The following is a 288,358-nucleotide window of genomic DNA, read 5'->3' on the forward strand; positions in this document are numbered from 1 at the left end:
ACGTCGTAGTGTTAGCGCTTCCTCCGGCAAGAAGAAAAGGCACATTCGTCTTTGACGCAGGCTACATTTCTACTCTCTAAAGTGGGCCATTTTTACTCCTTTTGGACGGAACAAAGGTGTACCTTATAGAGAGGGTCTTCAATAACACGCCGTTATCGCTTTTATGCTGTTGATTCATTTCTTGTCAAATATGTTCAGCAGCTATCTTTTGTAACTCGTCGTAGGCACGTGAAAAGACCGAAAGGAACGAAAGGCACCCGGCTACACCCTGTCTTCGCTATTCTCTGCGGTGTTGTTACGACATCACCGGGAATATGCTCTTCTTTCTTCTTCTTTCTGTTTTACCTTCTTTCCTTCCGGTTTCATGTGTGTGCTGACCGAGGCGCAAGGGCAGGATAAAGTTTTTCAGCTCATTGTCCTTCGTCCGAGCTACACTCGCAGAAAAGAGCAAAAAATAATGAAAATGCTGGCTTCACAACAAGGCCGTCTACTCCGCTTTGTCGTTTGAGATTCCGGGCGTTTCCTTTCCCTGATTTTGTGCCGTGTAGAGAGACCGCGCTGCGAGGGGCGGGCGCTGCTGCGTTTTTGTGTTATCCGCGGCAGGTTGTGGCCGTTGCTCGAAAGCTTGCCGCGGCTTGCCGCTACACATGTGCGCCAAGATGACGCCGCTGCCCGGACAATGCGGCCGGAATTCTAGAGAGGTCGGAAGTAGGAGGCGACGCAAAATAGAAACGCAGACAGGGGCTGGCTGCCGACACCGAAAGTGGAGGCAGGAAGTGAAGAAGGAACATAAAAGAGGCTATTGGTGGAAATCTAGAAATCGACGCTTTTATCCATTCGTTTTGTTATCTCGTTCTTTCCTACGTTTATTTCCTCACACAGAGTTTGCCTTTCCTCTATTCTGCTTAACCATTCCTGAAAACCGCCAACGGAGCAAAAGTTGTAAAAGCATACACGAGGGTGTGCTGTTTGGCTTACGCGCTGTGACAGAGCGCACACACATCGTTAGTGGACGGCTGTAACTTTTGCAGAGCACCAATCGAATCTTAATAAAAGATTTAAAATATCTGTGATTTATAGAACACACAATAAAAAACGTTTGGCTTTAATGAGCAAGACTATTTAGCTCATTTTTTGGCGATAATACCAAATATAGATGGACGAAATGATGATCTTGGTGACCAATGGTTGCGCTAAACCCCAAAAAACGTAGCACATATCACATGAAGTTTTATAAACTTCAACATTTATCTGCAGGGCACCATTATACCCGAGTTTGGTTCCGTGCGCCGAGAAGAGGATTCGGCACAGTGAGTTCAATGTCATTAGAAGGAAGAAAAAAAATGATCAGCATGCAAACTGGTTCCAGTTTGTCTATGTCTCTGGAATGAATTCGGAGCATTAATGCCATTTTAACGTTGTAGAGATCCAACGCAAATTAGCACCGTGTAGTCGATGACACTTGAAGGTGGAAATTTACTGACGACACTGCCATCGAAGAAAATTGCGTTGCAAAAAATGATAAGGTGCTGTCGCTACCATTTTGCTCTTGTGATAATTCATAATGTATATTAGAATCGCTGAACGAGATGTATAATACCTTGCACTGAACGTGAAGAAAACAAAAGAAGCTGCTGGCATATAGCAAACATCAATACGCTTTCCTATAGCCCCAGCACATCAGCGAAAACGCCGCTGCTTCACAGGTGGCGTGTTTTAGTTGGCATGGAAGACAACTCTTGCTCTAAAGCTTGAAGCTTTCTAAGCAACCGGTCTTCCCCGACACCTAACCCGACGCATTCAGCATGGAGAATCGCGCGCATGTAGGATGTGCTGAGTGCGCGTGTCGCAATGAGTGTGCCTACACCACTGCTCCGGTGTCACCCGCCAGGCACAAGTGGAACTTCTTGGCACCATAGAAAGCCAATGTCCTTTTCAGGACCGGCGAAACATGCAAACACCACTTCTTAGTCATCTGTTTCCTCTGGCTCTGGCTGCCAGGAAAAATTGGGAAGAGCGAATTTTTTAGCTAAGAATAAGAAAACATATTAACGAATCTGCACTTGAATATTTGGTGTCTACTTCTTACAAGTATATTCACCCATCTATGTGCATATTATCTCTTGGCACGTTGACTTTCCGACTTTCGTGCACCAGCAAGTTCCGTGACACAATTAGTTGCAAGAATATTTCTTCAAAGGAGTTTACAGCAGCGATACTTAGGTACTTAGGTACTTAGGTAGGCAGCGATACTTACAGTAGCGATATATTATCGCTAGGAACACTTCGTCGAAATGAGTATCGTGTCCGTAAGCTGGCGATAAATATCTGATCAAAAGAAGTAATTTTCGTGGTGACTTAAAAAATGCTTGACACTCACCAATTTCCTAACATGTTTTAATACAATAGTGCGAACGGGCGGGTAAGGTGGTTCCTCGTCCAAAAACCAATCCGCGTGGTGGCTCGGAAGACAGAGTCATGTCTTTTGACTGAGAATCTCATTTCGCTGCACTACTTTCGCGCCACAGAAAGTAAAACATTAGTAGTCGTTTCAAAACAGTCTCCTAGATGGCTTCGCTCCCACACTTCTTCCGGGCGATACTGCGTGGCGGCTGGCAAAGAGAACAACCAAGCTTTCCGTGTTTCTGCGGACAACAAATTGCCAGCATTAGCGGCGCTTTCATTGAACAACAGGGCCTGCAGAACCTTGTACACAACGATATAGATTCGTTTATAACATGTATGCGAAGCATAAGCGCGGCTGTGCATGGTCAGGAGTGCGCTTGGCGATAGAAACTGTGCATCGTTTTATCTGGCGGTTGACAGCCTGCACTTCGTCTTCACCCTACGCTACAGAACACGCCTGCTTTCATGTATATACCTCCCTCATCACACCCTCCTTTTCTCCCCCTCTCCACATCACAACCTTCTCAAGAATTGCTGCGCAACCCGCCTGTATTCTTCAAACCCATCGTTTCCACATGAATCAGTGTGGCCTAATTCGTTAAGTGGTGGTCTGAGAACCTCAGAAGGCAGCGCTTTCAAGGCATTTGTTTCAAAGCCACTGTGTGGCTGGATTAGTCATCAGCTAAGAGTAAAGCTTACGTCAGCTACTCCAAAAAGTTGCTCACTATACCCTCCGGCTTCTTCTTAAGCTACGTCTCTACGTAACTGCTAACAAAATGCAGTGAAACGCAGAGAATCCCGAGCAATACAGTTAACCATAGCAACTAATAAAGCGGAACAACCTTTGTTAGTTTTATGGTTTATTTCTTTTTGTCCTCGAGTTATAGAAGAGTTCTCAACGTAAGGCTCTGAGTAGCGCTGTGACTTAATAAACTGCCTTGCTTCTGTCTATCTGCAAATATTGCTTCGGGAACATTGAAGTCTCTTCATTGAGGGCGCGTTTGAAGTCTCCAGGCATTTAGGCTCTTGAACAACATGAATCTTAGCATACGCTCTTAGGTCTCAGTCACCCACGCGCTTAGTCTAACGTATCTGCATATCGTAGAGCAAATTTTCTAGCGCCCTCCCTCGTAGTGACCGTGCATACAAGTTCGACTGTCTGTTCACTTTTTCCGCTTCTGGCCAATGTATTTTCTTCGCTGCCTGGTGGTACAGCGGTCTCTAGTGCCCCGGGACAGCTATTATGCGGAGAGAACAATTTTATTTCTAGTACATGGACACAAACTCATCCACTTATCTACCCAACCATCCATCCACCCGTTCAATCCCTATCACGTTCTTGAAGACTGGCTGGTAGAACAGGAATTGCCGCTTGTATTAAAACTGGGTCATAGATGCTGCCACTTTCAGTCTTTGAATCAACGTCGGCTAGGTACATCGGGCTGCATGCTCCCGCTTTTTAAGCGTGAAATCCGTTTAGCTCCCATTTCCCGCTAACTCAAACTCCATCCATGATCCATGGGCCGGACATGACGTTGAAGATGAAACGACGAACTTAGCCTCCATTGGCATGAGGTAATCATGAACCTGACGGCAGTGTTCGCGCGTAAAAGACTCGGTGCCCAGATGCAACATGTGCGCTGCCACACGTATCGTCCCTGTATTTCCTGCCGGATACGCGGAATCTCTTCGAGAGGTTACACAGAGCGCTTCCGGTTCAGTGAGCAATGTGCAGTATTGTTTACATTTTTGAATCATATGTGCATCGTGGGAACCTTTGACAGGTACAGGTCCTCCATTCATCGTAGATAAACGAGAAGACAATGCCAGCAATATTTCAAATTTATGTCACTTGCTTGATCACCTTTAAGCAAAGGACAGCTGATCTGTTTGCAAGAGGCTCACACCGACATAGCAGACCTGCCGTTCTGGCTAGAAGGAATTTCCTGAGTAGATAAAAAGGAAATATTTTAAGCGCAGCGATCGTCACGCTACAATAGCAGTGAGGTTAGCACTGAATGCAATTCCAAGAAGACTGAAAGGAAGATATGGCTAGAAGGAGATATATGAGATCAGCGATTATAAGCAGTGACTGCATTTTTTCTCGCAAATGCCTAATTTTAAAACGCCTTCCCAATAGCAACAAGAGAAAAAATGCGGGACAACTTATTGCTTTGCTAGTTTCAAGCTGCGAAGCGTCTTTCTTTCTTAGTGTTTTTTTTCCTAGATCTATCTTTCACAACAACCTACAAAAAGCACCGCGAAAGAAGAGCAAGAAGAGAAAATAAAACGAAAAAAGGGTGGTGTCTGTCACTGATTGGACACCTCAGCAAAATCGCCAGAGGAGGCATGAAAAAGGTGGAAAGGAGGAAAGGACGGAGGGGAACACGAAATAAAACTCAAATATAGCCAGTACACGAAGCCGCTTGGGACCGTTAGTGGCACTAAGGGACTTGGGTTATAATCTGAGGCGACAGTTTGCAAATGAATAAGTGAGTGAGTGAGTAAATGAATGAGCTACTAAGGGATGGAATGTGCGAGCGAATGAGTGAGTGAGTAATGGAGCGAGCGACCGAATTAGTGAGTGAGTGAGCTAGTGAGTGAGTGAGTTAGTGAGCGAGTGAGTTAATGAGTCAGTGAGTAAGTGAGTGATTGCGTAAGTGAACGAGCTACTAAGGGATGGCGTGAGTGAATGAGTGTGTGAATGAGTGAGTGAGTGAGTGAGTGAGTAATGAAGCGAGCGAGCGAGCTAGTGAGTGAGTGAGTCAGTGAGCGAGTGAGTTAGTGAGTGCGTGAGTGTGTGAGCGAGTGAAAGAGTTATTGAGTGAGTGATTGAGTAAGTGTGTGAGCGAGCGAGCGAGTGAGTGAGTTAGTGAGTGAGTTAGTGAGTGAGTGAGTTAGTGAGTTAGTCAGTTAGTGAGCGAGTGAGCGAGCGAGTGAGTACGTGAGGGAGTGAGTGAGCGAGAGAGCGAGTGAGTGAGTGAGGTAGTGAGTGAGTGAGTGAGGAAGTGAGTGAGTGAGCCTGCGAGGGAGCGAGCGAGTTGGGAAGGTAGACAGATTGGTGAGTCGCTCCTCCTTCGAAGGGTTCCAGATCGGCTCTACCTGGAATGTTCGGACACTGCCATATCGCGTGATGCAGTATGTACGTTTGGCGGGTTGGAGTGGCAGCACAAGGAATAGATTATCCGCTGTATTATTCTGTATGCATGCAATTGAGTTGTATGGGGTGTGGAGAAAGAGTTTGTCATTGCTAGCTGGCGATAGTTTCCCTCCGATGATGTTTGGAATCAGGTTGGCGATAGGCATCAGGTTTCTTGAAAAGAGGGCAGATATGCCACCTTCGCATGCGAGTGACCATCATGGCCTAATCTCCTTGCATGGGGACTCGGTGTAAAAATTCTTTCGCACGCGCACGAAAGCGCTCATCGCGCGTCTATGGATGTAGACAAGCCAAAATACGAGATTCTCAAGTGACCAAAGTGTGTTTTCGAGAAGTTGTGCACAGTATCGATGTAGGCGGTTGGGACGAAAGTTTTGTCTATCGATGTAGGCGGTTGGGAAGAAAGTTTTGTCAAAGCTGCCAGTAGATCCGTCGACGTCGCTAGTGTTTATCTCGTGTTTATGTTCGCGATGCAGTTACAAGGCTATCGCGCATGTGATTGCCTCTGCTCCGTGCTCCTGCTCACTGCAGCGGCTTTTAGTGTGTACGCTTTAAGTGGACCACTCTACGAAAAAAAAAGAAGATAAGACCTGACATAAACAAAACTTTGACGCGATGAGGCCTACTTGATCCGCGCCCTTTTAAAGTAATAGCACGCATGTTCAGTGACAGTGCTGATATCACACAATTATTCTTGCTCGAAGCCAGACTTTTCCTTAGTTTTCGAACCCGACATGATAGTTGCTTAGCGAGCTGCGAGACAAACCACTTCAAACACACGTCTGCGCAGTTTTGGGCTGCTCTAAAAGCTACTACAAAGCAAAGCCAGAAGTTTTGAATGACAGAGCGTCTTCGTCCGCGGCCTAGCTGGCTTCAAAACCCGTAAGTCTCCGCCACTGATGAGAAGTGTGCGGGCGTCGGAAAACCGATCTAAAACAAGAGGCCTATGAAGACGCAGAGACACAAGAGAGCGAAATTGAAGCAGCCAGCCTCGATGTAACCAGCGGCCGTCCAGCGCCGAGGACAGAGATCTCAAAAAGGAGCCGGGCCCGAGGAAAAGAAAGATCCCCCACAGAAAGCGTATCTACAGAGGAGAGAGCGAGGGAGGAGGAGGAGGATAGGGATAGCTTGTTTCGCCATACTTCCTTACTTCAGTTTCATCGCTCCTTTTTGGTCAGCAAGGAAGAAAATATTGGACCGAGGGGAACGCAAAAAGGAGAAGCGAGAATCAGCCCGTTGGAGGAAAAGGGAGGGAGGGAAAGGTGGGGAGCGCATGCGCCCTTCGCTCCTTCCCCAGTGGCTGTCGGAGAGCGCGCGCGCGGGTCGAAGGCTCTCGCGCTCAGCTCAGAGGCTCCACAGCGTTCAGTCGCGAGCGTGGCCCGGTGCGATGGGGCTCCTCTGTGAAATTGCCATCGCGACGCCTGCTTGATAGCGAGTTACTTCGGGCCGTCTGAACAGCTGGAGTTCACGGCGGTGCCTCTCTGTCTGGTTGTGGGTGAACGGAAAGCCGGAAGACTGCTTTTGGCTTCGTTTTGCGCTGCGTTCTTCGGCTGTGCGAAGACGGTCGAGTTTCGGCGATTGTTTGGTGACACTCTTCAAGACAGCACGTGCTCTCAGTTGGAGTTGTTACCTGGCCCCCGGGTGATTGGCGGCCGCGATGCGGTCACTCGATCGACTATACGTGTTTTCTAAGATGAACGTTATGAACCAGAGACGGACATCCAGCGCTGAAACGTGGCCGTGAACGCAGGTAGGAAGTGGCGAGCGGCACACGAAGTCGACGCGAAAGTTTGTGAGTGTTTGTGACAAGGTAACCGTCCTGATCGTGACTGTGGGCATCAAGTGACGTTGCGCGGACGACTGCTGGTAGCTCTCGACACTTGTCTACCCGCTGAACCTCCACGGATCTTGCGCGGTCGCCTGAGCGGGAAGTCGCAGTTGTGCCTGTAGAAAGCGAGCAACCGAAGTGGTCGCTCCCAAACACTGTGCAATGCAGCCGCCGTTTGTACTGCGGATGTTGCTAAACTGCTTCGGACTGTGCGCAGTGTTGCTCCCTTTTCTCACCTCAAGCGTCCGCGGACAACACGGTAAGGAGGCATTTCTGTAATTTCTGTGGTTACCAATTAATGAGCTGACTTGCCACCTTTACTGCGGCGAAAGCGTCTTGAGCTACTGAATGCCCCACTGCTTTTTCAGTAAAATGTCGAAAGTATCCTCAAGCTGGCATTTATTCTTTCACAAGTCATCATAATGTGTCAATAAAAGTCATAAAGTACATGACCTTCAATTAGATTCTACTTTTAGCTATCGTTTTTTGTGTATTCTAGCTTGAGCCAGAAGTGCACTATAAAGCACCTCGCAAGTGTGAAACAAGTCCTCTTTCTACAGTGAGGACTGCATGAAAGACGACAAGGCGTAATAAGACAGTGCCTAAAGACTCATTTGCCACAAAAATGGGCCGTGGAGAGAATATATTTAAACGCGCTTTGGTAAAAGGCGATACCGCCTACAGAATAAAGTTTGTAGAATAGGAAACTTAAAATGTTAAATATACCTACTGGGGCGGCAAAGACAGGAAACCTTCTGAGAATGTAGCTGCGATCTCCTCAGAATAGAAGTTACTTTTATACTGCACCACTTCACTGGGGAATATAACTCGGGTCACAAGGGCTCCAGCTTGAACACTTATCAGGAAAAGCCTTAGGTAACAATTTAAAACGTTTCAGCTGTACTTCTGTTGGAAGAATCCAATGATCCGTCAATAAGCAAGCCTGTATTCTGTAAAAAGAAAATTATAGAAATTAATTTAACGGGAATGAAAAACGTTATGAAAACCCGAGATCAAGCTCACTCTGCAAAAGTGCTGACAGGTTTCAGCAAAATTTCTTACACGCGTGAGAAATCCTGAAGTTCCTTGATCTGGCCTGAATATCTGACCTTAGATCAAACTAGAAGACTGCTCAAAATATCCACATCTGCAAACATATTTTGGATTGCTTTTATGAAGTGTAACGTCGCAAACAGGATAAGAAAGACGCCGCAGAGGAGGGCACCGGCATTTTTCGACCACCTGGGGTTCTTTAACATACATTGACACGGCACAGTACACGGGCCTCTAGAATTTCACCTCCATCGAAATGCGACCGCCATGGCCGGGATCGAACCCGCGTCTTTCTTCGGGTCAGCAGCCGACCGCCATAAACACTGAACCACCGCGGCTGCTTACAAAACATAATTCCTCAAGTCCTTTCTAACCGTTGCCTAGGTTTGTAAGAATATTATCTGACAATCTTATCATATCAGACCGTAGCAACTCATTAACGATAAACGCGGAGCAATGAGATATCTGTGCTCGGCGCCACTGCCGTTACCGAACACCACCTGGTACACGCCTCAATGAACAGATGGCGCCACTTGCCTTGCTCGGCGGAGAAAGCGATCCGAATAATAGTGTATAGACATCACTGTAGCATCACAATCAGCGTTGTGAGTCGTGATGCCCTAGTGCATCGAACTGAGCGTCAAGATGTGACGAACATTTGAGCGCCGATTGAGCAAGATCAGCATTGGTATAGTGTTTCTGTCGTAACTGATTGGTTGTCAACATAATTACGTTGGTGAAGATTTATAGTAAAGCATCAATAACAACGCTAAAGCCAGTGTCTCGTCATCTGTCTCCATTGGGATCTACAGCGTCAATTGACTCCTTTCAATTCAGGAAAAGATGCGGCTGGTGTGCTCGCGGCGGTTTTTGGTTCATAAAAAATTTGGCGCACCTAAGGTTTGGTGTTCTGGTTATCTGTGTGAATGAACTCCGTAAAATAAGAACTTTCGAAAACTGCAATGATTTGCTGCTCATGTTGTTTTGTATCTCTTCCTAAAAGTGTGTACGCATTGCAATTTATTGGTTTCAGTGCATTCATTTCCATAAAAAATACTACAATTGAGAGTACTGCGGTAAAGAAACAAGCTTTACACCCATTTTTGTTCAAGGTTTCTTATCAAATAATAATTTAGCTCTGGTACCAAGCTTCGAACACTGATTTACATCAAGATTTCCTTATTTTGTTACGGTAGATTTCAAACACATCATTATCGTGTTTGTTAATGAAATCTGCGTCTTCTGACTTCTAGTTTACATCCTGTATTACAAAATCGTCTAAACAATGTTGCAAAATGTAAGAGATAATTTGCGCTTTACTAGTTTCCTGTTCTTTCAGTCAAGAAAGAGATTCGTCGGACATGTGAAGATAGAAAGCCTTGGAAGCATAAGATTGGCTGTTTGGAATAAGCTAATTGTAAAGAATTTGAAAACAACGTTTTCAATTCTGGTTGTCATTTTGATGTAATTTCGGCGCCCTTGGAATGCAAAAATGAGCAATGCTGCTGATCAGATTTGGTTCTCTGTGACTAGAGAGGTTTATAAAACGCAAGCTAATCGCAATGATTACAACACTGTTATTTTGACTGAAGCTAATCGAGAACACGGATATCTTTTAAAATATATAAGGAGAGCACACGCACCTGTTATTGTTGAAAAGTTTGCGCACGGAGCACTGGCAGTCAAAAATACAAAATGGACATGATGATTAATATGTTGCAAACACGTGTTTCAGAAGTAATTTAAGGCTACAGCTTGAGCTTCCTCTTCCCAGGAAATTGCAATGGGCACAACGATAAAAATCTTCCGCCTTAGATATTATCAGCTGCCATGTACTTTCAAGAGGGTCTAAAAATTTGTGTACCGTTTGAGAGTTAGCACAAAAGCTGAGCATTGTGAGGGATATTTTTTACAGAAAAACGCATTATTGCCTTCAAACTTAGATGCGTTGGCACTTATGATATGATACAAATAGGAAGAGAGGCACACACATTACAACGACGGCCAGCGTTTCAGGTCGGCCTGGGCTGCTCTATGGTTTGAGGTCGGCCTGTGCGGTTAATAGAGGCGTCTGTGCAAAAATAAAATAGCCGGAAAAATCGACTTATTGGTGCAATACAAGCAACATAATATACGCACCTATGCCTTTGAGGATCTGAATGCCCTCCGCTCCTTTCTTCACTCTCATTTTAATGAATAGCCCGTAAGCCCGAAGGTTCTGCAGTAAGGGAATGCAACGTAAAAAAAAAACACACCTTCATTGATTCTGAGCACTTGCTTTATTGAGAGGCAATTTTAGTCTCCAATGGTGCGTACAAGAAAGCAACTAGCATAGACTTTAGTACCAGCACAATAGTTTAAAATCTTGAGGCATAAAACAGTAGAGGAAAAACCATACACCGGCCGATGAAAGCATGTTTTTAGGTAATTTCATTTCCTCATGAAGTATTTGACAGAGGGGGTTCTCTTCGCTGAAAGCAGTGTTTCGTTCAGTCTCATTCACGCTTATATTAAAAAGTTTGTTGAGTTTAAACGCGCACCTGCATGTGTCAGGTTTTTCTCAATATTTAGCATTATATGGACAATCGACTGAAATGTTAGATCAATTTTTTTGTCTTGCAGAATGCCTTCGTCACTATATTTTTGGTGACAACATCCAGTGGTATGAGCTTGCCTATTTACGTATAAAAAAGAACATGAGCACATGTTTCAGAGTTTCACGTTTTATCATTTAGAGCCCCATTAAAGAGCCCATGAAAAATCACTTTGGAAGTTGAGAAAAACGCACTAATTTCTAGTTCTCTGCACAGCCCAGAAACGTCACCAGATCACAACATAATGAAGGCTACTTCTAGCAAAAATCATTACAGCGTTAAAAAAAAAAAACTTGCTTTAAAGTTTACTTTGTAGGACAACCTATGGGGCATTTAGGAAACTCGAATTGGCCGGATGGTAGATAGGTTTCGGCTCAACCAATAACGGTACGGTCAATGTTCAGGGCTGCCAATTCGCTTAACAGCAAGGAGTGTAAAAGTGTATCAAATGCCTTATGAAAATGTAGGTTTACCCGCCACTGTCTAGATCAGATTCTAGGCCATGGTGCAATTCAAGATCTTGTGTTGTAAAAGATAAACTATAAGAGAGCTCATGTTGTGCTGTCCGTAAGGTTCTTTTAATAAATTTTTCAACATCGCTCGCATGTTTAAGGAACCACTGCGTGGAAAGTTGTTGCATAGCTTTTTATACATTATGGTTTTTTAAGCTGTTCCCAGCTTAACGCTGTTGGCGTATCCCGAATTTGCATCGATAAAAGTGCTTCACTTCAATCGCAAGATGAAATAACGGTTGTGTGTTGATCTGAAAAGTGCAGTATTCTAGCGGCGACGGCGCGCTACCTGAATATATTTCGGCAGAATATAAGCTTGCAACGAAAAGCCTGCTTAAGGAATGCAGGCTTCGGAGAAGTGGTAACGCGCCCTCAAGAAAAAAAAAATGCTTAATGCTAAACAATAAGCAAAGATATTTTCTGCAATTCTTACGGTTTGAAAAGCGTGAATGCTTAACTTTAAGCGACAGCATCCCGACGGGCACTTCGCTAAAAGGCATCTTTGCATAAAGCGTCCCACCATGGCTTTCAAACCTTTGCTTGCTTTCTGTTTTAGTTGAGGGGAGAAAAGTGCGTCTTATAAACACCCGCCATCGAAAAGAGGGCTGGCTTGTGTTAAACCTGCTGATATAAAGAGTAAATTTGAAATCTTGTTACCATAAGGGCCATACACACGTATTCCTGAGACTTTCTCTAAAAAAAAAATTCTAGAAAATTGGCTTAATGCAATAGCGGTTTACGCAAACATACCCCCCCCCGAAAAAAAAAAAGTTCGGTTTAATGCAGCACATAGTTTTTACTGTTAGTAGTTAGACGCTTCTTTTTGCTGGACAAAAAGATCTTTTTAGCAAGAGTTAAGTTTTCAACCACAAACCATAGTTTTATTTCCGCTGTAATATCAAAAACGCCTAGGATGCTGTGAAAAGTTGACGTGATTCAAAATGAGGCGCGATATTGCTTCCCGAGTAAGGTTACCAGCATAAAGGCCGCGAAAGATACTCAGTATACAGAACACCTGAACTTTAAGAGTTTTCTTTGTTGCTGATGCTCGTTCATTCTTTTGTTAAGTATAATCTATGGTACACTGACATACATCATTTTTAAAAACGTAGAAAGGCTATTGCACCATCATAGCATAATTGCTAACGTACTTGAGTTGTAAGAGTAGTTCTTAGAGAGCCCCAAATATGAACTGTTCTGTTTTAAAGTCGTTTTACAAATATATAGGCATTTCGGTATTGTATTTTCGGCAACTGACGCATTTTCAAAGGTGAATGTTTTTTTCAATAAAAGGTGTCTTAAAAAAAAGACAAGTGTTGCCTTGAAAAGAAGTTTTGCGGGTCGCGGAGCGAAAAATATTTGCTTGCAAAGAACACTTCACGTTGCAGTATGCCGGCGAAGGTAGGTGGAGAACAAGTAACATGAAGCTTAACTTCCACAAACTTTCGACAGCGCTTTGCGAATTGTTTACAATTTCAATAAAATCAATTTCAATAATTATATCTCTGCATTTGCTCAAATTTTAATTCTCTTTGTGTACGCGTCTCCCAAGTAATACGTCTAAATAGTGACTTTCCTATAACGTTTAGTTTTATTATCTTTCGTTGCCGAAGTTCTTAGTATGCTTCAGAATAGCCTTACTATCCCGCCGCCCAAAATAAGGTATACGGCATAACACCCCTCAGGGTCGCGTGTGTTACTTTGTGAACAACAGACTGTGCGACGTTCTTTCTATATCTTCAATGCCGTTAAACTTCAGCATGTGCACTCACCTATAGCAATGAGTATACGAAACTTATTTTCGAGACTAGTCTCTCTCTCTCTCTATAGTAAACGCGAAAAAGCCCCCTGATTTTTTGCTCCAATTATACCTCAGTCATACACTCCTCATTTGAAGATTGAGAGTTCCGACATTAACATATTGTAAGAGATCAATTAGATGCGAGAATAACTGTAGATCAAATACCTGAAGAGCAGCTCATAATATTCGGCTAACTATTGCGAAAGCTTCGTGCCTAGGAAGGAGATGTCGGCAGCAACGTACAGTGTAGTCATCCGGTTACACTAGAAGCTTCTGCTCCACATTCCTGAGAGTCTCTTGTTTTTTCTCCCGTTTCAGAGAACATAATAACGCCTACGTAACGCAAGGTGCTTTATTTCCTCATACGCCTCTCCGAAGAGTAATCCTCTCATACCGACTCGGCTGCTTCCCCGGAGACAGATTTTTTTCTTCCGTCGCGATATTCAAGCAATGGAAAAGGCGACGTAGAGATGCAAGCAGAAACTCATATTTATTTATTTTATATTTTGTGTCATCTTGGTGCTCTTTTGTGGCTCTACACGAACGTCTTGATGTTGCTTTGAATGATGCTGCTCTTTCCGCCCGTATATCTGCTGTTGGCTTAAAGCATTGCAAATGCATTAAGGCGTTGCTTACGAAACAAGCAGGACGTGCATGTTTTCAATCTTTGCCTGTTTAATTTTTTTGCCGCCATGTTTTTTGCTGCCCCTACATAGAAAGCTGTGCCTTGGCAGCCGCTCCTTCCATTGCAGGCGTCCTTCCTTTGTAGGTTCGAGTTCGCGTTTCCTCCCCCGCAAATAGCGTGAGTATTCTATGGCTGCACTACTATGGAGTCAGTCATGCAGATGTATCACAATAAGCAGAATGCACACCCTTGCAAAGTGGCGTTGGAAGTGCAAGGCCGTTTGTCACTGCTTCCTTTTCTCTGTAAACATTCGCTGTTGGAATGGTCTTAATTATCATCGTTCCTGGGCTGCATTTTGCTGTTAGAAAAGGTAAGGAAGAATATGTCTTAACATTCACTAGCTTTTCATGAAGAGCGCTCATGTTTTATCTAATTAAGCAGTTAGGAGAATAACTAGATTAGCACAACAAGGACTAGTAGCATACGGTTAGCATAAGTTTCTTATATAGAACGCATATGAAGTGCCTCAATTCATTTCCAAGAAAAGTGTAAACGCGAAAGAAACTGCCAACAGGCAAGCTAATAAACAACCCGTGTCTCGTATGCGCCCTTTATCGCACATATTAAAGTAGATACTCTAAAATTCACCTGTCTATATTAATTCTATACGAGCTTGATTAAATTAGGGGTAAACATTTTCGAAGTGAATAAAATGAGATGAATGATTCCCTGCTGCATAGATCGCCCTTTATTTACTGTCAGTAATTTTTATATCTGCAACAATAATTACTTTCGAAAAAGAGCCAGGAAATATGGAAATTGTTTATATGTATTGTTAGTAAAGCATCGTCGCCTATAAAGGGCAAAGATGACTTTTATAACAATTCTTTACGTGTTCGCGTACACATACATGGTATGTTCGTATACACACATATATATATATATATATATATATATATATATATATATATATATATATATATATATATATATATATATATATATATATATATATATATATATATATATATATATATATATATATATATATATATATATACTTATGAAGGGAGCCAACAGTCACTGAAACCAAGGTGCATAGGGGAACGTTATTTTTTTAATGTTTTATGCTTATCAGTGGGATTATATTACTTAGAATAATAAATCGCTTAAGGAACATTACTTATATAAAGCAGCAGAAAAAACAACCATGCCGCCGGTGGGATCCGAACCCACGACCTCCGAATATCGCGTCGTGCGTGCGTGCGTGCGTGCGTGCGTGCGTGTGCGTGTGTGTGTGTGTGCGTGCGTGTGTGTGTGTGTGTGTGTGCGTGTGTGTGTGTGTGTGTGTGTGTGTGTGTGTGTGTGTGTGTGTGTGTGTGTGTGTGTGTGTGTGTGTGTGTGTGTGTGTGTGTGTGTGTGTGTGTGTGTGTGTGTGTGTGTGTGTGTGTGTGTGTGTGTGTGTGTGCGTGCGTGCGCGCGCGCGCGCTCGCAAAGAGTGCTCATTTACTAACTACCTGCAAAAGACTTTCAAAATATACATTTAACTACGTTCTCAATAATCTTTCACAAGCGCATTAAACTAACCAAAACTCCCCTGATTGATTCTGCAGCAGGGCTTGAAGGCTCGAGGCCATTCAGAGGTCATATGAAGCAAGGAGAGCTGTCTTCGGTGAAAACATATCAGCAATGAATGATATTCGCAATTTCTTTGTTCTGCATCATTACTCCATTTGCCTTGCAGTGCCGGCACACATGCTTCATTTCCCCTGTTTTCATTACCCTTGGTATCGTTTGGGCCAATATCCCGGGACGTTATTGCATTTTATCCTTGACCTAGTTTCACGTTTCAGCGTTCGATGTATGCTCTTAGAGCTTATAATCGCACCAACTGAGCCATATTTGTATTGGACAACCGCGGGTACATGCTGCCATCTAAACAAGCAAGCGATAAGTCTTTGCCCTACTGAGCGGCCAGATAAAAATAAAGAAAAGTACTTGACGAGGCAGCGCAACTGCTTGCTCAAGGAAAAGCACTTTGATCGGGTGTGCGAATGTGGAAAGCTTGATGTATTCACTTGCTGAGATAACCTGCGCTTATTGTATGACAAGCAGGACGTTGAGAACGAACTTAATGAATTGTTCCTATTTGTGTGCTGCGCTTATTGTATGACAAGCAGGACGTTGAGAAGGAACTTAATGAATTGTTCCTATTTGTGTGCTGTCCCGGCGATTATTAAAGCCGTAGTACGTTCGGTTATCTTTGGTTCATTCCTTACTTCGGAGCTTCTTGTTTATACCCGGTGTAGCATCGAGCAGCAAGCTACATCTGCAGTTTGCATCCTGCTGGTTTAAATTGCAGGACACAAGACGCACTGCCATCGATTCAAAGCTATGCACAAGTGATGTTGCCAGCTTAAAACCTACTACATGCCTCGTAGGTTCCGCGACGTATACAGCCAATACTTATTTATGGCACTCACAAATTAAAACATGTTTGACGTGTGCAAAACAAGCCCAAATGTATTCCCATGGCCGATCAGGAGTGCATTGCAAGCAGTAATGTTATATGCTCTTAATTATCGGTCGTGTCAAAATTTCAAAGAAAACTTTAAACGATGGCAAACAGGTCCGTCGAATAGGCAGTGCACGCGGAGAATGAATTGAGGCTGCGAGTCTGGTTTTTGATGTAACCACGACCCGCTGATTGGTCGTACAAAAAGTTTCCAGATATCTGTAGAGTATATATGATCCCATATTCTCTGAAGAAGCTCTTGCTTCTGATTGCATCCAGAGTTGTTGCACTGATGCTCTCGTTGTACGGTTGCATATCAGGTTAACGATGCGATCTTGTGTGCGTTCCTCCTTACCCGAAAGTGCGATGGCCTAACCGCAGTGCGTCTGATGCCGCGACGCTGCGCTCATTTTTATTTCATTGGCGTGGCGGCCCGTTACGCGACGTTCGCGGCAACTGAAGCACATTGTCGGCCCTTCTTGTCGCGCTCAGACTCAGCACACCCTTCGAAACGCCTCTTCTCGCCTTCTCTTTTCCGCTTACTCTCTCCACCTCCCCTGGAACGGGCTACGCTGCGCGCAACGCCCCTTCATTTCCTTGCTTCATTTCCGACTTCCATTCTCGCGGCCGCCTCGCTCTGGTGTCAATCTCTTTCACGCCGCTCGGGGAAGGAAACGAGCTAACGTTGGGAAGGAAAGGCGCACGGGGAAGCTACACTTCCCCTTTCCCCTTTATCCTCCTTACACTGGGACATCCGGAGAAACGCCTTCAGCCTCCACACCGGCGGCCGGCCGCCCCGCGCCGCCATCGAAACGGCTGACCAGTGGTGTAGAACACGCCCCGAAAGTCTCCGATTGTTTCCGTCGTTTTTCCTCCCTTGCGTAGCTCCTTCTCTCGCTCGCCGACCGCTGACGCCCCCGACTTCCTTTTCACCCCAACTTGGTCTCTCCGTTTCTTTCTCTTACATTCCTTTCTTCAAACGGATAGTGCCGTTACCCCTTGTCCGACGCTTCGGTCAGGCGTAGCTGCTGCTTCCTTCTCTTTCCCTCTCTCTCTCTATGCGCTTTCTCTCCCGCTCTCAGCATCCAGTTCCGGTTGATTCCGTTCCTCTCCTCAATAGCCCCCCTTCGCTTTTTGCATCCTTTATCGTCGTCTCTCTCCTGTTTTCCCCGCAGCCACTTCCTAGCAACGATGCCCGTTGTCTCGAGCAAGACGCTCGCCAAGTGTTATCGCGCGAGTCGTTTCCCGTACCTCCGGAAACCCTGATGCCGCCAGTGGCGTTTATGAGGCCGAATGGCTTTATTGCGCACATCAGCTTGCCTTCGGCTGCTCTCATGAGGAAACAAAAGGAGCTTGAAAATAAATAATGTAGGGCGTTCCTGACAAATAAATAAATGAAAACTCACACAATGGAAGAAGGAGTCGTGACGTTTTAAAAGAAAACAAATGCAGTGCATTCGAAAAGAGCGGTGGACGCGATCACTGGAAAAGGTGCTCTGGGCGGCGAAAAGCGTCCGAAATAAATGTAGATAAGGCGTGACTCGCCAGAGATTGGTAACCAAAGGGCAGTTCCCTAGGCATTGTTTCCTTATCAGTGCCAAAGGCACAGTGGCTGGAGTAGATGGCGCGGCAGCATTTTGTGGAAACGACCATGCCTCGCTTCTTTTTCGTGGAAGATGGAGGTTAGGAGGAGATGGAAACTGCGGTGGCAGCCCTAAGTGTCCTATGACTTTTTTTTAAATAGATTCCTATACCCGGGCGCACACTCATAAAATGAGCACGCTTGCTTATTTTTTAAGTGGGTGTACTTAATTATATTCATTCGCAGCTGAAGCCACTTACCTTCAGCAAAAACTTGAATCACGCTGAGGTCTGAAATGGGAACAAATGCTAGAATTAAGAAACATTTGTAGCGGGTGTCTCTTATTCGTTGTGGACGTTACAGCAGCTACATCAGATTGTTACCACCGATAACATCAACTTCTACGCTTGTTTGGCTGTTGTCACCCTTCGCGCTTACTGAACAGTGTGGAACGCCAGCGCCGAATACCAAGGGTTATCAAAAGTTTAACCTAGAAACAATTAGCACAGATAGACGGGAACAGCAATGGGTGCCTAATATCTATCGAGCAAATGACGTCACTGATGGCGAAGAAGTAAAAGTAGATGCCAATAGCAGGGACACCACTGTCCCCACGGTTCATTGCTGCGATAACCTATCGTCACATGCGCAGAAATTATGTGCGCGCCAGTGCCCACCAGGAGAGTGCAGAGATGATTTTTCTGGTCTCACAGGAAATTTCCTCGGTTTCACGTGACAAAGTCAGCATAAACCCAAATGCCAAGTTACAAGAGAGCGGGGGGAAGAGGGACGAAGGAGGTCATTTGGTGGCCAGCTACCATCGGCGAGAAGGCAGAGAATGGATCGGAGAAAAGGGTTAAATAAGTAACAACGTTTGCACTGCAGAGGGATGATACAGGGCAACTACACATCACATATCAGAGCAGATGAAGAGCTTCACTCTTGAAAGAGGTTACAATACACAAAGAGAACTTTTGCAACAATTCATTTTAGAGAAATATAAATGAAGGAATAAAACACTCATCAATTCTAAGGAAAACGTAATGAAATCTGTAACTTTTTCGTTTTTGGTGTTAATCAATAGGAGACCTATAGCATAATTACTTTTTTGGTAGAAAGATAGATAAATAGAATGTAGAAGAGGAAACAACCACAAGCCGCCGGTGGTGTCAGATCTCACCGGGGTCTTGTGGTTGTTTGTTCTTCAGCTTCCTAATCAGTCCCTAATCAGTTACCTTTCTAACAAAAAGTAATTACGTTATTCGTCTTTGACTGATTAACGCTACACACGAAAGAAGATAGAAACATTTTCTATTGCACTCCTTGGTTTCGGTGACTGCCGGCTTCCTTCAAGTGTATGTCATAACCGCACCCTCATTTCTCTATATCTGTCAGCTCAGTAAAAAATTCGTGGCGGCACTTAGATATCTCCTAACTGCGGGGAGGCGATAGCTGTTGGTAATTGTGACTTAATTTATAGATCTTTCGTTGATTTTAAGTTCACGTGAACTTAAGATCACGTGACATTTCAATGTCACGTGCCATCACAAGGTCACGTGACCTAGGTGGCGATGTAACGAACGGACGGTCACCGAGTATGAGCCATTCAAGGCTATCGCCTTAAAAACAGTTTCTTCACCGTGCACCTGCGGCTGTCCGTCGACCCGGGGACACCGAAGTGGCCTTCCCAAAAACTGGCTTGCGTTGTCTCGTTTGTCCGCTAGCTTGGTGAGAGCTTTTACAGTGTCACTGTAAGTTATGAATATGCGCCCTTTTTATGCTGTTTCCTTCGGGTGTATTCTGAAACGTAATGTGCGTAGGCGTCAAAGTCTATAAAGGGGCTCTTGCAGTCTCAAAGAATCCAGGAAAGCTCGTGCACAACATTGGCTAAATTTTATTTAGTCTGACGCCCTACGAGTACTTCACAGCTTCCTCCGTGGCAATCTCGAATAGCACGTGTTTTCTGTGTTGAGTTTGCTCTGATATGCAGATAAAATGCGCAGAAAAACGTAGCGGCATCGTACAGCATTGTTCCGACCTCGACGACAGTCGAAATTGAACGACTACAGTATTTGCGAGGCTGGAAATTCAGCATCTGGGTACTGTTTGCGTACGAAAGGGCCTCTATACTTACAAAGCGTCTTTTAGGTCCCGCAAAGCCAATCATTCTAAAATATATGACATTAGCATACTGAACACGAATGGAATATTTTAAGCAGAAAATAAGGAAACTATGCAAACGAGGAAAAGTAAAAAAAGAGCATGGCGAAGCTGCAGATCTCATGGAGTGAAATACTTCATTGTATTTGCGAAAAACTAAAGAAATGAAAGAAAATTACATTGAAAGGAGGTGCTAACAAAAACGCCTTATGTTTGCCTTAAAGCGAGAGAGTTGCTCAGGGCAAACGCCTCGTCGCTCAAAACGGCTGCACAATAGACGACGGCGACGCCGGTCTCCGGCCCGGCTTTCGCTTTTCAATGACGACCGGCCTAACGATGCGTTCGCGGAGCGCTTACGGATGCGTCGTCGCTCTCTACACTCACGAGGACAGCGTCCTCGAATTCGCTTGATGGCACAACCACTCGAGCCGCCGGAGAACAAGATCTTCCGGGGTGCTCGTCTCCATACGGGCACTGGGGAGACAGTGAAGGAGCGAGCGGTGACAGCTGCGGTGACCGCTATTGAGCAAACGCCGTGGCATATGCGCCGACAGAGGAAAGAGCGGCAGCATCAGCGGGGGCGGCCGAAAGAAGTGCGCAGGGACGGTCGTAATGAACTCGGCGACAGCCGCACAATGGGTAGGAGAAATTACTCGATTGAAACCGCCCCACTCCTGACGCGATCCATTGTTGGCGCTATCGTGCCTAATGCAAGCGCCGTCGTTTCTGCGAGATCTGTGAAGTATATGCGTTTTGGAACGCTGCAAATAACCAGTTCGTGTCTTGTGTAGCTGCAAATTGCTGCTACTTTTCTTTGTCTTTAGTGTTTAGTTTCATCGAACATATTGAAGTTTGATAGGAAAAGGGGGCATATGAAACCAAGCGCTTTTGTCGTTCACACTTCATTAGATCGTGTTAACAAAGACAAAAACGAAGATGACAACCTTATTGGCCCTTTTGATAGAACTGCAGCGCTTTTGATGGTAACATTGATTTTAGAGTTTACGCTTATTTGCTTGACTATGTGAACGCTATGAGTGCGGCTGAAATACGGAGTATTTTAAGGGGCGCCTTGCTTTCAGGAAACTTCCACACGAATGAAAAAAGATAAGGCAGGCAGTGTTTAAGACTGCAGATGTCTGAAATCGCACGTGTTGGGGTGGTAGAAACGAACAAACAAGATATGTCAGCGTGTCTAGGTGGCATTCAAAAACACTACAAGAGTTTGCTTTTTTTTTGTTTTAAAGTAAAATTATTAGCCATCAATGAATATATAGTTCAAGAAAGACATCGAAGTAACGTGATCATCTGCGCGTGTTTCGTTTAAAAGTGACAGTCGGTTTTCTTTGCACCTGCTCTGTCTCTATATATCAAGACAGAGAGATGCTGAAGCTGTAAATCTAATCATTTTATTCAACAAACTCTTCTTCTGTCATAGGCCACAATGCTGTCAGTCCTGTGCTAGACTACGCTTTTTTTTCATCTAAATTCCAGCGTTAAAATCAACGAACAAACTCTCTGAGCTAACCGCGCAGCCGAATCAAGGAAAGGGTCTCTTGGCGCAAAGGCCTCCGCCATCCAATTTCTTCATGACTGTGGCTATCTTACAAATAACGAGTGCTCTCAGAAAGATAGGATTTGAATTCGTGGCTCCTTTAGAAAATCCTCCCGTTTACTACTCCCTTTTTTTATTTCAAGCCACGGCAAGATGCGGAGAAAAAGGGCACGTCACAATGACGGCAAGCCCAGCCTCATTTCAGTCACTATCTCTTGTGAAATGACTCCACGCAAGACGTGGTGTTAGACCCATAGAGACAGAGAACGCTTGTCCCCTCTTCACACGGGTGTCCTAAAACGACCGCTGCCTAAAGCCTAGTCGTCAACGCCGCCTAGAGAATAACGGCACGAGGCTCAGCGAGATTGCGAACTTGGAGAAGGGCTCCCTTCTAGAAAAGTGAACTCGCGGACGCGTCGAGTGAGGCAGGCATTGTCTTTGAAATGGATCTGAGATAACGTGCTTGTAAATGACTTTCGTTACTGCGCGTAAGGTCCGGACGGCGGGCATGTCTATGCGAAGCGCCGAGGAGACTTCACTGCAGTGCAATGGTTTGGATGACCGCCATCGAGGATCCAGCTTTAGTTTTCCAAGCTTATTATTATTGGATGCGGCCTACTCGGCCATCGCTTCAGCCCTAGAGCCCTAGAAACCCTGTCGTTCTAAGAACATTTTCGCCATTCAAGTAAAGTCCTCCCTAGCATTCTCCATTGAATACAAGATTAGGGGGGGGGGGTTAGGGACAAAAAAGACAGAGGTCCTAAATTTGGAGAAGAAAAGTTCTGGCGCGTATTGCATGAGGGAAGAATAGTTGAGTAAGTAATTTTCCTTCCTTTTGTGAACACCTGGGGTTTTTCCAAGGGCTCCATTATTCTTAGCGTTATGTATCGTGTACGATATGAAAAATATAATCTGCCATAATAGCTTCGTTGAAATATATACGCTAGAGCACGAGAAGGAATAATACAAGACCATTAATAATCGGAAGGAAACATTTTACGGTACGCAGGCATGTAAGGGAATTCATCCGGGGAAATCGGAAAAAAATGTCCACTGAGTTTGATCGTACCGAATTACTGTAATCTAATTTTCAGCTCTGCACAACATTCATGGAGTGTGATAAGTTTTATGTCTGTTAAAATATTTTCGTTTTAAGAACCCAACTCGTTCGCTTCACGGTCACATAGAAAACATCAATGAGTGAAGTTTCCTTACTACGTGAAATTCTTTGCTTGGTGTTTCGTGTACTCAGAAGATGTGCGCAAAGCAGATTGATTCATGTTGTTCTCTTAAACTTTTCTATCAGTTCTACTTACCGACTTGTTTCTCCGCACGTTGCCAAATCGCTAGCTTATTGTATATGACATCTTAAATCATTTGGCCCGGTAAGGGGGCTCTCGCCTACTTTCGCAGCTGGAGAGGTTTCTGTCGAAGCATAAGGTAGTTTGGTTTCAGTTATCGACAGTGTTCCTGTCCTGTGCACAGTTGTACCTTAGTAGGAATTTGTTATCTAATGTCAGGTACCGTTACCCAAGAATTATGGTTACAATTCTTCACAAAATCGAGCGTAATCAAATATGTAAGCAGCGTGTTGAGAATTGGCCGAATCTTTCCACAGATAACGACTTGAAATTGGTAGGCAGACAATAAGAATTATTGCCGAAGGTTCGGCCATAACTCTGGAAACGACCCCGACGCTACAGAATGATATCCCTGCCTAAATCTTCTTGTAACAACGTCTTCGTTGCGACAAATTTTGCACGACCCTATAACACTCGAAAGACTCGGAGCGGCGCTGGCGTAATTTCACAAACGCTTTATATCACATGCACGAGCAACGCTGAAGGCTATTCTGTGGTGCGACTGCATTAGCACCGAGAGCCATTTCTCACGAGAAATTACCACCCAAGACCCGCTCGGTGCGTCCGTGCCCAGGGAACGGGAAGGACTCTGTTCTCGTCGACAGCCGGGACGCGAAAACAAATCTTCCTTAGTCGCACACACTAGTGGCAATGCTCGGCTTCGCGATTATAACACAAGACACGCCGTAGGAGGCGCATAAGCACTGCCTTACTACATATTCTTGCCCGGAAAAAAAATTCAAATAACAATGACTCTATAATGGCCACTACTTAGAAAAAAAACACGAAAAGCATCAGAGGTGGTTGGAAAAGGGGCACATGGAAATAAACCCGAGCCCCACGTTCATGCTCCTCCGCATGGCCCCGTAGCGTAACACCCCCTTGGTGACGCTCATTATTGCCCGGCGTTAAACGACGGTAATAACACAGTGCCGATAATCCGGCTCCTCGTGAAGACGTCGTCCCCGCCTGGCCATCATAAGGCGGCGCCGCCTAGCGGGCCGGCGCGGGACCCGCGACGATGCTGCTGCTTGGAGGCGCGTAGGGGCTCCTTACCAAGACAAATTGCCCCCGCCGTGGCCCTGATCGCTCGCCCTTCTTTCGTCCGCTTTCCGCGCTCTCCTCCCTTTTCCCCTCTCTCCCTTCATTTCCCTCGCTGTTCCCGGTTGTCTTGGGCCCGCGCCCTCTTCCCCATGAACGGGGATATTGCTGGCGCTCTCCTCACGCACTCTTCTCGAGCATTGTGCTTGGGCTTTATTCCCCATCCGCCTACTGTGCATACAGCTCTTTGTTTATGGGCGGGTGGATAAGGGCGAGAACTATAGCGCAGCTGAGCGGAGGGGCGAAGACTTTCGCCCATGAACAGTGGTGGTCCGCTGCTTCTTTTGCATATGACGCCTGATGCCCCCTTCCGTGGCCAGGCCAACTTGTCTTGCTCGTCGTTATCACAGTCTTCTTTCATTTTTTGTCGTTGGTCCCGATGAAGGCCTTTAGGAGCTTCAAGAAAAGTTGGTCGCCCCTCGAAAAATGAATTTCTTATTTTGATTATCCTATTTCTACTTACCATCTGCTTGCTATGCCTTATGGCTTTTGATGCGAGAAGACATTTTTTTAGATCTTAGCAAAATAATATGTTGTATTTCTTAAGAGATTACTTGTCTTTGCTGGTATTAATGCTGCTACGAGTGAAGGCTTTAAAATATGTAACATTTATAGCGGTAAGTGCGAAAAAAGGTAAAGGTATATAAGTACGAATGATATCTCAACGATCTTTTGGAATGTTTGCGCCAATTCTTCGATTTCTGCCGAAGAAATGAAAACTAACAGATAACAAACATCATCTTTTAGAGAAAACAAACAAAAGCTGAAAACTCTACACTGCACTGAAATCCTACCTCTCAAATTTTAATTGACCCCCACGGCTTTCGTATTTGTTTTGCTCGAAGCAATCAAATACTCATTCCATTCTTATTGTATATTTTCGAATTGTTCCCATTTGGCACCCACTCCAAGAGAATCCCCTCTAAAAACGCGTATTTTTGATCGTTTGTGGAGCAACATGTATGAGCTACAGCATCTGTGGGCACGGCTCTCTTATTCGTATTAGGTTAACTATGTAGTTTTTATTAAGTACTGATGCTTACTTGTAGGCCACTTTTCTGTGAGTTATTTTTCACACAACTGAGTGTAGGTATTAAACAGAAACTTCAGTGATGCGAGAACTCTTCCCACTTTGCACATTGAATACTTGAATATCAATACTTGTGTGGGAATGCTTGTCAGAATCAGCGATCTAATGTTACGTCACTTGCATTCTTAGGCGGATAATGTGAGGTATCCTTTTGTTTTTCAACAGCGTCGAATGCTTGGCGATACTGTGAGTGTTGATTTTTCGAACAAGCATAAATACAGAACTGAAGACAGCACATACGCGCAAAGCGCGGTGCCAAAGGAAAAATTATATTGAACAAATTGCGTATGTGTCCGTCTTTTTGCATGCGTTGAAAAGTGAAGCCTAATTTCTTAGTTTTTGCTTTTGATTGTGGAAGCAATATACCAATAGGGATGCAACTTTGGATCCTTTCTCCTTCCCTTAGAATGGCATGTTATTGGTAATAAACCATAAGAAACCTACCTCGCAGTCGCACCATCCCTGGCTCACTCCCACCTGTCTGCTTAGTAAGGAAAACCGCACCCGCCTATTTGAAGTTGTGTGGGGTAACTTTCAGACACATCACAAAACGACTTCCTGATTTCCTTTTGTGGCTGTGTAACAGCAATTATTCCTTTCAACATATTTTCGGCCTATTTTCTTTTTTATTCAGTTGCCGAAGTTACACACGTGCATTGCGCAAGTTTTTGCTTACGTCAGGCAGAGAACACATTCGTGTAGAGAAACGACGTTGCTGATGAAATAAGGAGTTTTATTCATGCAGATTCACTTCCTCCATCTACACCGCCCCCCTGTGTAATTGTAATAATAATTAATAAACATTTTCTCTTTTATTTCTATTCGCAAGGCTTTGTTTCACGTGTTGCTATGGTCTGCCCTTCACATGCTTCCTATTTTTAATTTCTGAATTGGGACAGATATATTTGCTTGTACCTGGTCCTGACACACTTTCGGAACTACCGTATTTAATACTGAATAAATTTCACGGCGCAATGCAAAATGCTCCAAGCAGCTCATGTCGACCCTAAATAAACCAATATGGTGCTGGTTGTAGCAAGAGCTTCGACCGCAAATATTAACTAAAAGAAAGGCGGCGTCAGCTTCAGCGTTTAAAACCAGTACACGGTTGGCATAGTTACTACCACTTTGAACCAGTTCATGTTAAAGTTCCTGAACTGTAGTCTGCGGGCGATCAAATGTTCACTCACGCTGCTCAAGAGGGAAAATAGGGCAGTCTCGATGATTATTGGATTGATCCAATGGTTCTGTTTTGGCCGGGTATATTTCATTAGACTGTGCTAACTCTGCGCTTCTTATGTGGTTCAGAGCGATAGTCATGAGGGGAAACGCTGCTAATGGCTCTTTTGCCAGTTAAGTCAGCGTTTTAGCGTCGGTGTTAGTGGTGATTTTCTGAAGCAAGGTCACGTAACTAGGCAGTGAGCTCCACACGCACCTGTTTCCTCTTGAGAGGAGAGGGAATCGCAGCTGACTGCAGCGGCGATTGGCGCTCCCCCGCTATTACGTCAGCGGCGAACTTTCAGGGCTCTAATGTTCGGCTTTAAGGGAAGCTGCGTCATTAAAACGCTACAAAAATTCTGTAAAATATTCGGTTTTTGGGGTCAACCAGCCTTTAGACAGGTTCCCTTGTCAGCCAGGTAACCGGGCTAACCACCGGCCAGACAGACAGGTGTGAATCAGGGTGTGTGGATCTTAGTACTAAAGCACTAAATAATTTGGAGGCACTTGAGTTGACCCTAAATGTATAACGTGATACCATTAAATGTTCTCTACGGCCGTCTGGGAGCACACTGACGCACCCTTTCGTAGATATCGACACGCTTTTTGTCAAGACACACCACTTCATTAGTCTTTGCAGTCGACAATAATTGGCTACTTTAATTAATGGCCCTAATGACCTTAGTGTGCCTGCAATGTAATTCGCGCTTACATCACATTTACATCACTACCCTCTCGACCCATAAGGATTTTCTGGTCTCAACGACGCCGAGGGCGGATTTACCGCCGGACGGGAGTTGTCACCCTATCGCGTTAAAACAGTTTCGTGTTGTCTTAGCGCAGCCGTGGAGCTGTAACTCAGCGTTATTCTAGCGTTATTCTTGTACATAATCGCGGACGAAGTATCGTGCTACGAAATGTATCTCACAGCCTGTACATTAATGTACCACCTGAAGGTAGACCACACAGAACAAATTTACGATTTCAACTCTCGTCTCCTTTCATGAAATACAGAATCTCCTTTCTCTCATAGCGCTTCCTTCAACACACGTTCGAAGCGCAGAAACATATCCGACAACCGAGAAAGTGATGTTAATGACGGACCTGCTTCCCGGAGCACTGATGATCTTGCGTCTGCAGGAAACCGAACTTCTCGCCTATCGATGCCCTCCCGCGGGGTCTTTGAAAAGCACTCCCCCGTCCCTCCATCCGCGCCCACGTTGTCTGGCCTCCCTTATTAATTGGATTCGATGAGCGACCTCTCGAGTCATTATTCAGCGGCTGCCTCCAGAAAAGATGAGTCCCCCTGGCAGCTCGTTTCTCGGGTACTGCTGCATCTGTGTGCTTTAGTTCTCGTTCACTATGCATGTTGGTTCTCTCAATCCTTTGCTTTTTGTTGGTAATGGGCGGGGTGTCTTCTCTTGATGCTGACGTCCCATTATTCTTCCATAACGAGCTCTCCCGCGCTCTTTCTTTTCATGAACTTCGCTGTCTTGCTCTTGCAATATGCTCTACTTGAACATACTTGACTGGAAGCATTGCAATTTTTCGAAGCTTTTAATTACAGCGGTGCTATAAATGTTCCGGTGCAATGCGCACACAAAATTTTTGTCGCATTTATATGAAAGTGCTTATCGGATCGTGACTAGCGCAATGCAAGTTCAGATATCTATAATCAAAGCTTGTTTTGATTGCTGATACCAATTTTCAGACGAGATAAGTGCATGGCAGTCAATAACTTGGTTTAAGACCGATTCTTTTATTTTCTCGTATTGTATCTCACTCTGTATGCAGAAGGATTCTTTTCCGGTTTTATTGTATTGCTTTTTTATTACTTCTGCAAAATTCTGAAAGTAAACTACAATAAAGCCTTTCGTCTAATCTGACGGTTGCAGATATAAATGTATCATGGTATATCTTGGGCTTCTTAGCGGAAACTGTCATTCAGTATTTTCTTCTGTTTCACTACAGGTACTTGTGCGGTCTTGGTTTCGAATTGAATCTGTCTTATGTGGTGACTCTCATAGTTCCCTCAGAAAGTGCGGTCGCTCCAGATTTCCAATCTGAGGTCCTTTCAGGTGTATGGTATTCCGACAGTTCTTTAGGTGCGAACATAGTCTAAAGGGATTGAAAGCTATGGGACTGAAAAGGCGTGATGCAAGTCGTGCTGTTGAGGGTAGTGAGGCAGCATATGAATTGGTACACTCGCTATTTAAGCTTTTAGTTATGCAGTTAAAATTAATATTTTGCAAGCCAGTAAGCACCAAACCAGATTTAATCAGTTCAATGAAAGCAAGCTACGCTACACACCTTGTTCTAAGCAGACTCTTCGAATACTGGTTTAAATGACGAAACTCTTGGGCGCTCCGATAGCGTAAAAATCAAGAGCAACCCATCTTTTAACTATTCTCAAATTGGCGCTATTCTAAAGTTCATTAGCTGATCACGACCTTCTTAGGTACCATTTTTTTTCGTAAATCTCAAGCTTCCAATCCATACCATGCATTTCTTGTGACGCTAAGAAGTTTATGATTTCATGAAATTATGAATTAACGCCATAAACGGCCCTACAGAAGTGTCTCTCTAGTCTTAAATATACCTTCTGCGTTCGAGGGGTTGCGCAGATCAATCGCTAATAACGCCGTGGTCGTCATCAAGGTCACATTTAATCGATGACTGCTTTTATCAAAGCTCCTTCTCTGGGCAACCGGAAGAACAAATAAAATAAAGTCAATTTTCAACCGTGCCTGCCTTTTTCTATATCTCTGTATGACCTCGGTTCACGCTCCTTATTACGAACCAGTGTTAGAAGTAAAAAAAAAAGCAATGAACACAATAAACAAATAGACAAAACAGACCCTTGAAGAAACGGCACCTGTGCTGCTTGGCGGTGTAATTGCTTTTTGTGGTTGGACGCTCCGGGAAGACTTTCCACACAGTAGTCATTGTTTTTTGGCTAAGGAGGACGCCCACCTACGCCCCGCGGTAACTCATAATCTCCAGTGATCGCCCAGTGGATAGCCGTCTCCACGAAATCGAAAATCGACCGCTCCTCCTCCTCCTCCTCCTTCTCCCCATTCCCCCCCCCCCCCCTACAAGTATAGCAAAGCTGATTTCCTATCTTATTTTTTTTTGGTCACGCTTTCGCATTTTGCCTCTCTTTCTGTTATAATAGCTGTACTGTCGATCAGTGCCTTTTCCTTGAGTAGGAGTACCCTTACGAACACGGCTCTGATCACGGTAGGTGGAAATTAAATAATTCAAGCGAACTATAAATGCGATCCACGAATAAAAGGAAAGATAAAAGCAACGGCCTGAACGCAGCGTAGCAATATGCACACAGGTATTACACTCGCTTGGCGACAGAGAAACGGGGCGCATATTAAGTTTTTTTCTTTTTGTTACAGTCATGACATAGACATGAATTCATGCCTTCTATCACCTCATCATCACAAAGAACTGCGACAAAAATGCTGGTTCTGGTGTCAATAACAAAATGAACAGTGCCGAACGTAAGGGCACAGCAAATGCGTCGCAGTTCACAATGCAAAAACAAAAATCTTTTTCTGTGCAGGCTATTCTAAACAACAATAAGCGCTTCGCCACCCTGCACTATCAGTGCAATCGGAATTTATGTCTGCTGATTGACATCTGCCATAAACAAATTCAATATGTAAGTTTTGTTTAAATTTGTATTCATCTCATCTCGTTACAGGACAAAGTCCCCGGGCTATAATATTGTCAGAGCAACCTCCTGCGTTGAATTTGCGTCAAACACAACATAAAGTCAACAGCAACGCAGATTTATAAAAAAACGAATTACATTGCACTCGATCAGTGTAAATCACAAAATTAATGCTTTAAAGTTAACTTTCGTGTTAGTGTAAATGGCACGTGAACGTGTGATGAACAAAAAGAGTCAAAATAAGAAGACTAAAACAAGGTTTGGAAGAGATAAACAACAAATTATTACTTCAGGCCAAAACAATTACAGAGAACATAGCGTGTTTAGGCCAGATGTTAAGTGCGCTTGCACTTCGGTTTTCCCTTCAGTTTCTGTTCGGGTGTCGGTTTTAGAGGGCAAAGCGATAACGGTGTGTACTGGACCCACTGCGGACGCATAGAAGTTGATGAAGATGACGAGATAGAAAGGACAACGCGAGAGACTGGCGCTTAAATACGTTCAATGATGGCCACCTCGACAGGTGCCACCTCGAAGCCTGTTCGTTCGCGGCTGCTGCTGCTTCGTCATCACCTGCCTGGTTCGTTTCTTGGTGATGCCGGGCGTTTCCTTTGGTGAGGCCGTTCCACGTTCGTGGGGGTTTTGCCAGGGTGCAGGGTAGCTGTGCTGTCTCGGGTGATGTAAGGTTGCCGGCGCGCTGTGTGTAGGGAAGTCTTTCACCTCCCCGGGAGGAGGCTCGGCAGCCTGGTTCGCCAGCCTGCCGGCCGAAAGCTTGCCGTTGAATGCATTTCTAAAAAATGGTGCCGATTCAATTCCCGTGGCGCTTGTACCGATTGGAGATGGAATTCTTAAAATGAAGAATCCGAAAACAATACAGCATCAATTAAAAAGTCTAACCAGTCCTTATCTCGACATCCTTGAAGTGCGACCTTTCGGGAAGCGTGACATTGTTTGTAAGTCAGCAAACATTGAGTGTGTGTCGGATTTGCTCCGGTGTAATGCCTTCACTTCTCTGCCGGTTAAAGCCTTCATTCCTGAGCAGCTTGCGTGCACAAAGGGCATTGTACGTGGAGTGGACCAGTCATCTTCAGTTCAAGAAATTTTGGAGGAGTTCCAGGAAGCCGGGGCGAGAATTATTTCTGTATACCGCTGCTCTCGCGAGATGGCTGGAGTGCGTGCTGCAACGAAGTCAGTGATAACAACTTTTGCTGGTCGCACATGCCCCTCAGATTTGAAAATTTGGCCAGTTGTCTACCGCGTGGACCCGCTGCATTGTCGAGCCCTGCAATGTACCAACTGTTGGAGATCTGGACATAGTGGTAGAGCTTGTAAGTCGGGGACCAGATGCCGGGTGTGTGACGAAGGTCACTCTTCCGACAGCTGCACCGCTGAGCATCCAAGCTGCTGTCTATGCAGTAGGAGCCATATCGCTGATGATGCCACTTGTGAAAGTTGGCTAACGGAGCAAAGTTTATTGGAATTAATTGAGCAGAATCGCTACTCACGGGCAGAAGCTTATGCACCCATTAACCGCAAAAACATTCATATGCCAGCCTTGTGCGTTCCTCTACTCCTGACCTCGAGGCCACATTGTCTGCCTCAATAGTTTCAACCGTCGAAAAAGCACTCTCAGTGGTAGCCGAGCGCATGCTCAGCAGCTTCAGGCAGGTGTTGTCTGATATTGTTGCAAATCAGGCTATTTATCAACCTCAGTTTGTAGTTCCACCAGCTTCAACATCACAGCAAGCCAGAGCTCAAAGCTTTGTTGTCAAGTCATCACCCAAGGTGCCGTCTCACGTTCCGCGTCTCGAGAGTTTCCCTGTAAGTCTTTCTCGCAACACTGTTTCCACTAATGATGTAAAAATGGCTTGTCCTACGCAAAAGCGTCGTGCTTCCACCTCTCCTTCTAAGTCCTCTGTTCCTCAGGTCAAGAGAAATAAAGAGCCTTCTTGAGTGTCTTCCAAGTCAGATATGCTACAAGAGGCTGTTTCAGCCTCTATTCTCGAATAGGCATCATGGCGGGTGTAAAGGTTCTCCACTGGAATTGCCGCTCTATTGCATCTTCTCTTCCTGATTTAAAAACTCCCTCTTCTCATAACCCAGATAATGTGCTCTTGCAAGAAACGTGCCTCTCCCCTGTAAAGTCCTTTTCTTTAAGCAGGTTTCGTGTTTTCCGAGCGGACTGCATAAATGGTAGGGGCGGCGGGTTGGTGACCCTGATTTCTTCAAAATTGTGTCACCGGGAATTAATAACTAAAAATTAATGCATTCTGATTGCGAGCTTCCAGCTATAGATTTCACATTGCCGCACTGCGCTACTGTCACCGTCGCGAACGTCTATTTTCAAAATGTAGCATGCAGAATAGACCACCTAGACAGCTTACTTGCACACTCTAGCAGGGTAATCAAAGCAGGGGACTTCAACTAACATCCCGTCGTCTGGGGTTCCTATACTGATTCACATGGACATATGTTATGAGCATGAATGTCAGCAAATGATGTGCGGTGTTGCAATTCTCGGGCCATAACCTTCATGCGCAGACACTCGCGCTCAGTTCTCGATTTGTCCATGACAGCAAGAGGAGTAGGTATAACGGCATGGTCCACAAATGACTTCGGCACGTCTAGTGACCACCTGCCAATTACTTTCACCTTATTGGTGAGCCCCCTCTGAGATCATGGTTTTGCCCGAAAATTAGTTAATCTTGCAGCCTACAAATCATCTTTCCGCGCCTTCCTTACGTCTGATCCTTGTTCATGTAGGACCGACAGGGCTCAACGAGTGTTTTCTTCAGTTTTGAAGGCTACGGAGAGCTCCCAGTTCCCTGTGCGTTCTGCTATTTGCAATAAATCACCATCCCCATTGTGGAATGACGCGTGTGAGACAGCTTTCCGTCGTAGGAAAGCAGCGTAGAGGACCCATTCGTATAATCAGAGCCCGGCAAATTGGATCAACTACGAATTTTTCTCGGCTCGTTTAAACGAACCATAGCAAAGGCAAAGGATGACTACAATCAAAATTTGAACACATATTTGTCAAACCAAAGAAATTGGAAGGCTTTGTATCGTTTTATGGAACGCAATGTGAACTCCTCAGCCATGCAGTTGACCAGCTCGGTGGTGTTCTCTCCACATGAGGCGAAAGATGAGTTAGAGTGAATTGCTCAAGGGCTTGCTTCACGTTTTCAGGACCAGCGTAGAGTCCCTCTGTTCGCCCCTACCCCTGCTCAGACTGTGTTGTGGTTGACAAATCCGAGTTAACAACTGCAGTTCCTTTAATGCAATCTTCAGCTCCGGGTTGGGATGGTCTTACGGTCGGTATGTAGAAAATCTTAGCGCAAGACTTCACTCTGGACCTCCTCGATCTGGCCAATACATAATTAGAAATTGCATGGTTGCCGCAATCCTGGAAGGTGGCGAAAATAATATTGCCCTTAAAGGATACAAAGAAAGGCTTCCTATATTGATAACATTCGGCCGATATCTCTAACATCCAATTTGATAACGCCCATAGAATGAATTGTACACAGCCGCCTATCAGCGCATGCTTCAGAAGTCAACGCATTGAGCTCTACCCAGGATGGCTTTCACCGCGGATGCTCCATATGGTCTGCCGAAGTCGATTTAGAGAGCAGAGACCGCCTTGCTATGCGCAAGAATGAAGTATCAGCATTAATGACGCTTGACATTGCTAAAGCGAACGACAGTGTTGAATATTCGATTCTTCTATCTAAATTGCCATTACTACACCCGCCATTCTACACACATGCATTAATCCGCGAATTCTTAACAGGACTGCAGTTCTTTTACTCTGACAGTTCCTTCACCTCAGACGCCTATGCCCAGACCAGAGGTGTGCCACAAGGTTCTGCGCTTTCGTCACTAATTCAATCGGCTGATGTGCGACATTCTAGCACACCCTGATGTTACAGTATATGTTTATGCAGATGACATAGCCTTCTTTGCTTCTGCAACAGACATCCATGCCCTGTATCGTTCTCTCCCAGATGACCTCAATGCGCTCGAGCTTTGGCTGGATACAATAAATTTGGTACTAAATGTGCACAAAACCAGTGTGCTAATTTTTAAAACCAACATGCCTTTTTAATATCGCTACGCTATCGCTCGGACAGCGTATCTCAGGTGGAATGTTTGAGGTATCTGGGCGTTATTTATGGCGCCAGAATGAATTGGCCGCCACGCATCAAGTCTAACGTTGAGAAAGGTAAGCGTGCACTAGGTAGGCTACTACAGATATGTAATAGAAATTTTGGCATGCGCCGGGACACGCTTGTACACAGTCGATCACATTTATCTAGAGTACTCGAGGGGTGCCATCTGAGGGAAATAAAACGGATTTCTAATGCAGGTGTTGACTTTCACTGATAATGGTTGCGCTGGAGAGCAGCACAATAGAAACGTGAACCTCACAGGTACCAGCGCCTTACAGCTAGCAAAGCAGCTGCGAAAAGATTTCACTTCATTTGCTCCGCAGCACACCGCCCGAGCGCTCTAGACAAGTGTGATCGACTCTGTACTTCTTTACAAAGCCTATGTCAGGCCCATCTTTGAATTTGGCTGCTTACTCTTTTCCGGCTACCCTAAATATAAGCTTTATCCGTTGCTGCTGTTAGAAAGACTCGCACTGCGCCTCTGCCTAGGTCTCCATAAATCCGTTTCCACCGCAGTTCTGTACCTGGAGGCTCGTATTCCCGATCTTAACTCCCGTTTTCACCTTTTAACTGTCCGCACTTTTTTGCTGACATTTTACTCGGCTCCTGGTGTGGTTACACCTATTTTCGTCTCGCACCCAGCCCTCTTTCTCGCTCCTCATTGGCCAAGGTTCCGCCTCCCTCAAGTTGTTTTTACTCAGAACCTTTCATCCAACATTGGTGTGGATCTCAAACTTGTACGCAGAGTTGGTTGGGCAGCGTCCCTTGTGGATATTGCTTTTGATTATATTTTCCAACCTAATGCGAAGCATCTGCCTGCAAGGACATTAAATGGACTCCTCTTTGATCACCTTGCCCATTTCCCGCAACATACTGTGATTGCTACAGATGCGTCTGGGGCCTGGCCGAAGGCAGCAGTTGGTATTTCTTCAGTTTCTTTCTCGTGAAGCTCTTCGGTTAGAGTCCCAGACGACACAACCATATTTCTGGTAGAGTTTATGGCCCTTGGGCTGGCCGCTTTGAAAATTCCCCCAACTGTTTCCCAGGTGATTTTCCTCTCAGATTGGCTCTCTGTTTTGTTGGCGCTGGAGTCTACAAGAAGCGCTTTTTTGAGACGCTCACTAAAGATTTTTATTCCTGGATGAGTGAAAGAGCTGCGCTTCGTTTGGATACCAGGCCACTGTGGTATTTTACAAAATGAAGCAGCAGACTTTTTGGTAAAATCAGCTCTAAATGCACTTGTTGCCTGTAGCGTCCCTAATCTTGTTCTTTTTAGTATGACTCGATTTCAGCGTTTTCGGTTTATAACCGCAACGTGCAACAATCCCCTTACTCTCTACTGTTGACTACCAACGCCTCCTGTACCCATAGAAGGCTCGCGCGTGTAAAACCCGGTAGTGTGAGGTAGCGATGGCACTCATGCGGTGCGGGATTCCCCATTTAAATCTTTACTTATTTAGATGCGGGTTCAGTCCCACAAACCTTTGGGCGGCTTTGGATGAGGTCGAGACATTGGAGCATTTCCTACTCTCTTGCCAGAGGTTTGCACAACAGAGGAGAGCACACCTAGAAATTCCCATTACAAAGGTGGGTCTCACTTTGTCGGTTTCTCTCCGCCTCTCTATCGGTGCGAGCTCCAGGGGTTTTGCATTGCATCAAGTTTGCGAATACCTCCACAATTATGTAACAGCTACCGGAAGATTGCCTTGCTAATTGTTTCCAAAAATTCCGCGTTTAAAAGAGCGTTTGGGTATTTTCAAATATTCAGTAATTTAATTCTGAGATATTCTTTCCCGATAATTTTTTTCTTCCTTTTCTTTTAAATTACTATGAAATTTCTCCCAAGGCACAATCATTAGCTTGGGACCAGTGTACCCTATTTTATGGCGTCTACCCCCTGAACCCTGGCCGATCCCCGTCGTGGGTATGTGCCATGTCACCAAGGCAACAACAACAACATGTTGGGAGGCCCGACCCAGTGGTTTTATGCAGTCGCCATGTAAGCTGGTTTGTTGCCGCTGCTGCGGGTTCGAATCCCACTCGTGGCTATGGAGTGTTTTGCACACAATGTATTTTACATAGTTGGCCATATCGACGCGTTGCCGACAACCCTGTGCGCAGGTGCGACAACGCTGCCACGATGGGCAGGTGCGCCCCATGTGCACTGATTAAGACAGAAATACATCGGTGAAATCTTCTATTGGGAGTTTTTAGGGCTGCAGCGCAAAAGAAATTGTTTGCCAAAGAACAGTAATGCGAGCAAAACAAGGTGAAGCGATATTACTATTTCGCTTTTTGCGAGTGCTGTTAGCAGATGCTTTATTTTCTTCTTGAACATCACAGATGTTTACATAAATTAATTTAATCTGGTAAATTGTCCCTGAGAGTCATGCACACAAATGTAGCCGTAAGTTTACCGCAATTGGTTTTATTTTGAAGTAGAAGGAACTTTGCGTCAGGAGTGAAGCAGGTAGAATTAAAATTAACTAAAGGAAAACTCTTGTGAGGCTGACAGTGGTGTTATTTTTTAAGATTGTAAAATTTATTAATAATAATTTATGCGCAAAGAGTCGTAACGGCCATAAACATAATCAGTAAAGAAATGTGCCGCATGTGAAGTAAGTTGGTTAATTCTTAAGTGCTTGATTTTGCAGGGTTTTGAAAATTTGAACTTGCTTAATATAAGATCTATCTGTGACGAAATAGAATACTGCACATGCTTTTTGCAAGTTGTTGAAAGCAAAAGCCGATGTTTATTAATAGTCTCATTCTGAACGCAACTTTTCTCGAAACATGTTTTGCATGACGATCAAATTAAGCATGGATCTTTTAAAATGCTCCAAAAAAAATAACGTGTTGTGAGGTTAGTAAAATATTACTCTTTCATAGAACTGAAAACGAAATGCCAGCAGTAAGTTGATGGCTGAAAAACAATTTTAATTTGATCTTTTTTAGATTATTATCAGGATGGTTACGAGCACTCAAATTTGGCTACTTGCGTTAATTTATATTTATGATTAATTATTGTAAATAGGTTATGGCTTAGAATGCTCGTTCTTCGGTCATCCGCGTATAACAATATGTTACACAAACTAAGAACATTGATGAAATCATTGCCGTCTTTGCCTGGACAGAACTGCTGTTTTCGTCAAGTTTTTACTTTTACAAAGGAAAAGAGTGCCCAGTAAGCTTTTTGAAGCGATTATTCATACAGTTTAAACATCTTTATGAAACTTAAAAATTATTCTTGGGTTCCTAATTTTTAAATGTATGTCATTTTTATTTCCTGAACAAATTTGTCTGTGTAATTCTTCAAACTTTGCCGGCGAAAGTGGCCAGGGCAGGTAAAATTGAGGTCAAAGATATATTCTAGTGGCACTATCACTTGTATATTCCTCTTTTTGATGCTGAAAAAGCTGCGATTCTGCGTAGATAAAATACACTCCAGACCAAATATTGGACAATTTTTTTTTGCAGCAACACTTCTAGTTTGGTGACAAGTTTGAAAAAGTAAATTTTCAGTGCATTAAATTTCGTAGTTTTTCATATCTTATCACTGAGGCATAGGAACTCTCCAATGGGAATATTCTGAACTCGGCATTCATTAACACAGTTGATCGCCCGCCTTTAATATAAAACACGTACTTCACGTTTCGCCCGTTAAGCGCATTTGCTTATATTAAAGACGTGCCCACCAAACTAGAATTTCACCGCCACGGTGACTCAGTGGTTATCGTGTTCGGTTGCTGACCTAAACGACACGGGCTCGATCCCGGATACGGTGGTTGAATTTCGTAGAAGGCGAAATTCTAGAGGTCCACGTGCTGTGCGATGCCAGTGCACAATAAAGAACCCCAGGTGGTCGATATTTCTGGAGCTCTTGACCACGGCGTCCCTCATAGCCGCAGCTGCTTTGGGACGTTAAACCAGTCTAATCAAACAAAATACGAACGAATGAACCTAGAATTTGCAGGTTGTATTGGTAGCTGTACGACGAGTGCCCATTTGCAAAAGGAATTTTGATATGATGTGAAACACATCACCAAGATTCTATGTGTTAATATCATAAATGCTTCCGGTCATTGTCCATTACCCGTAGAGTCAGTCGTTGCTCATTATTAAGCTTGAACGCAAAGAGATTATGAGCGTTACGTAAGAATGAGTAAACAGAATACAGAAACTTCTGCTTAGACGTTCATATCAAGCATAATAAATTTAAACCGCCTTCATAACCAGTAGCGGCAATTATTGATGTTCAACTCTTTCCATCCGCTGTTCGCACTCTCAGAATAACCTGCGAAAAAGCGATCTGAATTGCTTTCCTTCATTGCTTTCCTGACATCATAGGATTTCAACTGAAAGCATTGGTGTATAATCAAGGATCACAGCACATTTATTTACAATGTCGAGACCCGCACGAAGAGTGAACACTAAGAAAATTCGAACTGCTGGCCCCTAACGTCATCACGTTCTCAGGGCAGAATCAAACAAATATGAAAATATTCACGTCGAATATAAGGAGGAGGAGGTGTGAGAGGATATGCTGAGAGGTTAACCGGAAGAATGCGAAATATAAACTCTAACTCACACTGCAGGTAGATGAAACTATGTGCTCAGTTCTGTAAATTTATCTGAACAGTTAGCAAAGGAGGAGATTTTACAAACATTGGAAGCAGGGGCAATAACTTTTAAAAGGTCTTGTGCAATGCTCATGCTGTAAATTTACTCGATACACCAAAAATATTCGCTTTTCAACTATCTACACTATGGCCTTGTGAGAAAAGCCGTCCAGAAGGAAGTCCACGGACGCAACAAACCATAAGCTTTCAAGATTTAGTACATTCGTGTATCAAGAGGCGTGATACGATAACGGGCAGAGAAATACACAATTTATGCCCCTAAACACAAGACTCCGGAATCCAGCAGCAAAAAAATATTCGAGTGCGACATTTCCTGTAAACATAACTTTGGAGACAAGAAGGAAACGGACGAGGATTGCATCACTACAAAGCGAGGGGCACCCTCGCGCCCCTTGTACTCGACTCTTTGTTCCAGGGCGACAGCAATGCGCTGACCCGAAGTAACGTACGAGCTCAGATTACGTGGAGGACAGAGGGGGGGGGGGGGATGCGTGTTTGTGTGTCGCGCTAAGGCTGCCAGAATCGCGTTCACCAGTCCGTTTCCCGCTTCGCTGTGCGTTATCAATTTCGGAGGAGCGCAGTGGCAACCCTAATTTATGAGCGCTGTTTCTCGCTTCCTTTGTCGAGCTTGCTTCTGCAAGCGCAAAGAGTGCCAGCCGACTGCCTCGTGGGTGCTTGGGAAGAGAAAAAAACAGAATGACAATAAGCAAAAAAAAAGTGTCCGGTGGCAACAAACGAACGGCAAGCGTGGTCGCCCCACTGGTTATGGGAGTAACGAGCCCTTGGGGCTAAGGCGCTTTGCCACCACCCCCTTCGCGTCCCACCGTTTCCTCTTTGAGAGCACTCGGCGAGTGCAAGGCTGTGGCTCGATGGCTGCCGCTTGACTGGAACCAGATCGGCCACTGCGTAGTTTCTCTTCGTTGATACATGAAATGAGCCGCGAGGCCGCAGCAAAAACCGTTGCCGGGGAAAAGAATAGAATTGTTGCAAAATCCTGTGGCTCTGCTGTGCTGGGGTGTTTCTGCTTTGTGCGTGCCTTATGAAGAAACCTGGGCGTATGAGGAAAGATGAAATTTAGAAGCACGGCAAGGACGGTGGTCTTCTCATAAGCACTTGCTTATCTTGTCTTACCTAGCCTCTATGGTTCGTACTCTCTCGTGGAAACTGAAAATTGGTTTTGGGGGAAACAAAATGGCGCAGTATCTGTCTCACATCCCGGCGGACACCTGTACAGAGCCGTAAGGAAAGGGATAAAGGAGGAACTGAGAGGAAAGGAAGAAAGAGGTTCCGTAGTGGAGGGCTCCGGAATAATTTCAACCACCTGGGGATCTTTAACGTGCACTGACATCGCACAGCACACAGTCGCCTTGGCGTCTCTCGGTGCGCGAAGTCTTCTAGTCATGTACCATTTCGCCCAGCAGTTTAAGTTTGCTTGTATGCGGCAGGCGAACGCAGGCTTCTTCCCTCAGAATCAGCGTCGTGTTTTAGTGCCATCAAGAGAAGTGAAGCTTTCAATAATATACTATCTTATAATTTTCGAGAACTGATAACATTCGCACTGGTTTTAACATGGTTCCGCACGTGGCTATTCGGTGTAGAAACAGTGCTTGGTAGAGAGAGGCCAGGTAGATGGGTTTCTTGCAACACAAACCTAATAAGGAATGCGGGATCCTCCGAATGCTTGGCAACGTTCCGTCAAGAGAACTTGTCTCGGCCAAACGAAGATAAGTCTTGTTGTCGAAACGATTTCAAACTCAGACTCCGTCGCCTCCCTCATTTATTATACGTGGTTTGTGAAATAACCGGTGTTACTCAGGACAATAAATTAAGGCAATTAAGGCTGTTCAACTGAGGAGCGCGAAATTGAAGACTTGAAATTATGCCTCTTAGCTTTTTTCCTCCTCTCCTCCCTTGCAAAGAATGGGTATCTCGTGCAGAGTTTTCGTTTTTTGCACGAGCAACTCGTACTTGTCTTGATTTCCAACGTCTACATTTTGAGGCTTCGAAGAGCGTTTACTTCACATCATATTTTATTCTGGCATTCATATGTTATATTCTGCGCGTGAAAGGGACAGGAGGAAAAAAAAACAATTTAGAGCTAGGAGTAACAATTTATCTGGTGAACATTCTTTTCGCGTCGTCCTCATTTCCTTCGGACAAGTCCCAAGCCAACATAAGTCGAAAGATCGCTGTGATGCTGAGGTAAAAACGTGGTTGCAAGAGTGTCGCGGGCATTTTAGTTTGTCCATATTTATTTCTTTTCTAGTTGCAACAGTGTCGCGGGAATTTTAATCTTGCCATATTTCGTTCTATAGATCTGTGACCTCTTTTTTCTCACAGCCACGTATTTTACAAAGAAAAATTCATACACTCCCTCTACGCCACTCTTGTTTGCTTAGCACGATGCGTCTTGTCTTCTTGTCCGTTCATAATACTGACATTCTCGTTTACTTTATGGTCACTACGTCAGCAACCATCCTTCTTTTTTTCAACTTACATTTGTCACGAGACATCGGAGGTCGAGTTTACTTTAGCTAAATGTAACTCTTCCCACTGTTTTGCTGAAAGATGAAAAGAAAATAACCTGGCGGCGGCTCAATATATGAATAAGGTCTCTCCTTTCACGCCCATTTTTTTTTGTTGCTTTCAGAAAAATAACAAGAATTCTGAGCCCTGTAGACGCGGCAGACACTCATGCTGCCCCCGTTTTTAAAGTCCTCGGGAACTGAGCTGAGGTGGCTGCGCACGCAACCGAAGCTATTCGCCAGCTGCGTATACACCTCTCTCGAAACCGAGCGCCCCATGACAGAGAGCGACGGGCTTTCACTCCCCGATATTCCTTTTGAGAAACGCGCCCGCGGGTCCGCCCGGTATATCACCGACCACCCTGGCTGCCCGAAGACGAATCCGTCGCGGTGAAATCGAAGATTCTTTTCTTTTCCCTCACTTTGCCTTCCGCCGCAACCTCTAACGCTCTTGCCTATGCGTGCGCACAAGTCGAAGCGACTTTATTTAGTGGGCTTTTTTTTTTTCTGAGTGACTTCCTTTGAATCTCGGCACTCTGAGCAACGGTGACTTTCACCTCCTTTTACCTTTTTTAGCCACAACTCTTTTGCCGCTGGTGTTCATCCCGCATTTCCCCCGAGGCAATCTAGCGTAATACCCGGAGGTTCCGCACCCCTTGCACGCACGTATAGCTCCTCCGGAACTGACGACGGCGGGGGATGTTCTTCGATGAGGCATTGAAAGACGCTTGTCTTCTTTATTCTAGCCACGGTTATAAGGATGTGGGGTCGTAACGTGAGCCCCCTTCTTTTCTTGTCAACCCGAGCGCAGCGGACGCGATTGGCAGCAATAGCAGCCGATGTCGTCCCTCGAGGCTGACAGGGAGGAATTAGAGCGTACGCTTCTCCAGCCGTGATTATCGGGGCCTCTGGAGCTCTAAGCGCGTTTTCTTTCTCCAAAAGCTTTAAGCGACTTCTTTCTTCCGCTTTAGTGCTCTACGTTTTCGAGAATCCTTAGATGGAGCTCTTCGGACACACTGCTTTTGCATGGCACTTCCTGTCTTGTCGACTTTTATTTTTTCACCCCGTCAAAAGAAGCTATCGTGTGTTGAACGGATTCTTCTCCAGTACCCAACAGGAACCTGCTTCTTCGCGGAAAGCTAGATTCACGCTCGAAAAGCAATAATGAGCTGGAGTTGAATACAGTCGTGAAGCTTATTTCGTGCCACATTTGTCTTATTTTTTGTTCCCTTTGATCAAACAAAGAACGCCTACCACACCTTCCAAGAACTCAGAAATTTTAAAGTAGATATGGTAGCAGCTGCATACGAAAAAAAATTTAAACGAAAGCTCACGACCCCATGAATTATCGTGTTTCTTTATACAGCAGTCATGGCTTAAACTGAAATCGTGAATACCGCGAGGGCTCAGTGGTTATGGCGCTCGGCTGTTCATCCGAAAGAGGGGGTTCAATTCCAGCCACAGTGATCGAATTTTGATGGCGGCGAAATTCTAGAGGCCCGTGTGCTGTGCGATGTCGGTGCACGTTAAAGAACCCAAATAGTCAAAATTTCCGGAGCCCTTGACTACGGCGTACCTCATAGCCTGAGTAGCTTTGGGACGTAAAACCCCCATAAATAAACAAATTGTGAAGTGCTCCTCATGTCACTTGCATAACCGGCATAAAAAAAGCGCGGTAAAATAAATACCAAAAACAAAAACAAAATGTCTTGACAAGAAAAGCAGCCGGGAAACAGTATCATACAGTTGCCCCTCATGCTCCAATATGTAATGAAATTTGCACTGCAAGCTCATAAATGCCACAAAAACGAACCAACCGAAATAGTTATTTTGACTGTCAGAGCGGGCTGGTAATCTGAACTTCTATCAAACATGCAAGATAGAGTGGAGGAGGAAATTTTGGTTGAAACACCTAAAACAGAATAATGAAATTAAAGTCCTCAATTGCTTTTTCCGTCTCCTTCGCTGAGTTAGAATTGATCAAAACGTGCCATGGAGCATTTCGTAATATAAAGCACTGGGAAACTACTTCCTGCGTTGTTGTTTCAGCTACCAACAAAAATGTTGATGCATTCGCGTGCGTTTACTTGCGGCCGATTCACCAGAGAGACACGAGCGTATGAAACTACGTAAACAATTTCGCTCAAGTTGCGTAGTTGTCACGCTGCGGCCTCGGATGGTTGTTTATTTCGAGAAAAAAATTCTATTTCTCATAAAGCTCTCTTGATCTGGCTGTTTACTTATATGCCGACGGATTCCTGGATCACGTCCACTCTGCAGTGTGCGCAGTGCACCATCAACGTCTGGTATTACCTCTTTAGATGTACATTTTATCAATCATACGTGTATCACTAAGGAAAGGGCGGGTTCCCAGAAACGCGAACGTCAGTGCCTCTGCTGTTGTGCTGCAGAACAGATGGGGAATAAGTTTAATACTTTAATTACCGGCGTGATTTCGTGTCCAGTTCTGTAGGGTGCCTTATCTCCGCCGCATGTCGTGAAATTTGTGCCTGATCGTGATTCTGCTCCACCGCGAAAGATCCTTAATTGCTATTGTGTAAATATTTCAAAAAGCGAAAGCACCTGTCATTAAAGGTTCTTTCTTCTTGATTACCGCCAGCGCGAAAGGAACTTGTTACAAAAGCCCTGTGGTTCTACTTACACTTTGCGGCGGCAATCTACGGACCTGTCCCAGCGGCAACAGCTTTACCCCCCGCCCCCTGTCGGGCTGAAATTATTGCCAGCCAGCGGTATTCCCGGATCGATGGCCATTTACTCGGGTCTCGAAGGCTTTGTTCTCCTTTCCAGCATTATATTGGATTCCCGAACGGCGACTTTCAGCTTAGCGTTTCAGCTCGCTGCCAGCAATGAACGGTGGTTTCGGGTTACTCTGTCCAGTACTCGAAATCTTCGTTTTGCTGGACTGGCTGGCAACTACTTTCTCTTTAGACCTGAATTCTTTGTGTGAATCGTCTTTCACTCCAGCTTTTCTTTCTTTCTGTCGCTGCATCCTGTAATTATATTATTTTATTTTAGAGTTCCCTCTCCTTCATCAGAAAATGTAAATGGGTACCACTCTACAAGAATGCTTACGCCGCCAGAAACTGGGCCTCCCTAATTAATCAAATTCAGCAACGCAGCGAAGTTTCTCCTTGCGTAGCTTGTCGCTGATTTCACGCGTGAAGCACTTTACTAACCTCAGCACGCGTCCTACATAACCCGGTCTCCCGCCTCCTAAGCTTTCCATAATCTCTACTGATTCACTTATATGTGATGCTGTATTTCAATGCCTTACATCGCGTTTACTCCATGACAGAGAGTTGGGCTGTGTACTTTGTTCAGAACATCTCTTATCATCTCCTGCAAGTCTCGTCGAATAATGCGTATCTATGAAAGGTCTAAGCTGTTGTACCTGCCATTCCCTCCTATGACCGTTGCAAATTCATTTAATTCTCATTGAAACTTTATCGCGTCTTCCGGGCTATAAACCGACAGTTAGCTTCCTAAGCTGAGGCTGCGATCAAAATTGCAAGCTTGTCTTAGTTTTTTGTGCTTTAATTGTTGCTATCTCCTCTCCAGGTTTTATGTTCTAGGCGTGTGCTATCGCTAGGCTATGTACCTTCGTCTCCAGCTGCTGCCGACAAATTTCTGCTAGTTTCTTGTTTAATGTTGATTTCACTGTCCGTATTGCTGTTTATCTTTCGCACCGCGAGGTCACACGCATGTGTGCATCAGATGCAAGCAGTGTGATGCCTTTCTTTAGGAGGATCCTTGAAAGAAAAATAAAAACAATGAGATTCGTTTCGTTTGCTGTTTTGTATATATACAAAAGCCCACAGCACTAGCTCAAGTTTTCTTGTCCTCCTAACTTAACATGTTTGTTGATATCGCTTATATATGCCGGTTGTAACGTGCTGCTGCAGAGAGGCAGATTAAATAAATCGATTTGAGAACTGTAGAGTTTTTCTGACATCAGCGAGAAAATAAATGAACCATACCGTCTTAGTGCAGGAAATATGTTGATGCTTTTATTGCAATTTGTATTTATCATAAGTTTGCGGAGCGGCTAAATGCGTCGGATTAACAATAAGCAAGCGAACGTTTGAAAGAATAAAAAATTTGTCGTTGTTTCTGTTGTAATCATTTTTGCGAAATTAAGCACTTTGTGAAGCATATAAGTTGATTTAGCCATGGCATGTTCCTTTCAACAAATAGTGCCTATCCTAGCTACAATAAATAGGAAAGCAGGGAACGGTAATGCTTGATCTTATTCAATGTCATACCGTGGGCGATACAGATAATCTGAAAAGGGATATATTTATTTATTTTTAGGTCTCACAAAATTTTTGTTATGGAGAGCTGATTTCAATAATGTAAGTGGGTGGAGCCTCTTTTAAGAGCATTTGTTTGGGACAAAAATAAAAAATATGGCTTGGCCTAGGACTAAATTTCAGACAGCGAATTTATATGTACCTCACATCATATAATTGGATATGGTCTGCACAACTGACGCTCAATGAAAAAATGTTCGTTTAAGATTGAATTTAGGAAGGAATAGCTTGCTAAAGGAACATCTTCCTTCAAGCGTTTTGAGTCAAAAGCGACCACTCAAATCATTTCTACCAAGAAGTTCTAGTAGTATTGCATGCTAAAAAAAAAAACTGCCGCTGAGTCGAAGGAGCACATACGAAACCTATCCTGCTTCCGCCTTATGTGGCCTCTGCTATGAATGCGGCAGATTATTCGCACTGGCTGACTGCGATTTATACAGGCCATTCATGCCTAGCTCGCCAGCATAGCCTGGAGCCAAGGAGCTGAATACGAAATTTTCACCTACGACATACTATGACGCCTATGGCACTTATGGCGCCGTTCACTCAAATTTTGGAGGGGACGCTTAAGCTCCGCCTTAAGGGAATGACGCGATTACATTACATTCGTGTGTCCCTGAGAGTCCTCACATCATTACCTGCGCAGTTGTGCAGTGGTTAAGGGATGTGCCATTGCCCTGCGATGGCAGGTGCTGCGACCGGCGGCTCTTGTGCGATACAAGTTACTCTCCTAGAGTAACCTCCGGTGATAAAACATTAATCTAACTGTAACCTGGCATTGTAACTGTAACTGTAACTGTAAGAGTAACGCTGGCAAGGTTATGATGACCCCACAAGGTCACGTGACATAGGCTGCCCACATATACGCTGCTTCTCCGGGGATGGCTGCCAGGGCCTCCGTACGCAACCCTATTTATCGCTCACTACGCCGACAAAGCCGAAGACGCTGACGCCGGATTTTCTGCGTAGCGGGGCCTTTAAGGCTATCGTTTAATAAAAAGTCGCATAGACCTCAATTGCTATAAAATGAGCTCGTGAGGACATGTGGTAACGCGTGAGGAGACATCTTCATAGACTAGTTGACAGGTATATTTCACCTAAAATCAGCGGCATATTTTTACTAGCAACTGCCATTACGTAATTAAGAGACAGCCAGTGTATAAGATAACCACTAACTGTCATTAAGAATGCAAAATTTTTTCCGTACTTCCTAAAGGAATTTAAAAAAAAAATCAACAGTTGAAGAGATACATCACACGCACACCCTAGTACTGGATATGAGCAATGGGCGTGGTGGTATCATAATGCTGAGAGAATTATCGGTGTGCTTTCAAAAGTACAAATTCCATAGATGTCTTTGTCACAGTACTAAACCCCTAGAGAAGAAAAACTTGCAGCTGGTTCACTTTAAAATTTTAGAACTGGCAGTGTTTTGTATTTCCTAGTTTGGTATTGTTTTGTGGTTCGGCATCCTAGCATTCTTATTATTAGATTTTTTTAAGCTGTAGGGAATTCCTGTGGTTCGGTCATCTAAATCAAGTGGTTTAATTTGAAAAGCGCCGAAGCCTACGCGTCAACATGTTAAGGAACTTCAAAATCACATCGCCATGCTTTCGTTCTTCCAACCATTCTTGAAAGGATGGCCCCTTAATGGATACCACTGAGGCGTGATCAAGGCTTCGCGTGTTGTGAGGCACGAGGGACTCCTGATCAAGCACTTAACGTCACCGTCTATTACCTTGGAGGCAGAATACAGCACAAGGGCTGCTTCCAGTGAACGCTGGCTGGTTCAACACAAGAGCTGTGGAGCACGAAGACCTAACTGCAGAGACAAGAGCAGAAAAATAAAGAGAAGTGAAACGAAACAAAAGACCACTGTAGGAAAAGTGGGCGGGAGTGGCGGGATAGGGGAGGCTTTGCGTGACAGCGAGAGTTCGGCAGCCGAGAAGAGAGCTGGTCGCGAGAGTCTCGAGCGAAGAGTGTCGCAGAACTTGGCCCGGCTCGGGTGCCGCTCTGCGTATTAAGGCGTCACCGCAAGCTGCTGCCGGCCTCCACTGTTCTGCTTCTCTCATCCTTCCTCCACTCCTCTCTCTCTGTTGGCGTCTCTTTGCTCGCGGGTTCTAGGAGTGAACGTTTTCTACCCGACAGGGAGCTGACCGCCTGAGATACAACCTTGTAAAGACCACCGCACATGCCTCTGCTTGACGTATGGTGGGACGTGGTACGACTTTCTTCCCGAGCTTTTTCTTTCCCTGCATCAACCACCTTCGTTCGCTTTTTCCTGCTTAACTTATTTAGGCCACAGTGCACCTTACCAGCTGCTTGCTTTTAACTTTATTTTAGTAGCCTGATTGCCGTTTGTGACAGTACAAGCCCCGGAAGACATCTTCCTTCTTCGCAAGTGTCTTGCTGATATTTTAAACGTCTTCGCCAGTTACGGTTAAGGCCTGAAAGTTGCTCTTTTTATTTGTTGTCATCCTTCGGTAGCTGTAAAAATGTTTTGTCGTGTTACTACATAGGCCATCCGACCTTCGTCCTCTACCTGTGCGTGCGAAGAGGCTACACTATATTCCCTCTTGTTCTCCCTTGTGCAACTAAACAACCATGAATTGCTAAATTATGCCTGCCTTCGCAATGTCTCTTAACACAGAACGAGACCTCACAATAAGCCGAACTTTAACCGGCTTGAACTTTTCAACGTTTCTGCAGGTCCTGCGGCGTTGTGCATATGTTCAACCGGTTCTCTTTAAAATTTTTCAGCTTTTTCTGTCGGCCAGCATACAGCAAAATAAAATGCTAACGGCGAAGGTTTTATGACGCTAGCTCGAAGACTGCTTTGCAATTTATAGCCTAAACCTCATTTTTCGATCGGCCTAAATGCTGATATTGTTATGTCCATTCAATGGGGCAAGAACATGCTTTGAATCGGCCATGATTTTACACTTGACATAAAGGAGCGACACAAGTTCTTCAGCAGTCCTCGCCCTCAATAACATGAGAAATGGCAGCGAAATATGTAATGAAGCACCATCGCCACCTCTAAATATGTGCTTTTTTAGGCGCCCGTGGACCACACTGCACTTACGCTGCATTCTGCAATGAAACCACACACAAAATACTTAGATCACCGTAATTATATTACGTCTAGGGCCAAGAAGACAGCACGGATGTTTTAAGTTATGGCATACTACCCCAGTGGCAATGAACATAAGCTGTAATGAGTCACTCTGTCCGACCCTTTGTCCACGTGAGAAAGCCCCCATAAAACTTTCGCACTCTTTACTGATAAAGAGTAAAGCTTTCTGCTCCTACAAATGGCTCTTATAAAGGCAGAGCACGCTTTACAGGCAACCTTAAGATTCGCGGAAAACTACTTCAAAAGCCTAAATTTGGCGTTTTTGAAATGACCCGCCGCAGTGGCTCAGTGGTTAGAGCGCTCTGCTACTGATCCTGAGCACACGGGTTTGAACCCGACTGTGGCGGCTGCGTTTCGATGGAGGCGAAACGCAAAGGCAGCCGTGTGCTGTGCGATATCAGGGCACATTAAATCCCCAGATGTTGAAATTATTCCGGAGCCCTCCACTACGGCACCTCTGTCTTCCTGTCTTCTCTTAGCCACTCCTTTATCCCTTCCATTAACGTACGGCTCAGGTGGCCGCCGAGATTTGAGACAGATACTGCGCAATTTTCTTTCCCCAAAAAGCGATTTTCATTTTTTTTTATGTAAACAGATAGCTTAAAGATGTTGCAAGCGTTCGGGGAGCTTTTATAGCAATGGGACGTACAGGCTGCCTTTTGCATGTATAGCTCAAGGCTGTGTGATCTATGTAACATGGAAATCATTCCCGACAACGTGCAACTGATCGCTTAAAAGTGTGCGCTTTAAGCTTGCCAAGTATTCAAAACTCGAAGCATTAAAATCCCCCCCCCCCCCACCCCCCTTGAGTTCACGAAATGCTAAGTTTACTGCTCGTGACTTTGTAAAGAAATGCCGCAAAATCAGTTCTCGTCGCTACTCAGCCTTCGACGGTCTGATAAACTGGCGCAATGTGCCCCGCACAGGTAGAACAGGCCTGGACTATAAAATCACTGAGTCAGGTTATTATCTATGATAAAGAGCGCTTAGACCTAAAAAACTTTTGCGCTGTTTAACGACTGGGAAAGCACTTAATTATTTATTCTCCAACACAAGACTTGGGGCATGGTCCTGCTGTACCTGACATGCAGCTATAACACGGCAGTCCAAGAGACGGCACATTTCGCACCGTTTTGCCTCGTCTACGGCAGAGAGGCTCACGATGTTCGATGCAATGCTCCCTTGCGCAACCGATGACCAACTTCCCGCCGACGTTGGGCTGTTTGCCCAAGGTGCTGAGCAGACTCGTCCACTAGTACGCCTCCACATCGCAGAGCAACAAGATAAAGATTCAGGCCCGTCCGAACTTTCGCACTGGCAAGTCTGCAATCCCGGCGACCAAGTTTGGATGTGGACCCCTGTTCGACAAAGAGGCTTGTCCGAAAAGCTGATTTGTCGCTATTTCGGTCCTTATAAAGTCTCGTGGCGCGTACGTTAACTATGAGGTACTCCCGGACCAGCAACGGCGTCGACCACACAATCCAGAGGTCGTCCAAATTTTACGCATGAAGCCGCATTTTGCACGGTAACACCTCAGCTTCTTCGATTTTTTTTTGTGTGCTTCTGTGCTTGTGTGCGCGCATTTCTTTTTAAAGGAAGGATTGCCAGGCGGTGTTCAGGTTCAAAGACCTTGATGCTGGTGGGGCTCGAACTAAAAGGCGTTTAAGTGCGCCGGCGCCATTCCTGAAGGCTGAACTGCCAGGCTGTCCCGCCTATTTCTTATCGACAACATCGTGACAATATACATCAGCCAACAAAAATATGGAATGAAGTCCTGTGTTTACTCTTGATGCCTGCTTTTCAGTTTTTTACCTCCAAGGTAGATCTGGCAAAAACTTATGTGCTGCTAATTTATGGCGTAGGCTGCGAGAAAAACACTGCCTGCACAAGCAGCATTTCTAATTATATAAAATGCAGAAATGAAACAAATTCCTGCAAAACATTTCCCAGAGATAAAGAGCAAAGGTAGTGTCTACACACCAAACAGAGTTCATTCTAGTTCCCTTTTTCGCGAGTGATCAATTTTATGACACGCCAAAACATTAATTTTTGTAAATGAGTTCACTTCCGTTACACAAGTGCTCAGCGAATAAGTTCACCTAAATAAAAGTGGCTACACATTTGTAATATTTTTTTATTCTCTCCATCTTTCTTCTGGGGCCTTTAACTCTCGGCCGTATGGCATAGTGCGCAAGTGTGCTGCTGCAAATCAATAGCCGGCCGATACGAAGCACCTGTGGAATGTCACCTCCACGCTTGGCAACGACCGCGAACTTCAACATAGTTTTTATTTGTGCAGCTTACCCCAACAAAAGTATCGCGGTAAAATCGAACCGTGTTGCACTTGTCATTCAGCCCCGAGTCTCTGAGCTTCCCCCCCCCCCCCCCCCCCTGGTGTCGAGTCCTAAAACCCTTCCGTTCATGGTGGTGTCGAAAGAGGGACGGAGCTCTCTGTCTTCGACATATACCTGATCTTGCAGCAGAAGCCCCGAAGCAAAAAGTTAAGTAGTCAGGGGGAGTTGACAGCACAGTTTAGCTTTCGAAAGCACGTCGGCATAGCTTGTCGCCCTTCGATTTAAGAACAAGGCCACCACATGCGGCTTTTTTTAGAATTTTTTTTATTCCGCTCACGTCAATAGAACTTCGTAGGGTGCAGTGCGCGTCTAAGATCTTTCGCAATAGTTTCAAGCAGGAAAAGAAGGTTATCTTGAGTGACCCTGTAGGACGTGTGATTTAACTTGTAGTTCGTCTCTACTAGTGACGTTCCTAACTCAAGCCGTGTGTGCTCTGGCTGTGGCGATATGTAGGCAGCGAGTTTCGTAATTTAAATCCCTTCAGTCAGTGTTGCTCAAGGGGATGATTGCAACACAGAACCTGTCCACTCATAAAGTGCGTGCAATATGTCCAACCGACCTTGCTGCCAGTGTCCATGTGCCCCTTGCTTTAAGTAGCATGATATTCGCTTGAAATAAAAAAAAGATATAAATTTTGAAAAATATGAGGGTGTTTGAGAGTACAGATTTAAAATGGTGCCGTGTTGGATGGAAGACTGTAAAATTTGGGTAGCCAGCGCAGTAACTATTGGATGCAAGCAATGCTTAAATAACCTATTGTACTGAAAGCTATAAAATGATTAGAGCGTCATTAAACCGCGTATTCTGGCAGCAACAACTTATTCCAGCTATTCAAAAACTCTGCGGTCGCTTTTTCCGGGAGTAAAAAACTAAAACACTGTAAAAAGTGCGGTGTCAAGGGCACTCTTGTTTGCAAAAGTTGACCAGGACTTCGGTTTTCATAACGAAACAAAGACGAGTACGGGGGAGACTTACATAATAAGAGAAAGCAAGCAAAAACAAGTCTAGCATCTTCTCTTAGTTTTCGTCCCTAACTACAAAAATTCGGCTTCTTGCAGTTGATTAGAAATAACACCTTCTCTAAATCCTGTTGCTTGCCATGCCCGTGCGCCACTAACAACCCCTCCTAATGATCTCGCGACGCGAGCCTAAAAGGCGCCCGCGCAGTCAATTGGAAGACATTTCGCCACTATTGAAAATACATTAACTTTTATTGCCAACGGCGTCGTTATGCCTGCTTCACTTTGCAGATGAGGCATTAAGTGTGTACGGATCCAAGAAGGCGCAATACTTTCTCCTTTAGAGCGGGTCAAGAAGTGCAAAAAACGCTTTCAAAACGGCAGCATCTGCGCCAATAGCCATCTACCCGGCACACTCATTCATATACACTCGTCAGCCTTACGCTTTTATGTTCGCAATTGCCGATGTGCTGATATATTTTTGCGCGCCAAGTACAGTCGGTTCCGTAGCATGCCCCACATTTATCGTTCACCAGCTTCCCAGAGAGAATATTCCGCGGGCGGGCTTAAACCGCATGAGAGATGTGGGAGACACAGTGGGTCCAGTCGAAAGCGTGCTGCCTGTGATCATGCAGAACAAGTGCGGATGCGATTGGGTTAGCACTGATATGGGCTTCGGTGCTGTGCAAAGTAGCCACCACTTTCGCTTCTTTGCTGCTGCGGGAAGTGAAAATTCGGGTGCCCTTTTTTCACTCGTGAAATGGTCCGCAGGAAGAAGACGCAGGTGTCGGGGTGGGCATTCCTGCTCGGAGTTCTCCGCGCTTAAGCACTGGCTGCTCAAGTGTCTACCACTTCAATGTTGTCTGAATGAAGATACCCATCTTGTGTTACTTTATTTCTTAGTTGTCTTTTTATGCCTTTTCCGCATTCCATGGGGCTAAGACTTTCATCCGCGAAGGCTGGATCGGAGGAAACTTATGTGAACACTTCTGATATGATAAATAGGAACATATATATAGGTTTCTTTCGTTTCTATTATATGTTAATACCCAACCTATAATCAGCTCTGCTAACACTAAGCTCCTCCACTTCACTCTTTTTCAGTTGATAAAGGCAAAAATATAGGCACGGTTCCTCCTTGTTCCAAAAGAAGTGTGCGTGAAAGACTATCGTCGGAGATCACTTTTATAATCATCGCCATCATAGCTGTGTCCACTGCAGGGCAAAGTCCTCTACGATGTCCCCCACCAACGAAGTCTGGTGTCGCTGCTGTCATCTCATCCATGCAAAATTCTTGATATTATTCGCGGGCACTACTTGCCGCTGCTTGTTACGCTTCCCTTCTTTTGGTATCTGTTCTATTATCGTGAATGATCATTCGACATATTTTCTTCGCTTTGCGTTGCCTGCACACGCTCATTTCTTTTTCTTGATTTCAAGTAGGATATCCTTAACCTGCGATTGGTACCTGACCCAGTTTGTTCTCTCGTTATCTTTTAACATTGAACCTATCATTTTCATTTCCATAGCGCACTGCGCTGCCAAATACTTAACTTTAAATCTTCGTTAGCTTTCACGTTTCTGCCCCTTAGGTGTGTACTTACAAGTTATGACTGTTGTCTACTCTCCTCTTGAGGGATACTGATAGCTAAAGTACAAGCCCTGAGAGCATTTACCAAATGCTCTTCATTCCATTCTTATTATTATGGTTAATTTACCCTCAGATTAAAAGATACCGGTCACTACCGGCCCTGAGTAGATGTATTCTCTTGCCGCTTCGAATGCTATGCTATTTATTATGAGCTGTTGCGTCCTTCAAATATTACTAGCATTTTTTTGTCATACTTCATTTTTAGAGCAAGTGTTCTGACTTTTATGTTTACGTTTTATAGGATACTTAAGAATTCGTCCCCTCAGTTACTTAACGAGTGCTGTTCTCGGATGCTAGCTTATAAATATGTAGTAAACTTAATTGCTCTCAAAGTCACAAATTTTTGTTTCCTCGCGTTTCTATGCCACTATGCTAGATGAAAAATGTATTACACGTCTCTGTTTTTCCTTTCTTAGCACCTCCGAACACAGAACTGCTTTAAGTTTAGAAAGAATGCGGCCAATAAATTCGCCATTTTGGCAAAAATTTCAGATTTTTAGTTTTTTTATTATCATTTAGTCTTAATCTGCTGTATGACGAATAAATATAGAAAAGTGTACAGCTTAAATATAGAAAACAGCCTTTCTTCTCTCAGTCCCTCTTTTATACCTTCTCTTGCGGCGCAGTTCAAGCGTCCGCCGAGATGTGAGACAGATACTGCGCCATTTCGTTTCCCCATAAACCAATTTCCAATGACAATTTTTTTTTATATGTGCTCACCGAGAACTGTGTGGGAATGACGCCAGATGGTCTCGGTACATCGCGGATGCCACGAATTTTCAACAGCGATGCACTGCCGAATTGGTATCGTTGGGAACTGGAGCAAACCAAGCTTCCAATGAGCGCACAGCGTCTTTTTCCGGAGAGCAGCAAAAACAAACGTGGCTATCAAATAAAAGCGCCACGTAGCCTTGCAATTAGCTGCTTTTGACATATCTTGCACAGAGTATATCCATTCGATGAGACGCTTACACGTCTTTCCTTTTGCGCTTGAAATGTTCGTCTCATGTTAAGGCAGGAGGCACTTGTGCTGTCTCTTAAGGTCCCCAGAAATAAATTTCTTCATCTGTGGCGAGCCTGCACTATTAAAAAAAAGGCAAGATGACACCGCAAGCTGGTCCCGTTTGCTTCGCTGCTTCTTTGACGACAGTTAGTTCCAGAGCAGCAGGGGCTGAAGCGGCCACCTGCGCCATGCTATCGCACTGATATTTAGTCAGGCACTCCGCCAAAGCGGATTTTAAATATTTAGCACTTGATTTCCTAGAAAGATTGCAAAATGTCGTTTCAGTTTCGTTTATCTCAGCTTCCTCTATCCTATCACTCGTTCGTACCTGATTTTGCAAAGATATAGGGGAGAATAATTCAGTATTTCGCCCATGTGTTCTCAGGCGTTGAAAGGTGCAATAAAATCTTAAGGTTTTGTATATATGCGTTTATTAGATTTTGGAATTTTTTGTATTAAAAAATTGCATGTAAACATGAATGAATAAGTTGAGCTACTTAAATCAGAATTACATATCTAAAGAAAGAATTATTGGCTTTATCGAACACGACAGATTCTTGTCAATATGCTGACAGCAAAAACATGAACACTTTGTTTATATGTATTTATTAATGTGTGGATAACTGATGAAAGATGTAAACTAATTTCTCAGAAGCTATAAGACGCAGCATAAAGTCAACCAGCACACAACAATTCTTATCGCTGCGTCTTCTCTAAAACCCGTTTTATTTTTCTGTGTGGATGTCAGTAACCGCGTTCAAATATTGAAGAATGTAGAATGCGACGCTTATAAACGGTCAGAGAAATCTAATTAAAAAAAACGAACAGAGTTGAGAAAAGCTCAAGTCATTGAATCGAGCGCAAGCCCAACTCTCGCACTTCACTGCTGCAAGCTTGTCTTTTCTGGCTCTGCAATACACTTCCTCTTCTGCGAGAGGCGCCCTTCTTTTTTTAATTCAGTCTCTTTTGGTCTACGCTTACCTTGTTCTAGCATTCTACAGCACACTCTTTTTGAACTCGGGCCATAGCACTCTGAGTGCTTCTAAGCCCCATGACAATGAGCCTCAGAGGTTAAAATAGCGAAGGAATACGTTCTGTGTAGGCAGTGCAACCGTCCTGTACCTTCCTTGCTCCTTTATTTTGGGTAGCATACTTCGGTTACTGTAAAAATGTGACAGACGAATTAAAAAAAGGGCAGCTGAAAGTTTGCATCTTTTTGCTCGCATGAAAGTTTGAGGAAGAAGAAAAGCAGGTCGCTGGCAAATGTGAATGTCTGAGCGGAGATAAGAGATGGTTCAGGAAGACCACGCGCTTCAGAGAAATAAAGAAGGCGCGCGTTCACCACGATCAGGGCAAATAAACAAACAAACAAACAACAACAACAACAACAACATAAACATGAATTCTGTTTCGTGGTATTTGCCTAAAAGCAAGTGCACGCACCTGCATGTAATCAGTCGCGTGCATGTATTCGTATCGGCATACTGCATACAACACGCTCGATTTCTTGTATTTGCTGATCCACGCTTGCTGTCACGTTCCAGCACATATTTATGTTACTGTTGCGTGCAGGTTGACTTTATGCTGGCTCTTATAGCTTCTGAGAAATTGTTTTACACGTTTCATCAGTTATTCACCAATTAAAAAATACATATAAACAAAGTGTATATGTTTTTGCTGTCAGCGTATGGCACAACGCGGATGACATTGTTTTTAATGAACCAAGCGTGCACTCGCATACAATACAATGCACAATAAAAATAATTCTTTGCCTGAGAATTTTGAATAGTCAGACGCAAGGAAAGTAAGAATAGCGAGGCGGAAATTTGGGAAAGTTAGTAAGTATTCACCAATTCGTCTCGTGTCTTGTTCTTGTTGCGCTGTGAGCAAAATGACGAAAAGTAAGGAGAGACCAGGCAGCAGCTGCCTCATTTAGGGTAACCGACTTGTGCCTCCTTGGTTTTTCTAGCGCGCGAAGCTTATTTCCGGAACTCATAAACAATTGTGAGTTGCAGGTATTTGTGGCTGGTCGCAAGAAATAAAACGAGCACAGAGAGTAATTTGCACAAGAAATGCTTTAGAAACAATACTGAAAGCATTAACACTTAACGCACACTGTGCAATTATGTAAGCGTGAGTGGGGTCAACCACAACACTTGTTTTTTTTTCAATCGAACTAGGGGCCCAGAAAAAATCGTGCTATCATTATAAAACTAGGCTTACGTGTAATCTTGGTGGAAGCCAGAAACTGCAGTTCCTTACTGACGCCTAACTTTAATCGATCACTTTTTCCTGCCAGTGAAAGAGAAGTGAAATTCAAGCTCATACTCCTGAACCGTTCACGCTGGAGATATCATTCTTCGAATCTGTGCGCGCGGAATGCATAGGATTGCGGCTTTTTTTTGCTCTAATATTTACCTGCCTATATGTTCTCTCTTTTTTGGTCTGTTCATCTTCCCATATGTGATATATGATATATGCAAACCTAGCAAGGGGCCCCTCGGCAGGCGTTGGCATTTTGGCGCCCCAGAGGGCAAGTGTCGTTGTCTTTACGGCTTTTGTAGCGGCAGAGCTGCCGGAGTCAGAGCACTGATAGAGCAAAATCAAGCTTCATATTGACCGGCAACAAAATCTAGATGTCGTTTGTATTTAACTGAAGAGCCCCCTGCGTGCCACATTTTTCCATTCGGCGAAGTTAGCTTGGCAATTGACCTACAACGATGGTGCGTAGCTCTGAATATGGAAAATAAAGACAAACTGCTCAGCCGCCTCACTGCATTCCCGAATCTGCAGGATCTCATATTGGGAGGGAGAAGAAGTTCCCCGACTTCCAATACTTTACAGCGCAGGAAATCACATCGAGTTCCTTCCTTTTCACACAAATGACCCCCCAGAACATTATTTTAATGGTCGAAAATAAACAAAGAAATAGGAAAACACAGAAGGGCGGAATGGCCGCAAGCAACTGAGTTATAGGAGCGAATTTCTTGAAGTATAAAGTGAGCTGCGACGGAGACAGACTAAATTTACGGTGAATTCACAAACTGAGAAGATATGACGACATCCGTAAAATAGGCACGGGGAAGAAAGTGTGGCTGCCTGTTCTAGCGAGCACCAGGGTAAAAATGCCGGAGACCCGAGTGTTACTTTCATGAATTATTAATCCGACAGCAGAAAACTTCTCGCTCTCATTTCGTCCGCCAGCCGTTATTAGAGTCTGAAAGCCCTTGGCGCCTGGCTGTGCAGCTGGGAAGTGCGCGAGGTCTCCAAAGATGAATGGGTCGGGGCTGTCAAAGCTGACCGGCGCGTTATTACTTGGCACCAGCGCACCGTGGGCTTTGTGAGCGAGTGAGGAAGATGGCGCTGACGCTGCAACGTAGCTTGTAGTGCCGTTGAGTCTCTGCTGCATGGATGACGAGTGCGGAAACAGGCGGGCAGTGTGAGTCAACCACGCGAGAACGGAAGCCCAGTCGAGTGTCTCGTAGCGAAGGTTACGTAAACGACCGGAATATTAGGCTAGGTAATATTGATTGCGAGCAAAAATTTATGACAGTAGCCAGTTGCAACGCATACGTGGAGCGACATTAATTCCGTGGGGCACTTTGTCTACACTAATAGGAATTCAGACAGGGCACATTATACACTTCGGTCGAAACGCCTCTGGATTACAAAACACAGGGCACTTTCTACAGCTCTGTGGATGCGTTTTCGTAAACAAAGCTATTACTAAATGAGGTGATGCGGCAGTGCTGGAACAGATCAAGTGAAGTCGAGACGCGGGTATTTTTCGGACAGAATAATATTTCATGCAAATAGGGTATCTCCTGTTACGAAAATGGGGAAGAAAATGCTCTTGCGAAGCTCAGTTTCTCTTCAGAAAACAAAAAAGAAAGAACAGACGTTCTGTAGTCACACCAGAAAAAGGCGCTCGAGGCGCTCGGGAGGCCTGTACATTTTTTCACAGGGCATTATATAAAATAATGGCAGATATAATAAAATGAGCTCTACTTAATTGACAAGAAAATTCCTGTGTGTTTTACCGAAACACACACCCACGTATATAGCGCAACACGAATATAAAAATTTATAAATAAAAGGCTCCAACAATGAAGCCTTAGGCTATACTTCTATGAGGCTGTCCTAAAGCATCGAAATTTTTAATCTAACAGACATGTAAATTAAAGGTACATTATCTTTCTTTTCGATCTGTGAAAATAAAATGCTCAAAGACCCACAGCAAGGCTAGAGCGAACGCCATCAGGAGAACATGGGGCGCGATGGAAGAGGCAACTTACGTGGACGCGGCAGGACCGGTCAACGGGATATCAACGATAGCACGCACGGATGCGCAAGGAAATTAATTAATCGTGCATCAATTCGATGCCAGAGAATCGCCCAGGCTGAGGAAGCGGCGACAGCTTTGGAGATGGTTTTCAGAAAGGTCGCGTGTGTAATTACGGACTCCCAGACTGCATAACGTAACTATATAACAGGAAGGATTGGTAAACACGCAAACAGGATACTCAGAACTCAAGAAGATACAGACATTAAATCCACAGTAATATAGTCTTCAGGTCACTCCGGGGATATTGGAAACAAAGGCTCTCACGCCGCAGCAGCCTGCACGCCATTACCCTGGGTCCCCCAACATTCGCAGGAGCATAATTATTCTGAACCACTCTTGCGCTTCAGGAATTTACTTCAACATTTGAGATTAACGAGGAAAGTATACGCCGAACCACAGAAAAATCTAAACATGGAGCAAGTGGTCATTTTAAAGAAATTGCAATCGAACACTTATATAAATCCTGTCAAATTCAGCTATATCTTTCCAAATTCGCCTGATCCGCAATGCGCCTTCTGGGGTGTAGCGGCTGACTTACACCATATGGTATGGGCATGCCAGAAAAACCCAACTATACCAAGCATCAATAACCCAACAACTGTGGACTGGGAGGCAGCGCTGTACAGCTCACATTCGGAGGACCAGCTTTCGAAGGTGAACCGGGCAAGAGCGGCGGCAAAAGCCGATGGGCTCCTGGAGTGAGGGCCCACCCAAACATTCTATGCATCAGGCGGTTATCTCACTCTCTCTCTCTCTCTGCAAAGCAGCGGAAGGTTGCAAATGTGTGCGCATTTCAAACTGATCTAAACACGTACAAAAGGGTGAATTTCAGTATGACCAAGAAAAGAAATGCGTTTACAGGAAAACGAGTCCCGAACAATGGCCCCTGTTGCAGGTATTTTGGATTTAGGGGGTTTTTTCAGCACGCAAAAAAAACATTTTTTTAAATATTACGTACTCTACGAGACAGATGCGTCTTGAATTTGTTTTTGTTATTTGGAAGATTTGCAACCAAATGGCGTACTTGTAGCAATGTAAAAACTAAATATTTATTTACCCTAACTAGACCTAGACTATCAACAAACCAATGTGGCGTCTTTAATTCGTTTACATAACGTGCACCCTCTGCCTGCACATGGTTGTAGTGTCACGCTGTAGTATCACGCTCAAGTTAAGGCATTTTGTTCCGACAAATCAATTGCAGACTTGAACGTAATTACTCGGCAGTATTTTGATCATCTGTTGATAGAGCCAGTATCTCTCCATGCGATGCTACTGACAACTTTTGTCCGTGAAAAACTCGCAGAGGTCATAGTGGCAACCTTTCTAAGCATATTTTTTTAAAGTTCATCTGTAAATGCCACCAAATCGGCTCGTTCCCAGTACCTAGTAAAATTATTAGCATGAAAAAAGGCAGAAGTTCAAATCGGTGCTATTGCAGACAGTTTTTTTTAGCGCACCAGGATATCTGTAACAAGAATTCGATTCCGCGAAAACTAATATACATAGACGTTGCACTTAATAGCCTGCTTCGTAACGAAACACGCTTGTTGATTTGCTTTAAACGCTCCTACAAATACGAGGAGAAACTCGTACAACCTTGCCAGTGTTCTTGCTGTTTAGGCTTTCGAAGTCGAAGTATTAGTATTCGACTTAAGAAAAATTAACGGGAACACCTAATTACCCTATGTGTTACAAGTACCCTACCGTTGGGACTTACTTCCACATTTACCGGAAGTCACTTCCGGTTTGGTGACATCACCTCCCTCAACGCACTGCGCGATTTTCAAGAATGACACATTTTTTGGCCTATGAAGCTTTTTATGCTGTGCCATTAAAAACACGCTCGCACGCTCGCCAGATCATGTCATCAATTTTTTATCTAGAGGAATAGATTGTGGCGCATTCCCGAGGCAGCCAGCATGCGCCACCTGTGATGATGTACGTCAGACAGGTGGCTTGTGGGAGTTCGCCTTCTGGCGAGAAACCCCTAAAAGTTATCTTCACAACTTGCCCAAAGGCGCGAATAAAATATCAGGCTGTTTTTTTTCTTTCTAGCCACAAAAACAAAGAGAAAAAAACAAGCAAAAAAATACAGGCATGCAAAGAACCGAGGAGCAGTTTAAAACAATGATTAACTCTATGTATCCTCCCACACTGCAAAACTATCCGTTGCTCCGACCTTTAACGTACGCTCGGCTGGGACATCCCGGCTATTGCGTTTATTAGCTTCGGCAGGGTTGTAAATAGGCTTGTCAACCGCACTGCGGAGTAATATACCTTCGTTTTACAACCGCCACTACCGCTGCCTCGCGATTTCGGCACTGCGTCCCGAGAAAGGCCGCTTAGTCTGCAACGGTGATTTCGTTTAGCGTCGGGAAGGCACGGATGGACTGGCCAGCCGGGAAAAAGGGAAAGGGCAGAGGGAGCGGGAGCTATCAGCTGTAGCGAGGGAGGGAAGCACTAGCGCGAAGGCGGAAGGATGCTGGGTGCAGCGGACACTTGGCCGGGCTCCCTTCCGGTGTCGGAAGAGAAAGCGGAGTTCCTGGCACTGAGGAAGCGGAAATTAATACCACGCGGGAGAGCCCAAGGTCAGCGAGATAAGCGCGGCAAACGGTTATTTGCTGTTAGAGTGACACCGCGGAGCAGAAGAGCGTGCGAACACTCATGCTAATATCTGAGTATTCTGTCCACGGATCATTAGCAACTGAAACCATAATATCTCTTCCCGATTCTCCTCTCTATAAAGAGCAGGACGACGTCAGAATTGCGCTCTTTTTAATGCTCGTCGCGCACTTATCACTGCTAGTCTAAATATGAAAAAAATGCTACTTTTTAGTCAATTTTAACAGATATGCCAGCACCCAGCAACAGCTTTAGAGTCACAAAGAAAACTTACTCCGGCATCTCAAAATTTTTCCTGCTTCAAAGGACTTCGTCCTTTCCCCGAGTTATACCTCTACATCACCACGTTCGCGTTGCAGTCATTCTGGCAGATAAGCCTATTAAGGCGCTTGGAAAATGAGTTCTCTTGCTGTTTTATATTGTTGAGGAAATTCAAAGCACACGAAGACAGATTGTTTGCAAGCAAAACTTTTAAAGCGATAAACATAACATTTCGTAGCAGAGTCGGCACCGAAACATTAGGTTTTTCGAGTAATAATCTCGCCATAAGTTTCAAATCTTTCTCACTTCCCCTATATTCAGTACTTTCAATAGCCCCTTCACTCTTCGTCGCAAATCTTTCGACTCATCTCCCCTCCCCCTCTTTTCACGTTTGCGTCACTGTAACGCAGCAAGCCTAATTACTCATTCACACCCCTTATGACGAAGCCCTGCTGCTCCAAAACGCCAGTTACTTGAGTTTAGAAGTTTTGTTTGGAGAGAATATGTCATACTTTGCTCTAGCCTTAAGGGTATTGCCAACATGACCGGCGATGACAAAATGTTTGGTTTCCGGTTATAGTAATTGTACCCACTCACTGAGGGTACGTTATTCCTAACCTGGAGCCTGATTGACATGTAGTAGGCGTTTCTTAATACTGGCCTGCGTAGAGTAATAATTCGCAGGAAGAAACTCCGCCGCCATAAAAAAAGAAGAAAACGTTACTAACTGGTCGCATCTTTGCCTGCCTCCTTCCCTACGCCCAACGAACACCTCCGGTGAGAGTGTTCACTCGACCTCATATATATGAGCCGGGCCCATAGGGCTCACATAATCACGCACTTCATTCCCGAAACCATCCAGTGCTGGACCCACCTTGATAAAATTATGAGTGACCCCAGGCCTACACTGCAGCTCTGTATTATAACTAGGGCTCGAAACCAAGGTATTTTCCTATTTTCCTATAAATGCCTGATTCCTGCCTAAATGGAGAGATTCAGAATTCAAAGCTTTTTTATCTTTTTGAGCTGACTGTTTCCCTATATGCGTCTTAACATGCGGCTTTAGTATTTGCTGCCGCATAGTTAACTACTTCTTTTTTTTTTCGAAAATGCTTCCTTTTCAGTTGAATGCTGTAAAAAATGTGTCACTGTACCTTCATAGGAGAAGTGATAAACCCGACGAAAGAGCGAGCCAATTAATTCCTCTTTGAACATGTGCAGAGAGGGCAGAGGACTCAACAAGAAAGAACTGCTGATTTAAGTTCACATAGCGAAACGAAACGCCACCTTCTTGCGACAGCATGTGACCATCCCACGCGCAGTATTGGGAGAAAGCTATTATCGTCAGCGAACCGAAATTACGGTTTCTCTGCACTCAAGCGCATGCCCTAGTAAATATCCTTCTGACCGCAGCGTGGTTAGCTAGCAGGTTCATCTTTTGCTGCTTGATAATTCGAAGTAGAGAGCCTAGTAGAAAGGTTTTTCGCACGCACTGGCTGATGGACAACACGTAGCCTCTAAGATGAATATGAAAACAAAACTTTATTCTACTTATCACTGAGGAACATACGAGACGTTGCTCGAAAAATAAGCAATCAAATCCTAATGGGCTAATTATTATCTGCAACTGACAGAAAACACAGCTCATTTCCAGCAGCGTTCAGCTCGCAACAGAAAAATCCACGGTCTCACTGGAACTCGGAATACACCACGACGTTGAGAAAGACGTGATTCTTGCTATTATTTGCGCGTTGAGTCTGTTAGCTACACCGAGTTAGTTATATTTACCGACTGTTTGTACCCCCCCCCCCCCCCCCCCTTCAGCTTATCTTACAAGAACTCGGCTCTCATTTCTCAGTTTTAAACAGGTGTTCCTTAAAGCCTCCTAAGAAATGCTGCATTCTGTGCCACAACAGTTTGTCTTCCTTGAACGCATCGACTTGTTTACAACCAAATTGTAACCTTTGTAAACGCACCAATTCATGAATCTTGAATTGTGCAAAAATGTCCTTCTGGAAGTCAAGGATTAAGCTGACTTTGTGACCATACGAAGCAATTTGTTCAAAAATACGTGCCGGGAAAGAACATTGCATGTATTAATGCACATGGGTTGACACTTACTGAAAGCATAGCAGCGATGAAAGAAGTTTTAATCTCAGAGTGGATATTTCAGGGGAGTAGAAGATGCCATATGAGCAACTCTTTTATAACAGGAGAGAATGTGCGCTACTGTTTATAAGCACATAGAGAAACCGGTAGAACAAAATAGAAATCTTGGCTGTTCTTCAAGTCAAACGTTTTCTACGCAGACTAGATGCGGCCACATCATCTTCAGCCCTGAGCAACCATGAAAGCTCATGTTCATGTTCGTGCCACTAACATCATGTGACACGAAATCAACATTCTCAACGTATAGAGGAACGCTTAGGAAGACCTTCAAGTCTTACAACCTGGGGATGTCATTTATTACAACGTGCTTCAAAGACTGCGTGCAGTCCATGCTAGGGTAACTAACGGTGCGCTTACCTTTAGACGAACACTTCGAAAAAGTAAAATACCGCTAATTTCGGATCATTGACACATTATTTGGCAAAAATACGAGTACGACGAAGGACGGCTATCATTATTTGTGGGTACAATGCTGTAAATAAAAATAATTACTGGAGACCCCTAGGTGAAGTTTCTTTCTTGCTATTTTTTTTAATAATTAGGTCCCTGCCTATTTTGAGTATTTAAGTGGCTGCATTTCCGAGTCGTAGAACTTCACACGTCATGAACCGACGTCAATGACTCTCGACATGAAGAAACTCCTGGAGGATCATATATTAAAAAAAATGAAAAGAAGAAAAGTTGCCGAACCATCTCGCTGTCAACTCTAAACTCCCCTCTATTTGTACAGATATACATCAGGCTTGGGGACAATTGCCGTCGTCCTTGAACGCCAGATCGGGTGCCAGAACAGAGTCACGTCGTCGGCGCCTGCCTCGTTGCAGCTATACAAATAAGCAGAGTGTTGGCTTCTGGACAGGATCGCCAGCAAACGCAGCAGCGTGAATGAAACCAAAAATGTGATAAATACAAAACAAAACAACGTCTTTATTAGGAGGGAGCATTACAAAGGCCCAGTGTCCCCATCACGTTTCCGTGCGTCGGCACATGCCTGACCGTATCTCGGTTGCCCGTGCCGGACCAGCGACTCGCTCCTGCGTAACCATCGCAGCAAACCCTTCCAGCGGATTACTTGCCGACGCTGACCACCATGTTCGAGTGCTCCGCCTTTTGTCCTCCCTTGGTCCCCTGTGACTGACACCTTCGGCTCTGAAAAGCGTCGCTCCCGGCTGCCGCGAAACCCACCTCTCGACAGCCCCAGCGATGCGTCCATTCTCTTTACCTTTTCTCCTCCTACCCCTTGTTGCCCGGTATGTCCTTGGAAAGGCCGAAAGGCTGCGGCTGCTGCTGCTGCATCGCACTGCTTTTGTCCCCGCACAACAGTTCGATTTCCATTCGACGTCGCGACGCTCTTCTTTCTCGGCTCTGTGCATCGGATACATGTACAGCGTCTCTGTATCGCATCTAGACCGCGTTCTTTTGCCACTTTCTATGGCAGGCTTCGGCGGTTGCCTCTTTTGTGTAACTTTTCGCTGCCTGTCATGCGCAGCTGCTCTCATAGAGTGCATGCGTGCGTGAGTGCGCTTTATGTGGCGGTGGCTGCGACGCGCTCTCCGGTAAATCCCAATAATGGATTCTATAGCTTGACATGTAAGGGGTGGGGGCTGGTGGGCATGCACTCTCTGTGCTTTCTCTGATAGAACACGCATTTAGTGTGGTGTGTTTAGGAGCTGAGGAATTTTTACTGTTTGCTAGTTCGCCCTTGGTCATTTTTGTTCGGTAAGAGGTTAAAGTTTTCTGTCTAGTGAGTTGAAACAGGTGCGTTTATGACTTATCGCTCTATTTGTGCATACCTAGTCCGCCTTTAACGTACTGTAATGGTAAGAAGTGCTACTTTAATAAAGCGAAATACATTAGGAAGAAAAACTTACAAAACATCTACTTGATGGCATAGAGTTTATGCATGAACCTGTCACAAGGGTATTTCTTTTGTAGCTTATATACATGATGTGTTTGCCCGACTTTCATTTATGTTTGCCAGAATTAGCTGCTTTGCTGAAGTTGTTTCTCGAATGAGCCACGCGAGTTCGACGAAGGGCGTGAACAAATTCTTTTTCATAACTTTGTGAATATTTTTTTATATTTCTGGGAAATATCTAGTACCTGTGAGCTTTGGTTAGAATTGCGGTGTTCAATTTCGTTACTGTTTGAACACAACTTTAAGAGCGAAATGTTGAACGGCGTTGCGGTACGCTTCTAATGAACTAAGTTGTGAATTCTTAGAGCGATTTTTATTAATAAAGCATGAGCTGAGAAAGGCCTTCCGTAGAAGACCATAGATTTCAATGTCAGGAACAAAGTCTCGAGACCGCGAGGAAGAATTGCTAGAGTCATTATTTCGATGTCTCGCAACGACAGCTTCATTCGACCACCTTCTCATATAGGGTCGGGAATCACGGGCTAAGAATGAATATAGATATCGGCCTCGGGGGCTGCACAAGCGTATTGTTGAGTTTTGTCTCTGAAAATATTTCTCTTACTGTACCCAGCGTTTTCAACGTTTTGTCTTTCCTATCGCAGTTTGCCGCATGGCCGGAAGGATGCAAACTACGTAAAAACTAAATCGAGCCTTGGTCTTTATGGTATTGATAGGTGCCCCTGAAACACTCACGAAACATGCATGAAACGTTCATGTTTATTTTCTGTAGGCTTATCATTAACATTTTACAGCCTCTTGTCTGCGCAGTCTGTGACACGCGGGTACACTTACCGTAAAAAAATATTTAAAAAATTGGTTCATTTCCAAACTTGAATTGACAGATCAACGGTTCATGTTCAAGTGCGTTACAAAATCTGGCCAGCGTTGCCGGCGTAACTGTGAAGTCTGTCTGAAGAATTTTTGTTAGTGTGCGGTGATATAGTCAGAGTACCTCTTGTCGCGTTCATTGTCCGTTGAATTTTGAAGGGCATTCATTGACCGGCGAATTCCTAGAGAACACCGGCAGATTTCGAGTAGATGTTAAGGCCTTACAACGTTGAACGGCGGTTTACATTCGGCCCTGAGTAATCCCCATAAAAGCTCCCACTGTGGGCGAATTAATGCGTCCTGGTCGCTAGTGAGCAAACATAGGCTGGAGGGCAACCACCACAGCAGATTGTGTGTACCGTGCTCTCGTGTCAACGAGTAGAGCAGGTCGGACAAGCGGTCAACTGTCGGTTTTCGCAGGCGATGAGGTCAGCAAACACTAGGCCCTCTAAACAAACTTGGTGGCGAGGCACTGCAAACTGAGTGGTGGAAAACATCGCGAGAGCTTACGCTGGCGGCGAGATAGGTCAGGTATTCATGGAACAATGAGGCACTTACGTCGCGCCACGTCTCTCTTTTTTTTATCTTCTTTCCTTCCAGCCACACGCACACGCTAACAATTCAGCGCAGGCCCGTCTTGCGAACTCATTTACGAAAACGCATGCTTTGAAGGGCGTGTTTTTATAAAGCGCCTCCTTTAGAAAAAGCGAACCACGACCCATCTTCACACTGCCTGAAGACGTTTCTGTAAATATGCTTTACCGGGTATTGTTTGTCTTTTCAATACGCGTTCAGTCTAAGGTGATTTTCTTTTGTATTGTATTCTACTAGATACTATACAGCCCCTCTGACTTCGCATCTTAAGGAAGAAACAAGTTCACCTTAAAACAGAGCAGGAAACACGAAAGCAAACAAGAAGGAGGCCACGGGGCGCAGGCTACTTTCTCAGTATTCGTTTCCTTTTTTATGTAGAGAAATTCTTCGACACTGGAAAACATGCGAATTCCAACGGGAAAAGCGAGAATAAAGAATGGGGTTAGCATTTATCATTTCCTGTATTTTGACACCTGTCTTACATCTGCAAAACTAGTTTTGCAAGAGGCGCTTGCTTTTTCTTTATTGGCTATCAGTATTGCTTTGGACAAGCAACATCTTTTCTTGTTTTGAAGAAATACCAGTTCTTTTTGAGGGAGTTTAGGTGTTCTCTAAAAGTGCAGTTGTTTATATGTGATGTAGCTGTTAACATGCCGAACACCGCTGCTAAGCGCCACACAATAGCGAGCTCTCCGAAATTTCGCTCAACCCAATAATACTTGATGCTCTGGCTTAGGCCAACCTCTCTGCAGCATTTACGCCGCCATATAATTTCCTGGCCCTGAAGCGAGGTTCCTGCTTCAACATGCATAGCAGGGGGCCAAAATTTTCTTAGCGACTCGCTTGGCAGAACAGTGTCTAAAAGAGCGATACTGTACCTACCAAGCACCGAACGATCACGGCTGCCTAAACGTAAGAACCGTTCCTGACCGATTGGTTTGAACCAGATAGAAACACTGCTTCTTATATCTGAAATTCCTTCGTCGCTATGCTGTTCTGGAACCTTGTCACTGGAGGCAAGGAATTGTGAAAAAGCACTTACCCAAAATTGTGTTTGTCAGGTGTTGACGTAGATGCTGAACGAACTGCCAATCACAGCAATGCTGCATATCAGCGGCGGCATGCAAATGAGACACCGAAAGCTTGCGGGCTGTCATCCCTTACTTTTCCTTATTTCACAAGGTGTAAAATTAGAGGTCGCACGGCTTTTGTTCTTTTTTTCGTTTGTTGTATTATACGAAGCTTCACAAAAGTGAGGCTTCAGTACGACGAGTTTGGACGGCAGTGTCCAAATTAAGAAACCTAGGTTAATAAACAAAAGAGCCTAGTTCACTCAAATAAGGCATGAAGTTGGGCTAGTTGGTTCTTGGGATCAGTCATATTAAAACTTCGCGAAGAAGACAGGAAAACAAGAAGAGGCACGAACAGGAACACACTAAGCGTTTTGTGTGTTCATGTTCGTGTCTCTTCTTGTAGTCCTGTCTTCTTCGCGCAGTTTGAATATGACTGAGCCCAATACACTTGCCGTCGCCTGCCTTGCAATGTGTGAGGCAATATTTGGGGAGAAGATTAATCATAGCCTTCCTTATTTCGCATATACTGAATATGCTGAAAATTAGTAGTCGCTCAGTCAAACCTTTCAATGCTTTTGCCTCTGCCACATATACAGTTTCCTTTTCACGCTTCTGCTTCATGAGAGTGGAGTAATTCCTCCGAAAGCAAGCAAGTCTCTTTTCCGTCTTTTCGTTTTCCTGTGAATGACGCTTATTTGTATATTCACTTTGTGACTACCATAAAAAATGCTGCTCGAGGACTACCAAGAGATATCTTGTCCTGCCATTCATAATGATAACGGAAGGGTCGAGCAGCCCGAGTCGTAACGGCACCCGCCGGTTAAGATGGTTACCAGGCCTTACGCTTCCAGATTTGGCTGTCATCTGATAACGACCCCGTAGCCACAGTATCCTAATTAGTGGGGAACCTGCCTTACGGTGCAGAGGAGTGGGGTCTTATTATCTGGCAAGCCTTAGGGAATGTGCTACAAGCATTGGCTTCAGACGTCCCGAAGTCGTTACTGATCTGGGGCAGGAAACAAAAAATCTCAGTCACCACTCGTAAACAGCAGCGGTGAACCTCAAGAAGTGGGTATACAGAGAGCTGCCATATCGTCTGATAACGTGATTGGTTCTTTGGTTCTTGTGTTTCAAAAATAACCAACTCTCACTATTTCTTTTCGCCTTCGCATGCCTTATTCGCGCTTGGAAAGCATTGAGGTACACGAGAGAGGGCTGCCGAAGGCAAATCTTCCTTTCCTGAGCAGGCTCTCGGATTCCAATTTCGGTTCTGGGGGCGCTTTGATTAATGCCCATCTCTTTCCGGATACCACCGGCCTGGCTCCGAGCTCAAAGCTCCTCTGATGCTTGTTCTCCTTCTTCCATAATGATATCAGACCTCGACAACCTCTCGCGTTCCGTGATTCGCCTTCTCCGCCTTCTCTTCTTGTTTCGCGTGCTTCCCTACCTATCTTCCTTCCTAATCTTTCGTGCCCCGCACCACTCTCGATGGAACAAGCGAAGGGAAAGAGGAGGTGCGCGGGGATAGGTGAGAGCTGTGCAGGTTGCTGGCATCTATCACCCGGCTGAGAAGCGTCACGTGCATTCCGCGGATTTTGGCTCTTGCTGTCGGTAAGAATGCTTGGCACGCGAAAACTCCATTGCAAGGGGTTGCGGCTGGAACACGGAGCTCTGCGAGATTGCGGAACATCTCGTTATTCGGATGCACTCTGGTAGGATTTCAGACTCCTTGCGTCGCTCTGCTATTTATTTTTTTATGAGGATAAAGTGGCAAATACTTAAGAAGTTCTGATATTTTCAACGTGTTATAAGGCATACTTCTTGAGTGTTTGCAATGTTCAACCGATTGAGATACGCACTCTAACGTCCAACAAGGAGTATTCGCTCGAGAGTTTCAAAAATACCGTTTTCTCATTGATATCTCGTTTAGACTTCAACAGATATTCTCCGATGTTTACCGTTTAGTCACGCATTTAAAGCTATATTAGCATTTAATGGTTTATGGTTTAGGGGGGTTCAACGTTCAAAGGTGACTCAGGCTATGAGGGACGCCATAGTGAAGGGCTCCGGAAATTCCACCACCTGGGGCTCATAAACGTGCACTGACATCGCATGGTACATGAAACTCTAGAATTTCGCCTTCATCAAAATTTAACCAAAGCGGTTTGGATCAAACCCACGTCTTTAGCGTCAGCAGCCGAACTCCTTAACCACTACGTTACCGCGACGGCCTAGTTAGCATTAAAATATACAGCACAGTTCAAAAGTAAAAGTAAAAGTACAATAATTTTATAAGCACATGGACAGCAGCATGCTATGGTTGTGACAAAACTGCGCAGAAGAACGTGAAAATTTTATTTATTGACCAAAAATTTCATTGCGGAAAGAGAAAAGGTGGCGCTTCGGTTGGGTCTGCGCTACGTAGGCTCTGCAGTGGGGCTATAGCGCTAACTGTCGGTCACAAATGCGCCGACAATATTTTTCTTCCTCTTTCACTATAATAGGCAATTTCTGAGTATTTCCGTGAAAAAGACATCGCGTAACGGTTTCTATTTCGAAAATTACTTAACGCGTACTTTTTGTGACACTTGGATCATCCTGCACGTGTGTGGCGTTTTCATCCGCTTTTCAATAGAAAGTTCCGCAGCACAGATTCGATCTCCTATTAACGAAAGAGAAATTAATGCTTGTGATCCTCATTTACACTGTGACCGTTGCTGCTAAGAGAAGTAATATATAACTGTTGGAAATTAAGACATGTTTTAGTATTAGCGTACATCGATCGTAAAGCGTGTGTGCAGTCTTCAAATGAATGTCATCACATTTCACAACGAACATTACTCAAGCACACTAAGCTTGGTAAAAGCGACAAAGAGCGAAAACAAATGAAGATTTTTATGAAATCGAACTAGGTTTGCTTGTCATAGTGGGGAGAGCCTCCTTACAAGTGTCGGGAACATAGAGAATGCAGCTGCATGAGCTGGAGAATGCCCATGCAAGATAAAACTGCGACCAATGACAACACGAGATTGAAAGGGGTGTGAACCTGTTTTCATTTCCCCTCTTCATTACTGAGAACTGAAGCTGCAAATGACCTTGCTTCAATGCTTCTCTGCCTGATAATTGTCTTCTGCAACTATTCTTTACTATTACACGCTTCCAGCTTGGAGCGAAGTTTCCACATTGAATGACGCTACCTACTTCTACCATTATTTTCAGAAGGTTTCAGCTCAGAACAAAACCGTTTGTGTCAACCTGAACAATGGAGAAATGTTGCTATCAAGGAATGCGGTCCTTTGAAGTGCCACGTGAGAAGCATAGGACTACGCGCAGGCTCAGAATCTACCCTACGGGATGGCGCGGTCTTATGCTTTATCTTGCGTGCTCATGCTTCTTATGCTCTGACGTTATACTATACGAAGAGAGATAATGTTTATTCTGTAAAAAGGCAGTAAATGTAATCTTTAAAAAACAACACCAAAATGTTTCAGTTCTGTAAAGTCCACACCTCTCCCTTTATTCTTTCTGACCTGAGCTGAGTCTGACATCTATAACGATATTGCATTAGAAAAAAAATAGCGTGCACCTTACAGGCTGCTACAAAAGCTATATTGCATGTTCTCTTAGCTCACAGAGGTGATCGCAGTACTAAGTTATCCTGGCAATAAGCGCTCGTTTGCCCGTCTGTCATCTCATCCGCCGTACAAGTACTACGCACCCGCCCCAATGTTATAACCTCGTTGTACTCAACCAGGCGTGAAAGGTGGCACAAAAGGCGTGAAAGGTGGCACACGTTAGTGACAGGCATAAAGGTAAGCTTTCCCTTTTTCTGAATGATTATCTATCAGCGACGGTGTTCCGTAGTATTCGAAAATAACATTTGTGACAGATAACAATATTTTGCCAGCACAGTAGTGGCAGCATTCGGGGACGGCAGTACAGGCGACTGGTAGTTACTAAAGAGGCGATGAATTAAATTCAAAAGGCTAGCATTTCAACGAATAAAGTCAAGCCCTTTGAGTTAATTAGAGATTATTGCGTGACCCGCAGCAATAGCTAATGAGATTTTCTAATCTTTAAGACTGCCCTACTCAGCGCTCCATGCGAGGACCGCGCACAACTACGCTCACTAGCGTGCATCACTCGGTGCATCATGAGTCACGTCTCCTCTCTGCCACGTCTGACCTGGAAGGGCCACAGGAGCGCGCAGCGACCCGCGGGAGTGGCGTGCGCTGTAGTCGCACTGTGCTTTTTTATTGGCATGGCTGGACACGCTCTTCGACCTCACGGTTTTGCTTCGACGGGCCGGGTTGGGCAGAATCTTGTCCGGCACAGCGCTGAGCCGAACTGCGTTTTTAAATTTCTGAAAGCACGTATGGCTCTCAGTAACATTAAGCAACAATTCTCCTCCTGTGGCTGGGTTACTAAGTGCAGTAGCAAGATAACTACCCATTATAAGGAGACGAGAACGGGAGACAAGAGGCTTGTTATGACATACTTGTGGATGAAGGCAACAGCCACTAAAACCTGGGAATCATAGGGTAATCTTTCCTATGAACTGGTGGTGCTCATCTGGGAAAATAATAGTGTAATTACTTTGTGGCTAAATGATAATTGATCAGAATGTCGAAGAAGAAACAACCACATTCCGCCGGCGGAATCCCAACCAATGACGTCTGAATTCCACATTAGCTTTGTCTGTTGAACAGCCTAGCTAGGGCCTCGATCCTTACAGTCTAGAGACCTTAGTTTCCATAAGAGGGTTCTCACATTGCTTCCCCTCTCACTATCTAAACACGATCCACGTGCACAGGACGTACGATATACGCCGCTATCAACGAGGGTGGCGCTGGTGAACACTCTCAAGGTTACACGCATCATAAATACTCGTGAAGGTAGATTGTACCGATGAAGCCGTAACTCAGCTGGTAGAACACCCTACTTGGAATTCGGCTGCCGCGACTCGGATCCCATCGTTGGCATGTGGATGTCAATTCTTCTACCTTCTAGACAAGTATCTTTTTGCCATAAGGTACGTGTGTATTGTATTTAACGCGCTGTTTAACGGCACTTCGGCGTCTGGAATTTGGCCTGCATTGAAAAGTGACCGCCGCGGCCGGGATCGAACTCGCATCCTTCGGATCAGCAGCAGAGCACGATAACAACTGAGGCTCCATTCGCCCTAAAGCAATAACACCAATCATTTGCCCTTTAATTATAGTACAAGTTATAAGAAAATTTTTCGCTTTGCTTTGCTTGCTGCGCTGACTGGTTCCTTTATATGTGACCAGTACAAATTTTATAAAAGAAACAGTCTAAATGACTGGCCACCCACTTGCGGTGGTTTGCCGACACTAATGGCCCTATACCAAAGGTAATGCCTTTTGTGCTTGGTAAAGCATATTTTAAGTGCATTTTTTGAAACACCGTAAGTATTTATGTGCATCGAAGTTAGGGAGCATTGAAAAAATGGCGCTGCTGATTATTTTCGTATATTTGCGGCCTGATGGCTTACATTCATGTTGATAATAATGGCTCATCGCGTAGTGTTTATTTTTGTGTACTGATAGCATGTCTCGCAAGTCTGCGGTGTTTTTTATGTTGTGTGCTCTGCATGTTGTGTTAGGTGTGGCTTGTTGTCCATTATGAGTTCAGTTTTAGCGCGATTTCTTTCCCTGTGCAGCAACTTGTATCCTGTCCCGCTTACAGGCACCAACCTCTAGTTACAAGCCCATTTAAAATAAAAGGCGTGGTGGAACGCAGCACAATTGTCGTCGAGGATCTATGGAACAAACATTCCATTGTATTATTGATTCCTAGACAGCACAGGTAGTCCGGAGAGAAAATGGCGAAAGAGGCCAGAACTCTTTAAGTCTGGTTGCCAAATGGCGACACCGAATCAGTTCTTGATGTTGTGAAAGACTTTATCTCAACACCCGTCCACTGATTACCGCCCGCGTGGAAAAATCTGCTTGCTTTTATGTGGTACGAACCCTAAATTCACAATCCCGAGGCGTCAGTCCTAGAAACCGCGGTTCTCAGTAGCTGCGTCTTTTTATTTATTTATTTATTTGTTCCTCAAATGTCCACGAGGGACATTACATGAGGGGTGGGCTGAGAAGACAATTAGCACGAATACAGATGACAACTTCAGCGCGGTATGAAAACATGCTCATTCCACATCGCAATTACTTTCTGCTCGCTTAAGCACGCGGCATTTAAAGTTATAATTAAGCGCTTATATGCACGGTAATGAGGATATCAGGACCTACCCGTGTGTAACGTTTCTGCCGCGCCAGGACTTCCGTAGCCGTAGTCTGCGTAAAAAGGCAAATAGAAAAACAGCCAAGCTCTTTCTGGTACGAGAGACTCGCATTGACCGCCATGCAGCGGTTGCTTTCATATTTTTCGGACGCTGGACGTCATTACCTAGCTTCTATAAAAATTGGTGAAAAGCTGATTTTTAATGCCGAGCGTCCTGCTAATCACGCCGAGTGGAATTTATCAATGGTTCTTCGAAGCTTTAGTCTATGAGTTTTAGTTTTTTAGGTATATTTATGTGACGGACATGTTCGCAGACGTATGCTGGGCGCCAGGGAAATTCAGCCTCCTGAAAACATTAAACCACGGTTGGAAACAGCAACTTACAAAGAGAATGTGAAGAACTGAATAATAGAGCACGGCTACAAGAAAGCGCGCCCTCCAGCGCGGCAAATGCGCAATACTTGCCAAGACCGCACGTGGCAACTGCTCTCGAGGCAAAAATATTCATGCTGAAACGCAGTCCAATTTCGCCGACCGCAGGCAAGGAAGCCGACTTGAAAAGAAGACGCCTTGCTATGTACAATTTTAAACGCGCTGTTTAAGCTGCAAGCATGCGGAAGCGCAAAAAATTGGTCTCTTGATGGCTCCGCCCACCACGCACCAAAAGTTGTGGACAGTTTTAAAAATAACAAAGAAATATGTTTTTTAACACTCTCTACTTGATGTTCTAGATCCGCTTTAATCCTTAGCGGAAAACCCATGCCAAGAGTTAAGCGTACATTAAGGAGCATGAAAACAAGAAACCGCAAAAATTTAACACTTCCTCTTGTCCGCAAATAACAGCGCCATTGTCTCCCATACGCCTCCCTCTATCTACATCGTTTACTTATTAATGATCTACTGAACAGTTTTTCAGTCTCAAACATTCGATTCATTTCTTTTTGCCTTTTCGCAAATAAATCGTCGAGAGCCTAGAGCAGTCAAGTAATTTCATAAAAGACAAAATTCTGCACATCACTACTGTCCATCAATTACCATGCAACAACCATTACTTAAACAGCCCTGTGTCTTGTGTGTGGGTGTGATTGCGCGAGTGTTTGGTGTGCATGTGCCTTGTTTATAATTTTTTGAAACCTAATCTAGCTAAATCTTTCATACATTATACCTAGCAATCATCTTCAGCAGTCATTAAACGATGCCTCCTCCTCCTTTACTGCTTAAGCAAGACTCTTTACCTCGTTCCTAGATAGTGAACAGTGTCCCAGCGTTAGTAGTTAAATATAAGCAGTGTACGTGCTTTCAACTGCTACTGGCGTACGGACATTGCAGCTGTTATGGTACTCCGCAATAGCAATGGTAAGGTTTCCAAGGACGAGCTTGTTTCCTTCCCTTAAAGCCAGAGCTATCTTCTGTGGACTGCCCACGTCGATGGCATCCTTCTTGTAAGGACCACCGATTTTCCTTTTACCCACTTGCTATTTTAGGACTGCCAATTTTTGCTGTGCAATGCTTTTCCTTACTTTCCTTGCTTGGTGTAATTTACAATATATATACATATATATATATATATATATATATATATATATATATATATATATATATATATATATATATATATGTATATATATATATATATATATAATTCCTGCGTTTTCACTTCCAACAAGCCGCACAAAGATATAACGCCATCGAGCGTTGCTTCGCGGTACACTGGCTCCTTATTTTTTTTCTCTTATTCGCTTTCTCATCAGTTTCAGCCGTTCGTAACCTCCAATTTCTAGGAAAGCGACGTATCGATTTCAGGAGCTTGGCGGCGCGCCGGTCGAAAAGACTCTCGCCGAAATTAGACGACGACGGCGCCGCCCGAAGCGGTTGTAAAAGGAGCTCCCTCCTTCATCTTCAAAGGCACTCGCTCCCCCTTTTCTGCCCTTGACTGCCGATCTGTCCTTTCCGGATAGCTCTCCTGGTTCTTGTCCCATGTTTCTTCTTCATTGCTCGCGCACCCAAAACTTCCGCAGCTCTCCGGTATATATAGTTTGTTCTTTCTTTTTCGCCTAGCTTTACTTTTCTGGTTAAAGAGTTACCGCAGTTTCTCGTCCGTGTCAAACACGAAGCCGCCGTCTTCACGATGGCTACTTTTTTTTTCTCTCTCTCTGTGCGTGCGTGCGTGCGTGCGTGCGTGTGTGTGTGTGTGTGTGTGTTTGTGTGTGTGTGTGTGTGTGTGTGTGTGTTTGTGTGTGTGTGTGTGTGTGTGTGTGTGTGTGTGTGTGTGTGTGTGTGTGTGTGTGTGTGTGTGTGTGTGTGTGTGTGTGTGTGTGTGTGTGTGTGTGTGTGTGTGTGTGTGTGTGTGTGTGTGTGTGTGTGTGTGTGTGTGTGTGTGTGTGTGTGTGTGTGTGTGTGTGTGTGTGTGTGTGTGTGTGTGTGTGTGTGTGTGTGTGTGTGTGTGTGTGTGTGTGTGTGTGTGTGTGTGTGTGTGTGTGTGTGTGTGTGTGTGTGTGTGTGTGTGTGTGTGTGTGTGTGTGTGTGTGTGTGTGTGTGTGTGTGTGTGTGTGTGTGTGTGTGTGTGTGTGTGTGTGTGTGTGTGTGTGTGTGTGTGTGTGTGTGTGTGTGTGTGTGTGTGTGTGTGTGTGTGTGTGTGTGTGTGTGTGTGTGTGTGTGTGTGTGTGTGTGTGTGTGTGTGTGTGTGTGTGTGTGTGTGTGTGTGTGTGTGTGTGTGTGTGTGTGTGTGTGTGTGTGTGTGTGTGTGTGTGTGTGTGTGTGTGTGTGTGTGTGTGTGTGTGTGTGTGTGTGTGTGTGTGTGTGTGTGTGTGTGTGTTTGTGTGTGTGTGTGTTTTGACATAATTCGAAAGGAGTAAAGGAAGATAGAAAAGCTGGAGTAAGACACGAGTCCGGCCACGGCGGCGAGCATCAGTGCTTCTGCAACAGATTTGTAGAAATACTGAGATGGTAAATAAGCACTAGGACATATAAATTCGAGACATTTTGCGAAGAAACCCTTTATATGGCGCTTCTTTCGAGATGCGGCATTCAAGCTTCTACAAGCAATAATCTCGAGTATACCATTGCGGAAATAGCTGCCCGTGAGAGGTTGGGGGCAACTGAATACCCTGCCTTGATCAAGTGCATGCGATCGGGTTTTGGCGACGTATAATGCAGGCAGAGTCCTTAGCGTGTGGAGGATTAGAGCGAAAGTGCGCTGGAATAATTTGAGAGGACATTTAAGCTCCGAGTAAAGATCATATCGTGACAACGTTATTGGGTTATTGCCCTATATGCAGAATTGGACATTCTAGACTTTATATCAATTAATTTAGGGAGTCGTCATACCAATCCTGAGGCAGTGCTGCAGTGGTTGAGCGATGGGCCACTGCCATGAGATGGCGGTAGTTGCCGCCGGTGGGGCTTGGAAGACTCAGGTTGCTCTTCCAGAGCAACCTCTCAATACTAACCATTAATTTAAATTCCACTTGCCACAATGATCAGTTTCCTCACAATCCAGTGGGCAGGATGTGATGGCGTCACAAGGTCACGTGATGTACGAGGCCCACCTAGGTGCTTCTCCGGGCATTTTTTGCTCACAACGCCGACGACGACACCAGATTTTCTGGGGCACGGGAGCCTTAACCCTGTCGCGTTAAAAGACGCAGAAAGACCTTAATGTCCCGCCTTGGTTTGGCGAGCATAGAGCAGGACGTAGCGGAACACTTCGAGCCTGCGTTGATTTGGGCTGCAGAACAGAATGCTATTTCTCTTGCACATTCACCGGAAATGTAATCTTGATGATTTCCTCGATGATCATGTAAGCAGGGGTGGGATTTCTAAGCCTGCACTCCCGGATTTCCTTAGGCGATGCCAAGATCTGCCACCTGAGCGGTTGCGACGTCTTTTGTACACGTAATACGCGAATTCATAGGTGTAACATCGTTTCTGCCTGCGCCAATAGGAAGTCTTGATGATGGCTGCCCTTCACAAGGGATTGCACATAGTGGGCGAAGAGTCGCTAGATACTTCTTCGAAGGGTGCACTAGGAGAATGAAGACAACAGTGCTGGGGTCTGTGGTGTCACTAAGGTTTAAGAAGGGTACTGCATTGTATCAGAACAAGCAGCTGCAGTTGTAGGCTCTCCCCCATCAATAATTTTGGCTACGCTGCTAACTAAAATATATCGCTATGTCTGAACCAATCACGTTGCAACTTTGATGTGTTCGTCATAAAACAACTTGCAGCGAATTTTTGGTCATACGAATCTTTTCTATCATCCACGGCTTCTTCTCGTCATTCACTACTGGAATTAGCTTCCGAAAAGCGTTGCGTCTGCCACTAATATCTTCACATGTCTTAGTAGCTTAAAGTACTTCTTGAGGCTGCGAATGTTGTAGGAGCAGCACATAGCGCCTGCAATGACGCATTTACTTTATGTGTGGATTCTCTGAATTTTGGCCTGTTTCGCATGTGTTCTCAGAAGTGTTGCTTGTTGGGCGAGTTGGTGATCCATGAAAATAGAGCAGCGCATAACAAAACAGGACACAAGGGAGAGACACGTAACGACACGAGTCTAGATAGGAGAGCTCTTTAGCTAACAATGCCACTGATGCCACGCTCACACACTTGTTACCTGCACGCAAAATACTACGAGCCTCAATAATCTCTCGATCAATCTTATCATTGTGGCGGGTTATGATTTGGCTCTTCTTAAAAAGTGGCATGCACGAATTTGGAAGGTCCCGTTTCTCAGCCTCGACCTTGCAGTGACGACAGTGTTGGCTTAGGTGGCCCGATTTGCTTTCATTAACATTGTAGTCATGTTCTTTTAGCCTGCTATTCACACATCTCCCTGTTTGCCCAATATACTCATGGCCACAAGACAACGGTACGCGATAGACAACACCCTCCTCACAAGTGACAAATCGTTTCTGATGGTCTATTACACATCTTTTTTTCTCCACCCGTAAAACTGTCTATGCTTTGCAAAAAGACCAATCCGTGCGGTATCCAGTAGAAAAAAAGATGTGTAATAGACCATCAGAAACGATTTGTCACTTGTGAGGAGGGTGTTGTCTATCGCGTACCGTTGTCTTGTGGCCATGAGTATATTGGGCAAACAGGGAGATGTGTGAATAGCAGGCTAAAAGAACATGACTACAATGTTAATGAAAGCAAATCGGGCCACCTAAGCCAACACTGTCGTCACTGCAAGGTCGAGGCTGAGAAACGGGACCTTCCAAATTCGTGCATGCCACTTTTTAAGAAGAGCCAAATCATAACCCGCCACAATGATAAGATTGTTCGAGAGATTATTGAGGCTCGTAGTATTTTGCGTGCAGGTAACAAGTGTGTGAGCGTGGCATCAGTGGCATTGTCAGCTGAAGAGCTCTCCTATCTAGAACGATGGAAACCAGCGAAAGGCTGACTCATCAATCTTTTTTGTTTTTCGTTTCGAATTGTGGCTCATGTATTTATACGTAGCGACAGCAAGAAATAAACAGTTGATAGTTAGCGCTCGTGTCGTTACGTGTCTCTCTCTTGTGTCCTGTTTTGTTACGCGCTGCTCTATTTTCATGCATGTGTTCTGTTTATTATATACCTTTGTTGCACCCCCTTATGTAATCCCCGCTCGGATCTTTAGAGAAAATAATTTAAAAAATTCCTCGTGAGACGTTAAACTAGTTCGAAAAGTTCATGTTGACCTGCTATTTTTGCAGTAGAATACAGCTGGTACCATAAAAATAAGAAGTCAAGGTCGTAGACGACATCGGTGTATGAAAAGAAACGTGCATCACTCTTAATGAATGCAAATAAGGCCGTTTATAATCTCCTACAAGCATTCACACATAATTCTAGCTTTCTGTACGGGTTAACTGAGCACGTCGAAGTACTTAATGGGTGGCCAGAGCCTCGCCATAGTATGGCGTTTTTCAAAAAGAGCGGTTGTACTGTACCATCAGGAGTTCCTGGTGTCATGCTGCATGACGCCTTCTGTGGATCTGGAAGCGACCTCATTGCACACACTATCCTCGACAACCAATAGAAACACCTTTTCCCCACTGCGCATCACCGCGAGAATCATAAATGAGACTCCGTACAAGGTGGAACAGCTACAACGGTGAGAAAAAATAGGAAAGCGCCATCAAGCTTCTGAAGCCCATACAGCTGACAGTGCATTACCAAATTTTATTTGGTGATGCTGTGAGCTGTACCAGAGATGGAATTTAAAAGCACTAAAGATTAAATTAAAGAGTGCCCTTGTCCCTTGCCGTCTGCACCACCTCGACCCCTTCCTTCAACTCAATCCACCGCCCGGCCTCTCCCGCTGCGATGCCACGCTGTTGTGTCGCCTGTGGCCGGGAGTGACGTTTACAACTACCTACTCCCAAGTAATCGATATCGCAGACTCTCCTGCATGTGAGAACTGCGGGTGTGACGAAATAAATGAGCACCTACTTTGTGACTGCCCTCGGTTTGAGCGTCAGCGTGTCCCCCTGACTGCTACGCTTCACCCCCTTAGGTTCTACTCCCCTTACTGTAGACAAGATTCTGGGTATTTGGACTTGACTTTAATCGCAGAGGACAGCTGTGAATGCACTTTTCAGGTTCTTGAAGGACTCTGTACAAAGTGCAAGGTCGAGAACTTTCAGTGTGTTTCCTGTGTTCCCTGCAAGTAATAGCCAACGGACATGTGGTAAAGTGATCATCTCTCTTTGTTCTCTCCTCTTTCTATCTCTCGCTCCGTTCCTCTTCTCACGTGTAGGGTAGCATACTTGGTGTCGCCTAGTTAACCTCCCTGGCTTTCTGTTCTTCTTTCTCTCTCTCTCTCTCTCTATCTCTATTAGATTAGCTCAGCAAAACCTTGAAGAAGTAAAACGGTTGGAAAATTTCTTTTGGATTAGTGCCCGGATAAACCACCCGGCGTCTGATTTTCTTCTTCAATTGTTTTATCTTTGATCACAATCGTGGCGCAGTATGCACACGCTGGGAAATAAAATAGGCCTGCGGAGCTTCCTCTACAATAAGGTTGCAAATGATTACTTGCCGTTTTTAACAATGCACCCCTTAAGATATGATAGTGCACAAGATGGCTGTTACGCTTTGAGTTAGTATTTTATGTCTGCTAGCTATTGCGTTGTTCATGAGAAAAGGATTACTTTAGTGATCAAGTAGGCTCGTACTGTATTTTGCCTTCGTCACAGTTCTATTCGGAATACACAGGGTTATTTGTTTTAACCTTTGCCGTGTTTAATTTTATAAACTGCAAGAGACACGTCGCTGAGCTCGGTTGAGGTATATTCTACAGCAATAGGGACATTATGTACCACATATTAATCAATAACTAGACTACTAATTGACTTAAATTAACTAATAAACTTTTAATTTTTTATTTTAGGGGGCATGTAAAATTGGCAAATTGATTACCGTAAACATAAAGGTTGGCTTATTTTGAAATATTTTAAATCACAAGTTCAGTTAGAAATATCGAACATCAAAAATACGCATTTGAAAGTAGGTTGCGCTGGCTTTCCTGCTTTACATAATTTTAAAATTGTGTCGCTGCGTTCGGTATCGTCGTCGAAATCAATGTACTTTCTTCTACATCACAAAATACACTAATTGCGCCTATATTTCATGCATAATAAGTGCGAGTGATGCAATTTTTTATACATATTGCCGGTTAAGAAAATTTAAAAACAGGGGTCACCTTCGATCTTGACGGCCATCAATTTTGCAATATAACTTGCCCACTAAGAACAAAAAAAAATTGTATTGCCTCAGTTAGGTTAATTAGTAAACTAATTATTAATGCATATGAGGTACTTATCGTCCTCCAGGTTGTAAAATCCACCTCAATAGACCTCACCGACGTATATCCCGCAGTTTCTGAAATAATTATCTGTAAAGCATAATAGAATCGCCGTGTATTCTTAGGCGTAGAGCGGACTAGTAGCTGAAAGTGCAATCAAAGCTTCTCTACATTTTTCCAAATGCAATCTTAATGGGGCACTTTTCGTATTTAGGCAGGTTGTGAAACAATCAAAAGGCCAGCGAACTGCCCCAAGGGACTTGCGCAAAAACATGGTGACAGTGTTGTAAGTTGCGCCACATTATTTGTGCGAAAGCGTCGCCGCGTAAGATTCGTCTCTTCGCGATCAATGATGCTATCCATAGAGCGCCAAGAGGCTCTCGAGATGCTGCGTGAGCTTTTGAACTTTCTCTATTGCAGGGCATGAAAGCCGTCCGTGTGCAGCTTCTTGCGTCACATCTCGCGATTTCAGTACAAAGAAAAAAGGAAATAAATATCGCTTGCGGTCGATAAGGCACAGTGGAGATCAGCGTATCTTGTTTTCTACTGGAAGTCATTGACACTTGAGATAGCTTGCATGTACTTAAAATATAGAATACATTTTTTTATTTTCATATACATAACGCAGAATAAGGTCAAATAGAATGCGATCTTGGAACGAATATTGTATGTTCTGCTGTTTCGCGGCGCCTATCTGCCATCTCATTCAAGTGCATATATTGCAAAAAAGGAGGCACATCCTACAAGTTGTCTCGATGTACCCACTTATCATGCCGAGACGACTGAACCGACGCAAAGTAATATATAGGACCCTAGCTTCCTGTCTGTATCACTAAAGCACGCTTCTTCGAAAGCGTTGCAGGGTAGGAAGCTAGAAGAAGGGAAGGAAGCCTGCATTGCGCCCTCACGATACCAGATTGCGTCTCACTGAACTCGGAATTTCTCATAAGCTGTCAGTATGAGAAAGCGATGGAGATCCAAATGACGTAACATGGTAGTATTGGTGCATGATTTTGCAGCGTGTGAAAAAGAAAGAAGGCGGTGAATGACTACGAAAAAAAAATGCATATGAAGGTCATACGCTGACAAGATGGCGTAATCAAAGGATGCAAGAGTTATATTGCAACTCCCTATTTTAATGCAATGTAATGTCTGCTGAGATTTTCTTTCGTTATGACCTACAATAATGAGATCAAGTTCTATACAAACCTTTTCGCGACTTCAAATTTTAATAAGACGCGTCGCGAATGTATCTTGCCCTGATTTTACAGCCTCCAGCAAAAGGCTGTTCTGTACGAGCGTCAGAATAAAATATTAACTCTTACTAAACTTTATAGTGAGACGTGTATGGCGCACACTTCAAGAAACGCCAGTCAGGCGTCTGAGTGCTAAATTGTGGCATCTAATACCGGTCGCAGCGAGAAAGAGCTAAAACCAAATTCGCCATGCACTATTGGAACCTCGCATCCATCCACTGCCTGCGGCTATCACTGCACAGATGCCATAAGAAAGCGAACAGCATGCGACCAGGAAGAGGAAAGAATGCGCGTGTGTGTAGTGGCATCATGGGTAGTGAGCGTGCGTAGCGCCTACCCACGACATTTCGGAGTTACTATGTAAAGCAACGAAATGATAAAAATAAGCATGGTTCTCTGTAGAAATGTATTGTATGGCACTTTCTCGTTATGAATATATTTGTCCAGTCGAAAAAGACGGTTTTAAAGCCGAGAAAATTTCATTTGAAAATGTTCCCGTCATATGATTGAAGCCCATGACGTCTACGCCAGAGGCCTCCTTGACGATCGTTACAAAGCGAACGGCGATGTAGCCTAGCCTATGGGATCAGCGTCTATAAACTGGATAAACGCACTGCAATTTACTTTCCACATTGGCCGGTGGTGGCGATTCCTGCATTCCATTTTATAAAACTCTTTGAGGGGATAGTCGGGGATTCATTGTTTATAGAAAAGTAATTTAGCGGTACTTTCTCTAGAAGAGCACAAAGAGAGATGACAGGACAGCGCCCGTCTTTTCACGTCTTGCAATGCGCTCGTATAAAAAAAGTGGAGCTGAACTACTTTTTGGGAACCTATACTTTTTTTTTTCCATTTTCTAACTTATAAAAGCCGGTTTTTTAGCGAATGTAGCTTTTTTATTTAGAATGTGGTACCATATCGATTCAGGCTAAGTTAAATTTGTCCTGAATGCGCATTTAGGCTCCTCGTCGATACGGAGTCAATTAGCGTGACCAGTAACATTTAGGACCAGACCTAACATGGGTGACGAACCTCATCGGCAGACCGCACCTTCAGGTTGGCTGCCACAGCTATAACTGAGGGGCATAATAAGCGTCACGTACAGGGGGCCCAATTATTCTCTAGTTTGGCAATAATTTGCTGTAATGGAACCGAGGGTTTTTTATTTGTTGTTTTTCTTATTACTCTTGATAAACTAACTCTTTTGTAATAATTAATTTGAGTATTTTTTAATCAAGATATCTCTTTGGAAAATTTATATAAATTCAGAGATAGTTTCCTCATTGATACTTTCTGTAATATAAAGGATCAGAAATGCATAACTTTAGTTAAAACTGTAATGGCAGTTTTTATTTCACTCAGTCACAGCGCCATTCTTCTACCGTTTATTAATGCACAAGCTGAGGAGTATTCATTGGGACTGCTTCAGTTACCATGCATACCGCAAATCAGAGGGGCCTGCGACGTGTGTGAAACATCTCTTAGGCTTCTCCTGAGCAGTGCACTCCGAAAGTTACAGCGTCCATTATTTCTCACTTCAGGCTTGCAATAAACAGAAAAGGCCACTTTTTTATCATTATCGACAAGCAGAGTAAGAAAATTCTGCAGTGTGCTTCACTTTTCCCGATGGCTCGGGGCACTTGTACCTAATATTATCATCCAAAATGGGTACCCTTGATGCACTAAGCTGCGCCTCTTTAATTGCTTATCTTGCATCTACTACTGTGTCCCCGCCACTAGCCGCAAGCAAGACATCTTTAGGTCCGAGATAAATGGAATTGACCTGCTATGTCTGGACAGCGAACAGGTTGAGCAACTCCCAATCCGCAACCGTTTCGTCACCACTACACTTGCGTTTCTCGGGGCTGCTGCTGCTCTGTGCAGAGACACATGCCGCAACAATAAAAGAATACTGAGAGACAGACGCTGAGGGAGCAGAATGAAAGCAATCTAATCCATCGCACGTGGACAAGCTTCCCCCCCCCCCCTCAAAAAAAACAACAACGCAGCACAGGCTCCTCGTTACATGTATGCGTGGCGTGTCATCGGCAGGTTTTTTGGCGCTTTCGGCTCAGCAGAGAGACACGCGGACCATTGGGAGCCTACACTAACTCAATAATTCCCGTTGAGCGAAACAGGATTAGTTTGCGACAGTCGTCGGCTGGTGGCAGGTAAACTAGCGTAGCCGAGAGACAGAAAAGAAGTGTGAGGAGCGGCGAGGAGTAAGATCTGTAACACTTAGAAGTCCGCAGTAGTGAAATGAAAGAGAGTTTGCATGGTGCATTGCAAACGAGAGTGCTGCGAGATGGGTATGCAAATCAAACTGCCTGTGGCTTCGCAGGAAAAGAAAAAAGGACTTGAGAAAACATATTGCTTTATCTGGAATTCGGGAATTTGGGCAGCTCCCAGTTAGCGTCACTAAGTACTGTAGCAGATGGCGCTGGGATTGAACAGGTCGTATTTTTTTATAACTAGTCGTATTTAACTGCCTGGGTTCTGCTGCAGGATTTCCAGGTAATCTACCACGCATGACAAAGGTGTCAGTGTCTCCATGGCTGTGCTAACATACTGTTCAGAATCAGTGAAGTTTTAAAAAATAGAAGTCGATAGAAATGACGAAAGTTTAGAGCCCTTTCGGTGAAAAAAAAGCTGCATTTTGGAAGAATATACCAATCTAATCGCCTTTTTCAAGTGGCTTGTCATACCCCAGGGACTGTAATATTTATTGTTATATGGCGCATTTGTCGGCAGGTGAATGAATGAATGAATGAATGAATGAATGAATGAATGAATGAATGAATGAATGAATGAATGAATGAATGAATGAATGAATGAATGAATGAATGAATATTATTCGAAGGAAGGGATGGCTTTGGCGGCTGTTGGGGAATTAGATGCGTACCTCTGATGGCTCCGAAAACGACCTCCGTGAAGTTGCCTAGGCACAAGTAGAAAAATTTCTAAAATCTGAATTTTCACAACACGGATACACTTTGCCACGCTGTAGGGCTGTAAGCCGATGCTTCCACACGTACATACGCATGGCTGCGTAATCGATTCGTCTAACTCAACGCAGCCCAGATAAAGTTCTTAGGTTTAAACTTGTATTCCTAGGCGTGTTTCCCAGCGAAAAGCTGTTATAGCGCTTTTTACCAAAGCGGACGACAGTAGTACGTCGCTCCATTCAAGGTGGTATGACGTCACAGCTGAGGAAGAGTAAATGATGAACGCCGCATTAGCCGTGCGGCGGCGCTGTACTTGTGTGAGGTTGTATCCTCTGCGATGCGCGCGAAAAACACGTATGCATTCGCGTGAGCAATTAGTGACGCGTGTTTTTTATGCCGGACGAGAAAAGTACTCATGACCAGGCTCGAAAAGGTCAACAGACTTTTAGGTCCGACCGATGCACAAGCAATAGCTTTTGCCTTCAAGGCCGATGCAAAGAATTGCTTTCTGATGATAATTATTTAAAGACACATGTGAGTTTCTTGTCATTCTTTCTTGCGGGAAAAACCAATGAATTAGACCACTGTTTCTAATTCCTAGTAACGATTGATCCTGCGCCCAGTGGTGCGTTAGGAAAGCTTTTCGATGAGGCGTACTGTACGGCAGCGCCACGTATGGATCCCGTTTTTGGTGCTGTTGCGAAGGCTGCAGAAGGTTCGTCGAATGTAGTTTTCTTTTCATGCGGCATTGACCTCTATTTGGTGAAGCTGCGATAACATGGCATAATTTTGGATTATCCCTAGTCCTAAAGCGACAGACGAGAGATCAATGCAAATGCAGTTAAAGCTTCTTCATTTATTAATCCTGAGGCGGCCAGTTTTTATGTCTTTTAGACAGCGTATATTTCTCTAAAACCAATATAATTTTCCCACGAGTACATGCAAAGGAATGGTTTTCCATCCTAGCTTTTTTGCTTAGCAAAACGTAAAAGTGATAACATTGGTTCGAATCAAAGTCAATATATGAGCGGCTTAGAATTTACACCGTTTTTAATCATAACACTATATTGTAACAAAGCCTAAAGAGTTCTCTAGTGCACCATTTCCAACGATTTTATTTTTTTTTTCATTTCTCTGAATGATTTTTTGGTAGCAGAATAATAATTCTATTTTTTTTCTTTAAAGCTACAGATCAAGACATTGAATTTCAACTTATTTCTTATAGATCTGATTTGTTTTAGAAGGAAACAAGGGTTTTACACAAAACCTTGAAAGAAGCTGCACTCAAGCATCGTTGTTTGCGGAAACCGGTCAAAGCGCCAAAAGTAAATAATGTGCCTTGGTTATATGCTACTTAGCGTAGCGACGATTTTATGAGACTAGAATATTACCTTTATTTTAAAGATATAAGCAGTAGTCGAAGCAAACGATTAAAGTAATAAGAACGGCAATTTCACTTTTCGTGCTTTATTTACTGTATTGCGTTAAGTTTGCATGAACAAAAAAAATCAATAACTTCCGAAATTTCTATCATCATTTTGAGCAAGAAGTGAAGGGTGTAGGTTAAACGTACTAATCACGAGTACCAGAGCTATCAAACCGCCATAGCTCTCATGAATCACGCCAAAACTGAAAATATTCTGGCGGCTGAGATAGGAAGAAAGTTTTCGGCAATGAAGTGCTATTACAGCCACACATCGACAGCCTCCGCCAGGGAAGTCGCACAATATTCTATCTCTTTAAAAGAATGCATATTCCGGTTGCAGGTTTCTCTCGTTTCTTTTTTGCGAGCTGCCTGTGTCATGAGTTTTCTTGTAATGATCCCCTGTATGGGTACGAACCATAACTTCTTTAATGGATAAAATGGCAGAAAATTTCTGCGCCACTGCCCGATAACGGGGCACATGATACACTTTGCGGAACCTTTCCTGAAAAATCTCGTTTCTGGGCTGAAGTGGACATTGTGTACGCTATCTGCAAGCGGCCTACTGCGCTGCAGCTAGGCTTTCATATGGTTTTTCCTAGAAAAAGCTTTTAATTTCGCTGGAAGTGAGTGGCACTGCTCGCTGCCGCACAAGCATCGTCGCGAGCATATAGGTGAGTCCACAGTTCGGTAAGTCTGCGCGAGGTAGCATGATACGTGTGGCCGATTTATGAATATAGCTGCCTGTTTGTCCTTTCCGCTCCATGTCATCCCTGCAACATTTTTCCCGTCCACCAGGCCATGGAATAGCCAGTGCACAGTGTAATTTTTTATCTGTTTTGTTACGACCGCTCCATATTACGCAACAGGAGTAATACACAGGCGAAAGGCATGTAATTTCTTCTTACTGCGGAGATAAGCAGTACTCTATGTTGGTACCATCTATTTTGCCTTGTTCTCGTGAACAGTCTCATCGTAGATGAATAAGGCAGGAAGACGCAAATTTTTCACCGTTCTCTCAAGCCATCTGATGGTGACAATAATTCCGAAAGCGCCATTGACTAAGGCTCAGCATAAACATCCAGTAGTCTGTCCATGAGATTTTCAAGTCCGGAGATGTAATGCGCGACAGGAATAGACCCTGTCGTTTTGCAATCACATCTTGCTCTCGACCACGAAAAATGTGTAAACGTCGCAGGGGAAATGTTTGTGACCTGATTATCACTGCTTTACACCTACCTGCGCTTAGCACAGAAGTCGTGTGGTTCGATTTCGCAAGATACTACGCAATAGCACCAAGGAACGAGTTAGAACACTACGTTAGGCTAGAGGTAATGTCGGTTGCCTGACTACGTGGAACAAAAAGTCGCTTGTATTTTGGAGATTGATAGACAGTAAAACCATGGTTACCAGTAAAATAATATTAACCCATCTCGCACTGTTGCTTTGCGTATTATAACGGAGAAGATACCTTCGGTGGCGTGTACTTACGAGCGAAATTCTGTTCTATAACCGCAAGCTTGAAGCATGAAAAAAGCCATTCCAATCTCCGTGACCTCAGGCCAAGAAAAAGAGGGCTGAGTTAACTGTTAGTGCCCGGCAAAAGACGTACACAAGTGATAGCCACGTCCATACTCCTTGAGAGATGTCTAAAACCATCGAAGAGGGAAGAAGAGTGAAGAATGTACAAACGATGAAATTTGTTCGTTCTTAGCTTCACGTCGACAGCATCTGCCATGCTAACACTTATAAAAATTGTCTATAGACTTGCTATAAACTTCTGTGTATGGCCTTTATATTGATATTTCTCTTTGTCTATTCATAGTGTGCACTCTGTCTATGGACAAAGGTCTTCTAAAAGTGTGCTGCCATAAATCTGTGGATAGTCTCTAGACTGTATACAAGATTTCAATGTCTGTAGACAAGTTTATCAAATTCCTCTAAAGAAAATCTATAGACTATTGAACAAATATATGGACAGGCAATAGACGTCTAAAGAAATTTTTGCAAGGGAAGCTCGAATAGACCTTCTCGCCTTTCTACGCTTGCCGCCTCACCTAGAAATCTTGCATTCTCCCTGCAAACAGGTCTCCTCTCGTTCTGCGACGCAACCCTCCCCCCAAATTTTCCGCCCACTGGCCTTCACGACTATGTATGTTCATCTATTCACCCGAACCCTTCAAGACGCCTAATTAAGAATTCAGTCCACGTGTAGGAAAATTAGGTGCTCAAAGAGAGAATAATGCTTTCTGCACTTTCAGTGTCAATTTTTCCACTCCGTCAGTCCGCATGTGGCAGTGAAGCGCAAATAACGTACGTTATATACAAATTAGCCCTCACATAGGCGCACATCGATAAAATAAAAAATTTAAGGTTTCATGAATGAACATATTTGTCTTATCACCTAGCAATTGTCCCAAGAAGCAGTTCATTTTCTAGGCAACGGTACGGAAACGAAACTCACCTTGCGGGTTATGGCGATCCGTTTAGCGCATCATATTAATCAACAGCGCTTATACACAAGGAAGAAACCCAAAACACAACGGCAAATGCGCTTATGCATCAGCGACATAGGCGCTTTGTATTCTGTCCGTGTGTCTAAGCGCTGTTGATCAATATGATGCAACACCAACTAGCCCTACAGCTTATGTTATACATTTAATAATAATATTAATAAAATAATAAATAGTGCATCGGAATGTGCTTGTTGAAGTCTAGATCTTCTCGTTCGGCGTGTCTGGTCGACGATAACGCTTCCTAAAAGCGGCAGGCACGAAATCAGTCATGGCGCAATGGTTGACAGCAGCTCGTTCACCGACGAACAAATCGATATAGTAATTAATCATTAGCTTCGTAGAAGCGCAAAACGTCAGCATCGAGCGCATCATCGCTGTGCTGACGGCGCGTCGCGTCACCTACAGCTGTCGGTCACTCGACGAGCGACAGCGGCAGGTGACGCGAGGGCTACCTCCCATATTAACTGTTAGAAATTAAGAAATAAAAACTCTAAAGAGAAAATCTCACGGCTTTATATCGTTATTCTTAAAGAAAAAGGAAAGTTATACTTGGCTTTACATATTCTATTTCGTGTCTATGGCTTTACAAGCAGTTTTTATTGTGAGCCATTTAGATCGTATAATGAACATGCGCAATTAGAGTTGTTTAGAGATGCGAAGACTTTTTTCATTGCGTGAGCAACTTTCGCTTTGAAAGCTCATCAGTGTTTTGTAAAATTAAAGGTCAGTAAAACGGAAGACTTCTCAGTGGTGCTACCGTTCATCGTTTTACTTTTCTCATTGCAGACGTGTCGCCCCAAGGGTGCACAAAGGAGAGTTTTCCTGAATAAAAAAAGCCTGACTGTTGATCAAAGATGAATATTATGTTTCAACAAAGATATTGATTAAAAACTTCAACATGCCATGGGAAGAAAATAGAATTCAAATAGGTGCCCTGCTCGTCTCGAAGCGCTGAACCACTAAATTTTGTTGGGGGAAACAGAAAAGGGTGCGTGTATAAAATTTCAAATTAATAAAGGTATTACGAATTCCATACTGTGAAAAATATTGTGATCAACAACTCTTATTTCAATATTAATCATCCTTAACACGCCATGATAGTTATCTTAAAGAATAGGTATGAAGATATATTCACAACTTCTGATGAAATTGTTTAGTTCGTTCGTAAAATCTTAATCGGCGCTGACCTTAGAGGCCAGGAGAACCAAGGATTCATTCTTGCGGCTTACCAAAAGTATTGTTACGTGGCCTCAAGCCGAAGGACGGGACAGGATGAAAAACTGCTATGAGATAATTCAACAACTGCTGGTCAATAGCGAGCGCTCCTTCCTAGCGCTGTCTTCTTCCTAGTTCATAACACGGCCCGGGGTCATCGAGTGATCGCTCGGATCTCGCCCAAGGAAGAATTTCACAGTCGATGAGATGCAGGACATGACAGTGGGCGTGGCTGGATAGTTTTAGAGAGAAGAAAAGGTGAGGAGCTCGCCGTCACAATAAAAGAGATGAGCAAATGTTGATGAAGCGTCTTCCGCGAAACTTGCAAAGCCGACGGCCACCATGTCCACATTGAATCTCCTTATTTCAGCCTTCCAAAGAATTCCCAGTTTTTGCGCACTAAACAGAAAGGGTTACGACTGCAAACAAACCGAGCTGCAAATCATTGTGGACTTGCCCAGAAGCTCTTCCCCCAGACGAGCTTACGGAATAACCTGCTCAGCGGGACTACGTCTGTGGCGTGTGGTCTTCTGGAATCAATCATCGGTTTGAAATAATGCCCTCTTGTGCTTCAACGTGTCGCATAGCTGACGTGGCGGCTCCCTTCTCGCGTAGCGGCTGCCTTCCGCTGATCCTGCCCTTCTCGCCTTCTGCCTTCTTTTAAAGTACGGACTTTATCAAGCGACTACTTGGAGCTTCTTGTTCATGATTAAGTTCCAAAATGTGCTTCGGGGAATACTTGCGCTTTGCAGCGCATTATTGAATGTGTCTGTTCTTTGGTAAATCTTTTCTGAGGGTACATTGATTTCAATAAAATGATTGACGGATCCAGCATGGCGAAAAAACAACATACTTAACGCACTCAGCTAATCGTCTTGATCATCACTGTCTTTTGTTGCAGTGCTTTTGGAGAAGCTACCTGCAAGTGGCGGCAGCACAATGGCGTGTTCCGCGATTGCAATGTTCTCTCCAGCGATCAATGAACCACACCAGTACGCAGTCGTTTCTTGTTTCCTAACATTGGTCACATGAAAAATGCTGGTAACGAAGCAATAGCCAGCGAGCTGATGCATTACATGTGTGGGCCTAATGTTTCTTCGATGCTACGGCTCCCCTTAATAATGGACGTGCACCAAGCCGCTATGCCAAGATGATTGCTTCTCTAAAAAGAAACTGAGCAATTCTCTTTACTCGCGGCTTTAATTCAAGCACTCGATAATTACCCCAACCAGTAAAACCTTTCTGTAGCCTGGGTTCCTGCTTTAGCTGTCTTGATGTATAATTGAGAAACCAGTCTCCGTCTGGAGTTGCGCGTTTTATTATTCCGGAACTAATTTTTTTTATGGCTATTCAACTTTACTTTGTTTTTCTTGCTGTTAAAACCAGAACCTAAATGCTTTAATTCGCTCTCTTTTATTTTGCTGATTAGTTGTACGCGTCTCAGTTTTTTTTTATTGTATTGTACAGCTACACGTCCCCGATGCCGGACATCATGGGTTTCCGGATCACATGGATGCTCAGTTTTTCTCTAGCCTCCCTGTTCTCTACGCAAAGATAACTAGTAAAACTAGTACTGAAACAAACGTTTAGCTTACACGCAATTCGCAGATTAGCGAAACTTTTGGAGGGCAAGAGACTAGATGGATAGAATCTCTGCTTAATAGATAACTACCTCACGATATGGTCAAGCGCGAAAGAAACTCTCGTTTGCAAGACGAGAGAAACATCGATAGCTCGTGGTTTTCAAAGAGTGTTACTCAAAAAACATTAAAGCCATATTTATGAAAATTGAATGTGCTTCGCCAAGGCACGAAACGAGCATGTTAGAAGAACGATAAAAACAAGAAAAGGCGAATGTCGCAGTTTCAGTCTCCTCTTGCTTGTTTATAATCATTTTATATTGCATTTTAAAGCGTTTATAACTAATTTGATTTCTGTACTTTGTAATTAATACCGCTAAACAAAGAAAACGCGTGAGACTGTTCCATCTCTTAAACCTATCAAAAAAGCTACACTGAAAAGCAAACTGATCCGAATGAACATCATCCTTAAGAAAGAAGTCATCCACATAGTTGTGACGACCTTTGCTGGACTGGTGTGCGGTCGTATCAATCGATGCAAAAGCTGAAATGTGAAGCAGCGACATAATGAGCGGTGACTATCAACATTTCGTTTATAGACAGATGCGTGCGATATACCTAAATACTTTGCACAGTGATGTAGCTGTATTTTTTAACTGAAGCACGAGCACGTGCATCGACATCAAACCTTTTGCGGCAATGAAGCGCAATTACGGAGAAGAAAACGCCCTTCCTTCCTACGCAGCGGAGGAGGATTAAGGAAAATTCTATTGAACAAGGAGTTGTTCGAGCTTACGGGTAGGGTCCTTATTCTACGACACCACTGGGATGAGCTGCCCTGCTGACTTGTCGGATGAGGGACTTCCACCACTAAAAGGACGTCTTTTACGTGTGCAGATTATTTTGTTTGGCCCCACATCCCCGCGAAATGCGCAAGAGTGTTGGGCGGGTATGACATCAAGGAGATTTCATTTCATTTCATGTTCTGATGGACATGACATGAGTCGCCGCATAATTATTGTGCATACGAGATGTAGTCTACGGAGGTTTCGAAAGGTCTTCGTCTGTGTCTGGCGCCTGGAAATGGCGTCTGGTGTGTTCCCTACGATGTTGGAGGAAGTGTTTGTGCCAAAGATGGATAAACTCAAGAAGTTTGTTGTACGTGTACGGTAGTGGGGTAAAAGAGGGCAGGGTGGGTGGCCTCGTTCGGGTGAAGATGCCCGAGCTGGAGCTTACGCCCCCTCGTTCCCGTCTAGTGCCTCGTGGCCTGCGGTATACATGATTTGGTGGAGTTTGGGAGCTTGGTGATGGGTGCAGTGCCAATGAATCGGATGTCGTGTTTTGGAATTTGGCCTCGAAGGAGGTTTTCACAATCATGCCGTTGGTCAGTGATCTCATGCATGCTTCGACCATGGGATTCGTAAAGCCGAATGGGAATAGCCAAGGCGGTGGTCCCCGCAGCCACTTTGGTTTCGGCTGTCTCTAAGGGAGTGAAGAGGAAGGATAAGTGGTGGTCCATTGCTGCCACTGCGTACTTATCATGGTCTGGGTATGCTGCAAGCTCTATGTAAACTAGGAAGTTTCAGGGCAGTCTCGTATATCCTCGTTATGATGGAGTCACCTGTACTTAGCAGCATCACAATTTAGGTGGATTTTGTGGCCAACGTTATACAATTTTCCCGAAAAGGCGCGACTGATACCGCAAAATAGCGCTAAGATTAGCACATCTACAAGCCAAGGAAAATAAGGCGAAAGCCTAAGCTGGACAAGCTGCCTTCGTTAGGAATTTGATTTCGTCGAAATTAAGCATGGTTATCGTGAGTATAACTGTTTGCGAATTTTTCTCAAGCCATGTGCTCATAAGAGCAGTCATAGAACCACCCCATAGCCGCCTTAATATCTAAGAATATAGACTATTATCTGTGCATTTATCGATCTGACCTTTTTGGGGCCCACAATGCACCGCTCACAATTTTCTCGATAACCGCCAGGCTTCCTGAAATCGCCTCTGCAAAGCCTCTGCGAAGGAGTTGGGGTCTCTGTTGGTCGCGAAAACGAAAAATCACACGACGTTTACTACTGGGTGACGCGAATGTTTGAGCGTTATTTGTGATGCGACAAAAGAATTCTTCACAGGCATGTTCTATTTTGTCTAGCAAAGCACACAGCCGTAGTTTAATCTTGCCTCGGCCAGGGTTCTAGTGATGCTTTCAGTGGGTGTCGGTGGTGGGTTTCAGCGGCTATCGAACAAACAACCTCCCGAAACCTAGTCATACGCCCAAAACTACTAGGCCAACCTTTGCCACCCACCCTCTCTCCTCTTTTCCCTCCAACCTCTCTGCGAAGAGGGGACATTTCGCTCTCTCCACTTTGCCAACTGCCAACCGAGACAGGTGGTAGATAGCAAGGTGGCAGGTGGTGCTGTGCAGTCCAACTCTGAAGTTGACGCCGACGACGACAAGAACGACGGTAAAAATTTGAGAAGCCAGCTAGTAAGAGCTAACGAGCTGAAAAAAAAAGGAAATGCTTATAAGCAGAGTGTACAGAAGCTTTTGTGGTGAATATGTCCTGTAAGTTCCGGAGAGTTTGAATTATGAAGCAAGGAGACCGTTTTTTTCTGCAGCCCTTAATATGTTCGCACATTTTCTCCCTTCATTCTATTTACTTGCATCAGTTATTTATGCCTAAAGCTGTTGAGTTCCAAGCTAATGCCACCACCGCATTGTCATAGTAAGAAGCTTGTGGTGCACGCTTTCGTTGAGCAGCAAGCATTTGCATGCATGACGTGCACTTCAAACCGCACTCGTTAAAAGCTTAGGAAGCGGATATCTGGGAGTAATAATACTTAGGTCTAATATGTTGAACACCTACCTGAAACTGTGGAAACACTGAACACACCTGCCACGTCATCTTATGCACTCCTGCGACTTGAATTACAACCCAGTATTTTTCTCGTGCAAGTATTCTTCTTGCTTTCATGCGGAGTGGTCATAGGCACCACTGACGAGACCAGTTGTTAGAATTTATCACTTCCTGTCCGGCAACATACAACCACTGAAAGACGACGTTATTCAACTCAAACGTCTCGAAGAGATGGCACATGTTTTATTTCGGACACTGTGTTCAATCGTCTAGTTCTTCCTTTTTTGCTGGCCTTTCTTTAAAAACCCAGTTTAATAGATTCACAGCAGAGAACACGTCTCAGTGTCAGATAAGCGATAGCACCCCATGAGCACGCAGCCAACTTTGGCATACCCACATGCAAATTTCCTGTCAAAAGCGGCCGTGTTTCAGCGCATCTAAACCTGGCTGCTAAAGTTTGAGCAGGCCAATGTGACGAAAACTGCATTTTACAGAAAACATAGCTCATATAAAACGACTTGAAAGCATGCTGCGTTTTAAATAAAATTGGCCGGCAAAGCAACTGAACAAAGACCCCAGGAGCAGAAGCATCAACGGATAGCGAGGCGACCGAAATTAGCAGCGCCTTTCCTTCCATGGTGTTGTGAGTCCGCCGCAGCTTGGTATTGCTGGGAAGAGGGAAACCACAACGAAGGAGGGAATGGTGGGAAAGAAACCGCGGCAGCCGCTTCGGGCGCAGGGGAACCATGGTAACCGCAGATGGCACGCGCGCTTCAAATGTGGGCTCACGTCGTCTTGTTTCCCATGCGTGCCTCACTCTTTCTGCTTCTCTCCCTATGCATGAGCTTGTGCGCGCGCGTGTGTGAGCCGCAGTCGGGTGAGGCACGCAGCTTTGACACGTACGCCGAGCGCGCGACCCCGGATTGGCCGCAAATGGCCGGGCCACTAACGAGGTTAAGTCACGTAGCTGCGTCCCTCGGGGTTTGCTGGCGACTGCTCGCGTCGGCATGCATAAGCGCCCGCTGCTGCAACCGACGACAAAACGGCGTCAAGCCGCAGCGGAAAACGTGGTTGGTCGGCCCTTACAAATCGTTCCTTCCAGAGGGAGATTTTGGAGTTTATGTGCTTCGCTCAAACTATGACTGCAGTCGCTGAGCTCACTTTCTAACTTCTCCCCTCCCTCTTTTCCTGATGACGGGGAGCGGCAAGTTTGGTGGGGCGCAGCTGGAGTTTAGTTAGTTCCGGTATGAGCGGAGTTTTCGCTTTTGCTAGCCTCCTCATATAGTTGCTCCAGGAAAGGAACTAAATGTGAGTACCGAATCCGCGAACGTTCTCACAAGTGAGCAGCTAGATCGTTTCAGGGACTGGGCAAGTTTTGTATTATTATGTTTTGGACGTGATGTCGCAGGAGAGGAGCTAGCAAGGAGAGACGGATGCTACTGAGAATTTGCGCGTATGGCATAGCGCCCCCAAATATCTCTATTCGTCCTGCAACATGCACTGATAATTTTTGAACATGTTCGGCTTAAAGCCATGCTTTTCACAGTCAATGTTCAACGCTAAAGAATGCCAAGAAAAGAAAGATACAAACACCGGGATTGTCAGCACGGCGGCAGAGCATTAAGAACTAAGTATTTCAGACCTCTTTCGTGCATAGAGGTTGACCTTGCGGTATCCAAAACCTTCGTTCCATTCAGTTTCGTGAATCTGTGCTATAGGTATACATGTTCTATGCGACCCATAACATTAACTTTTGATCTTCGCAAGTAATTTAATCACTACACCATCCAAAACCATGTTCATGAGCTTCGATCAGAGAAAAATACAATCGAATCAGGTAGACCACTTGGTCGTCACTTGAGGAAATTCCTCATACATTTACATACAAAATAGAAACCACCTCGCCCGGCAACACCTGTTTCTAAAGAATCAGAAAGAGCCAACAAGTATTGTCCAGTCCACAATGTGTGGAGCGAGACTATTTCACCTTAGCATTATGTGCTGGTTTCCTTTTATTTACCCCCCCCCCCCCCCCCTGTTGTTCCTACCCCATCAACACAACGCATGTCACTTACCGCCAAAGCAGGTGGAAAGTTGTTCTTGAGATCGGTTCCAAGGCACCGTCGGTTGTCGCTGCAATTTGTTACAAGTATTGCGAATGTTCACACTTCTTGCGATTTGCCACAAGTTAGAAACTTCTCTCGACTACATATAGCATGACAATTGTCAATTATCAATCAATTATCAGAAACACAACATGGCATCCTCTGTTCATGTGCCGCAGCTTCACTTGCCGATGCCTCTTTCTATTAATGCCAACAGTGTGGCGTCCTTAAAGATCGAGCGAAATGTTACTAATTTTTACCTCTTCGTTGTTCAAGTACTGTTTCTGTGCTCACATATCTAATTCGTAAAGTCGAACTTCACTGCCTTGGATGTTAGTGGTGAATAGAGAAATAAGCGAGAGAGTACAAGAAATGACAAAAAATAGAGCTGCACTCGCGCACGTAAGAGCAGATGACCGAGCACACAGGCGTGAGTGAATGCGCAAAAAAGCTACAGCGACGTGCTTTTAATCGTCGCCCCGAGGCCCACCCAAAATGATGTGATGATTGGGCCGTCAAGTCGCCATATTTTTCTCCTCTTTTAGCGCAGCGACGAAAAAACAAAAAAATTAGAGTAGTTCCGGAATGTTGTTTTCTTTTCTACGCAGCCGGAAGTGATGCTGTGTACTCTTCAGACATGAAAGTGCTGTATTTCCAATCGCAAGCATCTTACTAGTGAGAGCGAGCAAACTAGCTTTTATCTTAATAGTTTACATTCCAGAATTGATGACACACGCTTTCTTGTCACTAATTATTAATTGCGGATTAAAAAAAAAATAAAATTTCTTCATCGACTAGAATGAAATCCTTTTGAACAAATTTCTCTGACGTGTGTCCTTCAGCCGCATTGACTGCAGTTATCAATAGAGCGGTTTTTTATCTCTGCCGAAACTGACCGTATTTGCCAGGTTATTACATGCTGAACAGCAACAACAGTCACAAAAGTCATTTAGAATGAACGAGTGAATAAATCAAGTCATCGACAGTCTGCCTTAACTGCTTCTCCTCGGGATAGTTTGTGAACATGCAGCAGTTGTTAATCAGGAGCACTTTGAGGCCTACGATTTTTTTAGGCTCGCGTTTGACACAGCATATAACGTTTCCACGATTTAGGTTGAGTTGGACCATGATAATATTTAGCGTTTCGCTTCGTCTCTCGGGAAGTGTTTTAGAAAACCTACTTTAGGCATGCTCTGCCTGTCGTTTATGTCACGTCGATGAAACTGCTTTTAAACAAAATGGGTACTTTCTATCCGAAAATTGTTGCATTTGTCCTGTTTAAGTAAGGATAGTGATCGTGATTAAGAAGAATAGCCAAGAACCATGGCCTTTCAAAACATCATGGCTTGTATATTACGAGAAGCAGGGCTCTCCAAAGAAGCACATTGGATCGGCTCCTGATGGCTCACGGTTCGGAGGTTCACCAAGCTGCCCGGGGCGTATTGACCGAACGCGTTACTCCAGCCGCGAGCCAGTGGCTCTTACGGGCGTCCCATCTTCATCTTTCCGCTACGGACTCTGTTTGATTGGTACACGAACGCCATCCACAGCAACGTCCCAGTGGTGGCTTGAGTAGATAGAAGACGGAGAGAGGGGGGGGAGGGCGCAGTGAAAGCATCCTAATGCACCTTTCACGATGTACCTAAATCGCAGCCCTCCTCTCAGAGTGGCAGAAAAACACGACAGCTCTCCTAACAGCGTCTCTCATCAGGCCTCTCGGCTACGCTACGGAGAGCAGAGAGCCGACTCTTCGCTCTCTCTGTGCAACGCACCACTGCCGCCGTCATCCTTCCAGCTCCTATCTCCCTTACCCCTCTGCCACACACACATTGGTAGTGTGGCTTCTCTCGTGCACTTTATAAGCTAACGGTGTGGAGAGCTTGTTCCTCGCTCCGCCATTCTGCGAGCGAAGGCAGGCCCCGGGCAACCCTGTTTACCTGCAGCCGCTGTCGCCTCTCCGGTGCTGTCCGCGCCGAAAATTATCGAGAGGCACGCGAAGCGCAATGTCAATATATCCCCCTCTGTACCTAGCGCTCCTACTCACTAGCGCACTGTTTTGTTTTTTGTTTTTGCCAAGAACACTTTTTTTTTTGCGTCGGTCCTAACTTCTACTTGAAACCCCGCTCGCACCGCCAGCCTCTATCGTCATAAACTTTTGAGGTTGATTTTCGCCTCTTCCGCGTGCAATGCTTAGCTTGCTTAGTTCCATTTTGCTTCTATTCCGGGCTCCGCACGCCAGCTGTATGCATTTGGGCCCTGTCGCCTAACGCTTGATAGCAAACAGTGAGAGAGCGGGGCGAATCACGAAAGTTGTTTCTGATGACGTGGCGAGAAGTAAAAAGGCGTGTTTGGAAGACGTGCGGAAAGGGCTGAGAGAGGAGGACACACCGCTCTTTGAGAGCGTTTCTCGCTCCGGTCAATGCCAGCCCAGGGCCGAGTTGAGCGGCCCTGAGCACCGGCGCACCTGCTGTGACGAGTAACATTTGCATAAGTCGTCGCGTGGCTGACGCCCCTAACATGCCCGGAACTTTGTTGACAAGTCGACGGCGTAGCGTAAGTGCTGAGCAAATACATTATGCGCTACGTGCTACTGTGATAGAATATTTTTGTTTTCCTTGTGAATTTTTCTACCACTTAGCAATGCCTCGAGGTAGAAGGTAGAGCGCTGCTTAGAAAACTGTCATTCCTGCTCCTCTGCTTTATTTAACGTCTTATACTTGAGCACAAGCCCTTTTTGAGAAGTGGCACGTCTGAAATCCAACTCTCATCAGTTTAGCTAAGTTATAGGCTAGCTATTTACCTCAGTAGATAAAGGGTTTTATTTTCGAACGACTCTGCTATTAAGGGGGTCTGAAGATATCTAGAAGACGTCGCTGATAGCAAATAAAATAATGAGGTGACTGACCACACCTTCCGGGAGAAATATGACGGCACCCAAAACACATGCTGTAAACTACAGGCTACAATGCATGTCATCTAATGTGGAGTCTACAAAAAAGTAAATTTTGAACGTGTTATTCTTAGTTGACTTATATGTCACTTTGCTTTACAATGTAAAGCTTCTATAGACTCCTGCAGGTGATGCAATGAAAAATCTGAAAAACATCTTTTTTTTTTCCGAGCGTTAAATATCACTAAGATTTTGTCGTGCTCGGTGATATTATGTGTTCGGGCGCATTCAGTACTTGAGTGTGAGCACTATATAAGCAATGCAGTTTTTAGATAAGGCAGATGCCCACTACACCAGTACTGCTCAAATGATTACAATGACATGTTGTTCCTGATGACATCTCTTCAATGTTTGGGGCGTGAGTTTAAACACTGTCCACTGAGGACATATTCCAGCGGCCACAAGAAATTTTTTTACTGCCGCGTTCCTTGCAGAAAACGTAAACAACAACGTGCTTGAGAGATCAACTCGTGTTTTTTTCTTAACTACACTTCTACCTTTCAGAAACAAGGAAAATTTGACGGAGCTGATTACCTATAAAAAATTGACATCACGCCCGTGAAGGCTTAGACAAGAATGCGAGAATGCTGCAATTTCGGTTGGATTTAACCTCGATCACCACTTTGGTGCTTGAACTCTAGGCGGAGGCTGCATGGGTTTCTAGTGGGGGCACACCTTGTAGAGGGAAGAGGTAGGTTGGTTGGTGGTGTGTGGTACATATGGAGGGTAGAGTCTGGTAGGTGAAGCAGGGCTGAGGTAACGTGGGGAGTTTGATCGTATGTACATGTGGGTGTGGGTGGGCGGTAAACGTTTTGATGAAAAGGTGGTGTTAGTGCGTGCTGCGTCGAGAGGGTGTAGGATTCACTCGTCGACGCTTCACGCAGATAATGGAGGCATTTTCGCCATTTGCCACTTTTACTGAAATCAGTTAAATCAATTAGTCAAATCACTCACTCAAATGAATCCCTCACTCAAAAAATAAATGCATTGAGTTTTTCTTCACCGTTTGCTGCAGGCGTAACGAAACATCGCCTGTGTTCACCTGGTTTCAATCATCGTTAAAAAAAGGCCGAATCCTGGAAATTGACCAGGTGCCTTGCGGAAGGATGCGCCTCATAGCTCATCATAGTGAGGAGGAGGAGGAACAACTTTATGACCGAGGCCGGTAGGCGTATACTTCATTACTTGGGCTTCATGCCCAGGTTGAAAAAGGCCACTAGTGACGTTCCTGTTCCTGCCGGGACCCGATGCCGGATTCGGCATAGTGAGGGATCAATGAAAATCATTAACCATTACGCTAATCGGGCGTGTTTTTCATAGGTGAGTAATTATGACTGCTGTATACGCCGGAAAACAAGCACTCGATCAATTTGACTGAACACGCGCCTGAATGGAAGACAAATTATTCAAGTCCTAATTTAGGTTACTGCCGCTGCGTCAAGGAATCGAAGGCATAGGCTGTACAAGTTGGGGACACCAGGACTCGCAGATTATCAGGCTTGATAAGAAAAAAAGAGCATATAGGGTCTACCCCTAGAAGTTTGCCTGGGCAAGCACTATAGAATATAGAACATAATCTCAGGTCAAACAACCTTCGTGACCCTAATTGCCTCCACGTGCCGTCTGTTCTAGGCGACCAAAGGCATCATCGAGCAGCCAGATTTTCTCTTACAACGCCCACGGTATGGATGCCAATGAGATACGACACACGAGCGCTCTTCGTATTTTGCACAGCACACTGCGATATACTAAGCGGATTATCTCAGAGCCTTCGTGGTGTCCTTTATTGACCCCGCCAGGCGTCTTGAAGTGTGTTTAGCCCACGATATATATTTATGTTTTTAGTTTACATGGATGCCACTCAGCTGTGTTGTGTCTCCCTCGTTCCACTTCGGGCCGATCTCACACAGTATCTGCACTCAGCCGTGCACAAATTTTCTCATTCGATGTTTGCTGGCATCACAGTAGTCTTGGCGTTCACTGGGTACAGGTTAGCAACGGACGAACACGGTATACGTTTTAGCTCAATATCGTTGGTAGTCAAGAGCAAGGCTACAGATTTTCCTGAATCGATGCAGCTAAATAACTGGGACGACAGAATCGAGTACCGAGTATCCCCGGGTACGACGTTCAGCTAAAAATTGTCCAGTACACCCACGGTGGTCCGTTTCCGGACAATCTAAAAACTTCCCACATGAAGTTCATGAAGAACATCTCCTAGGTTGTCTATCCGACTGAAAGAGTCGATGGATAATCAATAAAGAGAAGCTGCTCAGCATGAGTTCTGTTTAGCTGTTACCGGTCTAAGCAGGAATTTTATATTTGTTCCAACTTGCAAGCTTCACAACGTCAAATAAATAAATCAGTCGCGCTAAGGCAATCATCGTACATTTCTCAGTGCATTTTTGTTCTTTCTAGTTAAGCTGTTTGAGCTGGCAGGTCATTTCATTGCCGAAAAAACTGGGCGAAGACGACGGGAGAAAAAAAGGCACACAGACGCACAAAGAAGGCGCAGAACTTCCAACTGACTTTATTGTGTGAAAACGGGGCGCTTATAAAGGCTACCATGATGACAATTAAGGTAAACAGCCAAAAATATCGTCCGCAGGGTGAAGACAATATCAATAGGGCCACGAGTGATTAGGACCAACAGAAAGACCGGATGTGCCATCTAAGAAATAGAACTCTTTCCTTGACAGAGATAACGAAGTCAAGCTGACACAGTGGTCACTCCTTTTGGAGATGAAGTAAGCTTCGTAGTAATTTCAAAGCAAAAAATATTTGCTTCGCTCCGAAGGTGCTTCTGATTCCAACTGAAGTGCCATCCTACTGTTCAGTATGAGCCTAAATAGATAAAAAATAAAGCATTTCATTATGCAATAAAAAATCTTTGCACAGTGTCAAGTGTTTTAAATATTATTATTTAAGCTTCAATATAGATGCACATAAGGACCTTGAGATATCAATTTATTATAGAGCCTTAAAATATATAAATAGATTTGTTCACATTGCCAACCTGTATATTGAACGTTCAGTCCTTTGTTACACAGCTCAGAAAACTCAAATTAACATATATTGTAATATTGATTTATTCTTGGACGTATTGTGCGACATATATATGTAAGAATAGAGCTAGTATATTCTTGATGCTAGCAAAAGAAAAAATTGTTTAACGCACCTGACCTCGGATATCGGAAACTTTCTACCAGCGAATTCCTCGACGTATCCAATTCTGCTGGTCAGTTTTCGTGCTCATTTCGTGTGCCTTTAGCTGAAGTTCCCAAATCCGTCCTTGTATGTTGAGCTAAGGATATAGGTTCAATACTGAATCATATTTTTGCGCATGGGCCTGATGGGTTCGCACTGCAATAATTGTTATTTCTTATATTATGCATAGTCTTCTTCTTCTGTATTGCACCATTTAGTATTGGGAGGCTAGAGTCAGTCCTTTCAGGTTTCTTAACGAACCAATTCTTTATGATGTAAGGACCAGCATTCTAGTTTGAGTGCTCTACGCCACCCACATTTTAATTTATTAACACATTTCAGTTAGCTGGCTTTAACGGAACTAAATTTCATGCACAAGTTGTGACATGCTAAATATTTAGTTTCCTTCCCGCAATGCAAACACGTTAACCTTGCGCTTGCCGCACGATGGCCTTATTTTCCTATGTCCCTGCAAACCCAACACTGCTGAACCCAACCTAATTGCCTGGCGTTTTAACACCGAGACAGAGTACATACTGCTCAAATATAATTTATGAACAGTGGCATTGTGTTGCAGCATCAAAGTCCCCACCGTAGGCTATTCAGCTTTGAAGGGTAGCAACGCAAAAGACGGGGACAAAAGTGTGAATAGCACGGGACGGTTACCAAAACCAAGGTCATCGTTCTATCGTCATCATCGGCAGTGGGGTTGTGGATGTTCAAGTTTTGTTTTTTTGATCACGCAAGCTGTATGTATTGCATTTAAGCCGCTTTTTGAATTAATGAATATGAAATCGTAGTGAGCGCTTCGCTTGTGTGGCCGCTTGAATGTGTCTGAACAAAGGCATTAAATAGAACGACAGCCGCGTTGATCATAAAATTTACTTTCAAAAATTTTGAAAATGCACTGTCAATGCTCGTCTCTTTGATTAAATTTTACTTGAGATACACGGCGATCTAATCTCAAGCAAATGTCAAAATTTTCAACCGTACATGGAAAGATTTTGTAGACTGAAGTGATCAGACACTTGCAGCAGCCAGCGTGCCGGATCGTTGGAGATAGAATTTGTAGTGCACTTCTTGTACACCCTTCTTCGTTTTCAATTGGCTCTCTGTGTATCGTAAGCGCCTGTCAGGAAAGAAACTATTAAAATCAAAACAGAAACTACAGCTGGAGGAACTTGTCTTTCGCAAGACAAATCGGCAGAATGAAAAGTGGTTTTCAGGAAAGTGAATTACGACCATCGATTCTCTGCTTCTTCTAAGATATTTGAGAGCTCTGTGTCACCTGAATTACGAGAGAAGTGGGCATTGTTTCCACAGCATTGTTGGTGGCCTCCTCTAAAGAAAAGTCGGGCGCTCAGCTTGTCCTTATTTTTCTATCTTCTTTGTCTCTATTTGTCTTTGTCATCATTTGTCCAGCTTTTCCTTATTTTTCTATCGTCTTTTCGTTGAGTTCTAAATAATTTAAAATCAGTGGCAAGTCGCTGAAATAATATAAGGTATATTGCAAATTGTTACGTGCTGCTTTGGGCGTTCTTATTTCGCGGGATGTCCCAGCATCTGGTTGAAAATGATTCGTAGCCTGAGCCGACCAAAAACCTCGTGCTTGCCGCTCTTTGGCCTTAGATGCCTTTGCGCCAAAATAAAAAAATCATTATCATCAAAACGGTTTCGTTCGGCTTCTTTTGTAACTCACACCAAGTTTCTTTGCTCAGAATTCAGTACGCTTTTATGCAAAGTACGATTTTCATGCTAATGACGCACTTTTTCATGACACCAGGACATTTCTCCTATACGCTTCCCTCTCCGTCTGTTTCATTCCCGTCATCTTTTTCATGGGTATGATCCGGCTTTTCTATTTCTCCCGAGCGACACTTGCCACGCTTTTCCTGTCAATGCTCCCAGTTGTAACGTTGGCACGAGATCCTTTCTGCTTGGTCTCGGCTATAGATGAACGCACAGACTGTGACAAAGATACGGCTACGCTCCTCAAGCTGAAATATGCTGAGCTGTGATCTCACATGCAGAATAAATAATCTGAGAAGTGGGCGCGTACAGGGGTCATAACTGTAAAGCTCAAAGCATATAGCATATTACATAACAAGATTTTCTGCTGCGTTTTTATCAACACACTTATTTTGAGCTTCCAATAAATAACCTTTCGAGTTTGTGTGACTACTTGCGAAAAATCTGGAGCCTCATAGGTTGACAGTTATTGAAAATCGTCTTCTGGCAGCATTTAATCATCACAGCGTTAAATGGCCCCGTCGCCAATGCGCATCGATATTCCTCCTTTGACTGTAAGAGCGGAATTCGGTAGCTCGCGTTCGGCCTTTTTCAAAAAGCCTACAAATGCCGCCCGTACTGCAGCAGGAACAGAGAATATTTGGAGGTTGTAAGGAGCCATACTCTGCGGCGCATTCTACGCCACTTATGCACGCATGTATTTTTTTTTCGCTCCCTTAATTGCGCACACTGAGCGATTGATTGGTCAGAATGGCTATAAACTCAAGGAAGTTCTTGGGGCAAAACAAATTTTTAGGCAGTGCATTCATTACTATATAGAGGCTCAGGCGGGAAGAGACGGTGAATTGCGGAGAGACGCTCCTATGTGTCGTATTTTGTGGTTTGGTCTTAAGATCTTTCTGGTCTTACTACATGGCTGGCTATGAAAATTTTCTCATACAGGTATCTTTTTTCAGGTATCATTGTACATGGAGAGGAAGTAATTTATTTACAAATAATTAAACTCGAAGCCATGGTGCAATAAAAACCACGTCAAGCGGACCTGGGGTTGATTCAATGGCATTCGCACATTGAACAAGATAAGATTCGATTGGAAAACATTTATTCGCCGGCAGAAAGTAGTAAGGTGAGGTCTTGGTCGCGCTAGACGGCCGTCAGCCCGTGGCTGACGCCGACAACGTTGGCTGGCTCCGGATTGGAGCTTTCCAGCACGGCCTCCCTCTGCTCGGAAGTTAGGAGCTGAATTAGGTCCGGGGGAGGCGGATCCTCCGGGCACTTTCACAGGATGTGGTCTAGCGTGGCTCGGTCTCCGCACTGTGTACACTGGGGGAGTATTGCCCGCGGTACATGAGCGAAAGTACCGCCGGGTTGGGGTGGCAATGGGTTTGCGACCGGCGCTAGGTGGTCTGTTTGGTCTTTGTGAGCAATTTATGCGGCGGAGGGAAGGTGCGTCTTTCGAGGCGAATGTGGTGTGTTATGTCGTGAAACGGTAGAAGCGCTCCTAGTGGCTTCAGAAACTAAGTGAAAATTAAGAATCGCTCTAGAACTCTGATCTTATGAAGTCAACGTAAAACCCGTACAGATAAAATTCGCGGTTCTGTTAGAGCCTTGATAAGCTGTACTTGCAGCAAATGTACCTGAGTTGCACATATCTGTTTATGAACACAATTGACGACCGTTTTCAAAAATAATTTCCGCTGACTGTAAGATGGAGCGTTTTACATCATTTTCACCCGCAGAATACGTTTAAAGAATGGGCCGCCCAAGGTGGAATTTCGTACACTACGACTCGTTGAGGCACAGTGTTGCTTATACCGATTTCTCCTCTTGCGATAAAAATTACGGTTATACCAGACTTTGCATTTGTCAGCCGCATGTTATTTCCATGCAGCGTAAGTTCTTACACCACGCGACACAGCTTTTCACAACCTTCTTTCTTGAGCAAAAATTGCCGCCCTGTCTCCTAAGATGGAACAGCCGCACGAGTGCTTGTGATGTTGCCTTCTTTTCAGACATGGGGCGCTCCCATTCATTTCTTCTCTTTGAATGTCCAGCACTGAAAGAAGACCGGCGTCCTGAGATTTGTTTGCTTCTGCGTTTTGCCTGCTTTGGGAAGCAGCACGCTGCAAGCCTCTCAGCTAAGCTTCTTCTATTTCGATTCGTCCTTGCAGAAGAATAAATAAGTAAAAAAGTATGACTCCAAGTTCTCTTTCTTTTCTGTGCCAACAATGGTGTGCCGCGTAATGCATTTTACTCTTTTAATTTTTTTCCATGCGTAAGTGGGCCTGCCTGCGTTGCTCTTCGCTATTCTTTGCGAAGCTTACTGTCGGACAGCCTCCCGTATGCCCAGCTGCCTTTCTGCATTACGCGTCTCATATTTCGCCCCGCTTTCATCGCGTCTGCTGCCTGCACATTCCTTTTTCTTTACGAGCAACACGTCATTGTTTGCCTTTCTCATTGTCTCCTCGTATTTCGCGTCTGCCTCTATGAAAGACAGATCTCCTTGCAGGTTGTTCTTGGCAAGTTTCTACCTGAAATAATTGGTTCTCTTAATTAGGGTCCTGTGCTTACCAGGGTTATTTTTTATCTTTTTTTTTTCACAAGACAGAAAGACCACGAGTTTTTTCAGGGCAGTATTATGTACTCTACATCTCACTGGCGAAGTGAACAGACATTGCTTTCTTCTTAGGAGCGTACTGAAGCCTGTGCGAGCTTAACACTGCTTCTGGTCTCTCAGAATGTCATCTCGCGCCCCCCTTTGTTCTCTGCGTTAACACCGCAAGTTGTTGCATTCAGGCATGTCTCCAAGTTAGATTGTTCTGACAAGTTAATAATCTAGTAGTTAAATACAGTCGCTGCGTATAGTTTGATTGAAAGTGATGTCAAAGTGCGAGCAAAACTCTTTTTTTTACGTTCGTTAAATCACCTTTGAACGCTGGTGCAGCCTGTTCTTCCCGTTCTTTCTTTCCTGTTCCTGTTCTTTCTTTTCATCATAGAAGAGTAATCAGCTTCAGCATGCAGGAACATCAGGAAATATCAACATTTTAAGGTAACTCTCATCGCTGTCAGAACTAGAATCTTATGCGAGTGCATGTATTTGCGTAATTTTGATTAAATTTTTAAAAATGAAATCGAGAGCAATGAAATTTGATAAGTTGAAGTAAGAAACAAGATGTATAAAACACCCTGATATATTTGAAGTCAAATGTTCGCTCTTAACTTCAGGCGGGTTTGTAATAGATACAAAGAACACAGGGGAGTCCAGTGAACCTCTACGATAGAAAATAACAGAAGAGGGATTGATTGGTGATGGTACAGAAAGCAATTTAAGAAATTCGTAGAGACAGAGCCTCCGTTCTTGGTTTAGGACGTCATTAACTGTAGATTACTAGGAGAGGCTTCCGTTCTGCAACTAACTTAAAGCAACTGTAAAACAACCCTTCTGCAAATCGCGACGTGCGTTTAAGTCGCTGTAGATCGTGTACTTCAAAAGTGATTCATCACATAGTAATAATTTAAAATTTATGCCACAGTGGCACACAAAATGTGGGACATTCATGTGCAGCTGTTTATGAAGGTTGGCCCAATTTAAGAAGGGATATTAACACATTCGTTTGGAAAGCCAGCGAAGTGCCGGCTACTGAAAAAAAATTTCCCATTAAATATATAAAAAGAAGCGACGTTGCTGAAAGAGCTTTTCCTACTTGGGTAATTGTTTATAAGGCAGATGACGCTACTTTTCGACTGATACCGCTAGCATATTTTCTGGGAAATATCTTTTTTTCTCGCAGATTATTTTCAACGAACAGGAAGTGACTGGAACGCTGGAATAAAAATGCTCTAAACAGTCCATGGTGAAGCATGGTGCGGTTGTGCTTGACCATACAGCAGTAATGGCGGGCTTTGAGTGTGTAGATCGAAAACTGACACTGTTCTTCATAAAGGCTATATATGTGAAATGTTACAAGAAAATATTGCTATATCTGGTGCATGTAAATGTTTATAACAGCTACTACATGCTATAAACAGTACATGGTGATGCATGGTGCGGTTGTGCTTGATCATACAGCAGAAATGGCGGGCTTTGACTGTGTACATCGAAAACTGACACCGTTCTTCATAAAGGCTATATATGTGAAATGTTACAAGAAAATATTGCTATATCTGGTGCATTTGAATGTTTATAACAGCTACTACATGCTCTCAACAGTACATGGTGATGCATGGTGCGGCTGTGCTTGATCATACACCAGGAATGGCGGGCTTTGAGTGTGTATATCGAAAACTGACGCCGTTCTCCATAGAGGCTATAAATGTGAAATGTTACAAGAAAAATTATATTATCAAAAAGGGCATTATATTATCAAAACCTAGACACGCATCTCTTTCTTCTTTGAGCTGGTGGCACTTTCCTATGAGTGGTCGCTGCTTGTAATGACTTTCCCATATTTCTTCCTTTCCTGCGCTGTTCCCGCTGCATACTGTTTCACCCAAACGTCAACCTAACCCAGCTCTCCTCATCTCCACTTTGTTACATGCTGTGTCCTCTTAACTTCCGTATCCCTCTCTAACATCCTTCTTCCGAAATATTCCTCACATTTGCTCATCACATCAGCAAAGCAACAGAGCCGCGACTCCTTTAGCGTCGCTCCAGCGCCGATAGAGTTTTTCTCAAAGCAAAAATAAGTAGCGTAGTCGATCACGAGCGTGCCGCTGCTTTTCACATCAATCGCACCACCGCTTACAAGTCGCTAAAATTCGAAGGACAAGGAACGCATCGAAAGGATTACTTGAAATTGATGTCAAGTACGATACACGTACTTTTTCGAACTGTAGGCCGACTGACTTCGGAGAGGACACGCGAATAGGTTATCTGTCTATGAGGCGCCGTAAGAACCCTTTACGCTACGCACAACATAAATTATTAGCCGTCAGCTTTGCGTTTATGGAGCGTGTACTGAATGCATCACTACAACTTAGCTGAAGCACGAAAGCCGACGGCTCATCGCGACATGAAACGCTATCCTTCTTAGCATCCGATATATGCGACGGCGGCAGCCGTGGTTTCTTTATCCATGTCAGCAATTTTGTGAACAGGAGTCTGCGGAGCGCACTTCTGATGAAACATTTCTCATCGAAATGGCTGTAGCATGTCTGGGCATGGTTAAGGCTTCTGGGAAGTGCAGAAACACATAGGTATAGATAGGGAGCAATTCAGTTGGAGATGCGGGGCGATGTTGAGCTCGGTTCAGAGGAAGGAACTGAGCGAGGATAGTTTGAATATGTCCGTAGAGTGAAAACGTATGAAAGTAAGTAAGCTATCCCCCACAATATCATCAGTGGTAGAGTTCGCGGTCATTTTGTTGGTGTTAGTGGCAACAGTAGTGAATAAAGTAGTCACACAAAGGGAAATAAAATCTGAGGATATATTTAAGTTCTGCCATAAGAGTATGACACCCCAGCTTTATTGGGTTAACACCCATATGGGCGGAAATGGTCTTTGTCGACTTTACGTTCATAGATTCCTGCGAGTCCTGATACCACTGGCGCAGTGTTGCAGCGGTTAAGCGATAGCCATGTACTGGCAGGTGCTCCCAGTGGTGGCCCTTGTGGGGCCCAGGTTGCTCTTCCTGAGCCAGCAATCATTAATTTAACTGCCACCTGCCTGCTCACTATCAGGTGGCCAGGTCAAGAGGACACCGTAGGGTCACGTGACCTAGGTGGCCCATCTTCCCTCTGGGTTGCTCTTTGGGGACCGTTTGCCAGAGAACGTCCACGAGTTTTCCCTCAAAACGCCGACGTCGAATTTCCTGCGTTACGGGGCCTTTAAAGCTATTGCGTTAAAAAAACATTCTCCTTGCCCGGAAAATACCCGTATGTTTCTTAGAAACCTGATTTAGAGCCGACGCTCATAAAATGAATTGCGAGGGTGAAGTAGAAAGAAATAAAAATAGGTTGGAGAGAAAGAATAAAAATGCACAAAATGCAATATGCAAGGAGTAGGAAGAGGAAAGGCTGGGAGGTTAACCGCATGCAATGCTCCCTGGCCAATTCCCCCCCGTGGGTATGTTCCAATTAGCCTGAGATCATCATTTCATCATCATCAACAGGAAGAATAACCGGTTTGCTACCCTGCAAGGAGGGAAAGTAGTGTGGGACCAAAAAATAAAAAATAAAATGAGAGTAGCAGGAAAATGAAGAGTAAGTATGCAAAGTCAGCAAGCGTTAGGTAAAGTCACAGCCAACCGTGCACTTCAGAAGTTCTCAAGAAGAAGCCGAGCAGTGCCATTTCCAGTGGCCGAGAATCTTCTTTTCCGTCAGTGGGCGTGGATCCAGAAGCTCCGGCGCAAGGCAGAGAGACTGCCTTTCTGCGCTTTAGGAAGGGCATTCACAATGAATGTGGGCAATGGTCTCATCACACACGCAGATGGCACATGCAGGGCTATCAGCCATATCGATGAAGAAGAGGTAATGGTTGGTGAAGGAAAACCTTCAGAAGAACTCGCGCTCACCAGTATTAAGATCGAAATTAAAACTACTCTTCAACATAAGTACCATTACAAATGTTGGTACAGCAGTCAGTAAGGAAATATCGCGTTAGCATGGGAGTTGAGTTGAGGTGTTGAATGCTACAGGTGGGGTTAGCCTGGGTTATTCTGCTGGCAATTGCTCCACCGTAGCGTCCCTTCTATGTTTATAATGTCCTAAAGCCTATCGCATCTACCCCGCTATGCCCGCAGTCTCTTATAATAGCACACATTCCTCTCCCGCAGTCACCATCTATGCACACAATCAATCTACACAGTCCACCATCTATGCACATATTCAGTCACAGTAGAACATAGGCCATTGTAGTGCCACAATCAATACACACATTTACTCACAGTATAAAGTAGTTCACTGCAGAAGACAACTTCTACGCACACGTTCAATCACAGTAGGCCGTAGTCCGTTCCTGCTGTCACCATTTAGAAACGAGCGTTAGCATGGGAACGTGTGGTACGATGTGGACAGTGTGGTCGTGACTAAATATGAAGAACTTAGGCTTACCATCTTCCCACTCGCTTCTCATTCACCGCAGGCGCGGCGTCGCCGTCCCTGGGATTTGACGAAGAACCTCCCGAACGGTTCCACTTCCTCAACACGCTGGGCGGCTCGCTGAGATGCCGGGGCCACGGATCGCCCTCGCCTTCGCTGTGGTGGATCCACGGTGACGAGTTGAACGGCTCGTCTTCGTCATGGACGGGCGGCGGTAACGCGGCGGTGCTGTCCACTCCAGCCGCCCTGTCCGAAGTCCCCGGCCTACGACACACCAGCGCCGATGGCTCCACGCTGCTTTTTCCGGCATTCGGGGCCTCCGAATTCCGCGCCCACGTGCACTCCACCACCTACCGCTGCGTGCTCAGCAATGCCCTAGGGAAGATGGCCAGCCGCGCCGTGAGGGTGAGAGCAGGTAAGCCTACACGCTGTATCAATTTCCAAACAGTGCTCTATCACATGTAGTTCCTAAGGCTTAGATGGTACGGGCATGCGTAGGATTACTTCTTCTTCATTGGGAAGGAAAAGGGAGAGTTTGTTCCTCGATTGGCCGGTTCTTCTTACAGCTCGGCGTTCACACCCACGATATGTACTGGTCAAAAACATTCTGAGCCTGAATTCACAGCCTGTTTAAAACCAGTGAACGTAATTGCATGTACATCTCATCGAATTATTCACGCGGGCAGTATGCCATAATGAATTTTTGTGATACCTTCTTCGCATTAAATACCAAATGGATCAAGGAAGAAGAGCACCATCACAAGGCATTTTTGAAGAAAAAAGTCAACATTCTGGGTGGTTTCAAACCGGCGGAACAATTTGCTGCGTCCTCACAACTTCATAGAAACAATTTCTTCTCCTCAGTTATCTTGAACGTGATGTAACTATCATTCAAACTCTGACATAATGGTAAAACAGCTGAAGTTCTAAAGGGCCTTCCATGTCTCAATGGCGCTTGTCTTGGATACAAATGCCATTTGTTGGCGCACAAGAGATGCGCAACAGGTTAGGAGGTGATTGCCACAGCCAGAACTGCTCAGCGGTTTGTGAACACGTCAAGATGGAAGATGCGTAAGTGAGGTCAAGAATTCTTACAAACAGAAGACTTTCAAGTTCTAGTTTGTGCCCTCCATCCTCAGTTTTCACAGTAAAGCCTCTAACCGCGTCATTCAGCTACATACGGATATCAGAGAACATTTTTAAAATGACATTTCTATGCTCGTGAAGACCGTTAGGTATTCGAAATTAATCTATAATCTGAACAGATTATGTGCGCATTGTGTAACGCCGTGGTGAAGACAATGATGTTTCTTAAAGCATGTGGTATTCTGCGACGCAAAAACGCAATGAGTGTTATTTCCTGCAACTAAACAAAAATAAATCATTGTACCAGTACTTGTTGTCATGTCTGCTCTCAAAGGTGAGTAAAAAAAATGCAGAGCAGAAATTTGTACACCCTTGCGCCGTCTAAAAATGAATGTGATGTATGAAGTTTTATGTTTCAAAGCGGCGGCTATGAGGGACGCAGGAGTTGAGGGCTTCAGATTAATTTAGACATCATGGGGTCATTTATCGTGCACTGACACAGCGCAGCACATGGGTGCTTTTTGCGTTTCTTTTCCACAGAGTAGCTGCCTTCGTGGCCAGGAATGAATCACGGTCTTAACACTCGTTTTTAAAGCTTAGATCATTCACGCAGACTAGGCTACCAGCGAGCGAGGCAGAGAGATGTACTGAGGAGCACGGCTATGAACCCATCTGTGAAATGATCTGACTCACCGCTCTCCAGTTCTGCATTAACACCGCAAGCTGCTGAGAACAGCTCTCGTCAATGCAACGGGCGTGCGCTAATCAAGTGCTAGCTCCTCCATAGTTTCAGCATCGTCATATAAACAATGCCAGACATAGTTACAGGTGTTGTTAATTCGTTGGCGTAGAAAGAAAGAACAACAAAAATTATGGTGTCGTTTGAACACAAACATTTTAATACTGAACCGGCATCATTTGTGATGGACAGTGAAGCCGCGGCTGATACGCGCATGACTATTGATTAGCCAGCATTCATGGTTAAAAAGTATTTTAACATGCACGGCTAATGTGAGCATTCTAATTTTTTCGAATTATTGAACGTGGGAACATGCATGGTACTGGCGTGAGATGTTATTTTCTCACTCATCTAGAAAGTGAACGGTGTGCATGAAACCAGGTTCTTCTAACCACAACACACTGTCTTGCTCATCTGAGCTTAAGGCTAATTTTATACGCAGTTCGCATCACTCAACCGTTTACTTTAGAACTGGCCTTGGTTATTTTAATAAAATGCACACCGATAAGCGCTTCAGAGCAATGCGCAGTAAATACACACATCGAGAGACAGGCTCAATCATAAATCAACGGCCGAATGTTTTGCTCTAAAATATTGTAAAACGTGCACTTCCACTAGTGCAGGAAAGTACATGAATGTCTGGAAAGTAAAAAGATGCATTGCTGCTCTCAAAGTGGACTCGAGCTCTTGGCGACGATGCCCGCACGTTTGTTGTTTGTAGTTGGCTCTTGACCGAGTAAAAGAGATACTCTTCTGGGATCCGTCAACTCTTACCCTAGCCTACATTCCACACAAAGAAGTTATCAGCTGCAGCAGACATCTAACTTTATAGAAACAAGTGTGTGCATTGCCTGAGAAAAAAATACGCAATGATTCCATGAAAGACTCTTGTTAAACGCAGTGCCCGAGAGTATGCAAACAGTCTTTTTAAGGTGCCTTCATGGAATAGTAATGTTCAAAAACTTGTCCTGCTAGTAAGCTGGGCAAATATGAACTTGTGAGTGTCACCAAAACAAACGAAAGGAATAAAGCCAGAAACCCTAATCTGCGGCTTGTCTTTGCGTGTACAGAGACGTAGGCTGCAAAGACTTCCTTTTGTATGCCTCTCAGCGGATCATCCGGATTATCGCAGAGAAAATCCTCTACGAATGGCTGCGCGTATTCCTGCTGAGGCTCACCTCAGCGTCTTGCACCAAGAACGCTTATTTGGCCATGCTTTTCTGCGTCAATTTCAGGTCGCCGCAAATAGTCGCGAACCTCCTTGACCTCAGGGTTAATCCTGATTCTCTCGGAGTGCATCAAAAGTACATTTTATTTTAACGCTGTCGTGTTTGACGCGTGCTTTTAGTGCAATAAAATGGGCATTTCTGCACGAGCTCTTGCAAGAAACCCATCCACTTTCGTTAATACTTTTCGCAAGACTCTCCTTCTAGGATCAGTCTCTTACTTTTTAGTTTTGAAGGTGTTACTACCCCACGAGAATACCTTTCAAAAGGTTGTAGGAGAGTTAAAGACTACATGCGGAGCGCCTTCTGTACTTTCTCTCAAGGCCGAACGAGTTACCCTTTCAACCAAAGTATTAGACGTCGGATTTAGATCACTTACCTAACAACACAAGGAAATAGAGCGCATGCTTTTCTTACTAATATTGAAATAATGAAAAAAAATCGAATACAAATGTCGCCATTTAGTTTAATGCATTAATGCATGAGGTGGGAGAAGCTTAATTTATTGCTATTGATGTACTCTTGTGTTATAAATGTTTTGCCGAAAAATAACTGCGGTTTCACAGTATAACGAAATTGCTTACCATGATCGGATATGTACAACTTCCCAGGCAAGTTTCTCTGACATTTATTTATTCTTGTTTACTCGAGGAGAATTGCGTGTGCTCGTCGCACTTGATGGAACCAGGTACTTTCCGCCTTGCGGAAATGGTCGATACGATGGTTATTACAGCGGGTTGAAAAACACCTGCCATTATTTCTACCGCCGAACAACTCACCGCAACAGCTACCCATAGCCTATATAAGACAGCATATTGGAACAGTATGTTTTATAATAAGAAAGTAAAGATAATCCTTTCTTCGAAGAGGAGGTAAGAGCAAAAGGAGTGCCGTTGGGGAACTTCCAGAGTACTTTTGCTGGGCGGGGAGCACGCGTGATGTATAATTTATTGAAGTCTTTACGTAAGCTTTCTTCACAATTTTCATGCAAAAACCCTACATCCAGTCCCACACTGAACGTACCGTACTCTCCTATTCCTGTCTTTAATTTTTTTTGTTGGTTGATATTTTTGTCTGGCTGCAGCTTTACACATATTCCCCATTTATTCTCAGCTAAATTTTACAGGAGGCCTGCTTTTGCGCAAAGAATACGTTCGCAATCCAGCTTCTTTTGGATCCGTTATAATCCTGTTTTTGCTGCTTACTGTGTTTTTCTGGCGTCTACCTGCAAAGAGTACCTGCTTTTCTCGCCTCCTCCCTGGCACGCTTCTGAGCCTTGCGGCAACTTACGCACACTGTGCGTGGAATTACGAGGTCTTTCCTTTGTCTAGCTGCCGCGCTGAAGCCCACGTCTACCCAGTAGTTTCGGCTCTTTCATTTACCTATACTGCTTATTATATATTTCACTCACGCGCGCAATTTTTGATCGCTAGTTATCTGTGTATTGCACCGCACAAATATACTGAATAGCCTGCAGGGTGTCTTGCTCATTCGTTAGTTATATATAAATATTTTTTCTCATCGACCGCGAAATCTGGCACGTGCCTCAGTTTTAGTTTTTCTCTCTATAAGCGTCAGATAGAGCGCCAGCGCGAGGGGCTTCACTGCCGCACCTTTTTTTTTTCCTTTCTGTGTGAGGGCATTATACGCGTGTGCATTTTTGTATCATCGTTACTGTGTCTCGCAGCGGGAGATGCTCCTTCCCGAAGCTTAGCACGCCGTTCGCTCATTGTGTATTCCGGGTAGATAGTCGTCGCCTGGGAAGCAACCCTAGCCTCCCTGCTTCCTTTCTCGTTTTGCCTTTGCTATTGACTTTTATTTATTTTATTTTATTTCTTTATTTACGCGACATGCGATACTTTGTATTTTTTTGTACTTTTCCTCGAGGATACGAGCCGGTCTGCGGCTGGATAAGAAGCGACGCTAGGAGGGGAAACTCCCGCGAGCACTCGGCGGCGCAGATTGCGATATTGTTCCCAGGGCGTCTTGCACCGAGAACGTCGTTTGTAGTTACCACACCTTCTTCGTCCTCTTTCGAGGAAAAGAATAAAAGAACTGCAGATAAGCAATAAACGCCCGATACACAAAGCCACAGCAACAGAAAAGTAAGGAGAAGAATGAACAGAAAAACTAGAAAATGCATCATCTGTCTCCTCCTCTCAGCGGTGCTTTTCTCAGATGCCCGCGTGTTCTTTGTATAATACAAGAGCATTCTTGAAAACACCGCTTCCTTTGGGAACAGCGCCCTTATTTGGTTTCTCTTTCTTTCGGTTGTTGCCATTTTTTTTCCTGTTTGCAGCGAACAGGAAAAGGCGGTAGGCGTGAGGGAGTTGGTGCGAACGGCGTCCTAATGCGCACCTCGAAGCTACCACCAGCGGTGTGCAGCGAACGACGCGTGAGAAGAAGCAGCGCTTGCTCCGCAAGGAAAGCGCGTATGCAGCCATAGTGCGAAGCCGAACACACTTGGCGCTCGTTAGAACACGTTTCTCAAAATGCTTCGCTAGGGTCCTGGGTCTTATTTTTTGTTTGTTTGTCAAGATTTCTGCTTGCTCTTTTTTTTTTTTACCCTCCGTCACAATGAAGGTGGCTATTGATCGCCGCCTAGCAACTGGGCTCGGGGCTCGGAATTTCGCTGTGGTCGAAAGAGGGGTGAGCGTGCCGCGCAGACAGGCGCGGGAATAGCGTTGTTAAAATTGGGGCACCTTATGCCTGCTCGACATTGTGAGCGGCGCTCTGGTGGCCGTGCTCTTTTTGTAATGGAAGAGGCGCTGGCATGGGGCTAGAGAAGGAAAGCTGTAGCGGTGGCAATAAGGGTGGAAGATGGATTCTTCCGCAAGGCGTACCTTGCGGTAGCATCTGTATTTCCTGGTGCATGTGTCAGTCGCGGGTAGGTGCCATTCGAAATACTTGAGCGCACCCCCTTCACAGTTTTGTATTTTTCCGCTGTGATTTTGTGAACTATGGCTTCTATGCGGCGTGCCGTTCTTTCTCGTACATTCCAGCGATGTTTCATCCGCAACCGGTAATTCTCGCATTTAGGCCTAAATACCCCAATTTGTGCATTTTTTCGTGCAGGAGCTTTAGGAATTCGTTAATATGAAAAAAAGTTGGGCAATCTCGGTTTCTAAACAATTGCAAAACTCCATAAAAATGCCATTCTAATATTATTTTTTCACTGAAACACCGCGAAAAAAGGAAAATTTTCTCATCGGAACAACACTCATTCTCTCCCAACACGGATGTTTTCGCAGTCATTACTCAGAAATGAAAGCTGCTTTTCAAAACTGCCTTCTAATTAAGAATCTACTACGGGATGTTATCGCGTTACCTATGTAGGTCACTCTGGCTAGTTTTCTGCCTAGATTACTATCTCTCATGCCCTGGTCTCTATACCAGCGAATGAGCATAACCGCGACGTTTTCTTTCTTTCATTTCTGTACTGATAAATGTTATGGCTCGAGTCGTCAAAAGCCGCGTTCTGATGGGAGTCGAGTTAAATTTCAGCACCAACAATATGGGACGGGAAATCTTATGCGTGAACGCTTTTTTCCGTCCCTACTCGGTCTGTTTGTCAGAAAAACGCTTGCCTGTTCGACTCAATCACGCGTCTGCATTGAACACAAGAATGGTGTCGCAGCGCTCGCCAAGCCGTGAAACCCAGCTCTTATTTTCGTTCATTCGTTTTCACTTTGTGATGCCGACCAATGCTCCACACTCGCCGCTTTCGCTCGATGCACTGCTACGGTTGTTTCTTTTTCCTCTCACGGGCCTGTTTTTCTTAGGTTCAAGTATTTTCAATAGGTCCGCACCGTCAAACGCTGCGTTATCGACGTTTTTTGCGAAGCATGGTCGGCAAAACCCAGTCGTTGCGCTAGGTTTTCACGAACTAGGCAAATTATCAGGTAAATTCAGCGTGCTGTAATTTAGCTGCCCTCTGCAATAATTTACATCTGTTTTTTTTTGTTCGGGCTTCATTTTCGACGTGACGCACCTCACGGTGAACAGCAGTCATGCGCCACAACAATGTTCCCAAACCTTGTCTCTAATCCTAGCCACTAACCGAATGCCTGTTGCGGCTAGCACAACACCGCTATATGCAGCGCACACTCTGAGAAAGCAACCCAAGTAAGGTCCGTACTTTAAGTGCCCGCATAGGCGCTTACAACTGGGAGCAGTTTCTCGTACTTCCCTCCTCTAAGTAGGGCACATCGTTGCGTTAAGAGACCCGAAATTTCCCATGTTTCTACTGTAACCTAAGCGCTCCGTATTGACTGAAAGAAAAAAAAATGAATGAAACGGGAACATATCCGCAAAAGCAGAAATGCAGAAAAATGGCAAACGTCGAAGGGTGTGAACCACGCACCAAATGGCTCAAAAAGCCGCCTTTTTAGATAGTGTGGTCTGTATCTTTAGTTACCATCGTTGCCTAATTATGAAAAAAAAACTAAACGTCCTGAAGAGTATTAGCAATATAATAGGTCAGGAAGAGAACTAATTTGTAATCCTGGCTTCTGTAGCAGTGTGGAAAAAGTTCTTTATTTTGCCTCAGTTAAATGTCTCTCTGACTTTCGAGAACTTCAGTGATGTTTTTCGTGTGATGTTAAGTCACTAAGATGCAGCAGCAATGCACCAAGCTCTCTCGAGCTCAAGAAAAAATTACGAAAAATGAAGCGTACTCTAACCGGCCATTTTGCTACGGCTCTCTTGCGCGCATAAACGAAGAAGCTTCTAACGGTGCCTTCCCTTCAGTTGTCTCTGGGTTGCCGAACTGAAGCTCAGATGGCTATAGTATGGTAGCGCAGTGGAAAGGTTTAGCGCCTTTCCTTGTACCGACGACGAGAGAACCTCGCTTCAGCATTTCCATGAAGAAGCGAATTTTCCGGCTCCGACAACTTCACTCGAAGCAAGATTTCTTGGGCTTGAGAAGATCAGGAGCTGTACCTGTGTAGCCGAGGTATGGGTTTTCTCCCGGTTCCTTATTTCTTTCTTAAGCTTACTTTTTCCTTCCTTGGTCAGTCCGGTTACAAAGCACTAGGAAAAGTCAATGTGGCATGATTCCTACTCCTGCTGCAAACAGAATTCTTTAACTTATTGTGTTCTGTTGTCCTAAAGGAAAAAATGTGTGAACTCTAGTTCTCTTTTTCTGGATTAGCTTATTGTCATGTGTATTTCATTTTCCTAATCGTAGAAAAGTTTGACTTCAGAAAACTTGACTTCAAAGCACGGTCTTTCTTCCTTGCTTGCTTTGCATTGGAAATGTCCTGCACTCTTTTTATTCTCTGCTTTCTTTGATTTTTGGGTTCTGTCTTGGTCTCAAGCTCATCTAGAGCGAGCGGGAGGTACCCCGTATTGGTTTCTATCTCTGTTTTTTTTTCGTGCGCTCGGGGCAGGGAACCGTCTAAGGCGATCTTTTAAATTCAATTTCGAGGCGAAAGTCTTTCCGAATTCTTTCGATCACTCCTGGAAGCACGCATCGCTTGATAAGACTCGACGGCATCGGTGTTCGCTGGGGGAACTAGGACGGCAGTTTTAGTTTGCGCTCTCATCGGTCTTTTCTTGCGCTTTGCTTTTCTTCATTTCTTTGAGTTTGCAGCAAGTCGGTTCGGTGTTGACCTTTTAGTTAGGTTTGAGTTGGACCCGAAATACTGTGGCGAATTTTACGGCTTTTTACTGGAACTTTCCTGATTGAGTTGTGGAACAGAACACATTCCCCATTTTTTATTTTGGTCCTATTCCGTGCGTGTAATTAAACAATGTGTAGGCAAATGAAATTTCGCTCAAAGTAGGTTAACAGAATTTTAGCATATAAGAACTTCTTTTTACTACGTATAATATATTGCACTATTAAGAGGATACTCAAGGCATAAATAAAAGTGCCACGCGATAGCCTAAATACTCTCAGACCGGAAATGCGAGAGTCCAGAAATGCATATATAATTCCGGATCATGTTGCCTCAACAATACATTCCCTAAGCAAAACAAAAACAAGCACCCTTAACCTGTCACTGCTCAGTGCAAAACTTGCTTCACTATCGAAACTCAAAGGAAAGCTTTGTAACCAGGATAAATTCTCTGCGCCAATATTTTGAAAACTATTTAGAGGTTTGGGGAGGAGGCTATGAAGGATTAGTTACCGATATTAGTTCGGGACTTGGGAAGTTTCTATTGTGGCGTATTTGGGCTGAGAATTTCTATGTCTCTATTGTGAAAAGTATTCAGAAGTTTGCGTAGGTGACAGTGAAGCATTTGATCAGCGTAATTAGTTCGGGACCTGGGAACTTTCTACACATCTGTATGACGTGTTAGACGTGCTGGTGACAACTGTTCAAAGCTTGCTATTTAAGTGACTCATATGCGATGTCTTCGTGAACTGAAATAAAACGTTTTAATTATCTTTGGTTATATATTTGCCGAATATGTAAGCATTTTAGGTTGCGTATAGTTGCTCTCGAGAAAGGGTGGTTTGTATCCTCATATGAATTTTGCTGGTCTCGCGCATACTACCCTTGCTGTGTAGCTACTCTTTTGGGGTGAGAAGGGCGTAGTGTTGGACGGTTACCGCATTAAGTTGGGAGAGTCTTAAGGGGCCTATTTCGCACAAGAAAACTTAAGCCAGGCCGCGGTGGCTTTCAAGTGAGAGCTATTTCATTCGCATATTGTGGGATAAATGTTATGGACTGCGCAGTACCCTAAATCCAAAACGTACCGCTTGTAACCATAAACTCATAAACATAAATTTGAACCTAAATATAAATATATCACTTGATATTGTTGGTAATGGATGCAACACAAGCCATACAGTCTAAAGATCCAGATGATCATGCAGCACATTCTGGTATTCTCTGCTAAATAAATATTCACATTCTGAGTTTAACATTTTAACAGTGAGTCTTTGAGCCTCCGCCCCCCCCCCCCCCCCGCCCCAAAGGGTGAAATAGCTAGGAGATTTTTACCTAGAATATTCAAACAAATAACAGTATTTCATTGGGATGAGCAGAGAATAGCATGCAATCTACACTTTCGAAATGAAGGTTTCATTTCTTATGCAGTGCGTGCTACCTTAGCCCGTGCTACAAGTGCCAAGGCTTTTTTCTTAAAATACACATGAAGTTTTTTCAGCGTTTTTTTGTGTAGATAATTTTCTCGCCCATTTTTGTGGAGTTCACTTACTGAAAAAAGGACGATCAAGCTACTACTGTTTAAAAAATAAGCAATTAATGGAGTGAGTACTTCCAGGGACTATCGACGTAATTAAAAGTTTTAATCATCAAGATTTTATGCGGTGCCTCCCCCGCACGTTTAAATGAAAATAGAGGCAAAAGCTCTCAAAATCTGCACACTTGTCACCGCTACCTCAAAGCTGCGCTTTTAAAACTTCGTGAAACAGTCAACTGCTCCCACTGATGTCAGCACTCCCCCCTCCACTAATGTCGGAATAGAGAGTGCAAGCGGGTGTGGCAAGAGCCGCCCCTCATGGCCCTCGCGCCGCGCTACAGCTGAAATGGAAGCCACCAGTCCCGAAAATTACGCTTAGAAAGCAGCTTGCACTGACAGCGCTCGGCGCGCCCATCTCCTAATAGCGGACACATTTGCGTCACAATGCGAAGCAGCGGCTGTGTACACAAGTGCCCGTTGGCATTTGACGCTTTGCACGCAGTCAGTACGGCCACTGAGTGGCAAGGTTAGCCGCGAATGAAACCTTGTAGTATAGTGATACATTTACGAACGATAAGAGGAAGCAATGAGAAGAGGGAGAGAGTGCAGTAGGACAAACTGCCGCCAAAACAAAAAAAAGGAAATAAATAAGCCCGTGCAGCAGCCTTCTACATTTTGAATGCTTCCTGTGGCCCTCTCTCTTTCTGAAACAGGGTGCGGAGATGGGTGCGACGCGCAGTGCCGGGCGCTGGTGACAGGAAGACGGGATGGGTTAGCTCCGCCGCTCGCAAGGGTAGGCTGCCTGAAAGGGGCGTTGCGCGATTATTCATTGAGTCGTCAGGAGTTGGCGAGAGGCTCCATGCGCCTCCAGCCGGGCGCCGAGGAGGTGGCGTTGGCGTTGCTCAGCCGTACCCGCTAATTACCCTGAAGTTTGGGCATCAGTGGGCGGAAATCAAAGCTCTCCTCTCTGCCTCCCAGCTTCAGCAGTGTGCGCCTGTCCACGCCTGCTTCCGTACGCCTTATGCAGTCGTGTCAGAGCGTTGGATCCAGTGAATCGGTCAGTGGGAAGGAGAGCGGCCCAGCAAGAGGCTGATGAAGTTATATAATCTGCGAGCAAATGGGAAAGTGAATGAGTGGCTCAGCGTAGCCACGTATGAGTATGTGGGTGGCGACGCTCAGTCGGTGACTGAGTAGGCAAGATGCTATAAAAAGCGATCTTGTCAGACAGTATGCGTTGAAGTGAATCTTTTTCTAATTTGTTTTTCTTTGTGTGTTTCTGTGGGCTGCGGGATGTTCGAACCTCCTCTCTGTTTATTCTTTTGTCAGAATATATTTGAATATATTTTTTCGTTTTTATATTTTTGTTACTCATATATATTCTGGGCAGAACAAAGTGTAATTTCCACCTTCTCTTCATGGCACCTTTGCCGACCTCTCGGAATGCATGCACAAGAGCATACCTAGCATTCCTATAAATCCTAGCCTTTCGTTGTGGATGAAATAACAAAACTTGATAGAATACAGAATGCAAGAAACTTTGGAACAAAGTTCTCGTCGCAGTTGTTTTTCCATTGCTGGATTGCTGATTTGCTCTACCTTTATAAAGAGTTTAGAAACGCTCTTCATAACCAATGCCGGCAAAGGAAAAAGAGCTCTTCGGCGCCGTATTTAGCGAGAAATGAGATATGGCCTGTTTTGAGAAGCCAGAAATATTCGCATCCACTTCAGCTACTTGATTTGATCGCACTGTAAATCGGCCCACAGCGCGAAGATGTGGTTGATAGCATTACTACTCGGCCTGGCAGTTTTAAAGCGTAACGGCTACACAAAACGAGACGTCACAAATACGTGTTTTGGACGTTTTCTCTCGGGATGTTTTTTGTTCAACATCTGGCTTGGACCTATACAAATGAAGCGAGTTGTTATGCAAGGCTACCGCTCTTTCTATTCTTCTGGTCTATCCCGGAATCCCAGATGAGGCGGCAACTGTATGTGCTCAGAATTCAATTTCCTCGAGCGTTTCGGGCACTCTGCAGTGCAAGCGTCAATGAACGACGCCCAAAGCTTGACTGCTTCTCTTGCTTTATATCTAAGCCGCCTCTCACCTTCAGTTTACCTTTCAAAAATTGAATCGCACGCTTTGTTAAGTAACAAAAAGATAATTCAACAAAAAATAGAAAAAGACAAGCCCGTCCGTGGAATAGATTGCCTTTATTCGAGCTCTCTCACGAGGCCGTGTTGTGCCCGAATAGGATTTCAGGTCCGTGTAAGCAAATCTTCGGGGTGTTTGTTTGACAAAAACCGACGAAAATTCCTCACGTCTTTCGAACTCTGGGAGAATAAGCAAGAGTATCATTTATTTCATTTCATGAGACGGATTTCTCGGCGTAGCATCTTCAATGCCACGCGCAAGCTGTGCTTGTTTAGTGAATTGGCGCTGGTTTGTGTCTATGCTTATGTGTGTGTGTCTACAGTGTGTTTCGCCTAAGATTTAACACAGTTTTTAAATCTAGCATTTTCGAGTTACAAGAGCGCTTTTGTTTGGCATAGCGTTGTCCGCGGTGCAATACACCCGAATGCAGCCAAGACGTGCTAACTAGCATGTTAGTCAACTAATATTGAATAGTAAACTTTTAACTGTTGCTGTTAGGCTCCACAATAATTGAAAGGTGCGTAGCCCGCTGTAAGTAATACCAATATCAATTTTTAGACTTTCGGAAACACGGTTCCCCTCGGCGCTGTGGCCCACCAATTTTTGGCTATTTCGATAATTTACGTGCACTGCAGAGGATGCTTTGCCTGCAAGCTTCTCCAAAGCGCATGCATTTTGGTGAGAAGTAGCCAAAATTTGGTAAGTCAAAGCGCTGAGGGCAACCACATTGTCGAAATTCTAAAAACTGACGCGAATAATACTTACGGTGGGCTACACACCTGTCAATAATTAAACTATCTAACAATGATAGTTAAAATTTAACTATTCAATATTAGTTACCCAGCCTGCTAGCTGACACGTCCTAGCGGTATCCTGATATGCTACATCGCTGACAATGCTATATCGAAAAGAGCACTCTTCTCACTCAGAGAGCCTATTTTTAAAAATTGTCTTAGATAAAACACCCCTATATTGAATAGCCTGGCCTTTAGCTGAAGCTGCGCTGCTTTATATTCAACTTAAGTTTCAAGAATGCGCAGAAAGAGCAAAATTACATCAATACATAGTTTAACACTGCTTCTTGATAAGTATAAAGCTCAGTTATGCCATGTTTTTGAAACGTTTTTGCACCTGAATTCATTTCGTGCCGGAAGACTGCGCGGCTACATCTGTTCTGTAAATTTATCTACACCGAAGCCATTCTGAAACACCAGAACATTTCATCTCGTAATGCCCGCATGCTTAACACTGATGCTCGGTCGCACAGTTCTGACATTCTCGACAAAGAAAACCGCGCAAAACACAAGGTGAAAGAGGATCGAGATACAGCAGCTCTATGTGCGCCTTTTATTTCCTGCCCCTGATTCACACCATTTTCCTTCTGCTTATGATGAACCAGGTGACAATCAGTTTTCTTTAGTGCTAAAATCTATTTTGATTCAGCCTTGCTCATAGAATCAGTGATTCCAACTACCTTCCTGCCACCGTCACCCAACCTTTTGTAGCGAGAGCTACACTACGCTACCCAGTCGAGCATTTCGTCGTGAGCCTGGGAGGCCGATACTGCGCATGAGTGAAACCACAGGAGAGGGGCAGCAGGTGCGCGGCGCATGACGTCAGAGTTCGCCGCCGCCACCGCGTGTGGCGTCGTGTGGATAAACTGCGTATGTGCGGCTGTGTGCATTAAAGCTGAGGTGACATGACTTGGTTTATCCCAATCGCTTTGTATGGAGCTAGCGATCGTCGAATTTAGAGTACGCAGTGGGGAACTGCCACTGACCTTGTGAATCTGTAAGAAATCAACCACTCTAAATCTGTGTAGGCAGCATTGAGACAACTGCGTGTTATTTTACCGATTATCGGGCCGTGTTTATCTCTGTGAAAAGAATTGAATAAATAAGCAATGTGTTTCACCGAATACTTCTTCAATGCTTAACATTATAGTCACAACAACAAGTTCGACAGCATGCGTAACCAGAGGAAACTGCAGCTCTCGCTACGTATATCCTGGCATTACTGAGCTATGCCAATGCCATTTTTTTTTTGTAATGGAGGGCAAATACTTCTATCATTTTCTTGGGATCCGCGAGTACTCATATAACGAAACAACGTTGATGTGTTCAGCGTGTCTTTGGAAAAAAATTTGCGCCTCACACGCTCGGCGGTTGGACATTGAGGCTTTTGAAAGGCAGACGTTCAGTTAGGCATGCACGCGATTATTACCGCTAAATCTCTAGATGTGTTCTATAGAGAAGTAAGACGTAAGTGAAAGGAACGTCGTAGAGTGTGATAAGATTTGATTTAAGCAACACTCCGACATTTAAGTCCGAATTCGGCAAAACTAAAGACAACCACTACATCGGCTTCTTCCAAAACGTTCAGGCTGTAGACGCTCCTCAAGAACGACGGTAATGGCTCTGAAGCAGAACTACTTCTCAAAGAACACTTAGGACAAGGCCATCCAATTAGTTCTCTCAGTGAAAATTGATTCTCTAGTCCTCTCTGGCTACGTTGCCGTTTGTCCGCCAGCATGAGAGGCATTTATCGGCGAGAAAAATGTATTTAAATATCTTCCCGCCATTGGATTCAAACTCGTCACGTCTTTACCGAAAACGACGGGTTGTTTTCGTTTCAGAGTGAATGGCGGTGCTGCAAAGCATCTCGAATCCTAGCCCAGAAATCGATGTCGACACAGGCACTTTACTTGCCAAATCTGTCGAGGATGGTGACGCCTGTATATAGTTTTTGATGGGAAGTATTGCTTTTCTGACTGGACCGCCATATCCGACCGATACAGACCATTTTAAATTTATCGTGGATGTCACTTTCATACACGTCGTACACAGTTCCTGAAGTACAAGTTTTCGCCCTTTGCTGCTGTTTGTGAGAACATCTGAGGCTCCCCAGTAGTGGACATGATGAGGGCTAAGGCAAAGCACTGCTTTTGTGTTAGTTCAGGTTTTAAACGAAGAGCATTTCTAAAGTGATACTGCGAGATTTTCGGCTCTTCCGATCTAAGCCAACTTTCGTAATCATTTCCACTTCTCGCTACTGCAACCAACGCACTTAGCTGACGACATGCTTATAACAGTGCACTGATTTCTTGCCAATCTTAATTTTTAGCCTCACTTCGTGGTTTTAGAGGTGAGTGACCTTTCTCACAAATACTTACTCGGTCTTTCCCAGAAGGAATCGCTACATGAGTAGAGGCTAGCTCTCGAAATAAGACTATTGCATCGGCAAATTCCTTCCACACGCGCCCCTTTACTAGGCAATAAAAAGGCCAAGTACCCCTGGTCGTAACATGCATAAATACGAAAATGCGATTAAAGTAGAGTGTTGCTGTTGAAAACGAAACAAAACCGGCCAAGAGCGTGCCTGAAAACAAAAGAGCATCGAGCTTCTGTCGAAAGATTTGGTTCCCATAAAGGCAGACTATAAAATGAGCTGAAGAGCACATCGTTGAACCCAAACAAAGAAGAGCTGGTTTAGAAAGAAATTGATAGATAACTCGGTAATAAAAGTGCTGAGATATTACCCACTGTGATTAACCTCCCAGCATGTTTCAAAGGGCGGGAAGCGGACACAATTTAAACTTTCAAGCGACACTTCCGCCCTCTGCATGTTCAGTGGCCCGACATAGCGGTCTTCGTTGCCCAAAAGGTTTAGCGAGAAGAGTCACGGTGAGGCGAAGTGCCCTCCAATTGGATTTTCATTATTCGTGAACGCTTTTTACGCCGCTGTCCTTATCTTAATCGTTTTCATTATACAAAGCGAAGGAAACAGTCCATGTACTTTGTTTATGGTTTTTCCTCCTCTAGTGAGAGTCAGAGCCTCTCTCGAGTTATTTTCATCTCTGGGAGAAGTTCTGAACGGGCATTATTTCAAGGGACCAATCCCTCCCATCTGCGGAAGGCGTAACGTTTTCATCCTCTAAACAGGCGAACTGCGACGGGAAATCACACTACCGCAGTTATTAGAATCTTGGTCACTTGAGCATTGTTTTTTGACGCTTTAAAGTAGAGGTTATAAACGAATTGCACGGAATTTCTTGTTTAACCCAAAACGGCTTCTCCAGTCATCGTCTGTAAGACGTACGCGTTGAAACAATCAGCATTGATGTGCAACTCACTTAGGAAAACCAGTGAAAGGCTTGATTTAGTAGGAAGACACGAGTGTGGAGAGTGATGTGAAAAATAATGTGAAATAGGCCCTTATCGTGTCACTTGAAACTTTATTGCATTAAATTTTTGGCTAAGACAGTGTACAAAAACTGCTTTTACTCATAAAAATCAAATTAAGGAGATAAAGCAAGCCATGTCGTCGCGAAAAAGAGTTGGCGACAGAAATGTGACTTTACGAAATCTGGGAGCACAGAGGGACCAAGGCAGCGTGGTGATAATCGCGTACACCTTGAAACTACAAAACGGGATGGAAATGTAATTATGCTGCCCGAGTAACTTTTTTTTGTCCATTTGTGTTTTTCTTAGAAGGCTAATTATTACAGTTCAGTGCGATATTCTGGGTTAAGGCGCTGGAAGCCTTGCGCACAAGGTACTCTAAAATGTGTGTTCACTCTTCCATGCTATGGAAGCGACTACGGTCTCGTCTTGCTGACGCACTTCGCCAACCGGGAGTGCAAGCGCAGTGGAATTGAGAACACCGACTAAGTACTGTAAATTATAGATTCTGCTGTTTAACGTCTCGAAGCGATCAATTAGCTGTCAGATTCATCGCAGTGGAGGGCTCCGGATTATTGCAGAGCACTTGCGGTTTTACACCGAGTACTGAAATCGCACAGCAAACTGTAGTTTTGTGTTTCCCCTCCATCGAAATGGGGCCGGCACACACGAATCGAACCCACTATTTTTGGATCAGCAGCCGAACGCCAAAGCCGCCGAGTCACAACGGACAGTGACGCCGACTATGATCCTGCACGTTAGCATGAGCCATTGTGTCTAGGCCCCCAACTATCATCACATACGTCGTCACAGACTCGCAAGCTCCATTTCTATTCTATCGCATAGGCCTTGTGTCCACGCACGTGCCCAAAATCATCGGATTCTACGCCACGAGCTCGTCCGAAGTTGTACTGGTATGAAGCGCTGGCCGCGGATTAGTTAGCTGCGAACCAGCGTACACCAGCGGTCTTTCGCGGAAGAGCCACTCGAGCGTCAGGAATCGTCATGGACCGCACTCCCTCACCGGAACAGGTACCGAACGGGTATGCAAGCCTTCTCCAAAATGAACGACTGGGCAGGCAGAGATGTTCTTCACCCCAGAAACGACTCACGCTAGATGATGTCGTCATCTGGCGACCGCTAAAAACCAAGAACCTGAGCGGGCACTTAAGCTTTTTTACACGACTGCGTTACAGGGTACCTTCAGAGGTCCGGTGTTCTGGATATCGCTTCGCAGACACTGGCGTTTTCCGCTTAGCGTTCATCGACCGCGGGAACTCCTCATTCCTCTCCTGGCGCATTGGTGCAGCGTTTAAGTGAGGCTGCAATGCCCCGGCAAGTGGTTGTTTCAAACACAGGCACCGGTGAGCCTTCTGAGTTGCAGATGCCTCTTCGTGAGCAACCTCTCGCGACCACTCGCTAATTTGACTGCCACCTGCCATGACGGGCAGTTTACTCGAAATCCGTTGGGCAGGTTGCCAGCTGCCGAGGTAAGCAGGTGGCGATGACGTCACAAGGTCAGGTGACGCAGGTTGCAGGTGGTCCACCCGCGTTTTCGCTAATAACGCCGACGCCAGATATTCAGCAGAACGAGCGCCTTCAGGCTATTGTGTTAATAAATAAACTCAATAGTATGTGAGGGTAGTGCAAAACGGGGCAAGGGACAAAGAAAGACGCACACAACACAGGCGCTTGTAACGCCTGTGTTGTGTGCGTCTTTCTTTGTCCCTTGTCCCGTTTTGCGCTACACTCACATATCATGGATCACTGTTACCGACTCGCCAAAGTTTCTACCATTGGTAAATAAACTCAACTCCCTAATATATGACTATGACGCATCAACAGCTCTTGCCTACGCCACACCAACTGGGCATGCTAACTCAACCCAAAGGACCCCTCCAACGCATCAATATTCCTACCCCCATCCACCGAAAAGCCGGGCTCTGCAGCTGGGACCTGGATGTCCACAGCAAGTAGGAACACCGTACCAGGCTCATGGTAGCCATGGTAAGAGACCTGATCTGAGGGCGCCTCTCGGACGGGGAAGACTTCATATTGAAGTTCTTGTTGGTGACGTTTTACATCATCATCGCTCGACAGAATTCTTCATTGTTACTATTTTATCGCCAAGTGAAGGCGTCGGCATGAAATGCTCCGCAAGAATTTCAAGTTTTATTTAAGGAAAGATTCAGTCCGAAACTCGGAGTTCCCTTCAGTATGCGCCGGTTGCAGCCCTGCGCGCGGGCTGTACATCGTGCCTACGATGTGGCTGCACTTCGCCCCTTTTTTTGCCCTCCCCATCCCATCCCTCATGGTGCCGCTCGATGTCCCTTCAAGCCTGAGTGAGACAGGTAGCGTGCTTTCTACTCTCATAACTTCCTTCAGCCTTTTACCTGCAGTCCTGATGCTGTTCTCAGTGTAAAAAACGCCCACCACTCCTCTCTTACATTGCACACTCCACCTATGCACATCCAAGCTCCCCCACCCACGCGCGCCAGCGAAAAGTAGCTAATTGAAAAAAAAGAAAGCACGCCATAAACATGCCTCCCTTCGCATAAAATACAAAACCATAAAGAAACAAAAGCAAAGTATCAGCACATCACGTACTTTCACGTGCGGCAGGCCTAATGTTTAATGCATGCGCCTGGCCAGGAAGCGTTGCTATTGATAAGTCGTTGTCTTGGCTGGCCGAACGCGGGGGTACTCTAGCGCGCACGTTTGGCTCTCGTTCTGCACCGCAAAACCTTTTTTTTTATGGCGTTTATTTTCCTCTCTCCCTACAACGACCTGCCTTTCTAGTTGTTCCTTTTATATTTATCTATCTTGCTGGAATACGATTATGTTTGTGCTGGGATCTCTCCGCTACCTCTGCGCATGCCTGGCCTGTAGTTCAACCCAGGCGTCTATTTCTTTTGCTGTTGCTTGCTCTGAAGCCAAACATGCTTGCTTGGCATTCCCGGACTGCGTTCTTTTATCGATTTGCTGCCTAAGCGAACCAACGATGTTGTTCAATACTCCGATATTTTTTTCTTTTATGACGCGACAACCGTGTCTCTCACGCTATCGTGAATGTCGTTCGTACAAAAAAATTGCTGTTCTTAATAACAAAAAAAAGAAACTTGGAAACTGTCGTACACTCAGGAAAAAGAAAACAATAAAAGGAACTAAGCGCTGAGAGGAATGAAAGTGGAAATTAAATCAAGGCGGAGAAGGACAACACAGCGAGAATTGAACCGGATGAAAAAGAAGTAGAAAAACGAGGCGAGAATAGAGTTCCCTGACTTCAGGCGAGACGCCGACTCCGAGTTATGTAAATGAACTCGTCGACTTGTCGATTTCGTTGCCTGCGCGACGCCCGGTCGCCACAGGCTGCTTGCGAAAGAGGGGACGATAATCTGCATCCCACTATTTTTTTTCGGCTTTTGCTGTTTGGTTCATTCTGCCTACATTTGTGTTTTGCGTCGAATACTTGTCTCGTCTTTCGCTGAGTTCGTCGGACCGGGGAGCTTCTCTTTTTCAGTTATCTTCCCTCCTCCCTTCAATCCGGCTCCTGCTTTTTGTCGGTTGGGAGGAGGAAGAGGCGTGCATGGAAGAAGAAACTGAAGAGAAAGGCGAGAGCGGAAATCTCTGCGTGTAGGTCGCGAGAAGCTTGCGTGCATTCATAATACCCTTGTCACTAGTTTTTTTGTCGAATATTATTTGGAACTTGGCGCTATAGTATTAACCACGGCGAGGTCTCTAATACGATTATTACTGGCTCAATGCTCGGAAAGCCTCGTTTTATAGAAATCAAAAACAAGCAGAGCTCTCTAGGGCTTGTGATAGGAGGATTTATGGCCGTAGTGGGGCAGCAACATTGAGTTGTTTTTTTGTTTACTCGGAGCTTGTTATGCTTTTTTTCGAAGCAGTCTGACATAGTCGCGCTGTTGTCACCACCATTGAAATGGCAGCTGTGGAACGATTGTGACCACTTCCTATCGGTTTCCTTTAGTCTCCTCCCTCCAAACGCACGCGTTCAGCACCACGCATGCCCAAAGACCCATCACTGCTTTCACTTCCATTATGGACATTACCTACTGGCAGTGTGTTAGCGCGACATTTTGTTTTTCAGAGCTACGAAGAAAACGTTCGCTTGACCTTGTGGCTTCATGTTCTACGTTGTTGTCTCAGAGTTTTCATTGCGATGAGCGTTATAGCACTCACTGCACATGTCTCTGTTTTGTTGCGCAATAACGAGCAAATATGTATAAACGTGTCTCTATGCCCGTGATCTACTGAGAACAAGCTTGAGCAGAGGAATACTCAAGATCAAAGAAATGCAGTGTTTCTGCAGCTAATATTAACTTCGGTGCTTGCCTCCGCATGACTGTATAATACCAACGTAATGAGCTCTATTCTTAAGGAATAAATATTTTGTACAGTAGACCTAGCTATATGCACTATCTCCTAGAAAGATAATGCACATGAAAAGAGGTTCTCAGAAGTTTTGATGTTTCAGTGCAAGCTTGTTTCGAAACCACGCAATTTTTATGAGCATTCAGTAGCGACCACTATTCGTCTTCAGCTCCAAACGCCCCCTCACACATATCGGTTGCTAAAGACGCATTAGTTCGATTTCTGTGCTGTTCGGATGCAAAAAGTACCCGCTCCTTTAATATTCATGTCACAAGGGCCTAGCGTAAATGTAAAGAAATCAAGTTGCAGGTTCCTGAGACCGGGTGTCAGTGGGAAGCCTGCTGAACGCGTTATCAAAAATAATGTGAATAAACATATGAGCTGAGTTCTTCAACTACGTCTAGCATGTCCAATGTTTATGGACCAAACTTTTGAATATTGGAAAATTATAAGGTACTTCTGCCGAAATATTGAAGGTAATTATCCATTCTTCTGTTAATGTAGCGAACTCATGCTTTCAAAGTCTTTCCATCTCTCGCATGCGGCAGTTAAAACTGTCATAGAAAACCAAAGGGGAACACTTTTGACGACATCAAAAACGTTAACAGCAAAAAAATGTAAACCCGTTGGAGATCTGCGGATATATATTAATTGTTTTAGTGAAATCTTACAATATATTGAAAACAGAATTCCGTTCATAAAGTCTTTCCCGTTCTAAAGTACTTTTGTCCAGCATTGTTTGGTATTTAGTGGAATAGAAGTAACTGTTTTTTTTGCGTCCTTTTAGGTGATATTTCAGTCTCCCCGTGCATGCTCCTATACGTTCATTTAATTAGTTAGAACGGCTCTGTGTTCACGCAAATATCAATGAAATATTCAACTCCTATTAAATAAATTAGCCTGCCCACCACACTTGGGAATAAAGAAGGGGAAGCAAGGGCAGCATGAGCGTGCATTGAGAATTTATTCAGGTACTTATGTATTCGTGCTAATAAACGAAACGTAACTAGGAAGTGTTTTATACGTGATCAAACAAATGACTGATCGGCGCAAGTAACTATATGCATGTATATCGATCCTCGCAAATACCTCTATCTATGGAGCTGGTTAGTGAGTAATCTCGATTTCAAGCATATGCCTGCAGAGAAGGATTCCAGGGCAAGTGCCGCCGTAAAATATCTGTCAAATCGCAGTTCATCTTGCGATTGTCCTTGAGACAAAGCGTTGTACTACCGACGAAAAGTTCTCCACTTTCCACTAGAATCCCGGTAGGCAATAATTCTTATGTCTCGATAAGATTCGTAATTAATTTGCACTTAGATATAACTCGCCCCCAAGACATTGCTAATTCTACCGCAATCTCACCGCACTACAACTGCCAGTATCTTTAATGACGACACCATGTCTGTCTTTGTTGAAGTGTTAAAAACAATGTTCTTGCTGTATGAAAACTGAAGGCCTAGGGTATATCATCGGGGTTCTTAAATACAGGAACTGTTTTTTTTACTACAGGCAGGTGCTTTGTGTAAATGTCGTTTGCTGTTCTTATGCTAGAACGGGTTGTTGTTAGCTGTACACTTTTCGTGATCCCGGTTACTCAATGTTGAATACCGTTTTAGGGAATACACATCCCACTATCATTTCTTATAATTGTTTCGAAATTTTCAGCACAGGCTTTATCGAAAAAAGGCTGACTAAGTATGAGAATGAGCTATTCATTGGTAGATACATTTTTCCTTCTAGCTAGAAAGCTCGGCTTCAACTGTAGTACTTATATGCCCGTAGATAAGGCTTATAGCCAGGTTGGAGAAGCTGCGCTAACAGTAGCGATTAATCAGAGTAAAAAAAGCAAAGGGAAGGTGATCTGCGTGTACTGCTTTGGTGAAACGCCTGCTCACGCAACATTAATCTCTGCCGCCGAAAGGAACTCGCATGCTGCTCTTCTTCTGATAGTCCTCGGCTTGGCGTCTGCCCGGTGCCGACAGAGTTTCGTCGAAGCCAGCTCTGGAGCTGCGAGCGAATATCATGAATATGCAAGAGAGCGCCTCTCAGTTGGAGAACCCTGTTCACAAAATGTGTGATCAGGGGGCTTAGTGGCGGGAGGTCAACACAGCGGACCGCGCTGAAATCTCAGAGTGGAGGCCAAAGGCGCACGACCCCACCACGCCCAGTGAAAACACCTCGGAGCTGGACAGTGGGCCAGTAGGGAGAAGAGGGCTGATGTTCATATTCAAAATGGGCGGGTTTAGAGGAAGTGGAGGCTCTCATCACCTACCAGGAGATAAATTGGTGCTGTGTTAGGTGCCGTAGCTCATTGTCTGCGCGTATAGTGGCGGCGTAGGCGAACTCCAAAAGTAGCTTCAGAATATCTGTCTTTTTTTCATTATTCACTAAAAGCGGAGATTCAGAATTTTTTTTTGTTTTTAGTCCATTATTCTCTAAATGTGACAGTGCGTATTAGAGGAGGCGGACTGCAAGCGCTCCACCTTCCTTGTTTTTCTTAACTCTTTCAAAGGAAATGGTTTCAGAAAGTAGTTTTCCTTATTTAGGAATAGCAAAGCAAAGCATTGAAGAAGCTCTTCAAGGCCGAGTAATTTCGTGCTTAGTAAAAGTACAGTGGGCGGTTAAATGGCAACGTGTTTAAAGAAAAACAGAGATTAGACGCATCTCTGGTGGGCGAAATGACCGGCTTAATTTTTTCAACCCAGAGTGATATATATTGCCCTCTGATAAAATATGTTAAATAAAAATGTACTCACATTTTCACCCAGTAGAAATTTCAAGCGCTACTACCTCATCACCTAAACGAGTGGAAGGGATAGCTTCTGGCAGCAGTGAATGCACATCAACTTTTTCCTGACGAAAATGATGACAGTCATAAAACTCAAATAAACAACCTTATCAGCTTATCTGAAAACCTCTGAGGTCTCAACAGGAATTACCTAGCAATTTCTTTCGTTCGTTTCGTTATAGCGGGCGGATTCTTGAGTACAGTGCTCGAATAAGTAAGTTTTTGCATATTTTAGCAATGCATAACAATTTTTAGCAGTTGCGGATATGTTAAATCGCATTGAAACTCAACTACGATCCACTGTTTATAGCTCATTTTTCTCAATGGGCTGGCCAGAGCGGAACCACAAAATGTGGCCTACATGCAGGTCCATTACACAGGGACTGCCGTTACCAACGCCCTCGAGAAAAGCAGGTTATTCGCGCAAGTTACTACGGTCTCTGCTAGCGGACACAACGGCGCTCGTGGAAAGGGAAGGAGATCTCGAGACGGCCCCTGGAATACTTTCTTACGCAAGCGCCTCCTGGGCCAGCAGGGACTTTTCTGTCTACTATCTTCAGGCAACCGCACCCGGTGCGAGCAAAACACAGTCAACGAATTTAACGAGTCAGTTGAACATTGGTGCAGCCGTGCTCGTGCATACCACTGTCACCTTCCACTGTGCAAATGTTAAGCTATACGGTCCAACGGCACGTATCCGGCCTTCCTGAAAACACGGTTCCTGCTACGAGAGGCCGCAGGTGCAGACCCCCGTTGAGGACGAGAAGCAGCAAAATCGAAAGGCGACAAATGGCAAAGACCTCTGAGCAAGTGTCCTTTACGGTGTCTCAATCAAGGCGAAAGAAAACGACCAAATGAGGGACACCGGACGGAACGGCAGGACGCTATTCCGCGCATCGCGCCCGGCGACCGGTGGCTGCCTAACGATTCCCGATTGGCCATTGGGTAGTTCTCTCCCTTTTCCCGCTTTTACGCGCCCGCAGTGAGCGCACTTCGGCAGCGACGAGCGCGTAGGGAAAGGGCGAGATGGAGCTCCGCTGACTCGTCTTAATGCTATGCTGGCTGGTAGGGTCGTACCTGCCCTCGCGATAAGGCCTAATGAACCCAGCCCGTGGCCGGCACAGAGAAGGCTCCGTGAGATGGAAGGGGTGAGGTCCTGTCGTTAAAGGGAATCACGTCCCCTCGATGACCGGCGGGACCAGCCTCGCCATGACGGTGATAGGAAAAACCTCCGTTTAAAGGCACCGCACCCTTTAGGTACGGATATATGACGGAATCCTACCAAGACTACTTGCACACTGTTTGAGGTTTCTTTTTTTTTTTACGGCACTTCTTGAAACGCCTGATGGAGGGCTGGCGACTGTGGTCTGCCTATGAGGTCTGGCGCGAACAAACTAGAATATAACAGTAACCAAAAATTAACACGAGTGAAAACTTACTTCATAGATGGAGAAAGCCAACTCACACAGAAAGCACCATCTGTTATATTTATTTTGTAGTTTTGCTTTTGTTTGTATAACGAACAAGCGAACAATATTTTAGGTATTCAGTGATTCATGTTTGTGTCTTATTGCTCCTATTTATTTGCCTATAAGGAAGGGCACTGTACATCAAAATTGGGACACTGGCTGGCTGAAAAGAAAATTAAGCTCATTTACTTGTCTCATAATAAAGTTATCGAAATAGTTACTGCGGTATGAGCAATCTGTTGTTGCTATATCTGAGTGCCATATCCGAGCCTAAGTTTATTTTTGTGTTTTATTTAGGGAATATGTGACGAAACAGATTGCATGTTGAACGAGCAATATTCGCTCCTGCTATTTCAAATTAGACCTAAAAATGAAAAAAAAACCGTCGTGTTCTCTGTGGTGCGGCGCGTTCAAGGAGCACAGGTGGCATAATTAATACGGGTACTGCTCTACGCCGTCTCTAGAAACCAACGTGTGCCTTTGGGACGTTAGACGCCACACACCGCGTACCGATCGTCATCATTGTGACTGATCACACAGTTCTTCATATGATCCGTTTGTTCTGCTGAGAACGCAACGCCGGCTATTGTTGTGGAGCTAGTCATCACCATTAGCAGCAGCTGTAGCAGCCCTACTACGGCCACTGCACAGGAAAGGCCTCTCCCATGCCTCTTCAATGAAAGATCTTGACCCTGAAGCGCACAGAGTTATGGAAGTTTAATAAAAGACCCACCAGTTGCATTCAAACCACGAGACACCTGCGCGACAGCAACGCGAAGAAAAGCGCGCGATTAATCATAGACGGCACCCGCCGCTGTGGCTCACTGATTATGGCGCTCGGCTACTGATCCGGAGTACCCGGGCTCGAACCCCACCGCGGCGGCCGCGTCTCGATGGGGGGCGAAACGCAAAGGCGCCCGTGTGCCGTGCGATGTCAGTGCACGCTAAGGGTCCCCAGATGGTCGAAATTATTCCTGATCTCTCCACTACGGCACCTACTTCCTCCTTTCTTCTCTCGGTCTCTTCTTTATCCCTTCCTTTACTGCGTGGTTCAGGTGTCCGCCGAAATGTGTGACAGATACTGCGCCATTTCCTTTCCCCGAAAACCAATAAAACTAATAATCATAGACGGCAACTACAACGGGTGTTTCATCTAATATGTTATGCAATTAAAGAAAAAGTCTTTTTAAGTTAGTGGAAGATTTTTTTGGGAATACCACTGTCAGCGGTTTAGCGTATAAAATACAGTTAATACATGCAAGCTAGTAGGCTGGCTAGGTAATAATGAATAGTTAACTTTTCAACTATTACAGTTAGTCGCCCTATTAATGAAAGCCGTGTGGCCTACTGTAAGTAATATCCATATCAGGTTTTAGAATTCCGAAAACGCCGTTACCCTCGGCGCTGTGGCCAAAGAAAATTTACTACTTCGGCAACTTAAGAGCACTGGAAGGTTTGCTTCGCCTGCATACTTCTTGAAAGCGCGTGTATTTTGGCGCGATGGAGCTCGAATTTGTTGGGCCACCTCGCCGAGGGTAACAGCGGTTTATAAATTCTAAAAAGTGATATGGATAGCACTTAGAAAAGGCTACAGGCCTTTCAATAGATATAATGAGGCTAATGGTTGTAGTTCAATAATTAAACATTTTTTAACCATCCTGCAAGTTAGCACGTTTTAGCCCTCTTCAGATGCGCTACACCACTGAAAATGCAGTGCCGAAAAAAGCGTTAATTGCAGAACATTTTAGGTGGAATACACAGTATATGGCCAAACCTGAACGCAAGAGGAGCCTGCATCCATCGCTAACCTGCAATGAAGCAGCGAAGACCGCTCTTAAGATAAATTTACATTACGGATACCGATTCAAAGTGTGCGACTGACAGCATCTTTTAAAATAAGTCATGACTGCATGCTATTCTTAGCGGCGAGGTGAACTGTGAAGCTTCATCGTGCTGCATAAGCATGCTTGCTCCCACCACCCTAAACGAAAAAGAAAGATCTGGGAAGACCTGAAATATAAAATTAGGATTAAGAAAAACTGTCTGGCTAGTGAGCAATAATTACACTGCAGTGATCTAGCACTTGACGAAAGCCCTGATAAAAAGTCCAACCTTTATTCACCTGTCTGAAGACATATGCGCGTCTTCCAGACAAGCTCTCTCTAGAAATAAAAAAAGATAAAAAGAAGAATACGTTCTTTTAGGTTTTAGTGAGAAGATTCCTGTACATTGCGCTGGTGTTCCCATTCAGTCTTGCATTTCTTGCTTTATGTTTCCCGTGAATTCACTTTCAAATCCTATCTCTTGAGAAAACGGCCTTAAGAATTTTGTTAACAAAGTCAAGCACTTTGGGGCCGTGCCTGAACATCACAGAGCTTCCTGAAGGCCTTTCCTTCCGGTTTTATTTAGTGCTCTGCCTATGACTGTTTGCGAAAATGCGATGAAGTTTGTGGAACACGTAGGCTCTTGCCACGAACGCGGCCGCGTTTTTACTTACCGAAGCTGGAAGTGCGCAGGAAGAAAAATAATGACAGGCACTATCCAGTCTGGGCAGCCGTTACGTTCCATTCCTATTCGAGGAAACTCGTATGTACTTTGGCGTACGACGAGGAGACTGGGATCTAGCAACATCATGAAAAGTTCTTTTGGGTCTTCATAAAGTAAAAAAAAAACACTTCAAGAACAAGTGCGTGCTCAGAACGAGGCAACCTGGAGTATATTAAATATATGAATATATGGACAGAATGGGGAATGGTCAGAAAACTTTCGAACTCTAATGCACACCATTAAAGACGGAAAAAAATATTAAGCCCGTAAAACATAGACTCACAGAGTACCGTGCACATTAAGTGCCGCCCGGGCAAGACATTGCGAGAGAAATTGCTCTACGCGGTGCTCCCGAGAAACTGCGTTGCTTTTCCCCGAACGCGTAGCTCATCATTTGCGGCGGTGTTTGATTTACGGATAAACACTTGGAGATTTCAGCTCGAATGAAACGCGCACGTACTTTCACAGCACTAAGGAAATAGGCAGTGGTAGTATTTTTTTCTTCTTACCTCAACGGATATTTTAAGCTATACCTTGACATCGTGTTTCCTGATAGTCTCCTCAGAGCGCAGTCTGTCAAAAAAATGAAAAAAATAAACCAAGCCAAAAGTACCAAGCCTACTTTGAACGAACGGCTTCTTTTTCTCAGAGCAAGCAATAAGCATAATATAGAGCATTTCTACGCTTCCGGTGCTGTTTTTGCCCCGCCAGGTGTTACGGAAGTCTCGAAGCGCCACATTGATCTAAAGTCGCCTCAATTACATTAGTCTTCACACGTTAAAGCATTTCGCTGCTTCCTCTCATTTCTCCTTTGATATGTCTTCCTTCTTGACGCACTTAAAATTACTGATGGTCGCTTCCTTACCTGCTTATTTCTTCTTAATATAGCTCCCTTACTTGAAGACTAGGTCTGTTTTATTTGTACCATCCACCAGCATTCTTTCTTTTCTGTTCCCTTCTGCAGTACCGGCCCGCAAATACGGCTGTCTACGTTCTCAATACGTGCTTATATTTTAGCCAGCGAACTTTATTTGCGGCAATTATATTATGGTCGCCTGCTGACTGCTCTGTTTTGAGGCCACATAAATGGGGGGTACTTCGAGAAATTGCCTTTGCACTCGCAAAATTGCGTCGAAAAATCTGGCGTCGAAAAAATGTTGCTCTTCAAAAGGCCACCGTTTCTCAATGAAATCTTCAAGGCACGTTTAAAGTGCGCTACTCCCTCTTTAAACCTAGTCGTTAAGGGTGTATAGTTTTATGAGCCGTGGCTGAAAAAAATGTTGAAGAGAATGTTGAAAGGTGCACTAAAGAGAAATCTCAACTCGTCTTTTTACCGCGGTAAATCAATCTTCACGTTTCGAGCGTTCTTAGAAACTTCGGATTAATGTACTGTGCGGCCGATTTTCTTAACTTAAATAGATTTAAACGTCCAGGTTCCCGCCTTTTTTTTTTTTTTGAACTGAGTGCTGAAGGTAGGAGGAGTCTACCAACACGCGAAGTGCTTGCTATACAGACAGTACCATGGAGGCTAGCCGCTCTGCCATTGGCGGAGTGGTACGTAAATCAAAAAGTCTACATGTATTTTATTTCTGTGGGCCTTATTTGAGGCTATGTTGTCTGCGACTGAAATTATTTATTCATGAAAACCCAAAAACAAAATAAAAGCGAAAGCGAAGCCACCACAGAAGCAGCTGAAAGGCACTCCACGTGTTGGTTGACTACTAATACCTTCAGCGTTGAGTTAAAAAAAGAAAAAGTGGAAGCCGGGACAATAATGCGATTTAAATTAAGGAAAGCGGTGGCACAGGACAATAATGTGAAGTTTCTAGGAATGTTCGGAACATTTAGATCGCGTTTCTGAGGTAAAAAAGACAAGTTCAGATTCCTCTTTAGTGCAACTATCAGATAGTAAATTTTCCTTGTCATTCACTTACCCCTTTACTGCTGAGAGCAAGCCGCTTGTACTGTGTACCCGCTATAAAATGTAGCCTCATTATGCGTGTTTCAAGAGAGCTTTGTTTGCTTCATGGCGCTGTTTGTGTTACCTACAGGCACGCAGAAATATATAACTAAACAAACTTCTCTGTAGTATTTTCTGTGTAGCATTTTACGCGTTTAAGTTGCAATACTGTTCCAGAGGCGCTTCTTTCCCGATAAGGAGAACAACAACCCAGAGTTGTCTCTTTTATCCTTTTAAACAAACTATGTTCGTGTTATCTGCCCTCAGTATCGACGTTTAATTGCACTCCCGGCTTGAAGAGCAAGGAATCACAACAACTTGAGAAAAGCAGATTCGGTTCGGACCTCTCCTCTTCGAAACAATGAACTATGCTCAGGCTAGTTTTCCTAATGTTTTTTTTAAAACCCACGTAAGGGGTGGAATAATTGCACTGGAAGAGCGCAGAGCTAAAAAAAAAACATCACGTTCCTTGAAGTTGAAGCTTGCATAATGCTTGAATATTTGCAAGCGGCCATGCCTTCAGAAAAACGTCCGCAATATCCTTGAAGCGAATAAATTCTTTCGGTGATGATCTCTCGCACGTAAGCGCCGGTCAAATCACTGATTTTTCGCGCTTGACTGTGATCGAAAAATTTTTAACGAATTATAATCTCTAAGACTGCGCGCATCAAGACTAATCCAAAATATTTTTGTTCTAAACATATCAGGATATTTTTGTTCTACTGCATGATATTTACTCTTCCCTTTTATTTAGAGTTGAAAATTTCGAAGCATTCAAGAATAATTAGTAAGATTAAATAGTCGTTAGATATTCCATACGCTTATTATGGTTCTTGCAGTCGTGCTTATTGTTACGGTATTAAGCGTGCTCATAGCCTCGGCAAAAAACACAGGCGTCCATTCTGGTGCTTCATCTGCGCCACAATTGCCTCAGAAGGAAGCACGCCCGTCAAAACTGCTTGTCGAGATTGATCACTTCGCTGCGGTCGGGTTAAGAACACAGGGTGGAAGGGCCGCTCGAGATGGCCTCCGTGTGCCACGCCCCGGTGCTTTCGCATCAATCACCGGCCAGCCGAGGCAGCGCAAGTGGCCAGGCATAGCGGGCGCCAGTCGTTAACCGAGGCCTGATCTCTCAGCGAAGTAATAACAGCAGCATTCCTTGGATGCCCCGAAATCATTGCACTGGCTAGCTCTGGCTAACTCAACAGTCTAAGTTACGAAGCACCACTGGGCCTCAGAGGAAAGATAGTCATGCACTAAACAAGTCCTTATGTGCACAATATAACTACGACGAGTGTGTAACTTGAAAATTAGGCATTTTAGAGAATTTCATTCAGATGTATGCCACAGTTGGGGCATGTGCGATACGCTTTAGCCGAGAGTCGAGTATTACAGTAGGCACTTTTTAGTTCTCTTATTTATTTATTAAGGCCAAATCACGGCCTCTTATCCTGCACTGTTCAGTGTTTGCCACCGTGAGCTATTTTGTTTAGCCAGTGGGCATTTCCAAAGTATATTTCGTTTACTTCAAAGGGGCAGAAAAAAAAAACCGTGTTCGTCTTGACACTAGCCTGAAAAATAAAAACAGCCAATGTCTAAAATACACTACAAGCATCGCTGTCTTTTACGACTCGGTGTTTTATAATAAAACCAGTATGGTTAATGTAAATGCTTACACGTTCTTAGTGCCTTAATGAATTAACCAAATTCAGTTCGCATTCCGGACATAATTTTTCATGATTGATACGCAAAAGTTTTTGACAGGCGCCATTTTCCAACCCAAATTGCGTGATAAACCCAATTTTCGCATTTCTTGAAATTTCAGAATTGGAATCATTATATCCTCAGATCCCCCATCGGAACGCTTGCGGTTTTTTGCTGTTTATGGTCAAAAACGCCCCCCCCCCCCCCCCATGAATCTTCTATGCCAATCCTAACTACTCGGTGTCATTGCAGTAGAAGACGAATGTTTTTGCTACACATCGGGTGGTTAAATGATTGTCAATATTATGTTCATTAGAGTGTCTCATAGAATAACGCCTTGTCTCGCTATTTAAAAAAGATGTTCTAGAAAACTGGACTTGGGTATTTGAAGCGACAAATAACGCTTTAAAACGCGCTCAAATTGCTGTGGCATCCGCCAAACATAAACATCTCACGTTTAACATAATTTCGTACCACACACTAGGTTCTCTCTATAAGCATACCTATAGCCATACAGCGTGTGGCATCTTTGGCAGCCGCAGCCAGATTAAGAAGACAACAACTGAGAAAATAAATTTATTTAAATACATAACGCAGTGCTAAAATTTTAAGAGTGCTCTACTCTATTTGACCAGGGTCTTCAGAAAAGCGAATAGGAGAGAAGATGGTGGCGCGAACCTATATAGCCGTATGTAATGGCGATTTTGAGCCGAGAATTTTGGCCTGCACAAAAAGAGCGTATTTTCCTGTGGGAACATTCTGAAATGGGCTTAAGTCAAGGTCACTATGCGGTGTCTTCACAAGGCGTACGCACAGATGAGTTGTACGTTGCAAAAAAAACCGGCGTTTACGCTTAAGTCCCTCTCGACGATAGCATTGACGTTGCTTAACGTATACGTCATCTGTTTATGTGGTCTCTGAAGAGAAGACAACTTTTCTTGTTGAAGTTATACACCTTTCCAAGTTCCATGCCTATGAAACAAGCCAAAGCTTGTTCCTTCAACATATAATATCGGCGCTCTACAGCACTCAATAGCAGGTAATGCTCAGAGTCTTTCATATTGTGGTGTTAGTGGTGGTGGTTGTCTTTCCGTGTACGACAGGTACCTATTTTGCGTCTTCTAAATGCGAACGTATACCTAAAAATATATAAAAAATTACGCTGTGCTTGCCGTGTTTCTTCCCGATGCTAAACGTTAAGCGCATCAGATAGTGAAGTGATACTAGCGTATAGGCTTAACGCAACTGCATTTAGAAAGTCGATTTACAAAGCTGTTCACAAAACACTATGACGTAAAAAAGTGTGCTGAGCAGTTTAACCTTCGTAGTCAATCATAGCATGTCTGCTGTGACGCTGGGGCGTGTCCCACAGCACTGTTTGTGTGAGGTCTAAAAAAATGGCCGTACTGTGCGATATTTATACTTCCATTTTAAGGCCACAGAATAACTTGTCCTCGTCTCATGTTAGACAAAAATACCGCCAAATAATTTCTTTCAGAACGCGTCACGCACTACTGTATTGCGTATAATTTACGTATGCGCCTTTCAGACAAGTTACCAAGATGGTGTACAAGGTGTCTAAGCCAGGCGGAGATTTCTCCGACTACGGTTTTTGAATGCGAAAGAGTGAGTGATAAAGTTTTAATCAGAAATGAGAACTTAGATGCGTACTCCGTTCCTGGCACACATGAATTCAGTGAAGCATACGAACGCGAAATTCGTTCGCCTGTCTGAAGGCTCGGGTTAAAATGTTTTGCGGCAGATAATACACAGGACAAGCGGGCTCACTTGCAAATACATTCCGAGGTGGATTATCTAATCAGCGGTTGTTAAATTTGCATTTACTGCAATACAGAAGTTACCGAAGATCCGCTTTTACAGTGCAGAGGCACAGATTAAAAGGAAGCAGAGAGGTCAACAAAAATTGAGCACTTTCGATTTCATGGTAAAAAAAAAATAGTGACGTTCTAGACACCCTGTTTGCACCATTAGGCAATGGTGCACATTTAGCGAGTGCGCTCATAAAGAAGTTCTAAGCTGCCACGCAAACACAACTCGGAAGAGCGACCAGCTGCTCTACCAATGGCCATTATTTACAGCCCTAAAATTTTATGTGTTTATTTGATCCATGCATCAATTTAGCTTAACACTATGTTGGAGGTAAAGTCGCAATAACTGCACTTCTTCAAAAGCTCTGGCTTTGAAGAGGTGCGCCCTCACCCCTCTAAATCAAACCATAAATCAAATCCAGATAAGCCAGCAAAGATCTTGAACCTCAATTGCCGAACTTGACTCTAGTGCGACGTCGACGTCTAAGCCATATTCGGCCGTAAAGCATATCGAACATACGCACCCCTTTCAGTTCGCTATTCGCAACTTCGGCACAAGCAGCCGCAGTACTTGTGAATACTTCACTCTGCAGGCTTCCTGCGTCAGGTAGTGTTGGAAGCTCAAACATTGTATCAGTTTCATATATAATTAGTTACCTTTGAGTCCTCTTTGTTCCCTAACAAAGCAGAATCCACTAAAAAAAGAGGATTTTTACAGAAAAGAAGTTGGATTTAACACCGTGCGTGCCACAGAACCTTTTTCTCCTTCTTTTCGCTTTGATCTCATGGTGTGCCTTTAATATTACACTGCATGAGGTGGAGGGAGCGCCTTACGCCCTTAAAATTAGAAACGGCCAATAAAAAATAGACATTTTTAATACGAAACAATGTAGAAAACTTTTCGAAGATCAAGGAAGCTAGATCTGTTATCGCGACAAGAAACTACATACCTTTGTGGTTGTGCCCGTATATTTAAATGTCTGGTAAAAAAATATTTACAGCGAACCGCAAGAAATCGGAGACTAATGTCGTAATCTTGTTCACGTCTCTGTGATGTCAGCATACGAAACTGTGCTAGAGTGAATAAAAGAGATGATGAATTAAAAGAATAAAGTTCTGATAACAGCGAGTAAGAAAAAATTCACCGCGTGCTCGAACGCACACGTCAAAATGGAATGAATCGAAAAGCATTCCGATATACCGGCCAATAATAAGATCGCTTTATCTTCCCCAAACGTGAGCTAGAAGCTGTATCGTTGAAAGCGAGAAAGCCGTGTGTCAGGTTTTTCAATGCTTTGTTTTTTGATGACTTGAAAAGTACGCTACTCACGCCCGCGGCAAAGCCGGAATTTCCTGCATGTTCCTCTAATGAAGTCATTACCACAGTAGCTTTCCTCTATGCATCCTCCTCTCTAGCTCATCCTCCTCTTCCGCTTCATTCTCATCGCAAAATCTGCCCAATAGCCGGCCGGCAGAGAAAAAAAAACGCTCTTAAATAAAAAATACAGGGGAAAATGAGTTTACGTAACGAAACATGAAAGTAGAAAAAAAACTGAGAATGAGAAGCCAGAAAAATAATACCTTCGTTACCTTTAAAAATAATCCTTCCTTTCGAATTACTTCACTATTCTTTCGCTAATTTGGTATGTAAATGCCTCGCGTTCCAATTCGCCAATAAGCGCTCGTGGTTCGGTCGGCTTCTTGTATCTGCCTCATCCAGGCGCCCGGCTCGCGGATGTGAAAACAAAAATGGGGGCGCTGTTTTCGCTTCAATTAAGCCCTTGCCCGCGGCAAGAAGAGCGCGCCAGTGCACGCAAAGGAAAATCCAGTTCCGGCTGTCATACGCTAGGTAGAAAAATGGCTCTTTTCTTTTCCTTTCTTTTTTTTTTTCGACATGCGCACGCTGAGGTTGTGCCCGCCAGCTTCTTGAGAAAATTTATGATGACTCTGGCGGTTATAAAACAAAAGATACTCTAAAGACTCCCTTAACTGGCAAAGAGCGACCCAGCGCAAAAAAAAAATGTGTTATATCGAAGAACGATATGCTTAACGAGCGCTGCCAGGTGTTAATGAAGTAGCGACTGAACATTATTTTTCTTTTCACCGAAAGCTATTATAGCGTTCGTTTACTCTCATAGACTTGCAATTTGTAATGGAATCTTCGGCGTCAGCCTTTAGAAAAAACTTCAATACTGATTTATTGGAATACATTTTTAAAGGAATTTATTTAGGTTAATGAAGTTTCATTAAATTCAGTTAAACGTAAAATAAGTTGCAACCTGCCAACCGTGGCATGTGGGGGCCTTCTGCTACGGTAGACAAGTGGCAATGTGGCGAGAGGGAAATGTGCCCGCTTACTTTTAGGAAAGACGAAGGAAAAAGAAAGTGCGAGAAGATCGTTATAGTTTCGTTATTGAAAAGGCGACAGAGAGAGGATGAGAGGCGACGAGCGGCATATGCGGCTTGGGAGGTTACAGCGAGAGCGGTGGAATGCGCAAAGGTATGGTGGCTGCCCCGCGATGACACCAGACGGTGGCTGCCGCAGAATGAAAAGGTTGTGACTGGGGGTGAAAGAATGTGCACTCTCATAATGAATGCACGACAGAAAGCAGGGAAATATCGCTAACTTAAAGCCACAACAGCTTTCGCTGATGCCTGGGCTTAACAGGTTAGCCTAGTTCTTTAAATTTCGTTTTTATCTACGTTCCTTTACGGTTTTATTTATTGCTTTGAATTTGAATACAACAAATACTCTAACCCTAACTCTGTATTATTAGACATCAAGACAAGTTTCATCGAAAATCTGGGACACACTAGTCTTGTAAATTTTACCGCCGCGATATTTATTTTCCGCTACAGAAGTCGCAGTATACCTTAAAATTTTTTGCAGAATAGGAGACACGAAAACGAGCGAACGGTTCTTGCCACTAAACGGTGCGGTTTGAGCTCTTCACGAATAAATAATGGGGGCACATTCAAAGTTTCTATCACCAGATTTATTCTCCAAACATCGCCAAGTGGCTTGCCGAGACACTGCAAATACATTCTGGTGAACGCATTTCTGCTCGTCGCGCTATCCTTCAGTCGGGCTGCACGCTAACGCGAGACCATCGTTGCAGATTAGTGCTCAGAAGATTAAACATCGCCGACTTCCTTTCTACCGCAGCTGTGGCCAATTAATTTGAACATTAGCTAGCCATTCGAAAGGGGCTAGATTCGATGCCCCGTGACATCGAGGGTCCACTGGTGTTACTGTGGTTAGAAGTTTTCGCATGGCCTGGAGCTCAATCTGTCTGTGGTGAAATGATTGAGAAATGAGTCCTTGGCCCGCCTGAAGTGGACGAAAAAACAACTTTTGTCAGGGCGCTCTATGACCACAGTTGCCCTTGGGCCATAAAAATTCATTTCATTAACATGATCACTCCTTTCCGCAGCTTTCTTTGCTTTCGTAGATCATAAATTATGCAGTGACTGCATAGGTTTATCAATGAGGGTAAGATTATGCAATCGGTAACACTGCCTACGCCGCTTTTGGCGTGCTAAGCACCATTTCTCCCAATGCTCATTATTCACAATGACGCTGATGGTTGCTTAGCTTCTAGATTTTCATTGAGTAACTAGTCTCTTCAAAAATGAGACATTTATTTTATTCGAAGGCATCAGTACAGCATAAGCAATTAAAAATGCAGCAAAAATTTTACATATAATTTGCAGCGCAAATCAGGAAGTTGGGCCAAGTTGTGCGTGAAGTAGACCATGATATATCTTTGGATGGGTTGTGATATCAAAGCATTGTTTTCAAACTCATGCTGTCGGCACCGCTATGCCACTCCTTTATAATTACCATTCAGGTGCCGTCCCGTTTTTTACAATTATCGGCGCAGTACTTGCCGATCATTATTCATTAATGATCAGTACGGCGGATGGGCGCGTTCATGATGCCTTCGGCACACTTCGCACAAATAGGTATATTAATTGTGCGTAGCGCGGCTCAGTTAGAAATGACGCGCGCTCTTCCATGCGATGGAGCAGCTCGAAACTATTACAATTATTATTAATATGGTCTTGGCGACCGTCAGTCCTGATGATCTTCTCCGTGCTTCTCCAGTTCACGAAGGTGCCGCACTTGCATAAATGATGACAATGGCACACGCTTCTGTGTGCGTAGTCCGATTACTCTATTCTAAGTAACGTGTCCACGCCTTTACTTCTGTAAGCATTCGCTCTGCTTTCTTTGTCAACCTCCAGGGAGCAATGACGTCGTCATGTCTACTCTCCTCTCAGTCTTTGTCCGTCGCGCAGATTTTACTGCGAAAGATATGCATGACTTTCTCAGGCAAAGAGGCAAGCTATTCAGACTTTGTATTTTATTAAAAGAATTGCTCCTAAAACGAGTGGCGCATGTTCGTCCGTTGCATGGCAATTGATATGGGCAGTTCTGCAGCCACGTATTGTTTATCAAGCCCAGTTTCAACATCTTACAAGTGCTCAATGGGACCGCCTTGAAGCCGTGAACCGAGAGGCTATGAGGACCATTAAATTCCTTCCGCACATCACACCGGTCATAGCTTTACAAGAGAATGCGCAGCTCAATACCATTGATGAGCAGGTGCAGCAGCGCCGTGATGCGCGCAGCCTCAAGGCCAGTCTATCGCACTCTACGCATGCACTGAGGACTTATGCAACGTCACACACCATTCTTCAAGCGCCAACGGCAGTTCTTCCCTCATGAAAGTTTGCACAGCTCAGCAAGAACAAGACAACAGATAATCGCCGACCGACATCTGCTAATTCCACATCGTTGCTTCGCCAGAAATTTGAAGAACAAAATGCTTTCTTTCCTGAAGGATCCATTGTTGTCTACGTAGACGCAAGCATCCAAGCCCACGAAGCAACAACAGCAAACTACTGGCCGTGCAGACATGCCCTGAATCAAACCTCAAGGTATCAACTTCCGGAACCCCATGCGTCGTTTTGTGCTGGGCACGTTGCCGTTCAAGAAGCACTCTTCTACGTGGCCGCCACAACTATGCTCCCTGCGGCCCGCGTTGTCATCCGCACTGACGCCCTTCAAGTAGTCTGGTTGCTACGACGTGTTAGCCGCTGTCCAGTAATATGTCAGGACATCCACCGGCTCGCGGCACGTATCCCGCCGCCAGTACGTATTGAGTGGGTCCCACGGGATCTGCTGACCTCTCAAAGCCAGGCAGATTTAGCCACCCGCCTCGTGACTCCACATTCATCATTGCTTCGGCTCCTTCATTTGGACAACTTTACCCTGTTTTCACCAAGAAAGGAACTCCTCCGGAGCCGCACGCGTGCTCTCATCCCTCTGTGTGCAGTAACCCTCCCCCGCGGTCTTACCCGCGCAGAGGAGGTTGCGATTATGAGGATCAAGTTGGGGTTGCCCTCACACCTGCCGTCATTCAGAAGTGGCTTCAGTATCGAGAATTCTTTCCTCGGCCTGGGTGTCCGATATGTAAACGTGTGGACATTGAAGCCTACATTTACCCCTTACTGTGGGACTGCCCAGCTCTCAAGCCTACAAGGATCCGGCGCCTGAAGGTAAGGAGCTTTCACCGAGCAACCATGGTTCATATATTACCTGGATGCAGGAACCATACCATCGCTCTCTACTGGACTTCATAAAGTCAGCTAGCCTTTCTTTATTAATTTAATCAATACTATTTCTTTCATCACACCTTCGCCCATCATTGATGCCCTGATTCAATAAATCTCGCTTAAAAAAATATGTCGCGCTGTAGCCACCACAGGAGGAGGAGGATAAACTTTATTTTCGTCGATAAAAGTAGCAGATAGTGTGGGGTAATAGCCGCATCAAGTGGACATGAGCCCGTGATGTTTTGCGACTTCTAGGGCTCTTGTCACCATCTGGTTCTGTGTATCCGGGCCGGAACTGAGCAATGCGGCCTCCCACTGGTCCGGATTCGAGAGCTGCAAACCTCGCGGACGGGAGTACTGAGGGCAAGCCCAGAGTATGTGGGATTGAGTGGCATGTTGGCCACATAGTTGACAGGAAGGAGAGTAGACCTCAGGGTATATGCGGGCATATATCGCGGGGTTGGGGAAGATGTTCGTTTGAAGTTGCCTCCACGTAACCTCTTGGGGCTTGGGGATAGAAATATGTGCGGGGGGATATAGAAGTCTTCCTAAGCGGTAGTGCAATGTTATGTTATCAAATGTAACCATACGATCTGTCGCCGTCCGCAGGACGGGCGACGCCACATCCCGGTTGACGACTCCCTGACTCACGGGTCCTTCTTGGCTCATGCGGGAGCGCTGCCTGTGCGTCACAGTCACATTGGGTGCAAATGATTTTCCAGCAAAAAACGGGAAACCGAGAAGGGTTGAGAACACTTCTGAGTTTCCTGCGTCGCATTGTTCTAGTGTGGTGTGCGTACCAGTTCATCGTTCGCCCGCTTCCTCTGAAGCAGCGTGCAGGGCTCACGGTCAGGCTTTTCTAACGACGCACTTCTTCTCCCCTTTACTCAAGATCCCCGAAAAGCTGTGCTTTAATCTTAGTGCGTGTACGTGCTTCCGCTAAGATGTACTTAGGCAACACGCCTGTGATAACAGGGCAAGGCTGAGAGGCCAGAACCGCCTTCGGAGGCTAGTGCAGTGCTTGGGGAGAAAGCCGTTGCGATCCTTGCGCGCTCGAGAGCAGGGGAAGTCCGACAGGCAACACGTAACGAGATAAGGAAAGCGCGGTCAGTACGCGTAGACGCTCTCAAAGGAGGCCTGTTGTGCTCAAAGGCTGATCCTCCTGCATCGGGTCGGTCGATGTGAATCGCTGATGAGCCGTCGGTCTGACTCGGTGAAAAGCTGGCACCGCCCAGAGCAGCCGGCACTCCTGAATCGCAGAGGCTTGGAAGGGAGTCACGCCAGACAAAGGTCTAATGAAAGAAGAGAGGGCATGGTGGGGAGTGAGCGCGCTGAGTGATGCGCAAAAAAAAAACAACTATGATGTGTCCTTTTGCTGTGAGCAAGAATGTTATGGGCTAATATCGTAAGCAGCACAACGGTTCTCTTTAGGGAAGCGTGAAGAAGTTCATTATCACACGAAATATCGTGTAAGTGTGAGGGTGGCAAAAAGAGACGTTTCTATCTCTACAGCTTTTGATATTATTGTCGACATCCATCAGGGAGCCAGGCGAATATATTAAACGAGCCTTCTCCTCCAGTTCTTCAATTATCTTCTTTTTGCTTTCTCCACTAGAAAGCCCAAATGTAATGTGAGTTACCGAGTCGATTCGGTTTATCAGCGAGCAGTAATTAAGCGCAGTTCGAGGATGAACAGTTCGAGAAGTGACAAACAGATGCACTGTTCCATAAGCAGGAGTACTTTCTAAGACTGTAAGAATTGATGAAGAAGAGTAAAAAATGCGAGTTTTTAAACAAGTAACAATGAGACAATTTTTAACAAAAAACTATAATACATGTTTCTCGCGAGATAACGCAATTTTTATGTATGCAACACCCTGTAGTTTGTTTTTTCTATTGCTTTCTTTATTTCTAGTTTTTATTCCTTCTTTGATCGTGCTACTAATACATTTCTCTTTCATGCCTTTTTCTACTTTGTTTGCTTTTTTGTTTCCAACTCAATTTGCTGCTCCATCGAAAGATGCCCGCAAACAGACGCGTTTTCTCGAGAAACCCGCTATTCTCCTGGAAGTTGACACAAAACGAGTCTAGGGTTTCTAGCAGCGGCCGCCAAATTTTTTGGATGGAATGTTTGAGAATGAAAAAAAATCTGTTTATACTCTGTTTTTGAACTCCTGGGTCACATGCTTCGAAAGCACATCTCCTTATGTTAGAAGCTGGAAATGCCTGTACTACAAGGACATTCTTCCTTTTAGGGGATTATATATGGGGTATCTGCTTGTTTCCTGCCTTAAAAATTATTAATAGGTTTTTATCTTATTCTTACCTGCATTCTCGAAATCCCGAAAAAAACGTACTTTCCCTAAGATAACAAGAGTAAGATTAGCGGTTGAATCTAACATGTTTGCTTATTGAATCTGAGCTATGGAGGATTGAATCCGAAGCATTCCAAGGGCGCACATTAACAAAAGATGCAAGCGGCAGCTGCGTAGCTGTTTGTTGCTTTTGCATTTTGAATACCAGTAACTACTCTATGCGCATCCGTTTATAAATGCTGCAGGGAAATGCGCGCTACTACTGCAAACACGGATTTGGAGCATCATTGTTCTTTGTATACTTTCACATCTCTCGAGCCAGTATGATTCTTTTCCTTTCGCAATCACGCGCCTTCTCTTTCAACTTCCACTTATCCATGTAGAAGGAAGTGTGGAAGATAATCTTGAAGACACCAAATAGAATGAACAGTAGTCGAGGAGGTTAGTCATTCTGCTAGCCGACGGTCAACAGAATGCATCGTCTGCTTAATCCCCATATGTTTCGACAAAACAACGCTTCTACAAGCGCTTCCAAAGTACTTCAAAGAGTTATCAATTGCAGAAGCTGTTGGTTTTTTTTTCGGAGCTTAATCTCGCAAACCGCAACGTCGTTATCAAACTTCTGAACGAACGATCCAAAACGGCGGTGCAGTAATCAAAAAGGTTGGGGTCACAATATTTGAGAGGAAGTGCTGTTTTCTACCAACGTGCTTAAAAAAATACTGGCCGGTAAAATAACTCCAGAGAGAGGTGTTATTTTTTTAATATTCATAAACCTTTTTGTCAGGTGAGAATTTATTATCCTCCTGTGTTATTCAGTAAGCGGAACAATTCTTGGAAGGCGTCGCCACTTGTAGAGCTACCAGCCGTAAAGATATGTGTTTAAATGTTACTACGTTTAGGTGTAGAAAACAGTGCGTCGAATCTGCTATCTAACGAGAGTATATATCATAAGAATTTGTATATATTGTGCCACAGCCATCGTTTTACTTCTTAAGATCTCTTCGGGGACTAACGTCTGTTGCTCAACACCTACCACTGGGAGATTCAAATTATCGCATTTCGCGCTAATGTTTCAAACGAACACTGCACAAACGAAACAATTCAACACAAACGTTTGGAGAGCATGAGAGGAAGCGAACAGAATTGCTCGGGCTGTCTAGAATGGAAGCTGCACTAAATCACACATTCTTCTTTGGCGTTCTCTGCAACAATTTTCGTATTCTTGCGTCTACCGCAATTCAAACTGGGCCAAAGCATTTCCGACACACGGGCCAGTAAAAACAAGACGAATGGGCTGCCAAGCTTAGATATATTGCAAGTTACATACACAGAAAGTAGCACAACTGGCGAGCGCAGAAGATGGAGTTCTCTGGCATGCTCAGCTCCCGTGCGCCGCAGAAAAAAAACGTCCAAACCAAACCGGGAACAAGCGGACCACTGGAGCGAACAGGGTGTTGGGAAGTGTACAAAACGTGCTTCTCAGACATCGTTTATTCGCGTGCGGACGGACAACCTTCCCGAAATAACGCCGCGCCTCGCCTGAAAATTGTCCGGCGGAAACATTAGGAGAGCGCCGCGTTTAGTGCTCCTGGAAAAGTGTGGGCGAAATAATAGACACCCTCGGCAGCGCTTTGCGGTGAGAGAAGTAAGTTGTAGTTGTGCAGTCCCTCTTTTGGGGTAAGTTCCGGCCTCGCGTGCTAGGTGGCTGCGCATTCCTGCGCCCTCTTACTTTCTCCTCTGCACGCGCTCTGAAGAGAATGTGGCAGCTGGACTCAGGCAGGCAGCCGCACCTGCTTGAGCAAGACTGAACAGCTTCGTTTCTCTTTTTAAAAAAATGAATGAAGGGGAAAACGGGGCTACTTCGCTGCATTTTTTTCAGAGCCCGTTATGGACTTTACGACTGCGGTTGTGAGACTTTAAAGTTGCTTCGTTTTGTGATTGCGGCTTACAGGAAATGGTGGAGGCCTTGCTTGCACTTTGCTGTCTCTGGTTTTAACTTCCCGTGGTCTCATATTTAAGCGGGTAGTGATCGGCCATTATTACTTAAGTTTCCCGGAGTACTCTACCAGGGAGACCAGAGTTTCTCTTCAACTTCTGCTTTAAGAAAAATGGCAATATCTGGCATTAGCTGCTTTTATGTTGTTCTGTAATTGGGCACAAGTATGAAAAGAGTAAACGTTATCCCTCTCAAAATTTGTGATTAATTTTTAATACAATATGAACGATTTTACAGTTCACACTTATCAGGTAATTGTCATGAATTCTGTGCATAGTTTCCAACGCACTAGTAATGAAATTTGTGGACTACGCTTCTGATTAATACAACGCATCATTTCTTGCGTTGAGATTCTGCACATATGATGTGTACTTGTTCTAACGTCGTGGTCCCTTTCCGGAATCATTTATGATGTATTGAACCAGGTGGTTTACCAGAAGGATTATTAAACGAATACCACTTCTTTTTCTAACACCTCTCTAGCATCATAGAGAAAGGCTACGTTCATTGCCTCTTATACGTACTCTCGCCATCCAAGAAACTATTAAATATGCAATTTTTTGCGGGGGCATGGAACACCCTACCACCAGACCAGCTAATTATGATAAAAAGAAGAATAAAATTTATGGCTAATTACCGGACAAAAAAGATCTCCGATAGCCACTCTGAGATTATAATTTACAACCAAATTAATATATAGGGCAGTAAATAGCCACGGAAATTCAAGCTATACAGATCCACTACCTTGAAACGAACTTCACGATAAAAACACGTCAAGCTTTGTTAGAGCCAATAAAAGACCCCTATACAAGTGGCATTTGAGAGTTGACGACAAGCTGCTTATGCTCAGTCAATTTTGGCGTCATGTATGCAATCTCTGGCAGATAGAAATGAAGAGATTTAACTCCACAATATGTTTAGCTTTTGAGGGTCATTACTGCACGCTTAACTGAACAAATTATTCGTGGTGGTGCTTGAAGAAGACATATCCACGGTCTTTTCATGAATCGTGTGTTGTGCTGAAACACGAAATTTATTTTTCCTCACAGAAGTTAAATCAGCAACTCTGCAAGAATTTCTGGCAGTCCGAAAGAAAATAGATTGCAAGATCTCATGAGAATTTTTTATGTTCGTCTGGTCCATAAACAGAATAGGTCTTGGCTTTGCGATTATTTCTGTTCGCCCCTCATGATAATACTATCAAGATATCATAAATTAAATGTCTATTTTTACAAGGGTAGCTGCATGGTAGTTTAAAACCCTTTACGCTAGAAGTATGGAAATGGCATGTGAAGGCAACGTTGCACTTAATTTCATTTGTCCACTGAAGCAGCTTGTTTAGCCGCCGCGGGGGCTCAGCGGTTGTGGTGCTCGGATGCTGACCCGAAAGGCGGGGTGGGGGGGGGGGGGGGTGTTCAATGCCGTCCACGGCGGTCACATTTTGATGGAGGCGAAATGCTAAAGGCCTGTGTACTGTGCGGTGTCTGTGGACGTTTATTCACCACTCAGGTAGTGCACCTTAATTCACCACCAGTGTGTTCGAAATTATCCGGAGCCCTCCGCTACGGTGTCGTGCACAGCCTCAGTCAGTTTGGCACTTAAAACTCCATGAACCAAAATAAACAAAAATGCTTGCCAAATTGTTCACAAGATTCCAGTCCCAAAAGTCGCCACATCCTATCTCAATCGATATACCTGCATTAAGCACCGACACTGCAGGCATTCTAACCAGAAGCGATACGATAATCTGAAATAACCATGGCAAGCCCAGCATCCAAGGCTGCGAGCAAACGCACAGAAGAGATACGTGCAACGTTTCTGCCTCGCTATAGCCTGCGCTAGAAGGCGAATGGATGCTGCTCTCAGTCTTCCACCGCATGCATTGTACAACGATGCAGTATATAAAGATACACTTCTGAAGGTGGAGTGCACTGTCCAAACAGCGGAGACTTTCATTCCTCTCCCTGGAAGAACGCGAGGTCACCGCGGCAACGTGCAGTCTTAGCAGAAGATAATTGGAGGCAAAGAACCAGCTGCCGATATGTTGTGCACGGCAGTAGCAGTACTAAGTTCTTGTTTCCTGAAGCACCGCATTGTTCTCAGCATGCGCAGTAGATCTACTTACTGACCAGGCAAATTTTTTTCACATAATATTGAAGACTCTCGGAGGCGCGCGTGCTCTGGGATTCGGTGCTCTGTGCCTGGTGCTCTGTGCGGGCCGCCCTGTGCTCTTGACCTGTGTGCTGTGCCCGGGCATTCTCGCGTCGTTCCCGCCTGGACCACGTAACATCTTTGGTGGAGGTGCTGGGTAACCATCCCAGTACCTCTCGCCTGTGCGTTCTCGATGACGTCATTGTCTTTTCGCCCTCGTTTTCCTCTCACCTCACTGACCTTTCTCAGATCCTTTCCCTCTTTCGTCATGCTGGCCTGCAGCTCAACTCGTCTAAGTGCCGTTTCGCGCGCCGTCAACTCGCCATCTTGGGTCATGTCGTCGACGACACGGGGGTGCACGCTGACCCTGATAAGATCCGAGCCGTTAAAGACTTTCCTCAGCCACGTTCCTGTAACAACATCCGCAGCTTCTTATGGCTGTGCTCCTACTTTCGTCGATTTGTTGAAGGCTTCGCCGACATCGCCCGCCCCCTCACCGACCTCCTGAAAAAGGACGCCACCTTCATCTGGGGACCCGACCAAGCACACGCGTTTTCCTCCTTGATATTGAAGCTTACTACCACGCCAGTTCTGGCCCACTTCGATGTGACAGCTCCCACTGAAGTCCGCACAGACGCCAGTGGCTATGGCATCGGCGCTATTCTCTCTCAGAGGCAGTCCGAACAGCACCGCGTCATCGCCTACGCCAGCCGCCTCCTCTCCGCCCCGGAGCGCAATTACTCAATTACCGAACGTGAGTGCTTAGCCCTTGTCTGGGCGGTTGGGAAATTCCGCCCATAATTGTGCGGCCGCCCTTTTACGGTTGTCACCGACCACCATGCGCTCTGCTGGCTCTCATCACTGAAAGATCCTACTGGCCGCCTAGGTCGCTGGGCTTTACACCTCCAAGACTACGACTATACCGTGGTATATAAGTCCGGTAGGCTACACACTGATGCTGATTGCCTCTCCCGATATCCCGTTGACTCTTCTGATCATTCTGGCAGTGACTCCGCCGCTGACCTCTTCTCGCTCTCTGCTCTTAATCACCTTGGCGATGAGCAGCGACGAGATATCGAGCTCGGCTCTATTATTTCCCGCCTCAGATCCTCTCCATCTGACCCTGCCCTGCGCCGGTTTGTACTTCATCATGACACACTCTACCGCAGAAGCCTGAACCCCACCCGCCCAGACCTACTTCTCGTTTTCCCGAAGCATCTGCGCAACGACCTCCTCCACGAGCTCCATGACCTCCCCACTGCTGGACATCTAGGTGTCTCGCGTACTTACGCCCGCGTGCGTCGTCGCTTCTTTTGGCCCCGTCTCTACCAGTCCGTCCGCCGCTATGTTCGTGCCTGCGACCAGTGCCAGCGCCGGAAACGTCCCGCCACGCTCTCCGCGGGTTTGCTCCAGCCTGTTGATGTGCCCCCTGAACCATTCTATCGTGTTGGCTTGGATCTTTTGGGCCCGTTTCCGGAGTCCACCTCCGGAAACAAATGGATTGCCGTTGCGACAGGTTATGCTACTCGCTATGCCATCACGCAGGCCCTCCCCACCAGTACTGCTACCGACGTGGCCGATTTTCTCCTCTACGACCTCATCCTCCGTCATGGTGACCCCCGCCAACTTCTCACCGACCGCGGCCGTTGCTTTCTCTCTAAAGTTGTCGACGACATTCTCCGTTCCTGCTCAACAAAACATAAGCTGACCATCGCCTATCATCCCCAAACCAACGGTCTTACAGAGCGCCTCAACCGCACTCTCACGGATATGCTCGCAATGTACGTTTCCCCGGACCATCGGGACTGGGACATTGCCCTTCCATACGTGACCTTCGCCTACAATTCTTCTCGTCATGACACTGCCGGTTTCTCCCGGTTCTATCTGTTGTACGGTCGTGAACCCCAATTACCTTTGAACACGCTGCTTCCGACATCTCATTCCCCGCCTTCTGAATATGCCCACGACGCTATTGCCCGCGCCGACCACGCCCGCCAGCTGGCTCGCTCCCGCCTACAAGCCTCGCAGGCCTCACAGCAGGACTACTACGACCGCCGCCACCCCATGGTAACTTTTTCCCCTGGAGCCCTCGTCTTGCTTTGGTCGCCCACACGCCGTGTCCGGCTTTGCGAAAAACTAATGTCCCGCTATTTTGGCCCATACCGTGTGCTCCGCCAGGTCACCGCCGTCACCTACGAGATTGCCCCGGCCTTTCCGGAGACCACCTCCGGTGCATCTCAGAGTGACGTTGTCTACGTCTCTCATCTCAAGCCCTACGTGTCTCAATCCCTTGCCCCGCCCTAATTTCCACCGAGACGGTGTTTTTTTGCGACCGGGGGCCATGCAACGGATAGAAGAAGAGATGAATGAAGACTCTCGGAGGCGCGCCTGCTCTGGGATTCGGTGCTCTGTGCCTGGTGCTCTGTGCGGGCCGCCCTGTGCTCTTGACCTGTGTGCTGTGCCCGGGCGTTCTCGCGTCGTTCCCGCCTGGACCACGTAACAATATTTATAGTGGGTCATATAAATATGAAGTTTCCCTTTTTTTTGCTTTAAAAAATTCATTGTTACGGAAGGAATGCAGTTCAATTAGTACAAAAAACGGCGAAAGCCTAAATGTCAGGGGTTGAGCCTGCTGCTAATTTCATATCAAAAATAGGAAAGAAAGGAGAAAAAGTTGTATTAATGAAATGTAATATTTCATGAACATCATCGTGAGGTAAGACTGGAGACAGATAACAAGATATTCATTTAAAAATAAAGAGAAATCAAAATATTGCGCAATATAACTCGGAGTTCGCAAAAAAAAACGTACGGCATGCATTAAAAAAATGGCGCGGAGAGTGATTCGTTATAACATGACGAAGCTTATGCATTCCCTAATCATATTGCCGAGAACAAAATGGTTTTCTTGCCACGTTTAGTGCCAGCAATAAAATATCTATTTCAGACATTCTACTGGGATCATTATTTGTGAGGCTAGATGCTCAGTAACTTACAAAGTGAAAAAGGAAGGGGGAAAGCCTGAGGGTGCTTGCCAACGTTTCGAGAGGAGGACTTGTCTTCGTCTGGGTAAAGCATTCATCATTGGCAGGGTTTATATAGGTTCTTCACTCTGAGGAGAAAGGCATGGTGAGAGAAAGGAGTGTGTGAAGTGGGAAGGGTGTTAGGATGGGAAGGGCGAATCTTGCCCAGGCATGATGGCTGCTAAAGAGGATTCATCGCCTGAACTGGAAAACGGCGGAAAGTGAAAAGGCCAGCTCAGCAGAAAAGAATCGGGCGGTGTGGAGCGTGATGAGATAGCAAGCAGGGGCTTGAAAGGCTGTGTTTAGATGCGACAAGGGGCTTCGTATGACTGGCTACAATGACCTGAAAAATGCAGATCAAGGAACTAAGCACCATGGTGGAGTGGAAAACGGGGGAAAAATGAAATAAAGCACCCACGAATAAATGTTTGTGCAGGGTCACAGATTTTTAGAGACTGCCATTTTGAGAAAAGAATGGTGAAAATATTGAACAATTAATTATTTCTTCATAGGCGCGCGAGAATTGAACTTATGTATCCCGGCAAAACTTTCATTTCTCGGGCTGATAGAATAAGTGCTGGTTATCTGTCTTCGGTTATTTTTCAATCACTCTAAAACTCTCTCAGCGGTTTGCGTCTAGTTTTGCTTTAACATATCAGGCGCGATATAAGCCAGTATGCTTGAAGCCCTCCTTTAACAGTTTCTGTGGTGCAAGGCTTCTTTCAAGCGCTCCTTACTTTAGAAGGTGCTAAAGGTTGTCCATTAACGATTCGCAGTGACGGCGCCCTCGGGAGAACCTTTTGCATAAATAGAGAAAAAAAACTCTCATTCTTGTTTCTTCGGGACTCACCGAAAACGCTACCCTAAGGCCGAGTTGCAGTAGAAACGTTGTAGCTTGTCGTGTTAGGCCCCGCTAACTGTTATAAAGAGGGGCCACTTGTAAGTAGGAGAAAGACCAGAAATACGGCCACCGCGCTCAACGATACAGAGTGGGGTTCTCTAGAGCGCCGTCGTAATGAGAATGGGTAGGCTGGACGTATTTATAGCACTCCTACAGGCAGTCAACACGTATTCTTAGGATCGAAAGAAAAATGGAGAGAAGCAGTCTGCCGAGACTGCGCTCGAAAAAAAGAGAAGAGCAGCTTTCGTGTTTCCGACGTGTCTAACAGTGAGGTACCTTAGGTATAGGAGGTTGCGGAAGCCTCAATACGACGACGAAGGGCAGCAAGAGAACCACACGTCACCCAGTAAGTCTGAGTGTTTCACAGTCGACTACATAAGGTTTCACCACTCTTACTTTGCTTTATGGTCTACATTGCGAATCTCAGGATACGAGCAGAAAGTCTCGTCTTTTTACAGGCGTTTCCTGCACAAACTTATATCTCTTAGCCACCTAGATATTTATCAACTATAGAGCTTTATCTTTTTTTGTTAGGAGGAGGTGTTTTAAGGCACTTGCCGTTCTATTTTTTAATTTTACAGTCTCTCTCCACACCAGGTTATTCTTGCCTACTGATTTCATGAATAACATCTCATCTTTCATTAGAGAAGAGGAGGAGGAGGAAAAACTTTACTAAAAAGAATGGGAGTTGTTCGAAGTGATGGGTGGCATTATTATTCCAGGCAAGAAAATACAGGGCACTAGAAAAGGCGATGTAAAAAGAATGATACACGCAGTGTTGCACAGTAGACGTCATCTTTATAGAAGCTATAGTGTATGCACTATGTAAGCCATACTGGCTACCGTAAAAAAAAGTAAAAAAGAAAAATCCTCGTCAGAGAAGGTGAATATCAGATGATCTCCTGGCGGATAGCGCCGCGAGCGATGGCCTGTTTATGTTTATCGGGGGCGAAATGTAGTCGCTGACTCGCTTGTCCGCTTTTACCAGAGTGGGCTTCAGAAAAGAAAGAAAGAAAGAAAGAAAGAAAGAAAGAAAGAAAGAAAGAAAGAAAGAAAGAAAGAAAGAAAGAAAGAAAGAAAGAAAGAAAGAAAGAAAGAAAGAAAGAAAGAAAGAAAAACAAGGAAAAACTACTAGCGACGCTGTCTACACAGCAGGAATCGTCGACCTCCGAGGATAAAAGCAGCGACAGCGTTCAAGAGAGGCGCGCGCGGCAAGAATGGAGACAGATGACCAGGCCGGCTCCGCGGGTGGGCCCCGAGGGAACCCTACGCGTGGGGTGCTGGGAAACGCTTTTCCCAATTCGGGAAGAGGGGCTCGTTTTTGTTCAACGCATAACAGTGGAAACGGCGCCAAGCGGCGCGCGCTCAACCTCGGGCCATTTCCCGCTAGGCAGGGCAGGGCGGAGTCGGTGCTCTCGCCATTTCGAGGTCCCGCCGCCGCGCCCTTTTATTGCTACCTGGAGGTGCACAGGTGAAATAAAATCGCAGGTGTGCAGCTTGTCGTCTCTTGGAATTCCTCGCCGTATGTCCTCTGCAAAGAGGAGCCCCGCAATCTGTCCCGCCGCAGTGCTCCTGCTAAAAGAAATAAAGCACAAAAAGTAAGGTAGCAACACCAAGGCAAAGGAAAAGAAAAGGATGGAGAAAAACAAATACGTGCAACACCTCATTCAGACACACATTCTATTATTGTCACTTGCCCTTCTAAGTCGTTCTTTCAAATTTTAGAGTTTTTCGTACGCCTACATAATCTTCAGCTCTGGCTCAAAGTTTTCTTTTATTGAGTTTTCTCCTTGCAGCGATAAAAACAACTAGCTGCCTTGGGCACCAAACCTATACCTTCTCTATAGATTTCGGCGTAACGTTTTAGCAGTTTACAAATATTTAATAACCGCGAACAACTTGTACGATACCAAAATACAGTTCGCGCTATCCGCGATTACGTAATCTCATTTGTGCGACCTCACGCAAAGTATTCTGTGATGAGCGCATTTATAAATTGGCCTTGCGTTCGGTTGCGGCCAATACATGGCATCATAGCATGAGGCCGTTTTTACTTTTGAGTTGTAACAACCGCTGCACAAAGCACCAATTCGCAGTCTAGAAGATGCGATTTTTTTCCGCAGGACTTTTCAAATGCAGTCGTTTCAAGGGCAGTGCGTCGTTTTTCGTGTCATGACTTCTCTTTTCGCTAATGCCTGAGATAAACGAAACAGAAAAACATTGGATTCAATATAAAAGAACTCGTCTCTGTCGTTTAGCTTCAGCGTCCTTTTAGTGTTCTTTTCACGGCCCACTCCTAACCTTAAAAAAGTGCTGACGAAAGTAAAGTGACCTTAAAAAGCAATTCGACTGGCCAGTAAAAAAAAAAAAAAAGAAAAGTAGCCGACGTCTTTGTCGAAAAAAAGTGCCAGCATGAAATGCATTATTGGAAACGCATGGCGCATTCTAGCAAGCCTTACTCACAGAGATGTTGGATTCGGGTGGCGCGTGTGACTCTGCTTGTTCGACGCACTCAGCTTCAGTTCTGTTGACCCGCGATTCGAGCAGTGGCACTCATTCAAACACACGCAACCCTGAGCTGCGCGACTGGCTGTTTCCAGATAGTAAGTGGTCTTTCTTACATAGGCCATGTCTGTTTTTCGTTCAGCCCCAAGCTGACCCTCCCGTCGACACACGCATCGTCTTGCCGCCCCGGCTTTAGAGCGATGAGACCACTCGGGTCACGCGCTGCGGCGATAGCCAGAAAAGTGCTGGCTTCGCTCTCATTCACAAACTTTGAAGCCTCTCCAGAACTGGAGCTAACAGAATTTTGTGCATAAAAAAAATAACGTATGATTTGGCGCGGTTAGGCCAAATGCTAATTATGTAAGCTCGCACTTCGGTTTTCACTTTGTTTCGGTTTCGGTTCGAGACTCGGATTAAGAGGGCAATGCGGTAGCGGTCCTGGCGTTAAAATAAAGGTTGGAAGAAGGCATAGTCGAGGCCCTCCAGAAAATGTGAAACAACCTATTCCTCCCGCACTTACTCAAGGAAGAGAGGTACTGCTCTTACGCCCCCAGCTAACCTCCGCACGATTATTAAGCAATTTTCACAGTAAAGCGATCTAATATTGTGCTAGGTGTCACCCCTTCAGTGGCGGTTGACTATTTGACTTTTCGCTCTAGCCCTCACACTGTCATCTGCGAGAAGGCAAATTCCTTTCGTTATCTTAGTGTTTCGGTGCAAGACATTGTGACGGCATTTCTCCGTAACATCAAAAAAATTGTTTTTTTTTTACACCAGCGTGTTACTTAATTTTTAGTATTCAAATTTAGTTTTTCATGTTAATTCTGTAGTATCTATCAAACCAACCGATCATATCTATCTCTCCTGGCTCGAAGACAGGCCAAACTTACATCACTATTGTCGACATTGTACGGATCGTAAAAATTAACGCAACGGTAACACGGCCCCTGGAATCTTCGTGTGAAATCTCTACGTCCGAGCTGTGAGCGTGCCACAGTGAACATGCCCGTAGCATAAACTCGAAAGAGAGAGAGAAAGAGAGTGGGTGGAAGGAGAGAACGCGGGTACCTTAACCAAGTGAAGGTTCAGGTTGGGTACTCAGCATTGGGGAAAAAGAATGATAGGGTTGAAAAAGATCAGTAACGGTCAACGACGCCAATTATGCTGGTGTGAGCGGCAATCACCACCTTTTTTGCAAAAACGACGCTTTCAGGAACAAGGCTACTTTATTTATTTATTTATTTATTTATTTATTTATTTATTTATTTATTTATTTATTTATTTATTTATTTATTTATTTATTTATTTATTTATTTATTTATTTATTTATTTATTTATTTATTTATTTATTTATTTATTTATTGTGAGGTGCTCAATAACAGCCACAGGCCTTTTACAATGTTCACTCAGAGCAGTGGAAAGAAAAGAACAATGAAAAAAAAGTAAGAAGCAATGGAAACGATGTAGACGGTGACAATAAAAGACATAAATAGCTAACAGTCGAAAGGTGTTAGTCCTAGCCAGCACAGGAGATTTGGCCTATGAGAGCAAAATCCTGGTCAAATATATTAGGACCACATGGGGCCTTGGCGTTATAGGCGTACGCCATTCGTACAATCAATAATTGGCACATGGTTTGAACAGTGACACGTCAAACACACCTATTTGTCGCACAGGCTGTCCAGGAACCCGAAACTTCATCAAATATATGCTTCATGGATACAGTCAATGCGTCAATGCAAACACTGCAAAAGGAAAACAAGGTCCCGCGGCTGCTATCTAGACTTCAAGTCGGATAGCGCTTGAACGCGCAGGGTTGCCCTGTAGTCGTCTCGGAGAGCAGACAAGCAAACCGCACGATAAATCACATTTCTCACAAAACCTTTCTGCACATTCGAGGGTTTGCGAAGAGCTGCGGCAGATCAGATTCTACACAACAGAAGCATATTCATGTCTCGGCAGGACAAGCCTCTGGTACAGGGCAACAGGGCATTCGGTACTACTACATCGGACACGGCATACACGGGTCACTATGCCAAGCGTTTAGAGACTTCCGGTCTTACCTTCAGATTATGAGGCAGGAAATAGAACTTAGCATCTAATTGCACACCTTAGTCAACTGCAGGAAACTTTCATATATAGCTCTGTCCAGCAAATCCAGACGTCAGAACAAATTCTTCTCGTAAATATCGAATATAAGCCAACTATAGCCTCATATCGTTGCCATGGCCACGGTATCCAGCTGAAAGAACTTACGCGTGAGCAGGATTCGAACCACCGCGGGCGATAACAAAGCAGCGTCTATCGCGTGTATCGCGCGATTTATTATATTTTAAAAGAACATCAGGTCTTCTTATGTCGCCATATGCACTGAAGTAGTTGAAACTGAAAATAAGCGGAGTTTCCTACCCCTCCCTTAGCAGAGAGCAACAGATACCCTCATAACGACCTGATTCCTCACAGTGTAAGAAAACTCAGTAAGTTAGGTTTAACGTGTAAACAATGTCAGGGTCTGATTTCCATTCCATCTAAACTTCTTTGACAAATACCGCCTGCGCACTGAGTTCGCATCCTCTAGAGTTAAGCTGCAGTCACGAAGTCAGGGGTTTATGTATAATCTCCTTAGGTCGTCAGCATAGTGGTACATCTGAGAGCGAGAATAAAATTCAGCAACGTCTTTGACGAAGAGATTGATAGAATACGGCCCAAATTGGATCCCTAAGAAACCCCATGTCACAATAAAGGGACTAAACTTTTCTCTATCGCGACTGACGCCATCGTCAGCGACGATGGAGCGAGCGGCCTACAAAGAGAGCAGCGCCGCGGTGCGACCCTGCAGCCGCTTCAGCCGCCAGAGCCATAGCCTGTGTATTTTTGAAAACGCTTGTACCTAGATAACGTACCAGAGTACGGGATGATGAAATGAGAACAGAGCTACAAAATTGTCGAGAATGGTCTCCGAAGTAGAGTTTCTGAGATTAGTAAAAAGATAAGTATGCAGATGGCAATGTTCATCGAGGGTTTTTCGCTGCTTTCATGGCCTAGCCCGGCTTCTTTCTGAACTCTGATGTAGTGAATAATCAGCGCTATTACTTTGCGGTTGAGTTGAGGCTGACGTTATTCCAAGCCCTGCATTGGTGTCCGCAGATTAAGACTACTGGTCGGGTTGCTGCGATAAATCATGAAAATGTATAGTGTACCTTGGCAGCCCTCGTTTGTAGCCAAAACAAACTATCGTTTGGAACTGAAACGCGAATGTGCCTACGCGATAGCTTCTCCTCCACAGGGCAAAAATATTTCCAGCTGGTTTTCGTACATATATATTTCGCTGGCTTTATCACATACAAATTCGAATCAGGCAAGTAATATAGTAGAGCTGAAAATATAAAAGCGAAATTTTCTGCTTTGTTCATATGCACTGTTCGCGTTTCCTTCCGGCCTGATAGTACCTGACTAACGACCGCAGGTGCAGCATTGTGGCTACCCACAACAGCCGGTAGTGGTCTCTCTGCAATATCTAACTCAATCGACTTTGGTTTACCTTAGGTTATCTATCTTCAGACGCTCCAACTGAAAAACACTCCTCTCTTTGTTTTTTCCTTTATGCTTTCTTCCTAACAATGTTTTGAAACAGTTTGCGAGACGTACATTTTCTCTTTAGCTGCGTGCCTTGAATCAAGCCTCTTCTCGCTGCTTGAAGCCTGAAGGACTGTTTTGCAATTTACCAATTGCGACACTCGGCACTTCAGAGCTGGACTAGAATGTGTAAACCGCACTTTTTGAAGAAATAAAGTGTTAGCCGAAGGGGCACTGCTTAGCGCCACGGCGCCTTCGAGGTGCAAAGATGCTTTCTCTAGAAATGTGCGCAAAAAGGGAATCTTTCGCTGCAGTTTGGCAATCAATAGAGGTCAGAAGACGTGTTTGCCCAGGCGCCGAAATGATGCAATTTTTAGGCTGCTCCTTTCTACCGTTTTATTTGTCTGCCCTGGATTAGATCAGTAAGCTCTTCATATAATTTTAAACTGTAGAGGTCGGCCATACAACCACGGTGTATTGGGACATTCGGCAAACATGCTTCTACACACTATAACACGCACGCAAATAAAACAATGGGCTTCGATCACGGCATAGGAATGGGACAACAAGGTACCCGCGAGGGTTTCGAATCGATACAGAAATCTTTCAAAAACGTGACCGTCAGCCTTTCTAAGCCGTTCTTACGAAACACGGCTGGCGAGGACATTATCTGTGCTGTCAACACTCGGCTGTCAGTGGTTTTGCAAGGAGAGATGACGGTGGCCGAGACTCAGAGCGATTTTTCTACCCTTGAGCCCGGTCTTTATTCCGCAGCAAAGCCTCTGAGGGTTTTTGAGGTAAAGGAAGGACCTAATACGGGTGGGTGAATAGCGCTCAAATAATTTAGCTTACGCTTGTCGCTTAGGGTGTTGCTTATGTAAGGAACCTTAAGGTTCAATTTGTAACAGTGCCCGGGCCAAAATAATTATGAAACATTCTTCCGGACACACCGCTGGTAATTTATTGACTCCTGTTTCTCATATCTAGCCGGCTGCTCCTTGTGTGCGGACAGTGATGACTGACAGCCCGCAAAGAGATGCTAACCAGGGATCATAGTTGGATAAATGTATGTTTAAGGCTGTTTCTTTTACCAAAGAATCTTGGCATTATTTTTGCTTCAGATATAGACGGCTGCTTTAGACGCCATCGAACAGTTATTTGGAAAAGAGACTTATCTAATGGAAGAAAAGCGAAAGATGATCAGACGCGGATTCTTTCTAGAATTCTTCTGTACTGGACGAGAAAAAAGTGCCCAGAACGCACGAAAAAGGTCCCCTAATAATAACCTTATTTCTCTAGTATGCGTTACATTACCACAGTCTAGCTTTCTCTTCGACAAGAGAGGTCTCAGAGAAGCGGCTAAAAAAAGTGGTGTCGCCTTCAGTTGCTCATCACGAGTTCTTAAGACCTTTGGCCCCAAGGGTTCACACAGAGTACACCGGAAGAGGAAGAAAATGCATGACCATTGAAGATGCTGCGAGTTTCAGGTCTGGCTGATTACCAAACCCACTTTATAAAGATGTTAAAACAAACGCTGTGGTTAGCATACGGCAACCAGTCAAATTAGATGAAGCTTGAAAGCTTCTCTAAAACCAAACACATGAATCGGACTGACGATTAAACCCTCATGTGGAATCGTCTTGGTACTCGTGTCTTGCGTCTGACAGCTTATGCGACACTGGCCTGGAGATGTTCATCCTAGCGCCGTTGCCTCATCTAGCAGGCTCACTTGTTAGGATCTTTGCTCTCCTGAAAAGGAGGTTGAAACCAAATTCTTGAAAATTCGGCGGGTCTCAGGGGCTGGAATGTAGTAAGCGCGCAGAGAAAGCGAGCAAAATCCTTTTTTTTTTTTCGGTAAGGTTTACATGTGGCGTAATCGTATATAAAAAGCTATCACTGCCGTTGCGTTTTCCCGCAGAAGTTGTTGATGTGAGGGGAAGAAAGGTGATGACGTCATCTGTGGTTTCCGAGATATTTCGGCAACTTCCTCCCGCACACTCCCGTGTCTGGCCCACTGCCGCGTTAAGGGGCGCAGCGAACGTGTGCAAGTACTAATGTTTGTTAATTTCCTCGGAGCAAGCGTTTTGGATTTTAAATGTACCGTGTGCGCAAATGACGTCATCGTGCATCCCCCCCTTGCATCATGCGCTGCGAAGAGGCCGGAACTCTGCTGTCGTTTAATCCGCTATTGCATCATCATTTCATACGCTACAGTAAAAAAAAAGGTCGTGTCTCACACAGAGCTTTGCACATTCATTTTCTGAAGCTGGTAAAATGCTAAAACTGCTTCCGTTGACCTTTAACTTCGTTGTAAAAGTTACCTTTACACTTTACCTTGACCGTTGACCATTAACTTTGTTGTTAAAGAAGTTAACATTTAACTTCGGGTCTTCACGTAACTGTGGCTTGAGCTTGCTTGCGGTGTTGTTCGCAACGATCACCAGAATGCTGCTTCGGGCGACTAATCATTTCTCTCCTAGTAACGAGCGAGTGGGAGATGGGGCGCATACTAGCCGCACCCTCGATCAACGGAGCACGCGACACGAACCATGCACATTCCACGACTTTGTGATCTCAGAGTTAATCTGGATGCCATGCGATGTGAGCACGGCCTACCATCCGTAGGGCAGCAAGTTTTGTGAAAGAGTCGTGAGGGGTATTCATGTAGAGAAAAATGGCTGCCTGCTAGCTCTAGCAGGAAGCTACATTCATACCTAGATGGTTGAGTAAGAACTCAGGTACCAGCGGCCACAAACCTACTGCAGGTGCCAATAATGAATACGAATTTAGTGGTTGCGTTAGTCGGGAACACCCTAGGGAAATGCATTTTATTTATAATTCTTTTCTCAATGATAGCTTTTTGTGCACTAGAGAACCGGCATTTTTTTGTGTTATGGCCGATGATTTTGTCCTCTGCTAGCAATTTACTGACTTAACCGGATTTGACAAACGTAGTTGGAAGGAAGGTGGGCTAAACGCGGATGCCTGCTGACCATTGAGATAAAAATAAGTGAAGCTGAAGGCGGCAGTTACTAGCTAGCATCTTGCACAGCGTGTGGTACTCAACTGAGCCTTAGGCACAAGGGAAATGCCGGTGAAAGTTCAAAACAGAGCTGATACTTCCCCTCAAAGGGGCCCTACCATACAAAAATGTCCTATGGCCGGCTATATAATTTTGGCCCAAAAAGCTATAGACCTTTCCTATTTCGGTCTATAGCGGTCTATACAGGCTGATATATTTTTCTATTGAGAGCTTAAGAGAATTGTATGGTTCCAAAGCTATAGCTTTAGTGGCATAGATTTTTCAATAGCTGGCAATAAGCACCTCTATGGGTGCCTATAGACGTTCATAAAAGGCCTCAGACGGACAAAGCTTTTTTCATAGACGCTCATAGGACATTTTTGTATGGGCTTCCTGTCAAACTGATAGCGACTTTTCCCCATTCGATAAGCATCGGCTTCGTTCTTTGCTTTCGCCGTCTCCGGAGTAGTGCTTTTAAAACACGATTGCATAGATATATGCAGACTTGAAATGACGAGCAGGAAAATTTTGCACGTTATTGCACGGCTAACTCACTGTGCACCTTCCTTAACGCGCGAGCTGATAAATAAATAGAAATAAATACGTACTATCTCTTTAGAACTAGATAGAATTATTTCAAGACTGTCCAAGCGTGCTGGAGCCTACGAACTGTATAGTAGCCGCCCAGCAAGCAATGAAATGTGTAAATCATTCTGTTTGAAATAGGCCCAGGCAATATGCGCAGGAAGAGAAGGCAATATAAAAAGACACACAAACAGAAGGCAGTTATTTCCCTGACGCTCGGCTGCTTGCCCGAAAGACGCGGATTCGATCCCGGCCGCGGCGGTCGAATTTCGATGCAGGCAAAATTCTAGAGGCCCGTGTACTGTGCGATGTCAGTGCACGTTCAAGAACCCCAGGAGGTCGAAATTTCCGGAGCCCTTCACTACGGCATCCCTCATAGCCTGAGGCGCTTTGGGTCATTAAACCCATATAAACCAAACCAAACCATTCTTTGCCTGAAATTGCGAAACGCAAAAAAAATAAAATGCCTGCATTGACCAGGACACACTACCCACTGGACTACATTCACTGCAGATTTACGCATGTCCGAGGCATAGCTTCCCGTATTTCTTCAGTAGATATGTCACAGCTCCAGATTTCGATGCCGTGCAGGGAAGTAGCATCAGAAGGACTCGATTCCACCATTTGGCGCCTACATTCGTTACTATTAGATGAAGCACGTCTCAGTACAAACAAGAAGTGATTCGTGTCTTCATCTATTAGCAGTACCAGGACAGTGTGGTGCCAGGTAGGGACTCCTTCTGTGTTCCTTCCCATGGTTTTCCCATTCCTCCTAATTTTCAACCCAGTTTCTCTTGTTTCTATTTATCCTCTTAGACATCCTCACCGTCTCGAGGACCAACTGTTTCTTCTCTGTTTAGGTACTCAGATATTCTCCAAGAGGTGGCGTGCAAAGCCAGGTTCAAACATTCAGAAAACCGTGCATCGCACTCCATGGAATCATCTCTCGCTTCACTTGAAAGCGTCAATGCATTCTTGCTAGGGTCCGCAGATGTGCTACAATGAGGCCTGAACTCAATCTAAGCTACAGAGACAAGAAACAACCACTACTGTGAGACGAGACGTATGCACTTGTTTTATCTGCTTGGGTTTTCTTATTTGTAGGAGCTCGCAGGTGGGCTTCACTCAAGGCAGTAGCAGGCATGTTTTCTGTATTATAAAGGACTGAGATAACACCTTGCTGTCGTTGCCTCATTACTCATGCCTTGTGTAGAGGGGCTTTGTGCGTATTCGGGAGAATTTATTTCCTTATAATTGACCTGGCCTCTTTAAACTCGACAACGTGTTGAAAGCTATCAATGACCGAGGTATCATTGTTAGTTTCAAGTAGGCGCTTTTTCACACCGAAGCAAGGTGGCCAGCAGCTGTGATATCGCCCATGCCTTCTCCATAGTGCATTCTAATGTGTGTGCGTGTTGATAATGAACGTCTCCTGTGTACCACAGAGCAACATTGTACTTTCACAGCTGTAAAAGCTACCTTCAGCACGCGTTACGCCATCGAATCTTCAGTAACTTTAATTGTGCTTTCTGCTGCAGCACGCGTCAACACACGTTCATTTTCACGAGAAAGCTGCCTGAATATTGGAGCTTCAAGCGCATCGTAATTGCCTGATCATCCACATTAAAAATAATGTCCGTCCTGAAGGTTAATGAAGAATTGTGAACTTACTTATGACGTTCGTTTACCTAAACCACGTGTTCAAGGGAAGCCCGCCACTGAATATGAAAAATGGGCTTTTCGACGGAAAAATATAGCGGAAAGGTATAGTATCGCGGAAAAGTAATAACCATATCAGTTTTCAGGACTCCATGAACACGATTTCCGGCGGTGCTCCGACTTAACGAACTTTGGCTATTTCTGGCGGAATTCGAAAATTCCGCGTCAGCGGTGAGCGCTCAGCGCATTCATCAAATAGGGCCACTCCGTGGCGCAGCGCCGGGTGGACATTCCTACTAACCCGTGGCGGGTGCAACCGCAGCAGCGAGGACCGGCGAGCACCGCCGCTCGGTCGTGGCAGAGCAGGTCACGTGGCACCGGCGTCATAGAGTTACGCGATATGATGAACGTCGCTGGGCGCTGAATGCAGGACCGGGATTTTAGAATTGTGCCAGAAATAGCCCGTTTATTCAGCTACAACACCGTCAGAGATCGTGTTTATGAAGTCCTGGAAACTGATGCAGCTATGAATAAAAGCCAAGTACAAACCTCTAATTCCAACCTGGCGCACAATTAATTAAAAAGTTAACTATAGGAATTTAGTTAACCATCTTACTAGTTGAAGCGATGCACGAGTTTTGTGGTGTTCGTCAACATTCGCATTAACATGCAGCAAAAGACATATTGTTACTTTGGTTTTTTTGGTTTTTTTTTGGTGGAGAGGAAATGGCGCAGTATCTGTCTCATATATCGTTGGACACCTGAACCGCGCCGTAAGGGAAGGGATAAAGGAGGGAGTGAAAGAAGAGAGGAACAAATAGGTCCGTAGTGGAGGGCTCCGGAATAATTTCGACCACCTGGGGATCTTTAACGTGCACTGACAGCGCACAGCACACGGGCGCCTTAGCGTTTTTCCTCCATAAAAACGCAGCCGCCGCGGTCGGGTTCGAACCCGGGAACTCCGGATCAGTAATCGAGCGCCCTAACCACTGAGCCACCGCGGCGGGGCAAAAGACTATTTTTTTTAAGATGCAGCCTGCTCGCCGTAAACACCTGTAGCAAAAACACGAGCGTAAAGTTGGTGCGGTGGTGCTACCGCTTGTAGTCCTTCATAAATCCCCGTCCGATGATGCATTAGACCTTTCACCACGTTTACCAGCTCTTCACTGTTCCTGCCACCCGCCTCTTGAACAAATTGTTTGCCCTGCATTTTTCTTGAAAACTCCCACGCTAACCTTTTCGTGCGGTCTGCTGGATTGCGCAGTCTCACGCAAGGCGCCTCAATCATTAGATTTACAAAAAAATCGAGTCAGTCTCTTCTACTAGGGTAGGTCTACTTATTCTTTTTAAAGTTAACTCTAGTTCCTTTCAGTACTTCTTATCTGCAGGGCCCGGCCTGATTTTTCATCTGGCTTACTTCACTCGAGCGTCAAACAAAACTACCGAACGCCCCCACATGCACGCGAGGCAGTTATGAATATTAATAAAACCCGTAATTTCCTTTTCCATCGCGCTTCATGCACTTCGGTTTAGCGGGACGCGGACCTTAACGAAGATGTACGCCCACCAGCCAAAGCGTCGCGTTCCGGTGAGGCGGACACTTATAATCAAAGGCCGCGCAGGCGTACGCTCTGCTCAACCCTCGTCTGCCAGCTTTGGTGCCTATAAAGCGTAATGGCTATCGCATCAAGTTTTGCAGTCAGCCTCTCATCAGGGATTCTTTTTTTCTTTCTGCTTTCTTTTCCTTTTCCGTCTTCTTTTTGTCATCAACTAAACAAAAATTTAGAGGCTGAACAAGAACGAAAACTGGGTCCGCGATCGATACCTTATTACAGACGACAGCTTAAACACCATAACGCTGCATAAATTGCAATGCGTCGTGGTCGTTATAATTGCGCATAAAAGCTGAAGTGCTAGCTGCTTTTAGCTTTATTTTTCTGAGTCGCTCCTTAACGCTTCGTGAAGGCCACTTCATCGACGTCACGGTTTACATTAGAAAAGTGTCGTCCTAATTCTTTTAGTTTCTATGGATTTAAAGGTATTCCACAGCTTAACGCACTTTAACGTGCTGAAGTTTGCCCGAAATTGTATTGTGGTTTTTGTATGGTTATTGTTTTAGCAGCAGTCCAAGCAGAAACTGATATTCTCCGTACGCCCCCCCCCCCCCCCTCTTCTGCAGATCCCAGGTGCCAGCGTGGCGCGTAAGCGGACAAAATTTTGTTGTAGTAAATCCGTATAGTATTGAGCTGAATACTCCCTTCCATTAGTTGCAAGGTGCCGTACAATCTTCAAGAAAAACGTTGCTACACGTTTTAGTAGCACACTTTTACGGACATATTACTCGTCAAACGAGGACACTATGTAGAGAATATGTATAAGTGCCCTCTGGCAGTCAAAAATGCTTTCCAACGTGAGCTCTGAGTATCTCTTCAGAGAACCGAATATTAACCACGTTCGTTTTGTACGTGCAACTTGCGCGCGTCGCGTAGTTTTTAACGCTGCACATGCGCCTTGTTTTTACACGTTTATAAAATGCACGGATTCCAAACGTTTTGCTTCTTTTACTGAAGGCTTTGAAGGTTGGTTTTAGTGATGCGATGCCGCGTTTTTGTTGCATGTGACATAGGCGCTTCGGTTCCGCTGAACTTTTCATCCCACTCACTATGCTTAGCCTTGTGAAAGCATGAGTTAGATACAAGGAGTGCACTCAAAAATGTGCATACTCGAAAGACGCAGCTGCTGCCCTGTTTTACTGGTTATGTGTGAGACCAAAGAAAGACACTGAAAACCAGTGTTCGTTTCGAATTCCCTGTTTACAATTTTTTTCCTGCGGATCCGCTGACAACAGCTGAGGTACATCCCATTTGTAGGCACAAGTACCAAATGCTTAGAACAGAATGTTGTTGTGTTGGGTTTTGTGGCGCATAGGCAACTAAGGCCATCAGAAAAGAACGGAAAGGGGCTCGAAAGCATCCCTCCTGAGACAGAGGAGACGGCTAAAGATAGTCTAAACTTGAAGGCTGTCTGTACATCAATTAGGCCAGTGTGCGTGCATGCAGTGCGGTGCAGGCGTCTGGTGAGGTGGACACCGCACTGGTGAGCACAGGTGTCATCCGCCAACAAAGCCTCAGAACAGTGCGTGGCATATACAGGAATTTGTACCTGTCCTCCCGTTTTCAAAATCTCTTATTCATTCGCTGGTGGCTCACTCAGGTGTCCACTCATAGTAGGGCAGTCACCGTGCCTTTACTCGCCTTTAAACCGTGCTACTCTCGATATTAGTGAATGCGGACGAGGATGGAAATAACCGCAAGACAATGAAGACGTATGAAGCCTACCCGCCGCGATGGCTCAGTAAGGGCTTCGGCTACTGAGCGGCGGTGCCCGGGTTCGAACCAGACCGCGGCGGCCACGTTTCAATGAAGGCGAAACGCAAAAGGAACCGTGTTCTGTGCGATGTCAGTGCACGATAAAAATTCTCAGGTGCTCGAAATTATTCCGAAGCCCTCAACTACGGCTGTTCTTTCTCTCTTTATTATTTCGCTCTCACTTTCTTCCCTTCCCTAGCGGCCCGGTTGATGTTTCCACCCAATCATGAGAGAGTTACTGTGCCATTCTCTTTCCTCAAAAACGACTATTTTTACAGGCTTTCGCCTCCGCGGTGGTTTTGTGCAAGAAAATGATGAAAATTGCAGGCTTAACTTTTTTACTCCTGCAGCACACTATTGGCTTCCAGGCATTTGGGTGTTACAGACAGGCAGACAACAGAGTAAACGTTTTTGAAATAGGGTTTTTTTTTCTCGCTCCCCTCTTCTTGATGGAGCTCCCGTATAGTTTCGAAAATTATCCCATAGCATGAGAGCCACAGTTGGCAGGTGGAAAGTGGAGAGAGGCAGATTTCTCTTCGCACTTCTGGAGGAGAGGGTGAAGAGCTGGAAGGTGGCAGCCACAAGAAGAATCTAGTCATTTACCGAGGTTACTACACGCACGATCCAGGTGCAATTTGCCGTGTTTGGCAGGTGGAAAAGAAGAGACAAGAAATTTCCCCTCTCCTCCTGTAGGGGAGATGAATGAGAGATCCGAAGGTGGCTGCAATAGGAATAACACTATCACGTGCCAAAGCTGCTACACAAAAGAGTCAGCTGAACCCTGCCACATTTGGCAGGCGAGAAAGCAGACGGAGTGAAAACCATTTGCCAATTTGTTGGAGAGAATAAAGAGAAAATGGGGATTCTAAAAAAACGATGACTTGTTTCGTCGGTCCCACCTTACAACAATCAATCATAGCATGTTAAACGAGAATACCCCGTAATTCCTGCCACATTACCACGGCGAGACGCGCAAGCCTAGCGGACAGTTTGCGCAGCGCACCCGGCATCACATAGAAAGCAAAGCTAAAACTCTTTCTTACCGAAAGCGACAGAAACTCCACATGGCGGGCGCACAGAAATTTCTAACGGCTCGTGATGTTAGTAGCGGGTTGTGATGTCAGGCGCGAGCGTGTACGTTTTTTGGCTCTGAATATAAATGGAATATTATACGAGGCCCAAGTCTAGGCATGAGAAAGCCGAGCGGTTGCCAAGAAGAATGCGCACAATTCGCGCACAAAAGCAGCGAACACTTTGTTCTCAGTGAAATGCCGAATGGAAAACTAGAGCGCGCATGCCAGTTGCCACTTTGTTGTAGTGTATGCTCCTCCCTTCTTGCCGGTTTAGGAGCACGCCTCCAAGAAACAAACGACGGGCATAAAAGAGCGAGATAAGGGCGAACCCGGCGTTGTCGACAGGAAGCACCGAAGCTTCCTCTGCGTCTGCTGACATTTTTTGTTTGTTTCTGGCCCTCTGTGTGGCCTTTTTGTTTAGTTTGGAATTTCTGTCGCTTTAAAGTTTATTTTCATTAGTTGTTTAGAACCGTTTTCTAGAGCTTGTTTCCCTGAGGTGCAAAGTGTCGTCTTTTATACCGCGTATCATAATTCGTACTTTATAGGCAGGATATTGCCATTTTTCGGCTTCTGGTGTCAATCGAACCCTGCTTGTTTCTTTGTGCGTTGCAGCAAAATCGCCTTACATAAAGGACAGGAAAACTATCTGGCTGCCTTTCTCATCAGAAGCTTAAGTATTATTACCTAGCGGTTTCCTATACTGTTATAAGCTTTTTTCATCTCAGTAAAAGGAAATATGAACAGAGAAACTAAATTTTGGAGATCAAACACATGTCTGCGACAAGCCCACCGCATTGGCTCACTGTTTATGGCCCTCGGCTGCTGACCCGAAAGGGGCAGGTTCGATCCCGGCCGCGGCTGTCGAATTTCGATGGAGGCGAAATTCTAGAGGTCCGCGTTCTGTGTGATGTCAGTGTCCGTTAGAGAACCCCAGGTTGTCAAAATTTTCAGATCGCTTCACTACGCCGTCCCTCATAGCCTGAGTCGCTTTGGGACGTTAAACCCAATAAACCAACTGAACCAACATGTCTGAGACAAAAATGACAGCGCTTATACATTTCTCCTTTGTTTTATTTTGAATCAACAAAAATAACATTAGTCGATATTAGTTTTTAGTGGTTTCTAGCTCCTAGCGCCACATGAAAAACAAAAGGCTGAGGTGAACCTTTAGATGTTTTGCGGGTACGGTCGTCACGATAAGAGCGTTGTTGAAGTGAGCTACTGATTGAATCTCAAGCGCTTGTTCAGTCCGGTAACTGCACAATATCATAAGTTTTGATATCGGATGTCATCTGGATGTTTAACGTAGTGCCAAAGACACAAGCGGGTTGTGAGAGACGTCGTATTGCAGGGAAGCAGAATAATATCGGCCGCCTGGAATTCTAGAATTTAAGACGTGTGCTGACATCTGTGTTCCTGCACGGCGTTAATTCTTGCGTATCGCGTATCTTCGCAGTTATCCAGCAAGAGTACGAAGTGAACGTTCACGACGGCTTCGCCACCAGGGGCAGCACGGCTGTGCTCACGTGTCAGATACAGCCGCCTGTGGCCAAGGACTACACCAGTGTACTCTCGTGGCTGAGAGACGACAAGTACCTCATCACCGGTGACAGCCAGTCGCAAGGTACGTTGTCTTGAGATGAGCTCATCAAGTTCCTGAGTAGGAACGCTGTATGAAAAAAGTTTGCCACTCGTAACGTACTCGTAAGAGCAGGGTATATAGTTGTGGATAAAATACGGCGACGTTTGAATTGCGTTTTTTCAAGCGCATGCTTACTGGTTGGCTTTATTTTGAATGTTGTAGAGGAAGAATTACTTTTTGTGGTAAGAATGCAAAAATAGATAAACATGTGATTAAGGATATAATCTTAAAAGCTTTCGGCACAGTACACTCTTGAACACGTACTTTGTGCAATGCCATATGCCTTATGAGGGCTTTGTACTTTTGTCGGCCCTGGACAGCGGTTAGTTGTACAACGTATAGACACCAGTAAATCACCTCTACCGAATGCTTTACGGGGCTACTGAGTAGAGAGTTAGGAGGAGAGAGAGATCGAAGAAGGTAAGGGCATGGAGAGTAACCTGACTTAATGCACCTTTCAGTACGCTACAAAAGTGGAAGAAGATGACGCGAATTTGTAAGAAAGACAAAGAGAAGAATATTTAGCCTCTTTTCATTAAGACGTGACCATCCTGAAAGGTCCCTTGTGATCAATATTAGCACAATACGGCCGCGTTCAATTTACGGGTGACTGCCTATTTATATGCAATTTAAAAGAAACTTGTTGCATCGAAAGAGTGGCGTTCCTGGTACCGTGTAAGGTCTAGATGGTGGTGCTTAAAACTTTTGACTTTCGCAAAGCTTTTGGTGCGGCACAACACCAGCGGAGAAGGCAATAACTATTGGAGGCTACCTTCCCTTTCTACCATGCTTTCGACCATGCTTTGTTTATCTCGGCGGGCGTTTTGTAATTAAAAGCGGGCTGCGTCATATGTACGCAGCCGCTGGCAAGACTTTTTTCATGTTGCTATATTTTAGCTTTTGTGGAGATTTTCACTGTATACATTACTTTCTCCGTGCAGCTAGGAAGGGCACGCCAGAAAACCAGATAACAAGCTTTGGACTTCAAAACAAATCCGCAATGAGCGGCTTAAATTCTTTTGAAAATTATTCCCGTCTTGTTTAGAGCGGCGCGGAAAATAGGTTAGGTCATTTGCATGTACACATCCGCTCCATCCATAACTTACTCAGACATAATAAGAGCAAGATTGAGCTGGTTTGGTTCAGGAGTCATATGGAAAGTTGCCTTGCTTAGTATTTCTTGAAAATATTGATTCTACCTTCTAAGTGTAATAACAACTATCGAAATAATCGATTCCTATCTTGTGGCCTCTGAAAAGAGCCTTCATGTAAATGTTGAATTATACAAGTTTTTGATGCTCTTGTTAAAAAAAAGAGCTCAGCGGTTGCAGTCAAATTTTAGAATTTGAGATTTTTGCAAGGAGCACTCAATTATTGTGCTAAAAAAAATACAAACTTTCTCCCTGAATATGTATGCTGATTCTTCCGGGTTCTCATATATCTATATTATGACCCCACTTTGCTTTCATCTACTCAATTCCACTTCTTTTGACTCATTTCTGTCTCAATAAGCAATTATATAATTAAATCAGCACTTTTTAGCGGCTCCGAAGCAGTTTTTAGTTTTAGAAAAGCCCACAAAAATTGACACTGACGTAGCTAACAGAACTATTATAAAACGCAGAGCCATGTATTGAGTTAAACTGATATCAGTGTCCACTTTGCTCGCGGGACTCGATGTCTTTCTGTGCAATATTTTCCAGGTGTCAGCAGATTTTAGGCGTCGACAATTTTGCAAATTATACTTTTCATAGTCAATACTTGATTTGGTTCAGCTCATTTCCTTGTTGTGCCTGAAAGGTTCTTACAACCAGAATAACGCACTTAATTTAAACAAGCGCATTTAACCAATAGAAAGTCCTTCTCATTGGAATCAAGTGCTTAAAACTGCGACATTACGGCAATGAGTACAGCGCAGGAACTTGCAATGACAGTACACCCAAGGCGTCAATTTATTTGTTAAACATTTATAATGAGATCATAGAGCGTGCTCATCCTGAATAATGCCCGAGGCAGTCTTCAACGTTGGCATTAAGTGAGACCTACACACTAAGCGAGAAAGTTGCCCGGATATGGATGCGTTGTATGAGAGCAGAAAACGTTACTTGCAGCGCAAGTTACAAAATTATCCTTTTTTGTCGTTTTGTTTTTCTTTTTTTTTTGCTGTTCATTCCTCAGCCTTCACAAGTCAAGAAGACGTTCCTCTTCTACACATCCAACCCGGATGAATGCAGAAAGCTCGTGCAAGAAAAATTCCGGTCCAGTCGTGTAGAAAGATAAAAAAATTCAGTGATGCAGTGCCTTGTGCAAGTGCAAATTTTTAAAACAGGAATTAAGCCTCTCGAAGACGAGAACGGGCTAAAAAAAATTGCAGTGCACCTTTCCCTCATACTGTCCGCCCGGGACTTCGTTTTTACACAAAATTCTTCCGAGAATTATAAACTTTTGAAGATAAACTCGCTCTCAACCATAGAATTAGGCGTTACGCGTCGACCAACAGCTAAAAGAGCTACAAATTGAAAATAAAGATTTCAAGTTAAAAGAAAATTTCCGGTGAACGCGCGGGTATTATAGAAAAGTATTCAGCTAGAAAATAAAAAATCCCGCTGCTGTTCCCTGAAGATTTGAAATTACTAGCAGCAGCCTGTCCGTTGCAGGTGTGTTGACCGAAGTTGCGAGCGCACCCTCTTTCAAGCGCCTTTACCTCATCACATTGACGACGAGTAGGAAAAGCAAAAAAGGTGTAAAGAAGTGGGCGTGAAAGCGGACGAAGGAAACCATTAAGTATTTAAAACTCCCAAGTGAAGCAGACTTGCGATGAACGGCTGCAAATATTTCGCAGGAAGTTGAAAGAAAAAATAAATTAGCCTCCCATCGGACGTCCTCTTCTCTCACCTCGCTCCATATGCTGAAGTATGAGCGGCCGATGTATTGAGCCACGCGCGTGGAAAGCGTAAAAATGAAGCCCGTGTTCTCGACGGCTTAACAAGACAGGAAGCGCATGGCGAGACGGCGCGAAGGCCGGCCGTGTTTTCACGCGTGGGAAGTGAAATGCTGGGCGTGATAAATGAAATGGATGATGGGACGGCATAAATTTTACGCGCGTAGTGCTTGTCCGGCGAAGTTACCTGCTCTGATCTCCTTATATTTTATTTTTTTCTGTTAAGTTTACGCGAGAGAAATTTTTAAGCTTCCTTCGTTACTGAATACCACGACCTTTTGAGTTAAGTTGCGCTCTATGTTTGGCAAGCTCTCGTCCATCAGAGTCTTTGTATATTAAAAAGAAAGAGCGATTACCGGTAACGCCAGAGACGTTTGCTACGCCAATGTGCATTCTGTTTTGCTTCAAAGGATGTCAAAATGGCTCTCAGTGGAAGTTTGGCAGCTGTGAAGTGCTACTTTAATTAAAATCTGAGGCTAGTCAACACTGTAACTCGGCGTGGGAACCACGCAGCTGCTACAAGAGATTAATCAATACAAGTACAAGAAAATGAGTCTGGTGGATACGATGCTGCTCATACTAGTGAATCGCAGCGCAAACTCTTGCCCATGACAAATACTAGCAAAACTTTTTTAGTGCTGTCTTTTTTTCAGTGTGATTGAAGAAGTTGTGTTGGCTTCGCTTGTTGTAACAGCAGCTGTGGACCACCTTTATTGGACTCTCAGTTTTGTTGCATGCTATCTCTGTTTTGTATGCGATATTATTATTTTGATCTCGGCATCCACAAGGTACATAAACTATAATAAAGCACAATTGTGGCTTTTTTAGAACAAAAAGAAGAAATAAAAAAAGCGTTTTGGTATGGCTGCATTGATCGCACTATTTTTTTTTAGTGCGTAAGCATAATGATTTCTGGCCTAGAACATCCTATGTCGCAGAAATATAACGACTGAGTCTGCGCGATGGTATGGAGAGATGTGAATTTCTGCGGATGTATTAAATGCAGAGGTGGTGTTCGCTTCATTTCAACTAGTGCAATTTGGGGAAGAGCAAAGGTAAGCCAGTCTTTTTAGCCAAGAACTTCTTTCGCCGATTTATATAGGCTTTACGATATCGTTCAAGCATATTTGGAAGTAATCGAATGCTTCAGTTCAGATGAAACACCGAAACTTGTTAACTAATTTTCTAAAAGCTAAAAGCAGTGAACATCGGGATATTACGCTTGAACCTTCGAGGTTTCCTTATTCACTAGAAGCTGTCGTCAGCCATCACTGCAGTGGCATATTCATTAATATAGAGTATGCATACCATGGCCTACGACTATGTGTTGAATACACATTAAATACCAACTTTCAGCTTAATTGCTCGCTGCATTTACAATGTTAATTTGTTACAAGCTACTTGACATATACCCTTAGTCCCTAAATAACTAAACGTATAAGGTGGTAAAAAATAAAAAGAAAAGGAAATAATGGCAAAACTATCAGCAGAACGAAGTCTGCCACTAGTTTTTCGTCTGCGAAGTGCATAGAGAGACTGCAAAAACGAAAAAAAGGAAACTTCTGGAAGAGACTTACTAGGAGAGTAGAATGTGAGCCTTTAAGGAGAGAAATTAAAATGGCAGACAAATATCCGCGTAACGGGCAAATGCTCTCGTCAACCCACGTGCTCATCTGCAAGCGTTGCCTACTTCTGTATTTAATTTACAATTATTTCCATGCCCCACTAAGACACTGCAGCTCATTCACTATGACTGGTATGACATATGTGCCACGTTTAGTTCTCGTGCTACTTTTCACAGAGGTTAAGCTCTAAAGGTGCAATATGCTTTCGTTTGAGTTATGATTTTGCTACATGCTGCATCCGCGTAGAGAGATTTGTTTAAAAGCGGATATAACTGCCATGGCAACTGCGTCTAATGAACTCGGTTCTGAAGCCTAAAAAGTGAAAGTGTTTAATGAACAGTGGCGAAAATCTTTTTTTGTCGTTTTCACCTCCAAGAGAGGTGTACAGCTTTTGTCGAAATTTAGAAGCCAGAGGGTTCGCTTCTGAGCTACCGTGTATGGCTCGTTATGCATCCCCAGCGCTCCATATCTCCTGAATGTGAGAGGATTTATGCAAGTGCACCCACCGCCGGCTGGGACATTCAGGAAGGCTGCAGCAACCTCACTGCACGGCTTAGAAACAAACCAACGAACCCCAAGCTTTTGACAAGCACTGTAGCTTATCTTTCTAAATAACATGCTTGGACAAATTTGCCCTTGCATTAAACCAAACATGTACTCGTAACAATGGCTTTCCATATAGCCAACTCTGTGTACTTCACGGCATCCTGCTTTGTCCGAACGTTAAGGTTGAATAATGAGTTCCAGAAGGTGAATTTTAGAAACACGAGCGTGAGACACTGACCTACGCTGCATTACCTGCACGTTTGTCATTTGTTGCCTCTCTTTAGGAGAAGCTATCACTCAGTCAAGCCTTGACCAACGTTATGCAGAGCTTTATGAGAACATCTGGTGTCACCGTAAACACGTTTGGTTTCTTCACCCTTCGTGCGAACATCGGGAAAAGAAACTTTATTTTAAACTTAAAACACCTCTCTGACTCGTTTGAGGCGAATGCTTTATACTTTCATGCTCTACAGAATATTATGGCAATAAAAACTTTTTAAAGGCCCGGACCATTCCTGTCGAAAAGCACCCACGAATGTCTGCAAATTCTGCAGGGAAATACGCGTTGTACCCGAGCGGAGAACTTTACATCCACGATGTGGACGAGCGAGACGCAGAACGTTCTTACCGATGCCAAGTGTTGGACCATACCACCAACGCCACCAAGGCCAACACCCGCCCTGCCAGGATCATCCTTCAAGGTGAGAGCTTCGTCTTGCCTCTCCTATCCCTAACAGCTTTCGTAAGTGCGAATGGTTTACAGGCAACTCGCTTTAAGCACTGCGAAATTATGGTCATGGAAAAAGGTCGTTACTACGATCTGGAAAACCACTCGGCAAAAATAACTTTAACATGTTTCGAAAATAGACTGAAGTTCTCGGAGCAACTACTTTTCAGCAATAATTGTCGTTTCTTCCGTATTAGGAGTAATTATAGACCTTTTAGCACGGGCGGATTCCTCATGGTATTAATTAATAAGGCAGCCCATTGGGACACTTTGATTGTGAGGAGGCGCGATGCTTTTATGAAACTTGGAATTGACAGTAGGCTTATCGAAATGACGAATTTCATAAACAAGCGCCTTTAGTTCTAAATCATATAGATGCGCGTGGAGCGCAATGTCCCGAAGATTTCTTGAAGTGAAATATTTAATGCAAGCAAACTAAAAGAGAGAACAGACAAGTTTTAATTTCTAGACGTTGTTTTCAGTCATGCTTTGTACAACCGCTCTATGGTGGTCTTTCTTGATTGCGAGGCCTTGCCTTCCGCTTTTGAAAAACAAACATGAATATTCGGCACAGTACAGGAACAACGACAATGCTTTGCCTTTTTATACCCTATTCGTTTAGGGTTGTCCACGACGGAAAAGAAACTTTCCTCATTGGTGATAAAGACCAGTCGATGTAGAGGATCGCATGAGGCGACTACGGTGGCAACCGTTTCTTAAAAAAGCCTCCGCCAACTGGAGTATAGCGAGAGCGGTGGAGATGATGACATGTTGGCCGGAGTGACGAACGACCTACCGACGCACCTTTCTCGGGCGAAAAAAATAAACGCGCTAAAAAAAATGTTACGAACCATTGAAAACCAAAGAAGGGAGCAGAAATCTATGGGACGTCGCACCGATCGAGCGTCGTCGCATCGACCGCGCCGAGAGACGCTGTCCCGCGCTTGGAACAACGTCGATCGGCGCCATAGCCCCGCTCTGCTCGTTCGGCCGCAAAGGTTTTCGGGGGGATTCAGCAATCACTGCTCTCTCAACTTTCCCTCTCCTCCGTGTTTGCAGCCGCGTTTGGCCGCGCGCTTTATTTGTTCTGGGTGAAAATGATCGAAATCGCCGCGACCCGCTGGGTGCGACTCACGCAACCTCCTTCTCCTCTCACGCATCGCCCGCTCCACACTCTCGCGACTCGGGGGCCCATGCCGCCGCTAAATCGTTTCGAGTTCGCCTCGCTTTGTCAGCTCTCCCTTTCGACACTCCTATCCCCTTTCCCTTTCTTCCCTAGAACTAGGCTACGGTACCCTGGAAACGCTGCAAAAAGCAAAAAAAAACATCAAAAAGGCCTGTCGGAGCTGCACGAATCGAACGACAAGGAGATGACGCTCACCCGTCCCCTTCCGGTTCCTTTTGTGGTGTGACTGATTCACATGATTCACAGCGTTTTATGTTCCTGTTTTGCCCGAACTCTTGTTTTCTCACACCCATTCCTGCTGGCTCCGAAAACTCTAGCTTTCTGGGGCTCACTCTGCCGTGCCGGGTAAAAAGCGTCCGCGACGACCCCTGGCGATTTCTTTCTTCATTCAGCTCTTCACGCTTATTTCTTGGCGCATAGAACCGCTTCCGCACTGCAATGGACCGTAACGCGGTCAGCCTCTCTTTACGCACGGTTCACTGGCTGAACGAACGGCGGGGAAAGATTTTTAAGTCCTTATTTATCACCCCCTTCCTCCATGAAGCGAGATATTTTCAAATCACTGCAATATCTATGGCTCTTACTAGCGATGACATTATCACTCTGTTTTGTAGCGATAGCTATATTACCGTAGCATTTCCAGCCTTCAGCGTGGCTGCGCCGCCACGCTGTCACGTGGTTGGTCACGTGGTGCAGAGCAGCTGCCGGCTGTGCGGCGCCGTGGCTGATCACTTGGTTCGTCTCGTGGTTGGTCACGTGACCAATTTCCACTCGGCCAGCTGTAGCTATCGCGTCGCTCCAGGTTTAGCCAGAGCTAAATCGCCGCCAATTTTTTGTTCATTTAGTAACACATAGCTCTTTTTTTCATACATTTATTGCTCCATCCCGTTGCGTTCGAAGCCCGCTTCCATAATTTCCTCGCGCATGCTTGTATCTCACGCACAGACACGAACGGAGCCCCGGTCGTGTCTGTCGAAATCTAGCTGGACCGATCTGCGCGCCAGCCTCCTCGTGTGTCATCGGCTTATCGAACGCGATAAAAGTGCTCCATAATGAGAGGGCCAGCTCAGTGCCACGCTTTCTACACAGCCGTTTTCTTTCGAGAGTCCCTCACGTTCTTCCTCATCCTCATCTCGTTCCCTCGACCCCTTCCTTTTTTCCCCTCCCGGCTTTGAGTGCGAACCGGATGCTGCGCAGGGCGACAGTTCTTGTGCGCGTTTGTGTTTGTTTCGCGCTCTTCTCTCTGCCGTCGCTTTCGACAATCGGTACACGCTCTCTCGTTCGTAAGAACACTCGTTCTGGCACTTTTCGCGCAGCCATCGTCAGCTTGACACGCGCGTTAATTGGTTTTCGCGTGGTTCGCTGCCCGGTCTCGGCCTTTTTCTCCCCTTCCTCCTCGGCCTCGTAATTAAATTACATCCGTGCCTGGCAGCTGTGCAGCGCGCGAGGCAAATAAAGATGTACCCGCGACGTCGGGGAGTAGGTGTATATGTATAGATAGAACGCGTGTAGGCATTGTCCGCAGGCCGTAATGAGGCTATTCAGAGCATAGCGATAACGCTCATTAGATCCTGCAAAGAGACGGAAGGCGGTTAGACTACGGCGTCGTTTTGCCGTGTGTGGCAGAGCAAGTGTGCTCCCTTTAGAATAAAGCTTCTTATTTTTTTTTCTTTCCTGAAATCTGCTTTTCTGGTGCATTTCGTGGGTTTTACTGAAATGAATTCTTAACGTAAGTCCTTGGGCCAAACAGTTAATTCAATTGATAAAGTTTATGAGCGAGAAATTTGGGCAAGTAAAGACACGGGGCTTGAATTGTTTCACGGACTTTTGTGGTCACGTTTGTGTGTTCGTTATTATTGCGGTATTTCTGGAAATGCGCTGCGCTAATATATATACCTTCATTTGCCCATAGAGGCTGCTGTGGTGTCGGCTAAATGTTTGGCTAGAGGACATCCCCTGCTTCTCTTTCTCTGTTTATTTGAGCAGTATCGGTAGCGCCTCCATCATTATCATCATTGTGCTCCACACACACACACACACACACACACACACACACACACACACACACACACACACACACACACACACACACACACACACACACACACACACACACACACACACACACACACACACACACACACACACACACACACACACACACACACACACACACACACACACACACACACACACACACATATATATATATATATATATATATAAATATATATATATATATATATATATATATATATATATATATATATATATATATATATATATATATATATATATATATATATATATATATATATATATATATATTCTGAGTGCTCTAGCCGTCCTTGCAGAGCTTCGGAAATATTTTTATTCTCGTTTACACGAGCGGCCAGTCAACAATTTGATTTTTATGTGTGTACTGACTCGTGCCTGAGCTGTCACGGCTGAGGCTGTTGGCAATATTAAAAATAAATAAGCAATTCATGAAAAAGTTGTGTTCACAGGTGAAATTCGGAATGTTCGCCGACGGCATGACTGATTGTACAAGCATAATAGGGCTCGTGTTAGTAAGAGCAGATTTCTTTAATGCTTTGGTAATACCAATATAAATTTAACTAATCACTGCACTTCGTGCGAATTAAATTCTACGGCGTTTAATATGAGTTCTACGGAAACTAAAGCGCACAAAGCGAAGGAGCCGGAAAATTTGTTATTTTATTGAAACACTTATTTTGAAAATTTTCTGTTATCGCTTACAAGTCTGTGAAGACGCGAAGACAGATTTTTCTTTACTATGTTCCTGAAATAAAGTTCAGCGTGAACGTTGCGTCGCGCTATGAAACCACCCTCCACAGAAAATTTGTCTTTCGTTTCCTTAACACGCAAAGACTGCCAATGGGAAACATTTACCATCGGTGCAAACAGTACAGTGTCTAAGGCTTTTTGTTGCATTTGCTTTCTTCCCTCATTTTCTGCCTGTTCAGGAACCCTCCGAAGAGTTGCAGTTTTATTGCTTGCTTTCTATTGCATTCAGAGACCGAAAGACACTAGAATCAAGAAATATATAGCTCCAAGTTCCTTCTTAGGACACATTTGACACCCAGAAGCCTTTTTGTTCAATCCGAAATGTGTTATGAAATAGTATGTCAACAGTAGCGTGCATCAAGTTTCCATGTCTGCGCTCTCTCGCGCTGTAATGCGCCGCAAGCACTGGCCCTGCTACTGGAACGTAGTACCCTCGTGGGGTGACGTCGAATGTCGATGCCATGTGCCCTCTACTATAATTGGATTGAATATAATGTCTTATTGTTAGAGCTTCGAGAAAGCAATCAAAATGAGCCAAAGTGATATTAATTTTCTCTTATGCATGCGAGGGGGTCTCTGGTTGCAGCTCTTTTTATTACATTATTTTTGCTCTCGTAGTAAGTTTCCAGGTTCAAGATGCCGTTTTTGAATATATTGAAGGGCACGAAGTTTCCGGCATACAACAGAGAAGCACGGCTGTGATTTAGACTGAGATCACGACAATTCTTGGGTACTTAGATTGGGTAAATCATTTTCCTTCCTTAATACTAGAAACAAAGCGTGACGAAAGCGGACCTTTCACACACTGTTTCTACCCGCAGCTTCTTTCGTTTCCGTATGCGAGTGGAAAAAAAAGGAGGTTAAATTGTATTTTTAGCTATTAAGTATCATATTTTGTGTCGTGTAGAGAGTAGAGTACTTGAAACATGGCTCACATGAAATTCCATCACATATTGCCACCCTCTGCGCGTGCCGGCCATGTTTTCCTCGCAGCGCTGCGCAAATCCGAGGCCCCCCGTGTCACATCGTGGGCGAAGGAGGTGACCGTGGAAGAGGGCCAGCCGGCGACGCTGAGCTGCGCTGCGCGCGGCATGCCCCTGCCGGCCTACCACTGGTTTCGGCAGACTGGCGCCGACATGCGGCCCGTGCTGGCAGCCGTGGCCCAGTCTGCCGCCTCCGGCATGCACCCGCAGGGGTCCTCTTCGCGGGGCACCCTGGCGCTGAGGCCCGTGCGGGCGCACGACGCTGGCCGCTATGTGTGCCTCGTCAACAACACTTATGGCGAGGATCGGGTCTATGTCACGCTCAACGTGCGAGGTGAGTAAAGTTCTGGAAGGCGTTGTTTTCTACAGTGCACGCTACTGAGTGTGCCTGCGCGGAGAGACATTGCAGGCTCACCTGTCATTGCTTTCAAGCAAGGAATTAGCCTGCCTTAAGTATATATGTCTAAGAGAAGGGACCATCCTATCACCTAAACGATCGCAAAAGCGGCAACATATGGGGAACCGAGAGCGAGGACTACTGATGATTAGGCAGACGTTTTTCTGGCTATTCACGAGCGCTTGCGCAGCAGTGGTGAAGGATGTCCAGCATGGTTGCTTCAGAGGTGCGGAATGCACTTTGCGGTAGCTCAAAACATGAGAAGACGAAATAAATATTGAAGACCGTCGAAGTGTACCGTAGAGGTTAGACGTCAAAAAACGTCGAAGAAAAAAACTATTAATCATGGGGCACGGTATGCTTTTGTCTTCTAATGTTGGAAATGTCTTTAGTAACCACTGCATTTTGAATGATTTCTCGCCCTCTTCAGTGCAACTATTATTTACCAGTACATTGCTGCCCCAAACTTCAGCTCTTTACAAAATGTTCTGGATGATTATATTATATTTACTAGCCTTGAAAGGCATCCTCAAATCTTCATCATTGTTCTCTGTGCCGTTTTTTTTCTTTATTCCGTATTAGACTCCGCGTGAGATACATTGTTGACTTACAGCGTGATATACGTACCGAATTATTAGCGTGATGAGGAGCACTGCGCGTCACTGCCACCAAGCCTTATCTGATCCACATGTGCTCTGTGCTGAAATCCCCGCCTTTGTCAACCAGACTATACTGTTCCTCGTTCATGTCAGCCAGATGTAACCATGCACAAGCGCTCAGATCATCGATGTGTGGTGTTATTCCGATGCGTAGGTGCATAGGGACGACCTTCGTTGCACATCGGAACATAATTTATGCAGAACTTACTGCTAAACAGATTTTTCGTCTGCTGCCGCACACTACGGCCGCATGGCAAAACGGAAACTGGTGTAGGAACAGCGCTAAGAACAGGACAGAAGTCAAACATGGAAGCACAGGGACGGGCGCTGTCCCTGTGCTTCCTCAGCGCCCGTCCCTGTGCTTCCATGTTTGACTTCTGTCCTGTTCTTAGCGCTGTTCCTACACCATGCAATACCAACTAGCCCGTCAACTCGCTCTCGTAAAACGAAAACCATCCTTAAAGAATTGTTCTTGGGATGATAATCGAAACAATAATGATGCTTATTAGCAATCATTCCCCGCAATATATTTGTCAACCTACAGAGGATTTTTGCAATCAGGTTTAGCGTTGTCTCGAGTAGTGGGCGTGTTTCCGTATCATACGATTCTGGATCGAATCGCTGACGCAGTAGGAGGGCAACTAGCAGAGATTCTAGTTACGTAAAGCAACAGACTATCTGTAATCACGAAGCTCGTTATCAGCCTCAACCACGTGTAAACGCTGAACGCTTGTAATGCATCTAGGTGAGAGTTGTTCTCAAGGGAAGGATGCCAAGAGAAGATGGATCTGCTTTTTCGTTTTCGGTTTTAAAAGAAGTACGCGGCCAATCTTTGAACTCAGAGACCATGTTTGCTGCAAAAAGTATTTGAAAACAGTGTGTCCTAGCCGATGTGAAATCTTCTGGAAATAAATGTGGCTTATTTGATAGCACTTCTTCCTTTACACAGTGGACGGAGAGGAGAGTCTGACATTAAGTTTCACTTGCCCGCCGAACGGAAAGCGTTATAGAGAAAACTAAGAAAAAAAATCCTTTCGTTGGCCTTTTTATCATTATTTTCTCTTTCTTAGCATCGCCTCGCTAAGCCCCTTTTTAGAAGCGGCAAACAAAATGTCTGTTATAACAGCAGTCAATTCTTTTGGTGTCAGCCGTGAGATGGGAGTACTTCGCTGTAGCGTGTAGCCTGCAATAAGTAGGCGACCTGTGGTGGCGGTCTCGGCCTGAATTCAAAGACAAATTCGACGCCTCATTAGGGGCCGCGTACAAAAACATTGTAGCTTTTCATAAACAGCATTAAAAACTTGAAACTGTTCGAGTAGACAAGGGTGAAGTTGATATACATGGATCAAAGTAGCATGTCAGTTTAGACTGCAATCGATATACGGCAGAGCGAATCTTCGAGTAGAAGTAGTCCACCGCTTCTTTTTGTGTCTTGCATCTCAAGACAAACGAGGCACTGTTCCGGCCCAGATGTCGTTGAATTCGAAGCACCGCAGGAAAGTATGGACTTTCGCCCTTGTTTTGAGATAGGCACGACTCTTTTTTCTGTTTCTGTTTTATTTCTGCAATTGCGGTCGTGTTTGGCGTGCTGGCTCAAACAGTCAAAATGTCGCACTAGAGACGTGCTCATTGCCTAGACATTTGTGTCGGTAAAATAAAAAGCTGTGACGCAGCTTGAGAAGATCATTTGGAATGTCCGAAGAGATGAGAATGTCGGCTTTGTTATTGCGTACGCCATGGAAGCGAACAAAGTGTGCGCTTGGTAGCTCGGACGACTCCTTCGCTGGGCACAAATTCATTTTTGATCTCTTGCGAATTACTTCTGTGCGTAAGCATCAAGATGACATCTTTTAGTTCTACAAATTGTGTGCGCGCCAATGGCTCTATCCTCGAATGTTAGCGGAAGTTTTTGCAGTCGCCCGTGAATGTGGCGGCTCATGTTTTGACATCCTGCTGTCAAAGTTTTTCAAAGAGTCCTTACTTTGGCAGAGCCATTAGTACAGTTTTTTGGTCAGGAGTTCAAATGCGTACGCTCGAGGCCAAGGTGGTCCCACTGCCGTAGTCCTTTCGAAGTCGGTGTTCTCAGAGATAACCACACATTGCGACCACATTTTCTCTTTTGTCCTAACGCACTGGCCAAAGGCTTCAGCCAAACGTCTGTAACGCCTACAGGGATTTAGTAACTTCCCTACTACTTACTCGCTTTTCTGATGGTCATGGAAGGACCGTAAATAATTAAAACCTGCCATAATGCGTGGTGCTTTTAAATACATCATTCCACATTACCCTAGATGTGCAGGAACCGCGGGGGGGGGGGGGGGGGGGTTCTTGAGCTACAAGTTTCTTACAACAGTAGAGACGAATTTCATAGCACTATCAATGAAGTGCCTGAGGAATTGTCCTGCCTCAGATTTGTCTTCACAAGAATTCAGTATTGTACGCTCAAGAGTCCCTTTTTTTTTTAGCTGCATCACCCGTGTCTTTAACCAGGAATCGCGAAATATTAGAAATCAAATTAAGCACCTTTGCCACAAGAACTACCTTCTCCACTTCAGCGAATTGTTCTTGAGCATCTAGCTATTACACCTGGCTGTATAAATGGCTTGCACTCAGTTATCACATACGGATTTGGAAAAGACTGCTTCAACGTTTGATTTCGACGCCACCTGAGCCCTTTTACTTTCCGTTCGTTGCCAGCTCGTTTCATTACACGTATCCGAAGAATGTCGCCAGGATCAGCAGAAGTAAGGAAATGCTGATGAAGAAGCACAGATTTTTCATTAAGCAAAAGTATTTCGGTGGACATCAAGCAAGCCTTTTCCCCGTACTTCTCCGGGGTGCTGCAGGTGCTCCCTTGGTGAGCGTTCAGCCCCGATTCCAAAGGGTGCCCCTGGGTGCCTCCGTGACGCTGACGTGCAACGCCACGGGTGGTGGCGCCGGAGTGCTGGCCCGTGAGCTGCGCTGGTACCGCAACCTGGCGCCCGTCCAGCCGTCGGCGACGGACAGGGTGCGCCTGCTGGGTCCCTCGGTGCTCCAGCTTGGATCGGTCAAGGATGGCCAGGAGGGCGTCTACCAATGCCTGCTGGACGGCACCAGGGAGTCGGCGCAGGCCGCTGCCTTCGTCCTGCTCATGGGTAAGTTGACGGCAAAGCTAGCCACGTTAAAAGTAGCGAAAGCTGCACCGCTGCCTGAATACAGGAAAGGTGAAGAAGCGAGATTTTTGTTTCGAATTTTTTTTCTCAGAGTTGTATGCTTCCATACCCATAATTGCGTCTGAGAGCTTTTCGCTTCCTTTTTTTCATTCTAATTGACTAGTTAGGCTGAATTGAGGGCACGTAAATGGCTGACTCTGCCTTAATGTCGCTCACAACGCGGTCAGTTCACGATTTCGTCCGTTGGCATTCTTCAACTGAGAATGAGATTGTAGCTTTCATCTTTATGAAATGATTGATATCCAAGAAGCGAAATCATTATCCTTTTGACCAAACCTTTTCGAAAACGTTCAAGTCAAGAAGATGGCAACACCTAGGCCGTCCCTGACCAGTTTCCATCTTTCGTGTTTAATCAAGAATTTCTAATTTATTTTACAACTACTGCTTGAAATCGAGGAATGACAGCGTTGTTATTGCGTTCCTGAAAGGCATAATTTATTTATTCAAATAATTACAGTGCCAGAATGGGCATTAAAGTAGGGGAAAACAGAAAAAAACATAACAGGTAGCACAGTGCGACATGAGAACATAATGTTACGAGTAGAAATATTAAGATATTTAGCAACGTATTCCCAGAAAAGTTGGCATAAAGGATATAAACGCAACAAAACGAATAAATAAAAAAATTGCAAAGTATTTACGAAAACCTGGATATGAATTTCACAGACGTCTAAGCACGTAAACGAAACACAGAAAAAAATTGATAATGGTCTTTCTCTATTAGGCCAGGATATAAGTAGCAAAAGCGCGGCGACATCTGGTTCGGAATTCTTAATATATAAGAGGCGCGCATTCACTAAATGCGCCTTTATTCATGATTAAACGCTAAGCCGCCGTGGCGGAGTGGCAGCGTCTCCTCTTCAAACGCCAAAGGCCCTGATTCGATTCCCAGCCCTGGCACAGGGTTTCTTTTTAATTGAGTGTGCGGGGGTTTCAGTGACTCCCGCCATTGACCACGTGGTTGGTCACGTGGTGCGGAGCAGCTGCCGGCGGCGCGGCGCCGTGGCTGGTCACGTGGTTGGTCACGCTGTGCGGTGCGACCACGGCGGGACTGCGAGCACGGTGAAACTTGGAGTTCGTGGCCAATATAGCTTTCGACACAAAAAGATTACATAACGCTTAGTTAGTTAAATAAGAACTTTGCTAAAGTGTTGTGAACACAGGATGCCGGTGCGCAGATCTCATCCGGTAAGTTGTAGTGATGTTAAGTTTGACGAGCCAAGCAGCCCGACATAGAACAATTTCTTGCGCTGATGCTCGACAGAAATACCTACTTTTTAGGCGGCTCTAATACTCTTCCAACATTTCCTACGCGCACGCAGTCACCAAGCCTGAGTTGACGGTCACCTTCAGCGAGCAGAACACGTACCCAGGCAGCTTCGTGTCACTGAAGTGTGCCGCCCGTGGCCACCCAATGCCTCGTGTGACTTGGACGCTTGACGGCGGCCCCGTGCCTTCCTCTCGCCGCGTGCTTCGCGGCGACTTCGTCACTGAAGACCACGTGGTTCACAGCTTCGTCAACCTCACGGCGGCCAACGTGACGCACGGAGGCGAGTACGCGTGCCAAGCCGAGAACGAGGCCGGCCGTGTCGCCCACTCGGCCTGGCTCAACGTTGTTGGGCCGCCCACGCCGCTTCCGGCGCGAAACCTGACCGTCCTGTCCGGTGAGACTGTGAGCCTCTCCTGTCCCGTCAAGGGACACCCGTTCGCCTCCTTCATCTGGTACAAGGGCGCCTTTGGTGAGTGCCGTCGTACTGGCCGTTTCCAGTGGTGCAACGAGCGTGCCGTTGTAATACCACGATGGAAAGAAACGAGAACCACATGGCGCCTATGCGCTCCACTGTTCGAATTTCTTTTGATCGCGCTTTTACCTGAGTGTTAAGAAAAAAACATGTTAGAGTCGTCCTAGTACGCCTCACGGGCGACTCTAGGGTTGTTTCGCTGGCACAGAAATAAAAGCGTGATGAAAAGTAATGCCAACAGCGGAGTGCGCAGGCGCTGCTCTGTTCGCGTTTCTATATATCGTGATAGTATACGTGCTGAATATTTCCGCTCACAAAGCCTGCTATTTTAATCCCGGTTTTCTAGGCGGGAATAGAAGAATAAGCAGCCTATCAGAGAGAAGGATATACTACCGACTGCGCTTCTTGCTCCTGTATGCTCCTATATCTCTCTATATTAAAATTTTACCATTTTGCTTATATTTAGCTTGCTCCTAATTCTTCCTTTAATAAATGAGACAACGAGTGCGTCTAAGTTGTCGAATGAAGATTGTTTATGGGTAAAGATCGATGAGCTACTGCTATGTAGGCTAAAAGATTGATTCTACGAGCCTAAGTATTGCGCATTTATGTAATTGGCGACCTCTTTTTCCTAGCTAATCGAACACTTGTGGACGGCCAGCGTTACCGAATGAACAGCCACGGGCGCTTAACCATCCACGACGTCGACCGCAAAACAGACGACGGTGTCGTTGTCTGCTCGGCGACGAGTCCTGACGGCCGTGCAGCAGAGGCGCAAGTGAACCTTCACGTTGCTGGTGAGACAGTAGTTGGCAGTCATCTCCTAGGTGGCATCGAAAATTAGGATAACGTTCTGAAAATGTTATTAAAGTTGCGTTAACGTCATATGCTAGGTTAAAGTATTACATTAGCATTAAAAATTTACGTATACCGTTATATGGTTCTATCATAAACGAGAGTTTCACTCTGTAAGTACACATTGTTTTCATATATCCCTCTAAATATTATTATGATGTTTGAATCATAACTAGAAAACGAAATAACTAATATATTTTAAGCACTGGGTCCACGAACTTTTCCTACTGTTATTGCAGTGAACATGTCTGTCAACTAGCAGTAATTTGTAACCAGACCTCTTAGACGGTCCCCGCCATAGATTGCCTGCACAGCCCCATTGTTTTGTTCGAAAACTTTGGTTATTACCTGATCGCGACTATCACGCATGGCCCGCCCCTAAGTAATGGCTGCATTGCATCCTTTCAGAGGTTAGTTTATACCACGTTGCATGTTGTGCTGTATTGTGGAGATGAAGTGTCGGCCCCGTTGCTGGTCCTAGCAAAGCGCTGATGAAACTATACTGTAACACTGGCGGGCCTGCATGCTCATACAGGGTTACTTTATCGTTTTCGAGAATGTTAGATCGGTGTTGTTTAAATGTTAAATTATTATTAGGAAAGGTTATTTAAACGTTTATTGTAACCTTAGAAAGAAAAACATTAGGAGCATTCAAACAATGTTTGATAAAAAAAAAACGCAACATTGTTGTCATGTTTGCTTGCTATCTGGGAAGCTTCTTGTTGCGGTAGGTTACTTCTTTAGGAACGAAGGTACGGCATTCTAACACAGACGCGATGCTTCAGGTCCAAAACTCATTTTCACAATATCAGACAGCGCACTCACTATTGGCATTACAGAATCCAGTTATACATTTTTTGTCGTGTGCTCAGCACTGAAATGATTTCTGCGTTACTTATGCCAGCTGGTTTTCTCAAATGAGCCCCAAAGATTTGCATGGGCTCGCGTCAGCAAAATGTGCAAGAAGTGAAAATTTTTATGGTTGCTCAGTATAAACAATTTCATGGACAAGAGCAACACGGAATACCAATGGAGTTAAAAATACTGCATCGATGTCCTAGTTGATACTCAATGCTATAAATACTGTTTTAACATAACGAATTAAGAAGGAAAAAAAACTCATATCTCATTACAACGCTCATTACCAGATGCGTACTGATAAATGGTAGGGAGAATTGCGCCACTTCTTATTTTTCACTGTTCTTTCCAACAGGCATGTGTAAACTGTTCAGTTCTAAATAGTCCATCAATCAACTATTTGATGTTTTCTCAAATGCCGAAAGAACCCCCGAAGACACGCATACATGCAGGCCATAGTTCATGTCATGTTCCAATCGTCATTTCAGTTGGGGCCTAGTTTTTATTTTTCGTCACTTTTTCTCAATTACTGCTATCAGCTTAAATTTGCATAAGAAGGTGACTTCGAACTCATAAAAAGATTTGGTTGTATTCCTTAGTTTCGTGCTCACAATGATGAAGTCCGTTACTGGTCTGTTTCTTCTCTGCGCGCGCTAAGCCCTTGCATGCGAGTAAGCACTGGGGGCGCCTATTGAACTTCCGCCCCTGGCTCCGCTGCGGCGCTGCAGTTCCTCCGACGATCGCGCCCTTCTCGTTTCCGGCGTCGGTGCGCGAGGGTGAGCGTGCGAGCGCCCACTGCTTCGTGTCGTCGGGCGACCGGCCGGTGTCGCTGTGGTGGCTCAAGGACGGCCACCCGCTCCAGCCGGGACTGCTGGACGTCAAGCCGCAGCTGATGAACGAGTTCCTCTCGGTGCTCTACTTCGAGAGCATCGCCGAAGAGCACAACGGCACCTACACCTGCGTCGCCAGCAACCCGTACGCGCGCACAAACGCCTCCGCGCAGCTGGTCGTCCAGGGTGAGACAAAAACTCGAATTACCACTCGAATTAGCCTTCGCTTAAGAATAACCTAATAAAAACCTACGAAGGGAATTTAGGGAGTCCGAGCTCAATACTTTACGCTAAAGAGACACGACGCACCGAATGCCCGAATGGCTTTTGAGGGACACTTGAAGCGAATCGAACCATTATTTTTATCGGCCACGTTGTTAACGTTTATAATAGATTTAGTTTTTCATTTTCGCCTAATAAATTTTTCCTCGCTACCGGCTGCAGTAGGTATTCACATAAAGATAAACTGGGTGATTTTATCAACTGTTGGAGAGTTTTATTTTAAACACCGCGAGAGATACGCCGGTTCGGTCTGTCGAGCATTACCGTACAGCAAGGCGCACATTAAGTACCTCATATCGATCAAGAATAAAGGGCAAAATTATCATATATACCTAAAACGCTTTCTTACAGGGGACACGGTTATGCTGCATAATTGACTTCCGTCAACGTCGAAGGCGACCAGTGTTATTAAGTTTTCTTAATCGGCATTGCGCTTCGAAATATCAAGCTTCCAAAATTTGCACTTCAAAGCTCGTTCAGTTGGCTTTCCGGCATAGCATATTTACATAATGGTGTCTTTAAAATTCTGTATGCACCGATTAGAGGCGCAGTTGGTGTATGGTATTATGTACAAGAAGTTAACCTTATTTCTGGGGTGATACCAGGCGCAGCGAATCCATATTCTTGTTTGGTAATACGGGAATTACAAATCAACAGGCTTTCAATACGAATATTTTTTAGGTAGGGAGTTTTGAAGCACATTAGCGATTAATAAAATTTAACAGCAGGCCTCATTTTTAATGCTCACGGCGATAAGTTTCGCATTTTAACCTTGCCGCATAAAATAAAAATAAACAAGACATTTTGTTAGTCTCAGATGAAATTGTAATTAACTTATCTATATCAATTACATAGTGCCCGCCTTGCTGTGAAATGCAGCTCACAGACTGTACCGATGTATGTCACAGTTTTTAAAATTAAAATCTGCAAAGGTTAAAAAAAACACCTTGAATATTGAGATCGCAGCACTAAGCCGTGCATGCGCTTATCACGCAATAGTAAAAAATCTGGCGAACATTTTTGATAGGCCAGACCAGGACTCATCACATATTTCACTGAAACCGTCATTTAGCACACCTACGTTCAAGTCTATTATTGTTCTTTGCTTTGCTGCTACACTCGTGCCATTCGGATGTTTTCTTACTTATGTTTGCTTGCCATGTTTCCGTGTTTGCCTTAATCGCGCTTTGTTTCCACGCTCGGTGAGCACATTATCCTGTATTGTAGTGAATTATTTTGCGTCGCGTACGTTTCCTTTTGTTTCCTTTGGTTATTAATGCACTGGTCTTTTCAACAGCGCTCAGCGAAGCCCTTGCTTGGTTATCGCTCAGCCCATTCTAAATTAGTTAAAAGTGGTATAGCCGTTGCATGTTTAGGATCAGCACTTTCGAAATCGTGTGTGCATGGAATGAAGAATAGTTTTAATCAGCAGGTTGGTAGATTACAATCGGCAGGATTTCCGGAAGAGGTAATCGTGCTTGCTTGCAATAAATTGCTGAGGAAACTAAAATCTTTCAAGAGTTGCCATCCATCAGAGCCGTCAGGCATGAAGAGGCATACGGTTATACCATATCTTCATCGTTTGTCACACAACTTAAAAAGAGTAGGCGCCAGATATGGAATTCAAGTGCTCTTCTCAGCCCCACAAAAGCTTGGAAAAATTTGTGCCATAATAGATAGGAAAGCAAAGGCTAAAAAACAGAAACCAACCGGGAGTAGAGCCTGCAAAATAAACCACCAAAAGAAGTTTACGTCATGTGCTGAAAGCGTAGTGTATGACATTGAGTTTTCCTGTGGCAAGAAATACATTGGGCAAACGGGAAAATGTGTGAACACCCGTCTTCGTCAGCATCATACCTCGTTAAATGGCCCCCCATCGTCCAACCTTGCATTACATTTTAGAGATTGCCCCCTGAATAATATCCCAGGTTCCCCCGACAAAAAAATGTGCAACCCTCTTTTCCATGAGACAAAAGTTGTTTGCAGGCACAGGGATAAATTGACAAGGGAACTGTGTGAGGCGTATCGCATCCACGCGAATGGTGATGCATGCGTCAGCACACCGTCAGTGCTTCTTCACGAATGTGAGATTGTGTATCTAGATTCGCACGATTAGAAGGATGTTAAGAGGGGCGTGTTCCCTGGTTGTTTTGGGAGTGTATTAATACCTGTGTTTTTTCCAATAAACTTTAGTTGTTAGTCAGCGCTTGTCCGTCTTCTTCTGTCTTCTCTGTGTCTGTCGTCGCTGCGCTGTTTTTACCACGGCTTAAAGATGCACCAACTAGCTCAGTTGTCGGTTCTAATGCACTGTATTATATCTTTTTTTTGCCCCCCTTACACAGTGCCCAATGGGCCTGTAAGAAATTTCAAATAAAATAAAAAAATAAAAACTGGCAGTAACTGAGGAAAGGCAGAGCCGTTAAATAGTGAGAAACAGCGCATGAGATCGATGACTACATGTCGTTTGCCCTCGGAATACCCTTCCGCGAGACGCGAATGTTTCCGGCGCAACATCAGTTGTTCCCTCAGAACGAAATTCTGTGTGGTGACACTTTAATTTTACGAATACATTGGGAACGCCAAATAAAATATTCGGGTCGACGGAGTAGTGACGGAGGAAATGCGACAATTTTCGGTAAGAGTTAAGTTTGTTACTGGTAAACTGTCACAGCTCTCTTTTCATGTGCCTTTGAATCAAGCCAGAATTGATGTACAGGCCTGGTAACTTCCTGAATTGCAGAGATTTGGATTCCTTCTATGACAGGGAATACCACCTTTTTTTTTGGCCGTGGAATGTAGTGATCATTACACAGTAAGGGCTGTCTTTCTTCAAGAATTTGAGCGAAGCTTGTGCTGGCAGGCTGCTTGGTTTATATGCAAATGCTGGGAATGACCATCCACTGGCTAGTAATAAACAGGTGTAGAAAACGAGAAAAGTGTATAAATGACGCTTTTGATTAAGGTCTTCTTAGTGCTGACGGCACAGTAATACTGAGCATAATCTTATCTTTTGTCAATGAACAAGATCAGCATACTGATTCGGGTGGTTGCGTGTCATCACGCTCTAAAGCTGCGGTTCAATTCTCTTTTCTTTGTAAGTGTGTGCGCAGTAGCAATTTATGGAGGCATGAAGGGGAAAACAGCAAGACAAATAGTTTTTTTTCTCTTTTATAAGGTGTTATTGCGAATCGTGGTTATTAGCTAAAAAACTTTAAGAATGGCCGCCCGTTTGCAGCAAATGCTCACAATCCACCTTTTCCACACGGCATCTCTGCGTATGCGCGCCCCTCCTCTTGCAGCTCCACTGGCTGAAACATGCTAGTGTCTACTACCTATGTGATGTGCAAAACCGCCTTCGCTTCTGAACCGGTTTTGCTTGGGACGAGCACTCGCCTGCCGTCTTTCCTCTCGATTAGGGACGGTTTCCTACGTGTCTCAAGCCTTTATGCTCCCGAATATAGCCCCTCGGTACGCTGCAAATGCATGGTTTTCAACCAGTTTTCGCCCACTAGTCAGAGGGCGCCACACCTAGTAGGAAAGTCGGATTGACATCAGTGATCAACACAATTCAGTCAGTAAACGTGACGCCTCACATCACGCTTACTAATTCTGCTCGGCGATTTTCGTACACACCTTCATACACGCCTGCTATGGAAGTGCAGTACCTAGAGGGAATAGGGGGCTGCCGAAACTCCCCTTCTGTTTTCTGGCACGGTTCTTCAACTCCAACTGTCACGATTTCAACTTCGCGTGTACTAACCTAAAGAGCCCCACAAATGAGTAAAAAAAGGCTTTATTTTCTCCAGAGATAGCGTTAATGGGGCAAAAATATTGACGATCTCTGGGAAAAATATTTTATTATCTTTGTTTTTTTCGTTTTATGGTTCAGTGGCCCCAAAATGGGTGTACACGCCTTCGAGCACCAACGCCCTCAAAGGAAGCACTATGCGGTTCGACTGCCAAGCGGACGGCTTCCCGACTCCCGTGATTCGGTGGAAGATGTCCACAGGTAAAGTACTTCATCTGGTCTATGCTAATATTGCTTCTATTAACTATTTTCGCTTCAAATTTGGATGAATATAACTTCGCTTATTTGGTTGAGAAATGCGGGGACACAGTCGGCGTGAATTTTACATCGGGAGAGCTAGTCATTGATAATAGCTTTGGCAAATAACAAGGGGTCTGATTTCTTCTATTCTTAAATTACATTATACTTGAAAATGTTTTGAGTAATTAGTTATTTTGAATTTACTTATTCTTGCGGTTTGATTTACTTTGAACCAAAATAACGAAGCAATGCTCTTGTGCTATTCCTACCCAATGCAGGCAGCGTGTCCAGTGGATTCGTCACCATCCGAAGTAACGCCAAGCTGCAGGTGCTGGAGAACGGGTCACTCGTGCTCCAGCACGTTGACGCTTCTGACGCCGGCGTCTACCTCTGCCAAGCCACCAACGGCGTTGGGCCAGAGCTGACGCACGAGGCCAAGCTCACTGTTTCTGGTCAGTGCTTATGGGATGCTCAAAACGGGCTCGAAAAACATGCTACTCAAAGCGGTTGCATTCCGCTTTGGATAGACAGAGCTCACAGCACATCGCGCATTCTGTAAAACGTTTAGATATATGCCTTTACACAACGTGCCGACGCCCCACATGACTCTACCGGAGGTATATTATTGTGCAGTGTTCATCAAGAGCAATGACTACCACCTGACCTTACCATCGAAGGTGTTTTGCGGCGCACAAAATTTTCAACAGCCACAGAGATATATCCTGGCAGCAGAAAGCTCGCCTTCATGGTTTTGCAGCGATAGCTGTCAAGGACAATTTTCCTCGTTCCGAGGCGCTGGTGTCGTTGGTGTTGGTGTAAGCACCAAGGAGAAGCGAAGAGCAAATTGTAGCGGCATTCGTCGCCTGGTGGATTTGCAGAGCCCTCTGTGTCCATCGCAGCGAACTAAGGTTTGCGCCATTCGAACTTACGCGCATAGAGGGCGCTACCTAGCGCGGCTTTGGGTGCCGCGATGAGTCAGCGCCTTTTCAGCCCCCAACGGCGCATTCAGCACCGCAACACTGCTGTCGCTGAATTTCTCCTTGCTCAGGTGTAGTAATCGCCCGTCCAATTTCTGTATTGCTTTCCTCCTCTACATTCTCGCCACTAGTGCCTGCCACCTTCATCACCAGCTCGATGTCGGTGACATCACGCAAGGGAGACAAAATGCACCTGCAGTGCGACTCCATCGGCGACCCACCGCTGACCATCACCTGGTATCGAGACAACGTCTTGCTCGACATGGACAGACACCCCAGGTAACCACAGCGGTTGATGCCTCAACTTCGTGTGCTTGCATGGCTGAACGTAGGATATGGGCGCTTTCCTGGCGCGGAATATTTTGTCGCAGGGCGAAGCGACGTGTTCTCGCGGCACATTTTTTGAGTTCCTGCTGCTGACATCCTTTGATTTCTTTAGAAGACGGAAAGCTAACTGCACCGACGCCCAAAAGTTGCGAGCCCAGAGCGTGATTGAAGAAAAATGGTAGCTACTCAGGCGACCCAACAAGAGAAAAGAAAAGAAAGGGAGAAAAAAAATTACAAAGGAAGCCAGTGCACAACAAAATTCTGCCATCAATTATGCCTCTGGAGCATTTTTTGTGGTGTGCAGTACGCTTCGCGCCACAATCTTGCTCATTTTGATTGTCATAATGTTTAATGTTCTCTAAGCTTACGAAGTTTCACTTCCACTGAACAACGCTGATTCCCTAATCGATTACGAGAGCCCAAGCAACCGTACGGTACTCTTAATTCTTGTTTTGACGATGTGTTCGTAATCACAGGACAACGTTTGTTATCTAGCGGTATAAAGAAACCGTTTCTCTTGAGCTCTTGAGCTCCTAGAAGGTTTGGCGCTTTCTCAAATGATTTTCGCTGAGGCACATTAAAATATGCTTGTTAATGTAGGCTGCCGTTATAAGACAATTGATGCTAATCGCCACCGCTGGTTTTGACGAATGTAGCATCAAATTATTACCCGAGGCCTAAAAAACGTTCTAGATCTCTGCGGTAAACTGCAATGAAGGAATGCGAAAGCATTGACGCCTCCTCGACCCTCTTTGCCCCTCTTGGTCTCTCTCTGCCCCTCTCTGCCTCTCTTTGTCTCTCTTTGCCCCTCTCTGCCTCTCTTTGTCTCTCTTTGCCCCTCTTTCGATTGGATATCGATTTCCTCTGATTAGACCGCTTTCACGTCAAACTCTTCTTTTGATCTTTCAAATATGGCGCCACGCTTGGCTCCAGCCACACTTCCGGTGTTTTCAAATTTGGTGTCACTTTTTTTCCGGCCCCAGCCACTTTTTATACATTTTTGGCTATAATTAAAAAACTAATCATCCGAATTTGAAATTTTATATTGCGCAGCATCCTCACATCATCCTCTTTTGTTTTCAACGACTCGTTTGATGCTACCTTTTTGAGAACGTCAGAACTGCTGCGGACACGTTTTGATGACACGAAACCGCCGACATAGCCTAGAAATGCTTTCGCATTAATAATTCTCATGCATAGTCACTCTTAGCATCGCCGTCTTCAAGAGCACAGGAATCACTTCGTAGTCGTCTGGTAGCATTATATTTATTATGAAGTAATATATTAGCAGTGTGGTTGATAATTAAACACTCAAATCGGCCGCTGTTTATAAGTTTGTAAATTTTCATAAATTTCGAATATTGTGGATTCATGCGGAGAGTAGGGCATTTCTGGCGAATGGTTTCAATATGTGTATAATAATAATAATAATTGGTTTTTGGAGAAAGGAAATGGCGCAGTATCTGTCTCATATATCGGCGGACACCTGAACCGCGCCATAAGGGAGGGGATAAAGGAGGGAGTGAAAGAAGAAAGAGGTGCCGTAGTGGAGGGCTCCGGAATAATTTCGACCACCGGGGGATCTTTAACGTGCACTGACATCGCACAACACAGGGGCGCCTTAGCGTTTTTTCTCCATAAGGACGCAGCCGCCGCGGTCGGGTTCGAACCCGGGAACTCCGGATCAGTAGTCGAGCACCCTAACCACTGAGACACCGCGGCGGGTTCAATATGTGTACCCGATTTCCTTTCTTGGTTCATTGGATCATCTCAAAAAAATTTAAAGCGGGCTTCCGATTTCGTCATAACCTGTTTATTTGTGGTGTTCCTGCATGTTCTGGAGGCCTTGTTGAAGTCTTGATATTCAAAACTGGCTACGGCTATTTCGTGATATCCTAAAGAAATGTATCAAGGGCATTCTAGGTACGCGGTAACGATGCGCAGCTATAAACACATGTTGTATAGAGTAAATAAAAGTATGAATTCTTATACCCTGGGTACTTAAAATTGCAGCGGTTGCCGAAAACATCATGAATATTGTCACAAACATATGCAAGCTTCCTCTCTTTGCGTTACCACATTCCTTTAAGAAATCATGAATCCAGGAAGCACGTTTGCAAACAATAGTTGGAATAGCGGTGATACTGCCGTAACAAAGGGTGCTCACACGTAAGACATTACATAAACTAAAGGCGTCTTCATAGAATTCATGGAGGCTAAAATTCCCCTGTTTTTCATTTTGAAGTAAAGCACTACTCATCATATGGTTCTATGGAAAATATATGGTCTCTCTGAGAAGTGTAACAAGTGAAGAAACTGTAAGGAGCCTCAGGGCGGATAAAATGTACTTCGCACGCACAGTCTCTGAGAAAACTGTCCATTCTAAGAAGGAAGAATTTTAAGGCGACATTCTTTGGAAACAGACAAGATTCGAAACATTCATGCAAGGATTTTGTCTGTATGAATATCCTATACCAAAAAGCACTGTTTTAACATCGTTAACTGTGCGCGCACAACGGCGGACATGCACATCACTTATCGGTGCACTTATTGGTTCCATATCGTGCGCTGCTCTGGCATTTTACTTACTGCATTTAAATATTGAGGAAAGATGTTCTAATACAAGTCTTTTGGACATTTATCACTTTGTGATTCACTTTACTGGATAATATTCTTAGGTTGAGAATTAAGCATACATTTTCAGCATATATGCAGAGCGTCTCCCGTTCATTCAGCGAGAGGAATAAAAAAATAGCCATTAAAGGTTGGATGGCTGTTCGAAGCCTTATGGCTATGCTTCAGTGGATGTTAATTAGTAAATACTCACTTATTACAACGATCATGATAATTGCTTCCAGTCGTCACTCCGCAACGACCAGGAAGAGGACGATCTTCCGCGGTGTCGGACAACCTGTGAAGCAACGTACGATACCAGCACTAGCTGTCGTAGTCCAACCTGCTTCGCTAAGCTACAACACTGTTTATGGGTATATCAGAACGCAGTCCACGCAAAATATAATCTTTGACAATCCTCGCGCCCCGCCGCGGTGGCTCAGTGGTTAGGGCGCTCGACTACTGATCCGGAGTTCCCGGGTTCGAACCCGACCGCGGCGGCTGCGTTTTTATGGAGGAAAAACGCTAAGGCGCCCGTGTGCTGTGCGATGTCAGTGCACGTTAAAGATTCCCAGGTGGTCGAAATTATTCCGGAGCCCTCCACTACGGACCTATTTGTTCCTCTCTTCTTTCACTCCCTCCTTTATCCCTTCCCTTACGGCGCGGTTCAGGTGTCCAACGATATATGAGACAGATACTGCGCCATTTCCTTTCCACCAAAAACCAATTATTATTATTATTAATCCTCGCATGAGAAGCTTCACATTTTTATGATTAGCAGAAATGGTATAAGCTGAAGGATAGTACTACATATTCTGATGATACCAGAAGATCTTCGTGGGCGCGGATGTGTTCACTTTCACGGCGGCTGCATTTAGATTCAAAAGCTGTCTAGTACTGGCACTGCTGCGCACGTTAAGAAACCTGGAAGCCGAAATTAATTTAGTGCACTCCTCCACGGCTTACCTCACAATCATAGCCCACAGTGTTTATCTGTGTCCTATGTCCAGAAATAACTGAACGACTGTTCTGCATATTTTCATCTCAGCTTCCCTACAATTGAGCGCTGCCAACCGATGACGCAAGATCCCTTTTTAAGGTATGAGGTCACAGCCCGGGAGAAGTTTAGAAGCGAAAGCGTTAAGGAGCTGGTGTCGCAGAAAATTCTGCGTCGCTGATGGCGTCGTCGGTGTCTTTGACCTCAGCGAAAAATACACAAAAAAATTCCATAAATGCAACCAATGAGGCAGGTGGGCCACCTAGGTCACATGACCTTGCGGCTTCGTCAAAACCTGCCCACCGGATATTGACCAAACTGCCCAACGTGTCAGGTGGCAGTTAAATTATAGATTGGAACTGAGAGGTTGCGGTGAATAGCTACCTGGGTCTCACAAGCTCCACCGGTGGCAGCACCTGCCATCCCAGGGCGGTGGCAAATAGCTTAACTGCTGCACCACTGCGACAGGAGTGGTGTGACGACTCCCAAGGATCTATAAATGTAAAGTAGAGAACGACCAATTCTTCATAAATGAGAATTGCCCATTACGCTATCGCGTCAAGCCGGAGCTTAAGTGTCTCCGCCATTTTTTATATGCTGACCCAAGGAACAAATTAGTGCTCTGTAATAAATTCCACATTGTTTTGTTAAGTGGAAAGTTAACGGTTGTGAATTTTAAAAAATTGTATTTCGAAAAAGTGTGCTAATTATGCATCTGGTGCAAACAGTCATAACTTTTTTTAGCTCAACAGAAAAAAAAGTTCCTTCAGCATTCGTATACGCAACGCATTGAGCTTTTCAATAAACCAAAATAGTTTCGATATCCTGAGTTTTCACTGTGTAATATTGCAATGACTGAAAACAGTCGTTCTCTTATGTTTCTTTGCAGCATAAATACAGCATTAAAAATATTGTACCAGTTCAAATATTTGCTTCATATATCAGCCATATATATAATAAAAAGACCATAAAGTATCATTTAAAGTCTTTCACAGGAATAAATTTTCGTAAGAAGGAGAGGCAAAAAACAATGCTACAAGAAAAACGACTGTGAGATTAAGAATGAATACAAATGCCATAAAGCAATCTACATGAGGGTTAAAATCCACTATATCTGTAAGTCAGCTCGCTCTTAGTTTTCATTTTATTGGTTTTGGCGGTATTCCAAGGTTATTTTTATTTTCTCAGTGTTCTTACGGGCTCAGTAAATTGATCTCGTAAAAAGTTATAGCAGAGGCAGACACAGATCACAAGTAAGGCGAAACACTCACGCAAGAGCTACCTGACAACTGGTTTTACCGGCGGAAGGTCACATCTTTTGTTTGTACAGCTCTGTTTGCGCTAGAACGTCTTACAAGATCGATAAAAACCAGCTCCTCCTAAGAGAAGTTTTAGTCAGTAGACTCACTCGACGATTTCCAGCTACGTTGTCGGCCACCTTTCAAACAAGTTTGCAGTTTGTGCAAACCAGGTTTAGTACCAATGAGCTTCAGGATGCGTAGTGCCTCTTGCTTTATTGATATGGTACACGACATCCTACAAGCCCAACTTTTTATGGGTACACGCACATATTCATACAATGGGTTCTAAACTTTGTGATTCCTTTTGTATCCGTTTTATTAATTGATTACAAACGAAATACACGAACATGCATAGGAACATTTTATTATAACACTAAAATTAGAAATGGACAGAAAAAATACCTTATGCTGCGTAAATACAGAAATATTTTGCTGAGAATATTTTAGTTTTGATTTCACGAGATGCGCGGGGGGTCACAACTATGGCAGCATGTTTTAATGAAGCTTATTAGAATGAAAATTCTTGCTCGAAATTGTCGCAGAATAAATGTTTATTTTGATGTAAGAAATTTCAAAAATTTTACGTTATTTAAGATATCGAGTTCTCGAAGTTCCTACAACACACAATTAAAAGGGGCGATAGAGACTCAGTTCCTGAACTTCTTGTAGTTAATGTAGAGTTTGCATTTGCAGTACTTTGTAACATCGATGACTTCGGGAAAGGTGGAAACTGGAAAGACGAATGTAATAAATTAGTAAATTAGCTACCTCATGAATAAAGGCAGCTTTCTGAATGTAGTTATTGTTTCACGGGAAAGAGAAAAATGACTTCATTAAGCTAAAATTCTGAAACCACAATCATCTGTTTAGAATGCGCAACAGTCCGTAAAATCTTTCTTTCAACCCGACTCCCCTTTACAATACTTCGTCGATTGAGTGTACTCTGAATAAATAAATACTCCTCAAAGGGGCCTGCCATCCAAACACGTCGAAAGATTTTCATGACGTGATGGTTTTCCGTGGTTAATTTGCTGCCACTCTCAGTGAATTAATGGTTAATTCTCTGCTATACAGGCGCAATATAGGAAAAACCAAGGAATTACCGCGACTTCCTGAAAATCAGTCGACAGCTTTCGCTGGGAGCCCCCTTGTGGGGGAATTTGTCGCTTTATTCTAGAGTTGTATCCGACTATATATAGGAAAGCACTGAAATGAAGAGGCTAGTGTGTTCAGAGACAAGGAAAGACCGAAAAACTTTGGGGCCTAGTCAGACCTAAGCTTTCTGCCCATGAAGTATTGGGAGCGAAAGGAACAGTGAATCCCAAATCTATATATTCTACAGTCACAGGGCGGACGAGAATTTATAGAAGTACTTCTGAAATGATCGATTTAGCAACACGGACTGAACGCGACCGATGGTGGTATCCTCTGCTCATTGTAAAGGTGGGACTCCAGAGCTAATCAATGTTGATGCTCTGTCGGAGCTCCCTCACAGCTTTCTACAAATAGCTTGCTACCAGCCAAATGTTCAGCAGAGGTCTTCAGCTAGCCCATGTCGGAAAGCATGTAGCGCGTAACAGTGCAGGTTTCCTCCGCTTGCATTGAAAATTTTAAACGTATATATTCGATAAGGGAGGTAAGCGTGCGGCGAGGAAGCATTTCACGTTTTAGTTCATAAAGCAGCGACAGGTATACAAGAATCCTTTAAATTCTTTTAGCATTACGATAGAAGTTTTCTGCTCACTTTGAATGTTTGGACTCTTTCCAACGCTTGCGTAACTGGAATAGCTTGTTCACTACCGTAGTTATCCATCATCTACTTTGGAACTAGCCGACTCGAGCACTCTCGTATGGTTTGGTGAATTTCACCCCTGAAAAGACTTTTCAAGAGTACACATTTTGCTGCATCAGGCAGTACAAAACGTTTGCCGTGATAAAAAGTTGCCAGGCTATTTTAGGCTTCAGATATTTCATTATAGGCTTTCCTCTGGGACAGTTGCGGGCATTCCAAGGGAATTCATGATTCAGGGGCGGATACATATCTTCAATAATACGCGCTTGATATCAAGACGAGGAGCCAAAGCGTCCTTGTTTCCTATTCGCTCTTATTTTCGGTCGTTATGTATTTAGTGTTGATAACCGTGTCCGTTTTCTGTTTCTGTGTCAGCGCTGAGTCTCTCGTCCATCCGCCTTTACAAAGCGCAGATACACGGCCACAGAGCACGAGCGAGAAGATGGAATGGCATCTCAGCTGCTGCTCCGTGATGTCAGGACAAACGACACGGGGACGTACGCCTGCAAGGTTGCCAATAGCCACGGCAAGGACGAGATGTTCATTAAGCTTACCGTCCAAGGCAAGTCGCTCTTTACAGTCTTTCTAAACTTAAGAGGGCAACGCATGCTGGCTCGTCACACTCTCTTACTGCACATCCATTCGTATATTTCTCTTACTATCTTTCTTTCCTTCTTCCCTACTTTCTTTTTCTTTCATTCCTTCTTTTTTTCAACCTTCTTTCGTTCCTTACTCTTCCTTCCTTCCTTCCTTCCTTCCTTCCTTCCTTCCTTCCTTCCTTCCTTCCTTCCTTCCTTCCTTCCTTCCTTCCTTCCTTCCTTCCTTCCTTCCTTCCTTCCTTCCTTCCTTCCTTCCTTTCTTTCTTTCTTTCTTTTTTCTTCCTTTCTTTATTTATATACTTCTTTCTTTCATTCTTTCTGCCTCTGTCTACTTTTTTACAATTTTCTCTCTCGTTTCTTCATTTCTCTTCATTCTAGTTTTCTTGCTTTTCTTTCCTCTAATCTTTCATGCTTGCTTCAGCTGATAAAAATTAAGGATTATGTGTCGTGTTCATTGAATCCGTGGACATAAGAAGGCGAAATGCCGAAACGGTGTCGGTTAAGTGCGTCAGAAAGCGTTGCCGAAGGTTAGGTTCATATGATTTCGAAATCTTAATGAGAAGCTTAGTGAAAGGCTCGTTTGCTCAAAAGAAAATGTGTCCTAGAACGAGAGACACTGAGAACAGATTATTTTCTGCAATGTTATATACTATTCGCTCATAGTATTAGGCTGGGCTGCTACAGATTTCAGACGTTTCGGAAACAACATTGTTCATTCAATAAGGTGCATTTTTGAAACGTAATTTTATAGAAGGTAGATTAGTCGCATTATAATCAAATATAACGTCATGAAGTGTACAGCACCACAAAAAACACGCTTCTTCAGTATCCTTTGCTGCGATGCGCGTTACAGAACCACCCGCTCCACCGGCCAATGTGCACGTGAGTCATCTGGCTAGCCGCTCTGTTTCAATTCGCTGGAGTGTGCCTTTCGACGGGAACTCACCGATAACGCAGTATGACCTCAAGATTCACTCATCAAGAGGTAGGCATGACTTGCGCACATCCTTCCATGGTATCACTTCTATACTTGTAGCTCAGGGGCACTGAAAGGTGATATAGAGTGACAATGTGATATTGAGCAGACGTGGTTTTACCTTGTCGAAGCGAGTTTTGGTTTGACGTAAATAGGTAATCAGACGTCCTTAACTAAAGCTTGCAGATTAGATTAAAAATGCAATTCAAATATCGGCCAGTAACCGATCAATGCGAAACAAACATAAGGCATGAGTCGCATTATTGTATATTGCAAGTTAGTTTCTGCAACCGCCTTACAATTTTCACTCCCTCTATACGCATTTATCTTCTCTTTCCTCGGTTTTATAGTATGCTTGTATACTTGCACACAACCTCGGTAAGGTATGGAAACACGTCGCTGGGTTCAATTGGCATTGCAGCTAAATGTCACCAGTGCACAAGAGTACTGTCGTAATTTTCTACTTCATGCAGCCATTGCATAATTTTGCCTCCCTTGTCACTTGGCTGTGTATGAATTCCACCCAAACATTATTTCGCAACAATCCGCATGCTACAAAGTTTTGTTATTACTGCTCCAGAGGTCCTTCTCTCTCTCTTAAACTGACTCCTGATGCTCTTTATTTCGCTTGATGAAGACGGCACGTCGCGTGTGATACCGATTCCGGGAACCCAGCTGGAAATGACAATGGACAGCTTGAGCCCCAACTCGGCGTACAAAGTTGAAGTGGTCGCAGTAAACGGAATTGGGACAGGAAGCCCCAGCGAACCCCTGTTCTTCACCACTGACACAGAAGGTGAGGCGGAAGTTGGAGGAGCATGATTTGTCAAAACAAGAATCAACGAAATCAAAATTTCATGACAGCGGCAAGAAAGCATAACGTTATTTTAAAGAGCATCAATTTTGCGGTTTGAGGCATTTTTTTTTGCCATAATTAGGACACATGAAGCATTGTCTTGTATTGTGTTGGGCTTAATGGCGCACAAGCAGCTAAGGCTATCATACGCCATGCTCAAGGCACATGAAGCATCTTGGTACAATCAGCCTTTTCTGTAAAACAAACGAGACACGATTTGACAACAAAAGCTGAATATAGATGCATGACAGAAGAATTACAAATCAGAAGTTATGCACTGCAGTGGTGCTCTTTGCTCAATGCTACTTAGTTCAATTCGCTCCTTTTCAACAGAAAACAGTAGTCTATCTTTTGCATCTCAGTTCCCAAAATCACCACACGGGCCGAAAAGACGTCGGCAGTAATACTTTCACTTCATTTTGCAGGACATTCTTAAAATCTAGTTTTGTTTATTTTATATATAATGAGAGGAAAAGATTTAAAAAGTTCTCTTTCTATCTCTTTGCGAAACAATTTTTAGAGAAAAAATCACACAACTTTATGGCATTGAAAAATCAGGCAATCAGTAATGCGAGATATATCTTTCTTGTCCAAAGGTTAATGAAGCTGCTGGAGAACAGAAACAGCTTGCGTGGCATAATCGCTGTGGTTCGATACTTTTGGCCTACAGTGCTTTATTTGCTCAGAATTAACGTTAAACTTTTCAGCGGCGGGGTTTTTCCATGGACGCTACCCTGTCTTGGTTATATGTTTCAATTGCTTCTTGAACAGGCATGTGTAAATTAGTTGTTTCGCAAATTATATTTTGTTTCTTTCCAATCCAAGCTCCATCTACAAAGCCTGTCGACGTCAAGGTCATTCCTCTCAACTCCACCAGTCTTCGCGTCACGTGGAAGGTGAGCGCCCATTTCATGTTTGTCCCCCAATCACACAGCTTTCAATATACACCGACGGCAACTCACTACACAATCATTGCCTGTCGTAAATTATTATGTATGAAGTGGGTAGTAAATATTTCGTTTGCGAACCTAATTTTTTTTAAATACTATTGATTACCTTGTCATATTTACCCCCCCCCCCCCCCCCCGACTACCATACACGTACGCACGCATGGATTCGCGCTGGCAGCTGGCTTTTTCAGAATACTTGTGAGGTGAACGGTTAACTGCAAAGTCCAGATACAAATCTCATCGTAACAGATGCAAAGGGTGACCTTTACACTTCCTGCTCGCCGTGGTGGCAGAATGACTAAGGCGCTGAACAGCTGATCGAATGTCGACATCAGCGATCACAGATTGATGGACGCGAAATACAAACCTATCTAGTGCATCCTGCTGAAATTGGAGTCCTTAGGCCGCTATCGATTTGCGCTCTAGACTGCACTGCTGAAGCATTGATCACAAATTGCATTTAAGTTTTGATGATTGCAGGTAAGTACGAAAAGCCTGGACTTAAAGAAAAGATCCAAGGGATTTTCTTTCGAGCTGTACAGTATAGCTCTCAAGTTCTCAGCATTTGAGTGATGACGATAATATTCCCTGTTATCTGCAAGAAATTTTAGTTCCCAGCAAACTGAGCAAGGCAAGCTACATGACTCAGCCGCAGATATGATTACCTGGTTTTAACAAACAGTGTAGATAAGGTTTTATTTATTAATCTTTTATTTGATAAGAGAATGTTTAGAAAAAAGTTACAACTCAAATATCGCGTTTTTCTGACAGCTTGTGAGAGTCTATGGGAGATAACGGTGTCTAACGGTGTCTAACCGCAGGTACAACCAGCTGAAAGCAAGATAGCAGGCTATTATGTGGGCTATAAGGCAGAGGCCGACGGGCGCTCCGAGTCTTTCGTTTACAAGACGGTCGAATCTCGTCCCGGGAAGAGCCAGGAGTGCGACATAAAGGATCTCCGTCCTGGCACAAAATATACTGTCGTCGTGCAGGCGTATAATGCAAAGGGCCCCGGACCCACCTCAGAGGAGACTATGGGAGAGACGCCCACATCTGGTAAGCATTGCTGTGTTCTACTTGGCTGGTGTGAGTAAGATACTTTCGCTTCACTGGCATTACATCCTGCTCCTACCGTTACTCTTATGCACCCCTTGTACCGTGAGATGTTGCAGAACTGGAGATAAAGTGACATCCTTTATTCGAGGTGTTTGCTGTTGCCTCATGATATACAACGAAATGTACAGTGCTCAATAATTGCACCGTGTTTTGTCTCTTGTTTCTGAGCGTGACATATACGTTTTAAGGAATTATAAAAAATACCCTAGTATAAAAATCACTCTACACCGGAAAAACTTCATAATGATAAACATAAAACCATATAACGCACCTTGATGCAGTTTAACATTCTATGGAGAGTGTCATTTAAGAACAGGAAATGGGCGACCAAGTTTTCAGGTTTTTTTGTGTTTAAATTGACAATTGTACTCCACTACAAGTCAGGGAAAGTTCAACAATCCGGCGTTTTTTGTTTAATTGCGGAAGGCATAATGTGCAGAGAGTAAGTTTCAGCGCTCTTCCTTTACTCTAGGAAAAGTAAGGAACAGGTTCAGCGCACTATGACACTATGACGCACTATGAGTTTTCGCTACTTGGCAGGTACCGCACTTAACCCCATTCTACTCTGCAATGACGTGCAAGCCGAGGCACAGGATGTTCGCTGACGTCCCGCAATCTGCCATGAGAATACTAACTGTACACTTAGGCTTTATTTCCTAAACGCTCTGCGTTTTGGCAACGCAGATGTGGCTTCCCTCTTCCGTGTGGCCGTCAACTACACATCCTCAACGGAAATACGGATTGCTTGGCACGATGTCATCGGGTCACGACATGGTGAGCTGGATTGTTCCTTTTCTTTATGAGTTCGATCAGCTTGTTGGTAACTGTAACAACAAAGTTTTTTTTACTAGGATTAGCACGATTTAACTACGTGTCATAGTGCTACTGCAGCTCTTTAAGATATGTGTATCTGCAGGCTACAAGCTTTACCTGCGGCCAAACATCAGCGACTGGGAAACGTACAAAGTTCCAGGAAGCACAACTGCTTACACGTTCAGCAACTTACGCTGCGGGACGCGGTATGAAATTTACGTAGAAGCAGTCGGAGAGACGAGGCCCAGAATGACGTCTATCATCAGTGCCCACACCAAAGGGTCTGGTAAGTATTGATCTGAGAGGGAAGAAGTTAATTTAAAATTAACGACTTTCTAGAATTTATCCACTTACAGAAATCTTTTGTGGTCCATGAAAAATTCGGCGACCGCATTTCTCATTGAAAAAGAACGCAGGCAGCTTGTTCGGCTCGATTCAGCAGCGCAATCAGAATTACCTTTGTTTGCATGAAACACTTTACCTCTGCCTCATGAACGCTCCAATCTGGTAAAAATATGGTTAAAATTCACGTATTTCGTTAGAGCGCTCAGTCAAGGTTTATATCATCAGTGAAGGAATAGAGTTCTTACATTTGATTCTTTATTACGGCACGGCGTCTGCGTATTCTGCGAAACTTCAACACGGTCTTCACCTACATGGTGATTTGCGTACGGCTGTGTACTCTAGCGCTCAACCATTAAGTTTCAAATCAGATAACTATTGTATTAGGGCAGACGGTCCACCATTAGCGGTTCTTACGTTATTAAAGTGAAAGCCTTACTAGGTTATGTTGACAAGGTCGCAGCAATTGACGTGTTCCAGCAGTTCTGAGAAGAGATAGCGTCAAAGGAGTGGTTGTAATCGAAAGACAATGATGGGAGGATGCCGCGCAAACAAAACATTTCGAAGTTGGATGAATATCTAATTAATTAGAGCCAAAAACGCCCAATAAGTGGGCGGGGTCAGTGCAGAAGTAACGCCAAATATGAAAACGCCGGAAGTGTGGGACCACGTGCCCGGAATTGTGGGCGGAGCCAACGCATGGCGCCAAATGTGAACACCAGAAATGAATACTGAGATGAAACGAGAAAAAATTTGCAATTAATTGAAATCTAATCAAATAACTAAATATTAAGAAAACTGTTAAGCGTGAATTAAGGGGTATTAATGGTGAATTAAGGGTGAAAAATGGTGTGACAGTGCGGAGCGGAGCGATGCCACGCCAAACGTGAAATGAGTATACGGCCTCATCCGCTTTGACGCGTCGCCCCTACGCCATTTGCGGTTTGCTGAAGTGACGTCACGATCACGTGAGACACACGGAGCATGGGAGCACCAAGAACAAGAACTTGAAATGAGTATACGGCCCCTTCCACTTCGGCGCGCCGCTTCTACGCCAGTCGCTCTCTCGCCCTTACCGCGTACAGATTCTGTGTTCGCGCGCTGAAGCCGTGGTGCTTAACTGCGCGTTGTGTGGGCGTGTGGCATCATGTTTAAGCCGTCTGTGCCATCGCATAGTGCAGCTTCAACGTCCACATCACATGTAAAGAGAGGCAAAGAGAATCAAAGAGAGTCAAAGAGAGGCGAGAGGGGCAAAGAGAGGCAAATAGGGGCAAAGAGAGGCAAAAAGAATCAAAAAGAAGCAAAGACCGGTGAGGAGTGCCGAGGAGGCATCAATGCTTTCGCATTACTCAAATGCGGGTTGCCGCAGTGATCACGAACTTTTTGTGAGCTCTTTCATGTCAACAAGGAAGCCTTAAGATTGCATTTAGTCTCCTTTATTAGATCAGGAGATTTTATTGACTACATATACAGTCGAACACGCTTATAACGAACCTGACGGTCACCAGCATCGTGTTCAATGTATCTGAGGTTCGTAGTAAGTGGATCAGCTCTATTAAAGCAAAAAAAAATGTAAAAGGAGACAATAGTGGCTTTTCAATAATGAAAAGGTTTGTTATGCAGGTGCGCTCCGTCATGCAGGTCCTAAAACCGCGCTTGTCAAGCACGCCGGATTGGTCACGCGCTTCTCGTTGAAATAATTTCTGCCACCGAGATGCTTTAGGGGCGCAATATTGCTCATTGCGATATGGGCGTTCATGGCAACTGGTGGGCGGTTGGCTCCCCCGTCTCCTAGCCGCGACAATTTTTTAGGAATGAAGCGACGAAGTTGTGCTAGACACGTGCACGCAGAACGTATCAATTGCGCTGCTTTCACTCCCTCATTTATCCCTTCCCTTACGGCGCGGTTCAGGTGTCCAACGATATATGAGACAGATACTGCGCCATTTCCTTTCCCCAAAAAACCAATTATTATTATTATGCCGGTTGTATGCACCATTCTTCCGCCTTGGAGCAAAGCAAAAGTTGGAGGCCTGTCTAGGCCAGAAGGCGTACCACGTGACTGGCAGCCAAAGTTCGCGGGTAGCTGCCATTGCTTGATCACCGGCCGCGTGCAGTTGTCCCCCGCTTTCAATGCTGCCCCTGTTTCGCATGCACCACGCTTCCGCTTGTACTACAGACCAACCGGCACATGTGCACGCATCGATTGACACTGCAGCCCGTCGGTGCGCACTTGGTTGGCGATTTCATTTGCGACTTTTATTGTGTTTTTATGTCGCCACGTTGTTTTAGAAGCGGGTCGGAGGTGTCATGGTAGCCAAGAAACGCTTTTCGGTCTCTACGCTCGCGGGAAGAGCGCGTTTTCAGACTGCGCGGCCGAACTTACGGCACCTTCTCGTTCGCTTTAACAGAGCTGTACTGTCATGGTCATTCGTTGTATCTGACACGCAGTGCCATTGCTCTAATACTTTTCCTGACGGTAGCAACACCTACGTTCAAATAAACGAGCGTGGTTTATAACTGCGGCCGTGATAAGTGGGCTCGCCTGTATTATAGAATAAGCACGTCACCTGATAATAAGGGTGTGCTTAATGATGGGAGGAATTATGTATCAGCAGCAGATGCTCTAAAATGAAGCAACGATAATCTTTTTGCATCATGCCTGGCATCATTATACATTGACGCGGGAACTACAAGATCTATGTCTGTCAGTATCTTAGAGCTTTTAAATGCAGCCGAGGCAAACTATTTGTTCCTTTCCTTTTTGCGGTGAAGTTAGTGTTAGTTATTTCTTTGCCAAGCATTCATGTCTGTGTGAACTCCAGTTTGCGAAGCGTTCAGGTTCATTTGAATATGACAGCACTCGTGCCTACCGCTGAAACACCTTAGCATTGCGAGTGTCGATATAGTTAAAAAGATAGCTTAGGTCCGGTCAGAGGCTAACGAGCAGATTACAGAACCAGCAGAATTGTTTAGCTAGCCTCGTACCTTGTGTGGCGCAGTACCTGTGGCCCCTTCGCACCAGCAGCCGCTGCTGGTAGACAGCGAGAATGTTCCTCTAGACCTGGAGGCGTTTGGCGACGGAGGGTGTCCCATAGGGCACTACGTGGTCAAGTACCGTGCCATGGACGATACCGAGTGGACCGTCGTCTCCAAGGAGGGCACAAAAGGTCACCTTGTAGCGCTCAACAACCTTGAGCGAGGACGACGCTACAAGCTTCTCCTGGGCGCCGCGAACTCGGCTGGATACACTGAACGCCTCTATGACGTACACGTGGCTCCTGCTGCCAGCAAAGGTGCGTGCTAGCCGGCAATATTGTGAACAAAAGAGAATTGCGTATGTCTTTAGAAATCATTTCAACTGAAAGTCAATGGTACCGCACGTGGACCTTCTTGTTTTTAAGTGAGTGGTTTTTAGCGGGGATATATTGTTCCTTTCTTGCTTAGTTCCACTAAGTGAACCGTACTGACTCCTGCACATTGAATGCAACATTTGAACATACATTTTAGGTCGCATGGCGACCAGTGCTAAATTGCGCGAGCTGCAGCATTTAAGAATGTGGGCGTCTTTATATTTATCTCGTGAAGCTTGTAGACCACGCATCGGTGCCTGCATTTGCTGTGAACAGTTAAAGGCTCACTTTTTATTATGCTAATTTTCGTACTTTCTGTCACGGTGTCTGGACTGTAAGGAATAGATTTTTTCAAAGCAAAGAAAATTCACACGACACGTAGGCCACCTGCTGAAACCGAATGTTTTGAACTGTAGTGAATAATGAGGTTCGATTTCGGCTGCATTGTGTGACTTTTTTTTTTGGTGAGAGGAGATCATAGTGGCTGGTTCACAAATCCCGAAAGTTTTGTACTTTGATTATGGCAATAGAAAACCCATGTCGACAATCATCCCTAATACCATAATGGAGATCAAGTAGGGGCCATGACGAGCGAAGCGCTGCTGAGTCGCATTTTTTTTAAAATCTGCAAAGTGTTGTGAAAACGCTACAGCAATTTTTTATGCAATTTAAAATCAGTCTTATGCACGGCATGGTTTTTATAGACCAGAATACGGTAAGAACAAAGTGTAGGCTATGTTTTTTTTTTATTCCAGGCCCTCCTTCATTGATGCGACCGAGAAACTCGCGTGACGTCACATTTCTGTTCAAACTATTCCAGGAATGTCTGAGACGTCGACCGGGGCGGTGTCCCAGCAGGAGATGCATCGAAAGCTTGCTGTAGTAACCTCCATCGTGTGCTCCGTGGTGGTGCTTATCGTGATCGTGGTGGCCGCGTGCGTTGAGCTGGGACGCCGCAGGAGGAGGGAACGCGCCGAGGCAGCGGCCTCCGAAATATACGGTGCGCCCCTTACGTACACGCTATAGCCCAATTAGTTACGCACCAAGAAATCAACTGCTTTTCATGCCACTTACTTGTTTCAAGGGTGAAAAATTAGAATCAATCAATATAGAGTAGTGCTGGGAATAAAGAGAGGAGGTATCACAGGACGTAATGGAAACGATTGAAAGAGTTCCGCAAAAGTGGTCATTGTTGTGTATATTACTGAATAAATAAGGAGGGCATGCTTACAGCATTCTACACGAATTCATAGCAGACTTATAAATTTTACTCAGCGACAGTTTCTGCACGAACGTTTACAAATCGCAAAGTGCTTAGTTTTATGAATGACTTTGTTATGTGGTGTGTAACAGCTCCTTTTTTTTCTGGAATATCTAGCGGAGCCGAGGCTCAAGCCTGCGTCAAAGTGCGAGGAGGTGGCTCTTGCCACCTGGGATAAACAGAAGGAGCCGTTGCCTACACCTGCTCGAAACGGGGACCTGTCCCATCCGCAACAACAGCAACTCTACGCTCCCTGTCCGTACGGCACGTCGTCGGGACGACTGCGGCAGCACGCAGCGGATGGAACGCTGGGAAGGCGGTCCCACACCAGAACTGAGATCGTCGAAGAGTTCTACGACATGCCTTTGCCACCGGTGAGCGCTTCGCTACGCCCTTAGAGAGACCCTAACTTGGCCACATGAATTTGCGTTCAAGGTAGAGGACTTGCTAGAAGGGGTGGACCGAAGACAATGGGCTACCTGGGATCAATTTTCATGCAGCTCTATTGCCTCATAGATAATGAGTCGTGTCATTTCATGAATACTCTATACATTTCAGTGAGGCGGTCTTTTTTATTGCATGTGTGTTAAGACTGCCGCATCGACGTTAGTCTCACGACCGTATAGATTTGACTTTCGTCACGCTAGAAGCTTCCACATCAATGGTTTGCTACGTTAGTAAGATACCTATTTTAATGTCCAATAAAATTTTCAACTGATCTGAAAAAAAGAATACCGGCGCACATACTCGTGGCCGTTTTATACCCCTCAGCGTAGCGCATATATTGCTCTGCGCGTTCGTTTCCTCTGTCTAATACAGAAAGATCTGTAAAGGAAAGCATTTATTTGAAGGATGGCATAAAGGTATAAGTGTTAGAAGAAACCCTTTCGCAAAGTTCAAAAATCATTGCAGACTGGCACTTTTGTCAAGGAGATCTGGGGAGCCCAGGTGAGGAGATTCGCTGGATGCGTACTTTGCCTCAGTTTCTTTCGTAGAACTAGAAAGCATGTGATCCCTTGGCTAGACCATTGGCATTCCTAGGTCCGGGAGTTACGCACGGGTATCATTTTGCGTCAACGAGTGCCTGTAGGAAAGACAGTGTTTAACAACATGTATTTATGCATATCTGTAGGGATATGCCTTTCTATAAGACGGTAAGAATAGATGGAAAAATTTCCTTTCGACATGTTTCTCAACAATTCCGTCTTTTTGTCGCCATAACATGTACTAGCATTTGACACCGTCTCCGTTTGGATTTCAGTACGCCGTTCACCGACACTTCATCCGGCTGGAGACATTACCCGTACCTAGTCTCGACAAAGAGTCTCGACTCTAACTAAAACAACAGAGTGCTCAAAAAGGTATACAGCAAGCCTGACAACAGCAAAATTAATGCCTCCACTACACGCCCACGCAAAGCACCCACTTCATGCACAGCTCACGCAATAATGGCACTCTTGCTCTTAGTGAACGTCCTGTTTCTTTGCCTAACTTTCTCGAGCATTGCTTGACGTATTCAAAGTTAATCTGCTCCGTCGTGAGCCTAGGATTTCGTTGTATTTGTCGTCATTTTGTGCAGACCTCTAGTTGCCTTGAGGGTGGTTTTGGCGGCTGATTCCGCGTGTTATTAAAGTAATTTAAATCACACGTGTGAATAGATAATCACAACCTAAACTAATAGAACGTTCGCTGCTCGAATTACTTAATCAAATGCTGATTCTGAGAAAGGTTCTGAGAAAGGTAAAAGTGAATATTTGAGAGTGGACTTCGCACTCAACAGTAACTCATCGTTAATCTGAAAAATAAATTGTTTTAAATTATGGCGCTAAAATATTAATTGCTCAAGTTGGCAATCCCCCATCATTCTCAGGAAAGGTTAATTTTTGTCCGAAAAGTAGTCTTGCTTTCCTGAATTTCTGCACGGGTCCTTCTTTTGTACATGCAGCACCCCAAAGGCGGCAGATTGTAAATATCACCTCTTGAGCCTTCAGTTATTATTTTTAGAATCAGATGCGGACGTTTAATTCCACTGTTCTTTCAATAAATTGTTCAAATGCATTTTTTGAGCCGTGTTCATTATGACGGCATTCACGGTAGAGAGGTACAGTCAAGATTTTGTTTTTTTTTATTTACTCCACCAATTCCACCCCCTACGAAGTGCGTGCACGATTGCGCAGTCGTAGGTTTTGTGGTATACAGCCAATATGCGGGCCTGAATGGGCTTGAAACTCCATTCTGCAGTGATCGTGAGAAAATATTTGTTAAAATTCTCATTTGTTTGCTTTTTTTTTTAAAAAGGTGGCAATTATCAGGCTTTCACTCAAGTTGGCGTTTTTAGATCCTCAGAGTAGCTCCTTTTACGCACGCGGTTGTTATTTATTAACCATCTTCTTATAATTAGTTTTTTCATTTGCAATGCAAGCTACTTCTTACTGTTAGTTCTGTTTCAAAAGAAGCCATCAGCGTTCCTCCTTTCCCGAAATTCCTCTTTGAAGCAAGTGCTTACGGCACGAATCTAATTAACATGTTTTTTATCCAAGATTCTGGAACCAACTGAATTTATTTGCAACCCCAAACAGCTTTCTCAATTTCTTACCTAGAATACCAACAGATTCTATTGATTAAAAGTACTTCATTAGTTTTTTTTCTTTTACGCTTTGAATCCTTTTATTTTGCATAAGTTTCTCTTGAGTACGCATATTTGTGCCCTTCTAGAGTAGTCACCACCATGTTTTCAATACGTTAGCTTCCTGTTATGGGCTCTATTTACTGCAAAATGCAGGCAATTTTTTTTATTTTCGGGATCCTCCACCCTCTTTTTCTTAGAGGATCTCACGACGCCAGCATATGATTTGCCTGCCGCAATACTAGTGTTTTCCCTGACTCAATTTTATTTCGCTTTGATTTCAGGGATTTCGGTGCTAATAGTAACTAATTCAACGTGGAAGTACCACTCCGTGTGCATGTGCGCAAGGATATGCCGGGGTGAAATCTACGTTCTTACTTCTCGTCTCTCTCCATAAAAAACGAAGGATTTGCTTCAAGGCGACGAAGGCGCCGTCAAGGCTTGCGGCTTCAAGACCTACAAGATGTGGTTATGTGTGTGCATGTCTGCGTGCTAGTGTGTGTGTGCGCGCGTGGAAGTCTCAAATGTGTTTGTGACGTACGAAGTCGTCAGTGAAACAAGTGTACCGAGTGCTGAAATCAAACCGGAAACAATCTCCTTTTTCCGCCATTCCTCGCCCAACTGCCATACTATGGGAGAAGTAAACTCAAGGCCGACGGAACGTTCTCAAGTGTGCGATGCCTGCCGGTCACCTGTGCGCTCACGTTTTCCAGTGCATTTTCACCGTGTGAGTCGTGTGGGGAGCTTTCAGTCACAAACTGCTTACGACGGTCCACGTGTGAAGACATTATTGTGATAGGACGAACACTCGGCGACATAATTTAGTCTAGAAAGCCGGCTGTCGGAGGCCTTAATTGTTGCTGGCGCAACACAGTTTCAAGATCTGACATTGTTCGACCGGACTGCGTCGTTTGTTCTATAACGACGCTCAAAATATTTAAAAGACGGAAGAAGCTTTTCGTAGATGTTTCTTGTGATCGACTGTTTTAAATAGCCGGAATATGGTTGAACGGCACACGCACTCCGCAGCCAAAAGTGTTTGAGTGTAGTTGCCGAACAGTAGACACCACTGAAGAAACGCTTGCCGGGCGCTCTCAGATAATTAGTATTGACTATGTTTTCAAGGACAGGTCCAGATGTAACATACGTGAAAACTTTTGTCTATTACGTTGGTTTATGATGCTGAATTTATCTTGTCGAAGTAAAACAAAAATACCTTACACATACGCTTTGTGTTTCCTCAGAACCGCGTCACATTTCTTTTCAGCCTTACATGGTCGTCATACGTGATTGCGAGCTCTGGATTTGCAATTACTCTGCGGCCAATTGCTAATGCTGTATTTAAAAAGCTACATATATTAACTGAGTACAACCGATAAGCACGTACACTTATTAAGTGCCATGAATGATCTTTCTTGGAAAAAAAGCCCCACATTTATTTCAGTAACCAATTCGCGTCCTTTTTGGGTAGTTTTACGGACTCCTCTCGGTTTAAACACAATGAGAAGAATCACAAGGATGTTAATTATTATAGCACAGATTCTTTGGTTATATTGAGACAGGCTTCTCCCTTGCGCTTACATAACCTATATACATACCGATGTGGCACATATACGGCGGCTTTTGTTATCTTAGTCATAGCTTTCACACTCCATTAGCTATCATGCGCAGCGTTGCCTCAGTTTTAGTAAATTAACACTTGAAAACAACGAGAAAATTGTGCACAAAAACATTTTAGGCCGTTAAAAGCAAATTTGGGTTGAGACGAAGTGGTAGGCACAGGCGATATGAATTGTTACCTGACCTATTTTACCTCCATAACATCAAAGAAATTTGTGATGGAGACGTGGCCGCTCTGCGCCATTCTATATGAGAAAAGTTTGGACCGCTTCTCGGTACGTCCAAGTTCGTTATGTGCCTGCAATCACATGCGAAGGGAAAGCCATGCGAGGCAGCACTATACGAGACGGCTGTTTTGATACGAGATAAACTGAGCACAATACTGTTCCAATACGAAACAGACGTCTTGACCCACGGAGAAAAATTCTGTGTTGAAGCTCAGTAATATCAGAAAAAAAACATGTAATTTATTGACCACCCTGCATGTTGTAAAAGAATAAGCTAACGGCCACAGTGACTTAGGCCCAGTCAGCATTACAATCTGAATGTAGATGGCTTAGTTCTCGACGCATCACTGTGAAAGCAGTTAGCGTTGTAAAATTCAGTGATACTCAGGGCAAGTAATGCCCGGATGAGCTAAAATGTGCTTAAACAGTACACCTTTTGCTAGCAGTTTTCCACAACACAGGGGAAAAAAGTTGTTCATAAAACTCCTAACAATTCTATTAGTTCACAATGTACCATACACATGGCGGTCGAGATCAGTGGCATCGCGAGTTGAGGTCAAGGCCACCTCGCACCGCGTAAGAAATCATTGATCTCGCTAAAGCTTCCTGGTGGTCAAGCTGATCCTCCATGGTCAATAAACATCAGCGTATTGTAACATGAGGCATAGACATATGTGCCGTACCTCCTCTCTTGGTTGAGTTTTACTTGCGCTAACAATTTCTGAGCCATTTCCTCGTAGGTTTTCTTTCGACATCTCCATATGAGCCAACACCCATTCACTCCGCTTGTATCGTGATATTGCATAAATCCCTCCAATATTAAATAAAGGGCACCATCATTTTGCAGAAAAAGATTATTTTTAACGACTTGCAGATATTACACGCGAAGAGAAAAACTACATAAGAAAGAAAAGTGCGCCTGTTCTTATATTTATAGGCTAATTATTAAATAAGTGCTGAAACTTTGCAACCATTCCTAATAAAGACATACACCTATGCCGTGCGATAGCCTCAAAATTGCCCCAATCTGCAGCGCAAATCTTGAAGAGCGTTTTCAACGCTAAGAATCGGCCGCTCAGGTGCTGTTGCGTTGATACAAGGGACGCACAGTAAAATGTTGCGGTGATTTTTGTACCAGGACCATCACGACGACAAAATTAGTCCATATGCCTCAGGCCGCATTCGTTTAGGCAATAACCACATGGCGCATATTATTCGGGACTCGCCTAATAGGTAATGCAGATATGCTCCTGGAAATTACTGGTATAAACAGTAAATTTACCAGTTCTGTCAACGGTAGATGCCCAACGATTTTACAAGCGTCTTGGCCGCATAGCTGTCACCGCTTCTGAAGATACTCGTTGCAGCTAGTGCATATCCTCTAGTTCCCCGTGCGCACCGTCAGCCAGCAGTGTGTGCCCTGCCTGACGTGTCGGTGTGTGAAGTTAGTGCCATATGTGTTCTTCTCCTATATAAGGCATGGAATCATGGCACGAAACATGTCCGCCTTTATCTATTGTTTTCGCACCTCTCAACATTCTTATTTTGTATTTTAGCCGTGGTTGGTCACCGTTGCCAACCATGACATCAAATAGTGTGTGGCCCCAGTGCTGTGCGTGCTTCTCGAACAGCATTCTTCGCTGGAGCAAAAGGCCCACACGGCAGCTCCGGCTTACAAGGTATGCTTTTCTCCCCAGCCATCGACGGAGACTGCCTGCAACTTGCAAATCAAGAATACGAAGATGGCGCCTGTGTGTTGCTGCGTTTCTTCAGTGCTTCTGAGCGGAAGAGCGCTGTTTCTGACATAATAGCTGAGTGTGTCTCTCCTGTGATCTGCGGCGGCACAAGCCACAACGTCTAGAGTATGTGTGTGACGTCCGGGTTGTGCGATTTCTTCCGACGACTGTGCTTCCGAAGCACAGAAAGCCACCTGCTTATTGGCCAAGGACAGCGTCTCTCACCCTCTGAACAATGGATTACTGTTCTGCCTTCCATGCAACTGCCGGCTGCTTTCAACCACTTATGGATCCCGGTATGCTGCTATGATCATTCTGTGAGTCGTCGAACACCACATATGGTGCGCGTGCTTATTCTTTTCCAGCCGATGCTTTTTGTCAGAATGCGCAGGGAATGTACTTTTACAGGAGGAAAACAAGGAACAGCAGCTGCAAGTCGACACCACATATTATGCGCGGGCTTATTCTCGCCTAGCCGATGCTTTCTGTCAGAAAGCGCATTTAATGCTGTTTAGGGGCTCGTGAAGCGGCTTGCACCTGCTCTTTGTTTCGCTGTTGTAAAGATGAATTGTTGAGTCGCCCTTAAGACTGCGCCTACACCACTGCACTTAACACAGGTATTATTTTTTCATGCAGTTCGGGATCCATCCTGTTATTGCCCTGATGTACTACACGTAATTAGGAATTCATTCCAGTAACAACTCTGTGCCAGTGTCGCGTGCAATACGAAAGAACTGAGCGCGCCAGGTGCTATTTCTATACAAGCGATGCCGACTATTTGTGTTCTGTCGATTGTTATCTGTACGATAGTGTCAGGATAGAAAAATAAAAAAATATGTAACGGTTGGGAGCAGGCACTTTATGCTCGAAAAAAGAAATGTCGGTTAGAATTTTTATCAAGTGATCCGAGCTTTTTTTCTGCCTTGGAAATATATATTACTTAATATGAACAGCGGCTGACAGTTGCCGTGCATAGCAGGCGTACTGCAATCTTTGTTATAAACCGTTGTTGAAAATATAGCTCCTTCCCGCTCATCTACGATAGCTCTTCAGTTTTATAACATTTTACCTAACATATCAGCGTCACACATAATAACTAATGAAGTCCATACGCCACAAATGCCGACAAAAATCTAAGACCGTCCACTGTGCTATCTCTAAAGAGGCATGCAACCGACAGACAAAAAGTCCTTTTTCAATCCTAATCGCCTTTTCTTCCAGTTGGAAAACGAACGTAAGAAACGTGGGGGCTTTTTTACTACATTCTCAAAGAAGACAGTGCGATAGCATTTTGGTTAGAGGCTGGGGTGTCTAAAATAATTGTCTAATTTTTCTCTCGCAATTGTACTGTGAAAACAACGATTGAAACCGGTGCTACTGCCTTTGCTGGGCATGCATGAGTCATGGCCTTCTTGAATATTTCAAGTACCTTCCATTGCATTATAAAATGGGACTACACAAATACACCTTAATCCATTTTCTGGAGTGGGCTCACATCCAAAATTTCGGTGGTCTTTGGAAATATTTGGAGGTGGCCAACTTTCAACTACTTTCGGGGGTCCTTGCATTTTCAAATTTGGTGGTGCCCTTTGATTGGTCCGCTGGTGGTCGCGCGTGTTGATGACGTCCTGACGATCTCAGTCGCATTCATAGATCACGGGGAGTCCTCATACGCTATTGGCGCTCTGGCGCCCCAGTTAGGCGAAGCGCATATGCACTGGCAGGTGTTTGTTTCAAACACAGCCACAGCTGCAGGTTGTGTGACCCAGTTTTCTATTCCCGACCTCCCTTGAGGCTCATCCGCAGCGCCACGGTGGACAGGTTGCAAGCGCATGATATTTGGGAGTGGTAGGCAGTTTACTCGCAATCCGGTTTGGAGGTTACCATCTTCCACGCTGTACAAGTTATGAAGAATTCACAAGGTCGCGTGACCTTTCCCGACCAGCCAGGAAATTTTTCGGGAATTAAAATTTCGCTGTTCTCTGATTGGTAAATTTTGGTAACATTTTCCTGATGGTGTCACCACAGATTTGACCATTCAAAGAATATTGTTACGTAGAAGCAGGAAACTGTCTGACGACAGCGTAAACGCTATCGCATTGTAACAGAAGCACCGAACTTACTTTAGTCTAATACTTCGATGGAGAGATGAAAATGCCAGCATATCGAGGACATTTTTGCAGTTTTTACATTCTGGAGAATATCTTAGAAGCACGCTATACTGGGCGAGTTGGTTAGTGTTCATTCTGACGACGAGCGCGTAATTCGACAAAGGACAGGAAGAAAAGACAACCCGTGTTGTCTTTTCTTTGTGTCCCTAATCGAATTTCGCGCTGGTCATCAGAAGGAGATTATCTTCCGGAGTGAGTGAGCGCCACTGCTTTTGAGGCTGTTGTAGAGAGGGCATCCGGACACGTCTGTCGCCATTTTAAGCAATCACCTGCGTCCGGTTGCGAAACGGGCGACAAACTGGCGTAAGTCCGAATGGTGGTAATTGTACTAAGCTTGAACGCTGAGGTCAGACTGCAAAACGCACAGGAACCTTGACTTCGTCGCAATCGCACGAAACCCATACCCTCAGAGAAAACTGTTCCATATGTACACGCAAAGTCGATAAGACTGGCCGCTTCCCCGTTAGAATACTCTAGAGCCTCAGATATGAAATGATGACAGGGCTCGAATTTCCACGGGCGATTTCCAAGACGGCCGCGTATTTAGAGTACCACACGAGAACGAAGATTCGAGATCTTCCAGCGTTGATTTAAACATGCCATGCAGCCATTTCAGTGGAAGTCACAAAATGTTTACAGAAGGTCGCATGTGAAAGAATGCATGATGTCCTTAACCGAAACATAAACACGCAAGCCTTTGGTGGCCGCTGTGCGTCAAAAAACAGGTCCACGCTAACTTGCCATCAAGTACAAAAAGTGATGTTACCGTGGTCAGAAAAGATTCGTACATTTTATATGTCAGTTCAAGCAGAAGAACATTTTCCTGACATGATCAATATTGATGACTTTCACAAGCCTCGATGATAATTTTCGGAAGGGCTAATGTACAAAAGTTTGATGTTCCTCTATGTTGGCTTTCGGTTTCCTCATTTTCTTGAATACTTCGTCGGGTATATTAGAGTCGAGTTTATAAGCCTCAACCTTCGCATTTCATGCCTTATTCCATAGTTTGCTTTTATATGCGGGTGTTGTGCAAACATAGCATGCTCACCCCTGCCCTCTGCACCTAGCAGCTTTGTAAGGTCAGCCACGTGCTGTGAAAGGTCTGGGCTGTCGTTCCTTTCTGCGCTATACTTTCCCCCTTTTTTCCTAAGGAAAAGGAGACGCAGCGTGACATCCCCTTCATTTCCGACTTCTAATCTCACAGACACTCACTCGGGCGTCAATCTCATTTTGGTCCTGCGTTAACACACTCGTAGCGCAGACGCTGGCCAGCCGTTTCCGGACGAAGATTATGGTGTAAATACAGCCCTTAGACTTTTATATTGGATTTACTGTTTCTTCTTATTGCCTATCTTCTTGCTTCGTTTCCATCACACAAGCTCCCGATTTCTTGTTCACCGCGATTCAGTACTGACTATTTCTTTCTTACATATTCCTGTCTTCGAAACAGCCTCCCTGCTTCCACGTGCCTCTCGATCCAGTCGGTGATGTGGCTCCTTGCTTTTTTCATTTTTCCTTTGCTGGCGCTCTTCTCCCTATCCCGTTCCGCTTGACTCCACCCTTTCATCAAGCTCCTCTCTCTTCCCCATCATCTCCTGCCTTCACTCTCTCTCGCTCTCTTGTCCACTTCCTATAGTCGTGGCACTAGATCTTGAGCAAGACCCTCACCGAGCGTTATCGCCCTCGCCGTTTCCTGAACCACCGGAACCCTTGGAGTCGCCAATGGCTTTTATGAGGCCAAGAGATTTTAATGCGTGCTTCAAGCCGCCTCCGCCACACTCAGAGAACGAAAGAAAATTTGCGAAATAAGAGGGTCGGAGGACAACGATAACGGGGTGAAAACTTGCAGAACCGGAAGTGGAAATAGCTTGCTCTGCAAGAGAGAGCCGGAACATTACAAAAGCCATCGAACAAGAGAAAGAATAGGGAGGCGAATGAACGGGGAGTGCAAGCTAAATGCGGGTAATGGTACGAACCATGAAAGATTGTTCACCAATGAACGGGCCCCGTGGCGTTGTTCCCTTATCGGGCGAGGAACCCAGTGGTTCGAGAAGAGAAGAGAGACTGTCCGCGCGAAATATTTCTAGAAGTTTCTAGGAAACCCTTAGCTGCGACGAGTGAACAAGGCAGGGTTGAGGAATCGCAAGGTCTGGCGCAGTAATCTGTTGAGAACATCACGCAAGGTGAGCTTGTTTTTGTGCGACAGATTTACTGATTTGCTGATCTCCTGAGAACGTCTTGGCGGGCCAGTTGGTCAATCATCCTGTATCGAAGAGCGAGAACAACGACAAAGCAAAACAGACGAGGAAACAGTCAGTTTGCAGAGCTCCGACCTTTGAGCTTAAGCATAAAACTTTATGTATTAACTCCTTTATTCGTCTACACGGCGCAATATTCTTAAAAGATTAAAAAGCTTAAATCGCTCCATTTAGTGAAACAGCGGCGCTGTTTGCTTAACCCTTACCCCATGCCGATTGGAACGGCGTCCTAAGGCAAATTCAAAAGCCGTAGTACATGTATTTATATCAGTAGTTTTTTTAGGCCTACTTCAAACCTTTATGGAAGTCTTATTTCTGGACGCCCGTGTGTAAGCGTGATGGCCGGTCTTTTGGAAACACACAGGATGCGGTTAGTTGCTACGGTCGAAATCAATGTTTCTTCAGGCAATATAGTTAGCGAAGTGATGCGCACGCAACAGAGTCATGTATGCTACATGACCACATGAATATGCTGTGACGTGCCGCGACGACCAGAATCCATTACGCCATTTCGGCCAGCAGAATAGAGTTCTGAGAATTCCAAAAACACATTCATCTAATACAAAGAGCCAGCGACAAATCTCAGTTGGTTGCCTAACTTTGACCCTGTAATGAATAGGTACTCAAAAATTTGATTAAAACTTGCGAATGTCCATGATTTTAGCACAAAGTGATCCTTCCTTGCTGAAATTATAGAAGAGTGAGAATTTTTTAAAAAGTGGCTGCTTTCAGGGCATAAATAAATATAAATAATCATGATTATTCTGAGGTTCGAAGAAGCAAACTTCCACACGGCTCCATCACCCACCGGTCATGTGTGTGGTTGCGTTATGACCGCCGATAGCATAGCCAGTTTTGCTTGTTTGGCAAAAATGCTGGTTTCAGCATAGCATCTCTATATCTGGTGGCTGACACATGGAACATCCTTGGATAAATAAGTTGTGAAAAGAGCTTTCTTAAATTATGCCAGCCATTATTTCGTTTCTGAGAGAAGAAATTATTTTTCTTCTCATTTTTAGGATCCGTATCACAGCGTTCGTGTTTGGGGTGTCTTCCTCCCGTGCTCGTCTTTTTTGCGATATATTTTATTCATGTATCACATATCATAGTTGGACATTGTACTCATGGCTAAAAATACATGTTCTGGACTCTAATTACCCAGTTACAAAAATTAACTCAAGAATGAAGTGCCAGATTCCCTACAAACGAGACCCTGCAGCCCGTAGAGATACCAATTTATCATGATGCCGCTTTAAATCGATTAAGCAGTGTTTACTCCTATTTTATTTGTCATCCCTTGTGATGCAGCGGTAGATTCAAGGAGATTTATCACAAATTCTTCAGAATCAGTTGACGCCATTGGCTGAAGCGTCGTCTTTGAGAGGAATTCACCGCTTTGTTCTTAAGTTGCATGCGACTATAGCCAAAACGACTTACCTATTTTTTGACGTCGGCCGTAGCTGGCGCCAATATTGCGGAGAGGCCGTGTTTTGACCTCAGAATCAGTAAAGTAATTTTTTATTAAAGATTACGTTAAAACAGTTATAACAGACTCATCTTAGATGCACTTTGCGATGTACACGGCTGACTACGGCCCGAGGTTACAGTAACGGTTTTCCAACCGTTTTGGAAACACAGAGACTAGATACCTAGAAATATGCAGACGCAGCTCTACTGTTTGTTAGAAAAGCAGTTACGTTTCATCCTCGACCGGCTTTATTACTTGGTAATTAAGCCGTCGTGGTTTCATCTGAAGGAAGACGACTCGGTGGCGCTTAATAAATGTCAGTCCCCTCTAAGATACGAAATATGGCTTCCGAAATTAATTAGGAGAACAACCTTGCGGACTCGCTTTTCCACGTCATTTCGGCGCAGCTTTTAAAGGATCGTCCAAGCACACAGCACGAGGTAAGGGAAATGGAGCGCACTAGTTTCAATACCGTTGATTTCTTCTTTGTGCACAATCGGAGCTTCCCGATCGCGTCGACTTCGTGCTGCCTTAAATGTGAGACCACTTCGCGCAGTTGTTTCCTTGGTTGCCGCAATGCGAGCGCGATGCACAGGGTCCGCGGCGCGCTATCGCTGGGCTGCCTTCTCCTATGCACGTGGCTCCGGGTCTCAGCGCAATTGACGTCGCTATTGTGCATTTGGTATCCTTCGGTTTTCCGCTAACGCCTGCTCTTGCGATGATGTTCTTCTATTACGTCCTGCCACGACAATAGCGTGCCCGGTAACTACTCAAATTCGGAACCGAGAAAGCGGTTGCAATCTCGGGCCAATTCTGGTTCTGCTTTTTATTTATTCTCTTTCGCGGCACGACTGCTACGCTTCCTTGCTGTTTTGCCTTCACACCTAAGACGCGCTTGTTCAAGAATATATGCCACGCAGCTACATTTGGGAAAATAAATATTACTTACAGGGGTGCAAACGCGGAACCCTTTCGCATCCTCTGATGTTCGAAAGGCTGCCAGGGAGGACGGCCTCTCTTTTGGGTGTGCATGAAACAGTGATCGCTTCGACTACTTACAAGTCCTTATAAAATTTAGTCTGCCTGAAAAAATGTGATCGAAGTTTGAAACGTGCAAAGCTACGAAGAAGCCGTATTTAGCTGAAATGAGTGGAATTGAAAGCGAGCTTGGTAAACACTGCCAAAAGCAGGAATTGTATTTCCGGAAGGCGCTGTCCTGACTAATGGAATGTTTATTTCGAGCCAAAGAACGGCGGGCACAGAAAACAGAAGTTCGTAAAATTTCGTTCTTTCGGCGAAATTAAAAAAAGCTGTAATTTAACAACAGTGGCTAAAAGGAAACGAATACTGCACTTTTAAGAAATAAGGTAAATTATGTATTGTAAGCAAATGAGAAGTGTATATAGCATGTGTGTAAATTTCTGGTAACAGACTACTTTAAAGGAACGTGACTCAAGATACGAAGTCAACATGTGCAAGAAAGAAACTGGTCATGAAAGAAAGTACTGTAAAAATGTAATGAATATGGCGAATAGAGAGCGCAGAGAACACAGTTCGTATACACACTACAGAAATTCATTCAGGACAAAAAAAAAAAACTGCGCTCCTTCAACATCTCTTTTCGCGTTAGCTGGAGGGTGCAGAATCTGCGCCACTAAAACGCCTCGTCGTTCAAAAGCAAGCCACACAATGGACGAAGACGCTTGTCTCGGGCCTGTCCTCGCTACTCGTTGATGCTATGCCTAACGGCGCTTTCTCGGCGCTTACGAAACCGCTGCTGATGTCCTCACCCTTCCTTTCTCCTCTCTTATGCGGAGAGCGTCTTCGAATACACGCGATGACAGAACCACTCGAGCTACAGCGAGCGAGATCTCTTCGGACGCGGATGCTGCCGGGCACGCTGAGTGGAAGGGGAGTCAGGAGGAGCGACAGCCGAGACTGGAGCTATTCAGCGCATTCTCTGCCATATGCGGCGCCGAAGAACGAGAAAGGAGCCAGCTTGCACGGAGGCGAACACGCGAAACGAACCGGGACAAACGTAATGAACTCGGTGACAGATGCACAATGGGCAGAAGAAATTACTCGATTGAAACCGCCTGCAGTCGTGACGCGATCTATTGTTGGCGCTGTCTCCACTAATGGAAGCTCTTTAGCTCCTGCTGCAGTGTGTGCACGTGCGACATGCGATGAACGAAATTGCTGTTTTTGCCCGGTTTTAAACCAAAATAACCTCCTGTCTTTACTGTGTGTTCGTATTGTCATTTACTTCAATAAATTTTGTGGAAGTGGAAAAGAGGAATGTTAACGGTGAGACAGCGCTTCTGCGAGAAAACGAAATCTGATCGTGCTGATTAAGACATAAAGGGAAGCCTTGAATTATTAATTTCTTTTCTCGGATTGACGACCTGAAATAGAGAAGAATGAGGTAGTTGGCATTCAAACGAAGGATTCTTGCTTCAAAGGAACCTGAATAAATTGCACAGATGAAGACGAAGTCTACTCCGGGGTATTTGAGAGTCAGTGGTATCAGAGTCAGCAGACCTCCATTATGCTTGGCGTAGCTGTTTTCTACAGTATTGCGCAGTGGTGTAAGTGTTCTTTTGTTACGGTGTTAGCTGCCTAAATGTATATATATCAGTGCATTTTAGGTGATGGAATAAAAAAGCGGAAAAGAGACGAACATGCTTTGCAGTTATGAACCTTGCGAAAGTGTAGAAAATAAGCCAAAACATTATGCGCACATTAGCGAACTTTCCAAATTACATCTTGAATTACAAAAATATTTTGAGGCTGACAGCAGAGTTGGCGGAAAGTATTGCACAAAGTAAAAATTGCATTTCTGAATTCTGTGCAGGCATTGCAGGACTTTTCGACATTGCACGCCTACTCCACATACTTAATAATAGAAATACCAACGAGTCTCGTACACACCAACGCAGATAGAGAAAAGAGCATTAGTCAGGCCCACATGGGGGTATCCGGGTTATTTTTGACCACACAGGTTTCTTTGTTCCGCCCTTATAGATCAATACCTTGATGTTTTTGCATTTAGTCTCCTTAAAAAAGAAATCACAGCATGATTTCAGTGATCAACTCTGCGTCCTTAAAGCACAGCTCTGGCCGTTCATTTCTAGGAAAGAATTTGGAAGTTTTGTTTTTACTTGTGTTTTATGGAAAATAAGTATTGAAGCGGCTTTCCCAGCTAACCTTGTGAACGTGGGTACTGCGCATACTCTTCGGCAATGTAAAAAGTTTGATCTTGGTGGCGCCGGCGTTGCGCTTCTGCGGGGTCGCTGGGTATCCGATTACGTTCATGACTATCGTTTTGCAGAAGAACCGACAACTGAGCGAGTTGGTGCATCATAGACGTGGTAAAAAACAGTGCAGCGACGATGCACGCGTACGAAGCGCTTGGTCGTCTTCTTTCTTTTACGTGTCCGTCGTCGCTGCGCGGTTTTGACCACGTCCATGACTATCGTTTTGTAGCGAAAGCTACACCGGCCACGAACTCGCGATTTCACTGTAGCGATGCTCCGAGGAGGCACAGAGACAGGCCTTGAGCCGTTGCCTAGCAACCGCCTCAGCGGGGCGGACGCTGCGCGCTTGCTGCGCCATCTGGCATGACGTCACACCGCTCGCCTCGCCGCGGAGCCACCCTTACCCGCCCTTACGCGCCTAACGGCTAACCAACGTATTCGGTGGCGACGTCTATGGGAGCCACTGAAACCCTCCATAGTCACTGACTAAAAAAAAAAAAACCTGTGTCAAGGCTGGGAGTCGAACCAGGGCCTTTCGCGTTTGAGGCGGAGACGCTACCAAACCGCAACTTATTTTTTTTTATTGCACGGAAACAGTGCCGAAAAGAAAAGTGTAAGCACGCTTACGCCACAAAACACCAGGCCACCTTACTCGTGCATGAATCTTCCTTCCAAAATATGAAAAGTCTGGGAGGCACACGCAGGCATCCAGATAGGAGAGCCAGCTAGGCGACTCTTGCAAGGCAGCATATACTCCCCGCACCAAAGCGCACTGTTCACGAAACAGATTTCGACGACCGTGGTGATTCGGCGTGGCGGTCCATCATGCGGCTCTTCCAGAGAATAAATAGTCCCAGCAACATAAATATATCATATAGCACAGCACTGCTTTTCTCCGCGGGCAAAAAACGAATACAGTAATTCGTGATGTCAATGTCCTTCTTAATTGTTCGTTGTAAAATGTCCCAGAAGATAGCATCAACGCACAGAACAAAACAATGGTCAATTTACTTATTTACTACAATTTACTACAACTTTAGTTCGCTACTTATTTTAGTTCGCAAGAAACTTCGATCAACAACCACATCAGAAACACTAGTGACAACGCGGAAGAAATTGAATAGCAGAATAATCGAGTGGCGTGTAGGTTGTAAAAAGTTTTCGGCTAATATGCCAACCTCCAGTAACAATTTAAAAAGGATGAGTCTACATTATGAATCATTTCGCAATACGTCTAGCCTTATGTGTAGGAACTAAGGATGCAGCAAAAAGAAAAAAAAAGCGAGACGCCTTTTAAGAAATGCTTTTGCGCTAAGTAGGCTGCCGTAAAGCCCTCCTTGTGCCTCGAATTCAACATCCGCACAAATAAAATCATGCACTGCTTCCCGCGGGCTATAAAATCTAATGCACAAGATACGCTCGAAGCTGCTCTTCGGCGGGGCTGCATCACCAGCACCGCCATTGCAGAAGTGCAATTACATCCTGTGACTAAGATATAACGAGAAATGTGTTATTGCTGTCATCTGCGATAGGCATGAGGCCCTCTAGCTGCGCTCTTGGGCCGTACTGCAATGGCTAGCAACTAGCATCGATAAGTGTGGCAGTGGCTGCCCGTTATTTTTCTCTGATTTTAAGTCTAGTCTAATCTTCGCAAAAATTAAAGAACAAACAACCAACCAAACCGGAAATAAAAAAGTGGCGATTAGGGCACCCCGGCCAAACGCACTGCTCTCAGGAGTCGTCCCCACATAAAGCGTCCCCTCATTTCCGCTCGAGCAGCGTAACACCCACCGTACGACGCAGTTTAATGCGCAGCGTTAAACGATGGTAATAACAAGCCAGCACCGATAATCCAGCTCGTCATGAAGACGTCGTCGTCTCGGACTGGCCTTCAGAAGGCGTCACCCCCTACTCTCCAGCTTGGCGACTGCGCAGGGGCTCCTTGCCAAGACAAATTGCTGCCGCCTTGGCCCTGATCGCCTGCCTTTAGCTCACACTCGCTGCGTATTCTACTCTCTCTCACTCTTGTCGCTTTCTTTCCCTTTCTCCTTCCTCTCTCTTTCTATCATCTTAGTCCATGATCTTTGTTTTTTTCTTATAAACGATATTGCGCCCGCACGCACAGACCCCAGCACTGCACTCTCCGTTTATTCCACGCCTGTCTAACATGCAGAGCTCCCTATGTTTATGGCCCCGAGGTCCTTAGCGCAGCACAGCTGAAGAAAGGGGTGCAAATTTTCACCCTTGGACCATGGCCGCCCTCCTCTTTTGCATAAAGCGAGTGCGTCCTTGGCCCCTGAAACTGCCTTTTGTTTTTAGTAACCACGACCTTTTTATTTTTTGTGTCGATGACGTCTTTTAAAAATCTCAAGGAAGATGGTCGGGCCGCGAGTCTGGGGTACTTGATTCTTAGTATTGGTATTTTTTGAGAGGCGTTGGCGCCTGTGCTGGTGAGACCCGCAGTTCGCAAACGCTCTTCCGGATACCCAAGGTTCTTAATGCAGTGTTTTTTGTTCTTTGTGCGCTGTATAGGTTTTTAGGATTATTTGAGAAACATTTGAAAAATAACAAAATTTTTAATCTATGATGTGCAGAATAGATTGCTTTTAAATTTTTGTCCTGTAGCCTTTTTTGCTTTGTAGAATAAAAGGAGGCAAAGCAGGAACGTCAGCCAGTATTATCATAGTGACAAAGGTTCATAAGACGGCACGATTGATAATCCCAGAGGCCACAAAACCAGAACAAAGTTAACGACCACATATTGAGATAGATTAAGATAACTTTTTTCATAGATAAGAGCAGTGAACATTATACTAAGCCCAGCTACTGTCTAATGCAAAGCAGAATGCCGCCAGCTGAGACAGCCATTTTAGGGATGCTTTCATTCGCCTTTATTTTTTCTAGCTCAGGATTTCATGTGACAAAACAAGTCAAGCTCTAATACTGAAATACCCTGCTAGAGCCTTCCAAACATGCCAGACTGACTCTGGTATCCTTATCACCGATAAATTTTTGCCACTCGTCGATGTGCATTGAGAAAGAAGCATAGCGGTAGGATACTTTAGGGAAAGACGCCTGCTTGCAGTACCGCATATGGCATAACATGGAGTCGGAGAATCGTTTGGTAGCCTAGCTGGAAATAAGTAAAATGATGCCGTTAGATAAGCTAAGTGCTGCGTTATTCTCTAGAAAATTTGGCGGTCCGAGCTGTTAACGACTTCGTATTTTTTCTGTTCTTAGTGCTTTCGCCACGTATTGAGACAAGCAAGGCTGTTAACTATTTTGCAAATAAATATTTCTCGCTGAAGCAATAAGCAACCAATTCACTAATCACTCGGCGCGCATGTAATAGAATATGTGAAAGTAGCCTGTTTATCACGTAATTAGAATAAGAGCACTTAACTCGATGCGAAAACGAAGCGCTGCTTCATGAGCGCAGCGAAAAAAAATTGTAAAGGCCGAGTATTTCCAAAATGTACAGCAATAGCGTCGAGCTGTATTGGGCCGTCGCAGAAAGGTGACAATAAATTCCTCAAGAACGAAAGGTGTGACATTTATTCCCGCGCATTACACGAACCACTTGACGAAGAAAGTGTTGTAATATCTTTCGCTTTGTTACTGCTGGGATCCGTCACGTGTTTGTCTGTTTCATCTCATGTACTAGTTCTGCCTTTTTGGCCGCTGTATAACAGCGGCTCTCATCTGGTCAAATTGGAGAGCTCCTATCATGGTGACTGAATTCATTGTGATCTGCTCCATGTCATACTGGCGGCAGCGTTGGCCTTCTGGTAGCGATCTTAATATTTTTATTGATACGCCTGATCGTGAATAGGTCTGCTGCGTCTTTTGTACCATATAGTTTCACTGTTATGTGCTCCGATTTCAGTTTTGTGGTTTGTGTTTCGGCTGGCATGTTTTCTTCACCAGTTTACATTTGCCATTGCCTTCTCCCCACCATAGCAGGTAGGTATACTGCTCCATCCAGTAGAAGTTCCCAGCATCTTTCTTTAGCTTTGCTTAGCCTGCATTTTATGCTTAACAGAACAGTATTTTTGGAAGCTGAGATAACTTGATAAAGATTCACATAATATTTCTCTATGGCTGTAAATTCTTGATGAGCCTCTTGATTTGTACACCATAGAAATATTTTGGAATAGCAATCAAAGTTTATAGTTCCAGTTCAGGATTTTTGTGCAGCACAAGATACTCCTAAATACCTAAAGATTCTCACTGTAAACAGAGAGAGTAGAGCAATTCGCGCAAAGAGGAAGCTAAAGCTCTGAAAGCCGTGTAAGCTTCACGCTGGATTTCTTCACGTCTGCTAGTGACTTAGAGCATAGCCGGGGCATGTGTTAAGATACGGCAAAAGAGGCACCCCTTTGTCGGCCTGAGATGCTGGCCTATTTCAATAGCAACGAGCGACCCTGCAACCCTTGAAACTCACAAAAGCGGAGTTCTTAACAGCTGTGAGACTTTCACTTGCCTGTCGCAAATCGGTGGCATCAAGGTTAAGCGGGTGAAATACTGCGAAATATAACGTAACACCAAGTGTAGATATAATTAGGCTATTAACAGCACCGTGTTTTGGGTCTGAGTTCTACAGATTTTCTGTGTCTATGCTGAACCCTTGTTGAGTGCGCTAACACGGATAGATTGGCTCTGCGTAAGAATTTCTGAATTTTTTCGAAAGTCTACTGTATAAACCGTCAACAAGTTGACCACAATATGGGCTTTAGAAACCTACCCTTGCTTGCTGCAATTCTCTCGCATTTTCCGAGTTTCTTTCATTACGAGCTCTCTAAATTGGCGTCTCTTGAAAAGTGAGAGCCAGTGTTGTCCGCCGAAGTTTCCGAACGTTTTATGAAATTATTTGTTAACAGCCCTTCGGTTACGTTTATATGCTAGCTGCCTGTGCGCTCGTAAGCACTGAGCACATCAATAACGGCGAATAGTTGAGACCATTACAAAAACGCTTAGTTTAATAACGCTTATGAACGGCGATTTTATATAGGTCACTGAGGTATTTTGACTCAAATCTGGTTTGTTTCCAAATTGGTGACTTAATGCACGTGTAAATACGCTGAAAAAAACGTGCAATCGAAAATAAATCTCCTTGCCCTCCAGCTGAACCGTACAAAGAAAAGTAGTAAAAGTTGAAGTGACTGTCATAGCACCAAAACAGGAATCGAAATTGTGTTGTTTCGCTCCAAAACAATAAACTCTCTTGCAGCGTTCTATATGCAAGTTTAAATTAAATTTTATAAAATGCACAATGAAAAAACACAAATTACGGCACAATTTAGGATGATATTAACACGGTATTCTGCAATACGGCCCTTCTAACTGATATCTAAGTAGCGAGGATTATGCCCAGCAATCTTGCGTAAAATTTTTGAATATCAGAATGTTGTAAGGCACTATTATGAAGATATTGAAGGTATTTGCTCTTTTTTCAGATTCGCAGCAGAAAAATTCTTTGAAAGGTTTTCCACCGCTCGCATCGAGCAGTTTAGGATGCCATAGAAAACCATGCAATAGGGAACCTTTTTTTACGATAGCAAATACTTTATTAGCAAAAAAGTGCTAGCCTGCAGAGGAGAGATCTGTGGATATATTATTTGTTATAGTGAAATCTTACAACGTGAAAAAATTGCGGTCATCAATCCTTTCCTGTTGAAAAATGTTTTTCTCCATAGTTGTTGCGTTCGTGTGGGCAGATAATCTCAATATTAAATAAGCTTTATTTTATTCTGTTCTTTCACCAATTTCTATGATTAAGAGAAAATATCAAGGACTTACATTTCCGCACGAATTTGCACAACTTACGTTCTCGCGTCTTTCTCAAACATTACGTCCTTGTTTTTCCGCGGCTCATTTTCCTGTGCTGTTTTCAGCATTAGCTTAGAGCGCAGAAAGTATTTAGAGCCCCAGAGTATTTATGACTCCTCTCTCCGCCTCATAGGGCTGATAACGCGTCTTCTCTTTCTAAAAGAAGCTTGCTCCGCCAACTGCCAATACCTCTCTCATGGGATCTTCGAAAACCATCTGCCTCACCCGTGGCGCACACCAGCGCTTTGCAGACAATTTATTATTAATTTGGCTTTGAAGTACGATAATTCCAATCATTAATCATCGCCTGCCTTAGAACAAAGTATCGCGCATAATTTTTGTAACTTGAGTCTCAGGGCTGCAACTCGTGCTTGTGTTCTCGACAAATTCAATGCTGTTATTTGTAAGCGTGTTGCTTGTATTAAGCGATATATTACGTTCTTTCATAAAAAGCAGATAAATATTTTTGTTAAAACAGCTCAAACTGCTCCTTTTTTACGTCTCGCGTATGTTGGATGACATTTTTCTTAGTAACCTGTTTGTTGAAAAGTGGCGGCTTCGTGCTCGACCTGCTTGTGCTCTGAAATATTTTATTCTGTTTCGCTTAGAAACAAAATATCGATGAAAAATTTGAAAGCACAATGTTGATTGTTCGTCATCATGACCTCTCTACTTTTCTCTTGCAGGCTGCCGTGTCGGATGAAAGCGAAGTCTCCAACAAACTTTGCTTTATTATAGGAGATCAGTTTTCAATTAAAAGAAAGTGTCTGGTCTGGGCCTGTGCAAATATTTATTTCTTTTTGACGCGTTTTCGAAACCTCTTCGATGATGTTACTCAGAGAAGACGTTTTTTGAGGGTACACCGAAGCGTATAGTGGTTGAGGGCACATTTCATATTGTGTGTGAATGTAATGGCGTAGAAGATATTGTGTTCGAGATTTGTCATTGTTAAAAACTATTCTATACAATTCTCGCTTAACAAGCGTTTTACATGGATAAGCCAGTTTCTGTCACTTTAATTATCGATGTCGCAGAAACTAAACAAAGATTAAACAAACAGCACTGGTGCCCAATCCAGTACTAATTTACGTGAAAGCTAAGCAAAGGAAGAAAAAATGTAGTAATCGTAAAAAAAAAATTACGAAAGGGGAGAGCCCAGCTTCAGTGTCCCAAAGCGTGAACAAGTTATTTTTATCATATTTGACAAAAATCTTCTTTTTTAAAACAGCAAAAGATGTGCTACCAATCTATATAGATTCGACTAATATACTAATAATTCAATGGGTTGAAGACAAAGTGCTTTTTTCAGGCCTCTGTCCTTTGTGGGTTTATTTTCGAGCCTGTCGTTTCTACATTTGCTAACAAAATGCTCCTTAGTGTATTGCTAGTTAGGTTAACGTCTCTTTTTTTCTGTCGGTCACTCTTCATAGCACTGTGGAATTGTTGGTTCAGGTAAGTATGATGAACACTCCAGTTTGAGAAAATGCATTTATACGATGCAAATCAAATTCGCTGTGGTTATTATAGTCCTTCGGTTAAAGGCTGAACGCTAACTACACGCTGATACCGCGCCGTTCATAATAGAGATAAATTCTTTTCTCAAGTTATGTTAAAAACTGGTAATTATCACTACAATTTAAATCACGCAGAAAAGTCGAGAATTTCCTCCTTGCCAAGATCATCATACCCTCTCGAAATAAGCCCTGGCTTATTCCTAAAGCTTTGTCCTTAAGATTCATTGGTGTCGCATTGATTCGCTTTTCTCATTACTTGGCGGTTCACAAACTAAAAAGAATCAGCCAGGAAATACACATTCAGGGTCTGAGGAGCAACACCTATGCTTATACTTCCGAGTAATTTGTTGTTGTTTCTTTCGCTCCGGGGGAGCGCCCTTACCTCCGTGCTCATTATTTTGCGCGTAAGATGTGCCCACCGTCGCCGGGGCAGCTCATAATCTGCCGTAATCGCTTTCCCTATAGCCTTCATCACAAAATCGAAAATTATCTGCGCCTCTCCACTCTGTGGAAGCGTTATCTACTTTAAGCGAAGGTAATTGTTCCCCAGCTTTCCGCGGCTCTATTTTTCTTGTGTTCGTATCAGCTGGTCGAGACTGAATGTGTTCGTTTTAACATTTTCTTTTTAACTGACGCTGAATTGATGATATGAAAGCCGCCCCCTTCGCAGGCTCTTATGGAAGTGGACATTGTCTTGAAAGAGGTGACTTAATCAGAATTTAATAACCTGAGATAAAAGGTGATAGGCGGGAAACGACGAGCTTTTGGTTGCAGAATTTATGAAACAAAAGCAAGTATTAACGAAATCTACGTTGTTGCTAATGTGCGTTGTGCATCCGCTATCATTTCTTTTTCTAGAAGACCGCAGGTCCCCATTGGACTGCGATATGCAGTTCCGGAAGTCTAATATCAAACGTGTACTTGATGTTATTCTATCTCTTAGTTACCAGTTTTCTGGAATCTCCCTGAGCGCATTATTTTTATTCTTGTTGTGCTGCCCAATCCAACGTATCTAGTGAAGTCTACAATGGTCGATAGGAGATCAGGGGTCTAATTAGGAAGTAAATCAAGTTTGTCTCTGGTAGCTTCACAAATTGTTGTGTATCATCGCGGGATAACCATTTAATACCACAGGCTTCAGCGAACAACTCTGACATGCGAACAGTTTCGACACATTTACTTCTGAATTCCTAGTACCTTCCCCGTCGGCACAGGGACCTGATTGGACAGTCGTCATTTCCATTTCGACCACAATATCATGTGCAGCACCGAACTAATAATTTCTGCACTAGAAATACATCGCATAGGTCGGATATATAAATTTGCATTGGGCCCTGCTTAAACCCAGTCTGCAACAAAAACAATTCTTCGAGCCCCATAGAGGCCCATATCCCACCCCTTTTTAACTAAAGTAGGAAGGGCTGTAAGGTCCTGAAGTGTCGATGTATCAAAGCTACAGCAACACTTGTTGGAGAGTGTGCAGTGTTGATTTTCGCCTCCCATTTTGTAGCGTGAGCTACACTGGCCCAGGTTGAGCAGTTTCGCGTGGCTCCTGGAGAGCCGTGCTGCGCATGCACGAGGAGCAGTGATGTCACACGGCCCACAGCTGGCGCGCCGGAGCCGCTGCCGCCGCGCTCACCTCGCCGGTGTGCGCATTCCAGAGGAGGGAATCATAGCCGCGGCAGACGCCCTGGCGCCGGCGCGTGCGCAGCTGTGCGCCTCCGCTGCGCAGTAGCCAAGTCTGACGCTGCGCCGGAGCCGCTTGACAGCGCCTCTCGTTTTGTGCGCATGCACAGAGGTATCAGTGGGGGTATACATATGGCGGGGCGTTTGCCAGTGTGGTATAGCCATGGAGAAGGAGAGCGACATTGCTGCTCAGCGGCTATTGATGCTCAGCGGCTCAGGGTAGCTCACGATACGTATATCCTGGCATTGCCGAGCTAAGCCACTGCTAATTTTTTTATCAAACGCAATATACCAATTCATCGAATTAACATGCGAGGTTTATTTTTGCAGCCTTTTTGTTTGATTTGTGCTCTATTTAGACGCCTACTGATACCGAACCAAATGTGCATATATATAAAGTCTTGTTTTTATTCCTAACACGTGTGCCACCGTTTACCGACCTGTTCTACGATGGGCACACTTTCGCCTGGCCTGGTCCTCGGCTCTGTGGTATGCGGGAAATTACGCCTGATTGCTCCTACACCGGGTAGAGTAAAACGTCTTGTGCCATGGCGCTGTTTGGCCAAGCTATCCTTGCGCTATTAAAACCATCGTCAACGTATTGTATCTGCTGCCTGCATATTCAGTGAGAGTCGCTGAAAGTAGCGGGACGAATGCAGTGTTTGGGTCACATTCAGCAAATTGCGTACTTAGTCTTAAATTATGTAAATAAATATTGCCTCAAGATTGAACGTCATTTCGCGTCGACTGTTCAAAAAATCTCGCGCAGGTTCTGCACACAATTTTATATTTGAACCGCAAATGAAATTAAAGCAGCCCCAGTAAAAGCATTACGACAAAGATGAAAGCTTTGTGCCTAGTGAGAAAGCAATAAATCCTAAAATTCTCAAACTGTGGGCCAGGATGAACCATCTGAAAGAAAATAGGAGACAATTGGCCAAGAAAATTACAAAAATATTTTCAGTTCTGGGACTGCATTTTGTACGGATCACAGCTTTCTAAAAAAGGCAGCAACCGCAACTTTAAAAATACGTGACTTAGAGCCTCGTTACATTTCTCCTGCCCACGCACTGCTTTTCGGGCAGAGATTTTTGGACCAGCACCGTCACCAGCCGTGTCTTCACTAGGCTCAGCAACAAAAGATACAAGCATCACAGAAAGCAAGGAATAAGTATGCGACTCCAATGCACCGGAGAGACACACGTTATACCGCGTTTCCTTTGTTTCTCAGCAACTACAACACTGCTCAACGATAGCGCATGGGCGCAGTTTAAGTGCTCCGCTGGCTGTGCTAAAGCTGCCGGAATGGAGCACACCACATCCTGTCCCGGTCGGTCCACTGTGTGTTATCAATTTCGGAGGAGCGGTGTGGGTGCCGTAAGTTATGTCTCCGACTTTTTCTTTTTTTGCCCAGCTTGCTCGACAAGCGAGAAAAACCGGCAGAGAGACCTTTGAAACCCTTGGCGATGAGCAAGAAAGCCGCAATAAAAAACAAATGAAAAAGCATTGAAGCAAGAACGACCCAAGAGTGACTCCCTGATCGCTTTACTGGCTCTGCAAGTAACGAGCCCTTGGGGATAGGGCTGCTGGGAATCGCGACCGTTCTCTTACTCTTCTTTCCCTGGAAGCGACTCCTTGGTCGAAATGCTACGGCGCGATAGCTGCCGCTTGAGTAGAGCAAGATCGGCTAGTGCACCATTTTCTCTGATCGATATATGAAACGAGATTCGAGAAAGCGGCGTGATATGGTTAAAAAAATTAAAAGAAAACGCAATGAAGAGTATCACAAAATTCCATTTCTACAGTGGTTGTGGGGATTATAATGTAATTCCAGTAACTCGACAGTGCTTTGCGTCCCATGTTCCGCAGTATATATGGTGTTTTGTTATGTCGGAATTAGGGCTTCTCTGGGTGTTTACTTTGATAGAAATTAGCTTGGCTTGAAAATTTATTCTTATTTTTCTTTTCATGCACGTTGCTCTAAGGTTATAAACCGTACGCGGGAGGAGGGGTGGCAAGGAATTAGTGACCAGGTAAACTGGAAATTAGCGTTGAGCAGTTGTGGTCATGGTACCTCATTTATGTATGCAATTGCATTGAATTAGTTTGAATTAATTGACGTGTCCACCTGTCATGGTCGGTACGTTACTCACGACCCGTTTGGCAGGTTGCCATTTGTCCACCGTGGTAGGCGACCGCCCACTTTCTCACGACGCGGACGGAAGTACGCCAGCTCTTCTAGTAAATAGGAGGTCTGATGCTGTGGCATTAACATGTTTCACTCACGAGCGTCATCAAAAGGTTGTTTTGAATATATGTTTTTTTTTTTTGCCGACCTCGTTTCATCAAACTCACTCCGGTTAAGATTTCCGTAATCTCGCAGGCAAGCGTTCTGGTACTCGTTGTGGACTTGGAGGCCAGTTAGAGGTGTCGCCGCGAGAAGGTCTTCGACGGGAGACGGTAAAAGAAATAGCCATTGCTGCGCATAAAAAATACGTCAACGGAGCTAAGCCTATGGCAGCAAGCGGGACGTGCCACCAGCTACCAAGCATCACACCGCAGTCGAAGGTTCTAGCGAGCCGGACATCGACTGCTAAAGTAGGCATCAAACCTCCGTGTTCAAAGAAGTGCCTCACCAACAGTGCGCCACGCTCAAGATCAAGCAGCGAGCCGTGAGTTATTTAGTCTTGGCAGGAGAGGAGCTCACGAATCGTTTTGCCAACAACAGTCTGGATTCACTTGCTTGGTGAACGAACGAGCTAAATTTGCTACTGAACCGCCCATTATGCCGGCGGCGCATACACTGCACACTAATGCTGAAATCGATTCTGGTCGCGTGTCGCTCGCTGGGAATAAATTAAGTGCGCACGCATAAATGATTGTGTTAGGAAACGAGAAACCATGCATTCTCTGCAATTAGCGCTGCGCATTGCTCTAGAGTTAAGTAACACAGTCATTTCTTTCATATATTTTCCTTCTTTCTGCACTAGTTTTAAAATAGCCGTCGTCGTGCTCATGTCTTCTTTTGCTAAGGAATTTACCAGTCATTGATTTCGCATTTATTTTCTTGTTGTCTCCAACAATGCTCCGGTGTCCCGAACGCATAGGTGCAGCAGAACAGACGACGGGAGGAAATTTTCTCCCCGGGATATTAAAAGACGCTTCCTCCTGTTCAACCCATCTGGCCTCCAAGCAAAGGATGATGCCATGCGGTAACTCGACCTGCTCTTCCTTTTCTTGTCAACACCAGCGCAGCAGTGATCGATTCGATACGCGAGCTGCCGCCATCCTCGTCCCCAGCTGACTAGGAGGAATTGGAGCGTGCGCTTCTTCGGCGGTGATTATCGGAGCCGGTGGCTGTTCACGCGTGGGTGTTTTTTGAACAAATATTTGTACTTTCTTTGTGAAGCTTTGTGGCGCGAACTGCGAGCACCGCTATTCAGTTCCTTTTTATATTTTGTTTAATTAGAACTGTTTTTTGCGCGGTTATTTTTTTGGGGGGGGGGGGGGAACGTTTTTTTAGAAGCTGGGTTCAAGGACCAGCTTCGCGGAATATTGCTGAGATCGTAGAAACGTGCGAACCTTGTTTTATCTTTTAGCGGTGAAACGATGTTTGGGAGAGTTTCTGCAATGTTCTTTTCTATTCTTTCGCCAATGAAATGGCGATGTCCTGGAGTTCCTTGGAGGAATTATAGTAGGACAAAATAACCTAATTTCAGGAAAGAGAATGTGGACGAAAAGTGAAAGGACGTGGGAGAAGCACATAGTGTTGTACTTTGTCGTATTATAGCTAATAATAATAATTGGTTTTTGGGGAAAGGAAATGGCGCAGTATCTGTCTCATATATTGTTGGACACCTGAACCGTGCCGTAAGGGAAGGGATAAAGGTGGGAGTGAAAGAAGAAAAGAAGAAAGAGGTGCCGTAGTGGAGGGCTCTGACATCGCACAGCACACGGGCGCCTTACAGTTTTGCCTCCATAAAAACGCAGCCGCCGTGGTCGGGTTCGAACCCGGGAGCTCCGGATCAGTAGCCGAGCCGCCTAACCACTAAGCCACCGCGGCGGGTTATTGCTTGAAATTAATTTCTTGCAATAAGAAATCTACTGCTAACCTGGATTAGAAATGCACCATACCTACGCCTATCCTTTCCAAAAGCTTTACATGCAATTTGACGGACGTGTACAGGATTGTTTTTCCTATTCTAATATAGTTGAAATAGTGAACTGAGACGAGCTTTAGACTTTTAACCGCATGAGTAATGTATTCCTACCTCATTGTTCACGTCAAAATCGAGGCATAAGCCCCGAATTCGTCAGTGAGAGCGAGGTAGTGGGTTGCAGATACATCTGAAGGAGTGAGGTCTATAAAGAAATATGATTCCCTGTAAATAGGCACTCTGATGAGGCTTCCGTACAAATACGAACGATTAATCAGTTTCAGTCGTTCACATTCTTTGTGTCATATTGGTGGAGAACCAGGGCTTCAAGATATAGCTTGTGGTGTACAATAAGGGCGTTGAAGTTTCTGTACTAGTACAGGTGTGCGTTTAGGTAAAGGTTTCTAATGTGGTTATCACTGTTCAACACTTGTAGGACGAGAACTGGTCCCTCTAAGACAAAATCTTTTATACACGCGAAATAACAACGAGAGTCTGTAAAAATATCGGGATGGATCCATTTCGAGTACTTGTGAAGATTTTATCATGCGTGCTACGATACTCACATTAGCGCAGCTTTTGAAGCAAAATATAGCGATAGATGGCATTGACCGAACCAGTTGAGGGGAGGAAAATGCCTAATACTCCCTCATTTTCATAATATTTTTGTTTATTAGTTCGGAGCCACCCTCCGAAAACCAATGGGGCTCAACTACAGCCGGAATCCGTATTTAGCCGGGTTCAGCACAACAGATTTCACAGAAAACGGGAGCATGCTCTGATGAACAATCGTCTCAAGTAGTCGCTTTGAACAAAGTATAACGACCGATTAGTAATGATATGTGTCCCGGTTGTAACCCTATTTACTGATTCATTCAGTAATTGACATCCTTAGCCATTTTTGGGATTCCATCTATTTTGAGACAGCCGCTGAACTTGCATACGATAAAGTTTGTAGTGGGATGTAGTTATTAAATTCCGGACTGTGATTTACTACTAGCTTGTCGACTTCGCTGAACGAGCCGCTGTTAGGTGTCTTTAAATTTCCAGGAAGGAAGGAGAAAAAGGGCAGAAACTGGTTGCATCAACGCACGTGTACAAATCTCCTAAGGTACTGTTACGGTACTGTTTTGGGGTGCTGTTTTTTGTAATATTTTCACAGTTCTGCCAAGGTATTTGGCAAATAACGGCTTTCTGTGCCGGCTAAGCAGAGCTGGAAGCCGATTTCGAGTCGTCAATTTCTTTTCTGAAGCATTGTTTTCAAACATTTCAAAGATTTCCTTCTCGTAGATTAGCTGCAGAACCTGTGCAATTACTTTTTCTTTCAGAGATCCTAGATTTTACTAACGCGACAGCGTTAACGAGCAACGTTCATGCATTCTTCTTTGTCCGTCTCGGCGTTGTTGACCGAGAGCGAAATAATTGGTAGTGGCTTAGCTCGGCTATGCCAGGATTTACGTAGCGGAAGCTAAGTCATAGCTTGGCTAGCCTTGGTTAATCTTGATTGCAAGTCCGTTAGTCTGGCTAGTTGTTGTCACGTGGTGAGGTGTGACCACGGTGGTAATGCGAGCACGGTGAAACTGTGAGTTCGTGGCCAATGTAGCTTTCACTACAAAACCCGCGAAAAATCCCCAGGGAAGTAACCTAGGTACGCCATATAGGTTACGTGACCTTGTGGCATTATTGCAACCTGACCGTCGGATTTTCAGCAAACTGTGCACTGTGGGAGGTAGAAGTGACGTGAATGGTATACAACAAAAGTTTGGTCGGGAATAGCAACCTGTGTCTTTCAAGCCTCACCGGCAGCAGCATCTGCGATCGCAGGGCAGTGTCGCATCGCATAAAGGATGCACCACTGCGCCAGGACTGTCAGCAATCTATGCATGTAAAACAGCGCATGATCAATTCCCCATATTTGAACATTAACGGTATCGCTTTAGACCCTGAAGGTGGAGATTAATTGTCCTTCCAACTGTATTTTTTTATTTGCTTCGAAGACTAAAAGTAAATTCTCTCAAACTACTCAGAAGCTTAACAAGCTTGCAAAGGAGTCTAAAATCTCACCGTAAACAGCAACGAAAGCAAGTGGTTTGTCATCAGGTCTGCGTACCATCGAAATGACTGAGCTAAGAACTGATCAAACAGATTGTCATGTAAGATGGTCATAATATGCTTCCTGGGCTAAGCAGGCTTTACGTTGGTGTTAAGGCAACATGAGAAAAACACACAACTTAAGGGCAAATATTCCTGGCCTCGCAGAGAAACATAACGGTCAAAAGAAGCTACTCGCTGGGGTGGCTCAATATGGCTTTGGCGTTGGGCTGCTGATCTTAAATAGTTCGATGCCGATCTCGGTGGGTGAATTTCGATGGAGGCGAAATGCAAGAAAACTCTTGAGCTCTGCATTGCCAGCGCCCGCTGAAGAACATCACATGTTTGAAATACAATACTGAACCTTCCACTAAGGCATCCCTCATAGCCTACGTTTTGTTTCGCAAAACTAATCCCCATAATTTGCAATATTTTTTTCTGTTCCAAGGCGGCAGCGGCAAACTTTAAGGTGCAGCCCGACGAGGCGTTGTAATGCACCCAGTTATTGACTGATCTTTTCCAGCTCCCCATGTACACATGCCGCGGAGGTACGAGATGAATATTGGTATAGCTTCAACTGGCGGCCATCACAGAAAATTGTGTGCGACGTGCAGTTATATCTTTGCCGTTTGTGCAATTTTATTGCGGGAATCTGCATGCCTGAACTAGAGATTAGCGTTACAATAATGGGGATTGCGGCAGCGGAGCGTGTGAGCACGGGAATAAATGAGGTTTACCTCATTTGCACGGAATGCCTTTGTTTATTCGTGCTGCATTTCGGCGTACTATTTATGCGCCGCCTGTGCCGGACCGTAATTTTCTCTCGGAGGCGCGCTATTCGTAATTGCACTGGTTCAAAGGTCAAAACAAGAAGAGCAAGGGGAAAACTTTCCTCATTTCTTGATCCTTGATGACCGGCCGCGCGGATGAAACTTGTTACCGATGCATTGCGATTCCGCTTACACCAGTGGACGGCGATCTGCGAACCGGTCTTCGCCTCAGCAGTTTCGAGCCCCGCCGTCCAGTTGAAATTATTGCCGGCCAGCGCCATTGGGAAATCGATAACCGTACGCCCGAGTCGCTAATGCGTTCTTGTGTTTCCCCTCTGTACATTGGATTTCCGACCGGCTACTTCTCCGCGCTGCGCTTGAGCTCGGTCGCTGTGGCGAGCACTGCTGCGCCTGAACCGTTTCTTATTTCTGTTTTCCTGCGTCTGCCCTGTGGTCTCTTTTAACCTTTGCCCCCCTCCCTCCATCCCTCTCTCCCTCCGCGAACGATCTTTCCCAGAAGCGCTTCTCTTACATCGCTATATTCCCTCCAGCCAATGTGTTCTTTTCTCTGAGGCTGCTGTTTTCGCGATCGCAGGAAAGTCCGAGAAAGCGGTTCACGCGATCGCTTTTCCCGCCGGTGCTCCGACCTTCCCTAATTAAACGAAATTAATCAGCGTCGCCGCAGCGTTTCTTCTCGCCAGCTTCAATTTTGTTTTAGCGTGATTTGCTTTGCTTCTCTGAGCGCAAAGAAGTATTTGCTGTTATTGTCTGAAAACTTCAACAAGCCTGTCTTTGTCTCTACGCTTGTACTTTTTGTTTTCCACAGTCACTGCGCAATTTCCTTGTGTTTTGTTTGAAATTCACGACGTGGTGCTGACACATTACGCAGGCGTCTTTGCTTCAGACGGTCTTCCGTTGTGTGAACGAAAAAGTGGGTTTCCTCAACGTGATGCCCGGAACGCCGCCTTCTTCAAAGGAAACAACATGAACAGTCAACAAAACTAAAACATCCAAGCATTTCCTCTCATTTCTCGACCTGTTTTGAAGAGGCTTTTGAACAATGATTACAGCTTGTCTTAGCAGTAATGAAACTTTTCCGGTCGAGGTGAAACTGGCTGTAAAACGTATGTGCATGTGTTTGGGTTTTTTCCTTCAGCAGCTACTGTTCTTTTTGCCATCCACTCTGCGCGCGCAACTTTTCTGCGTCGTAAACAGACCTTAGAAGCTGCTGCTAATTAGCGTTCAGGAATTTCCACTTCTTCTCTTTTCAGTTCCTTCAGGGGCCGTTTGCTCATCTTGAGGACATATTACGTGCATGTTTGCTTCTGATGCGGATACCATGAAGACGCAATTTCATGCGTTCATTATACTCATTGTTGATGACAAAAGTTCAAATGATTTTTGGTTGCTTCTGTAATGATGGTCATTTCATATTAGGCCATGTTTTCATGAACTTTCTTTCTAAATTTGTTTAGGACGTGCTCTTCTCTTTAAGGCGTAATAATGCGGCCCTGTGACGCGCAGAGCAGCGGTATAAGTTCAGTTTACTGCCCAAAGGAATTTGATCTTCAATAGCGTAAAAATGCATAAGAAAAATAAAGGAAGTGCATGTTACCTAGCTTAGAGATCCGGATAGTAAAGTTTTTGTTAGGCAGATTTTCTTTACTTGATAATACCTAAAGAGAAAGGGTGCAGAAAGTTTGAGAAAGTAGAAAATAGTGAGAACAAAAATGAACTGTTTAAAGATAAGAAAAAAGTATTATTACAGCCTTTTTAACGTAGTATTTTCTAGCGATTTGCTTGGACAAGGCTCTTTTCTGTCGAAAATATTACTGTTTGGGGACAACAGAAAGTACGCAGATATGACCAGGGAAAAACGTGTTCTACTCTACTGTGACGACTCATCAAGAACCATGATCAGTGTGAACTAAAGCGGATGAAAAGCATTTTCCCAGTTATCTCAAAGACAAAGATTGTTTAGCTGCTAACCTACAAATTACTCTTAATTTTTTTCCGGAGCAAAATAGGGCGACACTACACGACGCTACATGATCAGCTCGAAAGTTGCATATAAACGATAACATCAATGCACCTATCCAGGATTAGAACTTGCGGCAATCTCATAGGCCAAGTGTTAAGTGTTACTGTGTTAAGTGTACTACTCCAGTAAAAAAAATACTTATATAAATAAATTAGGATGAAAAATCATACGCAGAGGAGAAAATAAGCGTGAATACAAAGTTTAAAAGTGTAGTGTGCTCTCCAAATGCTACTCTATCTGGAGGACCAACTTCTTTAGCACAAATCGCTGTGTACAGTATTGAACAACAAGCTTCAGTGATGACAGCGTTTGTAAATTTATTCAGACATTAGTTGCACTTCGCAAAGAACATTGCACTTCATGTACATTCATTCCTAAAACGTTTTTTGGCTTTAAATAAGCGGCAGGTGGCAGCAGCCCGCCTCAAGTGTTGAACCCTAAAGAGCCCAGTATCGTCGACTAAATGCTTCGAAAAACTATACGGAGGGGTGCTATCATGCTGTAAATTTATATCTCATGGGTACTGTTAGAGGCGGAATGTTCTCTTCTTTTGATAATACGCAGTTAGTCATCCGTTATGGTAGTACAAAAATAAGTTCATTCTCCTGCTCCCGTCAGATACTAGGCCCCGTTCCGGATGACGTGTCATTCAAGTGGTAATTTACTGCGAGAGGAGCCTAATTTTGATTTCAGTGTTGTGGAGTTATCGGCGTTTAGATTGCCTCCTGCTGGCAGCACTTTTTCGCCGTAATAATATAATTGGATTGAACCGCACTCACGTTAGAATCTACATAATTATGACAGACATCAAGATGCATCTCATGGGAACGCTGAATAATAATATATGTTTTCAGGTAAAGAATGCGCAAGCTGGGATGCATGCCTGGAACTTTTATTCTTTCATGCAAGAATGAGTGAGCCACATATATCTCAGGTGCTTTGGGCGTGGGCAATTCTCGGTTACAATTTATATATATTTTTTATTTTTCTCTAATTACATGTTTTGTAACTGCTGCGCGCATTTAGTTTTTGTCTCCCCAAAAAGGCTGCACCAGTTGATCTCTCCCAACAGCAAGAAGCGATGGAAACAAGCTTATCAAAGTAAGCATTTCTTCGAAAACGAAAGCCTCTCCTGACGGTAAGTATATTTACGTAACAGCGAAAAGGCACCTCAGGTACTCTCTGATTAATGTCGCCTCTAAGCCTGCACCTATGTTTTCCTTTATAGTCAGGATTCCTGCATGTGCACCAATACGAAATCATCCATATAGTCGACGTAGAGGGTTGTGACGATGAATACAAATATTTCTCAGTGATTATTGGTCAGATGTGCGTAAAAGGGTTTTTTTTTTTGTGGCAGAGTGATTATACGGTCTATCTAGGTGAAGCGTAGGATTATTACCAATGCTCCTCTAGAACTACAGTGTACAATATTTATTTCCTCATATTTACACGTACAGTTTAAAAAACAAGTTTTCTTTGAGCTTCTTGGATTTTCTTCGACTGACTGAAGTTTTTTTCTCTTTATCGCTCACTAGGGAGTCATGTACATTGCCCCCCCCCCCCCCGTGTCGTTTTAATTGAGTTTTTTTTGTGCTTTGAGTAGAATTTGGTTTGTTACACAAACACACAAACACAGATCTACGTGTGTGTACTTGCAGTTGTCTTCGTCTGAGTACACTCGGTTTGTCACGTGATGTCTAGACAAAACTACCACCGCCACTGCTGAAACATATTTCGTGGAAATTCCAGGTAGTAGGTCTCTGCTTCCTTCACTCGGCAAGTATCTAGCCTTTATAACATTGTCCTCTGCACTCCCTCCCCATATCCATTCCAATGGAGAAGCCGCCGACCCAAAGCTCTGCGCAGCCTTCCTTCGAAGTGGCGAAAGAGTGCCGCCCGCTTTTGTCAGCGGCGCGAACAGGCGACCTCATGAGCACTGAGCGTGGCGTGTGCCGACCGCCTTTGTAACCTTGCACCACATAATCGTGAGTTGAATTCTGTTCAATTTGTAGACACCTTTTGGAATCCCCAGCAAGACATGTTTTTATGTGCTATGCGTGTAATTTTTTTTTGTTTTCAAAAAAGTACACAAGCGACTATGCTGAACTGTCAACTTCGTCGCTCACCTTTGGAATGTAGATTAATTGGCATTATATTTTTCAGTGGGACGGTGATACGAAGCACGCTTGGAGCGACGCAGCCAGCTCTGAGCCAGCTCTGAGATCTGTGATATCATCTATAAGAGTTGTGTCAAAAGCGCGGGATCTGTATCGCGGCCGGATTACAGAAATAGGGACGCCTCCATAGGAGACAAGACGAGGAAGGATGTCGTTTCAATGTTTGTCGCCAACGCCAAAATATATCGTCGTTTCTCACCTGTTGCTATATATATTGGACATCTGTGCATGCTGAGATACTTTCGTGACTGCAAATAAACAAACAGGTCGCGTTGCTCTTTCTTGTCTGTAGGTATGGACGGCAGGAAATCGTAGAAAGTAGGGGTTTCTAAAAGGGGTGAATTTTTTACCTTTATAGATTTTTATTTTAAAAACACTGAGAGACACATTGGTGTGGTCTGTTGAGCTGGAGTGTACACCAAGACGGACATTATGAACCTCACATGAATCAATAATTAGACGATTGATTAACTTTAATGAAATAGAAAAGTTTTCTAGTGTGATGTTAGGGACATAGGCTGCGTTGCGATAATGATGGCCGTCAATATGGTGGGTGAGCTCCGATTTTTTTATTTTTTTAATCGACAATTTGGTTGGGCTTATCGAATGTCGAAATTGTGCATTTTGATGCTCGTTAAGGGGGTGTTTCCGCATTATTTAATGATCAAACTGCATCTCCGCGCAGGATATCGTTGCAGAAACCAAGTTAACCTGTTTTACACGCTCAAATACACCAACTGTACCTGTATTTTATGCATAAGAAGTGCGACTTAGGTCATTTTTTAAATATACGCATTGAAGAAAATCCAAATCACTGAGCTTCGAAATGCGTATAATTGACTATCAGTATTTCAAACCATATAGAATAATAGAAAATTTTAAAAACATGGCTCACCTTCTATGTTCACCGCCATCGATTGCGCATTATAACATTGCCTCTAAAATCAGAAATAAAAAAGATTAATATTTAATTTTAGTTAGCTCTTCGTTTATTATTCATCCATATACATATAGCACGCCTTGCGGTACAATCGAGCCCAACAGATCGCACCAACGTATCTAGCTCTGTTTTAAAACTAAAAATCTCTAAAAGGTAAAAAATTGCCTTGTAATAAAATTTTACGTCGTACAGGTGCTCCTCTATTATAGGAAACACCAAAATATGGGCAGCGGATCGCGGGCATAGTCCTAGCGTGTCATTTTTGTGCGGTGGCACTTAAGCTCGCACTCAGCGATTTCACTGTTAATCTCAAGCCTCTGAAACGTGGTCCACTTGCCGCCGTGGGAAGGTGGCACTCACACCAGCGAGCTGTGGGCCACCTGCCGGCAGTCTTTATAGCCAACGATGCAAAGTGGCGTAGTGGAAGAACATCCGCCTCGCATTCAATAGCCGCGGTGGCTCAGTGGTTAGGGCGCTCGACTACTGATCCGGAGTTCCCGGGTTCGAACCCGACCGCGGCGGCTGCGTTTTTATGGAGGAAAAACGCTAAGGCGCCCGTGTGCTGTGCGATGTCAGTGCACGTTAAAGATCCCCAGGTGGTCGAAATTATTTCGGAGCCCTCCACTACGGACCTATTTGTTCCTCTCTTCTTTCACTCCCTCCTTTATCCCTTCCCTTACGGCGCGGTTCAGGTGTCTAACGATATATGAGACAGATACTGCGCCATTGCCTTTCCACCAAAAACCAATTATTATTATTATAGGATTGGCGCTCGAGTCCCGGTGCCGCGGAATTCTCCATCGAATATAAAAAATTCCGCGTGTCAATACGAATGTATAACTAGGTCTTGGATGAAGCCAGATCTCTGTGATCAGAACAAGCAACGCACTTCCTCACCAGAACCGGATTTGGGCACTGCGGTGTAGTACTTGGCCACGACCTCCTATATGATTACAATTAACCATCGGCCCTCAGTAAACAGCGGCGTCAGAGCAACTGGCCTAGGCGGCGGTTCGACCTGTAGATGCAGCGGAGGGTGATACAATCTGTGGCTCCGGACCAGTCGCCATTGGAAACTGAGCTTACAAACGTTTAACTCTAGAACCCCATCCTGTGCCGCTAATCTAGCATTGATTGATGTTTGAGGAACTAGCTGGAATTAAAAGAGATGCCATAGACCTATTGATGTTAGCAGGAGAGGTGAGGCATATCCACAGCTAAAGCGGGGGGCGTACTATGCTACCATGTATTAGCGGGCAGACGAAAACAAGCTGTGGCATTCCTCAACAAACAGGATATAGCTCGCAGCATACAGCAATGCTATAGTGTTAACGAGAGAATAACAGGTATCGTAGTTATGCTTATTAAAAGGTTCAAACTAAAGGTGTTACAGGCCTACGCACCTGCATCCACCCGTAATGACCAGGCTGTCGATAGCTTCTGTAAGGATGTGCAATCGACAATAGCAAAGTAAAAGCCCGGTACACCGTACTAATGGGCGAATACAATGCCAAGGTACACAAGAAGCAGAAACACAGTACACTGTACTAATGGGCGAATGCTATGCCAAGGCACAGAAGAAGCAGACTTGAGACAGGGCTCTGGGCGACTATGGGACAGGCTCTAGCGATAGCATAGGGGAGTGACGTGTAGATTTCAGAGAGATAAACAATGAATATCTCTTTTCGCAAACAGAAGAACAGGATGTGGACATGAAGTAGCCCCAATGATGAAACTAAAGGTGAAATAGATTCCATAATGTGCCCTCACCGTGCAGCATCGCGGATGATGTGGAGGTCTTCGGAAGGGTGCGTTGGAGCGACCAGAGGATGGTAAGATGTCGATTTATCCTAAAATTGAAGATGGAACGGAAGAAACTAGTAAGGTTGAAGCACATCAACGAGTTAGTGGCAAGAGAGAAAGTAGAGGACTTCAGGATCTCGCTGCCGAAGAGATGTTAGGCTGTAACTCAGGAGGACGAGCTTAATGTTGAGGTAATGTATGTTAGTCTCGCAGCTGTCATTATGGAGTTATAAAAAGTAGTCTGCAGGATGGTTAGAAAGGATGCCGGCAAGCTCATTCAAGACACAAAACATCTAATTAAGAAACACCACAGCATAAAAGCCCTTAACCTCGCTAACAGACAAGAACTGGTAAAGCTACCAAAGCTAATCAAAAACAGCAATGTAACTGACATAACAATGTTTGTTATGATGAGAATCAAGTCGGCATCCAAGAAAGAAAGGTAGTCTAAAAGCTGTGAACTGGAAACACGGAATAGGCAAAACTTAGTTTTACGTTTTAGGAGACACAGAGTGCATTGTCATTAGCAATAGGGATAAGATAGTTAAAGTTGCTTCAGCTCTACACAAATCTATACAGTAATATATTACGGAATCAGGGTTTAATTTCCCTCATGTAAAGAAACTGGAAGATAGCTATTACAGCTGCACAACCACCATAGTCCTGCATGAAGTGAGCAATAAAATTCTGATAAAGAAGAGCGTCAGGAAAGTAACACGATCTGTCCAGTTCTATTCCATAGCCTGTTAACTGCAGGCATTCAGAATTTTGAATTTGGGAAAGCTATGGACAAGAGTGAATGAAGTATATCTTCGTAATTTTCATTTCACTGATGACATTGCCCTGCTTTATTCACGCACAAAGCACACACAATTACAAAGCACAAACAATTACTTGAACAGACAGAGCAGGACGGTTGGTCTAAAAATTAATATTAATGATCAAGAGGCTCAGAAGGGAACAGCTGCCTAATATTGGAAGTGTGGCGCTGGATGTTGCAATAAAATACGTGTGCTAGTGCAGGTGGTTATCACAGTTTCGTATCGCGAAAGATAAATAGAGGAAAAAACATAGGGTGGAGCACATTTTTCAGTTTCTCTCGGGTCATCAATGGCAGTTTACAAATATTTTCCGAGAGAAAAGTATAAAAATGAATGAATGAATGAATTAATTTTATTTCCTCGTCATAGCAAGTGGAGACTGGGACTAAAGGTACCAATGACCTGACGAACAGTCTAAGCCCCCTACAGCAAACAGTTTCGACAGCAGTGATACGAGAAGGAAATACATATAAAAGGCAAAAGTACAGAATTTACAGAAGTACAAACATATTACACTTGTAATACGCACTACACATGTAACAGCTGTATCTCACAGATATTAAAACATGGAGAGACATGCGGAGCAACTGGTTCAACTGAAATTGAGGACAACGGAGCGAGATAGGGGACAGAAAAGCAGTGTAAAGTTTAGTGACAGCAGCAAAGCTGACTGGATGACGGAACAAACGTTGGATAATGGCTTCCTACTCCAAATCAGGAACAATAAATAGGCTTGGGCAGAGCAGGTAGTGCGAAGGAAATGAAACTAATGGTCATTAAGGGTAACAGACTTTATACCAAGACATTGTACGCATCGCAGTGGGTGGCAGAAAGTTAGGTGGGCGAATAAAATTAAGAAGGTTAGAGATAATGTGGCCACAGCTGGCAAAGGACATTGCTAATCGCAGACATGGGAGAGGCCTTTGCCCTGCTGTGGGCGTAGTCAGGCTGCTGCTGCTGTTGCTGCTGATGATAATGGCTGAAGGTTTTAGGTAAATCCCCCAAGCTGAAAACCTTTCCTTTTTACCCGTGGGGCCGCGCTTGTGTGGATGGTGCTGAATAGCTACTTCCTTCATATTGTGTTATTATTAATTTAAAGATAACAACAGGGTCTATCTGACCCTAATTTTACATTTACAGTGCAACGTATTCGAGCCAAAACAATTTTTCCGGCTAATAGAGATAGTAATGTAAGTATGAGATGCATAGCTCTGGCATTGTTTTTCCCTCTTGCCAACTAATGCCAAGTTTGTCAATCGAATCAAACCTTGTCAATCAAATCATTCTTTGCCTTCGGCATTCATTCTTGCCCCTTCTGATCTTTTATAATTTAGGGTCGCAGCTTAACTCTCCACTTCTTCCCGCGTCCTCCGCACTCTTAATTTAACTTCATTGCTCTAACAATAACGAAACCCAGAACGTTGTCGCAAAAAAGAAACGGTGTGACAATATCAATTCAAAGCACCCATTTTACCCCTGCTTATCCGCCATAATTTAAGTGTATATGGTATGCAAGTAGGTGTTCTTCGCGGCATTGTGAATAATTCTCCTTAACTGAAAAAGCCTTCGTAATCTGAAAGCCGTTTTTTGCAGCCAAAAAAAGCTTCACTAAGGGCGTACTGGTTACTTAAAACAATACTTGTACACCTATTTTGTTTTGCTAAGCTTCTAGAATGACAAAGCTTTTCGATGCTGGAAGTAAAGCGTAATAAAAGGAATATCCAGCCGTTTAATGAAGAGGCAAGAGCTAATTCCCTCACTTCCTGGAAGCTTTAGCCGCTGCTTCGGGAACAATGCTCCTCTAATTTTTATTCGCAAAGATTACGCCCCGCTCGACAATCTGCTCTCAGTTTCAACGAGCGCATAGATGTAAAGAGCCCACACAGCTTCAGAGAACAAACCGTGTGCTCGCTAATATAGACTGCTCCATAAAAAATGTTTCGCTGCTTCATTATACCGACACGCGAAATTCAGAGCCCTCGGCCACTAATGACAAGCATTTTCTTTCGGCGCCTGATAGAGCCCATATTTTCTCCTTTTTCCGAATAAAGACAGGCATACGCTTACGAAAGCAGGAATCAGCAAATATTTAGCTGGTAGCGCGCAGAACAAAAATGAAACTTCCGGAACCACACTAACAGGCATTCAAAGCCACCGCCTAGCGCCCTAATTTGCATCGACAGCAGCCATGCACTGAGTTTGTTTTTCTTATATTTTTCTGACGAAGCACCGCTTAGTGAAGGCAGTTATCGGAATTTCTGCATGTCAGCTTTCGCTGCGACTCGAATAGTTGCTCTTTTTGCCTTCGTAAGAAGTTAACTTCATCAGGAGTAACGCTTTCGGAATGTCCTAACTTGATTTTGTTTTACAGCATTCAACTTCACTTCCGCATCTGTTATTTGGGGTAGGGCCGTATTTAATCGTTATGAATTCAGGAATGAATTACAGCCCTCTACAAAAGCAGTAAAGCTTCACTCTAGCTATTTTGCAAAACGAAAACTATTGATGAAAGAAAGCACAATTACACGGAAAATACTAGAACCGTCTAGTGGACTTGGGATTCAGAAGTAGGTGCTTTAGTTAGCGGACACTTTTATAGTCTACGTCATGAAGCAGTTTTTTCTAGCCTTTTGTTTTTCGTGACACCTCTGAGGGAAGCTGACAAAATAAGTTGAGAAAATCAGCCTGTTTTCTCAAATTTTGCTTACAGTTAGCTAAGAACGACTTATTTTATATAATATATTTTCGCTACATTGACGTGATGTGCTGACATATGTTAGGCTCTAAACTTCATAGTATTATAAGAGCACAGCGATACTGCACTTCTGAAAAGGTGAGAATATAAATAAACGCACGTAACCTAATCTTATTGCAAATTCGTCGCGAAAACAAGTCAGCTTGATGGCAATATTCTATTTCATGTGTCTGAAGTTCCCGACCTCCTTTTCACGCCCATAGCGGTGTCTGTAAAGTAGGAGAAACATTTAATTTCACAAAATATTTTACACCAATCGCGAAATAAAGTGATCAATATATCTGCCTTAATGCGTCCATTCTTTCCCAAACCTAATTCCATACGCCGCGAAGGTTGTTCGTATAACAAAGGAGGACGAGTGAGGACACGTGCAGAGAGGCCTCGCGCCGTGTTCTGCTGTGTCGTTTCATAAAGTGTTAGATGTACTTCCGTGCAGCAGGTAAATAATTTTTTTATTCGATTCAAATAAAGAAAGAATACAAACGGAGTAACCAGCCAAAGTACAGTGTTCACTCAGAGACCCGCTGGCGTAACACCACTGAACAATGGGCGCCTTTGACAATGATGGAGACAATTGCGATTGAGCGGAATTCAAAAGCGGAGTTTCGACGTTTTTGTTGCTGCATCTACATCGGCGTTGTTACAACCTGAAGTAAAGTTACAATCCCCTAAGTTAAGCATAACAGCGAAATATAAACAGAATGGAGCCCTTGCACATACTTTTCAAGAAAAAAAATACGCGTTCTCGAGGCACTCATTTTTAGTTATGCATGGTTGAACTTGTTTCTTCTTCTCGAGCTGCTGCTAAGATCTTTCGTAGTTTTGACAGTGAAAACAAGCAGATCTGTCTAGGACAGCGACGCAGACACTGCTTTCATGTTTAGTCAACTGCCACCCGGCACGATGTATGTCCTGTGAGTTCCATGGGCATAGTATTATGGTTCCAACGATGGTGCGTCGCTCTTAAATGAAATAAAGGAAGAGCTATTATCGTCACTGCCGTCGCCTCCGTGATTACAAATAAGCCGAGATTGAAAGGAAAGCTAAATAGAGCAGTTAGGTTTCGAAAGGCAACAAAATTTCCCATTCGCCTGTTTTGCTTAACTCAGTAGATGGCCAACACTTTTCTTGCGTTCTCTCGAGATTGCGTAATCATAAAAAAGATGACAAGAAAACATATCCCTGAAAAAGTTAATTAGGAGAAATAATAAAGGTATATTTAGAGAAATATACACTGATCGTAGATTGTATCGGTTTGCTTGCCTAAAAATCTTCAGCTGCGAAGTTGTGAAGATATTCGTAAACCTTGTGCGCGAGAAAGAACAAAACAAAGAAAATAAGTTTTGTCCCTACAAACGAATAACCAATAAAAGAAGCACGAAAACGCATCCGCGACACAGAAGTTCCACTCATGAATTATTAATCCCAGAGCTCATAGCTTTTTGGTTTTGGCAGCGTGGCAGTGGTTATTACAGATTGAACGTCCTTGGCGCCTGTGTGTTCTGGCAAGAAGCCTGTGAGCCAAACGGAGATGAATAGACCTCGGCTGTCGAACCGAGCGACGCTTTATTTTGCTAGGCTTCTGGGCAATACGCCTAGAGAGAGAAAGGGTCGGTTTCTGGCAACTGAATTCGCGGTTGAGGGGCGAACTAGGAGGTCAGGAAGCCTTTTGAGCAGGCCCTGAGAAAGATATGAAGTGCGTTTATACCCTAGCTTACCTGGCGCTATGTTTTCCAAACGAGAAATAACAATGGGAAGAAACAATACCACTTGGCAGCCACGGCCAAGCGGCCTGACAAAACAATTTATCGAAATCTGTTGTTTAATTTACCTAAAATAATCGTCACCTGGCGGTGACGATTGTAAATTAAAATGTTGTCTCTCATTATTTTGGGCCCCACGTTTCAGTCCAGGTTATACTAAGTGCACGTGCATACGTTTAGCATTACAGCAGAATGTATGCAGCCGGTCATAAATCTGTTTGGAGTGTTTCTGCAGTGGCGACAAGTTTCATTTAGAGGTGATTTGCCATCTAAGAAATTTATAGCGTTCACCTTCGTCGAATAACTTGTTTTCTACTGACGATGAGCTTGAATGGAAGCAGTGCCGAATTTGGAGAGCAACAGCAACAAAATACAAAGTGGAAGAGGACAAGGCACCCGCTGCTTAAGAGATGGATGCCAGTGAGTAACTTGCTCCGTAATTACAAATTTACTCTACCATGGGAATTTTGCCTAAGCAATTGAACTTATGAGGACGATATCTAAATGTGGCTTCTTTTGCGAACGACAATATGAGCAATATTTATTTCAATAAAGCGTCTTCGATTCTACCAATGATCAGAAACATTAAAGACCGAGAGCTGGCCTTTAGCAAAATTGTATTGCAAAAGAAAATGTATAATAAACTCGACCAGAACGAATAGCATATATTTTTGACTTCATTCAAAATTATTGCTCTCACATCTCGAATCATTGCAATAAAGAAACGTGCAGCCTAAGACCACAGGAATCAGAATGAAGAAGTGTAAAATTGACAACCCATGAGCAGACATGGGAGTGCGTGATATTCGTTGGTTCCAAAACAGAATAAGATTAAGGAAGTGTGAGAGGCATCCTTCCTGGGAGGCATCGCTGTGCAGCTCCAATGGATAGGTCCAACGCGCCTGAGCGATCGCAAACGCCCATGCACCCTGCACTAAGTGTCGCCTCTCACTTGTTTGTGAATTGGCGAGGTTCCGGGAACATTTGATATACACGTTCTAAAATACTAGTGTGGAGGAGACAACAACGCGGAAGGCGATCGTGAACTGGGCGCATTCTAAGCAGTTGGCCTTCATTCAGCTTTTCGTTTCTTGCCGCTTCATGTTTTGCAGCAAGGCTAAAGGAGCCCCTGAACATTTAATAGGTATTGCTTTCATTTAAACTAGGATGCGCGCTCTATTTATTACACAGCAAGAACTAACAATCTTGTAAAAAAAAAGACTGCCAAATAAAACAATTCAAAGGAGTTGAAAAAAGAAAGGCAAAACAAGAAAAAAGTAATGTAAATTGGTGGAGTTGTTACAAAGCCAGCATATGTCCCAGAAAAATAGTGGACCTGCTTCGTGCACCTCCCTTCGATAGTGACGGAGCGCTTTGAGTACCACATGTGCCACCATTGCCGGTACAGCTACAAGTCGGACTAAACAAAACGATGAGGCCACGTAGTTTATCATTGCCGCTGTTCATATAGGGACAAAGAGGGCGTAGCCTACGGCCGTTGCCGGCGACCGATGACATAGTTGCTGCAAAGAGAGGGAAGTAAGGGAACAGTCCCATCCAAGCGTATACTTTGGAACCGAGGCTACCCGCAGCCCTCTTCGCAGGGCCGTAAATATGTCTCGGCCGGTGTCTTCGCGCCGGCCAAATAACAGGTTGCCTCCTCGTCATCGGCGGGAATACCGTCCCTAGATTACATACCGGCGCCTACCGAACGGGTGTGACTTGCGTACTCTCTGCTGTCGCCCCATCTGGCGCGGTCAGCATCCGAGGTTGCTATTGATCGATGCGTTCGGAATCGATCACACCTTCTCGGGGTTCTCCGAAACCACCTTCTCTGTAGCTCGGCAATGCATATATTTTCTTCCTATTTTCTTGTCGCTTGGCTTGTATTTTAATGTGTACTACGAAGTGCATGAGAACTCTTAGGCCGGTTTTGAGCCAACATTTTTTTTACAGACGGCAATATTTGCTTTTATTCCTGTGCCATGATGTTTCATTTTCTTTCTTGCGCGTCTATAGAGTGTATACAAGGAGTGCTTTCCACTTCCAACAAACTGCCCGAATTGCTTTCTATACCTTAGGAAAATTTCCAGCTTTCGTTTTATTTTTATCTTACACTGAAATATAAAAGGGGACTAAAAGTTTTGTTTAAGTGAGTAACGGATTTCTGAAATTCGAGTGTTACACGTGTTTTATGCCAAGAGGCCGTGAAGCCTTTTCTGTAGTATCGCGGTAATTGTTAATAAAGCATTTCTTGTGCATATGCATGTGCACCATCATTCGCACGTGCTTGTGCGGGTGCATGTCCATGTGAGCGCACAATTTGCTATGCGATTAAGAGTATGGTCGGTAGACGTTAAGCGTGCTTTCAGTAGAAAAAATACATGTTTTGCACGAGGGATTCCTCCGTTCGTTCTTTAATGCAAATCATTCATATTATACTACGAACACCGCCTAGTTTTCTTGATGGTTTAGTCCGCAACCGAAGAAACTTCTGTCCCTGCTTGAAGGGAACATCATCTTGCCTTTAAAACACCTTTTATATGAACAGTATTCTATACGACTTTCTTTAGGATAAACGGCGTAGATTCAGGTATCTGTAGAGTGTGTTGGTCAAAAACTCCCGCAATTCCGCTATTGGCCGAAGAGAGTATCACACATGTGGGCTTGATCGACTATACAAACACACGAACCAGGAGGCCATGGCCACAAAGGAGGCGGGCGGTACGATGCAACTTTTGTTATCAGTTCGTAGTAGTAGTTATCAGTTCGTTGTAGCGGGAAGTAAAGACTTGAAACTTAATAGGATTTTTACTTAATAGGAACCTTCACAGGAAACTTAATAGGAAAAGAACCGCGTGGTTTGCTTTACAGAGTCACCCTCTGCAATCAAATTCACATAGACTACATTTTATATTTGCTGCCTAAACTTTTGAAGAATGTCAATTGGCGCCTAATATTGCTCCTGTCTTTCAACCTAAATAGAAGGAAGCTTCAGTTTAATTTAATGGCGAAAGGAACTTGATAATGTTGGCATGCCAGCACGACAGTACACATTGCAAATATTTTGAGGTATGGGCATGTTTCCGGCCAGCTTGTTCCGAAGGAGGTACAGAGCAAAGTAATGTACTAATGCTCATTTATAGAAAAAAAATTTCCTTCAAATTCATCTCTGCCGTTTTTGACGCCCTACAATCCAGACCGGCGTCGCAAAACTTTCCATCTTCCCACATGAAGATTTTTGTAATTTTCAATAAAATTCACGGCAAAAAAATACTTCTTTGCCAATTTAAGCGCAGGCACAAAGGCGCAATAATAATAGCGCCGAAAGTGAACATCTGTTAGCGTTGTTAAAAGTAGGGGGTGTTTCACGTATCTTGAGGCAAGGGTTTAAAAAAAACGGAGCACCCCAGCTGGGTGAGATGGACGACATATTGGTTGCTGTTGTGCAGCGCCCCTCAGAGTTTTTCTTAATTCCGCTTGATTTGTTATATATAGGTAAGGTTATTTACGCGAAAGTTTTAATATTCTCATTACGCCTAATTGCGTTCTCTTAATTTGTAGAGGAGTTTGAAAAACAACTGAATCATTTTCCCCAGCAAGTTTTCTTTTACCTGCTCATATATTCAAGCCATTAAAGACAGCTCGCGAATTAAAAAAAAACACGTGATTGCTCTCTTGCAAAACCACATAGTAGCGCTGCCAAACGCTTTTGAATGAACAAAGCAGACTCAGAGAAATTCTCGAAACGCACGCTGACTCCGTTGTCAGCTTAGTCTTGAAAGTGCGTGAGCTCCTTCGTCCGTAGCATAGAAAACGGAAGCCTGAATCTGCGATATGTGATAGGCATGCCACCGAAAGCTAACTGAGTCGGAGCTTCTATTGAGCCATGAAAACGACAAAATAAAAGAAGAAGGGAATGTGGTGAAGGCGCGTACTTGAAGGTAAACTCCGATATTTTTATTAATATCATTGTGCATCCCGGCGAACTGCGTACTGGCCGCTCACAAGGAGCAAATTTAGTTCGTTCAAAGCACATTTCACAGAGCTGCAACGTGGTAGCGCATGAGAGCAATCGCTTGAATTTTTTTTTAATTTCGCGGGCTTCCTTTCAATGCTGGCGAAAAGAACCATTCTCAAAGTACGCTGCTAGAACTAAACAACGGTTTGGTTGTTTCTAAAACTGTTCTACAGGTGCACAAAACGCTCTTGGCCTAATTTAAGGTATTGCACAATTCATCTTTGTAACTAATGTATTAATTATGGATATTACAAAAATAATTTCAGGAACGCCACATGAAAGCGAACAGTATGTCCTGGTTTCGTCCAGATGAGGTTTATCGCTTTATTTTTAAAATTCTGGGCTTAATATGCGTGGAACAACCTCTATTATAACTGTAACGCTTAAACATTAAATGAGAGGTGACATGACTGCCAAGGTATTTCCATGTGTCGATGCCTCGATTGCAACCTTATTTAGGCTGTGTACAGGCCCACGCATAGCATTATGAGCTTATCCCTTCACCTTATGGCTGTTAGTTTAATTCTATTCACCATTCTTTAACGTAGTTAAGTGCAGCAATGACAAGACTTCTCAGGAAGGTAATAGCATTATAAATATTTACCTCACGAAACGCAAAACCGATTAGAAAATTAGTGAATGTTATACACATCAGAAACACTGGAAACAATAAATGACCGATATCTATGCACTGCAGAACCGCTTAAGGTGCTTCAGGAAATGGCTATTTCTAGTCATAGTTAGAAACAAAATAGGATCGATTAAAGAGAAAAATCTGATGAACTTTTGATGAGCGTGCGCTTGTGCAACCAAATTATTGCACAGACCAGACAAATGCGGGCTTCATACAAAATTAGGTTGCGTCGTCACAAAACTTCAGCATCTACAATAAACAACAAACTTGAACGAGAATTCCTAATTGCGGTTTCGCGGTACTGCCCATAATAAACGCTTTTTTTTTCCCAAATCGCTTTTTTTGACTGGTTTCGAATACGATGGCAATTACTTTGGGCGATAAGCACACAAATTAAAGAAATCGGGGCGAAATGTACAAGTTAAGATTCGGGCGCTCTTGTTCTCATTCTCTTTTTCTGGCGAAAGTCCTTGGCCTTCCCAGTTGTGAAAGGTACAGGCAAGCAATCAAAGTAATTATTTGGGCTTTGTATGATTGATTCTTTTTTCATCTGACGTTATTTACCATGTCTTTCTTCACACTTATGAGTTTATTGTTCACAGGAGCCGGCTGCCTGTTTTTTCAGCACGCAGTCTCTTTCGGCCAGCACTGCTCATTACTCTAATAAACGTGATCAGCGAAACCCACATCCTCACCTGCTCTGTGCGCTCAGGAGAGAGTGAGTCGCGGAGAGAGGTAGATATTGTATGAGACTCGCGTTGCCCCAGCAATACGCAAGTCGCACTTATTCATCTTAGCGATAAAGGGACGAATCCTTTGTAGTTCATGGTGATCAGCCTCAGATTCTGAATCAAGTATTTCTGAAGGAAGAAGCATTGCTCCATCACTCGATAAACATTGCGATTTAGCAATCATTACAAGTCCATCTGCTCTCCTGACATGGGATGTGGTCCTTTTGTAACTCAGTCCGGTCAACGTCAACCCAGTTTCCCTTGAATTCAGTTGCCACCCTTCATTATTTTCCTGGCTCAAAGAAATAGGGCGCTGGACTACTGATCCGGAGTTCCCGGGTTCGAACCCGACCGCGGCGGCTGCGTTTTTATGGAGGAAAAACGCTAAGGCGCCCGTCTGCTGTGCGATGTCAGTGCACGTTAAAGATCCCCAGGTGGTCGAAATTATTCCGGAGCCCTCCACTACGGACCTATTCGTTCCTATCGTCTTTCACTCCCTCCTTTATCCTTTCCCTTACGGCGCGATTCAGGTGTCCAACGATATATGAGACAGATGCTGCGCCATTTCCATTCCACCAAAAACCAATTATTATTATTATTATTAAATAGCAACCCCGAAACACCTAAAGGTACTCTTTCGTTCCCGATAGGTTCCTTATTCTGATCATTTTTTCTGTGCCGGGAGAATAGACAAACAATTTTCTGGATGCTCTCACAGGTTTGCCTATATTCGTGTTACCCCTGTAGTGATTCCGAGCTTTTCATAGCCTTCTGCTCTGATACTGGATGTCATGCGCTTGCCATCTTGTTTGCCTCAACCTCGTTTCGGAACATTGCTCCTATCCGATATTTCATGGCTGAAGAGCTGTTCTGTACATAAACCTACAAAAATGAACACAGCTGTATCAGAACGAAAGCCATCGGAGTGAAGGCATCAGTTATGCACAAGAAAATCATCGCGTGCACTATGCAGATTTTTCATTTTCTATGCAGTCGGAATGTTGGGCACGCAAGAACTCCATTCGGAGTGCTGCTGAGAAGAAGCAAGAAATTGGATATGGCAGTGCGCCCCACTGTGTGTTCGCTGCGGTGTCTTACTCCGCACTGGTTATAAAACGACCCAATATTTTTTTTTTGCTGTGTAACAGAAAGGAACCTGAAATTTAGTTCGTGTTAGCGTCTTCCTATACTGAAGGGTTGAATCCATATGCGCACGCAATGAATCGGGTGAGGCAGAAGCAGCGTGGCCATGCGGATCGATAAGGGTGGCGTGTTTCTAGCTAAGTGTTTCTACGAAAACGTTTGCGTTTTCATTCTGAAACCACTATTCGTAGTTTCCTTTCTTTTTTGAATAGAATAGGCATTTTATTTCATGCATCCACACCCATATAGTAATCACTACATTGGGCCTGCTACATAGTTATCCGGTGGCAAGCCGAAGAACGGGACGACATGTTTGATGCAATAACGTATGCTGCTCTGGTCGGCGGCTCTATCTCAAATGTCCGTACCGGGCAGCTCCGCAGCTCTGCAGCCTGTCGTCATGCCTTTTCGGGGGAGGAGTACACTGATCACTTTTCTTTCGTTTTTTTTTATTCCACGAAGGGTGTAATGCTTTGTGCGTTGTGAGGAACCTGTTTCCGCCTTCCATTTCGACGCAGCATATATCTTCGTCATCTTGCATCAGGACAGCACCGGCTGTGCGAGGAGGGGAGTCTCCCTCATGGGGGAAGCGGAAATAGCGACGGGAGCGCCACCTCGTAGGTTACGCGGAATTCTGCGCAACCGGAGAGGGCCTCTTCGGGATCCGACCAACGTCACGAGCGGTTGCAGCCGCTCACTCTCGCCCCCTTCCGCGGCAGGCGCACGGAGATCCGTCGCGCCTTGCTGCTGGACTTCTGGTTCCAGGCAGCCAAACGAGCGCAGCAAACGCGCGCTCTCAGCATCTTCCCCAGCAGATGTTCGGAAATGGCTTTGCCCCAAGAATGCGGCGCTCACGGGAAAACCCGGCCGCTATTGTCGGCGCATACAAACGTTCGCTGCCGATACGTCCGAAGTCGCGCCCCTGCACCAGCCGGTAACGCGGAAGCCTTCTTACGTAGTCTTCTACTTCCGAGGTGTGCCTCGTTGATGTTTTGTAGCTAAATGGCCCGCTCTGTGTATTATTTGCGAGTGTAGTAAATAGCAAATGAGTGTTCACGCTTTGTCGTCCCTTGCGTTTGTTCCCTCGAGCACGAACCCCTCCGCGGCTAGCGAGCGGAAACATTGCATCCGCGCGGTGGGAATGCGGGGCGGAAGGCTGTCACCCATATTTTTACAGCGTTTGTCACTGTTTATTCCTGTGGTTTTTAACCATTCAAACAGCAGGCGATGCTTTCGCCGCCCTTATCAGGTGATCGCCACACCTATCGCATTCCACACCCGAAGAGCAAAACTTCGTTCACGCCCAGTTGTGCTACACTCGTAAGCCCCTAGATGGCGGGAAGAGAGCTTGTGTCGTTTAAAGAGCTACAGAGGCCGTAAAGCGCCAAAATCATTTATATAAATTGAATCAAAAAAGAAAGTAAAACCTTTGGAAAACGACAAGCCAACGTCCAGAGCTCGAGCATGTCTTCTTTCGAAAAGCGGGGTCTGGCAGCTTTCTCTGTAATGGCAGCCGAAGTAATAAAAAAATAATGATCATGGCACTTAAACGAATTCAATTAGCTGCACTCAGCCGTCAGGTTACTAGAGGAAACGATCAACGCGATATTTTTCGACGAACGCTATTGCAAGCGCCATGAAGAAAGATAAAGGTTATGCGCCCATCTTAAGTGGAGGTTCTTTTGTGTGACACCTAATACTCGCTAATTCGCACCTGAGTACTCTGTCTACAACCCTTTGAGCGTACTTCTGATAGTCCGGCGACATTAGGTGGCTTCTCGTTGTGTGTCGGAGCGCAAAATGCGCTCTCGGTCTTCGCCTAATCATTCGCATTAGAGGAAGCAAAGGGGGACAAGAAAAACTAAATTATGTTTTTAGATATAAGTCTTCAAAGTTGCTGTTATTAAGGCAGGAAAAGTAGGAATTTATAAAACTATCCTAATTTTTCTTCTACTACTGTTCGTATTTAACACCGTGCTTAATAGAAAGACAATGGCTCTTTCGTCTAAGACGCACTGGCCGTAGGCGTTTATTCAAAGGTTTCCTTTGATGCTCTAAGACGCTCTGTGGAAACTTGAAATTTCAATTCGCAGGTTTTTCTTCAATTGTGCTGTACGTTCCACTGATTTCTCTTTTCTAATGTGAAACCATCCCTGGACCCATTACGAGAAAAACCGACGCTGTGTGTGTGTATTAGTTTGGCGTGTACTCGCAGAAGGTGCAGAAAATATCACTAATGTGGAGATCTGGGCGAGTTGTACATGCTTGAAACAAAAAAAAAAAACTGCGGAAAGACGCAGACACAGAGAAGCACACAGGAAGATGATGGCCTGTGTGCTTCTCTTCACGACACTTTCACTGACTTTCATTAGCGTGCGCACGTTTGGTTGCAGGAGACACAGGAGAGCGTTTAGGCGGCATCCTTCCAGATCGGCGTTCTGGAGGCGTCTGGGAAGATTGCCTGGGGAGCGCTCTTCCCGAAAGATGGTGACGCCATTCAATGACGTCACACGAATGCGCAGTAGGTTGAAGCGCAGGTGCATTGTCTGCTGGCGCCTTGCGCACGCGCAGTGCATTATCGTATACTGAGTTCTGAGTTACGACATACTATACCAACTACTACCATTATTAATTAGGCGATTACTAATTTAATAATGCACCGATTACGAATTACTAAATTAACTTATCACTAACTATTTACTAATTACTACACTAATTGTAAATTACTGTTTAGCTGTGAGGACACTTGTCTGCTAAGTAGAGGAATGCAAAAGCATGTGTTTTGAGGAAAGGACGCAGTAGCTCTTAGACTCGAAATCTCGGCGGACACGTCAACAACGTTTGATTGACAGCTTTAGTGTGACACTTTTCTGCCAACATCCCAGCTGGCGACTCATGAGCCTATAAAGGCTTTCGACTTCAAATAGGGTAACGTAATCAAGCGGCCGCATGACGCCTGATGACCGTACGAATGGCGTGTGACACATCTTTCTTGTGTGTATACTGACCACTGGCTGATCTCCATGTGTCGCCAGTTTTCCCGACATTTTTACCAAAATTGTGACAAGACCGTTTGCAGTACAGCGTTCTAGGTACGATTTTAAATGCATATAGCTTACATGTGCTGGTCAACTTAGAGGCAAGCTTGCGGCAGGGATTCGAACCGAGAACATGCGCACTTCAACTGTATGCCTTCCCAGACTTCCGTACCAAAATTGTGAAGCGAGCGTTCGTCGTACAACGTTCCGGGTGGTGTCATACGCGCGTATTACAGTGTGGGTCGTTATGAATGCATCTTGGGGCGGTAATGCTTTTGCATTCCAACTCGTAAGGATCTCTCCTAAATTTTGAGAGCGTTAACTGTTACTCATCACGTTTCTCGATTTTTTGGGGTCTGCTACCACCTCCCTTCGGCATGAAATTTTTTTCTGGGGAATTCAAGATGGCGGCCCCTATAAAAATCGATATAGAAACATAAATGGTGATTGATTGGTGACGTCATTAGTATATCGAATTGGTAGCGCTAGTTACTTCAACGCCTTCAAGACGGTGGCAGCATCTTTTTTTTATTCGTGTTTAATGTCATTTATACTAAAAAAGCGTAGTTTTTATGCTAATAATTAATAATAAAGCCAACGCAGCAAACTAACTTTTGTGAAATCTGTAAGCGCTGTAGTATGTCGTGCACCATCTTCATGCAGACTGGTTTTGTCACCAGTACCAAAGCAAAATGTTTTCCTTGAATTTCTAACGTATTGCGCATGCTTGAAAAAGAAAAAAAAATGGAGGACACTTATACTTCGTCTCACAAGATGTTTGCAGCACTACCGAAGGTAGAGCTCTCTCGTACAATCAGGGCTGCAGAAAAGCAGAAAATAGTCCCTCGAATATTTGAGGAGTGTATGACTATTAATCAAAACGATAAGCATTGCAACTAAAAACATGATTTGGACAGGTATATTTAAATGGTAGGGAGTGTTTCAATCACTGGTGAAATTACCAGACAAAGCCCGTACGGACACAGCTCTGCGGAGGCCTGCTGCGAGGTAGTGATGCGTCGCCACTTTCCAACATGGCGTCGGACGAGTCTGTTGTGTCTCCTGTGTGCTCTACACCGACAGTGCGCTGTTTCCCCAAGCAGGCGAAGCAGGTGGCTTTAAATGTTCTTGAAGCGCTTCGCGTCGAGTGCGGGGGCAGTTGGAGTACAAATGCGCTCATCAAGAGGACGGCAAAACTCACGCAGGTGAGCGAGCGAACGCTTTACAAGTGGACAACGGAGACGTTGAACGCGGGCCGAGTGTTGTCACCGAAGAAGCGCGCTGGCGGAAGAGGCCGCGAGCGGACGAAGAAGCTGGACGATTTTGACCTGAGCGTGTTGCGAAGGGTGGTACACACCTTTTTCCAGAGAGGGGAAATTCCAACTATCGCGAAGGTGGTTGCGCATTTCGAAGAGGACGAAACGCTACCGACCGTGTCCGCAGCGACAATGCAGAGGATGTTGAAGAAACTTGGCTTCCGATATAAGAAGCGCTCTCGGAATGCGATGTTAATCGAAGCGACGCACATTGTGCAGTGTCGCCGCCGGTACCTGCGCCAGATAGCGGAGCTTCGACGCCAGGGTAGGCCTATTTTCTTCACCGACGAAACGTGGGTTAACGCCGGCCACACGCGAAGTCGAGTGTGGACTGACAGCACCATCCAATCTGCACACCAAGCGCATCGATCCGGACTGTCGACTGGTCTACAAAACCCCAGTGGCAAAGGTGGCAGGCTTATTGTGACGCATTGCGGTAGTGAGCAAGATGTTGTCGAAGGCGCAGCGGAAGTTTTCCGAGCGAAGAAAAACTCGGGCGATTACCACGAGGAAATGAACGGGGGTTCTCCAGGAGACTTCTCCCACTACTACCACCCGGCAGCGTTATAGTGATGGACAACGCGCCATATCATTCTGTGAAGCAGGATAAAGTGCCGCGGATGAGTAGCCTCGAAAAGGACATACAGGCTTGGCTGTCCGGAAAAGGTGTCGCGTGGAGCAGCGGCATGGTGAAGGCCGAGCTCGTGCAGCTTGTCAGCAATGTGAACACAGGTGGGGAGCAATACCGTGTCGACTGCATTGCTAAAGCTGCTGGCCATCTCGTTGTGCGCCTGCCACCGTACCACTGCCAACTGAACCCGATAGAGCTTGTCTGGAGCGACGTCAAGGGTTTCGTGTCCAGCCAAAACAAGACGTTTAAGCTCCAAGACGTCGAGCCTCTGGTTTGGCAAGGCATCAGGCAAGTGACTGTTGAGAAATGGAAGAATTACGTGCAGCATATTATCAGTGAGGAAGATGTGATGAGAAAACTGGACCACATCATCGACGATGTTGTTGACCAGGGACCGGCCATTGTTGTCAACCTGGAGGACGACACAACCAGCAGTGCTGAATTCAGTTGTTATGAGGACGATGAGATGATCGAACCCGTTTAACGTGCGTTGCCTCTCGCGCAGCACATGGGCTTGTTTTGCATTTCGCCACCATCGACACTCGGCTGCCTCGGCACGCTGGAGTAAATAAATTTATATGCACATGACACGATTACTGAAATTTACTGCGACGCGACAACAGAGGAACTGATGAGAACAGTACCCTGGTTGTCTCACATATATCGGTGGACACCCGAACCGCGCAGTAAAGGAAGGGATAAAGGAGGGAGGGAAAGAAGAAAGACAATATCTCGGTGGACACCCGAACCGCATCATAAAGGAAGAGATAAAGGAGGGAAAGAAGCGAGAGAAAACTGAAAATTGAAAGTTGGATTTTGAGGAAAGGCGCGGCGCTGCGCGATGGGACACCTGTGGCTCGGTGCTACTATAAATAGAGGTAGAAAGAAGCCACCTGGACATCAGGTGGATCGAGCCACAGGCGCGTAGGAACACACTAATGTAGTGCGCGCCATCCTGATTGGACGAGAGAGCTGTACCTTTCGTAGTGCTGCAAACATCTTGTGAGACGGAGTATAAGTTTAGTCTTTAAGAGCGACACGTGACAGCGTGTTGCAGCGCTGCCAAGGAGTCCACGGAACGCCAACGCCCGTTCGGCGCGACGCGTGGCCCGCTGGACAATTTAAAGAAAGGACGCCTGTCTCACATATCTCGGTGGACACCCGTACCCGGCCGTAAGAGAAGGAAATTGAAATGAAAATTGGTTTTAAGAAAAGGAAACGACGCATGTTTTACAATTCTCGCTGGACACCCGTACCGCACCGTAAAGGAAGGAAAATCCCTTCCCTTACGGCTCGGTTCAGGTGTCCACCGAGATGCACCGTTTTTCGTTCACGGCCAAAGACGCCGACGACACCGACTTTTCTGCGACACGAGCGTTAAAATTCAAACATCCTTAGTAGGTTATTTCATGAGTACGGGAGCATTAACTGCCCACGTTGCACCTATTGCGACAGATTTTAACTTTTTAAAGTTTCATAGAAAAAATTTGCCGTAGGCTCCTTACGCTGGAAAAAATGCAGATGAACTTTTTTTGACGCCTGGATTTAAAATGGGAGAGAAAAATATTAAATTGTATGAAAACGATAAATAGCGAGTGAAAGGTCAAAATAGCTAAATGGGCAAGTCAAAATGCTACTCGCATTCATGCTCAGTGGTGGTGCATATTGTCTAATTAGCCGGAGTGCTCTTTGAGGTTCTCACATAACCGAGGCGCTGAAACCTGAGCATGTGTGTTGTAGTCTGTGCGTATCCCATTCAGTACCGAAATACTTTGTTCAGAATGCCTAATCTGGTACAGGAAAGTGCATCTAGTAGGAGAGATTTTTTCAACCTTAAAAATAAATTCAACAGTATAGTCCACGTCACCGTTATGTAGAGCGCTCGAGCAGTGCGTAACCAGGAAACAAAAACTAAATTTAGAGATTGGCCCCTCATTTCCGGGCAAAGTGCTCATGCCTGCTTTGTTTGTGGGTCTATATGGCACCGCTTTCACGCCAGTGTTGCCGTTGTACCCTAGAGGCTGCGACAAGGTCTGGGTTTCTGTGCATTGAGTCTCTTCTTTCACTCCCTCCTTTATCCCTTCCCTTACGGCGCGGTTCAGGTGTCCAACGATATATGAGACAGATACTGCGCCATTTCATTTCCACCAAAAACCAATTAATATTATTATTGCAGTGAGATGCACCGCGCGAGCGCGATACACAAGAGTGACGCAGACTGTACAAAAGTGCAGATGGATTTCTACTGCGATTGGTATAAGCCATAAGCAACGCAGGGCTGTCTCGCATATGACCTTATTTTGCCTATGACCTGTGCATGGAACAAATAGTGTGAAAGGGCACAGGCAGCGTTCCAGTTATTTTTATGCAGGAACCTGATCAGAATCCAGGATTGATTGTTCATCTTTTAGCTCGACAGATCTTCGTCTCTGTTGGCAGTGGTCCCAGTTCGAGCGTTACAGCGGGCATTGTGGCCTGCGCAGTCTGGACGGCGTTTATAACAATCCTGCCCTGTGCCTTCCTAAAAGCGACTTCGGCAGATGACTGATTCCCTAGAGCCACTATATATCCTCATCCTCATCAGTGACACCTAGTCAACCCTGGTGAGTTGGTGGGGAAGATGAATGTGCATGAAGGAAACTGGGCACACTTACTCTTTATGGAATATCCTTTGACGCAAAAGCGAAGTGCGCATCGAAGGAAATAGTGCAATGGTGAGGAGATGTTTCGAACAAATTAATAAAAAAAATTGTTATTTTAATGAAATAAGCTACCATTTGGGGCCTGCCTTTGCCAAAGCAAGGCTTTTAATGGAATTCCAGTCGATAACAACAAGAAATTAAAAGAAAAACAAAATACTTCCTACAACAGCAAGAACAAAATTACCGGGGTACAATATGTAGTAAGAAGTAACAGCACCGGAAGGGCTTCAAAACATATAGTTTTACAACTTTGGAAATTGAGGGACATACAGATAAGGGCATGATCACTTTCACGGGGAACAAAAGTATGATGTTATACGTAATGCAGTCTGTTAGGCAAAAATTTGTTCAACAAACGAGGAGTGGGCGTTCCAAGACAATCTGCTATCCAACCATATTCCCGATATTCCAATGAGTAGGTTAATATTTTCTGCTTGGTGCGTAAGGGCATCCACTGTTTTCTGCCTTGCCTTTTTAGCATCTTCTTATGTCCTTCTTGTTGTAGGTATTCAATAATTATTTTACCGAATGCAATGTGTATCTTGGAGTATATTCGTTATTCGTTGTATTAGGCGCTTTCTTAGTTTTCAGACAGCTGCTAATGAGACGGAGCATATATGAGTTTATATTATAGGTTCTCCGAATTTGTATCTAAATTCGGTGTTTCCCAAGTGCCCGCATAACCAGTATTTCGGACTTCTGTGTCAGTGTGCGGTTCAAGTTACTGAAGGTAGCAAAATTAAGAAGGCACAGCTGTGAACGACTACGATGCCGTACGAGCCAAATGCGGTCCTCGGCTCATTCTCCGCTTCACTTGTGTTGACGGTACTTTATCTCGTGAGGCTCTAGGAAGGCCCTGAAAAGTAATATAATTATTAATTCTTGCGCAGCTTTAGGGACTTCAGAATTTCACCGCGATACTTTGCTATGAAGCATGTTCTAGAGAAAACATGGGCAGCCAGAGTCTGTTGTGTCCTTGGTCGCGTGCCTGAGTCATCTGATCCGCATTCTCCTGGTCGAAGGAAATGATTGCAATTATTTCTCTTTTCGTAGGCACAGGTAGAATAGATATGAGATGTAGCATGGGAGCACGTGGTCTCCGCGCTCCCTAATGGGCTGCCCGCCGATAGCTGACAAGAGTGTGAGGCACCAGGGACATGGCAGAAAAGAACAGCCGGCCATGCTTACTAGGCATGCGCCTTTGCCGCCGGTTGTCGCTGCCTCTCACCAGCAGTCCGCGAATTGCGGCGGCCATGTGCTCCCGCATTCCATCTCACATTGCTTCTAGCTGTGCGTCTTATGCTGGCCGCCTGTCTTCGCACCGCGAGACGCTTTTTTAATGATGAAACGGCCAGGTAGGTGGTTTTGTCGTTTCGCTATGTTTTTAGACTCCATTGCAATCTGTCACTTTCTATTCGCACTTGTTGCAGTCGTATTTGTTATTCTCAGAGTCAATTTGCTCTTCTGGTCAGTTTATTTAGTTTCCTAATCTGCCAGCTCACAAATAATACTTAAGAGAGCACGGCGGAGCTTATTATGTTAAAGATTCAGATCACAAAACCAGTGTCCCAGCCTGTCAGTCTTGCTCCACATTGTTGGACCTACAAGAAAAAAGAACGCAACGGCATAGAAGCGGCGAAAGAATACAGAGACAGGCGATGTTGACGCGTTGCGCTAACCGAAGTGAAAGGGAGCTCGCTAGCGCCGCCAACGCCACGTGGCTGCTAGGCAGGCAACTGAAGCGATACGGCGCGACGGCGCCGGGCGCCGAGGATGACATCTTCCGGCGTGTGTCGCTGACTTTCCACCTTCCCTCTCTCCCTCGCAGAGCGGAGTCGCGGCAGAGGCTCCTCACGATCCAATTTGAGCACGACGGCGGCCTGTCACCGACAGCAGCCACCAGCGCGCACACGAGTGCCCTTTGGCCGCCGCTGCCACCGTTGTGGCGTTGCGCCAACGCAGCAGCAGCAGCAGCGCCGGGCGACGTCGACGTCCACGCTCACGACGCGCCGCTTCCTTTTGCCGCTACTTCCCCACCAGCGGCAACAGCTCTGTCGCCTCCACAGCACCACAGCAGCGCGTGGCGTCTTTCTATATTGCCTACGTTTATTTCGACCTCCTCGCAGCCGCCGCATCCCGAGGGCTTATTTGAAGGCGTATACGATAGAATATAGAGACATCAAACACTCCGCGCTCACTTTTGCGCGACGCATTTTCTATCCGAAGGAACTCGGGAGACGCAGTGGCGCGCCTGGTTGCGCACGCTTCGCGAAGGAAAGAATCTAGCATCAAGGAGAGGGCAGACAAAGAAAGGGAACAGGGAGCGACGGAGAAACCCGTCGCGTCGCCGCTAGGCTGCGCAAGGCAGGCGCATATCGCAATAAGAGGCACACCCAGACTGAGCCGGCATGGGGAAAGGGGATACGTCTCCCTCTCGCCATCCGACCTCCAGGATTCCCTCTTCGTGAAGGCAAGGTTGCGCTCGCAACACTCGCGGATGTGACGCTGTAGGAGCCTTTATCCGTCAGATTCTATTCTTGTTGGAACAAAGAAAAAGTGTGTCAGAGCCACTGCGAGCTAATATAAACCGAAATGCTACATTAAGCGAGGCAGTTGCTCCAGACTAGAACGGCAGCGTGTAGCGCCGCTTCAAACGGACGCGCTTGGGAGGTGAAGCGTTGTGAGCAACGTTGCACGAGAGAGCCCCAAGCAAACGTTGTAAAGGCAGACAAGGACATAAAGCGACCGGCGTGATCTCATGAAAGGGGGCTTGAGTGAGGGGCAGGTTTCACAAACACTTCAGGTGCCGGCGGCGGCGTCTAATTTCGGTGAGAGTCTCGTGGGCGAGCTCGCTGTCGAGTGTCTGAAATCGATAGGGTTGCCGCTCTGTAGATTGCAGGCTTCCGAGAGTGGCGAATGTGTGAGCAGCAAATTTAAATCTACGGGAAGCAGCCCAAATGATAACAGTGCTGGGAGGCAATGGTGGCTGCCATTAATATTCCAGGGTGAACTGAAAAGAACCAAAGTTATCGAGAGCACTTAAGACAACTTACGTGGTTTGTATGAGAAAGCATGCACGTGGGGTGTTCGGCTGCAGGCGATGCATTACTACTCTAATGCAGTGGCCGCCGAAGGTGATCTGTCTCGCTGCCTGAATGGAAGTTGCTCAAGGCGACGATACACAAACACAGCGCGTGAGACTGCCAGTTTAGGGCGCGGGGTGTTGTGTTGTGGTGATGGCGTAGTGTTATAATGAAGTGGCTACCGAAGCTCTTCTATTCGCGCCGGCCTGAGTGCCAAACCCATTTAGAAGAAAATTTTACTTTTCTTTCTTTCCTAATGAGGCAGACAATGCCGATTACATAATGAAGTCAAGGGGGGTCGCTCGTGGACGGTCGCCCAACGCCTGATATATAATGAATAATGGGTCAAATAATGCGTTTTCATTAAAAAATTGCTGGGAGCAACCAAAATGAGTGCATAACGCCAATCAAAAAGGACGGACACCAAAGAAAAAACGGGAAGAAATCTATGAAAATCTCGCTGAACGCAAGATACTTACTGCCCGTAATAGCCACACTAAAAAAAAAAAGCATTGGTTGTATTGAAAGCCGCCACACCCAAAGAGAGTCCGCTCATCACACTCGCCTCGCCACCTCCTCGTATCAGCCATCCTAGCTCCCCACACACAGCTAAGCTCCGGGCTACTAGATTTTGAGTTTCGTCTTTCTTCCGAACTGTGCGAGTCTCGGATCTTTCCCGACTATATCAGCCGCTTTCTCACATGGAACAAAAATCGTGGTCGAAGCAGCATGTTCTTTCCCACAAACCGTGTTGCAATACCAGGAAGCTATTGGGATGCAGAATAGATAAATAATAATAAAGTAGTAAATAAATAACATTGAAAACGGCGCACAAAAGAAAAATTGCAGAGGTGCAAAGATGAGGACATGTACAGGTAGATGAAGTGGAGATTAACGGCAGCCAGAATGATCGGAATGACTCGAGTTCAGAGTTTTCAGTTTATAACCGCCACGTGCCACGATTCCTTACTCTCTACTGTTGACTGCCAACATCTCATGTACCCATGGAAGGCTCGTGCGTGTAAAACCAGGCAGTGTGAGGTAGAGATGACAATCGTGCGGTGCATGATTTCCCGTTTAAATCTTTACGTATGTAGATGAGGGTTCAGTCGCAAAAACCTTTGTGCGCCTTGTGGTGAGGTCGAGACATTGGAGCGTTTCCTGCTCTCTTGCCGGAGGTTTGCACACCAGAGGAGAGCTTACCTAGAAATTACCATTACAAAGTTGGGACTCACTTTTCGGTTCTCCTGCTCCTCTCTTTCGGCGCGAGCGCCGGGGGTTTTGTGTTGCATCAAGTTTGCGATTACCTCCACAATTACATAACAGCTACCGGCGGAATCCCTTGCTAATTGTTTCCAAAATTTCAGCATTTAAAAGAGCGTTCGGGTATTTTCATATATTCAATTCTCAGATATTCTCTCCTGATATTTTGCTTTTGTTTTCTTTTTAATTACTCTGAAATTTCACTCAAGGCACAATCATTAGTTTGGCACCAGTTTACCCTCTTCTTAGGGCTCTCCTTACTGAACCCTGGCCAATCCCCCGCCGTAGGTATGCGCCATGTCACGAAGGCAACAACAACAACAACAACAATTAACGGTAGAATTACGTTTAATCAGCTACCGATGAGCCAACTGAGCATTTTTCGTATTTACGTTGCGTCTAGCTGTCACTGGATTATTCGTGGAAAAGAATGTAATCAGCAATGTAAACTAAAAGAGGAGCCAAGAACAAGCAATGCACGCTAAATTCGACATGCCTTGAAATCCAAACGCCGCGTGTAAGGGGATAAGCGGCTATACAAAAAACTTTAGGATTATGCGTGTTACCAATCACATATAAACATTCTGCTCTTTTTTTTTTGTTCTTTTATCATTTCGCCAATCCCGACGTTCGTCCGCGTTAACTTTTGTCTCATTTGATATCCGGGCTGGGCGAAAACTGACGAGTCATTATTGCTTGTTATGAATACTCGTTCAAAGCTGTTTTATCGCCTTCAAACGCTCTTATTTTTTCGAGTCACTTATAACGTACCCATTATGCAAACTCTATTCTACGTAAACATATGTACGCCTGGTCTGGAATTAAAATCTAGGAGCCTTATACCTGCCTAGAGCGAGCCATTTGCTCCCTGAGCTCTCCATTCAAAGCATTCTTCAGAGGTGCGGACACCTTCCGCAGTCGTGCAAGAAATTTCTCTAGAGCGACGAACTCAGCCATTTTGAAGATTTAGTATTATAATGGGCGCTCTCTAAATCCATGGATGCACCAGCTCGAGCTTGAAGATTTTTCCTGGATTAAGCTAACTCAGACATCACTAAAATGGCACTACAAGGAACTATCTGACATCATATATTACCGCAACCTCTACCTCTACCAGTAATGTACCTTTTGAGGAAAATCCCTTTTTTGTCGTACTTTTAGCAGTGAAATTGGGCGAAAGGGAATGCAGGTTTTTCAGGAAATTTCACGTACGGAAAATTTACAGTTCTTTCTTTTGCTGGGTATTACAGACCGCTGCGAAAACAACGCCAGAATTTGAGATTCTTGAGTGTAATTAAGAAATATTTCAGTTATAAAAACTAAAACCACTATAACATACTGATATCGCTTCTAATTACTTAGCACCTCTTGCTGCATATCACAAAATATAACAAGCACGCGTTCATCAAGCGTTATTCAAGAGACCATGTCCCCAAGGTACTTATTTACTCTATTTGCAAAAGCGGCTACATGCCTTACGCTGACGTCACAAACGGAGTCTTCAGCATATTTGTAATTCTAGCATCGATGGACAAATACAGGAAAGCAGTGGGATGAAAATTGCCCATAAATGGCACGATGCTGCTTGAATCGTATACGGAAGTCTTAGTGCGTTGACAGTTGTGAGGCTGACAAGACACTTATGTCGCGAGTAATGATAACGAATGTGGTTCCAATTTGATTTAGAGTTCATAAGCAGTCTCAAATACAAACTTGGACGTAATAACGAAAACCTTATCTTTGGGACGGAATAAAACTCTTGACGCGAACACTCTAACTACATCTCATTGGTATAAATAGCAGCGAAATCAAGGGACCAAATTCTTAATAGGTTCAATTAATTTGCCTTCGGACGCAAATAGACGTATCTATGTGGGCAGGAATGTAGTCTGGCGCTTCGTTTATCTGATTTGTCAAAGCGGATAGATAACGAATTATACCGTAACTGTTGCCTTGCAAGCATGCACCCTATCTGAAAACCTGCAAGTTCCGGAGTGCCTTGGCATCCCCATCATGTCGTCCATCAAACGCGATAGCCGACTGCCTCGTGTATGTAGTCAAGTTTCTTCTGACAGGCGTCACAGGCCGCACGGATCAGCGCGCACCCAAGAACCCTGACTTCCGCTTGCATGCTTCCGTATCCGTTTCCAAAAAGCGGAACGCCACAAGCCAATTTTGTTGACTACGCGGCTTACGCCGGTCGCGCATGCGAAACTAATGTGGCATAAACGCTACCGTCTTTGCAGCAGATGGCGCTCTATTCGGCGTCCCCTTTCGACTCCAAACTCCCCCTGGGCCGGAACGCCCAGGGTCGCTCGCATCCGCTGTTCCGTGACCAAACAGCGCAAAGCAGATTGCGCCGCTAACGAACGCCTAAAATTCGCTCGCGCAGCGAGCGGAGGGAAGGCGCGTCTGCGAAGGGTAACGACGCTCCACCGCATCGTCATTTACGCATTTCAAGGCGGCGAACGCCGCTGGCTTCCATTTGGGCGCCGACTGCGTGCGGCTTGGCTTCGACGGAACTCGGCGTAGTAGTACGCGCAGACACAAACACTGGCGTAAGCGCGGGCCCTGTGTGCAAGGGAAGTGGACGCCGTGCCGCCGATTACTGTAGCCGCTGCAAGGGCGAAGATAGGAGATGACGGGAGAGCGGAAAGCGAAGAGGGGAGGGCGCTGCGTCGGCGGCTCATTAGCGACGTTAGACGAAAGGGGCTCGACTTGCGTTCCCTATTTCTAAATGGTAGAAAGCAGCCCTTTCCGCCGGGACAAAACATTCGAGCCCCTTCCAAACAAGCTGCGCTGCATGATGCCAACTCACTGCACTTGCATATGCAGTTATAACCATTCGACACTGCAAGCATTTAATTCTTCCTGCAGACATATTTATTGTCGTTTGACGTGTGGATGCTTTTAGCCACATGCCATCAAGTGGATTTACTATTTCTTATCGCATTTATATGCTTTGCTTCGCTCAAGAACAGTAACTATAGCAAGCTGTAACGCACATACGAAAACACGCCACGTGTTTAGGCGAGTAACGTTCAGCAGAAATGAGCATTTTAGAAGCACTGTGACTTGAACAAACTGTTATTTCCCCTACAACACTAGGTAGCCAGTGCTTTTCGTTGTATATATTCAGCTGAAACATAGAAGAGCTGCAAAGTAGGCAAGAACTCTACTTACGACTCTTTAAAATCACATATATCATCCAACCCCTGCGGATGTCAAAAAGCTACACGCAGCTAAAGCTGTAACATTTGCTCAAAGTGGGAAAGCTGTATGGTTAGTCGCAAATGAATATAATTGACATGGTTAAAGCTCGATAAGTTTGAAACCTTCTTCTCTTGTGCACAGTACTTGCCTCTAACTCCACACTTAATCTTAGAGAAATCAACTGGAGTTCCTCTGCTAGCGCTCGCAAAATGTCGACTAGAAAAAAAAAACATCGAAAATATCGACTTTGGGTACTCAGTCCAGGACGCAGTGGGTTGGGCTGGCTCCCTGGTGATGTGCTGGAGCTGTGCCTGTGTGTCCAGCGCGACGTTAGTCAGCTGCATCTCCAACTGTTCCAAGGCAGCGGTCGGCGCCTTTAAGTGTTGTGGTTTGTTAGTGGATCTCTCTATCATGTGGGCAAGTGCAGGCGTCCCACCGCCTTATGGGCATGCGTTCGAATCGAAGGTCAGGTGGAGGAAGTGCAGATG

General features: G+C 44.6%; 1 protein-coding gene across 1 annotated transcript; it reads left to right on the plus strand.

Annotated features, from left to right (window-relative positions):
* Positions 1-6,901: 6,901 nt before the first annotated feature.
* Positions 6,902-226,230, plus strand: LOC144128530 (cell adhesion molecule Dscam2-like). The gene is made up of 23 exons (XM_077661976.1): positions 6,902-7,653; positions 113,776-114,147; positions 180,222-180,389; positions 186,074-186,220; positions 191,234-191,557; positions 195,126-195,413; positions 196,814-197,230; positions 197,869-198,030; positions 199,675-199,962; positions 203,948-204,067; positions 204,385-204,558; positions 205,215-205,362; positions 212,527-212,675; positions 213,566-213,697; positions 214,326-214,484; positions 215,370-215,440; positions 216,316-216,550; positions 217,295-217,384; positions 217,527-217,709; positions 220,768-221,061; positions 221,939-222,118; positions 222,497-222,753; positions 225,290-226,230. Exons 1-23 carry the CDS (start codon positions 7,557-7,559, stop codon positions 225,302-225,304), a joined length of 4,470 nt encoding a protein of 1,489 aa, XP_077518102.1. The 5' UTR covers positions 6,902-7,556; the 3' UTR covers positions 225,305-226,230.
* The last annotated feature ends 62,128 nt before the right edge of the window (positions 226,231-288,358 follow it).

The sequence above is a fragment of the Amblyomma americanum genome, chromosome 4 (assembly GCF_052857255.1).
Source record: "Amblyomma americanum isolate KBUSLIRL-KWMA chromosome 4, ASM5285725v1, whole genome shotgun sequence".
In the NCBI taxonomy this organism is placed as follows: domain Eukaryota; kingdom Metazoa; phylum Arthropoda; class Arachnida; order Ixodida; family Ixodidae; genus Amblyomma; species Amblyomma americanum.

Excerpts from the sequence above, each read along its gene's own strand:
- LOC144128530 (XM_077661976.1), top strand. The coding sequence starts at position 7,557 with ATGCAGCCGCCGTTTGTACTGCGGATGTTGCTAAACTGCTTCGGACTG. Across the intron at positions 7,654-113,775 it reads AAGCGTCCGCGGACAACACG|GCGCGGCGTCGCCGTCCCTG; the intron begins GTAAGGAGGCAT and ends CATTCACCGCAG. Across the intron at positions 212,676-213,565 it reads CATTAAGCTTACCGTCCAAG|AACCACCCGCTCCACCGGCC; the intron begins GCAAGTCGCTCT and ends TGCGCGTTACAG.